Source organism: Mus musculus, chromosome 5 (genome assembly GCF_000001635.26).
Source record: "Mus musculus strain C57BL/6J chromosome 5, GRCm38.p6 C57BL/6J".
Taxonomy (NCBI): Eukaryota; Metazoa; Chordata; class Mammalia; order Rodentia; family Muridae; genus Mus; species Mus musculus.
The window spans coordinates 122,191,829-122,415,864 of record NC_000071.6 but is presented as its reverse complement, the minus strand read 5'-3'; the positions used below and the strand labels follow the sequence as shown (position 1 = coordinate 122,415,864).

Below are 224,036 nucleotides of genomic sequence, written 5' to 3'. Positions count from 1 at the left end.
TACATACATATACATACATACATACATACACACATAAATAAAGGGGCCGGGCAATGGTGGCCCACGTCTTTAATCCCAGCACTTGGGTGTGGGAACTAAAGGGGGTGTAGGGGAAGGAGTGGGAGGGAGGATAGCCCACGTCCGGCCAGAGTTCCTCCTATGCTCTGGGCAGGAGATGCCGGAGGGCTTTCCACTCAGCCCCGTGTGGGCATCTAAGCCACTGACCCCACTCGGCGGGGGAGGGGGGAGTGGACAAGGGGCAGTCCCTGACCGGGGACCCCAGGGCGACACCCTGTAGTCCCGGGGTTATGGGAGAGAGGGCTGAGGGAGAGAGTTTCCCACTCAGGCAAGAATAAGCACAGCGGGTCTTGATGAGCAGAGACAGTCTATGGTTTTAGAGCTTTATTGTAGAAAGGCAGGGGGAAAGAGAAAAGGTAAAAGAGAGAGAGAGACTGGCCATGACCAAGAGGAGAGAAAGAGGAAAGAGAAAGAGAGAAGAAAGGCTAGAGAGTAAGAAAGAGAGAGTAAGAGAGAGTAAGAGAAGGAGAAGAGAGGAGAGGAGAGGAGAGGAGAGAGGAGAGTTAGGGGAGTAAGAAAGGGAGGTGGGGCCAAACAGCCCCTCTTATGGTAGGCTGTTATCTTTACTGTTGCTAGGTAAATGAGAGGAGTTTAGCCTGAAGGTCAGAAGCTTGGGACATTGCCTACATGACTACTAACTATACTTCTCCTGTGGGGGCTTTGGGGGGGGGCAGTAACTTTGACAGGAGCCAGAGTCCAGGAGACATGAGAGAACTGCTTCTGTTCCATGTAGGTAAATGATCACCACCGGGTCCCAGGGTTCAGACTTCAGCTCGATGGGAAACCAGACTGTCTTTGCATAGCCCAATGCCCCACACTTGGGAGGCAGAGGCAGGCAGATTTCTGAGTTCAAGACCAGCCTGGTCTACAAAGTGAGTTCCAGGACAAACAGGGCTATACAGAGAAACCCTGTCTCGAACCCCCCCACCCCCCAAAAAAAATGGGGCTGGTGAGATGGCTTAGCAGTTAAGAGCACTGACTGCTCTTCCGAAGGTCTTGAGTTCAAATCCCAGCAACTACATGGTGGTTCACAACCATCCTTAATGAGATCTAATACCCTCTTCTGGTGCATCTGAGAACAGCTACAGTGTACTTCCATATAATAAATAAACAAAATTTTTTTCAAAAATTGCTGCTTGGCAATATAGTAAGTAGGTCTGTAGTCTGTAACCCAGGTTCCTGCCTCCGCCTCCCGCACTCCCTCTGGATTCGGTCCCAACCCTCTGCCCCCTTCCCCAGAGAGTTTCTCTGTGTAGCCACAGCTGTCCTGGATCTCACTCTGTAGACCAGGCTGGCCTCCAACTCAGAGATCCATCTGTCTCTGCCTTCCGAGTGCTGAGATTGAAGCTATGTACCACCACGCCAGACTACCTTAAAGGGTTAAGCACCTTGCTGCACAGTGCTGGTCCTGCACTCCAGATGGTTTGGAACTCTGGGTAGTAACGGGTAAGGTTTTGTTTATAAAGTTGCAACAAACTTGAAGATCTAATTGGTGCAGGGCAAGGTGGTGTAGGCTGTGAGCCCAGCTCCAGGGCTTGGAAAAATGGGAAATCCAAAACTGGCCTGTGCTACAGAGTAAGATTAACATCAGTCTGGATATTTAAGTGAAATTCTGTATTTTTTTTTTTTAACAGTGACCAAAGTGCTGGTGGCCAGGAGCCATTGTTGCTCTTCCTATGATTTTATTTTGGAGACAAGGTCACATTTTGAAGGTGTAGCTGAGCTGAAACTCAGAGATCTTCTTGGCCTCTCAAGTGCTGGGACTACAGGTGTCTCACCATCCCTAGCAAAAAATAAATAAAAATTTAAAACATAAGTAAATAAATAAAAGTCTGTCTATATAGTGAGAGCCTGTCTCAAACACAATCACCAAAGTCTAAAAGGTGTGAACCAAAATTCTCAGTAAAAAGCCACATGCTGGAGAGATGGCTCAGCAGTTAAGAGCACTGACTGCTCTTCCGAAGGTCCTGAGTTCAAATCCCAGCAACCACATGGTGGCTCACAACCATCCGTAATGAGATCTGACGCCCTCTTCTGGTGTGTCTGAAGACAGTTACAGTGTACTTACATATAATAATTATAAATAAAATCTTTTTTAAAAAAACCCACATGCACATTGAATCCCCACATGCACATTGAATGAAGATTCTGCAGGGCTGGCCGGCTGATTGGTTAGGTTTCCATGATTGTGGAGAGCTAAAATATTGAAGATCCAGAGCCAAAATTATCTTGGGATATATAGATATATAGATGTGCATGTATGTATACACACACACACACAAGTACACACCCATACCTGGTTAGCTTGTAACTCACTATACAGACGAAGTTAGTATCAAATTCAGACATCCACCTGCCTCTCTCTCCCATGTACTGGGATTAAAGGTGTGTGCCAACACACCAGCTTGTTTTGTTTTAATGTGTAGTGGCCCCTGCATGCTTGTCTGTGTACCATGGGTCTGCCTGGTGTCCCAGAATTCCAGAAAAGGGCGTCAGGACCCCTAGAACTGCAATTATAGCCAGTTGTGCACCATTATATGAGTGCTGAGAACTGAACTTGGGTCCTCTGCAAAAGCAAGCAGTTGCTCAACTGTTACACTGTTTCTCTTGCCCCTCATTCTTCTTAGGCAAGGAAAGGGGCTCCCTGCACTTTAAGTAGGCGGCGTGGCAGCCAGCACACAGTGACGTGGAGGAGCTACAACAGAGGCAACCCGCCACACTCTGGGCCATTTCCACATGCCTAGCTGCCCCACATGAGGGAAGATCTCTCCCAGATGTTGTTTCTTGGCCGTCCTTCCCACAAGAGGAAGGACACAACACTGTAAACTGTCCCAAAGGAAACACAGCTTGACTCTTTTAAGTGTCCTCTGGACACTTCCACATGGGGAAGAAACTTCAGGAGAAAGAATTTGTCTGAACAAACGGCAGGGGGATGAATAAATCACTAGCTTTCCAGCCAGCTGTCTCTCTTCTCAAGGAAGGAACCGAACAGGCAGTGCTTAGGGCTTCTCAGATGCCCCAGTGACACCTGTGCAAGGGACAGACAGTGACTTGAGGCGACTTTGAGACAGGCACAAAATGGGATAGCTTGGACCAGCCAGAATCCAGTTACCAAAGCCCACAGCCCTCTGCAAGAGACCCTCCCTGTCTTGGGCTGGAGAGATGGCTCAGTGGGTTAAGAGCCTCTGGAAGAGCAGTCACTGGGGCCTCTCCTGGGCCACACCCATCAATCCTCACTTCTCAGATGTGGGCTACTTCCTATTTCCTAAACCTATTTGCCTATTTGTCTCTGGCCCATTGGACTTCCAATCTGTCAAGTCTATTTCCATGGAATAAACCCCAATCGGATTATAAGAGAAAGTGACTCTAGCTGAAATAGAATACTAAGATGCAAACTCCAAACTTAACAATACAATGAAACATTTCTATCTTTTTTTTTTTTTTTTTTGAGACAGAGTTTCTTTGTGTAGCCCTGGCTGTCCTGGAATTCACTCTGTAAACCAAACTGCAACTCAGAGATTCACCTGCCTCTGCCTCCTGAGTGCTGGCATTAAAGGCGTGCACACAGCCAAGCACACAGCCAAGCCAGACTAGGCTTAAACTAGACGTTAAAGGCTCAGCACACTGCGGGTCACCTGTGAACTGGAGCTGTGGAGCCAAAGCAAAGTGGAAGGCCACAGATGATTCACCTCAGCACTGACACAGAACAGATGTGGCCTGGAAATTACGCCCTCCTAATGGAGTGGTCACCCTAACATCTGTAAACACAAAGGAACTCATTGCTTTCAGCGTGAGTTTTTCTGGACTGAAAGCCAACTTTTTTTATTTTTTAATTATTAAGACTTCCAGTACTAATAGTTCTTAAAAGAAGGAAAAAAAGTCAGAGTAAAAGAATTCAAATCAATCTTGTCTGAGTATTTCGATGCACTGTGATCTTGCTTTACCCGATGCCAAGGGGCAGCAATTAGTACCCGCTAAAGTGACGAATATAAACAGGATACTTATGTGAAAAGGATAAGGTGACCAAATGGCCCTTTAAAAACATATTGTTATTATTATTATTATTATTATTATTATTATTAGAGAGCTGGGAATTCAACCTAGGACCTTGTGCATACTAGTCAGGTAGTCAGGTTTTCTAACACTGGGCTATAACCCCAGTTTCTTTTCTTCCTTCCTTCCTTCCTTCCTTCCTTCCTTCCTTCCTTCCTTTCTCTCTCTCTCTCTCTCTCTCTCTCTCTCTCTCTTTGAAACAGGATCTCAAGCTGTAACCCCAGTTTCCTTCCTTCCTTCCTTTTTTCTTTTTTCTTTTTTTTTGGGGGGGGGTTTCAAGACAGGGTTTCTCTGTGTAGCCTTGGCTGTCCTGGAACTCACTCTGTAGACCAGGCTGGCCTCGAACTCAGAAATCCACCTGCCTCTGCCTCCCAAGTGCTGGGATTAAAGGTGTGTGCCACCACTGCCCGGCCCAATTGGGGGGATACTCCAGCCTTACATCCTTCCTCTGTCAGCTTGTGAGGAAAAGATTCCCAGAAGACCATGGGGCAGGAAGAAAAAAAAAACGTACATACAGGTTTATGTGCTTCTGTGTCTGTGTGTGCGAGTGAAAGCCGGAGGTCAGCCATGGCTGTGTGAACGCTGGAGGTCAGCCATGGCTGTGATTGGGAATATGCTCGTAGTGACAAAGAAAGGAGCAGCACTCTACTCAAGTGTCAGGACAAGACAAAGTTTATTGTTGATCAGAAAAGCAAGCACACAAGACAAAGTGCACTTGGCTTTTATTCTAACTGATGTGAAAATCGTGCCTCTTCTTCATTCTCTGGGCTCCACCTCACAGTGTTATTCAGTTGGCTAGTCTTAGAAGAATTAGCTCGCTGGAATTAAGAAATAAGGAAGGGAAAGACATCATTGCTCCAGGACATCAAATCCCTGGACAGGAGCAGTGACCTCTGAGAAAACAAGGGTTTTAATGGTGGTGGCAGGCATGCGTGTGCATGTGTGTGTGCGCGCGCGTGTGTTATGGCATTTACATAAAAGGTAGGGGAGACAAAGGATTCTTTTTTAATTTACTTTATTTCATGGTGTTTTGTCTGCATGTATGTCTTCTCTTCCCCCAATAAACTTTCTTTATACTAGACTTATCTATGGTGTGATTGTTCAAGGGATGCCTCAGCGTGGGCCCGCTGAGGTACTCCACCCCAACCTCCCACCCCCACCCCGCCAAAATTATACTGCGTTATAAAGGGTAACCGAGGACACAGGTTCAGTTTCCAGCACCCTCACAGTGGCTCAGGAGTGTCTGGAACTCCAATTCCAGGGAATCTGATGCCCTCTTCTGGTCTCTTTGGGCACTGCAATGGCATGGTGTATAGACGTTCATGCAGGCAAAACGTTCACACAACAACCAATAAATAAATAAATAAATAAATATTTACAAATAAAACCAACCTGGAAACAGTCAGCTGCCAACTGTTTTGAATCAAACTTAAATAAATAAACCCAGTTTTGCACAGTCTTGCCTTTGTCCTCAACAGCACAACACAAAAGATAGGTGTAGAACCACGGCTCTTTCTGAGCTCCCTTCTGGCCAGTCCCAAGGGCAAGCCACCTATGGGATGGCCTGGGAGGGCAGAAGTGTTCTCTGCTGGGCAGCATCTCTCGAGCCACTTCCCACTTCCGGCCAAGAGCAGAGACACAGGCCACACCCTTGGGGCGGAGCCTGTGCGGCACCCAATGTGGAATGGGGCAGACAGCACAGGTCCAAGGAGGTCTTCACGTGGCCACACCTTGGCCAATTTCCAGACTCAAAGGACAAAACTAGGGGCACAGAAGCCTGGGGTTTCTGTAGCTGTGGCCAAATACAATCCCAACATAGACACTGTAACAACTGCCAAAAAAGCCAGCGTGGCAGAGGGGCCACAAAGAGGGCAGCGAAGGCACTTTCCGGAATGTCTGCCGACCCATGGAGTACTGGGAAATACAGACCACACAGCGTTTTGCAGCCACTCACCTGCTTCTGTCAGCCGCATAAGGGGTCTTTCCTTAAAGTTGGGTCATGCTGGGTGGGGTGCACATCTGCCACCTGTGAGACATCTTGTGGGCCGGGCAGTGGTGGCACACACCTTTAAAACCAGCACTTGGGAAGCAGAGGCAGGTGGATTTCTGAGTTCGAGGCCAGCCTGGTCTACAGAGTGAGTTCCAAGGATAGTCAGGTAGTCAGGGCTACACAGAGAAACCCTGTCTCGAAAACAAAAAACAAAAAAACAAACAAACAAAAAAAGACATCTTGTGGGACCCAATTCTCTCTTGCCAAATTCAGGTTGCCAGGGTCATTTAGGTGGCTGAAGAATGGCAGACATGAGTTTGAGGTCAGCCTGGCCTACACAGTTAACTGCAGGACAGCCAGGGGTACCTAGCAAGATCCTGTACACACACATAAAAAGAAAGCAATTCTGGTTTTTTTTTTTTTCAATTTTATTTTTAGTGTATTGGTGCTTTGCCTGCATATATTTCTGTGTACTACATGCACGCCTGTTAACAACAGAGGACCAGAAAAGGGCATCAAATCTGAAACTGGAGTTACAGATGGTTGTGAGCCACCACGTGGTTGCTGGGAATTGAACTCAGGTCCTCTGGAAGAGCAGCCAGTGCTCTTAACTGATAAGCAATCTCTCCAGTCTCTTTTATTTTCTTAAGATTATCTGGGGATCTCTGAGTTTCAGGACAACCAGGGGTATGTTTGTGTGTGTGTGTGTGTGTGTATGTGTGTGTGTGTGTGTGTGTGTGTGTGTGTGTGTGTGTGTGTGTGTAGTATCTATTACTGTGGAAGATGGGGATGTGACATATGACAGCAGTCAGGGGACAACATTGGGGGTTGGGTCTCCTTCTGGCAATGGTTCTGAAGACTAAATTTAGGCTTTTGTGTAGCAGATCTATTCCCCATCAAGTTGTCTCACCAACCCAAGAAAACCTTCCAAATGATAAAACTGATCAAACTTCTCTTTTTCTTGAGACAGGGTCTTGTTATGTGCCTAAGAGGGCCTGGAACCCACTCTATAAGTCTAGATTGGCTTCAAATTTATAATCCTCCTGCCTTACACTCCTGGGTGCTGGGATTACAGGTGTGTACCACTCTGCTGGCTTAAATTGGCCAAATACAGAACTGATTTCAATGTTACATGAGTCAGCGATCTAGACTCTTGAAATAAAGCTATACATTTTGAGACAGGGTCTCTCTATGTAGCCCTGGCTGGCCTGGAGCTTACTATGTAGACCAGGCTAACCTGTAATTCAAAAATCCACTCTGCCTCTGGATACTGAGATAAAAGGTCATTGGACCATCATACCAGGCTTTGGTCAACTGATTTTTGATAAGGAAGCCAAGATCATTTAATAAAGTCATTTTGATGAATGCTGCTGAGATAATTAGTCATACACAGAGAACAAAGTATCTAACCTCTCTTCACATACAAAAACTAACACAATGTGGGGATAGAGGGATGGCTCAACCCAAGAGAGCTCGTTGCTCTTGCAGAGAACCCAAGTTCAGTTCCCATTGATGCCATCTTCTGGTCTCCCCAGGCAACTGTATCCACATGCACTTCATATATATAATAATTTAATAAGCTGGGTTAAAGAACTATATGTAAGAGCTAGTGGCTGGAGAGATGGCTCAGTATTTAAGAGCACCAACTGCTCTTCCAGAGGTCCTGAGTTCAATTCTCAGCAACCACATGGTGGCTCATAACCATCTGTAATGGGATCCTTCTGGCATGTATGAAGAGAGCAATAGTGTATTCATATACATAAAATAAATAAATCTTTAAAAACTCAGCACAAGTAACTAGAGAAACAAGACAAATGGAACTTGAACCAAAGTTCAAAACTACTGAGCGCAACAGGACTCTACGTGCAAAATCCACAAAATGTGAGAAAGGCTTTGCAAATGACGTGAGAGAGTCTAGCAGCCAGAATATATAAAGAGCCCTTATAATTCAACAACAAATGTAGCAGTAGTACAACTTGGTCTTCATGCGGGTCTCCCAACAACTGGAGTGGGAGCTGTCCCTGACACTGTTGCCTGCCTATGGATCTTGTTCCCCTAACTGGGCTGCCTCAGTGGGAGATGATGTGCCTAGTTCTACAGAGACTTGATGTCCCAAGGTGGGTTGGTACCTAGCAGGTCCTCTTCCTTCTCAGAGAAGGGGACTGTTTGTATGGGGAACTGGGAGGTGAGGGGGTCTGCAATCAGGATGTAAAACGAATAAACAAATAAATTAATGGGAAAAAAATTCAACAACAAAAAGGAAAATGGCTTAAGCCACTTGAAAAATGGTTGAATCACTAGGCATAGTGGCACACACCTCTAATCCCAACACTTGGGAGGCAGAGGCAGGCAGATCTCTGCGAGTTCAAGGCCAGCCTGGTCTATAGAGTGAGTTCCAGGACAGCCAGGGCTGGCTGCACAGAGCGACCCTGTCTTGAAACTTCCTCACCCTTCCCCAGAAAAGAAAGAAAAATGGACAAAGTCTAAACAGTTGTGTGGAGAAGGTGTGTAAGTGGCCACATCAAAGCAGCTCACCATCTTCAAGAGAAATACAGACCAAGGCACAATGAGATTCCACGTCACAGCCCCTGGGAGAGCAATGGAATGTGTTGGTGAAACATGGAAGAAAACAGAGCAGTCACATGTCACTGTGGGAATATGGAACAGCACAAGTGTGGGGGGAAAAAACCACGCAGGCCTTCTCCAGTTCCCGTGTGACTCAAGAGGTCCTACCCTGAGGGCTATGATAAGCAAGAAAAATGAAAACTTGTGTCCACATTAGAAATGTGTACATGGCTGTTCTTGACAACAGTGTTTAGTCAGAGCTCCAAGACAGAAACAACACAAATATCCATTGGATGATGATGAACAGACACGTGATCTGTGTCCAAATGGAATATTACTCAGCCATAAAAAAGGAACGGACAGAGCATGGATGCACCACCATGGGTGGGTGTTGATGATGTTGTGCCACGTGAAAAGCCAGGTATGAACGGATAATTATTGTTTGATTCCACTTACATGAGCGATGGGGAGCTGGGGGGATGGGCTTAGCAACACGCTAATTAAACAAAGCCAGACTGGAAGGCTGACTTATCCACTATAGAACTCATATGATCACATGAAGTATCTAGAATAAACAAGTCTATGAAGATAGAGCATAGACTAGTCCAGAAGTTGGGGGTGGGGGTAGGAGGCTTATCAGCAAAGGAGGGAAATCACTGCTAAAGGCACATCTTTTGGGGGTAATAAAAGCGTTGTAGAATTAGATGTACGTCATGGTTATGAAACTGTACATACATACTCACAACCACCAAACTGTTCATTATTTGAAAGGATTTGATGGAGCCCAGCGTAGTGGAGAACTCCTGCAATCCCAGGACAGGGAGTCAAGGTGGGAGGACTTAGGTTTAAGACCCACTTGGGAGACAAAACGAGCTACAGGCCAGTCTGGGCTACACAGTGAGGCTGGCTCAAAAACGACAAACCAAACCAAACCATAAATAGAAAACCAAGCCCTATCCCTCAATATACCACCCTTTCCCATACACGGTACAGTGTGTGTAAGCTTTTTCTCAAAAATGTTTTAATTCAATGTCTAACATAAGCAGTGACATTTATTATATATTAAGTACCAGCTTAAAACTGCCAAAAATCGAAATCACCCGACACCCACCCTCCCAATTCTTGACCAAGAGCTTTTCCAGCAAAGACAGGCTCTCTTCTCTCCTTGATACGGTAGGTATGAACAGACACATCGGCCTGTGTGTCCTATGATGTGTCTCCACGTGATGGTGCTGCCCAGGCTCCTCTCACTGCCCAGGCCCCGAAAGACTCTTGTTCATGAACTGTCTCTTCACAAAGCAAGTCCACCACTGTCAAAGGCACAAGACAGAGCATATGCTCAGGGTCAGGGCACAGTGCAAGTGTGGGCGCGGGCCAGCATTCCAGCCTCTCTCTATGACAAACAACAGTGTAAACAGCAGACACCTCCCACTGAACTCAAAGGTGACCCCACAGAGCAGGGAGACGCGTCCACCTGGCCCTCCCCAGGCGTGAGGCTCGTATCACATCCACCCACGGGCAGGAAGGCATGTGAGGCAGACGCGGTAGCATGCCTGTGTACTGCAGAACTAGAGGCAGAGGCAGAAGGAGCTAAGGTCACCTGTGGCCACACAGTTAGCTCAAGTCCAGCCTGGGCCATTGTTCACCCCCCCCCCCACCCCAACCAAGGGGCCCTGACACGCACTGTATACACGCATGCATGCACATACACGCACACACACACAGATTGCTCCCTGTGACTGTTCTGTACCTGATGCAACAGAGCCACCATTTCCATTTTACATGGCATTTACATCACATACAGATGCCATGCCATTTCACAGCAGGGACCAACAGCCACAGACTGTGGACATATGGCTACACAGCCCATACATAAACGATAGCCGTGGTCTTCCAGAGCAGGCAGAAATGATCGCTCTCGACAGCAGACTTCAGCGGTTTAGAAGGCCACGGGCCAGAGGCTCCAGCTCCAATTAAACAGGCAGAAGGGGACATCTCACCTTGCTGGGTTTATCACTCTGAGGGTCAAAAACCTTCTCACACAGCCTCAGTCCGGTCTCTTGCCTCAGCTGCTGGAGGTACGCCCGCATCATCTCTGCAATACAGGAAATCTGTGTGTGAGGAGGCCCTAACCATGGCCTGTCTGACACTGACCTTGGTGAAGTATTTGCACACATTCAGACAGCTTAGGACAAGAAAGAATGGCCTAGATGGTCTTGGTCCTCTTGGTCGTCTTGGTCTCTCTCTTTCTCTCTCTCTCTCTTCCTCTGTGTGCGCGCACGCATACGCGCACTTACAGGAGTGTGGTTTTCTCCTTCCACTGTGTGTGTGGGTCCCAGGAATCAAGCCCAGACCGTCAGGCTTGTCAGCGGCTGCCTTTACCAGCTGAGCCACCTTGCTGACACAGAATGGTTTCATAACTACGTTCATTTTGGTAGTAGTTCAACAATCTCTGCATGTTCGTTACACTTGTTCCCAAGCTCTCTTGTGACAGTTAAGGCAACACGCGTGTGCTGAGCACCCCGCTGTCAATCTGAGCACCAGCCAGTGGGCCGGGGAGATGGTTCAGAGGAGAAAGAGCCTGCCGTGCACGAGAACCAGAGAAACAATCCTCAGCATCCACATACAAGTACAGTGGGCACGGTGGCTGGCCTGCCTGCAGCGCCAGCCCTTAGGAGGGGCAGGGCCGGGGGATCCCGGGAGCAAGCTGGCCAGTTACACGAGCTCAGTCAGTGAGTTCCATGTGCAGTGAAAGAGCTTGCCTCGATATTGCCTAGATATGCAACGTGGACAGTGACCAAAGACCCAAAACCAACCTCTGGCCTCGGAGCACACAAGCACACAAGTACATTCACACCCACTTGACTTGCCCACACACACACACACACACACACACACACACACACACACTTCCAGTCTTGTTCTTACCGTCCTCCTGTTTGCTCGCAGGCTTGGCATAAATGGCGTTGAGAGGAAAGCCAGGCTCTCCGGGGATAGGGAAGTTGGTGATTCCTAGCGTGTACATTTCCTTCTCGCCTTGGCTCTTGGAGTTGCACTAAAATCAAAGGACACCGTTGGTACGTGAGAGTAAGTCTCCAAATACAACCCTTCACTGCACGCAGCTGCCAGGGGTGTACGCGTGGGTGGGTGTTCTGTGAGTGCCCGTCTGCAGTGCCTGAACCTGCAGCCCTCTCAACACTGCTCCCAAGGAATAAGCCCAGAGAAACTACTGCAGTGGAAAGCAGGAGTTCAAATACTAAAAACCAAACTTGCCACATAGGCACACATTTCTCTTCATAAATGCACACAGTAATTTCTTTTATTTTTATTTTTTTGAGACAGAACCTTAGTATGTAGCTTTTGCTGTCCTTGAACTCATGACACAAACTAGGCTGGCCTCGAACTCAGAGATCCACCTGCTCCTGCCTCCTGAGCGCTGGGATTAAAGGTGTGCGCCTCTACCCTACAGTAGGGTCTTACTAGTTAAAGTCTGAAGCAGAGATACATATGGACATCAGAGTCAGCTTTTTGAAACAGCTGAGGCCTTTACACGGGGGAGACTCTAACACGGCTGTCTGCTGCTGTCCACTCTACACCTCCCAGCCCTCTGCCTCCGTGTCAGTCACCTAGGGGTCACATCAGAAGAGATCAGACGTTAGCCTGTCCTCGGGTCTTGGCAGACCCGGGTGGCTGCGAGGGCTAGCCTATCTCTCGCTGTTGTCCTCGTGTGTGAAAAGCCAAGTCTCATTACCTTTTGGAGTTTCTTTAGACACTCAGAAATGTAGAGTGTGATGTAGATCAATGTCCTGTCCGCTTCATTCTACAAGGGGGAAGAAACAACACAATGACCTCATGAGGCGGACCGTTCAGGGCATCTCTGCCTCCATTACGCACTGGCATCCACAGGGTGCCCAGTTTCCCCAAACCCAGCTGTGCAGTTGCCCTGGCCAACAGCCCCTTCCTCATGCTGTGTAGGGTGGAGAATGGAGAGCTGGGCGCTCACTTTAAAAAAAAACTTTTCCCCATGAGTGTCTCTGAGAACAGATACATCCCTTCCTTGGCAGTGGAAGGAGCCACTGCACGTGACAAGTTCTGGGAGAGTTCCACAGGCCCAACATCTCCACTGACTGGAAGAATTGAAGACAGCTGGTGACTACTGATCACATGTCAGTCGCCTGTGCCCAGTTTTACAGTTATAGTCAGATAAAGATTACACGTGTCTCTGCTCTCTGCTTTGTTCTGAGACAGGGTCTCTGCTCCACAGTCCTGGCTGGCCTCTCATTCTTGGACAACCTTCAAGCCTCTGGCTCCTGACAGGCGAACCCTGCATCTAGCCTGTCCCTGTCACAGCTCTCACTGGCACAGCACAGGCTAGCTGTTGGTTACAGACACGGTGCTCAGCACTGGATAGAGTCCACACCTGATGGACTCTGCTATCCCTGAGGGGAGCAGAAGGTGAAGCCACACAGTTTACAGCACAGTCAAGAACATCCTTTGCCCTTCTTTGTGCCTGGCTCACCACAGTAGCTCAGGAAATGTGTGTCTCGTACCATCCATCCCCTTTATAGCCAGGCCCCTGGCCACCCTCCTCACCCTCCTCAGGGAGGGGAAGGAGGGCGAGGTCCCAGGAAGGACCAGGGCACATGGGTCTGGTATGTCATGGGTGCTTAATCAATACTGAATACACACAGATGCGTCTAGACCGGAGCTTGGCAAACCCTGACAAGGCCGGATAATGAGCTGTTTAGGTTTTGTGGCTAATGACCAGTTGTGACTGGTCAGTCACGGTTCAGTGCGAAAACAGACACAGCGAATGCATAAACAAACAGGCACGGCTGTGCTCCAGTGAGGTTTATTTGCAAAAACAGGCAGTGGGTCGTCTGGCATGCACAGCGGTAACAAGTGTAGAACGGAAAGAATCAAAATGCACGAAGGGGTGAGGTGAGGGCTCAGCAGCTCAGAGCGATTGCTTTTTGCAGTGGACCTGGGTTTGTCCCACAACACACGTGGTAGTTTGTAGTCATTTCTAACTTGAGTCATGAGATTTAACTCCTTCTTCTACGCAGACACACACACACACACACACACATTAAATTTTTCTTGTTTGACTTTTTGGTTTTTCAAGACAAGGTTTCTTTGTGTAGCCCTGGCTATCCTGAAACTAACTCTGTAGACCAGGCTGGTCCTGTACTCACATAGATCCACCTGTGTGGATGCCTCCTGAGTGTTGGGATTAAATGTGTGTGCCACCACACCCAGCCTACAATAAATAATCTGAAATAAAGAAAGCAAGATAGCAAGAAAGCAAGAAAGGAAGAGAAACTATAACACAGCACCCTCCTCAGGGTCTCGTCTCAAATCCTACAGTCACCCTCACCATTTAGCCCTCACAGCAACCTGACTTCCAGGTAGAATTTTATCCCCTTCTGAAAACTAAGCATTCCTTGGAAGTTACCTTAATTTCATAGTTCTTGAAGAAGACATTGGCCTTGAAGTAGTAGATGGCTTCATCCACAATGTCCGTGTCTTTGGCTAAGCGGGAGACAAGAGAAGGCAGAGACCATTACCAAAGGCAAACCTCACACCCAGAGGCGGCGAGCACAGGCAACCAAGCCTACCGCACAAGATTGAGACCTGGATAAAGGAAACCAAGGAAGGCGCTGCAGGTGCTCTGCTGGGCTCAGTTCCTGGGGATCTAGCGCCCTCTGCTGGGCTCCCAGGGAACCGTGCAGCACACATTCCGGCAGTGGTGGTACCCACTTTTGTTCCCAGCACTCTGGAGGAAGAGGCAGGTAGATCCATTGGTTGGAGACCACCCTGGTCTACAAGGCGAGTTCCAAGAGTTCAAAGAAAGCCAGAGCTTCACAAAGAAACCCTGTCTTCAAAACCAAAACCAAACCAACTCAAAAAACCCAAGGAAACAAAACCCTTACATGTGTGTCTGTACGTATGCCACATGTGCACAGATACCCACAGAGGTCAGAGGGCACCAGGTCCCTTGGAGCCGGAGTTACAGGTGCTTGTGAGGCCAATGTAGGTCCTCTGGAGGAGCAGGAAGTGCTCTTAACCTCTGAGCCTTCCCTTTAGCCCGAGCACAGTGTAACCAAGTGTTGATATAATTTTATTCGAGCCCACGCACTGTCATCTCAGGAGAAATGCTCAAATTATTTAGGGACATCGGGGACATTTCCTTCTTTTTATGAAAACCATGGCTTAAATCCAGCAGGTTCTAAGTTGCCACTAACTGAGGGAAGCCAGAGCACTCTGTGACAGACGCACATCTCGTTACACAATCTCTTTGGCAGTCTGTCCTCTCTTTTTCATTTTGAAAGGTCAGACTTCCCGGGTTTGACGTGCAGCAGCTGGCTGCATCAGCACCACATGACAGCCTTGGCCTGGGCTACCACTCCCTCACAGCCTCGCTGGTGCTTCTCTGAGGGCCGCGTCAGCGTCAGAACTTTAACTCTACCTTCCTGTCCTTAGCGTCCCGCCCCTAAGGAAAGGAAACTTCTCCAGAGCACCTAAGGGAGACGGCGGAGGAGACCTACACAGAGCTTGGCACACAGAGGCACGCAAAGATACATGCACAGCAGGAAAGGATTTTTCTAGAGCCGAGGCTCGAACCCAGGGCCTCCCACATGCTACAGACAAACCCTATCTCAGACATCTGCTCCAACAGTTCCAGCCCCTCTGGGACGAGGGACAGTCACCCTCACGTGTTCTGTTTCTCCCTGGAGGACTCAGCTTGAAGGTGGCTAGGATGTTCTCCATTCTGAGTTGGCTGTATCTTCTAGAGCAATGTGTTATCTGTAACCGTGTGACAGGGCTCACTGGCCAGCAACTTTTAAGTACTGCAGGTCTCCTCAAGGCTGTCTTTCCCCACCTGCTCCTTCTTCTCAGAAGCAGTGAATGGCCAGATCTACTCAATTTACTTACATTTCAACCAGTGTTGCAAACAAATTCATTTAAGAGGAAGTCAAGTCAAATAACCTGGCAGAAAAAGGAAGGGGAAGGGGAAGGGGACACAGGTGGGAATTGTAACTGTGTGCTTGGAGACCAGGCATGGAACTCGGGCCAGACATTTGCAGGGTCTGGGCTCTGTGTCTGCAACAACAGAAAGGATGACGCCGTTGGCGGAACATCTCAAGACTTGTCAGTGTTAGAAAAAAATCTTCGGGAACAGTGAAAAATTGCCTCAGAAATGGAATGGGGGATCCGGAGTGCGGCTGAGGGTAGAGTGGACACTTCGTCTTGATGGCTACAAACAATAATTAGTAAGGGTGTATAATCCCAAACTTCTCAGACTAGACTGGGAAACCAAGCTGTGAGCACATATCAAAGAAATCACAATTCAGCTTTAATCCCGGCACTCGGGAGGCAGAGGCAGGCAGCTCTGGTGTGGGGCCAGCCTGGTCTACAGTGCGAGTTCCAGGACAGCGAGGACTACACAGAGAAACCCTGTCTAAAACACAAACACCCCCCAACAAAAACTAAAACAAAACAAAAACCCCCCACAAACAAGACCACCAGCTACCAATCAATAAATGGGTGAATGAGCAGACTCTTTTCAAAATAAGAGATACAAATGGCCAGGAACTATTTTTAAAAGTGTTCAACATTCCTGATCTTAGGGATACACAAGTTTATACTGCTCGGAGACACTACCTTACCCGAGTCACAAGGCCAATCAATTATCAGGAGGTGTACCGGTCAGCCAAGGCTAGACAGCAAGACCCTAACTTTAGTCACAGGCTGTAGAGAAGGCTCAGTGGTTAAGGGCACTGACTGCTTTTCAGAGGGCCCGGTTTCAGTTTCCAGCACCTACATTGTGGCTCACAACCATCTGAAACACCAGCTTTAGGAATTCCAATGCCCTCTTTGGCTTCTGTGGACACCAAGCACAAATATGGTACATATACATCCTGACGGGCAAACATTCACACACACAAAATAAAATAAATTCTCTTGTATTTTTGATTTTTTGAAATAGGTTTTCTCTGTGTAGCCCTGGCTTTCCTGGAACTGACTTTGTAAACCAGGAGCCTCAAACTCACAGAGATTCATCAGCCCCTGCCTCTGCCTCTTGAGTGCTGGGATGAAAGGTGTGCCCTACAACTGTCCAACTTAAGATATATACATACATACATACATACATACATATATATATTAAAATCAAAAAACTAAGCATGCTTTTTAAAAACCTGACAACAAATGTTAGAGAGGATGTGGGGGAAAGGGAAGCCTGACCGGCTGGTAGTCAAAGTGCAAATTAACATGGCCATTGTGGAGATCAGTTTGAAGGGTTCTCAGATGATTAAAAATAGACTTCCCATATGATCCAGCTATTTTACTCCTGGGCACATACCCAAGGCCTCCTGTCCTGCCACAGTCTTATCTACACATCTGCATTTATCGCTACTTTATTTCGGTAGCAAAGACAAGGAACCCAGCTAGTTGTCCACCAACAGAAGAACAGACAATGAAAATGTAGTTCCATACAAAACGGAGCATCACTAGGCTGTGAAGGTAAGTGAAATCAGGAGGGTTTTTATCTTTTTTAGAGATTTATTTATTTTATGTGCATTGGTGTATTGCTGCATGTGTGTCTGCGTGAGGGCGTCAGATTCCCGGGAACTGGAGTTACAGACAGCTGTAAGCTGCCATGTGGGTGCTGGGACTTGAACCCTGGCCCCCTGGGAGAGCAGCCAGTGTGCTAAACCACTGAGCCATCTCTCCAGCCCCCTGATAACAAAATCATGAGATGAGCAGGAAAGAGGATGAACATGCAACCATCAAGGTGATCCAAACCCCAAACAGAAAAGAACGCACGATCTCCCCCGTGCGAGGATCCCAGCCTGTAACGCCCTCATGCAAGCAGGTGGAAGGGTGTGCACAGGATAACATCTATAAAGAAGACCAAGAACCAGGGGCGTCAGAGAGAGGAAGGACAGACAACGGGCTCGAGGACTCCAGGACATAAAGCTACTTTTTCCATTTTCAACTCTGCCCTTTGTAAAAGTGTGAAACACCAGGCGAAGCCCCATGGCCTCAGAATGGCCGCTCTAACCACACAGAAGCTGACAGAGCTCGGGTGGCTTCCTTAAACCATCTGGTTTTTTGTTCTTGTTTTAAAAGCAAAATTTAAAAAAAAAAAAAAGAAAGAAAGAAAGCAAAACAAGCCACCACCAAAACCAAACAAGTTAAATACGGAACAAACAACAAAAACCACTAAGAAAGCAAAGAAATAAAATTCAGAAAAACAAAAGCAAGCACAGACATAAACTGTTTCAAAGCACTCAGGAGTCTCACTGGGGAAGCAGGCAGGAGGAGCACCACGAATTGAGGCTAGAGTGGTTTGACCTCCAGGCCCACCAGGGTTTTAGAGAGAGATTCCCTTCTCACACATCCGAGAAAGGTCTAACACTGGGGTATGGTGAGAATCTGACAGAGGGCTGTGGAGATGGCTCAGCGGGTAAGCGCGCTTGCAGAGAGAGCTCCGTCACCGGAGTTAGGACCCTTGGGACTCATGTAAGAACCAGGTGTCACCTCTAACTGTGTGCTGTGGCTCCCGTGGGCCCTCACACACAAGTCAGAATCAAAAGCAAGTGACTTTTTTTTTTAAAGGTGACCAAAGAAGTCATAGCTTTGGTGGGGGAAAGGTTCATTTTCCTTGTTTTTGGAGACAGGTTTCACCCTTGCTTAGGTAGGTCTTGAACTACCAGACTCCAGCCACCTCCTTATCTCAGCCTCCGAGGTACTGCCTATGCCCACACAATGCTGTCAGAAGAAGGCTGGGGACCTGCCATTCAGTTAGTCTGAAATAACTGACAGTGCCTGTGGGGACTGTGGCCAGAATTCAACACAATTCCTTTTTTTTTTTTTTTTTTGAGACAGAGTTTCAGTAGCCCAGGTTGGCCTGGAGCTAGCTGAGAACGACTTTGAACTCCAGATCTTCCGGCCGCCTCCTCCTAAGTGCTAGGATTTCAGGTGTGTACCACATCCCCTGGCTCTCAATGGAACTTGGGGGTCTCATGCAGGCCAAGCCATGTCTCTACCAACGGGGCCACGCCCCACAGCCCACATTTCCTTTCAGCTCACGTAAACATCCTGGAGGAGTTTGAACCAGTTTCCTGTGGAGCGCAACAGGCTGCTCCTGGTCAAGTGTGACAGGAAGCCAAGGAAGAGTGACTCAAGCTAAGCTCTTCCCTGCTCTCAAGTCAGCAGGTCTGCTTGGAACCCAACAAAAGAACCCAGAGACTTACTCTCGCGAGGGGCGGGTCCTTTGAACTGGCTTCGGAGGGGCAACAGGGCCATGTTACCGATGAGCTTGGTGTCCGGGTCCATGAGAGAAGAGTGGTATGCCTGCAGGGGCCAGCCCAGGGAAGAGAGAAAACAAGTGTCACCAGGAGACAAGGCGAGGACCAACTGTGGGAGAAAAGGGCTGGCGTCGGCTTACGGGGAGCCAGCGCCTGACTCAAGAGAACCAACTGGTGGATTCTGAGACGTTCTGTCAGCTGGTGGATAAGCGTAGCCCTCCGCTCACACTAAACTAGACACGGAAAACAGAGGTAGGCAGTACCTCAAACCCCATCATAAAAAAAAAATATATATATATATCAGAGCCGGGCATGGTGGTACACGCCTTTAATCCCAGCACTTGGGAGGCAGAGGCAGGTGGATTTCTGAGTTCGAGGCCAACCTGGTCTACAGAGTGCGTTCCAGGACAGCCAGTGCTACACAGAGGAACCCTGTCTCGAAAAACCAAAAAATAAAAAAATTACACTTTACCACTGTCTTCTACTAATTTTACTTCATTTTATTAATGTTCTCCTTCTTGTTTTGTTTTGTCAAGACAGGGTCTCACTATTCAGTACCACTATGCCTGTCTTTATTATTTATATTCTTTTCTAAAAAATAATTTATTTGTATTTTGTGTAATTGGTGTTTTGCCTGCATGCATGTTTGTGTGAGGGTGTGGGATCCCTTGGAACAGGGTGCTGGGAGTTGAACCTGGACTTCCTGAAAGAGCAGTGTACTGGCTAGTTTTGTGTCAACTTGACACAACTGGTGTTATCACAGAGAAAGGAGCTTCAGTTGGGGAAATGCCTCCATGAGATCCAGCTGTGGGGCATTTTCTCAATTAGTGATCAAGGGGGAAAGGCCCCTTGTGGATGGGACCATCTCTGGGCTGGTAGTCTTGGTTTTATAAGAGAGCAGGCTGAGTAAGCCAGGGGAAGCAAGCCTGTAAAGAACATCTCTCCATGGCTTCTGCATCAGCTCCTGCTTCCTGACCTGTTTGAATTCCAGTCCTGACTTTCTTTGGTGATGAACAGCAATGTGGAAGAGTAAGCTGAATAAACCTTTTCCTCCCCAACTGTTTCTTGGTCATGATGTTTGTGCAGGAATAGAAACCCTGACTAAGACAGAGCAGCTAGCGCTCTTAACTGCTGAGCCATCTCTCCTGTCCCGTCAGGCCCTGCCCATGTTCTTTAGATCTTCATATTCTCATTCTCTCTCTCTCTCTCTCTCTCTCTCTCTCTCTCTCTCTCTCTCTCACTCACACACACACACACACACACACAGAGCTTTTTTTTGAGACCAGGTTCTTTTTTTTTCCTATTAGTATCGTGTGTGAGAGTGTGTGTGAGTGTGTGTTCATGAATCTGGGTGCTCATGTGTGCACATGTCAGAGGTCATCATCAGGTGACCTCCTCAGTTGCTTCTCCACCTTTATATTCAGGACAGGGGCTGTCATTGAACCTGAAGCTCACCACCTGGACAGACAGGCCGCCAGCAAGCCCCACAGATCCTCCTGTCTTTGCCTCTCCAGCACTAGGCTTATAGACAGATGCCACCACATCTGGCCACTTTCGTGAAGTCTGGGACAGAACTCAAGTGCTCGTGCTTGAGTGGCAAGTGTTTCACTGACTGAATGCCCCCAACGTCAGCTTTTTGAGACAGGCTCTCACTACTCCAAGCAGCCCTGGCTGACCTGGGACTCCCTAGGTAGACCAAGCTGACCTCAAGCTTACAAAGATCCGCCTGCCTGTGCCTCCTGGGATTGCATCCTTAGGCTAGACGTGCATTATGGAAGGATGCGCTTCCTCCAGTTCTGCACTCCGTGACATGATGCAAGCTGAAACACTCTACTACAGAGACCACACAAAACAGGTTTCCCACCCTCCAGCAAACCAGGACCCAAGGCCTGGCTTTGAAATCTGCCACTTCCTGTCCTTATGACCACAGGTCGATTCTTCCTGGAACCTGTTTCCCCACCCCCACCCCCTTCAACCACAACAGGTAGCCCAGGCTGGCCTCTCACTTACTATGCAGGTAGCCCAGGCTGGCCTCTCACTTACTATGCAGGTAGCCCAGGCTGGCCTCTCACTTACTATGCAGGTTAGCCCAGGCTGGCCTCTCACTTACTATGCAGGTTAGCCCAGGCTGGCCTCTCACTTACTTCACAGGGGACGATGACTTTGAACTTCTTACGCTCCTGCCTCTGTCTCCCATTGCTGGGATGATGGATCTAGATAACCACAGTACTGGCGAGTAAACCTAGTGCTTCAGACATGACAGGCGAATGCTCTACCAACTCAACTCTACTCCAGTTCCCACCAGTCTGCTTCTAAACTTATAAATGAGCAAGATACACCACACCTTTGGTGAGTGCGTATGAGCTAAAGGAGAGGGAACTGTGTGGATGAACAATCTCAAATGCTGGTCCTATGATTTCGAACTCAGAAATCTGCCTGCCTCTGCCTCCCAAGTGCTGAGATTAAATGTGCATGCTACCAACTGCTCAGCGTGATTTTTTTTTTAAAGATTAAAAAATATCTTATAGCCGGGCGTGGTGGCGCATGCCTTTAATCCCAGCACTCGGAGGCAGAGGCAGGTGGATTTCTGAGTTCGAGGCCAGCCTGGTCTACAGAGTGAGTTCCTGGACAGCCAGGGCTACACAGAGAAACCCTGTCTCAAAAAAACAAAAACAAAACAAAACAAAAAATATATTATGTGTGTGCACTATATCTGTGGACGGGTATTTCTGTGTGTATGCAGTACCCACAGAGTCCAGCAGATGGTGCTGGGGTCCCTGGAGCTGGACTTATAGGCAGCTGGCACCTGCTGGATGTGGATGCTGGGGACAAAACTCCAGTGCTCTTAAAGGGTAGTTTGAGAATGCTGGGAATTTCCCTCCATTAATGGTAAACAACCCTTCAAAAGCCAATATTCTATAAATCTGCCCCACCTACTAAAAACTTTCATGCCACATCATTTTTAGAAAACTGTATGCCTACATACTAGAAGAGGGCATCAGATCCGATTATAGGTAGTAAATTGCCCTGTGGGTGCTAGTAACTGAACTCAAGACCTCTGGAAGACAGTGTCATCCGGAGATGCGGGGGCTCATTTGGACAGTAACTCTGGGTCTTCACATATACTAACTATAGGAATCATGAATCTTCCAAAGCCAAACACGGTGATGCCGGACGGGCTTGTCATCCTGGCTACCTAGGAGGCTGAGGCAGGAGGATCACAACTACAAGGCCAGTCTGGGCAATTTTATAAGACCCCTTTTCAAAAGTAAAAAAGATGGGGGAATACTGCTCAGTGGTAGAGCATCTATGTAGCATGCCATGAGGCCCTGGGGTCAATTCCCCACTGCTACTCAAACACATGCACACTGTTCAAAGTTAGGCTTGCTCTCCTACTCATTATAAATAAGCCTTATTTATGCCAGCCTCTTGCCCACATCCCCGGGTCCCCTGTTCTCCCAATCCCTGTCACCAGGTACTGGTTTTTGTTTTTAGTTTTATTTTGCACATGACCATGCATGTGTACATGTGTGTGTGTGTGTGTGTGTGTGTGTGTGTAGTGTTCATGTTCACGTGTGTGCATATGTGTGCATGTAGGTATGTATGCTCATATCCACAGGTGGAGGCCATAGGTCTGTTTCTTAACTGCTTTCCACTTTATTTTTGAGACAAGGAGCCTCAGGGAACTCTACACATCCCCAGCTCCGAAACTGCAGACACGCTTTGCATGCCCTCCCCCCGCCCCTTCTGTTTTACTTGGGTGCTAAGCATCCAGACTCAGGTCCTCTCATTTGTACCACTGAGACACCTCCTCAGCCCCTACTATCTCTCTCTATATATATATTTATTTCCTGTGACATCGTCTTTCATTGAACCCAGAACTTGCTTATTTTTGGCTGGGCTGGCTGGCCAATAAGCCAGAAGATCTGCCTGTCCTTTGCCTCCCCAGAGCTGGGGTCACAGGCATGAGCTGCTGTACCTTGTGACCCCACCTCCTGCATGCAAGCCTCTTTTTTTTTTTTTTTCTTCCCCCATTTCTTGGGAGACAGGCTTTGCAGTTCTGTAGCCCAGGATGGCCTAGAACTCACTACATAGTCCACATTGGCCTGAACTTTGCCATCCTCCTGCCTCGGTATTGGGATGAGCGATAACTGAGCGATAGGGGTAGGCTAACTGCCATCTATCTGTTTTCGTCACAGCAGTTGTTAAGATAGGAAACTACTTCCTATGTGCATTTGCATGGTTACTGTCTACCCGTTAAACTGTGAGCTCCTTGAGTGGCCCTTAGTCGCTGCTGTCAACAATGCTGGCTTCACAGCGAGAGGTCAGTAACACTGGTTCAGTGTGGGTGCACGCTATTCAAGCGTCCCTTCGCTAAGCTGCAATCGGCATCAATTTCCTCCCACTCGGATGCACACGAAAAAGGAAACCAGCGCTGGCTCGGTGGTGGTCAGGGAGTCGGGTGGGAGTCAGAGCAGGGAGACGGAGGAAGGGGTCCATCAGGGAAGTGAGGTCTGACAGGTGACTAGGTAGCAGGCCGATCCCACTCCCTGGGGTGGAGGAGGAAGTGGAAATGACAAGGGGGAAATTTAAAAAAAAAAAAAAAAAAAAGGAGAAGCTGGACCTTAGACTTAAAAATAAATTAAAAGCCAGCCATCGTTCTTAGGTTCGAGGCTCTAGGGTGGGATCTGGGAACACGGCAGGGTTAGGGGGGAAGCGGCGGGGCAGGCGAGCCGGTGTTGGAGGCAAAGGCTGGAGATCAGGGCGGACGCTTCCTCTCTCCCCGGCCTTATGACACAGATCTCCTGCCACCCCTCGGACCCTCGCCCCGCTCGGCTCCCCGCCCCTGGGGCTCGAATGCTTACCGGCATCTTGACGGTGTCCGGATTCGATCCAGAGAAGCCGAACTCAGAAAGCGTTTCCGACGACCGAGCCTGGGTGGAGTGGGCGGAAGTAAGCCGGAAGAGGCGGGCGGAAGGAATAAACGCACTTCCGGTGACTTGCTCCGGCTGCGCTGACCGCAAGTGACGCCAGGGGGCGCGTCAGCGTGAGGCGATGACCGTGGCGCATGCATAAAGCACGTTCAGAATAAAAGGCTGGATTTTGAAATTGAAGACTCCCTCGCAAGTGGTTAATAATCAGCTCCCGGTTTTGTTTTTTGGGTTTTTTTTCTCATTTCCCGGCTTCAGCTTCAAATCCAGTACCACTCAGTCGCCTGATTTACCCTTCTGCTATGTCTAGTTTTTTACTTTTTTTTTTTTTTTTTTGGTTTTTCGAGACAGGGTTTCTCTGTGTAGCCCTGGCTGTCCTGGAACTCACTCTGTAGACCAGGCTGGCCTCTAACTCAGAAATCCGCCTGCCTCTGCCTCCCGAGTGCCGGGATTAAAGGCGTGCGCCACCACACCTGGCTTAGTTTTGTACTTTTACCACAATGCAAGGTGGGGGACATCAGTTCTCACTTTCCACCGTGATACTCTCGGAACCAACACAGTCTTCAGAAACACCTACACCCTGAGCCGTCTTGGCGGCCAATATTTTTTATTTTTCAATTTTTTCTTTGCTAAGAGTCGCATGAAGTCCAGGCTGGCATATACATATAAATGAATATGAACTGATCTGCACCCACTTGTGTTCAGGAATTACAGATATGTGCCCATCACTCCTGTTATTTTTATTTATTTTTCTTGCTTAGTTTTATGATGCCGACGGTGGTGTCTATCTTCCTTGTCATGTTAAGACAGTCAGGGACCACCACAGGGGTAAAGGAAAGAAAAGTCCTGAGCCTACCCCTTTGACCTGTCTGTCACCCACTAAATGTGTATATCATTTCTACTCTTTCAACAAGGTATGGTGTATGTCTTCCCAGATCATGGCAAGGACTAAGTGGTCATGAAAACCAAGCATATTATAAGGGCCTGAGTGATGCCACATGTCTGAGGGGATGACTACAAACCCACCACTGACACCCATCATATATGTATGTAAGTATGTATTTTGCCTCTCTGGGTAGCCCTGGCTAGTCTGAAACTTGCTTTGTAGACCAGGCTGGCCTTGAACTCTTGAGATCCACCTGCCTTGCCTCCCAAGTACTGAGACTGAGGGGATATGTAACCACCATACCCAGCCAACCACTTTTTGTTTTTGGACAAGGTATTAACTATGTAGCCCAGGCTGGTCTCTACAATGTCTGGCTTATACTCCCTGTTCTTTGTATGACTGCTGAGGAGCCAGGTCCTGGGGTTGAATCCTAGTTCCAACATGACTAGCTGTGTTATTCTGAGCAACTTAATGTACCTCTCTGTGCCTCTGTTCCTCACCTAAATATAGAGGCCTCAGTATTTACCTCATTGCTTAGGGAGGCTGAAATGAGCTACAAGAAAAGTATTTAGAACTAACATTAGACATGTTCTCTTTCTTGGGTTTTGGAGACAGGGTTTCTCTGTGTAGCCCTGGCTGTCCTGGAACTCACTCTGTAGACCAGGCTGGCCTCGAACTCAATAAATTTGCCTGCCTCTGCCTCCTGAATGCTGGGATTAAAGGTGTGCGCCACCATGCCTGGGAACCTGTTAATGGGAGTCCAGAGACCAGAGACCAGGATATTTTCAGCCATCCCGTACTCCTAGGCCACAGGCAGCTCAGCCCATTCCCACACCAGGCCTGGTGCACAGCCCAGCCACACTTGGCTCTTGCCCTCAGCCTTGGCCTCCAGATGCCAACGACTATGGATTCAGAGAGCCTCACTTGGCTTTATTGAAAATGGACCAAACTCAGCCCTATAGGCCAACATGACAACTTCTGACCTGAGGGCTATGAGGGCTGAATTAGCGTTACCAGGTAGACTGGTCACCAAATATCCAGGGAGCCTTGGGCCCTGTTGCAAGGATTCAAGGAAAGAAGTTATGGAAAATACTCTGTAATGTCACGTCTAGCTGGGCTTACTAAGATCCAGCCTCACTCTGCCAGAGCCTGGCCTTTGAGGGATGCTGGAGAAAGACCTTCTGGCTGGCTGTTCCCATGACCTGCACCACACCAGCTGCCAATGGACTCTCAAAAGCTCAATGTAATTCAATGTAAGTTAAAAAGAAAAACTATTTCTTCTGCTTTAGGGTATTGTAGTGGCTATTCCTGGTTGTCAACTTGACAATATTTGGAATGAACTACAATCCGGAATTGGAAGGCTCACCAGTGACCCTTATCTGGAGGCTTGGAGATCCTTATCTGGATCTTGGTTTGAAGATCTTGAGCCACAGTGGCTATGGATTCCAGAAGATTGAATCTCCGAGTTTAAGGAATACACCTTTAATCTGGGCTACACCTTTCATCTGGGATTAAAGGTGTGGCGGAACACACCTTTAATCTGGGCTACACCTTCTGCTGGAGACAATATAAGGACATTGGAAGAAGGGAGTTTAGCTCGAGCTCTTGCTCTTGCTCTTGCTCCTGCTCCTTCGCCTGCTTGCTGCGTGAGACTGAGTAACTGCTAGATCCTTGGACTTCCATTCACAGCTGCGACTGAACAATTGTTGGGAATTGGGCTGCCGACTGTAAGTCATCAATAAATTCCTTTACTATTTAGAGACTATTCATAAGTTCTGTGACTCTAGAGAACCCTGACTAATACAGAAGTTGGTACCAGGAGTGGTTCTAGAGTAACAGAAGTACAAGGATGAATCTTTTAAAATACTGGAATTGGCTTGTTGATCCACCAGCACTTTCAAATATTGAAACCTCTCCAGATTCTCTCCCTCCTGGGAGCTCAGAGAATTTTGAAGACCCATGGTTGAAACTATATTCCGAACTTAAAGAAGCTAATGACCTTGATTTTCTTAATGAATTAGGTGATTCAGTGCACAAAGCTTTCTACAAGATGGGGAAAAAATCGGAAAATGATTTTACTGGCTGGCTGCTCTTAGTATCTGTGGAAAGAATGATGAATGAAAGGAAGGAGTTGTGTGATAAAATCGAAAGTCTCCAGACACAAGTAAACGATCTAAAAGTTGCTAAGTGTGTCCTTGAGGAGAATCTTCTCTCTTGTAGCAATAGAGCTCAAGTTGCAGAAAATCAAACAGAAACTCTCATTGTAAGGTTGGCTGAACTACAGCGAAAATTCAAGTCTCAGCCTCAGAGTGTGTCGACAGTTAAAGTAAGGGCTCTAATTGGCAAAGAATGGGATCCTACAACATGGGATGGGGATGTGTGGGAAGACCATGTTGAAGCTGAGAATTTTGAATCCTCAGATTCTCAAGGGTTTGCCCCACCTGAGGAAGTAGTACCCTCAGCCCCACCTCTTGAAATAATGCCTTCCCCACATGAGGAAATTAATTTTGCAGAGTTTGCTCACGGCCCACCAATAGTTTCTTCTAGACCTGTAACCAGACTCAAAGCAAAACAGGCTCCTAGAGGGGAGGTAGAAAGTGTAGTCCATGAGGAAATTCGCTACACTACTAAGGAGCTTAATGAGTTTGCTAATTCATTCAAGCAGAAACCTGGTGAATATGTGTGGGAATGGATTTTAAGGGTGTGGGATAAGGGTGGAAGGAACATAAAACTAGAGCAGGCTGAGTTTATTGACATGGGTCCTCTGAGTAGAGATTCTAGGTTTAATACGGAAGCTCGCATAGTTAAAAAAGGTGTCAAAAGTTTGTTTGAATGGTTGGCTGAGGTGTTTATCAAAAGATGGCCTACTGGAAATGACTTGGAGATGCCTGATATTCCGTGGCTTAGTGTTGATGAAGGGATTTTAAGACTTAGGGAAATTGCAATGCTAGAGTGGATATATTGTGTAAAGCATAATTGTCCACAATGGGAAGGTCCAGAAGATATGCCTTTCACTAGCTCTATAAGACGCAAATTGGTGAGAGGGGCACCAGCACATTTGAAGGGTTTTGTTCTTTCCCTTTTCCTTGTGCCAGATCTTAGCATTGGAGATGCTTCTGCTCAATTAGATGAATTAAATTCACTGGGTTTAGTTGGATTCCGAGGTAACAAGGGCCAGGTGGCAGCATTGAATCGCCAGAGACAAGGTGATTCTAGTTATTATAATGGACAGCGTAGACAAAAGAATGTTTATAATAACATACCCAGTAATGGTCAGCACAGGAGAGGTGAAATTTATAATGGCATGACTCGGTTGGACCTTTGGTACTGGCTAACCAATCATGGTGTTTCCAGGAATGAAATACATAGGAAGCCTACTGCATATTTGTTTGATCTGTATAAGCAGAAGAATTCTCAAACAAATGAAAGAAAGGCTACATTAGATCGTGGTAAACAGCCAAATGAAAGAAAGGCTACATTAGATCGTGGTAAACAGCAATCTCGGCCAGTGAATCAATTTCCAGACTTGAGACAGTTTGCAGATCCAGAACCCCTTGAATGAAGGGGTGGCCAGGTTCCACTGAGGAAGGATCTTGATAAGACACCCAAAGGTTTTGCTGTTACCCTTTCTCCAGTTCTTCCCCAGAGGGACCTACGGCCTTTTACAAGGGTAACTGTACACTGGGGAAAAGGAAATAATCAGACTTTTCGGGGTCTGCTGGATACTGGTTCTGAGTTGACACTGATCCCAGGGGATCCCAAGAAACATTGTGGCCCTCCAGTTAAAGTAGGGGCTTATGGAGGGCAGGTGATTAATGGAGTTTTGACTGATGTCCGACTCACAGTAGGTCCAGTAGGTCCCCGGACACATCCTGTGGTGATTTCCCCAGTTCCAGAATGTATAATTGGGATAGATATACTCAGAAATTGGCAGAATTCTCATATTGGTTCCCTGAACTGTAAAGTGAGGGCTATTATGGTTGGAAAGGCCAAATGGAAGCCTTTAGAGTTGCCTCTGCCAAAGAAAATAGTGAATCAAAAACAGTATCGTATTCCCGGAGGAATTGCAGAAATTACTGCCACTATCAAGGACTTGAAAGATGCAGGGGTGGTGGTTCCCACCACATCTCCGTTTAACTCTCCTATCTGGCCAGTGCAGAAAACAGATGGATCATGGAGAATGACAGTTGATTATCGAAAACTAAATCAGGTGGTAACTCCAATTGCAGCTGCTGTACCAGATGTAGTTTCGTTACTTGAGCAAATTAACACATCTCCTGGCACCTGGTATGCGGCTATTGATCTGGCAAACGCCTTCTTCTCAGTACCTGTCCATAAGGACCACCAGAAGCAATTTGCTTTCAGTTGGCAAGGCCAACAGTATACCTTCACAGTTTTGCCTCAAGGATATATTAACTCTCCTGCCCTGTGTCATAATTTAGTTAGAAGGGATCTTGATCGTTTGGATCTTCCACAAAATATCACATTGGTGCACTATATTGATGACATTATGCTGATTGGACCAAGTGAGCAGGAAGTAGCAACCACTTTGGACTCATTGGTAACACATATGCGTATCAGAGGATGGGAAATAAATCCAACCAAAATTCAAGGACCATCTACCTCAGTGAAATTCTTAGGAGTCCAGTGGTGTGGGGCATGCAGAGATATTCCTTCTAAGGTGAAAGATAAGTTATTGCACCTGGCCCCTCCTACAACCAAGAAAGAAGCACAACGTTTAGTGGGTCTATTTGGATTCTGGAGACAACACATCCCTCACTTGGGTGTGTTACTTAGGCCTATTTACCAAGTGACTCGGAAAGCTGCTAGCTTTGTGTGGGGCCTGGAACAGGAGAAGGCCCTTCAACAGGTCCAGGCTGCTGTGCAGGCTGCTCTACCACTTGGACCATATGACCCAGCAGACCCGATGGTACTTGAGGTGTCTGTGGCTGATAGAGATGCTGTTTGGAGCCTCTGGCAGGCCCCTGTAGGTGAATCACAGAAAAGACCTTTGGGATTTTGGAGCAAAGCTCTACCATCATCTGCAGACAACTATTCTCCCTTTGAAAAACAGCTCTTGGCCTGCTATTGGGCCTTAGTGGAAACTGAACGTCTGACAATAGGACACCAAGTCACTATGCGACCTGAACTACCCATCATGAGCTGGGTACTATCAGACCCTGCAAGTCATAAAGTGGGACGTGCACAGCAGCAGTCTATTATCAAATGGAAGTGGTATATACGTGATCGGGCCAGAGCAGGTCCTGAAGGCACAAGCAAGTTACATGAAGAAGTTGCTCAAATGCCTATGGTTTCTACTCCTGTTACAATGCCATCTGCTGCCAAACATGCGCCTATAGCCTCATGGGGTGTTCCCTATGATCGACTGACCGAAGAGGAGAAGACTAGAGCCTGGTTTACTGATGGCTCTGCACGTTATGCAGGCACCACCCAGAAGTGGACAGCTGCAGCATTACAACCCCTTTCTGGGACAACCCTGAAAGACACAGGTGAAGGGAAATCTTCACAGTGGGCAGAACTTCGGGCAGTACACATGGTATTACAGTTTGTTTGTAAGAAGAAATGGCCAGATGTACGATTATTCACTGACTCATGGGCTGTAGCCAATGGATTGGCTGGATGGTCAGGGACTTGGAAAGATCACAATTGGAAAATTGGTGAGAAAGATATCTGGGGAAGAAGTATGTGGATAGATCTCTCCAAATGGGCAAAGGATGTGAAGATATTTGTGTCCCATGTAAATGCTCACCAAAAGGTGACTTCAGCCGAGGAGGAGTTCAATAATCAAGTGGATAAGATGACCCGTTCTGTGGACAGTCAGCCTCTCTCCCCAGCCATCCCTGTCATTGCTCAATGGGCACATGAACAAAGTGGCCATGGTGGTCGAGATGGAGGTTATGCTTGGGCTCAGCAACACGGGCTTCCACTCACCAAAGCTGACCTGGCTACAGCTGCTGCTGATTGCCAGATCTGCCAACAGCAGAAACCGACACTGAGCCCCAGATATGGCACCATTCCTCGAGGTGACCAGCCAGCAACCTGGTGGCAGGTTGACTACATTGGACCACTTCCTTCATGGAAAGGACAGCGTTTTGTTCTTACTGGAGTAGATACTTATTCTGGTTATGGATTTGCCTTTCCTGCACGTAATGCCTCTGCTAAAACCACCATTCACGGATTGACAGAATGCCTTATCTATCGTCATGGTATTCCACACAGTATTGCTTCTGACCAAGGAACTCATTTCACAGCCAGAGAAGTACGACAGTGGGCCCACGATCATGGAATTCACTGGTCTTACCACATTCCCCATCATCCTGAAGCAGCTGGTCTGATAGAAAGATGGAATGGCCTTTTGAAGACGCAGTTACAGCGCCAATTAGGTGGTAACAGCTTGGAAGGCTGGGGCAGAGTTCTTCAGAAGGCAGTATATGCTTTGAATCAGCGCTCGATATATGGTACAGTTTCACCCATAGCCAGGATTCATGGGTCCAGGAATCAAGGGGTGGAAAAAGGAATAGTTCCACTTACTATCACTCCTAGTGACCCTCTAGGAAAATTTTTGCTTCCTGTCCCCATAACTCTAGGTTCTGCTGGCTTAGAAGTTTTGGCTCCAGAGAGGGGAGTGCTCCTACCAGGAGCTACAACAAACATTTCATTGAACTGGAAGCTCAGACTTCCCCCTGGTCATTTTGGGCTTCTAATGCCCTTAAACCAACAGGCTAAAAAAGGAATAACAGTGTTAGGAGGGGTGATAGATCCAGATTACCATGGAGAAATTGGATTACCTCTTCACAATGGTGGTAAGCAAGATTATGTCTGGAGTGTAGGAGATCCCTTAGGGCGTCTCTTAGTACTACCATGTCCTGTGATTAAAGTCAATGGGAAACTACAACAGCCTAATCCAAGCAGGATGACAAAGGATGCAGACCCATCAGGAATGAAGGTATGGGTCAATCCTCCAGGAAAAGAGCCAAGACCTGCTGAGGTGCTGGCTGAAGGTGAAGAAAATACAGAATGGGTAGTAGAGGAAGGTAGTTATAAATACCAATTAAGGCCATGTAACCAGTTGCAGAAACGAGGATTATAAAGTAATATGAATGCCCCCTTGTAAATTGACAAATGCGTTTGCGATTGTACGAGGGATAGTTATATCATGTCAGGCGTATTTACAACCTTGTTATTGTTTCATGTGAACATGAGATATTATTTGTGTCAAGTTGACAAGGGGTGGATTGTAGTGGCTATTCCTGGTTGTCAACTTGACAATATTTGGAATGAACTACAATCCGGAATTGGAAGGCTCACCAGTGACCCTTATCTGGAGGCTTGGAGATCCTTATCTGGATCTTGGTTTGAAGATCTTGAGCCACAGTGGCTATGGATTCCAGAAGATTGAATCTCCGAGTTTAAGGAATACACCTTTAATCTGGGCTACACCTTTCATCTGGGATTAAAGGTGTGGCGGAACACACCTTTAATCTGGGCTACACCTTCTGCTGGAGACAATATAAGGACATTGGAAGAAGGGAGTTTAGCTCGAGCTCTTGCTCTTGCTCTTGCTCCTGCTCCTTCGCCTGCTTGCTGCGTGAGACTGAGTAACTGCTAGATCCTTGGACTTCCATTCACAGCTGCGACTGAACAATTGTTGGGAATTGGGCTGCCGACTGTAAGTCATCAATAAATTCCTTTACTATTTAGAGACTATTCATAAGTTCTGTGACTCTAGAGAACCCTGACTAATACAGGTATGCAGCATTCCAGGCAAAATCTAAGCTTTTAAATTCTCAGAGACTACAAACAAAGCAATAAATTTGGGTTGTTTGTTTTTCTCATTTTTGAAACACAGCCTCACTCCGTAGTCCAGACTGGCTGGTCTCATGACAATCCTACCTCAACCTCCTGAATGCTGGGACTACAGTCACAAACCACCATGCTCACACGGACACACACTGGATTCTAAACAGTCGCTGCCGTCGCTCTGACCCTTGGAGAAATTAGTTTAATTAATTAATTAATTAGTTTAAGAGTTTTTTCTGGGATGTGTACGTCACAGTCTGCCTGGAAAAGAAGAGTGTGAAGAGGGCCTGTGTGCATTCACATTTACAAACCTCAAACACAGTTTTCTTCTTAATATATATATACTTTTTATTAGATATTTTCTTTATTTACATTTCAGTTTTCAGCTTTAATTGTATAAATAATACATGTTGATTTGTGAAAATAACATGTATATCCTTCCAATTTTTTTTATTTTGATATAGATCTATGTTTTTTGTTACAATAATTTGTACCTCTCCAAAAACAAACAAGTAAATCAAAAGAAGACCCCTCAAAAAACAAAATATTCAATTGTAAAAATGAGGTTACATTGGCTCCAATTGTGCGCGCATGCACACATACACACTGGTGATGTACGTGTGTGGCTAGGTTGGTTTATATTATACACAAGTCTTTGTGCATTAATTTCTACTTTGATTTTCTTTAAATATCCAAACAATAGTGTCAGGATAAAGTCTCCTGAAAGAGCGGCAGTTTCAGAGCTCAGAGCACAAGCCAGGCTCGCTCACTCACTTGCTCACGCAGCGGCTCAGCCTAGAGCCCAGCACGCTTCCCAGACGCAGCGGCGGCTTCCCGCGGTTACATCCTCCAGGAGAGCACTTGGCCACAAGCGGGATGGTGGCTTCCTACGTAGTCAACCTCACTCATTCTGCCGTTCTTGGAAATACTCATCAAACATGGAGGAAGACTCTTCTTCATGCTCCTGTCACAAAGGCAGCACAGAGCAGACCATGCATCCCCTCCTCTGGGGACCCCTCTTGAGCTGACACAGGGAAGCCCAGCTTACCCTCGGCTCCTTGAACTCCAAGTCCTCCCCGTACTGAATGGCGAAGTCGATGTGCTGGAGCACGATGTTCATGCTCTCCTCGTCTGACTGGTCGTATGGCAGGAAGCGGACCATGCTGTAGTCATCCACCTGCAAACACGGGTTAGAGAAGCGGCCCTGACAGTGCTTCAGACCATGCCCACCGCGGGCTTGTTTATAGCATAATCATTTATACCTCCTGAAAAGGACAAGCGCTCGGCTGGCAGGAAGGCTCAGGAGTGAGGTGCCTGCTGCCAAGCTTGCTAAACTTAATAACCTGGCCTCGATCCTCAAAATCCACATGACGGGAGGAGAAGAAATCAACTCCTACAGAGTGTCTTCCTGGCACACACGCACACTTGCAAGCATGCACACAAATAAAGGTAAAAAACAAGGACGCAAGCAGTCACCTGCACTAGGCTGGAAAAAGGAGCCCTGGGGAGAGACAGCACCCCCTTTGGCTGACCTTTCTGACCTCGAACCCACTGGAACTGAGCGGCCCCAACCACCTGACTGCCCAAACTAACCATCACACCCCTCCCCACCCCCAACCGCCAGCTTTTTATAGGGGATGGCACTGGACAGTGCTGCACACAGGTGAACACGGGCTGGACACGGGCAGACACCCGAGGAATCACTGGAGGGGGCTTTAAAGGGCGCTTACCAGGCCACACACGGCCTTCGTCAACTTCTTAAACTTTTGGCTTCTTAAGTCACCGGTTGAATCGTCTATCAGAGAGTACATGTCTGGATCTAGAAACCTTTAAAGGAGAGGGAGACAGGAGGAGAACAGGAGCCTGTCTCAGGGGGCACAAGGATCGGCCCACAGAGCCCTGCTGGGGTCAGCACTCACTTCTCAATCTCCTTCTTGGCTTTCTTACTCAGCAGGTCCATCTTCGTCATGATGTTAACCTGTGGGATCTCTAGAGAAACCATGGCACTCAAGGCTGCCAGGATGCCGGAGATAAACTGGAGAAGCAAAGAACACAAACGACCAGTTATCGCCACAGGGCCTCCTGGACTCACAGGAGGGATACTGGTACCCAACCCAAGAGACTAATCTTACAGGGAAAGACACTTGCTAGAAAGGTGGTGAGGCCCTCCTAGCCTTGAAGGAGAGAAGGGAAGATGTGATCTCATCTACTGACCGTAGGGGAGTGGCTGGCCTTTAATCCCAGCTGCGCAGATGAAGATCCAGTTCTAGGCCAGTCTTTGTTACACATACTCTGTACCAAACCCATCAATGAATCCCTTGCTCTGCCTTGACCACATCTCTGGATTTTGACCATGAACTGGCCTTCTTTTCCACTAACAGCCCTCATGACTACTGACGAGAAAATGGAGTCTGTAATTTCTAAACAGGAATACAGGTCCTCAGAAAATTAAAAGTAGTTTTTTTTCTGCTAATTTTTAATCTTTATATTTGAGATACTTTACTCTGTAGCCCAGGCTAGCCTTGAACTTGCAGCAACCCTCTTGCCTCAGGCTCCGGAGTGCTGCGATTGCAGGCACAAACCACTCACCCAGCTCAGTATTTTTTTTTTTTTTTGAGACAGGGTTTCTCTGTGTAGCCCTGGTTATCCTGGAACTCACTCTGTAGACCAGGCTGGCCTCGAACTCAGAAATCCACCTGCCTCTGCCTCCCGAGTGCTGGGATTTAAGGCGTGCGCCACCACACCCGGCCAGCTCAGTATTTTTAAATACACTATGTAATACAATGCCCATTTGCCTCAATTTTTATTTCATAAGTAGGTCCCCCAATCTATTTTTCTCCTTATTTTTTTGAGCCAGGGAACTTGATTTGTAGTCCAGGCTGGCCTTGAACTCAAAAGAGATCCTTCTGACTCTTTCGCTTGAGTGCTAGGATTAAAGTCACCACACCCAGCTAAATCTATCTCTTAGGTAAGCAGACATTCACATAGTCATTTGATCATTGGAGATGCTAAATAAATGTTACAGCCTATGAAATGTGGAGGCTCACCCAGACCGAGCAGAGAATGTCACTTGCTTTCTACCCAGGACTGAAAAATCTACAAGAGATTCATCCGCAGACCTTGAATGACTCCACCATGAACTGAGAATCAACAAGGAACACTCCGCACACTCGGAACTCCCACTGCTCAAGCTGCTGGACCAGCTGCTTCATGACAGGCAGGTGGGTGTAGAGCTCAATCTGACCTGCAGGGGGAGCACACGACAGCAGTCACACAAGCCAGGAGGCTGCAAAGATGAGTAAGAGCAGGAAGGGCACCCACCCCGTGGACACATGTCTGTCCAGGCCCCGGGACTAAAAGGGGAGGACATCAGACCCTGCTACACATCCAGCTGTTTTGCTCTGTGTCATCTGTGGTGCAGGACTGAACTGCAGCCTGTCCATCCCCTCAGACTATGCCCTTTTCCCTTGGATTTCTGTGGGGGTTTTGCATTTTATTCCTGAGCTTCATTGTTTTGATTTATGTCTGTGTGTCTGTATGTCATGTGTTTGCAGTTGCCTGTGGAGACCAGAACAGGGTGTCAGAGTTGAAGTTCCGGAAGTTTCTGGGAACTGAACTTGAACCCTCTGGAGGAGCAAGTGCTCTTAACCTCTGAGGCACCGCCCACTCCCTGCTCTCAGCTGTCACGGGGACATCACAGCCTCCCAGGACAATCACAGAACCTGAGGTATGGCCACCACAGGGATATCGAGCGGACTATACATACACACACACACACACACACACACACACACACACACATACACACATACATATATACATATACATATATACATACATACATACATATGTGTGTGTGTGGCCCTGGCTTCCTGGAACTCAACTTTGTAGACCAGGCTGGCCTCGAACTCAGAAATCCGCCTGCAAATCCGCCTGCCTCTGCCTCCCAAGTGCTGGGATTACAGGCATGCGCCACGGCGCCCAGCAAGCAGACTATATTTCTACATTTCTTTTTGCCAGTGCTGGGCTGGGGAGGTGACCCTGTGGTAGATTGTCTCGCTGGCATGAAGTAGCCCAGCACTCACCCCTCAGCATGGAAAACCAGTGATACGAGCATAAAGGGGTGGCTTGGGAATCCACACTCGTGACACACACATGAACAAGGCTGGCTCCGGTCCACAGCTCACACGTCACCTGTCCCTTCCCAATTTCACCTCACAGCACCTCTGGTCAAATAGCCACCCCTGCCTCAGTCTGCTCATAGCTTCTTGTCTGAGGCCCTTTGCCTGCACAACTGACTCCATGTTGTCCCATAGCCTATTTTAACGGACAACTGACCAGTTGCCTCCTGTTCCCTCTGTGGGTCACCTGCCAAAAATACAAATCATGGGGCAACTGCTGATCGCACTTGCTTCCCACTGAGCCACAAGCTATGGCCCCTTACTCTTAAGGTTGATCTCAGTAAGCACTTGATCAACCCAAGGGATAAACCGGATCCAACTGGGTTCTGCAGGTACTTGTTCACTACGTCCCCACGAGGACACAGTGTCACAGCTCCAGGCAGATTGTACACTCAAGTTGTTGCTGTACCTGGACAGTCAAAAAGGATGTAATCGTCCTCGACGTGGCCCAGGCAGTTCTCCAGCCAGTCAAAGTTATTGGCAAAGTACTCCATGCAGAAGACCAGGCCTCCGTTGGGGCCGAACCGCAGAGACTCGTCCTCCATCACATCGTCCACCTCGATCAGCTCCCGGATGTCTGCAGAGCCAGGCAGGGACCAGAGTGAGTATCCACTTGGAAAACTAATCAACAGGTATATATAGATACACCCCTCACACATGGGGCTGGGACAACGACTCAGTGACTCAGCGTGCTTGACGCACCATCCTAAGGACCAGAGTGTGAGCCTCTGGCATCCATGGAAAAGCTGGGCCTGGCCGCACCTCTGCAACTGCAGTGCTGTGGGCAGAGACAGGAGGGCTGCTGGGGGCGGGGGGGAATTATGTCCAGGGTTCACAGAGAAAGGAGCTTTAGTTGAGGAAATGCCTCCATGAGATCCAACTGGAAGGCATTTTCTCAATTAGTGATCAAGGGGGAAAGGCCCCTTGTGGATGGGACCGTCTCTGGGCTGGTAGTCTTGGGTTCTATAAGAGAGCAGGCTGAGCAAGCCAGAGGAAGCAAGCCAGTAAAGAACATCCCTCCATGGCTTCTGCATCAGCTCCTGCTTCCTGACCTGCTTGAGTTCCAGTCCCGACTTCCTTGGTGATAAACATCAGTATGGAAGTGTAAGCTGAATAAACCCTTTCCTCCCTAACTTGCTTCTTGGTCATGATGTTTGTGCAGGAATAGAAACCCTGACTAGACAGAGACCCTGCCTCAAAGGTGGAGAGTGAGAGACCCAGACAGCTGACTGAGCATTACTGCAGAGATATCACACAGTAGAACACTTCAGACACAAGAGGGAGGGGAGCTCTTTTTTTTGTATTTTTTTGTTTTTTTTTTTCCAGACAGGGTTTCTCTGTGTAGCCTGGCCATCCTGGAACTCACTCTGTAGACCAGGCTGACCTCGAACTCAGAAATCCGGGGTTTTTGTTTTTTCATCTTTTTTTTTTTTTTTTTTTTTTTTTTTTTTTGAGGCAAGGTCTTAGACCAGGCTGTCTTAGAGCACAGAGATCTGCCTGCCACTGCCTCGTGAGTGTTGGAATTAAAGGCATTCGGTGCCACACCCAGCTTGGAGGGAATGCTCTTTATAGCATTAAGTGAAAAACTTAGTGCATAGAACTTCCTGTAAGAATCAGGTGTGCTTGCCAGGCAGCTCTTGGGAGAGTGGGGAAAGAGGGCTATACAGCTACAGAAGTCCACTGCACAGACTTTATGTGTACACTCAGTTGCTTATGGAGGAACACATCAGAAACCAGGGACATTGGCTACTGAAGGAAGCAGGCTTGACTGCTGGGCCACAATTCTGGACACTTCCTGCTCTGAGCTGGTCACAGTGTGAACCACTTGGCTATGTAGTGCCTATATCAAGAAGTCAGCTGAAATGAAGCCAACTGCTATCTCTTCACTTGATGACCAAGAAGCCAGTTAACTCCCAAGCCTGATTACAAGTTGGAGATGGGGAGGGGAGCACTCCGACTGGGGTGGGAGGATGGGAACTCTGTGACTGACTTCCTAAAAGGTATTCAATCTAAACAAGTCACCTTCTGTGAGGCCCCCGGGGGTCTCTCAAACATCTTTCTGCTTAAGGAAACCGAGTGCTTCCGCCACATGATCCCAAAGCAACAGCCTGCCTCCTCCTTTCCCTTTCCCCCTTTTCCCCTTTCCTTTTCTTTTCTTTTCGTTAAGAAGTATTTATTTATTATCCATAAGTACACTACTTGTCTTTAGACATCCCAGAAGAGGGCATCAGATCTCATTATGAATGGTTATGAGACACCATGTGGTTGCTGGGAATTGAACTCAGGACCTTGGGAAGAGCAGTCAGCACTCTTAACCTCTGAGCCATCTCTCCAGCCCCAGCCTACCTTTCTCTCTCTCTCTTTTTTTTTTAGAATTAATTTTTTTATTAGGTATTTTCCTCATTTACATTTCCAATGCTATCCAAAAAGTCCACATTACACTCCCCCCCAACTCCCCTACCCACCCACTCCCACTTTTTGGCCCTGGTGTTCCCCTGTACTGGGGCATATAAAGTTTGCAAGTCCAATGGGCCTCTCTTTCCAGTGATGGCCGACTAGGCCATCTTTTGATACATATGCAGCTAGAGTCAAGAGCTCAGGGGTACTGGGTAGTTCATAATGTTGTTCTACCTATAGGGTTGCAGATCCCTTTAGCTCCTTGGGTACTTTCTCTAGCTCCTCCATTGGGGGTCCTGTGATCCATCCAATAGCTGACTGTGAGCATCCACTTCTGTGTTTCTAGGCCCCTACCTTTCTCTTAAGAGAAGATGATTTCCACTTCCTCCCCAGCTTGCTCCCCAGCTCCACCTACTAGAGGGCCTTACTCCTCAAGAATGCACATCTGTGATCCCAGCAATCAAAGGCAAAGGCAGGAAGGTTAGAAGTATAAGACCCCATAGGAGGAACATCAATATGAACTAACCAGTACCCCCAGAGCTCCCTGGGACTAAACCACCAACCAAAGAAAACACATGGTGGGACTCATGGCTCCAGCTGCATATGTAGCAGAAGATGGCCTAGTTGGTCATCAATGGGAGGAGAGGCCCTTGGTCCTGTGAAGGCTCGATGCCACAGTGTGAGGGAATGCCAGGGCCAGGAAGCAGGAGTGGGTGGATTGGGGATCAGGGGGAGTGGGGAGGGAATAGGGGGTTTTCAGAGGGGAAACCAGGAAAGGGGATAACATTTTAAATGTAAATAAAGAAAATATCTAGCCAGGCAGTGGTGGCACACACCTTTAGTCCCAGCACTTGGGAGGCAGAGGCAGGCAGGTTTCTGAGTTCGAGGCTAGCCTGGTCTACAAAAGTGACTTCCAGGACAGCCAGGGCTATACAGAGAAACCCTGTCTCAAAAAAATAAAAAAAAAAAACGTTTTTGGATATGCCAACACCTGACTATGCTACTGAACTTCACTATGGAGTATATTACCATTGCAGAAAATTTGGTGAAGGTACACAGGAATCCTTTGTATTATTTCCCACCACTGTACTTGACATTGACTCAAAATCAAGCTTAGAATAATGACTTTGGAGAGACTTTTCAAAAAATTCTCCATTGCCTTTTACCAAGGTTCCACTAAAATACAAAAGTACCAGTGTCTCACGTAATGAAAACTGTAAGTAGTGAAGAATTATTTTGTGAATAATTAAGGAAGAAATAAATACTATTTAATGATTCAAAAAAGTATAAGGCCATCCTTGGCTACATAAAGAATTTGAGGGCAGCTCTGGTTCCATGAGGCTCTACTCCAAAACTCAGGGTAAAATAAAAACCTTCCATGGCAGTCAGTGCCCACACTGCACAGCCCCCACCCCTCCAGCTCTCCATCCCCTCCCACCAGCTGTTGGTCCACTGCTCCACTAATTCTGGTCAAAGCTGCCAATGTCACTATGGTCCCACATCTGTCACCGTCTTACACAAATGTTCGGTTGCATCTATGTAACAACACCTCTTTCTTGAAACACTCCCTCCTGGCCTTTCTGAAGCTTGCTGCTTCGTCTCCTCTAACAGCCTCCAGAGAACGCACAGCTTCAGGGCTCTGCCTCTGTCCCCCTTCTCTAACCAAACTCCTTCCCCATGTGAGGTCATCCATCCCGGAACTTAATGTACCGAGATGTATGTATGTATGTACATATATATGTATGTGTGTGTATGCATGCATGTACGTATGTCTGTCTGTCTGTCTGTCTGTATGTGTGTATGTATGTACGTATGTGTGTGTCTGTATGTATGTACGTATGTATGTGTGTCTGTATGTATGTACGTATGTATGTGTGTCTGTATGTATGTACGTATGTATGTGTGTATGTATATAGCTGATGGCTCAAACATTTGCACCGTCATCTCAGTGAGCAGCTTCTGTTTGAGGATTACTATTTTTAATTAAAAAACAAAAAAAGCTTTGTTTTGTTTCACTGAGCAGAGGTGACAAATGTGTACTACCTCACTTGGTTTTATGTGGTGCTGAGGGTAAAACCCAGGGCTTCACATACCCTAGGCAAGCACTCCACCACCAAGCCCCAGCCCAGCCCTGAGCCTCACCTTTTTAAATTTTTTTTATTTTCTGGTTTTTCGAGACAGGGTTTCTCTGTGTAGCTCTGGCTTTCCTGGAACTCACTTTGTAGACCAGGCTGGCCTTGAACTCAGAAATCCACCTGCCTCTGCCTCCCAAGTGCTGGGATTAAAGGCGTGTGCCACCATGCCCGGCTGAGCCTCACCTTTTTTAAGCCAGCACAGGTGCTATTTACTGTGGACAAACCATCTTACCCCCAACTCACCAGAGTAAGCAACAAGGGGACCAGAGGGAAAGGCAGGGAGGCAGGAGCCCGCTCACCTTAGAGTCTCCCAGCAAAGACCAGAAAAGGAGGCCATGGCATCCACACCCACAAACACCACCATGAAATGGCCCGTGGCCTCATCTTGCTCCTCCTCACCCCGGGGCTGAGCACGTGAATAACTGAGCAGCCGGCTTCCAGTGCCTTCTGAGCTTTACGGTGCCTGAAGAAGGTGGCCCTGCCGGGACTTACCGGCCATGACAGGGTAGTTGAAGTGTTCTGCCGCCGGGTCCAGGTTGACCACCTGGACAGATCGGTTGAGGGCTTCACAGTGCTGAACCATGGTGGAACAGTAGGTGCTCTGTAACGTGACAAGGTGGGGGGTTAGCACCCAAGGCAGTAGCGTACCGCCCTCCACATGCCCAGACAATTCTCCCCTCTCTGAGCCAGTGTCCACCCAAGCCAAACTGCACCTCCAGGGAAACCCTGGGAAGGCGATGAGACCAGAGCTGCAGATCTAGATGCAGGGCGTGGGCTCAGGATGTTTCTTTAACACAGTCTACAAATTAACGTAGGTTACAGAAATGACCTCCTCCACGCTCCACGCTTCCTTTTGACAGCCTGTTCTCTCTACCTAGGACAGCCCCACCATACAGATGCACTGTAACTGACAGGTGAGCTGTGTACCTTCCAGATCAGATGACAGGCCCTGTGGAGTCACACAGCCATCTCTAGTACTCTGAATATTGTATTTATTAAATATTAAAATGATACAAACACCTCTATAGACTCTAGGCATCCCTCAAATGTCACCATTGCCGTTTCTACTGTGCTTAAGTGTCCTTAGCATCATTCTCTTAATATGTACACAAAGAAACACTGTATCACACAAAAAAAATAAATATAAAAACTAGAGCCAGGCAGTGGTGGCAGACGCCTTTAATCCCAGCACGTGGGAGGCTGAGGCAGGCGGATTTCTGAGTTCAAGGCCAGCCTGGTCTACAGAGTGAGTTCCAGGACAGCCAGGGCTACACAGAAAAACCCTGTCTCAAAGGAAAAAGAAAAAAATGCCCACAAACAGTGCATATCTACAAACTTATCTGAAACCCATACTCCAAACTTCTGAGAAAAAGGGAAGAAAAGACCCCATACTGGGTGCGTGGCAGGGGGCCTTGTCTGGAATTAGACAGGGGAAAAAAAACCAAAAAAACAAAAAGACCAACAACCCAGACTCAGATTCCGGGGCGGACCTAAGTAAGCGTATGATTTTGAACAAAATAAACCTTTCTGTGTTTGTAATCTGTAGAATGGGTATAGGATCAAGCACACAGAATGGATATGAAGACACCTGGAACGACCAGGGCAGTTCCTGGAGCAAAGGTGTCCTGCAGCTCTGTCTGGGTGCTGGACAGAACTGAAGTCTTTTGGGAGGACAGAACAAGCTCTTGAGCGCTCAGCCCTCTCTCAAGCCGCTCAAGAGCTATTAAAGCTGCTATCACTCCCAGACAAACAAAAAAAAAAAAAAAAGCAAGGTACAAGCAGAGAGCAGGAAGCCGTATACCCAGGGTTTCCCCGGAGCCCAGCCACCCACGCACCGCAGCTCCTCCAGGCTCACCTTCCCGCTGCCCGCGGGGCCCATGACGAGCTGCGCATATCGAGGCATGCCGCCTCTCCGGGGGTTTCACACACAGCCGACGGCCACACTCCCTTCAGCCTTCGCGCGACAGCCACGGCGTTCCGGGGAATGTGCGTAGGAGCCAATCGCAACCACAGATCGCTCGTTCAGCACGGGTATTTACTACACCATAGACTACGGAGCGTCCCCAGGGCCAAAATGCCTTCCGAAACGCGTGCCGTGCTCAGAGAGGAGGCGGGGACACGAGTTCGTTCACGCGTGCGCAGAGAGAGAAAGAGAAAGAGCCGAGAGCCGTTATCGGTTGGGCCTCCGGCGAAGGCGGTTGCCTAGGTGATAGCGGATCGCGAATTACGCTCCGCGCCCCCGGGCCGCAGCACCGGTGCTTGGGTTTGACACATAGGGTGACAACCGAAGGTCTGCAGGTCCTCTGAGGGTCTAGAATACTGAGGTGGATAAGGAATACTTGCTTTAGGGTGCGTGTGGATGGATTTGCCCTGACGCGTCCTTGTCAGCGAGAGATGCCCAGGCGCAGGAGCCTGGTTACCTGAGGTTCCTCCGCCCTCGGGTCTACAGCTCCAGGAACTCGGGTCTTCCTCCGCACCATCCGGCGGCCACTTGAGCAGGGTCGGAGTGGGGAGAGCCGGAGGCCGCCGACTCAGAGCCGGTGTGGTGCACGCGTGTGGACGGGATGCCGAGCCGTTGGCCCGGGGTCGCGGGGCCGCCCGCCTTGGCCCGGACGGAAGGCGGTGAAGGGTGAGGCGGCCTTGGGAACCCCTGCCGAGGAGGCGCGAGACGGGGGGGGGGGGGGGGGGGGGGGGAGCGGGCTCTAGCGGGGCTCGGCTGCCGAGGCGGCCTCGGAGCAGGACAGAGACTGAGCTTTCGGGCTCCTAACCTGGCGGGGAGCCGAGGGTCCAGCCGCCTCGGGCCTGGGAAGGTTTTAACTGTCCCCTAGATGGCTGAGGACAGTTGACTTCTGATATCACAGCTGGATGCCATGCTTCCCTGTCCCCCTCCTGGCCTCCTTCCTTAAAAAAATCAAGAGGCGGGATGACTGGGATCCAACTAGGCCCACAATCATGGCTCTTGTAGAATCTGAATCCGTGGCCATGAAATAAAAATATATTTATGTTTATTAAGTACATTATTATTAAATGTACATTTTATTGTAAATATATATTTGGTGCTAAGACTTTTTTTTTTTTTTCCCCGAGACAGGGTTTCTCTGTGTAGCCCTGGCTGTCCTGGAACTCACTGTAGACCAGGCTGGCCTGAACTCAGAAATCCACCTGCCTCTGCCTCCCGAGTGCTGGGATTAAAGGCGTGTGCCACCACTACCCGGCTACAGGAATCAATTTCATTTTTTGAAAAAAGTAAAAAGACCAGATCCATGATTGGAAACAATTAACAAACCAGCGTACTAGTTCCAGCACAACGTAATTGTTCTTTCCAGGACAGAAATTACTTCTATTAAAGAACAAGAAAGATATCATGTGGCTAAGTACAGGAACCAAGCAAACTACAGGCTTGATCTCACTGTAGAATTAGACTAGGACGCTATGAGACCAGATTTACCTAAGTCCTTTCTGGTAAAGTAAATATTAGACTAGGGATCCAGCTTGGTGGTAGTAGAGCACTTGTATAGTGTTGGTTAGCCCTGAGTTCTATCTCCCAGTAACATACACACACTCACACGTTCATCCTAGTATGCTAAAAATCTGACCACTCACTTAGAAAAAGCTGTATTCTTTTTTGTAGCCAATCTAGAGGAGAAACTTGGTAAGACATTGATGGAAACAGGAAAAAGTCAAGAGCGTGTGCAGCTGTCTCTGTTTTCAGACATCCAGTCCAGCTGGGAGTGGTGCCGCACGTCTTTAATCCCAGCACTCTGGAGGCAGAGGCAGGCGTATTTCTGAGTTCGAGGCCAGCCTGGTCTACAGAGTGAGTTCCAGGACAGCCAGGGCTACACAGGGAAACCCTGTCTTGAAAAAAAAAAACCCAAAACATTCAGTCCTCAGTGGCTATGAGGCTGCCAGATTACATTATGCGTGTTCTTTGCTAACAGATCAGCTGGACATTCTTATCCCCAGAATTCCAAGGGCACTGGCGAGCAGCATAAAGCAGGTAATGCATGTGGATTACAGATTTGAGAGAACCCAGGTTCCCTGTAACTAAGTACACAGTGCAGTGTTACCAATCGGCAAAATGGCACAGCAGCTAAGGACACTTGTGGTCAAGCTGGACGACCTGAGTTCAGTTCCCCCAGAACCCACCGGGTAGGCGAGGACTCTCCTTTTGAGTTGTACTCTTTTAAGAGTTTCAAAGATGAGCTCTTTACCTTTTGTTAATATATAATGATTTTTTTTAAAGTACCAGTGAATTGTAAAAGAAATATGTTTAGAATTAGCAACGGTTGGAAAGTGCAGGGCTTTACACCTGTTGTTTACACATGCACTATTGGGGAGAATCCTGCATGAACAGCTTCGGAAACCATAAGCTATTTCACAGGAAGCACTTTCAAAATACCACTTTGCTGATCAAGTTAAGAGAGAGAGGAAAAGAAAGCCTCTAAGGGCCTCTTAGTAACTTTGCAGGCTAAGGGTTAAGGGGAGGTCGGGTGTGCTGGCCTTGGTGACATGGGTGTTTGTGCAGGGGATGCCAGAGGACAATTCTGTGGGTCACTTCTCTCATTCCGTTTGACAGTCCAGGGACTGAGGTCAGATTGCCAGACATGCTGGGCACATCCTTTCCCATCTTGTCAGGCCTGCAGCTCATCTTTATTGCACTGAACTGCTGATGAGGGATCCCGAGTATCATTTGGTGTTGATTCCAGATGTTTGTGCTGCACTTTAAAATAAAGGGCATACTCTATATTCTCTCAAAATGTAACTCTGACTTAAAATACTATAGCTGCTTCAGGATAATCACTGGTAGTCATAAATATGTATTACTAATAATCTTTGTCTCAGAAAGTCATATAATTAATGTCTTTGCCTACAGACAGAATCAAGGAGGGACACAGAGTGTACGCACACATTGCCAAACTGCAGGAGTTATGGAAAACTACTCAAATCCAAACAATTCATATCCCTAAATCAATGACAGATGCATCTTTTCTAAAGGTAAGGCAGAATTTTAAATTTTGACTATGGTGTGTGTGGAGGTCAGCGGGAAGCTTGTGAGAACCAGTTCTCTCCTTCTACCCTGTGTATCCTAGAGGTCAAACTCAGGCTGTCAGTCTTGGCAGCAAGTGCTTTGCTTGCTGAGCCATGTTGCCAGCCCCTGAAATGTTTCTGAAGGATGCCTGATATCAGGTCCAGGGTCTCAGCATCCGAAGCAAGCTCAGCGACCAAGCTCTGGGTCCAGAACTTGTGTCTGAAGATAAACTATGTAGATAGAATTAAGGCTCTGTAGTCTTCATGGCATACGTGACATTCTGTCAGTGAGTCCATGAAGGGAGCCCCTTGCAGAGCTGTGGTGGTGTAACACTGTGGAGCCTGTCCACTTCTTTTTCTTCTAGCTTTGGACACCCTTTTCTTGACTCTGGGCATCTGTACTTGTGCACATCCCCACATGCAGACATACAATTTTAAAAAATTTAGGTTGGAAACTAACTCACAGTATGTTCCACAGACATAGTAGATATTTTTCTGCTTCTGGAAAAGATGTCTCTTTAGTGAAACAGAGTAAACTAAGGTGCTTTCAGGTACCACCATCTTACACATCAAAAATCATAGTAAGAAGGCAAGGGCAGGGGAGATGGCTCAGCCGGTGAAGGTGCTGGAGACCAAGCCTGAACCTGCACGGAATTCCACACAGAGGAAGAAGACAACTAAAAGCTGCAAGCTATAGCCCCACCTTACACACACACACACACACCTTACACACATCTTACACACACACACATGCACACGACACAAAATCAAGCAAGCAAGCAAGCTGTCCAACTTGAGAAGATAGATAGGGGCAAAAGCTTATGGACAGAGAGCAGAACCCCCTTTTTTAGTTCTAGGTTTCTTTGGTTCTCAAAACTCAAAAGATATATGAATTATTGTCGGTGGCAGCTATAGCCATTTGCATGGTTTTTTGTTTTGTTTTGTTTTTTTGCTTTTTGTTTTTTCGAGACAGGGTTTCTCTGTGTAGTTTTGGCTGCCCTGGAACTCACTCTGTAGACCAGGCTGGCCTCAAACTCAGAAATCCGCCTGCCTCTGCCTCCTGAGTGCTGGGATTAAAGGCATGTGCCACCACACCCGGCTCATTTGCATGTTTTAATAAACTGTCATTTCCTTCTCTAGGCAAGTTGAGATAACTGAATTTGCCTGTAAGAATCATAAAGATGAGGTGGAACAGCATCCATCCTTTGAGAAAGAAGACCACTGAGCTGTTTTCTATAGTCTCAGGGGTCTCTGCAACCACCAAGGCCAGCTTTATGCCAGTCTGTGCAAGATAAAGCAGTTCAGTTCAACACAGCACAACTCAGGACATGGTGTTGGTTCACACTCCAGAGTCTTACCTTGAGTCGTTTATTTCAGGCATATGTAAGCACAGCACCATTTGGGAAAATGTTTCCTGGTGATAAATAACTCAGCCCCATGTACACAGCAAAGCTTAAGATGTGACTACATCAACACTCTGCAAAGTAGAAGATAGTATAGGTACTATAGGTTAACTGAGGAAAAAAGGCTCGAGGGTCGTTCCTTGACAAGGGTCTGGAGGAGCATTTGGTGTTGCCTGGCAGCACAGATGATGCAGTGGCACTAGACTTAATCAGAGGTTAAATATATACATCTCTCCTTAGAAGAGACGAGCCCATGTATCTGACATTCCTGGCTTTCCCAGTGTTTGTCTGTGAACACAGGTCTGCATGCCTCCTACGCTAGACAGTCAATAGCCCCCATTCTGTCTTTCAGCATCCAGAGCTCACCTTGGGCCAGAAGCGTTACCTGTGCAGCGTTGCTAAGATCTGTAACTCCAGCTACCTGAGGACCTTGATGAAGAGGCAGTACATGCACATATTTCATCACGGGTCACAGAAGACAGGCAGGTGTACCTCCATCTGGTTTCTTGTCAGGTCTTAGGAGAAGTGAGAGCATCTTCTAAGAGGTGATTTGTGTTCCAGGTGTGCTCACTCACCACAGAGGCCATATGAGCTCTCGCTACTCACAGAAACAGCATTCCCCCTGTACTGCATGGAGACACCATCTGGAGAGAGAGGACTCTCTGAGCATTGCAGCTGGAGCACCTGAAATGATCATACATTCCCTTTGGCGACCCCTGAGACACAAAGAAGGGTCTGTCTGGTTGTTGAGTTTAAGAAGGAAAAAAAAAAAATGTACCCAGTTCTGTGTGAAAGGATCCTCTTGAGAGTAAAATTCCATTTCCTAGTACATCCACGCCACTGAACTCAGATGAGGGAGGCTACTTCCTCTTCACTGCAGTGAGTGGGATATGACACTCAAGGGTGCTTGAGTTTCCGTGACAGGGTATATATAGCCCAGGTATTTCTCAAACGCAGGGTAGTCTCTTGCCACATGCTAGCAGTACAGGGATGCCACCACACCAAGTATTCCACTTTTTTCCCACAGTATAACTGTGGATTTATAAATATTTCTTGATCAGGGTTGGCAGGTTCAGCAAGTAAAACTATTTGGTATGCACGCCCAACAACCTGTGTTTGAGCCCCAGAACCCAGGGTAGAATAGATTCCCCAAAGCTATTCTCTAACCTCCATACACGAACCACCACGTGAACCATAGCACACACACCTATATTCAAACAGACAGTAAACAAATCCTGGATCAGCTAGAGATAGACTGCACTTCCCATTCAAATTCCAAATAATGCAAATGCCTCCAAAAATGTGCAGAACCCCTGCATTGGGGAGTACTATACAGCCCGGAGGAAGGAGAAGAAAAGCAGCTATCAGCAGGGTAATGGCATATGCCTGATCTCAGTATGTGGGAGGATCAGGAGGTTAAGGACATCTTGGTCTACTTGATGATTAAGGCATGCTTGGACTGCATGAGATTGTGTTTCAGAAAATAACCCACAGCCAACAACACAAAATGTCAGTATTCAAACTATGATAACTGTGCTATACTTCAGGGTTAATAGATCACAGGAGAATCTGGGGAATGAGGGTCTTTGCTAAACCCAGCAGCTAGTAAAAAGAATGTTATGTTAAAAACTGACAGCATTGTTCATGTTACTGTCTCCAATTAAAATATTTCCCTTTATCACAGGTTAAAAATTGGGTATGCATCTAAAACAAGATGCAAGTCCCTGAAGATTTTTAGAAGACCAGGCAGACTGTTCTTGTTACCAGGTAAATGTGGAATTACACACACATACACACACACACACACACACACACACACACACACACACGAGTTATGGATTTTTGTTTTTGAAACAAGGTCTCATAGACCCAGCCCTTTTGTCTGTCTGTAAGCACTAAGATTATAGGGGGGCAGGGTTACCATGCCGGGCTTGCACTTAGCTTAAAAAATGTTAAGCCAAATATAGTCATTTTAATTGTCTTGATTAGACATTTTAAGTGTGATGAGCTCTAACCATGGCGGTTTGACATAGGTCCCAAGGCAGAAGCAGTGGACCTGAGTTCCAAGGCAGCCTGATCTACATAGCAAATTCAAGACTACTCAGAGCTGCTCAATGATACCCTATCTCAAAAATCAGAACAACTAAACATGAAGTAGCTTAGGCTTCCATTCAAAAGAATTCTCAAGAGTGAGATTCAAGTGTGTCTCTGTTTCCTGTGCTAGGCATGTGCTCTTCACACAGACCTCTGCTCACATAGGCCTGCACTCCTAGTCCTCCGGGGTTTGTTGTTACTGGTGGTTTTGTTTTAGGCAGGGTCTGACTCTGTCTAGCACAGACTAACTGATAACCAAGTGCTGGGACTTAGACTTGTGCCAGCGTACCCAGCCTCACATGTGTTTTGTAGATGCCTGCCAAGCATATGCAAGGTCCTATTCTAAAACATCAGGGAAAGGGCAGGGAGGTTGTTAAAGTCTGGTTTAAAAAGGCCAGGGAGACCTTGGCAGAGGAAACATCGATAAGGTCCTTAAACCATGAGGGAAAAACCCCCCGATGGATATGGAGACATTGAAGACATAACTGACAGGTTACCTTAGCTCCTAATTCCCTCAACCAAAAAACTCTGAAAATCAGAGGGAACAGTGTTTACTAAGTGTGCTACCCACACTTACAGTGTTGTGACTCTACGGTAAAAGAGACTGGGAAGTGGAGGGTAACTAAGTTGAAAACAGTAGGGGATTTTGCCTGCTAAAAGCTTTCTAAGCTGGGCTATTCTGAAGTAGTGTTGAGCATTTTATTCCCAAGCATGTGTGGTGGTGCACACCTTTCATCCCCACACTCACGGTGCACAGGCAGGTGGAGCTCTGGGAGTTGAGGCCAGACTGGTATGACATATCAACACCGTCTCAAAAAATATGTGAATGAGGCTGAAGAGATGGCTCAGCAGTTAAGAGCACTGGCTGCTCTGTATTCAATTCCCAGCATCTACCACTCTAGTTCCAAGAGATCTGATGCCCTCTTCTGCCATCTGTGGGCACCAGGCACACCAACACAGTACATAGTCATACATGCAGGCAAAACACCCATACACATAAAATAATAGTAATAAAATTAAAGAATTTTATTTCCAGAATGCATTATAAACACTTATCTTCCCTGTAGTTCCTTCTAATGATTCTCAGTCATGCCCGAGTGAAGAAACACAGGAGGAGGATCTGCTGAATAAGTGCATGCAGTCCATGTCCATCCAAGAACAAGGCCCAGCTCACGCCAGCCTGACGGTCTAGTCCTCCACACCAAGCTCAGCCATCAGCTAACATCCACATGCTGAGTGCACAGGGAAGAGTGGACCATGTATGGGATAGTACTAGTAGTAACGGTATGTTATTTTGGTTGTTGAGAAATTTATAATAGCCGCCTTCGTCTGATATATTTCTGTGTTAATGTGTAATGTATGCTTGTTTCTAGCTAGAACAATTAAAATTTTACTTGCAACATAAAACTGAATTTTAAATTATCTTTATTTTATGTGCATTGGTGCTTTGCCTGCATGTCTGTCTGTGTAAAGGTCCTGGAACTTATGGGGCTGGAGTTATAGACAGTATAGCTGCCATGTGGATGCTGGGAATTGAACCCCATCCTGGGAAAGCAGGCAGTGCTCTTAAACTGCCACTGAGGCATCTCTCCAGCCCCGAGTCTGGCAAATATATTATTTCTCCTTTTAGTTTATAAATTTATAGTTTATAACTTTGTAAATGTGTGCGTGTACATGTAATTGTTGGTTATTCCAGAAAGTTTTTCTTGATTAAACCAGGAAACTGGAAAATATTTACACAGAATAGTATTTGCAGATCTCACCTTCAAAAGCAGATTGGTCAATATTTGCTAGTAAATATAAATTAAAAACCTGTGGCTAAGATAGGCATAGTGATATACACCTTTAATCCTAGTGCTTGGGAGGCAAAGACAGACACAGATTTCTGTGAGTTCCAGGCCAGCCTGAGCTACACTGTGAATTCAGGTATATAGTAAGATACTGTCTGAAAAAATTGTTAAATCCAAACAAACACTCGTGCAACAAGGCTTAAGAATCATTGCTGAGGGCTGGAGAGATGACTCAGCCGTTAAGAGCACTGGCTGCTCTTCCAGAGGCCCTGAGTTCAATCCCCAGCAACCACATGGTGGCTCACAACCATCCGTAATGAGATCTGATGCCCTCTTCTGGTGTGTCTGAAGACAGCTACAGTGCACTCACATACATGAAATAAATGAATCTTTAAAAAAAAAAAATGAATCGCTGTTGAGTTGGACAGTGGTAGCCACACCTTTAATCCCAACACTCAAGAGGCAGAAGTTTGTCTGTGTAGCCCTGTGTGTCCAGGAACTTATTCGGTAGACCAGGCTGGCTTTGAACTCAATAGATCCACCTGCCACTGCCTCCCGACAGGGATTAAAGGCGTGCACCACAACCCATCTAATATCTATTTTCTAACAGTCTCAGGTGACCCCTGTAAAAGGGTTGTTACACCCCAAAGGAGTCTCAGACACAGGATCATAACTGCTCTAACACATCTGCAGTTGTGTGCCCTTCACTCTAGCACATCGGCAGTTGCATTTGGCTTCTCATTTTTATGTTCTTGTGTTTGTTTTGTTTTTGAGCCAGGGTCTCCTGTGTAGCTTTGGCTGGCCTAGCATTGGCAAAAAATGCTTAAGAGATCCACCTGCCTCTGCCTCTTGAGTGCTGAGATTTCAAGTCTATGGTTTTTAAATTAAACACAGGTTTTCAAGAAAGTCTAAATGGAAGGTACACATTTATTACCAGAGAAGAGAAAACATACACACAAAGTCTGGATTCTTTCTCTTCATGCGCTAGTTTTGTAATGAAGTCCAAATACCAACTAGGAGGCTATTTACAAGGACAACTTCCTAACGTGGCCCTGCACTGTTGGGTGGGCTGCTTCTTATAGAAACCATACACTGCAAACTAAATATATTCTTAACAGTTTACAAGAAGCTTTAGAGCAACTATGGATTAACAGAGAAGACTTTTTAGTGCAAAGTATTATAAAAGTGATACAACTGTGTGCCTCTTAAGTGTTTAATTATTTGATTTAAACAATGAAATGAGGACAAAATAAGTGGTGGAGACCAGCCTGGCTTTACGACTTTTTATACTCAATTCGTTCTACTTTGACGTCATCTCCAATTAGTTGATAGACGTAAGTGACCACAGTAGAAGCCTGGATGTCCATCAGCACAAACGATGGAATAATGTTTCTGGAAGAAAAAGAAACAATGTCAGTGTTTTATACTAAAGTGATAGCTCTGTAAATTTCAACTCAGGGTACTGAACACAGGAGAAATCTGATTGTTACCTGCACACTACAAAGACTAGTAGCTGGGCAGTGCTAGTGCACTTTAATCCCAGCACTCGGCAAGCAGAGGCAGGTGGATCTCTGAGTTCAAGGCCAGCCTGGTCTACAGAGTGAGTTCCAGGACAGCCAGGGCTACACAGAGAATCCCAGTCTTCAAAATAAATAAAATAAAAAAGGAAAGGAAAGAAAAAAGATTGTTGATAAGGACTTATTTACCTTTATCTATTTAGTGTGTTATTTGAGACAGGATCTCACTATGTAGCACTGCTGGCATTGAACACAAAGAGATCTGCCTGCCTCTACCTCTGGAACACTGGGGTTGAATCTGTGCACCACCACACCAGCTCTTATTTAAACGTATTTCTCTTTATGAAACATCACTCACATAATTACCACCTTTTCTAGAGCTCTAAATGCCTACGCTGTGGTACTTACGTTTCCAAGGCATTATAGGCCCCAGTGGCAGAACCTGGGTTAATGTAGAATTTATTTTCATGCTCAAATGCTTCAAATTTGTGTGTGTGTCCTGAGATAAGAATGTCCACATCAAACTGCCTCTGCAGCAGGGCTAAGCTAGCCATGTCTCCCCACGGAATAACTTGGTGTCCGTGGATCAGACCGATCTTGAACTGGCCCACAGTCACAACCTTTTGTTCTGGGTAATTCAGATTCTAATAGAGAAAAGAGATAAAGAAAGCACACATTTCAGACAGAATGAAATGTACTCAGTTTGTTTAAATATTCAACCTCATAGGTATCTTCAGGCAGCACCCTACAACAAATACACTTTAAGAAGTTTCTCATCAACCTGTGACACTGCAATGGTGCTTAAAACATAATCCAGTTGATGTAACCTGGAAGCTGTCAAACTGCTTTACTGACTTAATTTCTATAAGGGATCTTTAGGGCATGGTTTAAGCAATAATTAATCCTCGGCTGGTGAGATGGCTCCGCAGGTAAAGGTCCTTGCCAACAAGTCTGGAATCTATCACTGGATCCCACATCATGGAAAGAGGGAACTCCTGTCCACAAGCTGTTCTCTTTTGACCTTCACACAAGCACTGTACAGACAAAAATGCACAAATGCTACAATAATCCCTTAAACCTGTGATTTTCACAACTTAAGGTATATAACTTATAAGCTGGGATTTATTCAAATTATATTCCAGACTTTAATAATCATGATACCCGTTTTATGGATGCAGAAACTAAGGCACAAAGAAGCTGAAACAGCTTGCCCAAGGTTATATGCCAGTAAGTGGTTGAGGTGAGATCCAAACCCTGGTTACATGGCTCTAGAGTTTATGCATTTAGCAAACAAGAAATGAAATTTAGCCTTGTTAATTAAACTGGTTTTTAACACAAATACAGGAGCCTTAATTTTTTTTTAAAATAAACTAGACCTACATTCTAATGAACAAGTAGGCTGTCAACGGGCAGTGGTGGCACATACCTTTAATCCCAGCACTTGGGAGGCAGAGGCAGGTAGATCTGTGCTCTAAGCCAGCCTGGTCTACAGAGTCCAGTTCCAGGACAGCCAAGAGTAGACAAACTCTCAAAAAACCCAAAGAATAAAACCAAGTAGACTGTCCTTTCTTGTCTCCTTAGTCTTTCATCACCGTATTTTACCCCAAATCTTTTTATATCTGCTAAATAAGAACACTATGTTCATTTTGTATGATATAAAGAAACTCTTTGCTTTTTTTTTTCTTTTTAGTTTTAAATGTTTATTTTCTGTGTGTCAGTTTATGTGCCATTATATATATGTGGCGGTCATAGGACAACCTAGTGTCAATTCTCTCCTTCTGCCATGTGGGTCCTGTGGATCACACCAGGTCATCAGGCCTTTTCCCACTGAGACGCCTCAATGGCCCTTTGAAAGCATCAACCAAATTGAATAATTTTTGAAAAGCTTAAGATTCCTAGAAGCACAAAGTAATTTCTTCATATTGGAATCAGGTTTATTCTTGTGAATTATGCAATTCCAATTATATTTACTGAGGGTCAGAAGAAAAGTAACTTGTCAAGAATCACATTATTTAGTGACTAATGGGCAAAGCTTAAATTTAAGAGCTACTTCTTTTCCCATATCTTATTTCATAAACTCAGCTAGACTGAAATCCATGTTGTACCTTCAGGCTTGCAGATAAGGTATATAGGAATGAAACAACAATGAATTACTGTTTAGACCTGGCTCTCATCCCCAATAACTCATTATATATGTGCCCAAACCTGAGAACGCCTGAGTCCAGAACACTTCTCACTGCAAGCTAATGGACTCTTCACCTGGAAGTTTATACTTGGGGGACACAATTGTGATGCTGAGGACTGAGCCCAGGCACTGTGTATGCTCAGACGAGTGTTCTACCACTGCATGGCTAGTACCTAGGGTACGTTTTCAATGGGGCAGGGGAGGACGAATGGAAAAACTTGAGTCTAAAGGGTAAGTCTACACAAAGAAGTGAGGAAGGAGCACAGATGGGAGGGACGGGATGGCGGCACCTCATCGAAGTCTCCTCTCACGATGTGGACGTCGCCAGCCAGAGTCTTGAGATAGTCGTAGCTCTCCTTGGTGCAGAGGTTGCCGGTGCAGAGGATGTGCTGGATTTTTCCTGGCACCAGGAGTTTTTTAAACTTGGCCGGCAGGCTGTTGCACCGGTGCGGAATGTGCAGATCTCCTAGTACCAACACCAACTTTCAGGGGTCAGAGTGGCAAAACACAGCGTTAGACATGACGTCACACGATCCTCCCACACCACCCCTTTAAAAGGAGATCCAGAACAGAGCAGAAGTCACTCAGACAGTTCCTATCATGGGCCAACAAACACTTGGTACCATATCTAGTCTAAGCTAATATCATCTTGGATGTCAAATTTATATTATTTACCAATAAATAATAGGATAAAATCAAGTATTCTAAAATGATTCGCTAGCCAGGTGTGAGAGCATGCATCTATAATCCCAGCAGAGAGAGAGAGGCAAGAGGACCACCGCAAGTTCAAGGCCTACCTAGCTCTATAGGAAGTTTTAGGTCAGCCACCACTATATACAGGTCCTTTCTCAGAAAAAGTAAAAAATAATTTAAAAAATTGATTTAGAAACCTATAAATTATATTGAATAAAATGAAACCGCAAAATGAATAACATACTACTGGAATCTATAGCATGTGGTAGTTTTGATGAATGACAGTAATTCTTATTTCTGCTATAATATAAAACATGTATTATAGAAACAATATAAAACCGATTTAACTGAAAAAAAGCATTGTTAAAGGAAATTATTGGAAATGAAAATGGGCCTAGTGAGATGGTTCAGATGTTAAAAGCCTTGGCTGCTCTTCCTGAGGTCCCAGGTTCAGTTCCCAACACCCACATGGCAGTTCAGAACCATATGGCTGAGTATGGCGGGTCACGCCTTTAGTCCCAGCACTCAGGAAGCAGAGGCAGGTCGATCTCATGAGATTGATGACAACTTAGTCTACAAAGAGAGCGCCAGGCCAGCCTAAGAAAACAGTGAGACCCTGTCTCAAAAAGGAGAAAGAGGGAGAGAGAGGAAGAGAGAAGACAGGAGGAAAGGGAAGGGAGAGGAGGGGGAGGAGAGATTGATTGATTGATTATATGGGGTATGGTGATTCATGGCTGTAAATGCAGCACTCAGGAAGCTGAGACAGGAAGGTTATTACTTCAAGGCCAACCTGGGCTACATGGCAAGCAAGTTCCAGTTCTAGGCCAGCCAATGCTGCCAAGTGAAAACTATCACACACACTAAATACATATATCAATATATATGTGTATGTATATAAACATACAAATGAAATAATAGAAAAAAATGAAATAGTAGGGAAAAGGTTAATTTTATAGTTCATGCTAAGAACTCTTTGGAGAACATTAGCCAAAAATAACTGAACTCTTAGCAGTGTGTTTGTTACAGGGCACCAACACCTGTGCTTAGAGACTCAGTAGATTCATATTTACATCTGATTTTTAAGTTTTATGATCTTTGCTTTCTTTCACTAAGAACCACCACTGTCATATCTGTATAACCTGGATTAACAGCCCCTTCTGTCCCCTCAGTATAGTCTGTTAACGTCAAACAACACTTTCACAATCGTTTATGTTCATCAGAGAAGTAAAACAAACGGAGTGGTGAGTTTGGCAGTAGGTAGTTTGGCAGTAGACCTGCCACAGTCTCAGATGACAAAAGTATTATCTGCTCTGAAATATCAAAGAACTAAAAATCAAATCCTAAGACAAGCATGGTGGTGTACACCTTTGATCCCAGCCCTAAGGAGGAAAAGCCAGGCAGATCTCTGTGAGTTCAGGACCAGCCCAGGCTACAAAGCAAGTACACAGTGAAATCCTGCCCAATGTGTGTATGTGGGGGTGTGGGGGGAGTCCTATGAAACTTTAACTTTAAATTAAAAAATTTCAAGATTGAACAAAGTAGACAGAGAATAGTTTAAAAGTTCCTTTAAGGAGAACACACATCCCCTGAGAGCGACAGATGACTGCCCTGCTGAGGAGGACGAGCACCTTCCAGGAGCTCCTCACAGCCTTGCCATGCATCAGTACACATATTCTTTACTGCTGGTCAAAGCATGGCTACCCCTGAACCATATCAAAGGAAGCGCTACATGTTTAATATGATAAAGCAAACAGTTTTGCCACTATAATGTTAAAATTAATTTAAAACGTTAATTTTAGTGGCAGTGGTTACAAGAGCTGATTGTTCTTCCAGAGGATCCAGATTCCCGCACGTGGTGGCTCACAACTGTCTGTAACTCTAGTTCCAGAGGATCTGACACCTTCTCAGCTGGCCTTGGAGGGTACCAGGCACACATGTAGTACAGACAGGCACAAAAGCAAACACATCCAACATAAAATAACTAAGTAAAAATTTTCATTAATTAAAATTTAGACTGGATTGAAAACTAAAATGTGGCTGGGCAGTAGTGCTGTAAGTACACTTTTAATCTCAGCACTCAAGTGGCAGAGGCAGGCAGATTTCTGAGTTCAAGGCCAGCCTGGTCTACAGAGTGAGTTCCAGGACAGCCAGGGCTACACAGAGTAACCCTGTCTTGAAAATCCAAAAACCAAAACAAACAAAACAAAAATGTGTGAAATGAGATGATTACAAAAACAAACTTGATTCATCTCACAACAAAACCAAAAGCAACAGTTATCAGGACACAGAGTAGCTGAATTAATAGGTGTGTGGGTGGTCACAAAATGAGCACACCTTTGACAGCTAAAACCACTACAGAGTATCCACCCTCAATAGACATGTCTTGACACACCATCTTCATTTTAGGGGGGGGGATCCCTTCAGATTTGGACTGTGGGATGCTGACATTTGAGGAAAAGTGAAAGAAAGAAAATCTATATTAAAAGAACTCTGAACTCCTAAGAGGGGTATGTCTAAAATAGATTCAAATCTGAGACTAAAAATGAATTGTTCACTGAGAATGTACCAGAAAGAACAGAGGTGAGAGACAACACTGTTATCCTTATTGAAGATGTCAACTCTGTAAGGTGCCACAGCACCCCTGACAATTAGTGTGTCAAAACTGTGACTGGATGAATGGCCCTGCAGGCAGCATCATGGCTCCACAGTGAGATGGAGTCCTCTGCTTTGCTGCTGGTGACAAAGTTATGGGAAAGAAATAACATGTCAAGAGTGTCCTTGCCTAAATTCCACAATGACAAATCAGGTTAGACAGACAGTAGAGGCAGCAAAGGATCTGGAAGCCAAAGTCTTGTCAAAAATCATGTAAAAGCAAAAACCCAAACAAGCATGGGGATTTGATTACTCCCTATTTGACAGAGCTGGAAAGAGTAAGAAATCCAGTCAGTTATCAGCCACCCAACCACCATTGTTAGTAGGAGCGGAGAAAAACTTACTCTGTGCCCAGCCTTAGTGGAATGAAGAAGTTGATTGCAGACAGGGGAATGGAAAAAAAAAGGGGGTGAAACATGACCAATGTTAAAAGAAAGCAACAAAAGTTAAAAGAAAAGAAACAAATAAACCAAAAACCCATACCAAATATGCAAAAATTGTTAATGATTTCTGAATGTTATGAAAGGAAATGTTAAAAATCAGCTGTGCCGAAAATAATTCCAAAAGAACTACTGATTCTCTTTTTAAACACAGGACAAACACCCACACACAGCAAACTGTCAATGTCGTTCTACATTTTCTTGCTTTGTACACCAACTCCTGTTTCTTTACTTCTCAATCTGTCTACTCTTTATAATTTGAGTAGATTATAAAGATTTGATATTTATAATTTGAAGAATTCATCAGGAAAAGGTTAAAGTTAGTATTTTCTCATTACTGGGGTCTTGTTATCTCTAGATATACTGGAGGTATATGTGTATATGTGTATGTATATATATGTGTGTGTATATAGATATGTATATATGTGTGTGTGTATGTATATATATACACATACATACACACATATATATATTTATTTATTTTATGTTTGAGGTTCTAGTATTGAAAAATCACACTCCAGGGTAAGTTATGTGCTATAGAGGATATTACTAGCTGGAGTACTTTATCATGTGACAAAAATGTCAAGATCAAGCTCTGTGTGGTGGCACACTCCTTTAGTGCCCACTCTCAGGAGACAGAGGCAGGCAGATCTCTGATTTCCAGGCCAGTAGGGCTACATCGTTATAACCTGACTTAGGATGGAAGAGATGGCTCAGCAATTAAAAAGCACTTGCTGATCTTTGAAGGACCCGGATTTGGTTCCCAGTACCCGCGTGGCACCTCACAACTCCCTGTAACTCCAGTTCCGGGGGATCCGAAGCCCTCTGGTCTCCAGTAGCTCCTGAACTTGTTTGGTGCACATAAACTCATGTAGAGACACATACACAAAAATTCAAAATAAAAATTTAAAAGAAACGTGATGCCCAGCATAGCAACTGCCCTTAAACATAAGCGTTCACCCCTCAAAACGACTTCAGAGACATGAATATGCAATCATTCCAGCAAATTCTTCTTCCTTGCAAGTGTCTCCAAATTGCCATCAAAGAACTAGTCTACTTTAAACTGGAGTCTAAAGCAAAATAATTCTCTTTTAGATGCCAAAATCCAGTGAATTTAAGCATATACCTTTGGAACGGCTTATAAAGCCACCTTTTTTTTTTTCTTTTCCATTTTTTATTAGGTATTTATCTCATTTACATTTCCAATGCTATACCAAAAGGCCCCCGTAGCCACCCACCCCCACTCCCATACCCACCCACTCCCCCTTTTTGGCCCTAGCGTTCCCCTGTACTGGGGCATATAAAGTTTGCATGTCCAATGGGCCTCTCTTTCCAGTGATGGCCGACTAGGCCATCTTTTGATACATATGCAGCTAGAGTCAAGAGCTCCGGGGTACTGGTTAGTTCATAATGTTGTTCCACCTATAGGGTTGCAGATCCCTTTAGCTCCTTGGATACTTTCTCTAGCTCCTCCATTGGGAGCCCTGTGATCCATCCATTAGCTGACTGTGAGCATCCACTTCTGTGTTTGCTAGGCCACCTTTTTAAAAGGTTGTCTGCACAAGGATAATCTGTGAAAAACGCAACGCGTGCCCAGCAGCCAGTGAGGTGCCTTCACTTTAACCTTCATCAGGACAAACAGCAGTCCCCCCCCCCAACTTTAGAGAGCAAAGAGTGCCTTCGAAAATCGGATTACAAGGACGTGTCTGCACAGAAAAGTCGTAGGGACAGCAATCTATTGGGGGGGACGGGCCTAAAGGTCTGATGCAGACTGGGTAAGCTAAGGCTCTCCGAACAACCCCGCGCATCTCCGCAGGCTCCAAACGATCCCCACGACATCGCTCAATGGGGCCGCAGCGGCCACAGGAGACGAGCAGTCCCCTTTCCGGGTCCCCGTCCGGAGTGGCGGCCAGTGCGACGGCTACTTCGCGCTCTGCCCCGAGGCCGGCTACCCCCAGCAAGCCGGGAAGGACCAGGAGGGAAGAGACGTGCGGTCACACCGACTGCCGGAGCCGATCTCGTGACCGGGTCCGGCCGCCGGGTCCGCCTCGCACGCCCTCTGGCCGCTGGGGCGAGGGGGCGACATCAGGCCGAGCCGCACCCTCAACCAGCCGCGGTCCTCCCGTTCCAACTCCGCGGCCACCCGGATCCTCCTCGCGCCCCCACCCCACTCCCTCAACCGGACGCCGCAGCATCCCGGCCCCACCCGGGTAGCAGCCGCCGTGGGGCTCACCATCCTGTCACCAGGGCTCCGTTCAATCACCACGAACGCCGCCGCCCTCTTCCTCAGGCTCCTCGGTCGACCCGCCCACTTCTTCCGCCACCAATGAGACGCGAAGTTGGCAAGAGCCTGTCTTACGGGGGCCCGTAAGGGTCATTTCCCGTCAAGGGAAAAAAAAAAAAAACCCGGCGCTGCAAGAAATCGCTCGTGGGCGGGGCAAAGGAAAGGCTGAGCTCGCGGAAAGTGCGGGGGCAACATCCGGGCACCCGCGGCTGGCGCGCTTGCGCCCTCCATGCCTGCTCTGCCCGTAGCCATGCTGAAGTGCGGGATGACGGGCGGCCAGGTGAAAGGTGGAGCGGCCATTCTTGCTTTGCTACTTAGAAGAGGGAAAAGTCTAACGCCTCGTGCAGGGTTTATCCATCGTCTTCTTCGGCCTCCTCCGCCATTCTTCGCCACGACTGAAGCTGCCATAGCGCGCCTCGCGAGGGCCATGCTGGGCTTCGAAGAGCATGCCAGCCCCGTTCCATTTGATTTATGTCCAGGGTTTAATTCGGTGACCGAGAAAAGAATTGTGCCATTGGGCCTTAAACTCGGATTGAGGAGGGCTGATGTGGAGAGAATTCAAGGGGGGAAATAATACTTGACCAGCAAAAGTATTTTTGAGCTGTGGGAAAACCAACCTGCTGCTTTATTCGACATTCTGCCGGAGACATTTTTTTTATTGTTGTTGGGTTTTGTTTTTGTTTTAATATATAATCTCGAACAATCCTCTCTGTCCCTCAGTCGAAAAATGAGACTAATATTAGCCCCTTCGTTGATAGAGGTTGTTAGAAGCATGGGCTAAATAAAAAGTCCATGTAGTGAGATCAGAAATTAGAAAGACTGTGTGGAGAACTGTATAATACATAGCCTTATAAGGGGGGTGGGATGCTTGGGCTGGGGACCGGGTTTGTGTGTAGACAGACCAAAGAAGGGCCAGTGTACCATCCCCCTTCAGAGGTTGGGAGAACTCAAAATGAATGAGAGCATTAGCACGGAAATTGGCTTGCAGGAGAAATAATGTTGAATTTTATGTCGATGCATATTTATTGAAGTCTTACTGTGTATGTAGGTAAGGGTATACGGCATTTCCTAATGTAAATTAGTCTATAAAACGCTGTGTGGATCGGCTGAGTAGTTTAACTCCCAGGTGTATCTTGACCAAAAAGTTCAGTGTAATCACTTAACGGGAAATTGTTCGGACATATTCAGGAAAAAAGGATTTCAAACCACTGTTTCCAGCTCTGTGGCATCACATACAATTAGGACACCGTGTGGTGAATTCCTGTCATGGTGCCTCCTCTCATAGTGATGCACTTTGCTAAGGCTTGACACAGCATCAAAGTTGAGATCGTTATAGTCTAACAACATGTTAACCTAGCCTAGCATGTTGGAAGCCAAGATGCTCAATGCTGTTGTCGTATGGATAGCCCATGAATGGATGCAAGTGCTAACCACTTAGTTTCCAGCCTTTAGCCCAAGATCAAGCGTAGAGCAATTAGTAGAGCCAGGATGAAATGGGTTAGTCGGAAAAGGCCTTGAAGTTTCGGAAGGATGAAGTTTGCCAACAATTTTGGATAACTAGTGTTTTGATTGAGGAGTAGTCTTGTCTCTGTAAAACTAAAATCCCCTATTTCCATCTCAGGCAGTCTGACCCACAGGGCGCTAACACGCAACAGAAGAATCACTTGCATTTGACAGGCATGACTAAGTTGTTCAGTGGATCCCACCGTCCTTTCTGGTTTTCACTTGAGTCCTGTGCATACAAGAGTAGTCTTGTGGTTTGTCTTCACTGCTTGGGAAGAATGTGAACGCACCTTTCTTTTCCTCCATAGTATTTGGGAAAGCAGTACAAACGCTATCACGAGTGAGCGATGAGCTGTGGCTAGACCCATCCGAGAAAGGTGTAAGTTAAAAGGCCTGCTGTGTCGAAAACCAAACCAAAAAAAAAAAAAGCCAGGTGTGCCTCAAATCCCAGCACTTGGGAGGAAGAGGCAGTGGGGTTTCTTTGAGTTTAAGGCCAACCTGGTCCACAGAGTAAGTTCCAGGACGCCAAAGCCACACAGAGAAACTCTGTCTCAAACCCTCCCCTACGGGTCAAGAAACACAAACAGACAAACGAAAAACAACGACAACAACACAAAACAAACCAGGTGTGATGGCACAGGCCTATATTCCCAGTGCCAGGGAGGCAGAGCTCAGCCAGCTATATATCAAGTGTGAGACCAGTTTGAACTACGGGAAACCTATTTTACATGCCAAGATAAATTAAATTTAAAAGAATGTTAAGTGACTGGTTCATATATTAAAGCAAGAGAAGATGTTTTAAAAGTGCTAAGTCCAAGTGAAGTGTGGTGGGTAAAATCGAGAGCACATAAAAATTCCAAAACCTGACAGTTTATAAGCATGCATTCCCAGAATGGCTGCTGCGTTAAGTTATAGCTTCTCCCCCCAGGCAAGGTATGAGGTCAGTCACTTAGGGCTTTTCTGTCACTTCCCACACTTCATGCATTAACGTTGTGGTCACTGTGGACACTGACAGTTTTACGGTATCAGAGCTTGAGAGTATAGATTTTGTATGTGTATGTTCAATATAGATATATACACATCTGTAGGTACCATGTGCAAGTTCAGTGCGCACGGTTTTATTTGAATGTATTTGTGGCATTATGGTCACAGCAGGATTGACTCAGGATAGAAGTCGGTCTTCTCTGAAATAGCTCACTTATTCCTTTCCAGCTTGCTCTGAGATCTGTGAATTCTTGTCATTCCACGTATGGCTACGTCCTGTTTTCATCTATGTTTTTTCAACATTATCAGTGGTCACCCTTTGCCACGATGAGTGATACTGACTTACCACTGAATTTAAATTGCAAATTGGCAATAAAGGTAAAAACAGTTGATTTTCTCTTATATGGGAGGAATACTCCTTTTGTAGGGCTTAACAGCTGTACTATACTTAATCATTTCTATGCCATTTATGAATATACAGACGTTCATCTGTTGGGCTTTTTAAAGTTAATGGGGTAGCCATAGTAAGTATGTGTTTAATGTTTACGATGTGTTTGTATTGCAGTCAGTTCTGCCAATCTTTAGATGTCTGAATTACCTTGAAAGAAGTGTGGAGAAGTGCACAGTAGTCGCCAGAGCGGATAAATGCAGAGTCGTCATTCAGTTCTTCGGCAAGCATGGTAGGTGCAGCAGAAAGTGGTGTGTTTCTTAGTGTCTTTGTGCGTACAGTCTGCAGACGACTTCGGAGTGGGTTCTGTGCAGGAATGCAGTGTGGCAGGTGTGACACCTGTCTTTGCAGGTGTAGTGTAAGCAAAGTGGCCGAGGTTATCTCCTCAGGACTAAAAGGCACAAGCTCGTCTGCATGCAAAACAAAACAGCTTTTTAAAACGTCCAACCAGGGAGGTGGATCAGTCAGCCTTGCAAGCAAATGATCTGACATCATGATCAGGACCATGTTTTTAAAAGAAATGTAGGTATGGTGACAAATGCTGGTAGATCCAGTGCTGCAGAGGCAGAGAAGAAGGCAGGTCCCTGGGACTCACTGTCCCCATAGCCTAGACTACCTGATGAGCTTCAGAGCAGTGAGAGGTGCCTCTTAATGAAGAAGGGGGTCCAGATGGAAGACAGACTCGGAAATGACATCTGAGGTTGACCTCTGGCCTTATGTCTCTCACACACACACACACAGGACACATGCTCCCTACATATATGTTCAGTTGAACATGAATTTGTTTTTCTAGCTGGACACAAGGCCACACATCTCTGAACCTAGCACTCAAAAGTGGCTGAGACAATCAGGTCATGAGTTCCAGGCCAGTGTAGCAATATAGCTAGTTTGTTTTTGTTTTTGTTTTTCTCTAGACAGGGATTCTCTGTGTAGCCTTGGCTGTCCTAGAACTCGCTCTATAGACCAGGCTGGCCTCAAACTCAGAAATCTGCCTGCCAAGTGCTGGGATTAAAGGCATGTGCCACTACTGCCCGGCAATATAGCTAGTTTTAGGCTCTCACCTATGGAGTGGAATCCTGGCTCAGAGAAATCAATTCATACTTGTATCATTGGTCCAACTCTTCCGTGTTCAGGAATGCTCTTCTGGAAGGCGGTAGCCTTCCATTCACTTCCATACAACTGTTAGAATCATATTTCTTCATTTTGACTTACGCTTATCTTAATAATATATTTTTACTTCAGTGAAATTTTACTCTATAAATACAAATGGTGTAGCATTATTTCTCCCTTCTTTGAATCTAAATCTATGTAATAGGAAACCATGTGAGGAGCATACTTAAAAAGACAGCAAGGCTGACTGTCACAAAATGTAACTGTGAGTTCTATTCCATGGCCTGTTAGCTTTGTGGAAGAACATAAGCTCTGGGAGCCTTCCCTTTCGCTGTGTACACTGGGAGTGGCTTTGCCCTCATGCCACAGGCCACCGTGGGGAGAAAGTGAGGTCATACAGGGGACAGGCCTGGGTCCGGAGCCTGTTGCAGAGGGAGTGCTCATCAGCCAGGACCTCAGGTGGATTTCTGAGAGCCAACTCTTCAGTATCCGCATCATCTCCAACATGGCTCTGTTATCACTATTCGCAGGAAATATTTCTGTACTGGGCTCAATGGGGTGTGTCTGTGACCCCAGCCCTTGAGCAGGTTAGAGGCAGGGGGATCAGCAGTCCAAGGTTATTCTCAAACTACTACGGGCCAACCTGAAATACATGAGTTTGTCTTGAAGCAAAAGCAAAAACTGAAACAAAAATATTGGTGATGAATCCATTTAAGATAGTTTTTGAAGAGTGCTTTTATTATGCAGAGTGCTTTAAGAACGCCTTTACAGAGAACAGAAGGGGCAATCAGACAGTTCAGCCCAATACCACTGGCTCAGGTCAGGGTGAAAGTTCCAAGTTCCACTACAGGCACGGTTCAGTCCAGCCTGCCCCAGCTGCTGCTGCTGCTTCTGTTTCTCATGCCTTCTCTCCCCTCTTCTTTTTCTCCTTCCTCCTCCTTCCTTCTTCTTTTCTTCCTTTTCTCCATCCCTCCTCCTCTCCTTGCTCCTCCTCTCATCCCTCCTTTTCTTCTCCTTTCTCTTCTTCCTTCTTGTCCTTCCCTCCCTCCCTCCCTCCCTCCCTCCCTCCCTCCCTCCCTCCCTCCCTCTCTCCCTTTCTTCTCCCTCCCTTCTTTCCTCCATTCCGTCCTTCTTCTCTCATTGTCTTTTTCTTTCTTTTCACTCACCGGGTTTGGTTCACAGCACACAGTGTCAGTACTACCAAGAGCTTCCTAAAATGTACCTTGTACATCCCTTGACAATGCTTGGCTCTGCTGTGACTAGACCAACCTGGACCAACCTGGACTCTACCTGGTCGCCTAGGGGCAGTGTTGTCATCCGTTTGGCTAATTGCCATATCTGGACTACTTTCTACTGTAAGGTTTATGCCATGGAGTCCTGGAGTGGATGGGAGGGAGGACCAAAGGCAGGACTGTGGGAGATGCTCAACTCAGTTGACTGCTGGAAGTACAGATTGGAACTTTGGGGGGAAATTAAGAGTTAGTGACGTCAGTTTAGTTCTTCTGCTAGTAGAAAATAATTGCCCAGACCTGAGCTGCCACAATAAACTAGTCACCTTGACTCAAACCATAGACAGTGTGCAGAAGGGCAATTGGCAGACATCTGAAAGGAATAAAGATTCTGTCCACCTGTTGATGCTCTGCCCAACGCTTTGTTTTCCTTCTGCACTGCCCACAGAGTTGCTCAGCACAAATTCTGCAGAGTCCCTGAGAACTATGCTCTTCACATAAGTTCTGTGCTAGCTCGAGAGACAGGCCTGCACAGAGAGGGGCTTCTGGAAGGGTTCTGTGGGTCTGGAGAGAGTGAAGCTCTGATTCATGCACGTGCATTCAGGAAAGTGGAGGCTGGAGTTGCTGAGGTTTTTGTTGCAAGGTAACTTATAGGTGTGCTAATGATTTCAAATTGGTTAAAACAACAACAAACACTGAATAACCACTACTTTTGACGGTGTCCCTGCCTTTGAAAGCACAGCTCCACAGATATAGTAACTGTGTAATAATGGCAAATCCTAAGTTTAACTGTTTCGACTGTTTCGGGTCTCAAGAGTTCTCTGAAGCCACTGAGAGATGTTCTGAACTTTGTGTGGCTGAACCTAAAGCACATCTCCCAACAACTATAACTAACTGCAGCTGCTTCCCCATGTGTACCATGACTCAGCCCACACAAGTGACACGGATATATACATATATTTTTTTAAAGATGTATTTATTTATTATATCTGAGTACACTGTAACTGTGTCTTCAGACACTCGAGAAGACGGAGTCAGTCAGATCTCATTACGGATGGTTGTGAGCCACCATGTGGTTGCTGGGATTTGAACTCAGGACCTTGGGAAGAGCAGTTAGTGCTCTTACTCACTGAGCCATCTCTCCAACCCCCAAGATTTATTTTTATAACAGACATTTGACAACTTTTGAGCTTACTGTTTTCCCAAAACGGCCGCCCCAGTGATTCCTTTAAAATAGGTCAGATGAGGCGTGGTGTCTTTAATGCCAGCTCTCAGGAGGCAGAGGCAGGTGGTACTCTGTGAGATGGAGGTTAGCCTGATCTACATAATGAGTTCCAGTTACAGGATAGTCAGGGCTACATAATGAGGCCTTGTCTCAAAAAAAAAAAAAAAAAAAAAAGTCATACTGTTGAGTGTAGTGGTGGAACACACACCTAGCCCGCAAAAGGCTGAAGCACAGGATTTAAGTTTGAGGCTAGCCTGGCCTACATAGTACTAGCGAAGCCAAGGCTAAATATCAAAAGCCTGTCACACACAGAGAAAAAGCCAAGTGACTGATTAGATCACCCCAGAGTTCAAAACTCTGAAATACCTTCTCATTTACCCAGAGACAGGCCAGTGACCTCCAAATGCCCTATATCCTTGTCCAGGGACCAAGAGCTATATATAGCATGCTCCCTAGTATGTATGTTCAGCTCCACAGCCTATTGTTTTACAGGGAAAACAAAACATCAGCAGAAAATCCTGTCTGTTTCATAAGGTATGAAGGGCCAGTAAGATGGCTTAGAATTAAAGTTCTTGCTGCCAAGTGTGATGACCTGAGTTCAATCCCTGGAACTACATGGGGGAAGGAGTGAAGCGACTCCAAAAGTTATCATTCGACCTCCATACACATGCCATAGCATATGGATCCCCCCATACAAAACAAAAACAAATACTGAAGAAAATTTTGTGGCTGGAGAGATGAACATTGGCTGTGTTTTTAGTGGACCAGAGTTCATATTCCTGCACCTACACTGGGCAGCACAAGCGCCTGTTAGAGCAGCTCTGGGGCATCTAACACCCTCTTCTAACCTCCTTGGGCATGCACTTACATACATAAATATATACATACATACATACATGCACATACATACATACATACAAATAAGGTTTAAGTAACAAAGGTCTAAGAACACAGATTTTGTCTGATTTGCTCTCTCCTAGTGTCACAGGTTTAACTTACCTCCCCAGTGAGAAATCAGGTCAGTGCTCAATCCGCAGGCAACCGGTTCTGGCTGATCTACAAAAGGGAGCGTGCCCTGAACAAAATCCCATCAGCTTAGGTAGTTTCATGGTCCCAAGTTACACTTTGTACAATAAACATGTCTCCCGTAGCTATTTGAACAAATGGAGAGACTTAGATTTACAATGTAAAATATTGTCATAGTTTTCCTGGAGCAAACCAGGGCTGCCCTTCCAGAGCCGTAGTTAACCAAGGCCATCCTGCCTGACTGGGAAGAATTGTGCTATTTCTGCTAAGAGAACATGGATTTAATGAAGGGTCAGGACTTAATGGCAGCCCTGGTCTGCTGCTGCCCACTTTGAACTGCACTAGAGAAGCATGCTCTTCTATGGGAACGAGTCTAATGGCCAGCTGTGTACTAGGAATGTCTTCTTTTGTTATGGGCATAGGGTCTAATTGGAGGCAATCTTAATGAATACATCTTAACAGAAACAAATACTCATCAAAACCTACACTTCAGTTATGTTCCAGGACAACTATTTCTTCCCTGCAGTTTCTACAGAGCATGATCATCCTTGAGCACTGCTTTAACTAAATTCTACATTGTGTAACTTAGTATTTCCTAAACAAGCTTCCTAATCCTTTATGACCTCAGTTTACCATGCCAGTTTCTCCTGTATCGCTAGTTCAAGACCTTAAAACTGTCCCTCTGTGGTCGCCATCAAAAGTTGCCATATATATATATATATATATATATATATATATATATATATATATATATAGCCCCTGACTTCAAAAGTTGGAATCTGCCCCTCCACTTTGAATCTCAGTGTGGTTTTCTGTTGTTCTTGATTTGTTTTAATGTATATGGGTGTGTTGCTTACGTATCTGTGTACCATATATTTTTGCAATGCTTGAGGAGACCAGAAGAGGGCATCGGGCCATCTGGAACTAGAATTACCAGTGATTATTGTTGGCATCATGTGGATTCAACCCAGGTCGTCTGGGAGACCAGCCACTGCTTTTAATGATGGAGCTGCCTCTCCAGCTCCAGCTTACCATGGTCTGATTTTGATACCAGCAGTGATTTGCCTAGGTTCCTCGCCTGGGCCTCCCAAGTGTCATTGTCAACACTGCCTCAGAACTTCTCTACCAGTCAGAGAAGAAGCCAGGGATAGACTTCTGGGTGCAGACTCTATGGCCTCAGCCACCCTTCTTGCTCCCACTGAGGTCCCAGACAGACAATGAACTCACCTCAGATGATCCCCCACAGCTAAGCCTACGTTAGACTTCAAGAACCACTCAGTAAAATAATGAGAAATGACAGGTGTTTGCTGTTCCAAGGAACTCAATTTCAGAGTGGTTTGCTATACAGCCAAATGAACAAAATTTGATGATACATAAATGTGCATATTTATTAAGTTAATAATTATTGGGTTTGGTAGTTCACACTCAGCACTCATAAGCAAACGCAGATTTACTAATGCTTGAGACCAGCCTGGTCTACATAATAAGTTTCTAGCCACATCTGGCAGTCAGCCAGTCCTTGTTGTTCAGTAAAACAAAACAGCAAACAATCTCACCAAACATATAACCTGAGAAATGTGTCAAGTTTTATTTAAGACCAGGTCTGATTAACTCTGGCTGGCACTAGACCTCACTCTGTAGACCAGGCTGACCTTGAACTCACAGAGATCTGCTTGCCTCTGCTTCCTGAGTGCTGGGGTTAAAGGTGTGTGTGCCACCATGTCTGGCAGTTTTTAAAGAATTTTTAAACTAAAAAAAAAAATGTGTGTGTGTGCATGCCTGTGCGGGTGTGTGGTGTGGTTCAAACTAAAGTCATCAGTCTTGGTGGCAAGATGGTCTGAGCCATCTCTTTTGTCCTCACAGAGCTTACAACTGATGGGAACACCAGTTCCCGGGATCTAGAACCCTCTTCTGGCCTCTGAGAGCACCAAGCACACATATAGTGCACAGATAGACATGCAGTGCACATACATAAATAAAGGCAATAGTCATATTGACCCAGTTCTCCAGCCCCCGAAATGCCAAGCATTTAGGACAGGAACTCTTGACCCATATTGCTATTTCTCCTACAGTAAAAAGAAATCACTGACCAGATTTAGAGGCCTAACTGCTAGAAGTCCTATAAAGAAAGACTAGTCCAGAATCAAATATTCAAAAAGAGCCTTGTAGATTGATGACCTGTCGTACCAGTTACAGTTTCACATGCGTTTCTTTTCAGGGGCTAGACCTAAGTTTTCAGAGTGCTTGCTTATCATGGGAGAAGTCCTGGGCTTGACCTCTAGTACTTGAGCATGATGGTGCATGCCTGTAATAGAGGCCGGAGCTTCAGGAGTTCAAAGTTATTCTAAGCTATCAAGTTTGAGACCACTGGGCTGGGTGAGACCGGTCTAATTTGCTGAGATGTGATATGTTGCTCCTTGTCCACCAGGGGGCGACAACGCGTTTCATGATTAGGGCCACATTCCACTGCAGGTTGTATGCACCTGCCACACAGGAAACATTACTTTAATTTTATTGCTTTAAATTAGCTGTGAAAGGCAGGCTTTTAAAGCCTGCTCATTTTGCACTTATAGTTATTAAGAGCTTGCTTTGTTCTCTTTAAGGTATTAAAAGAACTCACAATGTGTATTTCCAAGACAGCCAGCCCTTGAAAATTATCTTCGAAAAGAGTCTGTGTGCGAATATCCTGATGATTAAACCAAGGTAAAGGGTCTCCTGATGCCTCTTTCTCTTCGGAACACAACGTGCTTGTGCACCGAACAATTTACCCCAGAGCTTGTCTTTCCTTTTTAAGATTATTTTTAAGGCGGCACACAAAATGCTGGGGTTCTGTGTGACATTTCACACTGAGTACATTGCACTTTGGCCACACTCACCACCCTGTCTTACTCCCACTTCCTCCTAGAGCTTCCTAGCCAGTTATGCTTTTTAAAAAGGCTAACACGTGATTTAGAACAATCACTGACATTGTCAGGAGGAAACTCTAGAAAGACAGGTGACAAGCTGCTTAAAGGCAGCAAATTATTAGCCAAGAGCTCTGAAATACACCACCCAAGGCTTCACACTTCAATCCAGCCAAAGAGGAAACTCGGTTGTGAGACTTCACGTCTAGACAACTTCACACAGGCCCTAGGACTCGCAGCCTGAGGACATTGGAACATTTTTATGCAAATTGATTGTCTTATTCTATTGTTTTCTAGGAAATGGACTGAGCAATATTGTCCTAGAAAGGAGCTCTTTCAGTTCAGTTGCAGCATTGGCTGTTAATTAGCATGACTCTGGAGCAAAGCCTATTCTATCTTACTGCTCTTTTAAATTACAAAAGGAATCCCTTTTCCCTGAAGCACGTCCACTCATCCACTCGCACTTGAACCTGGCTCCTCTGCCATGTCTGTAGCTCACGTGGCAGGGTAGCTCTGTTAACAATCTGGTGCCTCTCCTTACAGCACACTTCTCCCCAGCACCCCCAAGTTGTGTGTGAATGCATGTGCCACTGCGCATGCATGGAGATCAGAGGATGACAAGCAGGAGTCAGGTCTTTCCTTCTACCTCAGGGGTTCTGGGGATGGATGGATGGATGGCACTCAGGCCAGCGGGTTTGGCAAGCAAATGCCTTGACCTGCTGAGCCATCTCTCTGACCCTAGCCTTGCCTATGAAACTTAAGCTATTGTGAGGAACTCTATATCAGTTCACTTAAATCAGTCTTATTTTGAGTAGTTGCTGTTTTCTTTACATTGTGTGTCTGAGCTACAGTTTCCTACTGATGCCCTTACAAGGGAAATTTAGATAGCTTCCTCTTTTTTGGATGTCAGAAACAATACTGTATGGTACACAGATTAGTATCTGTTATCTATTCCCGTGGAACAAAGTTTCCCCAAATGTAGAGCCTTCACAAGTCAAGCATTTATTAATCTGTTGAAATAGCTGGGTCTCATGTGGATGGATGTTCCTGGATCAGGGTCTCTCCTGAGTTTGAGTAGTGCCACTAGGACTACAGTGTCACCATGGGGAGGCACCTCTGCTCACAGGTATGGCTGCTGGAAGCTCAGGAAAACCCATTCCAATTGTGCAGATTGCTACTGAAAGTCCTCACAAATGCTAGATAATGATGGGAGAGGGCTCCCAAGACAGAGGCCTCAGGCCTTCTACACTCTCCTGTCAGAACTGCTACCCCACAGCTCCTGCAATTTTTTGTCTGAAAGACTTTAACTCCAACTCACACTCCGGAGAAGGGATTAGGGACCAAGGACAGGGAGGAGAGGGTCGTTAGGGCTCTGGTACAGGGTGCCCAACAGAGTCATAAAATGGAGTTAGTGGGTCACAGGCTGATAAACTTTAAACTCCCGAGTGTTCTGATAGCTGTCACCAATCTGTCTTAGTCAAGGTTTCTATTCCTGCACAAACATGACCAAGAAGCTTACACTTCCACACTGCTGTTCATCACCAAAGGAAGTCAGGACTGGAACTCAAGCAGGTCAGGAAGCAGAAGCTGATGCAGAGGCCATGGAGGGATGTCTCTTACTGGCTTGCTTTCCTGGCTTGCTCAGCCTGCTCTCTTATAGAACCCAAGAACTACCAGCCCAAGGATGGCCCCACCCACAAGAGGCCCTCCCCCCTTGATCTCTAATTGAGAAAATGCCCCACAGCTGGATCTCATGGAGGCATTTCCCCAACTGAAGCTCCTTTCTCTGTGATAACCCAGCTGTGTCAAGTTGACACAAAACTAGCCAGTACACTATCTGAACAGTTTGTCACTTCACACTCTGCCCAGTGCAGAGTCTTTCCAAATAGAGGACATTATAAATCTTTACAAATGCTGACAACCTCACAGGTAAAATGGTGGCTTTTTCATTCTTCCTAGCCTGGAGATTATATATCTACTCACAGCGCGTGCTCACACCTGAAGTGAGCCTTGAACCTAAATGGCCTCCTGCTTCTGCACCCAGTGTTAGGACTATAGGTGTGTACATCATGACTGGCAATTTTCTTCTCCTTTGACTTGCACATTCATGTTGCTTTTTAAAATCAAGTTCATTTGGTATCATGCTGTCTGGGGTGTAACAAAGTGATAGAGAAAAGCTTGACGTGTGCAAGTCTCTCTAGGTTGTATTTCTATAAACACAAAAGAAGAAGGTGCTTAGAGCCCCAGTACAGGGCAGGCTGAGGCAAAAGGAGCATGAGCTCAGGTCCAGCCTGGCTACAGAGCGAGGCTCCGGCTCAGAACAGGCATATCACACCTCCACTTGGAACAAGGGAGAGCCCCCGGCTGAACTGATAGTTGCTCCTGGCATTCTGGCATAAAGATACCCTGTTAACTAATGTCTAGCATCAGGCTGACAACTGAGACTGCATAAATTCTAAGAACATCATTTTTATCCCACAACACCTCAAGTTCGAGAGGACAACAGAACTTTGCAGTTTCTATTTGTTTTGTTATAAAGCAATTTATTTTATTTTAATTTAAAACATTGTATTTTTATATAAAGAGATGTTTTGCCCATGTGTATGTCTATACACCATGTGCATGCCTGCCCTCAGAGGGCAGAAGAGGGTATTGATCTCCTGGAACTGGAGTTACAGAGGGCTGTGAGCAGGGATGTGGATGTTAGGACTGGGACTTGGGGCCTCTACAAGGTCAGGCAGTGCTCTTAAGTGCTGAGCTGTCTCTCCAGCAATCCAACTAGAAATGGGCAGAGAAGACCTGAGCGTGCACAGAGTGCACAGGAAGGTGCTCAATAGCGTGGTCACTAGGAGAGCAAAAGGCCATCCTCAAGCCTGTGGGTCTCACCTTGCGTTCTCCATAAATGCATTTGTTATTCCACAGGGAGCAGGGATAAACCAGGCACGGTCGCTCTCCCCTGCAATCCTCTCTGGAGGCTGAGGCAAGAGGATTACCTTGAGTTCCAGACCACTCTAGGCTACAGAATGAGGAGGCCTTGTCTCAGAGAAAAGAAAAGAAAACATCCCAAGGGGATCTATAATAATAGGGTATTTGGACGTCAGGAGAACCTTGAAGTGAGAGGTATTAATTAGATAGTCTAGCCATAGGTGGTGTGAGAACATCTACCTGTTAGGCAGATTCGTTACTTTGCAGTTGTTGGGACAAAACACAATGACGAGCAGTTTATCAAAGAAAGCTGTGCTGGGCATAGTGGCTCACAGCTTGAATCCCAGCACTCAGGAGGCAGAAACAGATCTCTGTGAGTTCCAAGCTAGGGTTGTCAACACAATGAGCCAAGTTCCAGGACAGCCAGGAGGTAGAAGTGACAAACTGTTCAGATAGTGTACCAGGCTCTGGTACAGTGTGCCCAACAGAGTCATAAAACGGAGTTAGTGGGTCACAGGCTGATAAACTTTAAGCTCCTGAGTGCTCTGATAGCTGTCACCAATCTGTCTTAGTCAAGGTTTCTATTCCTGCACAAACATAGGTAGAAGTTTAATTGGGCTCTCAATTTCAGAGGGTTAGAGTCCTCTGTGGCCTCAGGAACAGCTGAGATCTCATATATCAGAACTTCACGTAGGAGGCAGAGAGAACTAAGTGCCTATAGCACCTGTCTTTTGAAACCTCATAGCCCATACCCAGTGTCACACCTCCTCCTCCAAGACCACACCTTCTAATCCTTCCCAAACAGTTCCTTCAACTGGGGACCAAGTAGTCAGACACCCAAGACTTAGAGAAACCGTGTCAGTTCAAACCACCACATGGGTGACTGGCTTAGTTCATCTCAGCTGTATTTGAGCAGCTCCATCTTCTACTGTCTCCCTAATGGCATGAAGCCAGTGGAAGGGGCCATCTTTTTCCTCTGCTCATACTGCAGCCGCTGCGTTCTTTCCCAAGGTAGTACTGACATATCACATGCCCTGGATTTTTAAGCTCTCTCAGCTGGCCTACAAAGGAAGGTACAATTTAAAAATACTCACAATAAGAAGGAAGGTAGACCTTTGAAGGAAGTCTCCTAAATAATAAACAGGCCTGTTTATTTCCAGATTCAAGACTTGACTACCAGTAAGGTCTTAGCTGTGTTTCAAATAATAGTAATACTTTTGTCACCGTTTTACAGACTGCTGACTGAGGCCATTGCTCTTCTGACATCAAATCAAGAGGAAGTCACCTTCTCTGTTACTCCAGGGAACTTTTGCCTCAAGAGTTTGAGTGGGGAATTGCTGGGTAAGGATGATGCCTGCCTTGGGATGGGATGGGATGGGATGGGCTTCCTGCTTCTTCCTGGCTCCACACAGGTACTGTCACTGGTGTAATGGCAGCTGCCGTCTGAGCAGCAGCTAGATGTAGAAAAGAAGTGAAATGGATGGACAGGTCTGGGAGATTCAGACAATTCACAGTTAAAGTGTATGGCTTTGAGTCTCAGGTTACTTTAAAATGAAGAGTGGTTATTGAAAAAAAAATTTTTTTTTCATGTCAGGACTGACTTCCCGTTGCTCTTCCTCCTAACTAGCTCAGATTGGCTTAGAACTCAAACTTCTGCCTCAGCCTCCCAAGTAGCAGGGATTGCAGGCTCTCTCTAATATGTCCAGCTTGGGTTAAGGTTTCAAGGTCTGTGTCTCACCATTTACTGCTCTAAGAGGCCAGCAATCTAACTGAGACTACATGTGAACAGGAAAGTGCCTTGGAGCTAGAACTTTACAGTATCCCAAACGGTAAGCACACGGGGCAACATGTGGATGGATACTCCCGAAGTCTACATCAGCCCCCCCCCCACCCCTCCCCTCGCCCAAGATTGTTTGGAAGAGAATTTTGGTGACAAGACCTGGAAAGAGGACCCCTATGGGCCCACCTTGCTCAGTGCAGTGCCTGCACCAGGGATCTTCCATTCCTCGTGACTTTGGGAAACGTAGTGGAAGGAAAGGAGCCGTGTGCTCCTTTATCTTGCTGTACTGCAGAACTGTTAATGGGCTTCTCGCCTGGCCATGCCTCTGCGCATGCACACTAGCTGGGCGTTCTGCTGCTGAGCCATGTGCTAAGTCAGGAGCTGTGGCATTGAAGGTGAAAAGCCAGTGGATGAAGAGCTTACTGTGAAGTCGTCACTGTTGTATTTACCTCAGGGATCACATGTCTTCTAAACCAGACTGTGAGGTAGGTGTAGTTACCGACATGAGTAATGGAAGCAGTGAGAAGCCATGTGGCCTCCCTGGGTCACACTTCATTTGTTACTGAGTTTCTCTGCTACCACACTAGCTGTGGAATGAGCCTTTTGTTGAGGTAGTCCTAAAGCACCTTCCACATGAGACTGCACGCCCCAGGAGCCTGGGTGAAGCATCACAGCACTAAGTCATGTTAAAAGGAGTCTTCTTGAGACAGAGGCAGGCGGATTTCTGAGTTTGAGGCCAGCCTGGTCTACAAAGTGAGTTCCAGGACAGCCAGGGCTACACAGAGAAACCCTGTCTGAAAAACCCAAAAAAAAAAAAAAAAAAAAAAAAAAAAAAAAAAAAGAAAGGAGTCCTCTCTGTATGAATAGGCTTCTCACCCGCCCCAGACCCCCTATCCCCCTATATTACGGACATTTACCAAACAGTCTTTGTGTTTCTTTGTTTTGAGACAGGTCTCAATATATAGGCCTGGCTTGCCTAGAACTTTCTGAGTAGACCAGGCTATCCTTGAACTCACAGAGATCTACCAGCTCTGCCTCCCAAGGGCTGGGGATCAAAGGTTGGGCCACCACATCCAGCCAACCAAAGTAGCTTTGTAATGAAAAGCTCAAAACACCAACATCTATACAAATTATTATTTTTAAAAATGTATTGTTACAGGCAATATCATCAGGAACTGACAACAAATGTTAGAGAAGATGTGGAAAAAGAGAAACCTTATTCACTGCTGGTGGGAGTGCACACCAGTATGGCCATCTAGAGACCAGTGGAAGTTCCCCCAAAAAATTAAAGATAAGCCAGACAGTGATGGTGCACACCTTTAATCCCAGCACTTGGGAGGCAGAGGCAGGCAAATCTCCAAGTTTGAGGCCAGCCTGGTCTACAGAGCAATTTCTAGGACAGTCAGGGCTACACAAAGAAACCCTGTCTCAAAAAACCAGCCAACCAACCAAACAAACAAACTAGAATTACCATGACCCAGCTACTTCACTCCTGGCCATATGCCTAAAGGACTCTGCGACCCCACTATAGAGATTCTTGCACCAAGTGTTTATTCACTAAAGCAAGAACTGAACAGACTTAGTCATTCATCAGGACATGGAGGATACATGTATAAAATGGAAAGTTATGTAGCTCTAGAGAAAAATCAACATTTGAAGGGAAATGGATGGACTTGCACTGTATAATATTGAGAGGTCAGCCAATCCCAAGGAAACAGACACACGCTCTCCCTCATGTGTAGATTCTACAGTACACACACACACACACACACACACACATGTATGTATGGGTACAATATAACATGTAGACAGGGAGCAGGAAAGGCTGGTGTTAGGTGACGAGGAAAGGTGGGATGTGGGAAGGACATACGTCACGAAAGGACGGGTGCCAAGTGCGTTCCTAATTTATCCTGTGTGCAGTTGTTGTTTTGTGTGTTTGTTTGTTTTTGTTTTTTTGTGGTGGGTGAAGTGTGGTGCATAGAGTGTGAGTGATAGTGAAAGCATAAAGTCAGGTGGAGCCTCAGAAAGGCTATTCTCACTGTATAGGAGCCCACTGCAACGGGTGGACCTCACAGCAGGGCCAGAGCCTTCGGATTCTCTTGAATATGTTATCATATAACTCACATATACAACAGATCACTTCATGTAGTCATTCAAGTACACTTGTGGGTGTACAAGCACCATTATAACTAGACTATTCCGGTTTGCCTGGCCCAAGCCCCAGGTGACCACTTAGCCACTTTCTGTCTCTGTGAGTTTCCCAGACTGGACACTTTGTAGATACAAACTTGGAACCTTGTCCTTTTGTGCCTGCACTCTTGCATGCAGCAGGTTTTCTATGTTGTCTTTACCTGTATTTCATTTTTCTTCATGATTTATTCCTTCTCATAGATGGCTACATTTTCTATATCCATTTACCACTGATGAATCTTTTGATTGTCTCGCTTTATGACTCTTATGAATCACACTGCTATGAGCGGCTGTACATAACCTTTTGTGTAGATGTTTCATTTGGACATAGGTTTGGGAGGGAAAGTGCTGAGTCATATTGTAGCTTTCTATTTAGCCTTATGAAAATGGCCAGATGTTTCCCACCATTTTTTTCCTCCAAGCAGTGATGAAGGTCCGGGTTTCTCTATTCCATTGACAGTCCTTGCTCTTGTCTATTTTTGGAACCTAATGGCTATGACTTAGCTTCTAGTCTCGGTTTGATTTGCTTCCTAAATGTAATGATGTCCAGCTTCATAGACAGCTGTTGTTATCATGTAGCATGGATGCATGTCTGTTAAGACTCTCTCTTCCCAAGCCGGGCGTGGTGGCGAACGCCTTTAATCCCAGCACTCCAGAGGCAGAGGCAGGCGGATTTCTGAGTTCGAGGCCAGCTAAAGTGAGTTCCAGGACAGCCAGGGCTGTCTCCAAAAACCAAAAACCAAACAAACAAAACAACAACAACAAAAAAACCGACTCTCTCTTCCCTGCAATGATGTCATCCTCTTCCCCGGGATAATGTCATCTGACTACTCTGCCAGCCCTTGTCACACCTGTGAATTTCAAACACTCCCTTGGCACTGTCAGTAGGCATTTTCTTCTCTCCTCTTACTTATTCTGAGGAATCTGTCTATGTAACCTGGCTCGTCTTGAACAACTGACCGTCCCAAGCGCTAGGATAATGTGGCTTGTCACCAATGCCTCACTTCTGTGGTTTTCCTCCTCCTTCACCTTTTTCCTGTGCTGGGTTTTGAACCCAGGCCTCACACAAGGTAGGCAAGCACTCTGCTGCTGGGTCTCCAGGTCCCCCAACCCCTCTCTTTTTTAGGATTGGCTCAGCCTAGTTTAGAACTCACTGAGTGGCGTAGCTCACTGGCCTTGAACTGACGGCAGTCCTCTTGCCTCAGCTTCTCAGTGCTGGGTTGTAAGTGTGACTCACCAACCATGCCTAGCTTCTAGACATCTTTTTAGCTTTTACTTTGAGACAGAGGCTGAGATGCCCAAGCTGGTCTTGAGCCCTAAGTTATCTTTTAAGTCACACTTTTATAATTTAGTCTATCTCTTTTATGCTTTTTAATTAATTGATTAATTAATTAATCAGTTATTGATTTTCCAAAACAGGGTTTCTCTTTGTAACAGTCCTGGGTATCCTGGAACTCACTCTGTAGACCAGGCTGGGCTTGAATCCACAGAGATCTACCTGCCTCTGCCTCCTGAGTGCTGGGATTAAAGTCATGTATGCCACCATGCCCAGCTTAATTTATTAATTTTTTATTTAAATTTGGAGAGGATTTAAATTTTTAATATTTTAAAACAGCATAGGATATATAGTTCACTCAAAAAGTATAACTTAATTTTATATGTAAACTATATAGTACTCTCTTTTAGAATTAGTCAGCTTTGGCTATATGTGATGACCCAGACCTGTAATTTCAGTAATTGGGAGGCTGAGACAGGAGGATTAGGAATTCAAGGCCACCTTTGGCCACATAGCATTTTGAGGCTAATCTGGGCTACATGAGACCCTGTCTCACTAAGTACTTTAGATAAATAGATAGAGATAGATAGATAGAACTTTAGATAGATAGATAGATAGATAGATAGATAGATAGATAGGATAGAGACAGACAGACAGACAGACAAAAATAGATGAAGTAAAAAGACACATGGTATTCTGGTTGTTGTTTATTGCTGACAGCAAGCCATTCCAAAACATCGTAGCTGGGACAGTCCTTTCTACCTCTCAGGACTCTGCAGGCTGATGGGACTCAGAGGTATAGTTGCCACTTGGGGCCTCACCTGCTGTGGTTAGGCAGTGATGAGCTAGAAGCACCCAAAGATCTGGAGGCAGTATCTGGGGCGTGCCAGCTGGCTGCTGAGACTAGTTTGGCACAGGTGGTGGCCTTGCTTTGCCTTTTCCTGCTGATTAGCGCAGTCACAGAGCTACCCAGCTTCAAGAGTGGAGTGTCCTTTAAACTCCACCTTCAGGGCAGGACAAAGACTCCCCTCTATGATTCACTCTTGGTTAGCACATGCCTCGGTTTTTTTTTTTTTTTTTTTTTTTTTTTTTAAAGATTTATTTATTTATTATATGTAAGTACACTGTAGCTGTCTTCAGACACTCCAGAAGAGGGCATCAGATCTCATTACGGGTGGTTGTGAGCCACCATGTGGTTGCTGGGATTTGAACTTTGGACCTTTGGAAGAGCAGTCGGGTGCTCTTACCCACTGAGCCATCTCACCAGCCCCATGCCTCGGTTTTAATCTTTATTTTCCTACATCAACCAGATTTGACCAGCTCTGTGTACAGTGAGATGTCTTTTGGCCCGGAAGAGTTTGACTTCTTTCAGGTTGGACTTGATACCGAGATAACATTTTGCTTTAAAGAACTGAAGGTAAGCAAACACCAGTGTGAGAGTGGAATTTTCATTAGTACCTTTAAAGGGACGATTGCCACCTTCTGCTCCTCTCCCTGCAGGGGATCCTCACCTTCTCAGAAGTGATGCACGCACCTCTAGCCATCTACTTTGACTTTCCTGGAAAGTAGGTCCTGAGAACTCTGGGTTTGTTTCTTCCCTTTTGTTAGCATAACAAAGTCTTTGGAGCATGGTGATGGTGATGTTACATACATACACCCCAGGACTTTTTCAACTTTATTAGCAACATTTTTCAACCTGAAAGTCTGAAAGATGTCATAGCATTGTGCTTTAGAATTGGTCATTTGGCCAAATGTGGTAGCACATGTCTGCAGTCCTGGCACGTGTGAGGTTGAGGTGGCAGGATCAGGAGTTCAAGGCTAGCTTTGGCCACACAGTGCGTTTGAGGTGAGCAAGTACTACTAGACCTTGCCTCAAAAAAGCAAAAATAAGTAATTTGGCCCTGTCAGTGTTGTTGCACACTTTTAATCCCAGCACTTGGGAGGCAGAGGCAGGCAGATTTCTGAGTTCTAGGCCAGCCTGGTCTATAGGGTGAGTTCCAGGACTGCCAGAATTGCACAGAGAAAACTTGTTTTGAAAAGAAAAAGAAAAAAAAATAGAGTACTAATGATAAATAATTTGGTACTTTGACTAAGAGAGATAATTCTTCTGCAGTGTGAAACATTTGACAGGCTCCTGACAAAATTGTCTAATTAGGAATTGTCTAATTATGCGTGGTTTAAGCATAGAAACTCTCTGCGTGTGTAAACCTCTAATGTAGTTTAGAACTAAAACGGAGTCAGATCGGCTTCCTGTGGTTGTTAAGGGCTTCCCAGCTCTTAGGACTGTCAGCCTGTAAAATACTGAAGGAGCCCTGCTTATGCTGTTTCTTTGTTGCTAAGTTGGTGGTACTTGCTGAAGTGTTCCTACCACCTGACAGAAATGAGCCTGGTTTGTGCTGATTGTCTTCTAGACCGGTTGTTTTGAGTGTTGAAGACATGCTCTTGGAAGCAAACTTTATCTTGGCCACGTTAGTGGATTATCCGAGTAGAACATCTTCACCACAGTTACTGCCCCTTTCCCAGGCACGAAGGTAATGCTGGGGGCTTTTTATTCTTCTTCCTTAATATTGGGGGATGGCACACACTGTCTGTGAGGGCAAAGGACAGTACCAGGTGTTAGTTTTCTGCCTTGCTTGGCAGAAGGTATCTTGCCCTTCGCAGTTGCACAAGGCAAGCTGGCTAGTCTGTGAACTGGGAATTCTCCTGTCTCTGGCATAAGAACACTGAGATCAGGGCTGCACATTACTGAATCCAGATTTAACTAGAGGCAGACTCAGGTCCTCACAAGTGTATAGTGAGTGCTTTCCCTTTTGTGTTGACACCACAACTGCCTCACGGTTATCTTCTTAAAGAACAGGGTCATGTTGTATCCCGTTCTCTCCATGACACCCATAGTGCAGGAATGTCCCAGAGTGTCGGGATGTATGATTTGAAAGCATGCATTCTCATGACCTCATAAAGCTTTCCCCATAGGCCAGCACCTGGCTCAGTGGGTAAAGACACCGGCCACCAAGCCTGAGGACCTGCGTTTGATCCCTGGGCCTCACGTGATGGAAGGAAAAAAAAACAACTCTTGAAAGCTGTCCTGTGATGTCTGAGCATGCATGTGTGTGTGCATGCCTGCCATGGCACACATGCAGTCAGGATCGCAGGAATCAAACTCAGGTCAGGGTTGGCAGCAGGTGCCTTCTCTGGCTGAGCCATCTTGCAGGCCCACAGCTGAACTTGTTTCATGGGATGCTATCTTAGTTGCTTTTGTTTCTCTGTGTAGCCCTGGCTGTCCTGGAACTCACTCTGTAGACCAGGCTGGCCTTGAACTCAGAAATCTGCCTGCCTCTGCCTCCCGAGTGCTGGGATTAAAGGCGTGCGCCACCACCACCAGGCCTTAGTTGCTTTTCTATTGCTATGTTAAAACAACAGGACTAAGGCAACTTATAAAAGAGAGTGTTTAATTGGGCTTATGGTTCCTGAGAGTTAGAGGCTGTGATGGGGGAGCAAAGGCAGGCAGGGCAGCAGGCGCAGCTGAGAGAGCACATGTGGATCCTCAGACAGGGAGTAGAGCTCACTGGGGATGTGGGGAAGCTTTTGAAGCCTCCAAGCCCATCGCTCTGACACCTCCCCCACAGGGCCACACCTTCTACCAACTGAGGACCAACACTCAAACAGACGAGCCTATGGGGATGGTTGTCATTCAAACTACCACAGATCCCATGAGCATAATCCATGCTGATGAGTGCTGGGTTGCTGAACTCAAGTCTGTTCTGGGCATTTCTTTTTGTTTGTTTTTGTTTTTCTTTTTTTCTTTTTTTTTTTTTTTTTTTTTTTGAGACAGGGTTTTTCTGTGTAGCCCTGGCTGTCCTGGAACTCACTCTATAGACCAGGCTGGCCTTGAACTCAGAAATCCGCCTGCTTCTGCCTCCCGAGTGCTGGGATCAAAGGTGTGCGCCACCACGCCTGGCCTGTTCTGGGCATTTCTAATGACTGTGTGTATTAATCTTCACTCTCAACAAGTGCTTCTGTTCATAGACTTCTTAATTCACAGCTCCCATCGCCATCTCACACTCGTCTCTTAGTTACAGGAAATTTATTTCCCAGTAAACAACTCCATCCCATCCCTTTAAATGCCCAGGTCACACCCCATACAGTCCAGTGCCCCGGAGGATAAAAGCAGAGTCAGTCAGACCCCAGAGAGCATCTCTCGAGCAGCGCCCAAAAGACTATTTCCCAAGGATTCTCCTGACAGCAGCTCTGCAGCTGAAACCAAGAGAGCCAGCGCCGGCCAGGATGACATCTTCGAAGTGCCTGAAAGTGTTGTTAGTGACATGGAGGAAGAGCGGAGCCCTTCACACCTCAGGAAGGTAGGATTGCTGTGCTGAGGTGGGCCAGGGCAGCCCAGTGCTCCAGCATCCACCTTGCTAGAGGCCTGGCCTGGCCACCCTGTTTCATGATGGCTTTCTTTCAAGTATATTTACATTCTTTGAGCAAATTCATCTCCTCTCCCCCTTTCTTCCTCCACCCTCCTCTCTGCTCCCTCCTGCTAGTCTTCTTTCTTCCACCCTCTGCTTTCTCGCTTGTATATATATGTCATATGTATTGTGTTATGTGTCTATGTGTGTATGATCCACAAGTGAAACACGCCATGCTTATTTTACTATGATGATGTCCATTTACATTCATTATCTAGCAGATAACATCATTTCATTTCCTTTATGACAAAACAGAATTCCTTTTTTAAAAATAAGTTGTACTTATTTCGTAAGCACTGGTGTTTTGCCTCATGTATGTCTGTGTGAGAGTGTCAGATCTTGGAGTTACAGAGGATCGTGAGCATGTGCTTGCTGGGAATTGTCCTCTGGAAGGACATTCGGTGCTCTTAATCACTAAGCCATCGCTCCAGCCCCCCAAATAAAATCCCATTGCATAGATATCCCAGTTTCTTTATCCACTTACCCGTTGATGGACAGATAATGTAGCTACTGTAAAATACTGCAATAAGAATGGATGTGCAGGTATCTCTTGGGTCTGTTAAAAGTCCTATAGTTGCACAGTCACAAATAGCCAGAAGTGATACAGCTAGGGCATTTAGATGGTGATAGATATTTCTAGGGCTTTTGTTTGTTTTAGAGAGAGTTTTATGTAGCCCAGGTTACAGGCATATGCCACTACATCGGGCTCTTTTTTGGTGTTCAGACAGCATCTCTAGTAGTCCACAGTGCCTTTGAACTATGCAGTCAAGGACAGCCTTAAAGTCCTGATCCTTCTGACTTGTCTCCCTAGTGTAAATTACAAGTGTGCCGCCATGCTCAGCAGATATTCCTAGGCTGAGGGATCTCTGTGCTGATTCATGCCATGGGGCCCGGGTCAATTTACATTCCTACCAGCAGTGTAAAGTTCTTCCTATCTCACCACAATCATCCTTGCTGGCATTTGTGGTGTTTCTTTTTGTTTTAGGTGTGTGTGTGTGTGTGTGTGTGTGTGTGTGTGTGTGTAGTGTGCCTGAGTATATGTATGTGTGTACACCAAACTCATCGTATGCCCCCTTGAGTTCATACATTATAGATACTGGTCCTGTCTGCTACAGACCTGTAGGCTACCCCAATCTGTAGGTTGTCTGTTCATTGAGTCTTGCTCACTTTGCTGTGCAGAGGGTTTTTATTCACACAATACCAGCAGTCAGGTCTTACCTAAACTGCTGGAGTCCCTTCTACAAAACCCTTGGCTGTTCCTATAATTCATGTGTTTATCTGTATTCTCTTCTAATTTCAGTTTCTGTTTATATTAAAGACTTAGAATTTGTGTGTGTGTACACGTGCCACAGCTCACAGTGCAGTGGTCTGGGAAGAAGGCGGAAATCAATTCTCTCCGCCCACTCTGTGAGTCCCTGGGATTGAATCTGGGGCATCCGCTTGACAGCAAGTGGCCTTATCAGTTATAAAAAATGGTATTGTGTATGTATGGCATTGTATGTGTTGTGTGATATGCACACCTGTGCTTGTACCTACACATGCGGGCACATGAAGCTCAGGGCCAATTCTGGGTGCCTTTTTGCTTTAATTAAAAATGTTTGTGAGCCGGGCGGTGGTGGCACACGCCTTTAATCCCAGCACTCGGGAGGCAGAGGCAGGTGGATTTTTGAGTTCGAGGCTAGCCTGATCTACAAAGTGAGTTCCAGGACAGCCAGGGCTATACAGAGAAACCCTGTCTCGAAAAACCAAAAAAAAAAAAAAAAAAAAGTTTGTGGGGTCTGGAGAGATGGCTAAGGGGTTAAATATGCTTAATCTTGCAAGGCACTAGAGCTTTGCTTCCAGGCACTCACAACTGCCTACAACTCCAACTCCGGAGGATGCTGCACTGTCTTCTAGCCCCTTCAGGCAACTGCAGGACTGAGCACATATATTTGCACATGCACACACGGACACACACACATACACATCTTTAGAAAAAAGAATCAGCAACTTACAGCACTAGATTTGTGTGTGCCCATGCCTGCGCTGGGCCTGTGATCCAGGCATTGCCTACTGAGCAACTTCACCAGCCCTCCCGCCATCTTTACTTTTTTTTTTTTTTTAAGATTTTTATTATTATTATATCTAAGTACACTGTAGCTGTCTTCTGACACACCAGAAGAGGGAGTCAGATCTCACTATGGATGGTTGTGAGTCACCATGTGGTTGCTGGGATTTGAACTCAGGATCTCTGGAAGAGCAGTCAGTGCTCTTAACCGCTGAGCCAGCCCCAATCTTTACTTTTTGAGACAAGGTCTTATTGAACCTGAAGTTCATTCCTTCAGTTAAATTGACTGACCAATGAGCTCCAGGGATTGGCCTGTCTCCACCCCCAGCCCTGGGGTAACAGACACTGCCCATATTTTTATCCCAGTGCTGGGATCCAAACTCAGGTTCTTGTGTTTGCACACCAAGCACTTCCTCCATTTATTATTTTTTTCTTTAGCAAATGAGCAGCTGCAAGTTTCCTTACACAAACCCTGCTTCCCTGCTGCTCTCTGCACTCACCACAGGCTGGAAAGCATGCTTTCCACACAACAGCTGTACTGTCTTTCCTGAGTTAACCACCCTAAGTGACTATCTGTATTCCTGCAGTTCTGCAATTTCAAAAGTGTCACAAGCACTCGGGAGGCAGAGGCGGGAGGATCTCAAGAGTTCAAGGCCAGTCTAGACTATATATCAAGTTGCAGGCCTACAGAAGTATTTTGTCAAACCTTGTCTTAAAACTGTTAAAAGCTCCAAGTACAAACTGGGTCACACATGCATCTCCTATAATTAGAATTGTACCCTTAAGGTAAATTCCTCCTAAAAGTTCGATAACTGAACCAAGTGTGCAGGTATTCTTTGAGGTCCTGCCAGTGTGTGCCTGCTGCAGCAGTGAGAGGGACTGACAACTTCCCAAGTCTGCAGACAGCTCGTAGTGCCAAACCTGGAAAAAAAAAAAACAGTGCCAAGTTTATAGTTCAGAAATTTTGTTTACCTTTAAAATATTTTTATTTTCTGTGTGTTTGCCTGCATATACGTATGTGTGTCACGTGTGCACCTGGTGCACACAAAGGTCAAGGGTTAGATCTTGAACTGGAGTTACTAATGGATGTAAGCCCCTATGTGGCTGCTGGGTGCCACACCTGGATCCCCTGCAAGAGCAGCCCTTGCTCTTAACTGCAGAGTCATCTCTCCAGTTCCAGTTGTTTGCTTTTGAGGCAGGGTCTTTCTACATAGCCCTGGCTCTCCTAGAACTCACTATGTAGTCCAGGCTGGCCTCGAACTCACAGATGCACCTGCTCCTTAGTTTTGGGATTAAAAATATTTTGTGTTTATGTGTGTCTGCCACATGTGTGTAGTACCTAGAAATCAGGAGTCAGATCCCCTGGAGCTGGAGTTAAGAGGCAGTTGTGAGCCATCCATCTTGGGTGATGGCAACTGAACTCAGGTGGTAAGAGCTTGTAACTGCTGCAGCATGTCTTCAGTCTTCCTCATCGTGGCTTTAATCTGCATTTCTGATTGCGAGTGCAGTGGCATAGCTCCTGGGAAGCAAACCTGGGTCTTATGGGAGAACAAGCAGCACCCCACCAGCTGCGGCCTCAGCCCTGGCCCTCCTCGTGCGCTCACTGGATACAAAGATGTGCACAACTACACCTTACATTGGATTTCTTTTGTTGGTGGTGGTGGCTTTTTGGCCATGCAAAGCCTTTTTCCTTTACATAGTAAATTTTTTTAATTTTCAAATGATTTTTGAGCTAATTAGAAAGCTCTTCCTACACTAGTTAAGAAATCCACCCTTTCCCTCCTATGTTTACTCGCTGTGCCATCTGGAGTCTCTCTTCATGCACGCTGTAAATTATGGTCTAACTTTATTTTTGCAGCTACCCCAGAAGCCTTTACAATTATAGTCTGCCTTTGCCAGGGCTCTGGTGTCTCCCGTGCCATGTTATAACATGATATACTTGTGTCAGTCTCTGGACCTGCTCTGCTTGACTCTTCAGTGGCTTCTTTGTTCTCTGCCACTTTATCAATGGCTTTCTACAGACTTATCTTTTTCTACTGTGAACATTTACTTGTAACTAAACTTTAGTAACTTGCTGTTAGCCAGCCTCAGATGTTAAGCCCAGGTAGACATCAGGAACAAGGCAGGTGGCAAATAACACTCACCCCAAAGCAAAGTCAGCCAATACCAAAATACTTTAGCCTGAATTCTGCAGCGTCAGAAGATGCCATGAAAATTACTGAGAGCTACTACTCAGGGCCAGACACCTGGATGAGAGGCTGCACTGTCACCTCTAGTCTCAGGACCTTAACCTTGCTCAAGGCCAGACTCCTAAAGCAGCAAGAGACTGCTTGCAGGTGAGCTCAAGGCAGCTGCTGCCCTTTAACAGGTGACTGCAGATTTCACTGCAAGAACAGCACACATGTGCTCTCCAGCTGCAGAGGGCAGTGTGTGCAACGGCTCTCTCAGGGCTAGATAGCAGAGTGCCACTTTGCTTGCTTCTTTCAGGTTACTGCCATGGCCATAGTCTGGCACCTTCCTGCATTCTTAGGCTCATAAATTGCCTTCTTCTATCTCCCAAGTCGGGTAGTCAAGTTTGTATCCTCCCTGACTGGCAACATCAGCTTTGCAACCTGATCCCATCTCTACCTACCTATGTGATGGGTGTTCTAGGGTTCGGTCCATGGTGATGGCTACTGTCCTGCTCACTGCAGCTAATCTGGGGTTAACTGCAGTGAGGGATCAGAAGCTGCAGAAGACATCTCTCCAACCTAGTGCATGTCTTCTGCTACAGGAGACTGCTTCAGGCACAGGACTCATTCTTGGGAAGGGCTGAGGTCAAAAGCTTAAGGTAGGTAAGGAGGAGGATGAGAAGAGTCTATAAGTACAGACAGTTACTTCCCTGTGTCAGAGCAGAGGCAGCAGCTGCAGAGGGCAGAGGACGAGACATCTGAGCATCAGCAACACTAAGGCTCCCCTTTAACAAGGCAGCGGGTTGGGTTAGGGGGTCGTCAGCTTCAGCCTCTGAGGGCAGATATGGGATTGGGACAGGGGAGCCAGCTATTGATCCCCTTTGATTAAAGAGACCCACCGCCTTTCCCAGTCCTGGTGGACATTTTTGTAGCTCCAGGAGAGGTCACAGTAGACTACCATTTATAAAGGTCCTGTCTTGGGCTGGTGATGGCAGAAGAGCTTTGGCCCTAGATGTGTTCAGCAGGTAATGGTGTCCAGGATTCATCACCATCAAAGACAGTGGCAACACATGGCCACATTCTTAAAAGCACCACCAGCTGGAACCTTCAGTGTGCAGGCTTTGTCTTGAGAATAAGCGACACTCTTTTGTTTTCCTTTCTAGTTTTCCTGCATGTTCTTTGGAGCTGTATCTTGTGAACAGCAAGAGTATGCCGGCCACCCCTTGGACAGCCTGGCAGTAGCAAGCGACAGTGAGGAGGACGTGAGTGGCTGAGCACCCATGCTAACGCTCAGTGATAGCCGCGCTGGGCACTTGGCTGCCTGAAGGCCAAGTGGAAATGGAGCAGACTGTCCCAGGATGCCCCAGACTATCAGTGTCACTAAAATCCGTGTGCTACTCGGGGGACAGAGCTGGCAGCATAGGAATGAGCCATCAGGGCTTAGATGCCACTGTTTACTCTGCTGCAGCCTTGACACGTCCTGTGCTGGTCCCTAAAGCAGACTTTCCTCAGCATGGGGCGAGGTGGGGCTTCTGTGCCCGACTGCAGACAGCAGGCATTCCAGTGTATGTGATGGCCTGACAGGTTTTGTTCAGAGTAGAGAAAAGGTTGTGAATAAAGAAACAGTTAACTTTTCATTTTGTGGTCATTTTATATATGATACAATTTTATTTCCCAGCCCTCAGCTGCTCTGGTTCCTGTGCGCTCTGCAGTGGGAGGCAGAAAGCATGCAGTGAAGTCGGTGTGAGTCATCTGCACACAGCAGCCAGAGCTCAGCCTGGAGAGGAACAAGGTAAGGTGGCGGGGGACAAATGCCTGCCCACTGCTCCTCTCAGGTCTAGCTGCTTACGTGTAGATTACGTGCAAACCTGGCACCAAATGCACTTACGTAACAGCTCACGGTGTAGGACGCTCTCACCAAACCTGTGTACAGTCGGTTACAGGCAACAAAAGGAGCCGCTCAGGAACGTGTGCTTGCTGAGTCCTTGGAAAAGCACCAACCTGGAAGGAAGCATCAACCCGGCAGGACTCAGTGCTGCCCACGTGCGTCAGCGGCTTCAGAAGTGAGAGCAGCGTTCTAGCTGAAACCAGAGGGACTGGGTTCTGTAGCTGCTAAGTGAGTCACAGCTACCCACGGGAATCTAATAAAAACCCAACTCCATCCGAAAATGTTCCTCTGTGAATGAAAATGGGCTTTCAAGAAGCTTTTAGTGGAAGCTGGCAATGCCCACCTATCTCAGCCTTGTCCTCTGTCGTAGGCTGAAGATTTAGGAGTCTCATGTTTACACTGATAACTGGATTTCAGACAGTCTTACCGGGCACAGATGGCTGCAGAGCTACTCTGTAGGTCTCCCTGCCGAGGACAAGGCCTGGGCTCACACACTGATGCAGCTCCCAAGCACCTAGATCAGCAGCAGCCTGGCTGCAGCACCAGTCTGCCCAAGACAGTGACACTACGACACTAGCTGCACCCAGAGCTTTGCACTTCCAGTGGAGCACAAGGTGTGCGTGTGTGGTGCTGGGATGGAATCCGGGGCCTTGCACATCCTAGCATAGTGCTCTGCTACCGACCTCCTCCCCCCCAGCAGTGTTTTTGGTAGCTTCTTCACTCAGTACTGTCTGGAAGGCACAACACCCCAGCTACAAAACCCTCTATTTTACACTCAATTGTCAGTCGGTTTTGGTGAATTTCTGAGGAAGGTAAGTAGCTGTTGATAACTAGCCATTCCGGTCCATGCTCAGACAGTAAAGCACCACAGACACAGCTCCGAGGTGCTGGCTCACTGTCAGGCAGACCAAGAATCTGGGAGCTGAGGGTGGGTGTCTCAGTTCCTGTCCATTCAAACCAAAGGAGTGGCAAATAGTATAAATACTATATTTATTAAATATCTTTACAGTTTATTTAAATGTATTTACAGAACTATTCCTGCATAAGTTATATTTCCAACATCGATTCGGGTCATTGCCTCTGGTAGGACGCACGATGATAGTCTCAACAGAAAAGGCAGCGCATCAGTACACACAGACTCAGACTTGCTTCGTCATTTACTCATCGTTGCCACAGACTACCTACTAACAGTTATGTTTTGACATGGACACTGCTTTATTGAGAAGTTCAATTTTGTGATAAATTTACTTTTTTGAAAGAAATAGAATCCAAATGTCTTCTGTTTCATATTATGTTGTTTTATGTTTTTCTTTTCTTTTTTTTTTTTTTTTTTTTTTTGCTATTGCAAATTTTTTTAAATGTAAAACTGTGACAATTTCCAAGAAAGTGAGTGTTACAACTTTGCCAAAGAGAGCTGCTGTACAGTGACACAGAGCCATGAACCTACTCAGACACGCACAGCTTCAGCCAATCTCGCCAATCCCGCCAGCCGCCTCCAAACCACTCCTGCCCTGTTTCCATCTGCTGGCTACTCTATCCAGAACAAAGGCAGCGGCAGCGGCAGCGGTGGAGGGCACTCTCCTGCCTTGGAGCTTATACCCAGTCTCTCCAGACCCAGCCCAACCCAGACACATACCTGGAATGAATTCTCTGTGAGTGAGTAGCCAAGCACACAGATAACTCGGGATACATGACTTGTTCCCCTCACTTCTCTCTGTTTGTAAGACTCTAGCTACTTCATCTCCACTTGATAATTTTATACTTTTTGTGCGCAGGCAGCTTAAGTTCATAGGAAGAAATAAGGTTCTGATATGTTTAGAGTGCACATTTTTAAAACAGAACAAAATAAAAATTTCAAGCATGTGATAAAAATAGTGATTTTTTTATAATACAGTATTGCTTTATAAATATAGATGGAAAAGCTATAAACTTTACTGGTCTTTGGTGCATCCAGAGGGATAAATAATTTGCCATTTGTAAATTAAAACCCAAATTTTCTCTTTTGTTATAAAAGTTCACTCTGTGAGACAAATATGAGTGCTTACATTGCTTGATTTAAAATACAACTCACGCGCACACCAGGTTCCAGATCAGACCTGGCGAGGGGTGTGTGATGGAGCCCCTGGCCTCAGTGAGTGTGAGCAGCGTTTGCTCTGCCTGACCTCTCGACAGTTATAAAATTAAGTGTGTAACAAAAAGGACAGGGAGAAGCAAATGGAATATACGATGTCACCAGTCCACACGCCAGGCCTGAGGAACTGTCACTGAATCCTGACGTCTGCCTCGTGGTTTTCAGTTTACTAGAACAGCCATACTGCCTGTCTGTTTCTTACAATCACTGCTCAGAAAAGTGAGTTGACTAAAAGTAAGTTGTATAAAACACACCAATCTACTTTTACAAACATTGGTTGATGGGCTAAATGAGAGCAGAAAAAAGCCAGTGACTTGACCAGCTCTGCTCTTAGCAGGAATTAAATGTCGGCATTGGAAAATTAATGCAAAATATATCCAGATTGTAAGGCTACAACACCTCTGACCAAGAACTAATTACAAACCACACAGAAGAGCTGAAGTCCTCAGTCCTAGAGTCACACACCCCATCTGGATGCAACCTTACTGTTTTAAACACAGACACTGCAAAGAGTTTGTGCAAAATAAATACCCACCACGTGCCCCTCACGCCCCAGGATCAACAGAGTGCGACATCTCCTTATCCAGTCTCCCTCCATACCAGAGAACTAACTCAGTGTTGTCAGGTTAGGGGAGTTAAGGCATTCTGACATGTAATTAAAGGTGATTCAAAATAGGAATCTAACATTATGCCAATTTAGGAATAGTAGATAAATTACTGAAGAGCTTACAAATGAGTAACTCATTCTCATGAATGAATGCCTGTTACAAGCATGATGCACTGAGAGCACTGACATGTACATGGTACATGGTAAACAGTTTAAATAAAACAGAGACAGCTACTCAAATATACAAACGCACAGACAGACAAAACCTTTTAAAAACAAGTTGAGGTAACCTCAAACACAAGTTCAATGCAGTAACCAGGGAGCCAGTGTCTCCTGCAGAGGAAGGGCTGCACGGCTGCTCACACCATCTTCACACCAGCGTCATCTGACTTGCACAGAAACACGGCTTTAACTTAAGGGTTTCTAAGTATATACGGCTTTTCTACCACCAAGTTAATGAAGGAAAAGAACGGACCCAAAAATATATATATATCTTTACAGCAGTCAATTGTACATAAACCTTAAAAATAAGTTTGCGCTCGCAGGTAATGGGGAAATCTGAGAAGGAACGTTACCTACTGCAAATGGCTATTGGAACTGTAAACATTAAGCTGGACTCAGGGCCCCACACTCAGCTGCGGTCACTGTGAATGTCAGGTCACCACTAGCTTTCCTGTGGGCTCTGGGAGCTGCAGCCACCACACCATCACCTTGAGGACACAGCGCAGGTGGGGCATGCTCTAAGGGTGGGAGGCTCCTGAGGGAAGGAGCAGGCTGTCCACAGCCAACCCCATCCCAAGCTGCAGCTGCACACTCTAGCCCTGGAAGGCCCGTGGCATCTTACAGGCAGCACGGACGACTTCAGCTACAGCATTTGATTCCCAGGCTTTGAGGAGTTCTGAAATTTTGCGTGGTATTTCCATTACTAGATTTTGGTAAGGAGTCTCCTTCCCCTGTCCCTCTCCTGTGGGCCAGGCCTCTAGCCTGTGACCTGGACAAATCAACAGACTGCCACAGCTGCAGTCACAGGGGCACAATTAAGCATCTTTTAAAAAGCACAAAATATCTGCATCCATAGAACAAAAATTTTCTTCCAATTTGTGACCAAAACCGTCCGCTGCTGGGGTTGGGATGTCATGACCCAGCACAGGATAGAGCAGGACTGTGGGCTCCTGGCAAACAGAAAACACAAAGCCCCAGCAGTCCTCGCAGAGCCTGCGCCTGGGGGACACAGGGCTTCTCCTGGGATGATCCGCGTGTTTTTTGGCCGAGGTGCCGCTATTTACTACTTGTTGAATGTTAACATCCCTTTAACACACTGACATTTTGAGTTCACTTTACCAACATTACTTCTTTTCAAAACTTCAACTGCTTTTGAAAAGTAAAAGACTTTGAAAACCTCCAGGAGAAGGGAGAGGTCACCTCGCTTTTTCTCTCAGTGGGTCACCAGTGGGTACGGGCTAGCGGGTGACAGCAGTGGTTCTCAACAAGGATCTTGATGGGTCTCAAACATGGGCCAGAGCATCCATCATTGGCCACTGAGATCAGTGGCAAAGAAATGTGGTCCTGCCAGCAGGATCAGCACATGTGGCAGGGAGAAGTCGGGAGACAGGGGAAAGGCAGGAGTCACCAGTGTGGCCCATCAGTCCGTGTACTCAGCCACTATTGAGAGGAGGACGGTGATGTCATCTGGCTTTCCACCTAAAACACAGATGACACTTATCAGTGTGCTTGAAGGAAAAGTCAATCAGAGATGTGGCTCACGTAAGCACTGAAGACAAGAGCTCTGTGGGTTTGCTCTGCTGATGCTCCAGACTGGAGAGTCAAAGCTGCAAGCTCCAGTGTGGGGAGGATCAGGAATTCAACGTCACGCTCAGCTACAGAGAGTTTAAACTGAGCCAGTGTTACCCGATGCCATCTCCCAAAGCTAAAGTAAACAAGGCCCAGTTATACAGCACCAAGGCCAGGCCACGGCGGTGCAACCTACAAGCTCTGTACTTGATGGGCCGAGGCAGGAGGGTCAGCACATACTTGAGTTGTCTACAACCTTGTGATTTAACTGAAGCTTAAACCCACCCTGCCGCTTTCCTACTCGGTGGCTGTGGTCGGCCCACAGCATCACATGAGTAAGTGCAGGACGGCTACAGCCCAGCACTCACATACCGCACTGGCCTAATTTGGACAAACATGTCCAGTGTTTGGAAACTCAGAATAGCCTGTATTCTAATCTGCCAAGAAGCTATGGCATGTGCTTTCCTCTGTTTTAACATTTCCTCAGCCCAGATGTGCTCAGCATGTCATAATATTACCCTAGCAAACGCTGGGCAGCCCTAGACAGTTCTGATGCCAATGTCATCCAGCCAGGACGGGCCTGATCCCCCAGTCACACCAGGAAGTAGACCAATGGCAGGGTCGTACAACTTCCCTCTGCAGACTGCTGCAGCAGTTTGGACTCAGCCACTCAGGAGGCAGAACTTAGCTGCTGGGGATGTGGCCCTGGGTAAGCAGGGCACTGTGGAGTAAAGGGCTTCAGGTTCCATGCTCTCTCAGGCAGTCAAGGTCGGTTCTGAAGGGCGGCTCAGGAAAAATGAGCCGCCACCCTCCGACCTTGCTAAGAGGACACACACCTACACATTTTCACCCAGAACTCAGAACCTTCCAGAGAATGCTTACCTCTCACATTTAATCCATTGTCACATGCAAACTGTGCAAAAGGTGACATATAATTTGGGTCATAGGCCAGCTCATGCGCTTGCTCAGCAATGCTTCTTGCAGTCCGCTGTATACTCTCATAATTTGAATTCTAAAATGAAGGATGGAGTTATTTTTACCACGGTGCCTCATGTGAGCTCTGCATAAGAACACTTGATGCAGGCAGCACTGTAGGCAGCTGCCACGCACACTCCAGTAAAAGTCTGCTTGACAGGCTGAGAAGCCTGGAAGCACTTGAGGAAAAGAGTTTCACGGAAACTCACCTCCTGGAGCTTTGGCGTTCTCATTAACCCATATACATACCCTATTCCCACGTTAGTCTGGTGTATGGATCCCTGCGCTCTCTTTTAGCATTATATTATTTTAAGTGCCTTTTAAGATTGAATTCTGACGTAACCAGAGCCTTCGCCAGTGTTCCAAGGTCCCAGAAGCAACTGAGCTTGGAATCCGGCAGGAATGCAGTAAGGAAGTTACCTATTCAGTAACTAAGCATTACAAAAAACGGAGCCAGCAGCTCAGAGCTGGTCTGCAAAGTATTTACTAAGGACAATAACAAATCTCACCCAAACAAGGGAATACCATAATAGAGCTAGGGAATCCCACTGAGACTTAGATCTTCCCTACAGCCAGGTATAGCAAGCTTCATATTAGAAGCAAGTTGGTAAATTCTTCTAAAGACCCAGGAAATAGGGGGATTGTGGTATTGCAGTATTCATGAGAAGGCCTGCTAGTGCAGAACCCCTGGTGGTGGGCTTAACAATAGACTAGCTTTACACCTGGCTCCCTTCATAGTGGCAGCAGCCTGGTCCCCGCCTTCTTTTGATGTATACATTCCTTTTGTATTTCATCACTGTAACTTGGTGGATCGTATTTTGCCTGGTTTCTTGTTATTCTTCGGTATAAAAAGTTTGATGCTCAACATGACAAAATACATTCAGATTCTACACAATCTCACGTGTTGGTCTGTCTGTCACCCGCCAACTCCTTGCCCATCTGCACCCAGAGACCCGCTCCACGCAGACAAAGGGACCCAGATGGTCTGCGGCAGGCAGCACACTCACCTGAACACTCCCCCAGCACTTAGGTTTATCCAGTGAGAAAAGACATGGAGACAGCACTACGGGGACCAAGCCCGTCAGATCAAGGCCCTGCCTGAACCTTTGGTTGAAATGGCTCCACATTTTTAATTAAGATTTTCATTTTTGGTCTTCCATTTGAAATTTTTGAGGTATTCTTGCTAAAATGGGATGGTCTGAAAAGGTGGGTTTGGGCCACATTTTCATGGTGCCTCAGAAGTCCCCATGTTTGGGAAAACACCTAGCTAGCCATATTAGCTTTTTTCAAGTAAGAGGTGCTCTGGTGCTGGCTATGCTGAGACTGGCCTGCAGGCTTTGTATGCCATAGCAGACTCTTGCTTTGCTGTGCGTTCTCTGACCATGCCCTGTCCTAGCTACTTCCACTTCCTCATCTATAAAATGGGCGCTGGAGGACAAGCCTCTGCTCAGCCCTGCCATCAAAGGTTCTACATCTTTCAACCAGCAGAGGGCTAGGACAGCTGGAGGCATGGCTCCAGAGATCAACAGTACTGGTGTCCTTGCAGAGGACCCAGGTTTGGTTCCTAGCATCCACAAGACTGTTCACGTCAGTTCCAGGGGATCCAACACTCTCTTCTTGCCTCCATAGGCAACACTCATACACATAATATTTTTAAAAAGCAAAGTTCATAAAGAAAATGAAAAGCCAACAGGTCTGTGCGTCTAGGCCGCCTCCTCACAGGGGCCTTCCCTAGCCAATCTAAGATAGGAGTCCCCTTTATTTCTAACCCTGCTCACTTGCCAGCAGCCTATATTGTGTATCTATCTCCTCCCCAGCCGTTCTCCTCTGCACTGGAAGCCCCGGAGGGTGGGCCGAGTGCTTCCTGCTGACGGCTGTCAGCACACAGTGCCCCAGTACAAGCGACCACCACAGGGCAGGCACGGTGCTAGGACTTCCTCCCCATGGTGTTGGTTACTCTTCCCTGCCACCCTGAAGGGGAAGACTTTTTCTTCTTCCCAGTTCACAGGCAAGGAGGCACTGCTTGGACAGTAGAAGAAACACCCCAAGCCAGAATGGCAAGGTGCCAGAGAAGAAGGCCAGGTCTGCCAGCCAGAACTTTCTCTGGGCTAAGAGAATCTGGAAAGCCCAGCTTCTGGTCCTGCCACCTTTTGTGGTAGAGGCCAAACTCTCCCTCAGTGATAGCTCTAGTCAACACCCACACTCCTTGCTGCCTGGTCTCACTTCTGACCTCCCAGCCTCAGCAACCGCAGGGTGTGTGGTGACAGGAAAAGGAGAGAGGCATAAGCAGGTGCATAAGATACGAGGAAACAAAGCAACTTCCGACTCCCCTGGACCACCCTATGAGGAAGGCTGAGCCAAGGGCTCCCCCAGTTCTCCTCTAATGTTCCCAATTGTAATCGCCTGGGATAGTATACCCATCATTTTGTGAAGTTCAAAAAACAGTCTTTTCCAAACCAACATAGGGACAGGGCACTGGGCAGAGCGGCAGCTCCCAGGGCCTCCAGGCTCCTTACCTTCAGTTTTTTCAGCTCCTGGAGGATCATGTAATCAGGCATGTTGTCAAAGAGCCCATCTGTTGCTGTCAGGATGATATCTCCTAACTGGACATCGAAAGATGTGCTATCAGCAGCGTCTGGGCTGTGGCAAGGACAGAGGAGGAACAGCAAGGTGAAGGAAGCCCTGCAGGTATGTGCCAAAGGCCCTGCTACCTGCATTTTACAATGTCAGGAGGCTTTAAATATGGCCTCAACTAAGGAAGCTGGGCTAGCGAGCGAGTCAGCAGACAAGGGGAAGACCAGCAAGCCTGCTCACTTGAGTTCTCCCATCCTAAGCACCCACAAGTGAGAGAACTGACTGCCACCAGTGTCCTGTGACCTCCATGCTCCAGCTGGGGCATTAACCCCGCCTCACAACATGAAGTCATACCAAAATGTCAATCCTGAGAAAACTAGCTGACAGCATCATCTGTATGTTTCAAAGGCTCAACAAAAGCCATTGAGTAAAGCTGAGTCCAGGCCAAGAGACCAGTCACGCATGGCACATGGATCAAGAGGAAGGCTCTCTCCTGAGGCAGGTCTAACCTCCACTATGTGCAAGGGAGTGTTCCTGTCCAGTCTGCAGTCTCTGATCCCAGCCTCTCCCACCCACACCACTACGCCCCTTCTGGCTCTCAGGAGGCTAGCCGCCCGCAGAGAACATGAGCGCCCAGAGAGGCTCTAGCACAGTTAAGGGCTGTGTATCTCCCACCCTGACATGGAACGCTTCAAGAAACTAGCTAATTGGCATACTGCAAACAGAATAACCCTCTGAATTGAGAGAAAATCTGTAATATGTTAAATAGAAAAGGCAGGAATATGTGGTGGATACAACTACTTCTGTAAAGAGGGGCAGACACACTTGAAGATTTCTAAGCTCAGAGCATCCATCAATCTGGAGAGAAGCTAGCCCAAGAGCCTCCTGGAGAACATGGGGTTACACCAGCGGCAGGAGGACGGTTGCTTGCCTTTTTTTTTTTTTAATTTATTTATTATTAAATGTAAGTACACTGTTCCTGTCTTCAGCCATACCAGAAGAGGGCATCGGATCCCATTACAGATGGTTGTGAGCCACCATGTGGTTGCTGGGAATTGAACTCAGAACCTTCGGAAGAGCAGTCAGTGCTCTTACCCTCTGAGCCATCTCGCCAGCCCCTGCCTTTTGTTTTTTTGGTATAGCTTTTCTGTTTTAGAGAGAAGGTCTCAACTTGTAGCTCAGGCTGAACTTGAACTCATAATTCTCCTGCCTCGGCCTCCTAGATGCTGGGATGACAGGTGTGTGCCACTATGCCCAAGCTGGGTTCAACTTTTAAAGGATGAGATGGCAGGTATTTTTTTCTTACAAAGCCTAAAGGAAACAGATCTAACTTGGGGGACACAAAGGCAGGAGTTCACAGCCCTGTGAGGCTGGCTCTCCTGAAGGCCACCTTCACTGTTTCCCAGCCTGAAAAGGCAGACAGAGGAGAGACCTAATCGTCCACCTGGCCCTGTGGTTAGGAATAACAGAAGCAAGACCTTAGACACCGACCAAGAGGCCAGAGCCAAAGCACCCCAGGCTTACCAGAAACCCCACACTTGTATACTAAGTGCTGAGACAGAAAACACATGGAAGAAAACACAAAGTAAGCCTGGTACACGCCTGAGGATCTACAGTGCCCCGAGCAAACGCCTGGCTCAGCTTTGCATGGCCATCGAGGGAAGGAGGCAGCTCACATCTAAAGATAAGAGTGACAACTAAGAACACGAAGCAGGAAGAGAAAACCACCATCGTACTGGTGGGCACTGGGCTAGTTCCTTCTGCAAAACTCCAGTCGGTATGCAAGGCTCTGGCTGTGTCCTTACAAGTGCACCGGGTTTTGGAAGTACAGAGTAAAGGCCAGGCTGGCACAGGGCTCTGTTTTATGCTGAGGTTTTCCTTTCCACGAGTGGCCTTTGCCATTCTGCCTGTGAGAGCCTCCCTCCCATTGGACAGCCCGTGCTCTGCTAACACTCCCGCCCATGAGCTTGGTGTCCCGCCAGCTGCAGCTCTGCCCATTCTGACTGAACACACTGTGCCGCTGGAAACTCTCGACCACACTGAAACACGAGCCGGAGTCACATGCTGGTGAGCTGGGCTCCACGGGCTGCTACCTCCACCTCACGGCAGGGCAGCAGACTGTGCCACTAGCCTGCCTGTCCCAAATCTTGCCTGCGGATCTGGTACTCAGAGGCCAAAACCGGCAGCAGCCAGTGTGGAAAAGGAAGCACCTTGACCCAGAGGCTGTCAGCTGAGGCTGTCATTCCAAATGGCTAGGGCTACTGTGTATGTATTACCGCACACTCAACAACACAAGAGTGGGTTCAGTGAGATGGCTCAGGGATGGCACCTGCTGCCAAACCTGACACTGGGAACCCACATGATAGACGAGAACTAACCTGCACACCTGTGCCAGGACACACACACACTACCTCCACCTCATACACAAGATAAATAAATATTTTAGTCACACAGTCCATGTCTAATCAGAGGTTCTTCCACCTAAGGCACTCAGCAGACCCCAAAGCTCAAAGCACTTCCCTCTCTCAGCAGCAGGGTTCTAAGTTTTTTAAGACTGGGTCTTTCTATATATAGCCCAGGCTGGCCTCAAACTGGTAATCCTCCTGCCTTAGCCTCCTGAATACAGGGATTACAGGTACAAGCCCCATGCCTACCTAGCAAGCAGATTATTTAAATGGACAACACCAAATACCTAATTATATAATATCCTTGTTCCAGAATCAAAGGTGGCAGAAATACCTGTTTTATGTTAGTTTGGCCTTGAGATCTGGGTCACTAGGAGGTAATAGGTAGAAAGAAAGATATAAGCAAGAAGAACATTTACTGTGGGCCTCTTCACTGAAGAACCCCAACTCAGGGGTCGCCAGTAAGCAGGTGCCACCCCTGGAAGGCAGCTGAACTAAGTGTGGTCCGAGCCTAACCTCACGAGAGTCTAAGAAAAGAACACACTGAAAATTAATTATAGAGTGTTCCAGTTGTTTTGAAAGGTTCCTGGAAGTTTAAAATTAAACTAAGACATTAGCAATCATCAAGAAAAAGAGACCACCCTAGTGACCCCATTAAGGACGGAGGCAGGTCTGGCCACTTCTCTTCTGTTGGGCGCATGTGTGAGAAGGACCTCTGAGTGGGAAGTTATTCTGACAAGTAAGACGGCCGTCAGCCAGTGTGCGGCTGCCCGAGGACTGGACTGACAGAAGGCGGACTGGCCTGTGCACAACACTTCCAGCTGACTCTGTAAGAGCACCTTGGCTTGGCTGGGATACCCACTTATTCCAAGTCCCTTGCAAAGGCCCCACTAACTGGTCCTGAGGACGTCAGTGTCTCAGGAAAGAGGACAGGAGGGAGGAAGGGAGGGATGGGTGAGGCACCTCCTGCTTGCTTACCTGTCGCTCAGGACAACCCCCTCGGCCTCAGGAGGGGCGATGGAGAGCTGGAATGGAGTGTTGAAGTAGTGCTGCTGCTCGTCAGACCGGTGCACAACCTCGCCGCCCCGGACCACCAGGAAGCCCGAGTCACCCAGGTTCGCTGTGTGCAAGCGGTGGCTACTTCTGTCCAGCACCACGATGCAGGCTGTGCTGCTACCTACAAACAACATGGGCATCCGCTCACTGTCTCCCCCGGGCTGCTGCCCGTCAGCACTCAGCTCCATCCAGGTTTGCCCCACACCCGAGAACCCCGAGGTGCTGAGGACAAGGGGTGTGGGAGCACGGTAAGCAAGGTGCACCATGTTCCTCCTCCTGTAGACACGAGTGCCAGGCCCCACAGCAGGTTACTGGGTCTTACTACTTAGTCGTTGGAACAAGGTTCCTGCAGCTGACACTTCACTAAATTTACTGATGTTTCAGACAGGGACATACCCAGCCTCCAAAACCAGGCTGCCCTCTGCTGTAGCCATGAAGCACTTTCTGGAGACTGATGACAATGAGGCCATAGGACCAATTTTTGCAAGTGGCTCAAAGATCAACCTGTTCACTTTCCAGAGACTGGTGCACAGGAGGACAAGCCCCACCTTGCCAGCAGCCAGCAAGCACCGCGTGCAACCACTGCTGTACAAGGCCCACAGTCTCCGGCCTGGCTGACTACAGCAAAAATTGCACCTGCCTCCACCAGAAGAACACACAGCTCACCGAGAAACAAATGGAGCATGCCCAAGTATGGCCTGCCAGCAGCCAGTCCTCTGAGATTGTTAACAAGAACCGTAAGAAGATGACACAGGCAACCTGCTCACTCTTACTCTGGGGAGGCACTGGGTAAATTAATCTTTCTGAGAGTCATACAGCCCTGAAAACATACATATTGTCATCTAGCAGGTCTCCCTGAAGGAAGCCAGGTGAGAAGACCGTAAGAGATGCAAGTCAGACTGAAAGATAAAACCCCTGGTTAGGAGCCAGAGACCCGGAGTGAGCTACATGGCTCTGCCTGTGCCACTGGGACAGGGACTTTGCTGGCATGAGCACAGTCCTGCACCCAATCCCGAAACAGCTTAGCAGTGTCACACACTCAGCAGCATGATCTGAACCCCAGGGGCTCGGCCACTTTGATGCTCTACGGTCCAGCTCTGTGCTTAGCTTCCTTGTTCACAGCAATAGGACAATAGCCTCACAGAGAGAGTCATGAGGAAAAAGCCAGTTAAGTCATGGCAAACACTCAAAGTGGGCTCTCCAGTCAAGCCACTTGGCAAGCGTGTTAGAGAACACACTTGGGAAGGGAAGATGAGTGAAATAAGGAGATTAAAGCTAGTCTTGGGGGACTGTAAAGATGGCTCAGTGCTTAAGAGGTCTTCTAGATTGCTCTTCCAGAGGTCCTGAGCTCAGTTCCCAGGACCTCATGGTGGCTCACAACCATCTCTAACTCCAGTTCTAGGGGACCTATCCACCACCCTATTCTGGCCTTTGTGGACATGCATACACTCAGGCACACGCATATATGCATACGGTAGATAAATAAATTTATTGTTAAGAAAGTATTGGCTTGAGCTGTCATCCAGCTGCCTGAGTGCTCCCTGAGCATGGCCCGCATCCTGAGCTCACTCCTCAGCATCACGCAAAGCACATGGAGTGCTTGGAGCCCAGTACTCAGGACAGGAAGGCAGGAAGGAGGCTGAGAAACTCAAGGTCATCCCCAGCCACGCTGAGTCTGAGGCCAGCTGAGGCCTCTGAGACGCTGTCTCTTTAAAAAAGAAAAGAAAAAAGCTAAGCAAGCTGACTGTGGAAACACTCAGTTAATCCCAGGGCACTGCTCTCCAGCTGCGCATCAGGAGCAGGCCTCTCAGCCTCTCAGCATCTCTAGGCCCGAGCTGCCTCCAGCCAGCTGTGGAGAGAGTTTCTATGCACCTGCTTTACCCGGGGTGGAGGCAGAGCACACTCAAAACCACAAGCTCTCCCCTGTGCAGACACAGGAGGGACACAGAGGTGCAGCGACTACAGTCACCAGTTTCTCAGTGGGATTCCAGTATTTCTTATCTCGTCCCAGTGAAAAGACATAATTTGGGCTGGAGAGATGGCTCAGCGGTTAAGAGAACTGACTGCTCTTCCAGAGGTCCTGAGTTCAATTCCCAGCAGCCACACGGTGGCTCACAACCATCTGTAATGGGAGCCAATGCCCTCTTCTGGTGTGTCTGAAAACGGACTCAATGTACTCATATAAATAAAATAAATAAATCTTTGAAAGAAAGAGAGAGGGGGGGGGAGAAAGAAAGAGCAAACGAAAGAAAGAACCCACTTTAATGTAAAGAATCAGTACTGTCCAGCAGTATACTTCCTTATACTCTGAGGCGGACTGATGCCTACGACAGGGAAAATGTGGGTGCTGTGCCTGCCAGGGGCGCTGTCAGAACCTGCTCTATGGCTTGCTGTGCAGTCAGCTCTCCTTCCTAAAAGCCTCCAGCTACTCAACGTTACAAAACGGCCACACAAAAGATCTTCTGGGAGCTGATGAAATTAAATCCTGAGCCTGAGAAAGGCCAGAGCCTTGGAGCTCCTCCTCAGGAAACACCCGATGACTCGGGGTGAAAACCTCAAGCCACCATTTCATGCCCCCTCGGAATCAAATGGTCCTTGTGAAAGCCCCCAGTGGGGCGTTCAATAGCCAGAGCAGGAACAATGAAGGGAGGCATACACAGCCTGGCGGCTTCCACTTCCACTTCACCTGTGTGAAGACGAGGAGGGTCGGATGCTCAGATGACTGATCCATGTCCGCAGGTGGCTGAGAACTCTCTCAGGTTTGAGTGTAATTATTTTTAGCACTCAGCCAAACAACCTTATTAGGTCTGACACCTCAGCTTCCTTTCTCCTCTGGGGCTGCCACTGAAGGCACCGTGCATGCTCGAGCCCTGCTCTACTACCAAGCTGCAGCCCCAGCTGCAAGACCCATTTTTTTTTTTCTTTTGCCTTTTCGAGACAAGGTTTCTCTGTGTAGCCCTGGCTGTCTGATGTCCTTGAACTCAGAAATTCACCTGCCTCTGCCTCTGCCTCCCGAGTGCTAGAGTTAAAGGTGTGCACCACCACGCCCGGCTCATTTTTTTTATTTTTTTATTTTTATTTTTTTAAGGCAAGGACTCATTGTGTAGCCCTGGCTGGCCTGAAACTTTCTCTGTAGGCCAGGCTGGTCTCCGACTCAGAGATCCACCTGCTTCTACTGCCCAAATGCTGGAATTAAAAGGTACCATGACAGCAACCCTTTGGATTCTTAAGAACTTACTAATGTATTTAAGGGTTTCTGAGGACACTTATGTCAACAATAAAGGCTTGCCCTCTAGAGTATTTTTTGCTTTGTAAACTTTTTTTTTTAATTGGGTATTTATTTCTTTTTTTTCCCCAAAGATTTATTTATTTTATGTTATGTTTATGAGTACTCTATAGCTGTACAGATGGTTGTGAGCCATCATGTGGTTGCTGGGATTTGAACTCAGGACCTTCGGAAGAACAGTCAGTGCTCTTAACTGCTGAGCCATCTCACCAGCCCGGGTATTTATTTCATTTACATTTCCAATGCTATTCCAAAAGTCCCCCACATGCTCCCCCACCCACTCTCCTACCCACCCACTCCCACTTCTTGGCCCTGGCGTTCCCCTGTACTGAGTCATATAAAGTTTGCACGACCAATGGGCCTCTCTTTCCACTGATGGCCGACTAGGCCATCTTCTGATTCATATGCAGCTAGAGACACGAGCTCCGGGGGTGGGGGTGGGGAGGTATACTGGTTAGTTCAGATCCCTTCAGCTCCTTGGGTACTTTCTCTAGCTCCTCCATTGGGGGCCCTGTGATCCACTTTGTAAACTTTTTAACAATTGCTGAATTAGAAAGCAAAGACAAGCTAGGGAGATGTCTCAGTGGTTAAGAGCACCTTAGCTCTTCCAGGGGGATGGCGTTTCATCCCCAGCACCCACATGGAGTGGCTGCCAACATCTGTGTCCCTCCAGCTCCAAGGGATTCAGCATCTTCCCCTGGACACCACAAGCATGCATGTACATGACATTCACTAAAAGTAAAAGCACATTCTAACCACTGTGTTTACTGTTATACCCAACCAGGGTTCTGTAGATCAGTCTGCTAGATCTGCTCCAATTTAGTTGCAAACGCTGTGGAGGGGTGTGGGTTAGGTCAGGGCGGTCTGTGTGCACCAAATATGGTGACAAAGGATCGTTTCAGTGGGCTTTAGAAGCGACAATAATCCCAGCATTATAAGTAAACCTCAATTATGTCCTTAAATTTACTATCGCTGTTACCTTGGGTAAATGGGAAGGAAAGAAATGCCCCCCCCAATCTTTTAGGCAGCAAAAGAGAGAGAGAGAGAGAGAGAGAGAGAGAGAGAGAGAGAGAGAGAGAAAAGAAAGAAGGAAAGAAAAGAAAAGAAGAGAAGAGAAGAGAAGAGAAGAGAAGAGAAGAGAAGAGAAGAGAAAAAAGAAAAGAAAAGAAAAGAAAAGAAAAGAAAAGAAAAGAAAAGAAAAGAAAAGAAAAGAAAACAAGAAGAAAAAGCAGGACATCTGCGCTGTAACTGGCTGCTCTAGGCCCAAGTAAATGCCCAGGTCGGGGAAACGATGCCCACAGAAAGTGCTGGACACTGTCTAGGAAATGCTTTCCACTCACAGGCTATGTGATTTGCCCACAGTCATACAGCTCTGACAGAGGTACTAGGACAGGACCTAGAATGTCCCACTGACCCATGACAATCTCTGACTGCAACAAGAGAAGCAGGGAGCTGGCCCAGCAAAGGCCCTACCAGCCTGCACCCCAGCTCTAGGACCCAAGTGCTGCAGAGACAATCTACTCCAGGAGGCTGTGCTCTAACCTCCACACTGTGCCGTGGCATCCGTGACCCCACACACAAAATAAGATAAATAATTGAAATGCAATAATAAGAAGCGATCTGGGGACTGCGAGCTAGCTTAGCAGGTAAAGTGTTTGATGCCAAGGCTTGACCACCTGAATCTGATGCACATGGAAAGGAAAAGATGGACCCCTCCCGAATTGTCCTCTGACCTCCATATCCACACGTGCACGCACATACACTACTACTACTAAAATAGTTACTTTAAAAGGAAGAAAGGCCGTACCAAGCTGAACCCCAGGAGAGCTCTCAGTGGGAGGAAGACAGAGGTGGGCAGTGAGAAAAGAGTCTCTGTGGAGAAGGGGAAGGAGACGCTCACTTTAAACATAGGTGTGGGCGAGGGAGGCCCTCTAGTAACCAGAAAGGATCTGGCAATGACAACCCCGGGCATGATGGCGCACAGCACACCTTTAATCCTAGCACTCAGGAGGCAGGGGCAGCAGCTCTCTGAGTTCAAGGCCAGCCTGAACTACAGGTAAGATCTGGTTTGGTTGGCTATCAGTGGATGCTGTAAGGAGAGGCTCAGATGTCTACTCACCCAGCAAAGGAACTTTGTTTTGCAGCAACTCACAGTAGCTCGTGGTGAGAATCCCAACAGGATTGCTGGGGACAAAGCGTCCTTCTTTCACTAACCGCTCGCATGTTCGCATTAAAGTCCCTGAGAACTGAGATGGGTCCACTCCATAGTCTCTCCACCCTCCGACGCCATCCGCAACTCCTGAAAGAGAAGAAGTGCTCTTCAGACCATGATCATTGGCTGAGAACTTAGCTCAGTGGCAGAGCTCCTCCCTCCCATGCACAAGAAACCACGGTCAGCAACCTCGCTGCACCCCTTCCTCCCTCCGCCTCTCCCTAGCAGCTCCCCGGAGCACACTGGTGCTGGGACTCATGAAGGCTCATTTAGGAGCACCACCGCACAAGCTAACATCTCTGTCCACACTGCCAAATCATCTGCTTACTATCTGGTCTTTCCAATATTCACGAATAACTGATAGTATACACCTTTAACCCCAGCACTTGGGAGGCAGAGTCAGGTGCATCTCTGTGGGTCTGAGGCCAGCCTGGTCTACAGAGTGAGTTCCTGGACAGCAAGAACTACATAATAACGAGACCCTGCGATAGGAAGTACTGGATTTATTCATGTGAGGGTTTTTTCTGGCATCATTGTGCCTGCTGCCTGCAGAGAGCAGAAGATGACGGACATTGGCTCCTCTGTGAGCCACCATGTGGATACTGGGAACTGAATTCAGGCCCTCTGCAAGAGCAGCCAGTGTTCTTAACTGCTGAGCCACCTCTCTAGGCCCTGGCTTTTTTTCTTTAAGTCCAAGGTTAGTGCTGATAACTTTTGGGCCAGAGCTGGGAATGAGTACATGAAAGGAAAGCAGAGCCAGAACAAGCACTTGTGCACACGGAACTAGATCCCAGAAGCAAGACAGGCTCGTGCACACGCAGCACACAGAAATAACGAAATATCAAGAAATGAAGAACAGAACAGAAAACGCCATCCCTTTGCTCTTCCTGCCCTGTGCAGCTGGCCAGTCCATGTGTGCTGAGGGGCTCTGAGGAAGGATGCTCCATACCAAGCTTTTCTGAGTGCACTGTGAGAACTTAGAAGAGACAAGGGACAGTGCTCTGGCTGTTTTATACTGACTCGGGATTCCTAATACTCTGGGAGCTAGGCCTGGTAGTGCAGGGCTGTAAACCAAGCTACTCAGGAAGACTCGAAGTACAGGCCAGGCCAGACAGGTTCTTGATTCTGTCTCAGTAAGTCAGAAATGCGCTGGGCCATAGCTCAGGTGTAGGCGCCTGGCTAACACTCACAAGACCTAGTGCCTCAAACAAAGAACATTTTGGTAGAAATTATAGCCCTGGCCGTCCTGGAGCTCACTCTGTAGACCAGGCGGGCCTTGAACTCAGAGATCTGCCTGCCTTTGCCTCCTGAGTACTGGGACTAAAGGTGTCTGCTACCACTATCTGGTATCACTTTTTCTTAAGATATTTAAAGTCATTCTATTCTACTGGATGATACTAATGTGAACTTTCCTAGGTCCATGGGGCTGCTGGTGAGTGCAGAGTCTGCTGGATGCTCCCTTTAGCAACAGGGAACAAGTGTTCAGTCAACAGAACCTGGACGTCACTCTTGTACCATCTCCCATCGCACCCTTTGCAAAACAACATGCTTCTTAACTCTTTCCAAAGTTAAAATCAATTCCTGCCTACAGGCATTAAAGAAACAGAAAAGTGTCAGACATATACACGTTTTTAAGGTTTTCTATGGTTTTTCTGGAAGGAGCTGTAAGAAATATGAACAATGGTTGTTTTAGAAGCCAGGCAGTGGTGGCGCACGTCTTTAATCCCAGCACTTGGGAGGCAGAAAAAGGGGCACTTCTGAGTTTAAGGCCAGTCTGGTCTACAAGTGAGTTCCAGGACAGCCAGGGCTACACAGAGAAACCCTATCTCGGGAAACAAACAAACAAAAAAAAGAACAATAATTGTTTTAGAAATAAGGGACTGATTTCTAAATGTCTAGGGTAGTGGTTCTCAACCTATGGGGTTGTGATCCCTTTTGGGATCAAACACCTTTCACAGGGGTCACCTGAGACCACCAGAAAAGATATTTACATTATGACTCATGATAGTTGCAAAATTGTAGTTATGAAGTAGCAATAGAATAATGTTATGGTTGGGGGTCACCATAACATGAGGAACTGTATTAAAAGGACACAACATTAGAAAGGTTGAAAACCACCGCACTACGAGTATCTGGAGATGCAGCGCAGTGGTTACAACACCTGCCTGGGATGTGTGAACATTGTAACATACCATTTCGTACTATTTTTATCTTTACCAAAAGCATGTGCCACAGCTTGATCTTACTGTGTGTGTGTTATATGTATGTGCGCATGTGTGTGAAGACAACAACTGTCCACCTTCCCATCATCATTTCCGTGTGCGTGTGCGTGTGTAGGTCAAGGAAGTCGTCCATCAGGGTGCTTTTCTCCATCCACCTCATGTGGCTCCTGGGGTTCCAGGTCACCAGGCTTGCAGAGAAAGCCGCTCTGCTGACCACTGAGCCGCCTTGCTGGCCCGCCACCTTCTCTTGTGAGACCGTGTCTCCCTGAACCTTGAGCTTGCTGACTCAGCCGGGCAGTCCCTCCCCCCAGCTCTGTGCTTACGGTGCACACTGCTTGCTACCCTAGCCTTTTATGTGGGTGCTGGAACCAAACTCAGGCCATCATGCTTACACAGTGGGCACTTTACCAACAAATGCTGTCATCTCCCTAACTCCAAAAATTTTATTTTTAAATTTGGGGGGAGGGGCAGACAAGATGGCTAAATTGATAATAGCCAAGCAGAATTTGATTTTTAATTAAGTAAATGGAGGGGGGCAAGCATGGTGGCTAATACCGGTAATTCCAACACTTGGGAGGTGGGAAGCCAAGAGCTCAAAGCCAACCATGTGGAGATAGCCTTTCTCTCTCTCTCTCTCTCTCACACACACACAAACACTCGTGCTCGAGGACACACGGGGACATATATACAGGCACAGCACATGGACACACACATCAAAAAAGAAAAAAGACCCAGGCAGTGGTGGCACATGCCTAATTATGCCGCTTGGGAGGCAGAGGCAGGCAGATCTCTCAGTTCGAGGCCAGCCTGGTCTACAGAGTGAGTTCCAGGACAGCCAGGGCTACACAGAGAAACCCTGTCTCAGAAAAAAAGAAAGGAAGAAAGAAAGAGAGAAAGAAAGAAAGAGAGAAAGAAAGAGAAAAAGCAGGTTTGCTTATTTATTTTTTAATTGTTTGTATTATAAGGCTCAAGAACTCTACTACCTAGCTACATCCCTAGACCAAATCTAGGGCCTTCTGAGTCCGAAACGCCCCCTCCCACACAACATTTACATTTGTGTACATTCATCTGTCACAGGCATCTTCAAGGAATGTAGGTGGACAACACTGACAACACTGGCTCACGGTGATGAACACAGGAAACTCCCTGGTGCAACTTATAGGAAACAGAAGGAAGCCAACGGAGGAGGGGACAATAGCAGCAGCTTCCTCAGTTATGTGGCCACCAGCAAGCCAAGCCTCCCTTTGGAGTAATTCCAAACCAACTGATGGGATGGGATGAAGCCTGGCATGTCTCCGAAGAACTGGGGGTGGATAAGGGGGCGACAGAGCAGAGGCAAGTCAGGCCTGGTCATGAATGGAGTGCTGTTGAAACTGAATGAGAGCTGCACTCGCCTCTACCTTGAGAGCCTGGAAAATTCCCACATCACCAAGTTTAAGTAAAATGACGGCAGCACTAACAAAGTCAAAGGAAAGCCACCCTCGGGCCTGCTTTGTGGAGGAGTCTACTTCAGTGGGAGCTGCCAGGTGAGGGTTACAGTCATGGGAACCTATGAACTTAGCAGGCTGGGGTGCAGGCAAGAGCCACAGGAGACCTCCCTCACCTCCCAGGAGCAGGTGTAGACAAGGAAGAACAAACATGGGGAGGATGCTTACTGCCCTGCTTCTGAGGAACTCTTCCCTCGCAGGGCTTTCACAGGGCTTAGCTGCAACAATTTATGTTAAAACACAGAATGGGAGATTCCAGCCCTGGGCACACCATCTGATGATGAATCACGCATGCATTCTCTACTGCGTGCAGGGAAAAATTTGCTCTTAACCAGGCCCTGATCCAACAACCACAACGAACTTAAATTACAAATCAGCGGGCTGAGTGGCTGGACTGTCCTTCTGCGCCAGCCATCTTCTCCTGGAGTAGCCCGACCTTTTAGGTACCTGTTGCCTTTAGCAGACAGATCCCAGGCAAAATGCCATGGGCTCAATCTCCTGAGAGGAAAAAGAAACTCAACATTACTTCAGCTTTCCAATTAAGCCAAAGAGGGAAGGTTACATCTGGAAATCACTCACTAATGTACCAGGAGAAGAGGTGATGTGGAGTAACTGCACCGCATGTATTTCTAGCACTCGGACCACAAAGAGAAGGCGAGCCAAGCCTGAATAAAGCTGTTATCCAAAATGCCTCTGTATGTAAAAGATAAAACCCCTATCCAAACTGCTAAGACTGTGACCTGGAAGATTCCTAAAGACCCCTCACCCCCAAGAAGCCAACACAGTATTAGCCAGCAGCAGCAGCAGCAGCCGTGGTTACAGCGTGTGGCAACAGCATCTGGGGTCACAGTGTGTGGCAGCCCCGCATGCCTGCATTACTAGAGTCCTAGCATGAAGGGGAAGTGTTTACAGGCTACTGAGGGAAGAAAGCAGGCCTTCTTTGCAGTGGCACTTGACTGTCCCTAGAGGGTCCTCTAATTTCACAGACAGGGAAGGGCATGGGAAGGAACTTGCCTCACAGGGCGCTGACCCTCCCTCCATGACTCCCGAGTGTGCAGAGATCTGCTTGCTATCTCTGGATTACAAAACACTCAGTGCCAGCAACAAGAACACTGCACGGCAGCCTTCGGAGTTTGCTACTGAACACACAGAAAAGGTGTGTTCAGTAAGGTCTTTGGGTCTAGTGTATTAATTAAATGTATTAAATAAAATTAACTGCATTGCGTTAATCTAAGTTTTATTACATTTTTAATTAGGGGTGGGGAGAGACCTAGGCATGCCAAAGTCCACGTGTGTCAGTCAAAGGATGATATGTGAGAGTCCAGAGTTCTCCTTCTCCGTGTGCCGCACAGATCGGGCTCAGGGCGTCATCAGACTTAGCAGGAAAGCTAAGCCTTCTGAGCCATCTTTCTGGCTCTCTGTCTCCACTGTTTTCCCCCAAGGTCTGATCATTTATTTGTGACTCTTACTTATTTTGGACTGGACTCAGAAGTAGAAGCACTCAGCAAGCACAGCCTACATCTCCTGGTAATCTGTTCCTGGCAGTTTTCTTTGGCTACCTTCATTCTCTTGGCTAAACATTTATTCTGCAGCCTCTCATTTTCCTTGGTGCGTTGTTTCTTCAGAGCAATAGGTCTATGTGACAGGACCTGTGTATTAAGACGTTCAATCTTGGGTGCGTTAGTCCTGGCCTCTCGTTTTCTTTGTTTAAAGGCTTCTGATGACATTTGGTGAGAATTATCTCCTTTAGAGAGATTAAAAAGCTTTTGGATTCTGCTGGCTCTTTTAAGCCCCAACTGCTAGGGCAGAGTAGTATCTGTCAGTCCAGGAATATCCTCTCTGTCTTTGGTTTTACAGTAGCCAAGTTGAGAACACTAAGATTGGCACCCACAATGCATCTGCAAACAGACTTGTACTTCCTCTCTCCAGTTCTCCTCGGTCCATAACAAAAAACTCTCCTCATCACCAGCAGGAGCACTCTCCCCGGGTCAAGACTATTTGTTTCATGGGAAAACTGTCACCCCCTCCATTGCCTTGGGCCATATGGCCTTCCACTCTTCCCCCAGAGTATCGGTGGCTGCGTCCACGGCTCAGGGAAGAGTAAGGAATTGCAGGGGTATGTGCTCAAAGTGATTTTATTTTAGGAATGTGAATCCTGGCCAAATGGCTCACCCATTTGACATCCTGTGTACTGTTTTACATCAGACAACAAGCGATTGAGATCAAGGAATTACCACGTGCCTAGCCTGTGATCTATTCTCCGAGCAGAGGAGGAGGCTGAGTTATAGCGAGTGGCCCTTCATGTCACCTGAAGCCAGCGTGCAGAAGCTGCCTTTAACTCACTGTCACTATCTTATGTTCCCAGTAGTAATGCCACATGAACATACCATAGCTCCAGTGGCTCCTTTGACCCCAAATTCAATTACAACTATTATTGGATTAAGGTAACGGTTACACATCAGAAGAGCTGAGCAAAAGCCTGAGAAGGGACTAGAGAGCACGGAAGTCCTCTAGTCCTGTCACTATTTCCTGAGTTGGAAGTGATCAACTACACACAACTTATGCCATTACACTTGGGGTTTGTTTTTTGAGACAGGGTCTCTCTGTCACCTGAGGCTGTTCTTGAACATGCAGAAGTCTCCTTTCTGGCCTGACCTCCTGAATGCCAGGGATTACAGGTAGGAGCCACTTATAGGATGCAGACCTTAGCAATTGTGTTAAGTTTTCCGTGCACTGATTTCCTAATAGAAGAAATGGAAATGAAGCAAAAGCAACCCTGCCCTGCCTCCCATCATTTGATGGCAGCTGCCAAGAGCACTCCTTTCTTGGAGCCCCTCCCACCCTCAAGGCTTTCTTTCTCACCTTTCCTTTACAAATTATTTTTTTGTTCTCTTCTAATTACTTAAGATTTATTTACTTATCTTATGTATATGAGTACACTGTAGCTGTCTTCAGACACACCAGCAGAGGGCATCAGCTCCCATTACAGATGGTTGTGAGCCACCATGTGGTTGCTGGGAATTGAACTCAGGACCTCTGGAAGAGCAGTCAGTGCTCTTAACCTCTGAGCCATCTCTCCAGCCCCTCTAATTACTTTTATGAATGGAATTCTAAGTAACAATTTTTCATTTTTTAAATTAGAATACTTTTCCTTCATCAGTTACCACCATACAAAAATGGCGCTGAAGGGCCTGGCTGAAGCTCACCTGCACAGGGCAGTTCATCAAGCCCACGCCCTGAGCTCAATCCTCACTATGGCAACTTTAAAACTGCATCTCCCAGCCGGGCGTGGTGGCGTACGCCTTTAATCCAAGCACTCGGGAGGCAGAGGCAGGCGGATTTCTGAGCTCGAGGCCAGCCTGGTCTACAAAGTGAGTTCCAGGACAGCCAGGGCTATACAGAGAAACCCCGTCTCGAAACCCCCCCCCCAAAAACAAACAAACAAAAAAAAAAAAACCCTGAATCTCCCCAGCTGCTCACTGGGGCTGCAGAAGGCAGACAGACCTAGGAAGGCCTCTAAACTAAGCTGCCATTAGCATGAATGTCTCATGGCACACACACACACACACACACACACACACACACACACACACACACACACACAGGCATGTGACAATGCCACATGTGTCCAGAAGAGGTTGTCAGGTTTCCTTGGAGCTAGAGTTATAGGTGGTGGTGAGAAACTCAACTTGGGTGCTGGGAACCAAACATGGACCCTCTTGCAAGAGTGATACTCGATCTTAACAGCAGAGCTGTCTCTCCAGCCTCTTCTATACACACACCTTCCAGACTGACCTTCAATTATTTTTAAGATCATTCTGGACAATGACAACTAGAGAACACTGCATTCCAGTTCTAATATAATATATAATATAAAAATCAATGAAGGACACATGGCAATTTGCCTTTATCACAACATATTTAACACAGGCGATGGCAACACTGCAATGGTTCATAGCCTCTCCCAAGGGAGCATGCTTCATTGACACGGGAGCCTTACACTCCAGCAAAGCAAGCTGCTGCTCAGGGGTTGGTTTTCTGCCAGTAAAACACATCTCATGTGGCTTGGATGGGAGTACCTGCTATGAAGGGAAACTGCAGGACAAAAACCTATGACTCAAGCTGGAGCAAGAGCCGAGAAGCAGACGGCAGGAGCCGCTCACAGGCAGGGCGGATCTCCTGAGACAGTGCTTAGCAGTGTTTCTCCAGCTCTGTAGAGATGGAGACTCATCCAACTCAGGGTTCCCCTGCAACCCTGGCAAGGCACCACAACACAAAGACTAGGATCCGATGAAAATGAGATCCAAGCACACAGTTGACTCTGTATCAATAGGAACAGGTCATATTTACACCAACATTTCTGAAGCTTCAACTCCTGGGGCACTGGGGAATACTGCCCTGTGACTCAGGACGGAGAAATGTATCTGCAAATGATTATCCCAAAGGGAATGAAAAAAGCAAGATTACTGAAAAACTCTGTTCCCCATCAAGCTGCTGCCCAGTCCGATGGACTCTCAATAGTCCTCAGTCCTCGAGGGGAGAGGTCCCAGGGATTACAAGGCTCTGCCTGCCATAACAGGCCAGGAATTCCCTCTGCACAAAGCTTCCTCAAAGCAACCACTGTGCGTCAACCACAAAGAAACCTGTGCCTGTCGGCTCCAGAGGCTCAGTCTCCACCAAGCTCTCTAAGGAGAACAGCGAAGATCAGGCTCAAGGACAGAGAGGAAGAAAGGGTCCAGCCTGTAAGAAACCCAGACTCCACCAAAGAAATGGACTGCCCAGGGCAACAGTCAAGAGACCCAAGCAGGAGCAGACGGCCTGTTTTAGAGGTTTCAGAATCTGAGGAAGACAAAAACAGCCACTTATTCCTAAGCAAGAAGACTACTCAGTAATCAAGCTAAAAGAGTGTGCACACAACACACACACACACACACACACACACACACACCTCTATCTATCTTCCTTGTTTTGATCAGTCGCCTGGTCTTTAAAAGCAGTAAGAAGCCCTGGAAGGAGGGTAAGGAAACAAGAGTGTGAAGAGGGGCTGGTGAGATGGCTCAGTGGGTAAGAGCACCCGACTGCTCTTCCGAAGGTCCAGAGTTCAAATCCCAGCAACCACATGGTGGCTCACAACCATCCGTAACGAGATCCGACTCCCTCTTCTGGAGTGTCTGAAGACAGCTACAGTGTACTTACATATAATAAACAAATAAATCTTTAAAAAAAAAAAAAAAAAAGAGTGTGAAGAGAAACTGAAATAATGTGTGTGTGTGTGTGTGTGTGTATGAGAGAGAGAGAGAGAGAGAGAGAGAGAGAGAGAGAGAGAGAGAGTGTGTGTGTGTAAGGGCATGAGATTGATGGGGCGTGCCTTCCTTGGAACTCTCCACCTTAGTTCTTGACCCAGGGCATCATGCTTGCTCTCTAACTTTAGCTCCCCATAACCAATAATAACTCAAGCTGCAGCAGATCTGACTTCTCTGGCCTCTGAGAGCACCTGTACTCACTCTCTCATGCATTCTCTCCCTGACCTCCTCTGCTATACAACACACACACACACACACACACACACAGTATTAAAAAACAAACAAACAAGTAACTAGGTGTGGTGGTACATACCCTTAATCTCAGTACCTGGGAGGCAGAAATAGGTAGATCTCTGTGAGGCCAGACCTGAATGGAGGCCTGGTCTACATAGTAAGTTCCAGGATAGCCAGAGTTACATAATAAAGCCCCCTCTCTTTGAAGAAAAAAAAAAAGGCAGGTACTTACTGTTACTGTGGGATTATCTATTCTAGCCCAACTGCCAATTGCAGCTTGGGGACCTGGCTGGTAACTTACAGATTTAATATGAATCGCTGGCCAGCCAGACTCCCTCCAGACACTACAGAACTGATGGCTGTCTCTCTGAAGCCACTTCAATCCTTTCTGGCTTCCAACACAATCTCCCCAAATGTTGAGTGTTGTTAGCTATGCTCTCTGGTCTGGAGGAAGCAGCCAATAGATCATCACCAGGGAGGAGAGGGATCCTGCCTGGGTCCTGCCTGCAGTCAGTGTTGGGACTAAGTGGACAGAGCTGAGGGTCTGGAAGAGCTGTCTACTGGGTACTTTTCTGAGCCCTCAGGACAAGAGAAGGGCTTTCCTTCTCTTTTCCTTCCACACCACTGCCCCTAAGGGTTGACCTACTATTTCTAACAACTGAGAGTGCCCTTTCCCCCTCTCTGCACCTCTACGCCAAAGCCTGACTGTCTGGCCCTAAGTTCCTAAGCCCATTAAGTCCTTCTGCCTCACCTCTCCAGTAGGTGGGAAACAGGATACCTCAAAAAAACATGTATGTTTAACCTGATCCCAGCATTGCCTGTTTTCTTCACCCCTCTGTAAAATAAAGAGCTGGGCCTGACCAGAACAGCAATCCCTGAGAGAGGCTGAGTGCCCCAGGCAGGTTTTGTAGTCAAAGCCCCATACTTTGGGCTGGAGAGATGGATCAGCAGTAAAGACCATTGGCTGCTCTCACAGAGGACCCGGGTTCAACTCCCAGCACCCACATAGAAGCTGTGTCACGGCTCTATGTGAGTGCTGTTCCTGTTCCAGGAGATTTGACACCCTTACACAGGGAGACAGACAGACAGGCAGGCAGGCAAAGTATTAATAAGCATAAAATAAAAATAATTTTTAAAAACACACTATCCACCAACAGTTGACCATGTACAGAGAGGCCTCAACACCAACACTGCCTGTATCCAACTCTGTTGTTGCATTAAGTGGGCAACTCAAGGTGGCCAGGAAATGAGTAATTTCTTCTTTTTCAAAAACATTTTTATGTTGTTTTTTAAGATCTTCATTTTATTTATCGCTATGTGTCTGTGTATTCTATACGTAAGCAGGTGCTTTCAGAGGCCAAAACAAGGGGTTAGGATCCCCTAGAGATGGAGTTACAGGCATCTGTGAGCCCGATGTGGGTCTGGGAACAGAACTCAGATCCACTGCCAAAGCGGTTAAGTGCTCTTACCAGTGAGCCATCTGGGCTGGATAGTTTGATGTCAACTTGAGGAGGGGACATCAATTAACAAAATGACTCTAGGGGCTAGAAAGATGGCTCAAAGGTTATGAGCACTGGTTGTTCTTCCAGAGGTCCTGAGTTCAATTCCCAGCAACCATATGGTGGCTCACAACCATCTATAATCAGATCTGGTGCCCTCTTCTGCTCTGTGGGGATACATGCAGACAGAATACTGTATACATAACAAATAAATAAATCTTTACCAAGGAAAAAAAAGAAAATGCCTCCACAGAAGCCAAACATGGGCCAGGCAGTGGTGTTCAGGAGGCAAAAGCAGGTCAGTCTCTGAGTTCGAGGCCAGCCTGGTCTACAGAGTGAGTTCCAGGACAGCCAGGGCTACACAGAAAAACCCTGTCTTGGAAAAACAAAAACAAAACAATGGGGAAAAAAAGAAAACAGAAGTCCCCACAAGATCTAGTCAGAGGGCATTTTTTTAAAAATTAAGTGATTGATGCGGGGAGGGGTGCAGACCACCAACCATTGTGGGTGGGACCATCCCTGGGCTGGTGGTCTTGGGTGGTATAGGAAAGCAGGCTGAGCAAGCATGGGGAGCAAGGCAGAAAGCAGCACCCCTCCACGGCCTCTTCAGCAACCCCTGCCTCCAGGTTCCTGCCCTGCTTGAGTTCCTATCCTGTGAGCTCCTGTCCCGACTCCCCTCAGAGATGAAGGGTGAGGACGTGTGAGCTGAATACCCCTTTCCTCCCCAAGCGGTTTTGGCCATGGTGTTTCTCACAGCAATAGTAACCTAAGTAAGACACCATCTCTGCAGATCCAGGTCAGTTCTCTAAGGCACTGTGTGTGCTGTGTGCATGTGTGTGCTGTGTGCATGTGTGTGGGAGAATGCCACAGCTCCCATTGAGGTCAGAGGACATCGTGTGGGACTCAGGTCTCTCCTCACCACTATGTGACGTCAGAGAATAGAACTCAGCAACCAAACTTAGCAGCAAAGCTCCCTCACCTGCTGAGCCATCTCTCCAGCCCTGACTCATTTATTTTTATCCTTCTATGTCCTATGCTTTCAAGATTTTTAGTAATATTATCAATACATTTTTATAACAAAAACTATGTAAGTCTAGTTAAAACTATATCCTACACTTGCATTCTACACTGAAGTTACTCAGCACATTTATCAGCATCTACTACATGCAAGGCACTGAGGCAGCTTCAGGGATTTAGATTTCTAAGAGTTCCTGCCCATAGGAGGTACAGTGAAGCCCTTACTGTGCTTGGGTGGAGGGTTAAGAGATTTAGGACAAGTTACTAAAATACAACAAAATAGACATAAACCAGTGTGGTATAATATAAACAGTTAAAACGCAAGCACTAGAGGCACACTGGTGTAGCTCTAGCCCTGAGTAGTGGAAACAGGAGGAGCTCAAGGCTAACCTGGGCTATATGAGACCCTAGCTGTTCCTTTTTAAAGGAAACTCAAAAAGCAAAAACTAAAACAAAGCCCTAAGCAGACTGTGTACGTAAAGGAAGGCATGGGTAAGTGTCAGAAGGATGCTGAGTCGGCCCTGCCATCCTCACCAAGGATAAAGGGCAAGTCAGGAAGCTCAGGGAGAAAGAGACCCACGTGGAGAAGCCTGGCCAAGAAGCTCTCACCGTCAGTCAGTCCCAACAGTGTGGCACAGGAGCCAGGGCGCTCTGGAGATCCCTGGAGGGAAAAGCAGGCCTGCTGCCACCTAAGTCAACACTAGGCTCTTATTTGCCTCAATCAAGGGCTTTGTCCTACGATTAGCTTAGGTATAGCTGACACCTGCACAGTATTCTGACTCAGCAAAAACCACCTCCAGGAAAGAAGCTGCCATCAGTCTCCTTAAGCGTCAGTACACTGGGCCAGGGTAGGCTCTGGGGCAGACATGGGCAACTCCAGCTAAGTCTTAGACTAAGACGCAGGAGCAGCCTCAGCACCTTCATTTACATGTGAGAGGCTCGTGCCAGGGTCCTCTGAGGACAGTAGTGCACTCACCTGTCAGAGTGCAGGTGCACGGAAGCCTGTGTGGTCACAGTGTGCTGCTCACAGCTGGCTGGGAGAAAAGCCAGCCGCTGTGTATCATGGTGCACACCAGTGATCCCAGCACTTGGGGATGAAGAGGCAGAAGGATCATGCATTCAAGGCCATTCTTGGCTTCATAGAGAGGTCAAGGTCAGCATGGGATGTGTCAGATCTCGTCTCAAGCAAGCACATGGGGGGCTGCACGCGCACGCACACCATCAACGGGGTGGAGATGGATGAAGCAGCACTGTGAAGCATGCCAAGGCTTGGGGCCCACAGCACAGACAAAATGAAAGATTTTTTAAAAGGAACAGGCAGGGCTGGAAGAGATGGCTAAGTGGCTAAGAGCACTGGTCTATTCCTCCAGAAGACCAGATCTGATCCACAGAATTCACATGGTGGCTCACAACTGTAAATCCAGCCCCAGAAGGTCCAATACTTTCTTCTGGCCTACATGGGCACCAGATACAGGCATACACACAGGAAATAGCCATGCACATAAAGTAATAATAAAGGTTGTTTGTTTGTTTGTTTTTTAAAGCAATACAGAGGCTGGTGCAGTCTCCAGCGGGCAGGAGCGCGATTGGAGCTTTTCCGACTCCCGTTCATAAGCCGCCAGCTCTCCAGACACTGGTCTGTGGTCACAACCAAAAGACAATGTCCACTTACAGATAATGTATAAAAGATGAGTGAGAGGATCATTTCGGTTCTCCAGTCAACTCTCCAAGCCTGTCATTCAATAGCTCATTAAATATTCAACAGTGACATTTGCAAGTACTAAGGAAGAACCATTTATTTGTCTGCAAAAAAAAATACAAAGGAGAGAAGGATGCACCTGCACTCTGAGGCCCTGAACCGCCTTCTCCCCAGAAGCAACTTCATTTAACAATCATCTCTCGGGCACATGATGCCTGCTGTGTAGGGCTTGCTTTAAATGAGAATGCTAGACAATGGGCAATATACAAAGGGCTAGCCATTTTCTCCAGTCATTGTGATAACCTCAATGGCTAACATCTTCTCTCAGTTGATGGCCAACACCTGGCCCAGCAGTTCCCAAGCCCTTAGTGCAGGCTGAGATGTTCCTCTGAGCCCTGGCCCTCAATGTCTGCACAGCACAGGTGATTCTCATAGGTGTTGCTGTCCCAGCACTCGGCACTCCACAAGCCTAGAGACTCTACCTCCAAAGGCCACTAAGCAACCCTACCTTTCATTCCCAAACCTGGTCATTCCTCTTGCCGGTCCCAGCCCATCACAAGCAGTTCTTCAGCTTGCACTTCCAGTATAGAACTCCTGAGAATCTGCTGGGTAAAAATCCAGCTCCCAACCCTTCCTCCCTCCGTATGCTGTGTCACAGTTCTAGTGATTCTGTCTGCCCTGCCTGCCAGCTCCTTCCAGCTGCCCTGGATCCAGCCCTGTGGGGCTCTGCTCTTTCAGCAGCTCCTGTTTTATCCAAAGCATCCACCTGCTGCTACCTCACCACCATGTCCGCATACCCCTTCCATTGTATAGGCCACCCTTACTTGCTTGTATATATACAGTATGCTTTAGGACACAAGGCACTAACAATGCTGCTTGCCTCTGAAGAGGGGCTTCAAAGAGAATGCAGGGAGGGGGTTGACTCTGGGCTGCAAATCACACCGCCAGGATAAGAGGCTCAGTTTGGAAACTCCTGAGAGGTGAGAGGTGAAAGCCCGGCCACCTGTTTCTCACTCGACTTTATATTTACCACACGAAATAGTCCTGAGGCCAAGGCTCAGTCTTCACTCCCCCCCCCCCCATTCCCTTGGCTTTGTCACAGGGCCATGTGGATATTTTCAGAGAAGTTGTTAACAGAAACTCAAGAGAGTAAAAACTTTTTGGTGACTTAGCTGAAATGTTGAAAAGCTTTTTCTACACTAATCAGTTTTGAATTTGAAGTCACACAGTACCCTGTGAAGAAGAAGAAAGACAGGACCCTGTGAGGACACCCCCAATGAGATCTCGTTTCACAGGAAAACTCGGACATCTATTACCCACTAGTGGCCAAAGCTCAGGTCCAGCTCTCAGGGAACAACTCAAGCCTGACCTGACCTGGAGCTGCTGTCCAACACTGAAGTGAAAATACAAGCGCTTTTCTGTCTGCCTCACTCTGTGCAGCCAACCTTCAGCAGCTCCGATTCTGAGAAGCCAGAAAACAAAAATGTGCTAGGTGATGGTAGCCTTGAAAGGTCAAAACAAGTGATCAATAAAAACAGTCTGTACCAAACAAACAAACAAAACCCAAACCAACAGTCCGTTCATTCCTGGACCCACCATTACGCATTTGTAGGAAGTACACTTTTGTAGACCCTGGCGGAGCTGCAATCTCTTAACAGTCTTTGTGATTCACACCAAGAACAGATATACATTGTGGACAGCCTGGTAAGTATATGCATGTTAAATGTGACACCACCAGGCTGACATGAGCTTACTGGAGAATCTGACCCACAGCGCCTGGACGAGCATCAAGCACTCGACCTTTCTGCAGAGTTTTTGGGTGCTATGTGCAACAGGGCCTTGTGCACTCCTGGCCTGCTGCAGAGCTCCTCAATCCACCCTAAGGAGCTATTCCCAATAAAGAGAGGTCACCTCACTGTTACTTTATAGCGGGAAACTAAGTACAACCTAAATAATAAAAGCAGAGGGCCAATTCAGTAAGTTCTAATGTATAATGCAGGAGATGTGATGAACTCTGCTTGTCAGTATAGACACATCCACACCAAGCCATGCAGTGTGGAATATAAACTAGCACACTGCTCAACAGTGTGGCAAGGCCAGGGGGAGCAGTGCTGACTGCAGCCAAGGTATGTGCTACCGGTGCTTTACACACTACTCTTTATGAGCAGGCGTTATTTTCTAAGCTCAAAGCGGAAGCACTAGACGTTTAAAAGCACTAGACAACGCAACTGAGTCGTAGGTTTGAGTCTAACTTCAACACCAGCTGCACCAAACCTAACGACTAGTTAACTTTACAGACGACTAAACGCAGCAGGTGACAGGTCAGATGAGTCTGCAGCAACACAACTGCTCTGCTCTGCCATCTCCAGTGCGGCCTTCAGGGGCAGCGGCTGACTCCTGGAGTCAGGTAAGCAAGCTGCGTGGCGTAGGAGAAAGAAAGGGAGGCCTTTCCTCCTTACACAAAGGACCTGTTTGCTCCTCCAATCCACCCCCAAGTCCCCACTTGGCATCTTACGGAAGCACTCAGCCCCTCTTCCACTGTAATGATCGAAAAGTAAACTGGCAGGGCTGAGCCAAAAGCCAGCTCAAGCCCAGAGGAGGTGAAGTACCTGCTATCAGCTATGCCCTCTGGCCTTAGGATTGATTTCTATGAACTTTTTAGCAACAGAAAGAACAAGAAGCTCACGTTCATAAGTGTTCCTAACAGCAGCAGCGCACTAGGCGCCCTTCACCACTTCTCTCTCAAAGGGACAGGAAGTTAGCACGTATTCTGAAAGATAAAAGCTCGCCGGGCATATTATTTTCAAGGACTAAAGTCCAATTTCTGTAGAAATAAGATTCAAAAAATACAAACTGTTTTTCTGAGAAGTCTGAATCCCAAGGCCTAGGCATAGCCGTAGGAAAGACACGGGAACTACATAAGGGAACTTGGCATTTAGCCTCACATTGACGAGTATTTGATCTGCCAGAGGACGTGCTTGTAGGTCACATTCTGACCTGGTGTGGTGTTCCTGCAGCCGCACACCAGCACCAAGTCCACCTGGACATTGCTACAGCCTTTCAGATCACATGCTGCCCGGGTTGGTGATTCCTTAGCACCCCAAATCCCTCCCCAACGGGAGCCCATCTGCACCCTACCTTCCCCAGGGATTCAACAAGTCTTTGCAACTATCTATCTAAAAAGTACAAGCACTGTGCTTCTATAAAATCCAATGGCTTACTGACAGCAAGATCCATCCAGAGCCCTCTAGAGATTATTATCGCCTTGAGGGAAAAGCTGAAAGTCAGGACAATGTCAAGCTGAACCCAAAGTCTCCAAATTACAACTGGTGGCCAGGAAAAGTAGCTGAAGGCAATGGGTGAAAGTGAAGGTGTCTGCTAAGCACCTTACAAAGTCTAACTCGCCCACACAGCAGGGTGGGGTGGGGTGGAGCTCAGAAAACAGCAGGCGTCCTCTCCATCCACCCTGTCATCTGTCATCGGCCCCCAGGATCTGAACGCCACACAGCAGCTAGTCAGCACTCAACAGCCCTGTCCGGACTTTCCCCTCTTTCTCAACAGTTCACTCTTTCTTTTTTCCTTCTTTCTTTTGTTGAGGTAGGGGCTCACTATGTAGCCCTGGCTATCCTAAAACTAGCTATGTAGCCCATGCTGGCCTCAGACTAAGAGAAATCTGCCTGCCTCTACCTCTCAAGTGCTGAAATTAGAGGCCTGTATCACACTAAGCCTAGTGATGTTTTCTCTCAAAAACACAGACTATGTGACAGCAGGCATATTTAAAGAACTTATTAATCTTAGAACTTTACATATTTAATTACTGCAATTTAAAAGTTAATTTTCTTTTTTTTTCTTTCTTTCTTCTCTCTCTTTTTTTTTTTTCCTTTGAGACAGGGTTTCTCTGTGTAGCCCTGACTGTCCTGGAACTCACTTTGTAGATCAGGCTGGCCTGGAACTCAGAAATCTGCCTGTCTCTGCCTCCCAAGTGCTGGATCAAAGGCATGTGCCACCACTGCCCAGCTAATTCTCTTTATATAAAATAATTATATATTCAAACTATACCAACTTATCATATGTCCAAGTAATTCCACTCCCAGTTTTACACCTGAAAAGATTAAAGTTACATGTCATCGCCAAGTGTGGTGGCATGCACCTGCAATCCCAGCACTTAAAGGCCAAGGAGGAAAACTGCTCAGAGTTCAAAGCCAACAGCCTATGTAGTGAATGCCCATATGCACACCAAAATAATATGTAACACCTGCTCACACAAAAGCTTATATACAAATATGCCAAACGTTATTCACAGTATGAAATATGTGAAAATACATAGTGATACGAGCAGATGAGCAGATCAACAGAATGTAGCATACTCCTGAAATGGAATATTATGCAGCCATAAAAAGGATGAAGCATTGACACTGTCTGACCTCAACTTTGAAAACAGGTAAAACAAAAGAAAGGAGCATGACGAGCAGATGAGCAGATCAACAGAATGTAGTATACTCCTGAAATGGAATATTATGCAGCCATAAAAAGGATGAAGCATTGACACTGTCTGACCTCAACTTTGAAAACAGGTAAAACAAAAGAAAGGAGCATGGAAGACTACATATTCTAGGCTTCCACTTACACACAATGCCCAGAACAGGCAAACTCAGAGAACTGGCAAGCTGCTACCAAGGTTGAGAAACACCCACAAGTGGGGAGCAACTGCAAGTGGACAGACAGGCTTGGGGTTTGAGGGAAAGGGGCAGCAGATTCTGGGCTCGGGAAGGCTGTACAACCTGGTAACTACTAAGTATACATTTTTAAAAGGTGACATGTCATGTCATTTGACTTTGCAACTCAGCTTTGGTATGTATGTATGTATGTATGTATGTATATATGAATGTATTATTTTTGACATGTATTGTGGAGCTAGAGGTCAGAGGTCAGAGGACAGCTTGGTGGGGTCAGCTTTCTCCTTTTGCTACACAGGTCCTGGGGCTCAAACTCAGGTCATTAGGCTTGGTGACAAGCACCTTTACCAGGTGAGCCATGTTCCAAGCACTGCAGCTCAGCTTAAAACAACAAAAGACTCAAGGTCATTAACAGATAGATTTGACTTTAAAAAAAATCCTGACTGCAAGATGAGACCAATCAATGTCTGGACAGGACCTGAGATTCCAGAGAGGACTTCTTGAAACTTGGGTGTCAGTGAACTCTCCAGTGATGACTTGTGTAAAAGTGCAGTGTTTATCAAGACTGGAAATATCAAACTAGACCTAACCTATGACCTGAACTTCATTAACGTTAAGGTTCAAAAGCCAGGCATGGTGGCTCACAACTTTAATCCAACCACTCAGGAGGCAGAGGCAGGCAGATCTCTTGTGAATTTGAGACCAGTCTGGCCTACACAATGAGTTCTAGGTCAGCTGTAGCTGCATATAGTGAGACTCTATCTCAAAAACAAAACCAGGGCTAGAAAGATAATGATTCAGCAGCCAAGAGGACCAGCTGCCCTTACAGAAGACCTGGGTTTGACTCGCAGCATCCCCATAGCAGCTCACAACCATTCAGAATTACAGTTCCAGGGAACCCAATGTCCACCCACATCCACCAAGGGCATCAGCCATGCATGTGGTACGTGCAAGCAGGCAAAACACCCCCACACACAAAACACTACCACCACCACCACCACCACCACCACCACCACCACCACCACCACCACCACCGCCACCGCCACCCCACCAAAGAATATTTTTTAAGATTGGCAAGACTCACAAAAACACTTCAGAATCCTGGCCCAGTAAAAACTCAAAACCAAAGGCTGGCGTAGAAAACTGTTTTATTTTCATGTTTAGGTTCCAAGTTAAGCCAAGCTTAAACAAACAACCCTTGGCTTTTTAAGAGCAGCTTCACTGCTCAGTCTTTAGAGGCCAGAATTTATACTGCACAAACCATGCCTTCCATTTTCAAATAAATGGTTTTCTGTAAGCTGTGTTTAGCATGCAGGGGAGTTTTTGTTGCTTTCCAGTTATGAGTCAGAGAGAATAAAGCGATTATAAACACATTCATATGCTCTCTCACTCTCACTCTGACTCTTTCCCTCCCTTCATCCCTTCAAGTATGACAGAGAAAGCCCTGTCTGCCAATAACTAGCAGTGCTTTGAAGTTACCCAAGCATCTGAAGGTCTCTCTACTCATCACCAAAACATGGAGGAAATGGGCCTCAAGGTTGTGAAGTCTGCAGTTCTCAGCAACCTTTTGATGCTGCTGTTGTGATGGGGACATCAGGTGGCTCTCATGGCTCTGTGTACCTAGGAAGGCACAGCATGCAAAGTGACAAAGCTCAGGGCTAAGTAAAGGGAAGGAAAACAGCTCGTGCCGCATGGGCTTACTCCTGCTGGCCCAATGGAGAGAAGGAGCCCCTGCCAATTTTCCACACGGGATGGGAGTGGTGCTGGGACTCACCACACCCTCCACAGCCAATTTTTCCTAAAAGAAATCCAGTGGGGACAATAACAGTGTGAGTCATCAAGTGTTCTTTATCATGACTAACAGGACAATTCAGTCCCAATGTTATCATACATACACACATACATACATACATCTATGGACAGTTTCTCTGTGTAGCTCTGGCTGTCCTGGTAGACCAGGCTGGCCTTCAACTCAGAGATCTGCCTGCCTCTGCCTCCCAAGTGATGGAATTAAAGACATGTGCCACTATGACCTGTCAATTTCAATTTTTAAAAAAATTAAAATAATAATTTATTTCTCCTACTCTAGCTTTCATTCCTAACAGCTGAGGAGAAGCCCACAGTGAGTGACCAAACTGCAGAGATACTTAGCAAGAGAGAGTCTCAACTCAGAGACAAGACAAGGCCTCTTTATGTAGACCAAGCTAGCCTTGAACTCACACAGCTTTACCGTAATGTGATTCAGCTTACAACTCGTATCAGTTCAGCCTGTGATAGGATGGTGTCAATAGAGTCAGAGGCACCACCTGGTGAACTGCCTCATGGCTGCCAAAGACCAAATGAGGCCAACTTAGAAAGTTGTTTCAGGTGACTCCCAGGATGGCTTTCCAGAAGGGCACCTCCACAACAGGACAGTCCTGGAGAACCTGTTCCTCACTGTTCTCATGCCCACTCCCCCATTTGCAGGTGTGTGTCTGCAAGATCTTTGTCAAATCTGACTAGCTTCTTCTTGGACACATAAGCAGCAGTGTGTGTGTGTGTGTGTGTGTGTGTGTGTGTATCTCCATCAGACACTCAAGCACCTGCCTTCAGTGGCACATGGTGGACTGTCTCCAGCCTGCCTCTGTGCTCTCTTCTCCAAAGAGGTCCCTTGCACAGCCAAGGATCCTTCAGCCAGTGAGCCAAGGTAACTTAACAACTGAGTGCCCAATGCTAGATACAAAAACGAAGAGCTCTACCAAGGTGCCTGTGGCAGGCGATTCATAGCCATGCTGTTTGAGGGACTACAGGAAAACCTGAACCTGACTGTCTAGCCAGAGCCTCCACATTAAGTCTGACAGCCTACTCCTTTCATCTTTTCCAGATAAGGACCGCAGACTCAGAAAGTCCACCCAAGACCACAAATTACAGAGCTACTTAGTTGCAAAGCTTAACCTCAAAGTAGGCATGGTTTCTGCCAGAATGCCAGAGCAGGAGATGAAATCTGTGCTTTTTTAGAAAGGGTCTGACCAGTATCTCCCGTACCCTTGTAAATATGCCACAATGCCAAGATAGCAGCGTGTTCAAATTCAGCAGAGACTTAATACATTCAGATACAGTAGTCCCCTTTCTTCTTGAGGGATACATTCAAGGCCCCTAGTGGATGCCTGAGCCTCAGAGAGTACTGAACCCTCTAAGTACTTTTTCAAATACATATATAGCTATGATAAAGAATAATTTGTAAGCTGGGCAGTGGTGGCACATGCCTTTAATCCCAGCACTTGGGAGGCAGAGGCAGGTGAATTTCTGAGTTCGAGGCCAGCCTGATCTACAAAGTGAGTTCCAGGACAGCCAGGGCTACACAGAGAAACCCTGTCTCGAAAAACAAACAAACAAACCCTAAGAGTGGTTCACTCCAGGTATTTGTCAATGTGATATGCTCAGACCCAGGTCTAGAAAGTACTATTACTGCCAATCAATCAAACCACAGATTTCTCACAAAAATAAAATCAAGCCCAAAAAACTAGCTTGTAGTCAGCTTTATAAAACGACCTTTCCTGGCTCATCATCGCTTAACCTGTCCGTATGACTGCAGCTCCTGACATCTTTTTGGTGGTGTTGGGTCTTGAACAAGGGCCTCATGCATGGGTGGCAAGTTAGCAGCCTATACTACCCACGGCTCACTGTGACTTCAAAGGCAGCACAGACCCTAAGTTCCCCAAGCGAAGGGCTGCTGGCTGCCTAGGTGACTTGCAGAAGCCGCAAACGGCAGCCTCTCAATAGACTTCACGGCGAATCTGTATACTTCCAAACCTAGGGAGGCTCTCTGAAAGGTTGGTACCAATAGTGCGGTCTAAATACTACAAGATTTTTCTCAACACAGATGAAGAGGTTATTCATCAATTAAAATGAGAACCAACCCCGGTATCATGCTTACAAACACTCCATGTGACAAAACCAAAACTCACAAGGTTATCTGATTTGAAAATGTCAAGAGCTGGGAGCTGGGCACACACCTGTATCTTCAGCAAGAGCTGAAGGTCAGCCTGCACTAAACAGCAAACGAGCTACAAAGACACTGTTCACACGAAAAAGAAAGAAGGAGAAAAAAAAAACGGCAAACAATTACTGTCACAAAAACTATTATTTGCTCCGATGCCATATTTTGTCTAAGCCTATGAAGCTTTTAAGTAACCATAAACTCAATGTCACTGGAGAAGTGAAACCAACGTGACATTTGAACCTAGGCGCCAATGACAGTCTGTCCTTCAATATCAAAAGAAGAGCTTCCCGAACTGAAAGACCTTTAGTGGCATACAGGGAACTCTCCAAGGGCATACCCTAGGTAAAGTTTCTGACAGCTTGTGCATTTGTTTAGGCCTTTGGACAGCTCTCTCTCTCTCTCTCTCTCTCTCTCTCTCTTTCTCTCTCTCTCCTCTCTCTCTCTCTCTCTCCTCTAGTAACTGGGATAGATCTTAGGAAGCACCTGTGGCCTAAAAAGCTGTGACCGAGTCTCACAGCCTTTTTGGCTGCAGCCTACAAGCAGGTCCAGCCATTCTATTTTGGGTCAAGGAGACCTTTCTGCCACCCCCAAGTGACCTCAAGTAGACAAGCTGGGTTAGGGAGAAAGCACTGCTAGAATTTCTAACCAGGCCAGCAGTCCACCCACAACCCCACGGCCCTTCCCGAAAAGGATGGCAATCCGAGGACGGTCCAGGCAGCGGGAAGAACCCACGACGGGGGGCTGTGGGCTCCCCGCCGTCTGTCTTCGGGTCTGCTCCCGGATCCCGCAGCTGGGACCGGGCCGTGGCGTCAGGAGCTCGCCAAGAAGCAGGGATTCCCGGGGCGCCAAGAGGGAGGAGGGAGTGAGGCAAAGCGAGGTTAGCAGCCTGCAGGTGTCGCCGAACGAGGAGGACGAGGTCGCGTGGGGGCTGTGACTAAGAAGAGTGCGCGGTTCTGCACCGGGACGGACTGGACACATTCCCAAGGCGGTGACCTTGGGCACGTGGCTCCACCGCTCTGTCCCTCAGTTTCCCCATTTCTAAAGTGTGGGGATGGGGAGGGAGGGATCGTGAGGCAGAAAACGCATCTCGGGGCGCTCGGCAAGGCGCTGCGCTGCGCTCAGCGGAGGAAGCAGGGAAGACTCGCACTCCGGAGTCCCCAGGAGGCCGACTTGGGGCCGGGGGACTCACCCAGGACGTCGGCCGAGCGGTGGCGGGCCACGAAACACGCGTCGTCCCCGTAGCACGCGCCCTTCTTGAGCAGGCCCTTACGGAAGTCCTTGCCGAAGCCGCAGCCCGCCGTCACCAACCCGTAGTCGCCGCTGCTGCCACCACCGCCGCCGCCGCCGCCGCCCGCCCTGGGGTCGGTCTGCGACAGGCCGCCGAGCACGGCACGGGCCACCAGGCGTCCATACGACAAGACCGAGAACATCGCCGCCGCCGCCCCCCCGAGGAGGCGCGGGGCCCGGGGCGCCGGAGGACGCCGAGGCCCGGAGCCGGCTCTCTCCTCCGCCGCAGCCGCGCCGCCGGGGCGTTCCTCAGGGCGGCGCGCACTGGCCACTGCCGCCCCTGCCCGCCGCACGGGGCCTCGCACACGCTCTACCGCACGCACTGGAGCCAGAGCGAGGTCAGAGCCGGCGGCTCCTCCGCCTCAACCACACTGGGGTCCCGGCTGCAGCCGCCGCCGCCGCCGCCATCTTCCGCTCCACTAGCGTGTTCCGGGCCGCGCCGGCAGCGCCGCCCCCTCTCCGACCCCGCCCCGGCCCCGCCCCCTCTCCGCGGCTCAGGTCCAAGCCCCGCCCCCTCGGACTCGCAGCCCTATGTAGTCACCGGAATCGAGCGTGCGCAAAGGGTGTGGGCGCAGTGTCTCCTGGAAGTCGTAGTTAAGAGTTATAGTCGCTTTGGTCTTGGCTACCTGTGATCCAGGAGTTAGATTTACCAGAGGACTGTAAATTATTGAGAATGACCGGTAGACTGGGTTGTTGGGGGTTTTTTTTGGGGGGGAATTAGAATGGGTGTCCTGTTTTGATTTTTTTTCTCTCTCACCACCTTTTTTTTTCCCTCTTCTGATTTTTTTGAGATAGAGTTTCATCAAGCACAGGCTGACCTCAGACTCGCTCTGTCACCAAGGTTGGCCTTGGATTCCTTCTGATCTTGCCTACAGCTTCTCAAGTTCAAGGATTACAAATTATGTGCCACTATATCTTGTTTAACAGTTTCTTCCATACACACCACATACACACACCCTCTCTCTATATATATTCCTTTACATAACTGTAAGAAACCAAGATTGGGATTCTACACCATCTAGTATACTGGGTGAGAAACGGCAATCCTAACATTTCCATTATTCCTGTGTCTTGAAAGCCCCAGATCTAGTACCCTAGATCCTAAGTTTGACAGTCAACCTGGCCAAGCAGGTCTTTTTCCTGCCTCTGATTTGGAGGCCTTCAGAAACTGTGGAGGGCTGAGAGAACTGCCAAGATGAGGCCTCTTTCTCCAGCCACAGCTGCCTTCTCTTTTCAAGAGGGTCATCCCTTGGCAGAAAGAAGGGGTCAGGCATGATGGCCTATAGCTCTAATCCCTGGCAGTTAGGAGGCAGAGGTAGGCAGATCTGTGAACATGAGGCCAGCCTGATCTACATAGTGAGTTACAGGTCAGTTAAGGTTACATAGACACCCTGTCTCAAAAAAGAAAGAAAGAAAGAAAGAAAGAAAGAAAGAAAGAAAGAAAGAAAGAAAGAAAGAAAGAAAGAGAGAGAGAAAGAGAGAGAAAGAAAGAAAGAAGAGAGAGGGAGATAAAGAAGAGAGGGGGCACTTTCTATTTTATTTTTTCTAAAACTCTTGGCCTATTTGAACAAAGATCAAACAGCCTTCCCCAAATATTAACAATTGTAAGTTATTTCCCTAAGAAATTATTTCAGTTGAGTAACAGCAAAGACTCTTTATCATCATCATCGTCATTACTGTTCTTTTTTTTTTTTTTTAAGATTTATTTATTATTATATCTAAGTACACTGTAACTGTCTTCAGACACACCAGAAGAGGGCGTCAGATCTCATTATGGATGGTTGTGAGCTACCATGTGGTTGCTGGGATTTGAACTCAGGATCTTCGGAAGAGCAGTCGGTGCTCTTAACCACTGAGCCATCTCTCCAGCCCGTCATTACTGTTCTTAAGAGAACTTTTTAAGCTGAGCAGTGGTGGCGCACGCCTTTAATCCCAGCACTTGGGAAGCAGAGGCAGGTGGATTTCTGAGTTCGAGGCCAGTCTGGTCTACAGAGTGAGTTATTCTTATTTTATGTGTTTTTTCTACATGTGTGTCCTATGTCATGTGTGTGCAGTGCCCCTGGGGCCTCAGAAGAGAGCATTCGATCTCTTAAAACTGGAGTTACAGACAGTTGTGAGCAGCCATATAGGTGATGGGAATCCAACCCAGGTCCTCTAGAAGAGCAGTCAGTGCTCTTGACTGCTGAGCTATCCCTCCAGTCTCTAGTATTTTGTTGTAAAGACAGGATCTCCTATAACTTAGGCTGACCTTGAACTTTCTGTTTGCCTAAGGCTGACTTGAACTCAGTCCTGTTTCTCCTTCCTCTACAGGTCAATTGCCCAGCCTTATAAGCACACACTAGCATGCCCAGTTTATCTCATTTACAGTGTTGGTATGTGTCATAAACATATACACATTGAGGTTTCATTCCTAGCCAGTGTGGGTGGTGTATAAATGATCTAGGTCCAAAATACCTTTTCTAGCTATTTGGTGTTTCCTTGCTGACTGGCCTCCTGCCAAGCACACAGCTGCCCCAAAACCTTTCCTTTATTCTTTCTTCTACCAGTGAGGATGTAATTCCATATCTAAGGGGATCTTAGATATCTGTGTTCTCTGTTGTGCTCCCAGACCATGGGATTTCACTACAGACCGGGTTACTCAGGGGTGGAGGCAAATAGGCATCATATCATCAGGGTTTAATCTAATATCTGGCACATGGGAGAGAAGTTTGTAAATGTCTGATCTGTTTGGTAAAAGAAAGAACAGTGGGCTAGACCATACATACTATCAGAATGGAAGGAAATGTTTGGAAAGGTGGAATTCACAAACAATAGAATTGGCCTTTAGTAATCCAATGTGAAATAATTTGTAGTTTAACTTAATATTGTGTATAAGTGTATGTGTGTGCCTGTGTGTGTGTGTGTGTGTGTGTGTGTGTGTGTGTGTGTGTGTGTACATAGGCACTTGCATATCCAGGGTGTGGAGGTTGGGGGACACATACCATATGTATGCAAGACTGAGGTCAAAGGACAGCGATCAGGAGACCAGCTCTTCCCTTCCACCTTCCACGGGTTCTAGGAATCAAACTCGTGTTTCCAGGGCTGCACAGTAAATGCCTGAACCTATGGAGTTCTCTCTCACGCCATAATTTAAAATTGTAACATAAAAAAAAAAACTCATCCAGGAATGTTTGCCTTTTTCTAGATCCACTCTGAACAGCATTCCAGTCACTGCAGTCATTTAATGGTCCTTTTTTAAGATGCAGTGTTGTTGGTTTTTTTTTTTAATATACCTAAAGTCCTGCCAACTAAACACCCATTACTATGTCGCCTAATTACTCTTGTTCTTAAACACTTCTGCAGTTCACTTCTGCATGCCAAGCCCAAGCTCTTCTGTAACTCAAAGGTTCGCATCAGAACTAAGCCTGATAAATCACTTCCTATGATGAGTGGCTGGATATACAAAACAGAAGTTCACTTTGGAGATAAAAAGGGAAGCATTCACATCTTGCTTTGTGTGTGTGTGTGTGTGTGTGTGTGTGTGTGTGTGTGTGTTACAATACAATAACTGGCACATGTCCAAAAGAGGGGGCAGTGTCTCTCTGGAATCCTCTATCCTCTGTTGCTTGGCATTTCCGTCTCTGCCAACTGCGCTAAAGGTTGCTCTTTAAACCACACACACGCCACTAGCCAGTCCCAGCCAGCCTGTCAGGTAATCCTACCCCAAGGACAAGTTTTTTTTCTTTAAGACGGTATGCCAACCCGTTCCTTGCCTTGTCCGGCTCCCGCAGACCAATCAAACTTATTTTTCAAGGCAGGTATAATTACCCAATTTCCATGTCGGTCATGAAAACCGGTTGGATTGGGCCAGCGGGAAGACAGGTGGCTCGCTTGCCTGGCCTTTGCCATAACCTGTGTCCCCAGTTAAGTCTGCGGTGGCGACTTTGGGTGTCACGTGCCTTGAGTTTCCAGCCGCCGAGATTTCTGCCGACGGGTTGCTTTCTGAGGCATGTGGCAAACCGTCCTTTCTCAAAGTTCCTGTGTTCTTTTCTTGCATGTGCAGGGGAGGCGGGGGTAGGTTCCCTGGAATTATTGGTTCTAACGCCAGCTCTGAAGTTTCATCAGAAAAGCCAGGGGAAAGGACTTTGCAAAACACCTCGCGCTGCTCTCCCCTAGGGGGACAATTCATATCTGACATTTCACTGGACTTGAGAAACCCTGAGTTTTCCTCCTTAGTGGAGTTACATTCCTAGCACTTCAAGGATTCCTGGGAGGTCAGTTGCTGCTCTCAGAGGCCAAGAAGTGGTGAAAATACCATCCAGGCTCTTGGAGCACCTCTGTGGCATCAGGAAAGAGCTTTGCCCAGAGATTGCCAAGCCTCCGTTACTAATAGAAGAGAAAGAAAAGACACATATTTTCTAAAGGGAACTTCCTGCCAGGCCAGGCCAAAGATCTCCTCTGATTTCTATTTTGCTAGCCTAAGGAAAAGGAGCACTAGTTGTTAATTCGTGGTAGGATTTCCCAACACTGATACTATTGACATTTGGACAGGGTGTGTCTTTGACAGCCTGTTCTCAGCACCATAGGTGACTTGGCAACATCCCTGGCCTCTACCCGATAGATGCTGGTAGCACCCTGCCACTCCCAGAGGGATAAATGGAAATGTCTGAGCTGTTTCCAGATACCCTCGGGAGGGTACAATCGCTCTTGGATTAGAACTAGCAAGTTATGGCAACACCAGGCAAGCGAACAAGTAATTGTCAAGCATTCATTAGATTAAAAAAAAAAAAAAAAAAGGTCTAGAATGGAATGGGAAGAGGTTAACACCAAGGAGTGGAGAAAAAACAACTGCTGTTCAGTCAAGTAAAGGAAGTGATAGTGCGCCCAAAGGGCGGGGAACGCCAGGTCCCGTGAAGAGGTGAAGAGGTGGCACTCTAGGGGCTAGGGCTGGGGCTCAGCAGATAAGGCGCTTACCTACTGCACACAAAGCCCCGGGTTCGATTCTGAGCACCACATAAATCAAGTAGGATTGATTATACTCTCCACACTCAAGAGGTAGAACCCAGAGCATCAGGAGTTTAAGGCCATCCTCTGCGACGTAATGAGTTCCAGGCCAGCATGGGCTGCTTACGACCCTTCTGAAAGAAGAAGAAATCAAGAGGAGGGGGAATTGTTATCCTCAAAGGAAGGCAGAGTACCTGAGAAGATAGTCTAGTGTGGCTTAAAATTAAGCACAGGATTTAAAAGGGGGAGGAGTGACAGAGACAAGATGTATCCCATGGTCATGAAAAGGAATTCATACATACATACACACACACACACACATACATACACACATATATATATACATACATGTATACATACATACACACACATACATACGCGCATATATACATACACACATACATATATACATACATATACACACATATATACATACACATATATACATACATACATACACAATATACATACACACATTTATACACACACACATATACATATATATATAAATACATTTATACATACACATATACATACATACACACGTATATACGTACATACGACAGTGAGGATGAGCTTCAGAAACCCTTGTAGAGAAAGAAGCCAGGGCTCTCAGGATGGCTCAGTGGGCAAAGGTTCTTACAGCTAGGCCAGACCATCTGTCTCAATCCCCTGGAACCAAATGGTGGAGGGAGGGAATCCGTTCCTGAAGGCAGTCTTCCAACTTTACACGTGCTCCAGGGCACACACTCCCATTCAAGCATACGATAGATAAGTAATAAACAATAAATCTTTTTTTTTTTTTGGTTTTTCGAGACAGAGTTTCTCTGTGTAGTCCTGGCTGTCCTGGAACTCACTCTGTAGACCAGGCTGGCCTGGAACTCAAATACCCACCTGCCTCTGCCTCCCAAGTGCTGGGATTAAAGGCGTGCGCCACCACGCCCGACTTAGAATAAATCTTAAAAAAAAAAAAAGACCCAAGACTCCTGTAGGCCGGTGCCTGCCTTCAATCATAGCACTCAGAGGCAGAGACGGATTTGAGTTCCAGGACAGCCAAGGCTACCTAGAAAAACCCTGTTTCTCACAGACAGACAGACAGACAGACAGAAGCCAGCCACCAAAGGGCAGCATGTCCCACGCCATGTTCAGAACAGGCCAATTCATCTGGTGAGGGAGCATATTACTTACAGTTGAAAGTCCTGAGGGAGAGGAAGACAGAGAGGGAGTAATGGTATGAGGTTGCTCTGGGGGACTTCAGAGTCTGGAATCACACAGGGACAATGTGGCACAGCCTTATAAAGTCTGTAATAGCCATTGACTACCAGACTGTAAAGAGGAGAATTTCATAGGGTGTCAATCAGATCTCAATTTAAAAGGCCCTACAGAGGGTGGGTGACCCATGCCAGTCTGAGGGGCGGGGGGGGGTACATAATGCCAACTCAGGTGCTACCCCATGCTTCCTTCATCTACTTGGTATTCAGAAGCTCTTGGGATAGAGAGCCTCACGCAGGCAGGATGTGGGAAGCTCCACCCTAAAGGAGCGTGGTAAACCTGGTTCCATTGGGCTGAGCTCTCACACTGAACAGAAAGAAGGCAGCCAGCTGAGCGCTGTGTTCATCGCGCTGTGTTCATCGCTCTCTGCTTCCTGAGTGCAGATGTCAGGATTCTCAGCTCCTACCAGGTGAGCTCCCGGGATGGAACCAATGCAGACCCTAAGGTTTTACCTGCTGAGTCATCGCTCTCTGGGTCCCCCCCCCCCCCCCCCCGTCCCCCATGGATACAAAGTGACCACACCCACCTCCAGCTTCTCCTGCACTCAAGCTCCTCCCACCAGGATTTCCTAGCAATGATGGACTGTACCCTCAAACTGTGAACCCAAACAAACCCTTCCTCCCTTAAGTTGATTGTGTCTGGTATATTGGTAACTAATTTACTAAACAAGTCTTGTCCCCTGGGCTACATCTCAAGCCCCTCCCCTTTTTAACTATTTGGAAACAGGTTTGCTGCCTTTCCCAGGCTGGCCTTGAACCCACAGTCCTCCTCCCTCAGCCTCCCGAGTAACTGGGATTGTATGCCTTCATCGCTAGACCTCGCTACCAAATGCTTTTACTAACCCAGTTAACAGTAGTGGTAATGGACAATTTTGGAGTTTCAGCTTCTTTTTAAAAAAAAAAATCAGAAATATTATGGGAATATGTTTTCATTTTAGTCCCAGGGGTGGGAAATGGGGCTGCTTCGGATTGTCCACCCCATGACGATGATTTGCCTCGTGCTCTATCGGAGGTGTGATTTTTGACAGCTGCAGATAGTTTCTGCGACTGGGTGACATTTGGACTTCCGGGAACTTTTCAGAGAGTATAAACATGCTAGGGCCCCCAAACTGGTGGTGGATTGTTTTGTGTGTCGGTTGGTTGCTGTAGGTCATGGTTAAGTAGTCATGTGCAAAGGAGAAAAAATAAATAAATCAGATATCTTGACTTCCAAGATAAAACTTGTCCCAAGGATCTTGAATGCTCTAATTAGCAGGAAGTAGTCTGAAGATAGCATCTATCACTTCCCCCTCGATCCTTTTTCCTCTGCTACCTAGAGTTAGGGGGTTGAAAGGGTAGAAGTAAGAAGAACCCACAAAGTAACCAAAGGTAGCTACAAGTGCCCACTATCACTCTTGAAAATGTGTTACTTCACTCTGTAACCAACTCTGTACTCTGTGCCAAATGAAGTAAAAAAGATAAACCAATCAACAGAACTGTCTGGTCCCAGCTGCCCTTATTATTCTCTTTAATGTTTGGGCAAAATGGAAGTTCCACCAAAGCAGGGAATTATAGCCATTGCCTCCCTTCCCTGTGGCGCTTCCTCCCAAGGGTCCAGTGGAATGCCTGCTATTTAACAGACACTAAGTGTAGCAGTGAGTCCCCCTCCCCCCCCTTGCCCTCATCCCCCCCCTTCCCCCTCCCCACCCACTCCCCAGCTACAAGGCTTTGTGCTCCAGGCCTGTGGAGCTTCCACCTGCCCAGGGAATCTTTGGATCTGCTAATGAAAGACACACACACACACACACACACACACACACACAAACACACACACACACACACACACACATTAGCTTACTGTTGAAATGCCTTGGTTACCTCAAAGGCTTGGCACTCCTACACCTTCCCCTGCTACCCCAGGCCCAATCAGGGAAGTGGCCACCAGTCACCCACCTGAATTCTCACGTGGCTGGTTGGCTTCCTCACCTGCAGCCCCTGGGCCCCATCATTCTTCTCCAGTCGGGGAAATCCTCCTTTCTCCCCTCTGCGTCCACGCCCTCCAAACAAGGACCTTTAGCTTTTGGAAACAGAGATTCCTGGTTGAATCAGAGCATTAGAACCAATCTCCAACAACCAAGCAAGCATCTGGGGACAAACCTAACTTGGTAAAAGAACCTTGGCGGTCACACAGAACAAGCAACCTGTTTTCCACCTGAGGAAAGTGGGTGAATAGAAAGTCTATGCCACCACACTGTGGAGGTACATGCTTGTAATCCCAAGATTCGAAAGTCAGAGGCAGGTAGATATCTGTGAATCTGAGGCCAGCCTGGTCCACACAGCTCCAGGACAGCCAGGGTTACATAGTGAGACATTGCTTTTTTTGTTTTATGATTTTTTTAAAAATTGAGTGTAGTGGCACACAACTTCAATCTAAGCACTTGGCAGGTAGATCTCATTAGTTCAAGGCCAGCCTAGTCTACAGAGCAAGTTCCAGGATGGTCAAGGCTAGAGAAAACCTAGTCTTGAAAAGAAAAGAATTTTTTTTAATTTAAATTTAAAAAGGGAACAAAATCCGAAAAACTTCTCATAAGAAGCCAATGGGTAGTTGGGTGTTGCTGGTCTGAACTGGAGACCTGGAGAGGGGTCTCCAGGAAGTTAATGACTAGGAAGGAACTAGGTGCCATCCATTCTTGGTAGTTGGTTCACATTGCTTTGCTGGGATGTGGGTGGAAGGTGGGGAGGTCATGTTTTCCCCTCCTGAAACCCATCGCCTCCTCTCAGCTCTCTGAGAATAGAATTTGATTCTCTTGGAGAAAAAGTAATCCACTATGTCTGAGATTTGTGTACTTGGACCAATGTTCCAAGAAGCGACACACTGGAGCTGGAGAGACACCTTATTTGGCAAGCATGAAGACCTTAGTTCGGAGATCCGAACTAAGCACTGACAAGAAAGTTGAGCCCAGTGGTTTGTGCACCTGCAATCCCCCAGCGCAGGGGAGGTAGAAGCAAGAGGACCCCCTGGTGCTTACTTGTGAGCTCCGGGTTCGGTGTGAGATACCATCGGAAAATTAAGGTAGGGATCAATCGAGGAAGATACCTGATGTTAACGTCTGGCTTCTGTACACATACCTATGTATGTGCACGTGCACTAGAACCCGTGCGCGCACACACACACTCAGAAATAAGTCAACTCACGCGCAAAGTGGAGACATGACCCATCTGTGGCCAATCAGCATCCTAGTCTCTTGGTCACAGTCATTGGCTTAAAGAGGAAGGACCTAACTAGTGTCAAACCGATGAAAGCGATTTTGAGATCGTGTAGAGAGTTAAGAAGAGTCAATGCCCAACCAGCGCCCTAGAGCAGGTGGGATGCAGGCTTGGGTCTCCGAGGGCTGCCATCTTGGCTACTTGATTAGAACCAACTGTGACATTCATTGAAGCCCCTTCTAAAATCCTGCGGGCCTCAAGAGAGGATCAATCACATTTTGCTGAGTTCCCCCTTGGACTTAAGCCTCAGGCTTTGACTTGCAAAACAAAGCGGCCCGACAGACACAACACGTGACCAGCTTCCATGGCTACCCTAACAGTGTCAAGAACAAAGTTCCTACCACAAAGGCGGCTGTGTGGGAGGAGCTTCTCTGCTCATTTGCATAGAGAAGTGGGAACAGGTGCCTCTCAGGGCCCCACTGAAGGAAATTTCTGACTTCCTGCTTCAGTCTCTGCTCCAGATACAGCAAGCTCCTGATTGGAGGGCTTGGAAAAGATGCTGGGTGTGTAGCCTGTCTCTTCCACCTTTTTGACCTCGATCTGTCCTGACCTTCAGACACGTGCGTTACGTGGACACCTGTGGATTCCTGGTCCCTGTAGTAACCCAGCCCAGGTCTGGCAAAATCAGTTTGATCCCGAGAGGTTGTTTCTGACCAAGCTGGGTCTCCTTTGAAATTTGAACATCAATGTTAGTGCTTAGATTTCTAGTGTCCTGATTTGGACGTCAATGTTAGCAGTACTGCCACTCCACAAAACCCCTCGTGTTCACTGATGTTTCTCTTTTTGGAGAGCTTCCAGAGGCCGACTTTGGGAGCCTAAAATAACACGTAAAGGTCAGTTGTTGTTTTTTTGTTTTTTTAAAAATACAATCCAGGGGGGTTGGTGGGATGGCTCAGTGGGTAAGAGCGCCCGACTGCTCTTCCGAAGGTCCAGAGTTCAAATCCCAGCAACCACATGGTGGCTCACAACCATCCACAACAAGATCTGACTCCCTCTTCTGGAGTGTCTGAAGACAGCTACAGTGTACTTACATATATTAATAAAATAAATCTTTAAAAAAAAATACAATCCAGGTCTGGGGTTTAAAGGTAATTTAACTGTGAGTTAGGATTCTGGGACTGGGTGGTTTGAGATAGCTAAAATTGTTCTGCTAGGTTTTAACTGGTAACTACCTAAGGACCTAAATTTTTGGATTGAAGAAACCATTCATTCCCACCTCCTCTTCCTACTCTAAACTATGAAAACTGTCCTCAGGTTGTACAGTGGGTCTCCTGGGTGGGTCTAGGTGCTCCCTTCTCTGACCAATAAAAGGTCTGCTCTTGCTATTAAGGCAGATCTGCATTTATTTACCTCTGCCAGTTTAATTCTTACTTTGCGGATCCCAGGGGTCAAACTCAGGTTATCAGGCTTGGCCCCAGTCTTATTTACTGAGCTATCTCACCCGCCCTACCCGTCTCCGCAGCCCCCACCCCCCATCCTTTTTGGATGATGCTGGGGATTGAACTCATGGCCTCCTGAAAGCTATGCAAATGCTATCCGTGTACTACTCCAGCCCTTTCTGCCTAAACATAAACGAATTAATTAAAAACTTGAGATTTAAGAAATGAAAAGGGTCAGATGAGCAGCTGGTATCGAAAGTCTTTAATCTCGGCACTCTGGAGGCAGAGGCGGGCAGATTTCTGAGTTCAAGACCAGCCTGGACTACGGAGCAAGTTCCAAGACAGTTAAAGCTACACAGAAAAAATCCTGTCTGAAACCCCTGCTCCCAAAATAGACTAGTGAAAGTAGTGAGTGTTTCCTTGACTTTTGCCATGAAGCAGAAGATGAAATCCCAAAGGTGAGCTGAGAGAGAAGTGGGAGAGGCTGAGCACTAGAGCCTCAGGCTGGTGGAGACAGGTTTGCTCCAGATGTCTGGGAGGACATGATATGCTCTGGGGACAGACAAAATAAATAAATAAATAAATAAAACTGTCCCTGTCACCTGCCAGAAAGAAGCCAGAAGCTGAGAGAGCAGCCACCCAGGCTGGAGAAGCAGATGTTCAGGCTTGAACTGAAATCTTGGGAGACAGCCTCGGCAGGTGTGAGAGGGAGGGGGGAAGCTTTGCAAGGTGCTCCGAGAGGTTTTAAGAGAAAAGAACAACCCACAAGTTTAAGGAACCCAAGAAAAGCTGAGGTAACCATTTAATTAAGTCAGTGGGAAGAAAATATTATTACTCTTTTTTTTTTCCAGTGATTCAGGGAGGTTAGTCATCTCTTTGGGAAGATCTAAACTGGAAGCTGGGTTTGTGTGGCTCATGCCTGTAATTCTACTCTCTGGAGGCTGAAGTAATGAAGATCAAAAGTTCAAGACCAGAGCTAAGAAACGGCTCAGCATCCAAATGCACTTCCTGATAAACCTGATGACCTGGGTTTAATCCTGGGACCTGCAAGTTGTCCTCTGGTCTCCGTATCTGCACTATGGCACATGCGTGCGAACACACACCCACACACACATGCACGTACGAGGCCAGCCTGGTCTACAGAGTGAGTTCCAGGACAGCCAAGGCTACACAGAGAAACCCTGTCTCGAAAAAAAAAAACACAATAAAAATAATAATAATAATTCAAGGTAGTCTAAGCTACAGTAGAGAGACTTTACATCAAAACAAAATCAAGTTAGTTTGCTCCTTGACTTCTTATACACATTTCACAAAATGAAGAGACAAAGGAAAAAGAGAATACATTCCAGGCAGGAAATTTTTAATCCTTTAAAATTTGTATCTATGATTGTGAGTGTGTATAATGCATGTGTGGGGGTGCATTGTGGGGTGCATGTGTGTGAGTGCCCATGTGGAGGTGCACTGTGGGGGTACACTGTGAGGTGCAAGTGTGGGGACACATGTGGGGTTGGTTCTTTCCACCTCTATGAGGATCCCAGGGATCTAATTCCCATTGTGGAGCTTGTCCACCAAGCTCTTCCCAGTCAGCCATCTCAAATGCTCTTTTATTAAAAACATTATTTAGCCAGGAGTGGTGGCGCACACCATTAATCCCAGCACTCAGGAGGCAGAGGCAGGTGGATTTCTGAGTTTGAGGCCAGCCTGGTCTACAAAGTGAGTTCCAGGACAGCCAGGGCTACACAGAGAAACCCTGTCTTCAAAAACAAACAAACAAACAAACAAACAAAAACCCCATTATTTATTGTTTAGCACATTCACACACCCAGAGGGTGTGCACATATGCATTCACATGGGAGTTTGTGTGTGTGTTCATTTTCTCCATCCTCCATGTGGGTTTTAGGAATTGGATTCAGGCCATCAGTCAAGTGTCACCCTACTGAGCAATCTTGCTGGCCCACAATTGGTTTTTTGTGTCCAGGTTTCATTATATAGTGCTGGCTGGCATTGAATTCTCCATACAGACTGCCCTTGCCTCAGGCTTACAGAGATCTGCCTGCCTCTGCCTCTGCCTCTCTAGTAAAAGGTCTGTGCTACTACATCCAGCATAAACCTTTTCTTAAAATTACATTTGTTTGTTTGTTTGTTTAGCACATGCGTATGTGATGTCATGCTTATGATGTCAGAGGAGAACTTGGAGTGTTTATTTAGCACATGCGTCTGTGATGTCATGCTTATGATGTCAGAGGAGAACTTGGAGTGGATTCTCTCGTTCCATCTTTGGTTGGTTGGTTTGCTTTGTTTTTGGAAACGGTTTCTTTGTGTCCTGGAGCTCACTCTGTAGACCAGGCTGGCCTTGAACTCATAGATCCGCCTGCCTCTGCCTCCCGAGTGCTGGGATTAAAGGCGTGCGCCACCACTGTGTGGCTCATTCTATATATGGGTCCCAGGGATTGCCATCAAGTCAGCAATCTTGAAAGCAAGCACCTTTCTTTACCCATGGAGCCATCCCACCAGCCCTAATTGTTTGTTTTAAAGATCAAACCTCAGAGCTGGGAATGTGGCTCAGTGGTAGCACACACTTATCTAACATATATAAGGCCCTTGTTTCAACCCCTGTTACCTACCTTGCCCCCACTCCACTGTAAAAGAGAAAAGGAGAAAGAAAGGGTAGAAGGAAGGAAGAAAAGCCATGGTTTGAGAGACATTTCTTGTTTCTCTTTTGTTGGGCCTTTAAAAACAGCTGTTTTAGGGGTTGTAGAGATAGCTCAGTGATTAAGAGCACTGACTGCTCTTCCACAGATCTGGAGTTCAACTCCCAGCAACCACATGGTGGCTCACAACCAGTAATGGGATCTCATGCCCCCTACTGGTGTGTCTGACATCAATGACAACGAACTCTCATATATAAAATGTGTAAATCTTAAGAACAAAAACCCAAATATTTTGGATTTATTTTATTTCTACAAATACAAGAGTTTGCCTGCGTGCATGTGTGCCAAGTGTGGGCCCGGTACCCAAATAGATCAGAAGGCATAAGATCTACATGATCCCCAGGAACTGGAGTCACAGATGGTTATGAACAGCCACGTGGGTGCTGAGAACTGAACCTGGGTCCTCTCTGTGATGAACAAAATGCTCTTAACCACTGAGTCATCTCTCTGGTCCCTTTGGGTTTTTTTGCTTTGTGGTTTGGTTGGTTTTGGAGACAGGATCTCACTCTGTATCTCAAACTGGCCTGGACCTCACTATGTAGCCCTGGCTAGCCTCAAACTCACAGCAATCCTCATCTCAGCCTTCTGAATGCTGGAAGAGAAAAATGTTCATAAAGCAGGAAGTCAAGAAAGAGTTCCTATCTAGGGACTAAGGGAAGAGATGGGTCCGGGGCTAAGGGATCTCGCTGGCTTTTTCAGAAGACCCCAGCTCAGTTCCCAGCACTTATATTAATAACTCCAACTCCAGGGATCAGGCACATGTGCACAAAGAAGGAACTCACATCTAGAATACACAACTAACTACACATTAATAAAAACCACCAACAACAAAAATCTAAATACCCACAAGACAACTTGGAAAAGAAAATCCTTGTATCCAATAACTAGGAAGAGACATTCACTCCCGGGGTGTCCACAGAGAGACGCCCACAGTATAGAGGCTAGCTCCAGCGGCACGGGGGAGAACCAAGACTTCTGTGTCACATGGAGAATGGGAACTGAGGAGAAGGCTATATAGCATAAGGACCAGAGTTCGAGTCTCAGAACCTACATAATCAAAGCTAGATACCCAGATGTGGTGGCACGTTGTGTTGTAATTCCTGAGATAGGCAGACTCCTGGGCCTCACTAACCTGCCAGCCTCGCCTGCTCTGCAAGCACTAGGTCAGTGAGAGACCCAACCCTGTCTCAAATAACAAGATGGAACCCATGCACATGAACATGCACATGTGTACACATGCACTCTCAAGCGCGCACACACACAGAAATTGAGAACTTTTCAATGTCCTGGAGGAAACTGGGCGTGTTGGCTCATACCTCAAACCACAACACTGAGGAGACTGAGGCAGGAGGATTGCTGTGAGTTTGAGGCTGGCCTGGACTATCTAGTGTCCTGTCGCAGTTTTTTTTTGGAGATTAAAACCTTCTATTTTGGAGGGAAATGCCTTAAAACACAGGATGTTAAGTAGAAGGTATAACAGTAGGATATTTAAAAATGGTGTGTGTGTATATATGTGTGTGTGCTGTCTTTGAGTCATTTCTGCTTCTGTACGTAATCCCTCATCCATATTCCTATAATTAACTGCAATAAAACTCATTGGTTCACCAAGTTGGACTTCTGTCTGTCACTTGTGGCCTTCCAACCTAGGGTGATGGGAAGTTCAGTCTGTCACTGGTTCCTTCCCTGCGTAGGGTGAGTGCATGTTTATTCATGAATCCCTGCTTACAGTCTCAGAGGACACACAGGGAAAAGCCTGTCTCCAAGTAGGGTGTGGGTGTGGGTGTGGGTGGGTGTGAGGGGGCCAAAAGTTCAGTGCAAAAACGAGGAAGCAAACCTTGTTGAGGTTGGGCAAGATGAGGAAACTTCTTCTATAGGTCATCTGGGGGTCACAGAAAGAATTTGGCCTATTTGAGGTGTGGAGTGATGGACGTCGGGGAGATGTCACGTGGTTTTCTTTTTGGTCCTTGCCTCTGTTTGCACGACCCAGAGATTGTCCTTCACATCTAAGTCAATGGCACTGGAAAGCAATTCTCAAATCCTGCCCTTTCCTTCACCTCCCCAGTCCCGTTCTTTGTCAGTTAATTACCAGGGACAACAGGAGAGTGAGAAGCCAGAATGTCATACATGACTCACACAAACGCACCTCAGAAAGGGATTCAACTTGCCAAAGCCCAAACAGCTAATGTGGTGAAGCCTGCCAGGTGTGGTGGCGAAGACCTTCGATCCCAGTTCTCCAGAGGCAGAGGCAGACGAAGCTCTGGGAGTCTGAGGCCAGCCTAGTCTACATAGTAAGTTCCCAGACATCTAATCCAGGGCTATGGCAAGAGACCGTGTCTCCTAAAAACAAAACAAAACCCCAAAAACCCGGCAAAAGTCATAGTAAATAATGTCCTTTGCAGATAATGTTTATTGTATGCGGGAGGGGGGGAGCATTTTAGTTTTGAGGAAGAACACCAGTTAAGGCTCTGACTTGAACTAACATTGCTCAACTGAATAATTTTCTGGGTGACCCTTCATCTTCCCTGAAAGAAGACTCTAGAGCCCTTGTCCATGGTAAGTTTCTTGTTTGTTTGTTTGTTTGTTTGTTTTTTGAGGCAGGGTCTCTCTGTATAGCCCTGGCTGTCCTGGAACTCACTCTGTAGACCAGGCTGGTCTCGAACTTAGAAACCTGCCTGCCTCTGCCTTCCAAGTGCTGAGATTAAAGGCATGTGCCACCATGCCTGGCTCCATGGTAAGTTCTAAGTGTCTTTAAAACTCTTTATTTCTTCTATACTGGGGGCAGGGGGAGGCAAGTATGTGGCGGTCAGAGAACAACTTGTGGGATTCCATTCTTGATTTCCAACTTGTGGGTCCTAGGGCCAGAACTCTCTGGTTGTCAGGCCTGGCGAGAAGCACTTTGACCCACTGGGTCATTTCCCTGACCATTAAGTGTTTTGTTTTGTTTTGTTTTGTTTTTGCTTTGATTCGATCTCACTGGTTCTCCTATTAGGTGCTCAGTTAACATTTGCTAAATAAACAGGAGCTAATGAAAAAAAAAATGTTTCTCTTCCCCTTGGAGGTGACTAATTTTAATGACAAACGCTGCCACCTTCAGGTCGAAGGTGGAAGTGTAAGGTTCAGAACAGCAAACTGTGGTAACCTGTCAACTACATTCAAAGGCAATATTACATTTTTCTCTAGTTTTACACAGACTCTAATCAGCCGGCACCTGTCCTTTCCATCAACAACAAGGCCACACTTCCTCAAAAAAAGACCACACCCCCTAAGAGTGTCACTCCCTGTGGGCTCCCAAGCGCTTGGATTAAAGGCATGTGCCACCACTGCCTGGCTTAGTAATGCATTTTATGATTTATTTTAAGGATTGATTATGTATACGTGTGTGTATGTGTGTGTGCATATGCACATGTGAATGCAGGTACCAAAAGAGGAAGTCCAGTTACCCAGATCTAGACTTACAGACAGTTGTGAGTCACCTGGAGTAGGTTATAGGAAACAAATTCAGGTCTTCTACAAGGGCAGTAAGCCTTCTTAACCTCTGAGTCATCTCTCCAGCCTCTATTTTACATTTAATTCTATCTATTCTTTTGTTTTTATTTTGTTTTTGTTTTTCTGAGACAGGGTTTCTCTGTGTAGCCCTGGCTGTCCTGGAACTCACTTTGTAGACCAGGCTGACCTGGAACTCAGAAATCCACCTGCCTCTGCCTCCCAAGTGCTGGGCTTAAAGGCGTGCGCCACCACTTCCCAGCTCTGTTTATTCTTTCCAGTAAACTTGGGGTTATAGGTAATGTGCATGTGTTGTAACACGGGCTGCAGCAGCAGTGCCGACTGAAGAGGCCCCATGGAGCTTCAAGAAGAGGTGACCGAAAGAGGAACTTCCTGCAGGTCCCCCAAACAACAGTGAAAACATGTTTACATCACAGAACTCCAAACAGATGTCGGGAAGGCAAGAGCAACAGATCTCAAAGGGGTGTGTGTGGGGGGGTAAGGGTAGCTTAATTCCATTTTGAAGCCCGATTTCCATCCCATGTAGACCTTTAACCTTGCTAGGCAGCTGAAGCTGACTTTGAACCCCTGATCTTCCTGCCCGCCATCATCTCCGGAGTACTAGAATCACATTCCCTTCCTTCCTGCTGTTTTTCTCTCAGACAAGATCTTTCTATGTAGCTCAGGGTGGCCTTGAACTTGGGGCTGTTTCCCTGCTGAGTGTTTCAAGTATCTACTACACCTGGCCTCAGACTGTGTGCTTTGGTAACTGCAAAGTCAGTGGGTCAGCGCACGTCAGTTGATGGGATATTAAGAGCCAATTTAGGTTGAAGGTGCACACACCTGCAGTTCTGACACTAGGGGAGGCTGGCCAGGAAGGGGCAGAGGATACACAGTAAGACTTTGTCTAAAAAAAACCAACAACAACAACAAAAAACCAAGGCTGGAACCTGCCTTGGTATGGTGCCTTGGTATGGTGCCGTTGGTATGGTGCTTGTCTCGGATGCATGAGGCGCTAGGTTGGATCTCCAGGGTCATCTGTACTGGGTACAGCGATAGGCACCCTGCATCCCACCCACTTGGGAGGAAGGAGAGGGAAGACCGGAAGTTCAAAGTCATTCTTATTTACATAGTGAGTTTGAAGCCAGCTTGGGCTACAGGAGACACCCTGACTTGAAACAAACAAACAAACAAACAAACAAACAAATTTACCTGACAAGGAGACACCACCGCAAGCCTGTCAAGTTAGCCACAAACAAAAATGGAAGTGGAGTTGATCATGCCTAACCTCCCAGTGTTTCAAGAGCATCCAAAACTGGAGTTGTCAGACTCTATTGGTGGGGAAAGAACACTGGGGAGTGGCTCTGGAGAAAGGTTGGGCGGTTTCTTATAAACTTACACACAAGACCATAGAATGTACTTCTAGGAAGGGTATCCAAGAGAAATGCAAATACAGGTCTACTTAAAGTCTAGTATACCTGTTAGAACGGCTTTCATTAAAAACCACTGAGGGGCTGGCGAGATGGCTCAGCCAGTAGGAGCACTGACTGCTCTTCCAAAAGTCCTGTGTTCAAATCCCACCAACCACATGGTGGCTCACAACCACCCATAATGAGATCTGATGCCCTCTACTGGAGCATCTGAAGACAGCTACAGTGTACTTACATATAATAATAAATCAATCTTTAAAAACCACTGAAAACTAAAACCAAACCAAATTCTACACCCAGTAAACTTGTTACTTGTTGCCAACAAAAATGTTGACTGGGAAGAAACTCCAGCATAGGTGACTACTATATTGCTTATATTCATATATTCAGTTTTGAATAATGGAAGCGTCACATTTAGATGTGTGCTTTTATTTGGGTGCACACACTCATGCAGGTGCCCCCAGGGACCAGAGGACCGGTTTATATCCTTTAGAGCTGGAGTAACACAGGTGAGAAGCCACCATGCTGGTGCTGAGAACTAAACCCTGGTCTTCTCCAAGCAGCAAGGGCTCCTAATGGCTGAGTCATCTCTCTAGCCCCTAGATGGACTCAGTGAATTATGATGGAAAGAAAGAAAGAAAGAAACTAACAAATGAGTCCCCACTGTCCCCTAAGGCTTTCGAAATGTATGAGCAGATAACAGTCTACACCTTGAAGTCAAATGTCAGAAAATTACATTGAGGCTTGAGACTGGATAAAAGGATTTTGAGAACTTTTCACAGAATGATTTGAAGCACAGGGCTGTAAGACTTAAGGAAGGGCTGGAGAGATGGCTCAGCGGTTAAGAGCTTGGGCTGCTCTTCCAGAGGTCCTGAGTTCAATTCCCAGCAACCACTTGGTGGCTCATGTCATGTCTATGACTGTCTCATGGGATCTGATGCCCTCTGCTGGTGTACATACATACAGACACAACACCATATACAAAAAACAAAACAAAACAAAACATAACTAACCCTTAAAAAATACCTGAGAGACAGAGGCAGGTGGTTCTCCGAGTTCGAGGCCAGACTGGTCCACAGAGTGCATTCTGGGACAGTCAGGTCTACAGAGAGAAACCCTGTCTCAAATTCCTCCCCCATCCTCCCCCTACCAGTAAACACACACACACACACACACACACACACACACACACACACACACACACGATGAGAAGAACATTCCAAATGATATAATCATAAAGGCAGATATGGAGGTTGGATGCGGTGGTGCATGCCTGGCATGAGGCACTGACATAGGGCTGCCTTGGGTTCGAGATTAGTCAGGCACAGAGAGATCCCGTCTAAAAGAACCAAAAAGTTAAGAATTCTTTTGTTTCTCTTATCATAAATAAATCCGTGGACAGAAGTGCTCTGGCGACCTCCTGCGATGTATCCAAAGGCAAAGAAAGTAAAGAAAGTGTTACATGGGGTAAGAAATTCAATGTAACTTAAAGGAACCAAGTCACTTCTAAACATGCGCTGCGGGTCTTTTATTAGAAATACTCTCTTCTAGGCTCTGCCCTAGTCTTGACTGACTCCGAATTCTGTGAGGCTATAGCTGGGAATCTACATTTTTAAAAAAAAAAAAAAAAACAACCACGCAGCACCCAAAGTGTCACAACAGAAGTTTACATCTTCCGATTTTCTGAGGGCTCCTTAGAAAGAGCTGTCTCATACCCCGCCCCCACCGGCCCCGCCCCTCCTCTCCGATTCCGCCCAGGCCCCGCCTATAGCCTCGCCCAGCTCCCGCCCCATTCGCGGGTCTGACTTCAGGCCCCACCTTCTTCCGCAGACCAGTTTGGCCTCGCGAGCCCTTTCCCGTGATACCTAGCGCTAGGCTGTGACTGTTGCCCGGGCAACAGACGGGCCTAGCTCCCCGGCGCGGGCTACTCTGCTAGGCCATGGGGTCGCGGGGTCTCCCGCCGCTCCTGCTGGTGCTCCTAAACTGCTACACCTCTTCGAGCACCCAGGTCATTGCCATCCCGGCTGCGGCCACCCCAGCAGTGACGAAGGAGGATCTCAATTCCACCAAGGCCACCCCCACCACTCTGCAGCCCTCCCTGTCGCCTAGGACCCCGGGAACTCCCAGGGCACCGGAGCGCTCTGGCCCCAGGCCTACCCCGGTCACGGACGGTGGGTACAAAGGGGTGACCCCCCTGGAGCGGGTACACCAGCTCAAAGTTACCCCCTTCTCAGCCTCCCTGTCGTTACCCTCAGGGGGAGATCGGATCTCTGGCACACAAATGCGGAGGGCGGGGCTCAGTTACTCCCTTTTCCGCATCATTGCAGACGGCTGCAGTGGGGTACTAGATAGAAACCTACAGAATGAGTTGAAGGCAGTACTGGTAGAAGAAAGAGTGCTAAGTGGATCTTCGTCCTCTCCACGCAGACACACGGACATGGGCATCCCAGTTGTGTCTAGATTACTGAGAGCCCAGCAGATATTTTCAGGGTGATTAAGTGCGTTTTAGACATTTTTTACCAGCTAAATGGAGTTATTAAACACACCTGTTTCATCCGTATCTACTTACCGCTCGGAATTTGAAGCTTTGGCAACAATTCGTGGTTGTAAATTTAAACACATGAGGTAGTGGACTTAATTGCTCTCTCCCTTTTACCCATCCCAGTGAAGGGAGTATGGCGTTCTTTTAGTGAGTACGCGCAGTTGTCCATGGCTAGAGAGGACCTAGTCAAGGAGGAGCTAATTTGTCTTTCGGACTAAGAAAGCATTTTTCATTTATCAATAAAACTCCCCTTTCCCTTCGTGCCTTTCCAGAGCGTTATACCACTTTCGGGGGGAATTTTTTCTAAATCTTAAAAAAGTATTTTAAATTGTGTGTGCATATTTGTATATGTTTGTGAGGATGGGGTGGATATATATTGGCGCCCTTGGAGAACCGAAGTGGGGAGCTGGAGTTTGTTTGAGAGCTGGCTGACTTGGGTCCTGGGAACAGAAGTTAGGTCCTGTATACAAGCAGTATGTGCTTTTAACTCCTGAGCCATCTCCCCAGCCTGTTCTAGAACCATTCCAGTCTCCTGCCTTCGCCTTCTTTCCTAACTTTGTTCCTGACAGGTTTGCTAAGTGACCCAGACTGGCCTGTAACCTGACATCTTCCTGACTCTGCCTCCCAGTTGCTGAGATTCCCAGGTGTGGGCCTCCCAGCCTGCCTCCCATCTCTAGAGCTTGTTTTTTTGTTTTGGTTTTTTTTTTTTTGTAAATTTTGAAACCATTCATTCATACAAATAAGAATGCTATGACATCCCGTCAGCATTTGGCTAAAATTCTTTGTTTGAAGCCTGAGATTATTGCCCCTCTTCCCCAAAAGGAAACCAAACATTACAGTTAAGATGCAGCCCAGGGGGCTGGAGAGATGGCTCAGTGGTTAAGAACACTGACTGCGCTTCCAGAGGTCCTGAGTTCAAATCCCAGCATCTACATGGGTGGCTCATAGCCATCTGTAATGAGATCTGGTGCCCTCTTCTGGTGTGTCTGAAGACAGCTACAGTGTAACTCATATAAATAAATAAATTAAAAAAAAATCAAGCCAGGTTGTGCAGGTGGTACACTCTTTAATCCTGGGGAGGGGTGGGGGAATCTCTGAGTGTGAGGCCAGCCTGATCTACAAAGTGAGTTCCAGTCAGGGCTACACAGAGAATTCCTGTCTCAAAGAAAAACAACAAGAAACAAACAAACAAACAGATTCAGTGACACCTTAGCTGGGGAAAGGCAGGAACCATGGTGGAAGGCACCTGTGACCCAAAGTAGCCTCTGCTTCAGGAAGCAAAGAGCAAACAACCAAAATTGCCAAAGCCCTGGATGCATTATTTCCTCTCTCCTCACAGTAGTCTGTGCCATGAATTCAGTTTGTTATCTTTGTGCTATATATTGTTTCTTGTTGTTGTATGTTGTGGTTTTTTTTGAGATTATCTTATCTATCTGTATGCCATATACGTGCCCCGTACCTTCAGAGGCCAGAAGAGGGCATGAGATCCCCTGGAGCCAGAGTTAGAGATGGTTGTGAGCGGTCCTGTGGGTTGTGGACACCGAAGTTAGATCCTCTGCAGGAGCAGCCAGTGCTCTATCGCGATCACCCCGCCTCTTTAGCCCTCTGTTGTTTCTTTGAGAGGGTTTTCTCCATTGACAGAGATAGAATGAGCAGGGTAGTAAAGACAGTAGTAAACTGAGCCAGTCTATCGCGTGCTCAGTACTCTGCGAGGAAGCTCTCCCTTCTGCTCTCGTGGAGGTTCTCTGCCTGATCGATGCGAGTCCTGAAGACTCAGTCACAGTGGCTGTCAGGGTGGCTGAGGTCTGAGTTGCTGTCTGGGTGGGGGTGGGGGGATGTCCCTGCCTTTCCTCCATGTTGTTGTTGTATCCTGTCATAAATGCATTACCTTATATTGTAAAATTTTAAATTACAAAAGGACATCATAAGCCAAATTAGGAACATTTGATTATTGGTCAGGATCTTACGACTTTGAGTTCAGCAACCGGCTGCATGTGAGGAAAGGGACAAGGCTGCCAACAGTCCTTCCTTGGAATCTGCTCTGAAGGAGACGTGTAGACCCCTGCAGCCACCTTAGGGAGACACTGGGGTGGGGTACTCAAAGTGACTTGTGTCCATGAGCGACTTTTCCCCCAGTAGGAACCAGACACCGTTGTGACATTGATTTCTGGCATCCCTTGGTGGCAGGGAGCAGTAACATCTCACTCACCCTCTGAACCCTCACTGACCTGTCTCGTAGTTGCTGCTCTGTGTGTCTGCGACCTGCTTCCGGCACAGTGTGATGTCAACTGCTGTTGCGACCCTGACTGCAGCCCTGCAGATTTCAGCATCTTCTCTGCCTGCTCAGTCCCAGTTGTCACGTAAGCATACGACATTGTCACGTAAGCATACGACAGGGAGGTTTGATGGCCGTTTGGCCAGGATGATAAAATGTGGGGACAGGAATCATGTTCCACACTCCTCAGAAGCCCTGTGGGCAAAACCCTGTGTTGTCAGAAGCAGTCACTTGTCCCGTGCAGCTGCTCAACAGTGTGGGTGATGGAGGGACACGTGTGTGTTGCCTCTAGAGTGTTATGAAGTTTGGAAATTAATATTTGAGCTGTGCACAGATAATGTGTCACCTCTTTGTACCTGTGAAATAGTCTCATGGCAGTGTGTGTGTGTGTATGTATGTATATATATAGATAGATAGATAGTGTATGTGTGCATGTATGCATGGGTGTGCTTGTCTTTGCATGCATGCATGTTGGCCTGTGGAAAGCATGGGTCTGTTCATTTATTGCTTTCCACCTTCATTTTTGAGATGGGGTCTCTCACTGAATGTAGAAATCATCCCCCTAGCCTACCCCCGATCCCCGGTTGACAGATGGCTAGCATCCTCTTGTCTCCTCCCCTGCCCGGTGCCCTGTTGCAGATACACATCAGAGCCTGGGCTTGGTTTGCTTTTGAAATCCATGCTGGATATCATGCTTCTTTAAAATCACCCTTCAGAAGCAAGTACGTTCCCCACTAGGCTGCGTCCCCAGCCCCTGTTCCTGCTAGGCCGCCTCCCCTGCCCCTGTCCCCACTAGGCTGCCTCCCCAGCCCCCGAATCAGCTCTCTCTGGGGACTTGAATTAGTCAGGGTGCTTTGTGTGCGTCTCTTTGGATGTAAGCGAAGCAAGGCTTCTCAGTTCCCAGTGCATGGGAAATGGCAGAGGTGGAATTCTCACGCAAGTACAAGTCGAAGATGTGATCAGCTCTGAGTGATCTCGGCTTGTTTGTCAGAGGTTTTTGTAACACAAAACAAAACAGCCCTTTAAGAAAGGTTTAAGCTCTCAGGATGGGACCAGCAGATGGAGCTGACTGAAATGCAGGACAGCCACCTAGCATGCTTAGTCCTTTTGGAAACACAATGGACTCTTCCCAGGAGAAACCATTTTATCAGCCTAATGGGGCAACTGAATTTCCTCCAGCATTGTGAAATAGCCTGGAGAGCAGGTGCTAGCGGGGTCCCTTCCTGGCCTCCAAGACCAGAGCGTGTTTAGCCTTCCCTGAAAATCAGTCCGCTTGTCTTGAAACTGCAAGCGAGCCCTGACAGCCCTGAGAGAATGGCGGCTTTTGAATTGAGTGCCATTTATTAAATTGAATATTTTTTTAAGACAGGGTTTCACTGTATAGCCCTGGTTGTCCTAGAACTTATATATAGACCAGGTTGGCCTCAAACTCAGAGATCCACTTAGCTCTGCCTCCCAAGTGCTGGGATTAAAGGTGTGCACCATTGCACCACCACGGCCTGGACACCCATACAACTTTTAAGAGCTTCCTGTTGGCTGAGGGAGATGAGTGAGTGAGCCAGGGCCTGAGGAACACCAGGGAATGAGGTCGCCTCAGCTAGGCCAGGGAAGGCCTTCCTGAAAAGATGGTCTGAGCTGTCCTGTATGAAGGTTACCCACAAGTTATGCAGCAGAAGAGAGGAGGGCAAGGTGGCTCAGTGGGTAAAGGCGCTTCTTGCTAGCCTGAGTTTAATCTTGAGGGCCTACATAAGAGGAGAACTGACCCTTGTAAATTGTCCTCTGACTTCCACACGTGTGGGATGGAAAAAAGTCACACACACACACACACACACACACACACACACACAATAAAAATACTCAAAGCAAACTTCCTAGTATGTTTTTATATTTATTTTTTTATGTGTATTTGTATGTGTGTGTGTGTGTGTGTGTGTGCACTCATGCACATCTGTGTGTATCTGTGTGTGTCATGGGCAGCACCATACATGCAGTGCCTACAGAAGAGAGCATCAAAGCCCCTGGGACTGGAGTTACAGGTATGAGCTGCTTGCTGTGTGTTCTGGGAACCGAGCCTAGGTTCTCTGTGACAGCAGTAAATGCTTAGCCACCGAGCCGTCTTTCCAGCTCCCAGAATGTCATGATCTCAATGGAAAGTGTTCTGCACTTTACTCCACACCCAGCAGGCTTCCCTTAAACAGTGTTGTTGTTGTTGTATTTTCCGAGTTAGGGTCTCACTGTATGGCACTGACTAATGTGGAACTTGCTGTATAGATCTGAACTCCTAGACTCACTTGTCCGGACCACCCTGGTGCTGGGATTAAAGCCGTGCACTGCCACAGCAGACAGAATCAAAGCCTCAGGACCACCCTCGTACCCGCAAGTAAAGCCACATGGAGTCTCTGCTGACCTGACACCTTCATCAGTGTCCCTTAGTCGTATTTCTGTAGTGAAGGCATCTGAGAAATGTAGGGTGATCTGGCTTAGATTGTGGACTGAAAACTTGCTGTTGCTTTCTTTGACTTTCAGGGGTGACAGGCAGTTTTGTAGTCAGAAGGCAGCCTTCTACTCAATGAATTTGACAGCAGACCCACCTCACCGTGACTTTAAACTCATTGATCAGATCAATCCTTCCGTCTTCTGCATCCATATTTCAAACTGTAAGTATTTGGATTAGATTTTAAAAGTTACTGTGTGGAAGAGCACCTCCTCACTCAGCTCCATTTAAAGCACCCAGCTTCTGTGTTGACTGTGTGAATAATTCAAACCCCAGGGCTGATTTACAGGCAACTTTATAGATCCTGGGCACACACACTGTCTTCAAGAATTTGCTCTGTAGCTGCCTTTATCTTACACTTCAAAGATGCCTTGTAGTCAGAGAGATCCAAGTTGTGTGTGTGTTTTGTGTGCATGTTTGTGCATGCACGTTTATTTCCTAGTAGAGTAATGGCTAAAAATGAGTCTCATTTTTAAATGTTACCTGTGGTTTTCCATTTCCTTTTTCTTTTTTATTTTTACTTAGAAGATTTGCATGAATACAGGATCTTTATTTTTAACCCGAGCAGTCAGCTCAGGCGAGTGTGTTGGTCCCCCATGCTCCTGAGTGCATGCTGTTCTCGGGATAACAAGCCCACTCATAGCTCTGTCAGCTAAACCTCATCATCTCATTCCCATGTCTTTCCATGTTTGGCATTTGTCCCCTCATGACTGAAGACCTGGGGGGAATGTGCTTATCCAAAGTGACAAGTGACAGTGACTGTCTAGCCATAACTGCAGCCAAGTGGACATGGAGCCTGCCTCCTCTTCTTCCTGTCACTCACAGCACAGGAAGTGGGTGCCAAGAGATGAGTGGTATTTTCTGACAGCCACCCACGGAGAGTGTCCCCTAGAAGGAGAAGAAGCAGACTTCCATCCATGTGCTAGACAGACAGAGCAGCCTGACCCTTGGCTTCTGCTGTGTCGTCTCCCTGTAGGCCTTCAGAGCAAGTACTGCCACACAGTTAGATGCAGCCCAGTCGAATGATCCTGCTCCTCTGTTGACCACACAGACCAGGGTGGTCTCAAACTCATGATGATTAGGGATCCTGTTCATTTAACAAGCCTCGAGAAATCCTGGGAGAGGCAAATGTACAAGAAAACATTTTAAAATTAAATGTGTGTGCATGTGTGTTTGTGTAGACTAGAGGGTGACTGTTTTAGAGGCTCTTTCTTCTGTGTAAGTCCTAGGGATCAAACTGAAGTGAGGCCTGCCGTCTAGACAGCCCGGAAAGACTGTTTTCTTCTAGGGGTTTTATTGCTATTAACAGTGGTTTCCAAAGGTGTGATGTCACATACTCTATACATTCCTGCTGATTTCCAATGCTTTGTCTACAGACAAGCCTGCACTGTCTTTTGCTAATCCAGAAGTGCCTGATGAAAACAATTTTGACAGACTGATGCAGACATCAGGTGGCTTTACACTGAGTGCCGAATCCGCTGTTCCTTCCACAGCCGCATCAGATGGCCCACAGCCCACTAAATACGAGGTGAGCCAACAACCCGATGGCAGCTGTTCATACATCCTGAAATACTCTATCCTTAGAAGCGAATTTCAGTATCAACATATAAAGGCAAACTGCCTGCCCTTGGGACATCCACGAGAGCACGGAGAGTGGATGCTACTCTCTGTCAAAGATCATGAGAATGCAGGCGAGCGCTCAGATTCTGCACTCAGGATGTGAAGTCACTTCTGTACTGAATTTTGTCTCTGTGGAATTTTCTGTTCTTTTGAACCCTAGTGCATGTGTGTAGCGGACTGACTGCAGCCGCCTCTGGCACAGGGACTGGGCTCTCTGGACGCCAGGTACTCATCTCGGTCATATTTAGTTTTACAGACATTAGGAACCTACAGGCTATTTTATATCCTTTCGTTAGCAAGCCCGTAAAGAATGACTCGTTAATGTTGAATGTGGTCAGCTTTAGAAGCTGGGCTTGCTGGCGCCCACCGGTCATCTCAGCCTTGGGAGCTGGAGAGGTGGGAGCTCACACATAAAGTAGCGTGACCTCCATGAGACCCTGCCTCAGAACAGAGCAGACGGACGTCGGGATAACTGAGTGCTTAAGCCCTTAGCCACAGGCACCAAGACAGGAGTTCAAATCTCCACTGTCCATGTAAATGCTGATGGGGTTGTGCTGGCCTGCCTGTCATTTCAGCATTGAAGGGTGGACATGGGATTCTCAGGAGCAGGCTAGCTACAGACTCGCTTCACCTGCAAGCTCAGGGCTTGATTGAGAGACCCTGTTTCACTGAATATGGTGGGTGAGAGATTGAAGATGATGTCTGACATCAACCTCAAGCCCGCGTTTGCACATGCATCCATGTGTCTGTGCAATCACACACAGGTGTGTCCGTGTGCCTAGACAGGTACATCACACACACACACACACACACACACGCACACACACACAGAATAGAGAAAGAACACCTTTTCAGCAGCGTCCTCTGATGAGGAAAGCACCGTGCGCACTAGTCGTCAGAGTTGGACGTCACAAAGGAGCCTCAGGAAAATGCAGAGGCCCCTGGTGGAGCTCATGCTTGGTGTGCCCCAGGGTGTGGCTGGCATCAGTCCCACCGGCTCACTGGGCCCAGAGGATCCACATTGCACATGGCCAGGAAGAGCTCGGCCCTGCTCATCCTGGTTTGTAAGTTCATCTACAAGCTGTGGAGAGAACTGTGGTGCTGGGGGTCACAGTTAGAAACATCATCCTAGGACACTTTTTTTCTGTGACAGACTCTGTGTCTTCCCGTGTCAATATGAAGATTGGTTGCTGCTCCTGGAGCATTCGCTGCCTGCCAGGCATCATGTCAGGCTTTCCAGCATTCCTGCCTACTGCCTGGGCAGGACGCCCTGCTGCAAGAGCAGTCCGTGCTCTTAACTATCAAAACACCTGCCCCTCCTGTGCCACCATCCTGTCTTTGCAGACATAAGCTTCCAGCTTCTGTTGTTGTGAATAGAGAGACCTTGTCTCAAAAACTAAGATGAAGACAACTAGATGACCTCTGACCTCTGTGGGCCCTTCCCCATTCACAAACACATACAATCTTATAAGATTTTAATGAGTATCACAACTACCATGAAAATGAACAGTGATTTGTTCATGTCTGTGCTCAGCCATCTGATTCCTGTCCACAGACACACACACACACACGTGTACACACACATTCTTCTGAGCCTCTATTAATTTATCTGAGATAGGATCTCACTGTGTAACCCTTTTTCACCTAGAACTAACTCCCTGTGTGGACCTAGCTGACCTCATCTGCCTGCCTCTGCCTCCCAAGTAGAGGACACAGTTAAACCTGGGTAAAGGCTTGAACCACCACACCTATCCCAAGCAACTTTAATCCCAGTATTGGGAGGTTGAGGCAAGAGGACCACTTAAGCCCTGGAGGAGTTCAAGACTAGCTTGGGCAACAAATTAAGTCATCTCAATAAATACATAAATTTTAAGGGGCTAGAGCAGTGGTTCTCAACCTTTCGAATGCTGTGATCCTCTAATATAGTTAGTTCCTCATGTTGTTGTGACCCTTAGCCATAAAATTATTTTCGTTGCTACATCATAACTGTCATTTTGCTACTGTTATGAATTGTAAAGCGAATATCATATATTCAGGACGGTCTTAGATGAGCCCTGTGAAAGATTGAGAACTACTTACTGGCTTAAGCCTCTTGCAGACGCTCACTGAGAGTCTCTCTGCATCTCAGTTCTGCTAGACTCAGAGAAACTCTGCTTTTATTGCTTACTCTTGGCAGGGAGGGGCCTAGTGAAGCTAGCCAGCTTCAGGGACTTCCTGAGGCTCTTGTGAGTTGTTTACCTTCCTGCTTAAGGATTGTTCCTTCAGGGTGGAATGTTTTAGTCTTGGAGGAAACTGTTATGTAACAGTTTTGGCTGTGTAGACCTGGCTAGCCCAGGACTATATAGATAAGGCTGACCTCAAACTCACAGAGGTCCATCTGCCTCTGCCTCCTGAGTGCTGGGATTAAAGGTGTATAATACACAAAATTTATTTTAAAAAGGTGTGTGTGGATGTGATTGACAGCCGAGAATGAGCGCTTGCATGCACTCTTGCACGTGCGCGCACACACACACACAAACACACACTCGTGCTCATCACTGTATTCCCAAACCCTCTGTGTCAGTAGGAACTATGTTCAGCACTGAGTCCCCAAACCCACAACTATATATGAGCCCTGCATGGCAGGGACTGTACCCAGTACTGTGTCTCCAAACCCATAGCTATATATGGGCACTGTGTGGCAGGGACTGTGCTTAGTACTGTGTCCCCAATTCCCCCGCTCTGTGAGCATTGCCATGTGTCTCGCCCATGCTGAAGGAGCACCTTATCTAACCTGTGGGTGCTTTGTTTGCAGTATGGAGCCCCTCTGCAGACTGCAGGAGCATCTTCAGGGTCATTTCTGAAACTGCCCTCGCCTCTCACGTCATCTCTGTGTGCAGATCAGAACCCCGCAGGTAAGAGGGAGCTGCTGCTCTTCCTGTTGGCCACTTAAGCTTGCCAGTTAGGCAGGCTCATACCCTAAACACTCTCCAGGTAGAACGCCTCAAAGGTCGCCACCTGAGGAGGTCCTTTCTCCCCAGGTCGGCGACTGCCTGCACACTGTAGTGAGCACACTGGCTACCCATTTCAGGGACTACAAGTCTCCACAGCATTTGATTCAGCACTCACTTGCATGTGCTGGTTGACTTCTGCATGAGGCTGGTTCCTGGAGTTAACTCACCCAGGGGCCAGTGACAGGGCTCAGCAGGTAAAGGTGCTTGCCACCAAGCCTGGCAACTGAGTTTATCTCTGAGACTCACGTCATGGAGGGAGAGAATTAATGACCTCAGGTTATCCTCTGCCTTCCACATCTACCCACAAGTCAAATGTCATTTTAAAAAAAAGTAGAATTCTTTGACACAGTCCCTTGAGGTCATGCTAACATCCCTGCTTCACTTGAGCCGTGGAAATGGTGAGGCTTTTAATTTCTTCTTGACTGTTGTTTTTTAGGTTTTGTTTTTGTTTTGAATGTTTTGGTTGTGAGTCTGGCCTTCAAGGACTGAGCCATCATCTGTCAAGCCACCCCCCCCCTTTTTAAGTTTTTTTGAGACATTGTCTCACTATATAGGCTTAGCTAGCCCAGAACTCAATACATAGACCAGGCTGGCTTAAAAAGATTCACCTGCGCCTCCCTCAGCCATCCCCATGTTAGAATTAAAGTCATGTGCCATCATGCCTGGCTCTTGTTTGGTTTCTGAGTCAGGGTCTCTCCATGTATATCTATCTGCCTTCTAACTCAGCCTCCCCAGTTTTGGGATACCAGGCCTCATGCCTGCTTGCATAGGACTTCTTTTTTTTTTTTTTTTTTTTTTTTTACAAGAGCACAAATTTACTTTTACTTATTTACTCTCCATTAGTTTAAATCTGGGATGGGTACGGCATCACACGGATTCTGTGTCCAAGGGCCTTCGCAGGAAGTTGCTTCGGAATTTGGCGTGAATCATACCACCGTTTCCGTGGGCCCGAGTTACTTTTCCCCAGATCACTCTGGGTTTGTTTGGTTTGCCTCCAGGAGCCACTATATTTTTTTGTTTGTTTGTTTGTTTGGTTGGTTTTTTGGTTTTTGGTTTTTTTTTTTGTTTTGTTTTTTCGAGACAGGGTTTCTCTGTATAGCCCTGGCTGTCCTGGAACTCACTTTGTAGACCAGGCTGGCCTCGAACTCAGAAATCTGCCTCCCGCGTGCTGGGATTACAGGCATGCACCACCACTGCCCGGCCACTGTATTGTTTTTGCTTTATATGCATGAAAGCATCTCTTGCCTAAGTAGATAAGTAGAATCCCATTTCATCTCGGGCATCAACGCCTTCAATTTTAAGAAGAGCTGCGTGCTCTCTTTGGTTCCAGAGACCTCGCTTGTAGCCAGCAAAAATGGCCTTGCACCACAGCCTTCCAGACATACTTGCTTCTAGAAGTACTGTTCCCAGCAGGCCTCCACAGATGCCAAGATGGCAGAGAAGTGTACGGGATGTCTTGGGCTGACTCCCACAGTGAGAACACTGAGAGCATGGTGCTCAAGTGCCTGGGTCAAACCCACTTCTTCCAGGATAGCAGAGAAGCCAACCAAGGGCTCGGGTGGGCCTGGGCTACAGAAGGCCAAAGCCGTGGCTCTCTAACCCTCGGCCACCTGGAAGCCACTGTAACGAGCAACTGGGTGACAAGTTCTTCCTGACCTAGGAGGTCAATGTCAGTTAAAAGCACTGAAGTCTGGTGGGTGGGATGCCACAAACCCTAGCTCTTGGGAGATGGAGGAAGGAGGACTGCCAATTTGAGGCCAGCCTAGGCTACATGGAGAGACCTTGTCTCAAAAAGCAAACAAGCCAAGCTCAGAAGCCATTTTTCCTTTTCAAATTGACAAAACTCAAAAAGTTGGAAGCTGTGGAGAGACATACTCTCCTGCAGTAGTTGGTGGAACAGTTGGTCACACCCTGCCAAAGGCAGTGTAACATATGGATCGAAATTACCAGAGCTCCTGAAGGAAGGCTTGGCCCACATGCAGGAGCCCCATGCAGACTGTGACAGCAGCAGCCAAGGCTGAGACAAAACTGCTGTGGCCATTAGCCGGGAACTGGGGAGTAATTATGCTGCATCCGGGAGAGAACGCTAATTATCCCTTCAGGATTGCTGGAAGGGCTTCAGGATGCTGCAGTGCTCACGGGGAAACGTGCACAACAGGGTAGTGGGTGCGCACCGCATCCTCGTCCACGGGTGAAAATGTCTCAAAAAACCAAAAAAAAACCTTTTCCGCATGTGTTTTTTTTATTTGCATAGCATTTCTCAAGGCTTCGGCAGGTGGTCACGCTTCGCCCCCTGAGGCAGCGCTCTGGGCGGGGTGCGGAGCTGGAAGGAGACACTTGCTGCTTTTGTGTTGGAGCTTATTTTGCTTTTTCTTTTTTAAAAAGAATTATTTATTTATTATATGTAAGTATACTGTAACTGTCTTCAGACCCACCAGAAGAGGGCATTGGATCCTATTACAGATGATTGAGAGCTTCCATGTGGTTGCTGGGATTTGAACTCAGGACCTCTGGAAGAGCAGTCAGTGCTCTTAACCGCTGAGCCATCTCTCCAGCCCTTACTTTGACTTTTCTGCATGACTGTTTTCAGTTCCCATTCTTGAGCTGAACATGTTCTATATATTCCTCCCCCACCCCCACCCCCTGGATGTTACCATTTCCAGCGTTCCTGGTGAGCCAGGCCTTCGAATGCAGCCGAAGGGTGGACATAGAACAGTGTGAAGGAATGGAAGCCCTCAGCATGGCTCATTACAGCAGCCCTGCCATTCTGAGGGTAAGACTCATCTGGATGCAGAACTGACTGTCCCTTTAAGATGTAGAGTGATCTCCACTTGGCCTGGCCTGTTGTGTTCTCTGGCCCTGTGGTATCGGTGGCTGCTCAGTGATCTTTAGGAAGTTTGTGTGGAGCTCGGCTGTGTCTCGTTTCCATTCAGTTTTAAAATTTCCTTCATTTGTCTTGAGAGCGGCTGAGCAAGGCCAGGTCTTCAGTGACTGCTCACGTTGGAGATCGTCCAGCGCCACGTTAACAGTCCAGTCCTACCAACACCATAAAAAGTGGGCTTCCCCGTCTACCTAAAGACAGAGGCTATCAGGAATGGTCTAACAGCAAGCTGGGTGGGGTACCCAAGTCCCAAGGAAAGGGCCATGTTCCTTAGAGATGGTGATGGAGCTGGAACAGAGTGAGCGAGGCTCTGTCCTACATGACAGGGAGGGAGGGCTGAAGAGAGGAAGAGGTGACTCAACCATGGGATAATGTCCAAGGCCCCTCCTGGTTTCTAAGTTCTTATTAGTGTTGTGGGAGGGTGAGGCACCTGGGCTGCCATATTCAGAGTCCTTTACCCTCCTTAGTCCCTCCTGTTTTCTAAGTTGGTCCTCCAGGCCTGAGTTCTAGTAAGTTTGAATTCTCAAATTGTCCTCAAATGTGACAAGGTGTAGCTCTCTCTTAGTACAGACTTCCCCAAGCGTGCCTTTTCTGTCAGGACCCCTGGCCTGAGAGGGTATGGAGCCATGAGATGGGAAGGACAGCCATGTGATGTTAGCATCAGGCTGAGGCTCGGCCTGGGAGACCAGAGTCAGGCCCTGGATACCTTCTGTGCCAGGGATGTGACCCTGCCGTGAAGACAGGTGCAGCAAGGGACCAAGCAGTGACTCTCTCCCCAGTGTTAGGGCTGAGAGGCAGTGTGGGATAGTGACAGCAGAGCAGGCAAGCCTCGGGAGTGCTGCTGCTGAGGGAGGATGAGACAACAGAGGGAAGTGTGGTGGTTACCACAGAGATGCAAGAGTGGTCCTGAGTGCAGAATCTGCTGTCATGGTGGTGGTGTCTCGATGGTGAGCGTGGCCTTCGCTGAAGTCTGGGAAGGCTGTAGAGACTCATCTGCTTGTTGTGCCTAACTTAGCTGTGCTTTCTTTCTGTCTAGGTACCTAATTCAATGACACAGGTAAAAGCATAAAGCCTGCCTGCCTGTCTGTCTGTCTGTCTGTCTCTCTCCGTGGTGAGTGTGTGTGGGTGTGTGGTTTGTTGGGGATGGGCTAGGAAGGATGTGTACACGAGTGTACATAAGTCATTGGCCAGAGGTCAAACACAGGTATCACATTCTTCGAGTTATCTGATTGTTTTAAGGATAATTTTTACCCTGGCATAGAAGCACATGGCTTTACTCCCATCAATTGGAAGTCAGAGGCAGGCAGATCTCTGTGAGCTCAAGGCCAGGGTGGTCTACATAGAGAGTCCCAGGCCAGCCAGGGTAACACAGTGAGATTCTGTTCTCAAAATAAAATGGAAGACGTGTCAGGCCTTTCTGTGACACAGCCTCTAGAAAGTGCCTTGTTTCTACTGTTTCAGACTGGCCCTGTCCTCGTGCTGTTTAGATCCAGTGGCTTTTTTTTTTTTTTTTTTTTTTTTTTTTTTTTTGGTTTTTCGAGACAGGGTTTCTCTGTATAGCCCTGGCTGTCCTGGAACTCACTTTGTAGACCAGGCTAGCCTCGAACTCAGAAATCTGCCTGCCTCTGCCTCCCGGGTGCTGGGATTAAAGGCATGCGCCACCACGCCCAGCTTTCCAGTGGCCTTTTGATGTTAACAAGAGCTAGTTAAGTCACAGGGTTCCCCACTTGGCTCAAGCTGTTGAGGTTCCTTGGTGGCATAGAGAGTTGTGCAGACTAGATTGCCTTTTCCTGTCACCCATGTCCCCATGCTGTCTCCCTGAGAGAGTGACTGTGACCTGGGAGGGCAGTTGCAGGTTTGCCTTGGTCATAGGAGCAGCGTGGAAAGGCTGCATGTTTATTTCTAAGGTGATGGCTTCCACACTTGCCAGCTTAAATTATAAACAGTTCAGCATAAGTTGAAGACAGCTTGGTGAGCAGGTGCTTTGGGCGTCTTCCCAAATGTCACCTGGAGAGTCCTCGTCAGAAGCATCCTGGCATCCTCAGGGGTCCTTGTTGCTTAGTCACTCTTCTGGAGCTGGTCCCCATCCAGGCTCCCTGATATCATTTAGAAAGTTTGTCTGACTTTGTCCTTCCTGGACCCTGCTGCCTCGCCAGCCACTGTGTGTGTGCTGCCTGGAAGGCAGGCTGCATCTCCTGAGGCAGTGGTTTGCTCTGGGAAGCTGGGCTTCTGGCTGTGAACCTAGGACTGAGTGTGTAGGAGCATGGACTCTGTCTTTTGGTGTTAAGCATAGTGTGTGTGTGTGTGTGTGTGTGTGTGTGTGTGTGTGTGTGTGTGTGTGTGTGTAAATACCTGTCCTCTTGCAAGAGTGAGTTTACAGCATGCACAGCGTGTGGCAGTGTGTGTGTCCCCTGCTTTGCATTTGCTGTCACTAAGTATTCATTTTAGGCTCTGGGTACTGTCACCCGTGCTTTATGTCACATGCGGTAGCCTCATACCCAAGGATACTCTCCCTCTCAGGTCTCCATCAAGATCCAGTCTGTAATGTATCGGTCTCTGAATCACACACTGACGCAGTTAGAAGGCCATGGTGTCCTGCGGCCATCTCTGGTCAGCACTGGGCAAGACAGACTCTGCAGCAACGTTGTTCTCCAGGTAGGCATCCAGTGTGCCTCTGCAGTCCTGTCCGACTGCCTGACTCCAGCCTGTGGGGCACAGGGAACGGCACACCGTCCAGAGGGCACTGTGCTCCATACCATGCTGATACCCTTCTTGGTCTGACCTCCAGTTGCTTCTGCTGCTCTGCCCTGTCGTCAGAGGACATGTCTTTACAGGTCTCCATAAACCTGACACGTTGTAAGAATACATCAAAATGTTTTCGTCAGTGGCTAGAAAGATGGTTCAGTAGAGTAAGAATGTTTGTTCCACAAGCATGAGGACCTGAGTTCAAACCCCCAGCACCCACGTAAAAGCCAAGCATGGCTACTACCCCTGGCTATAACCCCAGCATTGGGGAACAGAGATCGGCAGATCCCAGGAGTGCACTGGTCAGCCAGCCTCACTGAAATAGAGAGCTTGTGGTTCAGTGTGAGACTGCGTCTCAAGGCAACAAGGCAGAGAGTTACAGAAGAAGACACCCAGTGTCATTCTCTGACCTCTGTATGTGCACGCATGGACACGCATACACACTCACGTATATGTAGCACACATAACAATTTATTGTCACCACTGTTTACTTGATTGGACTCATTTCTTCTGCAGAAATAGACTGTTCCTATTGTGTTTGAGCCAGCTGAATCTAAAATGTCAAAAACCTGAGTACACAGAGGCCAAGGTGACCACTGGGATGTTAAGGGGACATGAGTAATGTGATTAGACAGCAGGCTTGGGGGCGTGACTTTTCTGTGGCTGCCTCTTTAGAGTTGGTAACATGGCTGCTGAGCCCCATTCCATCTCAGGTGAAGTACAGTCTGCTGTACACAGCCACAGGCCAGATCCACGAAGCCGGCCTCTCCCTCGTTCTGGGGACACTGAGCAGCGCTGTGAGTCTCCTGCAGCAGAAGTTTGAGATTCACTTTATTCAGGTGAGTCTGAGAGATCTGCGTGGATGGCAGATGGAGAAAAGCCTGGCTTTTGGGGGCAGCACCGTCAGTCTAGAAGCATGACCCAGCTCCCAGGCTGCGCTGCAGGAGCTGTGGGGTTTGCCTGGAAGCCGGGTGCTGTCCCGTGCCTGGCAGGCTCACCGAGTGCTGTCCTCCCACTCTCCGGGATCTATTTATACTTGAGAACAGAGGGAGCTGTTCTTCCAGATGTTACAGTGAGAAGCACTGGGTTGCCCCCGCTTGTACCTAAATACTGTAGCCCGGGGCATCACCTTGTCTTTCAGCATGGCACCAAGCCTGTTCCTCTCAGCGGCAACCCTGGTTACAGGGTGGGACTCCCGCTGGCTGCTGGCTTTCAGCCTCAGAAGGGGTATCCTTTTGGAGGTCCGCAGAGAAAGTCACCTTCCTGTCTGCATGGGTGGGCTGTGGTAGCCTATGGGAAAGAGATACCTGACTGGCCACTCCAGGCCACTGGAATGTTTAAGGAGAGCCTGGTGCTTGGGGGGAAGGTGGCAGTGCATTTAAAAGGACAGCTAGATGTAGAAGGGTTTGACTCTTTGATTCATTTGTTCACTTTTGGTTTTGTGTTTTTGAGAAAGTCTCTCTTGCTATGTACTGAGCTCACAATATAGACCAGCCTGGCCTCAAACTGACACAGATCCTTTTGCCTTGCCTCCTGAGTCAAGTAACCAAAGGTCACACTTTGACGTTGCTTCAGATCTCAGGCTGGCTGTGGCCTGGCCTTGATTTCAGGATCCTCCTGTCTCAGCCTCTTGACCACAGGCATGTGCTGTCATACCTGGCCAGCTCACATTTAAACAGAGACTCTTAAGCAAACAGAGTGGCTTTGCAGATAAATTGTCTGTTTTCTGCATTGGTGAGGATTGAAATCAGGTCTTGAGATACTAGGAGAGTGCTCTGCCACCGGGCTGAGCCTTGGCCCACTCCTTACACGTCATTTTGAAACAAGGTTCCTTCCGGCAAGTTGCCTTGACTGGTCTCAAACTCACTTGTAGTTCAGGCGGTCAGTCCTCAAATGTGCAACCCTCCTTAGCCTTTGGAGGAGCTTGATTATGGGCCTGGCCACTGCAGCCGGCTGGAACTAGTTTCGAAGATGGGCCAATCAAGGAAGAGATTTACTGGCATGTTTGCCCCTTCCTGGTAACAGGCCAGGGGCTGGGAAGAGCTTGGTCTCACTGAGTACGCATGATGCCATTTTCTTCCTAGACAGTCTGTCTGCTCTGAACTGTTGACTGTCCCTTAACAGCCTGTGAATATCTGGGATTATTCAGACAACGAACAGACAAGGCCAATTTACTATTCTTCGTAGCACGAGCCAGCAGGATTGCCTTGCCAGCGAGGGGCTTCGCACCCCTGTGCTATTTGGCTACAATGTGCAGTCTGGCTGTCAGCTCAGGTGAGTGACTGTGGCAGAGAGCACACACCCTTCCATTTTAACCACGTCACTAGCACAAGTGCCGCAGCCTTCCCTCTTTCCTCACCTTGGGGCTTGACACATCGTGCTTAAGGTCAAATAGCAACTAGCATTTAAGTTCTGAGCAAAAGTGTTTCCTCTGAAAATCCTTCTATTTCTGAATTTTTAATTTTTACCCACACAGCACAACAGAACAACTGAGAGAAAGCTGTGCTGTGGGAGGCAAGGTCTCCCTATGTAGCTCAGGGCAGACTCAAACTCCTGGCCCTCCTGCCTCAGCCCCCTGAGTTCTATAATAGCATCTTTGGAGCTTTGGTTCTCCATATTTGTTGCTGAATTCCTACTCTGTACAAATCCTTCTCTTTTTCCCTTCCGTTCTCACCCCCATGCCCTTCCCACCTCTTTGGAGTGACTCTGTTACTAGTTTGATTGCTAGCTCTGATCTCAGATCAGTGTTGCTTCCTAAGAGTTCCACCAAACACTGCCACAGGATGCCAGGATGCAGGAGCCCAGGATAATCCCTGGTTCCCTCCTGTGGAACTTGGTGTTCCAGCACCCTTTAGGAGGACAGGATGTGGGAAAAGCACTGTGTTGCCTGGCTTCTGCCCATGCCACAATGTTCATAGAGGGAGAAATGGTGGATCACTGGTTGGGAAACTGCTTTGGACCATCTCCATGACCAGGATGCCCCAAAGTCAGGGCCACATCAGCACTTGGAGGAAAGAAGGATAGAAGTATAGAGGCTGGCGAGTCTTGGAGGTTGTCAGCACCTCCCTCCTTCGGCCTCTCTTTCCTTCCCAAAGGTTGACAGGCACCATCCCTTGTGGGCTTCTGGCACAGAAGGTGCAGGACCTGCTGAGAGGCCAGGCCTTCCCTGACTATGTGGCTGCCTTTGGGAACTCCCGGGCCCAGGATGTGCAGGACTGGGTGCCTGTGCACTTTGTCACCTACTCCTCCAACATGAAGGTAAAGAGTGTGAGGGGCTGCTGGCCACCTGCTCATGGGCCAGGTGGGCCACAGGTGGCTGGGGAGGCACGAGGGAGGGAGGGACCAGAGGGAGGGAGAGAGGGAGGGAGAGAAGGAGGGAAGTGGCTGCAACCAAACTGGGCAGTTTGCCCAGCTCCGCTTTTCCTCACAGTGCCTTTGACTAGTAGTTTTCAAACTTCTGCAGTCCCTGTGCAATGGAAACTGAAAGGACCAGAATCAGCCTAGGACCCCAAGAGCAAGTTCCCAGGACAAAGGAGAGCAGGGAATAAAAGACAAAGACAGGAGATAGAGGGTGAGGGAGAAGGGAAGGGGAACAAGGGAGAGGGGGCTGGGGGCGTGATATTTGCCCTGCAGGGACAAAGAAGTGCCTCTGGATAGAGAGGAGACAGACAAGGCCCATAGGCAAATAGAAATTTCTAAGGGATGAAGTGTTTCATTTTAATTAGGCATGTTAATTAGGGCAGCTGGAGGGTGCTTTTGATTGCTGGACTTCAATACCTTGATAGCTGGACCTTGGTGGTCAGCCCCAGGAGGAGGAGGTGGCTAAATGAGGGAGCAGACCTCCACGGCTGGCTTTAAGGATGTCATCTAATGATCTAACAAGGTGGAGGGAATGGGGAGAGGAGTCAGGCCTGCCAGAGTCATGGTTGCCGTGCTCGGCCTGCTAGAGCCCTCCAGAAACTATCACTGGCCACTCAGGGTTATCCAGAGGGTCACTTGTTTGGCTGTTGGCTGGACACAGTGGTCACTCCGTAAAATGGAACCATAGTTGAACATGGTTGAGAAATCCCCTAACCCAAAAGAGTGACATCCAAATCTGAACCATGTTTAATGCCAACCAATGGCCTCATGTTACTACCAATGGCCTCGTGTGGTGGCCACTGTCAAAACTGTCTGTGAGAGGTGGACATGAACAGCGGATTCCCCGGCCAGCATATATTTCTCAGTCATCATGGTTGTGCAAATATTCCAAAAACCCAGGACATCAGGCCCTCCAGACCTTCCTGCAGTCCTCCAGTCCAGGACGGTCAGCTTTGATGGCAGTGATGCAGCAAGCCTTCCTCGAGCATTGGGTGACAAGAGGGACATAGGTGTGGCCTCCTGTCTCCACTCCTTCCATTTCATGCCCTCTGGGCTGTAATGGCAGTCCACCCCCACATGAGCTCTTTCAATTCCAAAGTTCCCCAAAGAGTTTCATGGACGCTGGCATCCTACAAATAGCTTCCTGGTCACACGTGACTCCTCTGCCCACCTCCTCCTTTTGTCTTAGCAGCAACGCGTGGGCCGTCCTCAGCGGAGGTGTGCGCTCCATTCTCCCCTAATTGCCCAGCTATTTCTTGTCACAGCTGCTTCAGGCCTCTCATTATCTGCTTTGTATATTTATAAGGAGTGGCTCAGTGGGGAGAGGAGCCTCACTAGATCCCCATTCCAAGGGGTGCTTAACCCCTGTACTCAGCCTCCAGTGAACCTGGGGTATGGCTCTTAGCTTCGCGGCACTGGGTAAAGACACCCGTTATTAGTGCCAAGGGAAGCCGGCCCAGGGCATCTGCTGTTCACACCCACTGCACCTGCAGCAGCTCCTAGCAACGGGATATTGGCACGCCAGTTGAGGAACAAGGTTTCTAAATGGCACTTGTGAGCTAAGGAGTCCCGCGACTGCTTTGGGCAGGCTCCAGTTTAGCAAGTCTGCTAGCTTTTTAAGCCAGGACATAATTTAGAAAAATACATGTGGAAATTAAAACACCCAGGCAAGTACTGTAGCTTAGCAGGCCCCTCATCTGCCCTCTGTAGCTTCTGCAGTTCCAGTTATCAGCAAGAGGAAGGTCCGGGGGCCCAAAGTCTATTCACCTCAGTGAAGATGATGCACTCTTACTGTTGTTTAATTGTTTGAGACAGGGTCTCTGTGTTGTCCTGGAACTCACTGTGTAGACCAGGCTAGCCTTGAACTCAAGTATCTGACTGCCTCTGCCTCCTGAGTGCTAGGAATAAAGGTGTGCACCACCACTGCCCTGTACTGTTACCTTAGGTAACATACAGACACTGACTGTACCTCTAGCTGTAGACCAGCCTGGCTTCAAACCCCTAGTGCTGGAAGGAAAGGCATGTGCAACACAGCTATCTTTAGATAAAAATAAAATGTGTATGAGTGCATGTATGTATGTGCGCTTTGTGGTGCCTGGTTCCTACAGAGGCTAGAAGAGGGTGTGGTGTCTCCTAGAACTGCAGTTACGGGTGGTTGGTTATAGGGACTGAACCCAGGTGGTCCTGTAAGAGTAGCCAGTGCTCTTAACTGCAGAGCCATCTCTCCACCCCAAGCCGTATCTTCACTGCTAGATGGCGAAATTCGATGAAAGAATGCCTGTATTTCCTGTTTGCATTTTAACATGAGACACAGTCCAGTTCATCTTTTCACTGTTAAGCTCTTGTCTTCCCTGCTGACCCCCAGCCAGTGGCCAGAAACATCTCTGAGGTGGATAAGGACTGGTTGAGGCCCTGAGGGTCCCACCACTAGATAGTGGGACTTCACAGCTCCACAGTGACTCTGACTTTGGGAATAGGAGGGGCTGGTAGCACAGGATGCTGTAGTAAGTCAGGCTCTGTGAAGTTGCCTGTACCTGAACTTGTATGGCGTGTTCACCCTAGTGCTCCGAACACTCTGTAATTGGGAAACATGTTATGATTAAAATGCTCAACAGCAGATAGTCTGACTTGTGGTTGTGTAATATTCTGGTTTAATCTGGTTTCCTCTTGCAGGGCTCTTGCCAGCTTCCGGTGGCTTTGGCTATAGAAGTGAAATGGACTAAGTATGGGTCCCTGCTGAACCCCCAGGCCAGGATAGTAAATGTCACTGCCCAGCTCGTCTCAGTTCCAGAGGTAGGCCTGCTGGCGACAGTCTCCACGGGGTGGAATGTGGCTCACATGTAGGCCAATTCTTTTTTTTCCCCAAGACAGGGTTTCTCTGTGTAGCCAGGGTTTCTCTGTGTAGCTCTGGATGTCCTGAAACTCTTCGTAGACCAGGCTGGCCTCAAACTCAGGGATCCACCAGCCTCTGCTTTGTGAGTGCTGGGATTAAAAGTATGTAGCACCACCACACAGCTATAGGCCTGTTCTTCACCTGGGACAGCCTCCAGCCTCACACTAAGAAAAATAAGCCACAACAACAACAAAAAGGAGCCGATGAATACAGAAAGCCCCATGACAGCAAGGGTGGTGGGAAAGGTTTATTACTTGGAATGAAAGGTTATTTCTCTCTAGATTTCAGTTCCTTTACAAGGGGGTATTGGGGCTGGGGTCGTCCTCACAGCTCCCACGTGCTGCTTTGCCTGCTGGGTCTTCTCATGGAGCCCAGGCTGGTCTCAAACTGACCCTCGGCCTCAGGCCCCTGAGCATTAACAGGCATGTGCCATCAATCATGCCTAACTTAATTTTGAGTCTTAAAAAAGTTCATGATAATTCTTTAACTTGTACTTAGAGGAAAAGCCTGACAGGTTTTATTTGTGAGCACTGAACTGTGGTTGGACCAGCTCTGCTGTACCAGCGTGGTCTGCGGCAGAGCGCTCCTCAGCCGCCTTAGTGCCTGCCTTAGGGCAGCTGGCTGTGAGCGAGGAGATGGTGAGGGTGTCCACTCTGTCTTTTCCTTGCAGCCCCTCCCAGGGCCTGAGAGGACCGTGGTCATTTCCACTGCAGTGACATTTGTGGATGTGTCAGCCCCTGCAGAGGCAGGCTTCCGAGCCCCACCCACCATCAACGCCAGGCTACCCTTCAGCTTCTTCTTCCCGTTTGTGTGATGAGCTGACCCCGCAGGAGTACCCATCCTGAAGATCTTCCCTTCCGCGGCAGTGCGCACCTGGGCCCTAGGCGCAAGAGGACATGAACCTAGCTGCCGCCTCCCCTTGCTGTTACCCTTCAAGCAGCCCTCTGCTCTACTCCACTGCCTTTTAAAACTCTCAGAAACTTTACTCTGCTGGGCTGTGGTGTTGGGTCAGATGGGTCCAGCACCCTGCACATACAGGTCAAAGGGCACGGCCCTCTGGGAGATGAGCGGGAACAGAGTGTGACGTGGCAGTGCATGGAGAGCCTCCTCGTCAGTGCATCATCCCTGGTCTAGTGGGAGTTGTTTTCAGAATGCCTGTTGGCATTTGAGAGGTACAAACCAGCAAGGAGCTATGTAAAACTGTGTGCCCACAAGGGGGTTGTATCCCAAGATTGTGCTAATTACAGGGCCCTCAGGGCAGCCTTGGGACCCTGCCATGTGCTGGCTGTATAACTGGTGGGCTGGTGTGGGCTGCCACCGAGGAGAGAATGTGGTGGGTGAGCCCTGGGAAGGAGAGGGCTTATTTTACACATTAATTGTACAGTAACTGAAAGAGCTGCTAGTGGGTACAGAGCCAGTTTGAAGCTGATGGTACAGCTGGATGCTGCAGAGGAGGGACTGGGTACCATGATGGCTCCCCTAGGGAGGCAGCAGGAGAAGCTGGGGACATTCTAGTAGAGAAAGGTTTTCCAGAGTGAGCTGGTTCGGGGTGCGGGCTCCAGCTCCTTTCAGGATGTGCATTAAGTTGGCTTTACAAGCCCAGCCTCCTTGATCATTTTTGAGCGACAGTGGAGTCCAGCTTGAGAAAAGGTTGGTGCGATGATCCCTTTGCTGCAAGCGTAGGGCGTGGACGCCAAGGAGACAGCAGTACCAGTGAAGATGTGTCCCCAGCATCCCGGGGTGCAAGCCAAGGCAGAGATGGAGACTGGACTTTGCACCACAGGCTGGCTCTCTGGCCACAGCCCAGCTACTCCAGGCGGAGTGTCTGGAAGGCTAGTTCACGTCCCCGAGAAGTCCATTCTGTTTCAACAGCTTGTTGAGCCGCTCAATTTCTTGTTCCTATTGTAAAAGCAGACAAACACTGGGTGGTGACCTTCTGAGCTACATTCCCCCAGGCCCGGGGCTGCAGACAGCTAAGTGGCATTCTGGCTGCTGATGGGAGCGAGTGGCTTTCAAAAGGGCCCTGGGCAGCAATAGCAGGCACAAGATGCCCAGAGGAGGGACTGGACCTGGCTCTTGGAGGAGCCCAAGTTAAGCTGAAAGGACCAAGAAGAGGGAACTATAGGCGTGGGGTCAACATGGACTGGAGGGGACAGCAGTGAAACCACTCGAGTCTCACCTTCTCGGAGCAGCTGAATTCCAGATGCTGGATCTTGGTGGCCAGTTGGATATTTATCTGCTTTAGCCTTAAGATCTGCCGTTCTGAGCGTGTCTTCACGGAGATGATGATGCCTGGGTGGGAGGGAGGGGTTAGGGTTCATAAAGCTCAACTTTTAAACATGTGTGAGACAGGGGTGGGGAGTGGATGCGTGTGCACCACAGAGTGCCTGAGGATGACACAGTACAGCATGCAGGAAGTCCATCTCCTTCCACCAGGCGTGTCCTACGGCTTAATCTCAGGTCATCAAGCCTAGCAGCAAGTGTCAGCCCTGAGACTTGTGTTCTGATTCACACATATACTTGGAGCATGCAGAGAGAACTGTCACTGGGCAGACTCAACAAGGCAGGCAAGATCGATACTTCTGAGCTCAAGAGTAGGCCGCTAGGCAGTATCTCCCTGTGGCCCGCAAGGGTGCCAACTCTAGAGGCTAGCTGTGTTCCTGTCCCTCAAGGACACGTGTCCCTAGCAGTAACTGAAAGTTGCTTGTCTTCCCTGGTCAGCGTCCAGAGTGTGAAGATAAAACAGCCAGAAGTTAAAGCAGGGACCCACCCTGTAGCACAGCCTTGACCTGCTGACTTGGGATATCCTGCACAACCCCAGTGACCCACAGCTCCTGACCCGATGGCAGTGCTGGCCCTCAGATGCAGACCCAGAGAGGCCCAGGCGTGCAACAGTTACCTGCCCCAGCTGCAGGGGGGGTTTCTAGCCCCTCTCAGCCAAGGCACACCCTCAGGGAGCCCACTCACTGTGGCTGCACTATGTTATGTTTAATAAATCTTTTACATCTGTCTTTTTGGTAAGTTCATTTGAACCATATGTGTCACTAGCCTGTCACCTTTGGCTCCACCGGACACAGGAATGTTCCTTGTTTGCTTCGCTCTTCTCCCCAGAGCTAAACTGGCTTAGTGGTGGCCCCCTGCCATCCACAGCCCCAGCGGGCTCTGACAAACTGAGTGGGCTGTGGCGCACGAGGCACCAGCCCCCTCAGGGGACACACCCACCCCAAACAAAGGCCCCACTGCCACCCTCTCATCCCAGGCTCCCTAAGCCTGTCTCAGCATCTAGGCCCCCTGAGCCCTCTGCAGCAGAACGGAGGGGACAGCTCTAGGTGACTGCTGTGGTCCCTGCACAAGACTGAACAGCTCCAACTGCCAGCCGCCGCAGACCCAGGCACGGGGGGCAGTGCTCGTGCCTAGACTCAGGCAGTGCAGGACTTCCTGGGTGTCCACTCTAGAGATGGAAGCCAAGAGATGTTGATGCTTGTCTGCAGCAGGAGATCCGGGGGGGGGGGGGGGCTGTGCTGTGCTGCCTGGTGTGCTCCATGTGGGAACCCTGGGGTAGGGTAGTCAGCCCAGAGTGCTACTCAGCCGCCTGTGTCCCTCCTGGAGGATGGCCTCCAGTGCTGCTCTGGGCGCAAGTCCCCTGGGCAGAGTGTGAAATGGCTTTCGAGCAACCACAGTCAGCAGCTAGAGGTAACACTCGTCACCAGATACTACCATCCTACGTTTCTCCCGATACCCAAGAGGCAGCAGCCACGACACAGCCCAGGGATGAGAGCCCAGGTATCTGGTGACCATTCTGCCACCTCAGTACCCACCATGGCGCACACCCCCCCACGCAGCCTGGGAGCGCAGGAGACGGACGTACCATTGATGATCCGGGCCACCCTCCAGAGCCGAAGCAAGATCAGCAGCCCTAGAGCTTCGAAGTGGTGGCTTTTAAACAAGAGGACAAGGTCAAGGACGAAAGACACCACCACCACGAAGGCATCCAGGATCTCAAACTTGTGGTGGAAGAACTCTAAGCGGAAGACGAAGATCTTGAAAAAAATCTCCAACATGAAGAAGACCAGGATGGCAAAGCTCATGTAGTGGAACGCCTGTGGGGACAGCAAGCAAGGAGCAGTGTCACAGGGTAGTCTCTGGTTACCAATGAGGACTCCAGGCTGAGGCCATGTGTCCCCATCACAGACCACATTTCCCCCTTTAGAGAGAATCAGGCCGTGCCACACCTAAACATCTCTGGCCAGGCCTGGCTATCATCCCAGCACTTCGGAAGCTGAGGCAGGAGGATCAAATTCCAGACTTCCCTGGGCTACAGGTGGCGCACGCCTTTAATCCCAACACTCGGGAGGCAGAGGCAGGTGGATTTCTGAGTTTGAGGCCAGCCTGGTCTACAAAGTGAGTTCCAGAACAGCCAGGGCTACACAGAGAAACCCTGTCTCAAAAAACAAAACAAAACAAAAAAAGATGGCCTGGGGGGCTGGAGTAATGGCTCAGTGGTTAAGAGCACCGACTGCTCTTCCAAAGGTCCTGAGTTCAATTCCCAGCAACCACATGGTGGCTCACAACCATCTGTAACAATATCTGACTCCATCTCCTGGAGTGTCTGAAGACAGCTACAGTGTAACTGATATATAATAAATAAATAAATCTTTAAAAAAAAAAAAGATGGCCTGGAGCTGCAGCTCAATCACGTGTGTGCGTGCCCTGTTCGTACCGTGACCGCATAGTCTTGCTCGTCCGGCTCGATGATCTTCAAATCCAGGAGGAGTTCAGCAAGCACGAGGAGGGCGTCCAGGACCACCAGGCAGATGATGATGACCTGGAGGGAGGAGCAAGAGGCTCTGAGTGCACGGCAGGGCCTCCTCCATTCTCTGGAACCCCTCAGTGCCCTGTGGGGAGCTCGGGGAGTCTCTCTCACTCCCTGTCCCCTAGCCACCCAGTCTGTTTCTCTTATTACCAGCTCTCAAAGCAAATGCCACTCTCAAAAGGCATATAGAGTTTTAAGTCTCCTTTTCTCTCTCTGTGGTTCATCTGCAGAACAGATGCTCAATAAGATATTCAACACACCCCAGCCTTGGGACTCTGAGTACAAGACGACACACATACCCCTCCCTGCAAAGGCTGCCTGTCCTCAGGGAGTGAGGTGGCGGTGTTCTCGCCCAGTGGGCTAAGCTCGTCCTAGGGTGTGACACATCCACCCTGCATAGTCAGGGGAAAGGGGGAGAAGGCAGGGTTCTCCTGGAGAGTGGGAGGAATTGGGGGGGGGAGGTTGGGGGGAGTGACCTGCTGGAATGGGGGAAGGGCAGGTGACAGACTGGAGTAGAGGCCTGTGCACTAATGGTGGCTGCGGGTGGAGGGGGGTTTAGTTTTTTTTGTGTGTGTTCCTGTGTCGGGTGTGGAGACAAAAGGGCATCCTCAGATGCACTGCCCTAGGAGCCCCCACCTTGCCTTTTTTTATTTTTTTCTTGTTGAGACAGGATCTCACTATTTAGCCCTGGCTGGCCTGGAGCTTCCTACATAGACCAGGCTGGCCTTGAACTCGCAAAGATCTGACTGACCACCTCTGCCTCCCAATGGCTAGGATTCAAAGTCTGCACCACACATGGCCCGTTTTGAGTCTCTCACGGGCATGGGGCTCACCAGACTGGCCAGCCAGGGAGCCCTGGGAGTCCTTCTGTCTTCCCTCAAGGCTACCACAGCGGGTTCTTCTGTTTTTTTGGTTTTTTGTTTTTTTTTTTAAAAAAGCCTGGGTTTCTGGCCCAGAACTTGGGGGTCCTCTTCCTTGTAGAGTAAGCACTTTCTGACAACCATTTTCCCAGCCTGGATTTTGTTTTTGTTTTTACTTCTTGGTTCTTTTAGAGCCAGAAGAAATCAGCAAATTCATATGATAAGCGAAAGCCAAAGCATAGCCATATTGTGAGCAGGCTCACAGCACAGTCACCAAGCAGCATGAAGCATGGATCTGTGCACCGTGTGGATGAGCTGTGAGTGTTAACACTGAGTGCCCATGTGAGCCCCAGGTACAGCGCAGCCTGGGGTCCCGGTGGGGCAGGCTGGACAGGGACAAGAAGACTCGGAACTGGCTAGTGGGGGCCAGACAGTATCCCAGGTACTGTACGCCACAGAAATAGTTACTTTCCAATGATTAATTTTATATCACATGTCTGTCACCTGAAGTTAAAAGTGAGAAAGAGCAAGAAAAGACACTTGGCCTCTATGAACTGAACGCCCCTCCACCTGGCTGCTTTGTGTGGCAGGGAAGGTCACATCCCATCCTGTGGGGTGCCAACTGCAGGGTTCCATCAGCCTGCACTGGGACCGGAGCCTCAGCGGGCCACACGCTGGACTCTGAAGCAGCAATGGGCAAGTGAGCAGAGGGCTCAAGCTCTGGCGGCCCCTTGATCTAGATGAAAGCGCCAGACCCATCTCAAGCCTGCTGTCCCTAGAGCCTGGCTCACCCACATCTTCTCTTGCTTATGCCATCTCCTGTGACAAGTGACAGCACACACCATCACTAGGTCCTGCAGATCCTACCAGCAGACAGCAAGGATCCTGAACCCCCGCTCCTTCCTCCCATCCCATCCGGGGCTTCCATCCAAGATCTTCAACCAACCTGACCATGGCGGCCCCCACACAGCCCGTCCATGGCAGCCCCTGCCTTGGTGAGCAACCTTGCTGCTTTCTCCACAGGACCCTGGTACCCCTTCTCCACCCCCTACCCAGGCCACAGTCTCTTTCCATACCAGGCCCTTGACCAACTCAGGCCCCTGCCTGAAACATGCCTTTCTGCCCATAGGACCTATTATGCTCAGCTTTGAGCGTCACATGACAGTCACCACGACTACCTCCACCTCCAATTTCTGCCTGCAGGGGACATCTAGCAGGCTAAGCGGCATTTGTCTGTCATCCACAGTAGGTGGAAGACTGTCCCCTCAAACAATAAATACCTTTATGAGAGTCAGACCTAAGCCTGGCAGGCAGAGTGGTGGGGATGAGTCCCTTCAGAGGCAGGGACATGCAGGGGGCGGGGGGCGCTGGGGCTCCCTTTACAGCTGGAAGGAAGCAGGCTCTCTCCCTCTGCTCTGAAATTGCAGGTTTGGGATTTCAACCCCAACAACATAATACCACGTTTCCTGCCATAGCCGCAGAGGGGCCGGCAAGATGCAAGGGATGCTGGGTTGTTGGCTCACTTTAAGTGAGAGAAAAGACAAACATTTTTTTTTCTCTCCCTGAGAACAGTGTTCTTGGTGAGACCGAGGCTGCCTCTTCCTGCTTCCAGAAGGGACTTGGACTATGATACCCTGAGTGGCACCCCCAAAGTGCCTCCCTGAGCTACTGGACTCACCAGGAACTGACTGCCCCTATTTATTCTTTGGTCTCTTGCATTCTCCTGGAGGCATCCCTGCTTCTAGACAGCTGCTCGCCACCTCAGAGCAGAGACAGAAGCTTGCCCTTGTTCGTGGGGCCGGAGAGCTGGCTCCGTGGTTAAGAATGTTCACCGCAGAGGACCTAGGCTCAGTTCCTCAAACCCCCATCTGGTGACTTACAACCACCTAGATCTCTAGCTCCTGGAGATCAGACACCCCTGACCTCCGAGGGCTCCAGCATACAAATGATGCATGTATACACATATAAAAATCTTTTTGAAAAAAATTGCCCTTCACAATGGTAGAACAGATGGCTTGCAGAGTTCAGCTCAGCTTGTTTCTCTCTGCAGCCAGGAAGTTCCCCTCTCTCTCCCCCTGTGGTAGCATCTGCAGAGAGGTGGTGACAGTGAGAGTCAGGTGTGTGTGTGTGTGTGTGTGTGTGTGTATTTACATACATGTAAAAATCAGAGATCCACATTCGTGTCTACAGTTCCCCTATCCATTTCACTCTTTGAGACTGGGTAGCATTGTGTTAGACTCTCTCATGGAACCTGGGTCTCCCCCACTGGCCAGTGAGTCCCAAGGAACCTCTTGTCTACCTCCCAATGCTGTGATTGCTGGCACGTACTGCCACATCTGACATTTTCCCTGGGCACTGGGGACTCGAATTCAGGCCCTCATGCTTGTACAACAAGTGCTCCCCTCTCCCACCACCCCCCCATCCCTGTAACCACCTCCCAAGCCTCCCCAGCCTCCCTAGCCTCCCCAGCCTCCCCAGCCTCCCCAGCCCCACAGCCCCACATGCTCTCTGCTCTGAGGGCCAAGCATGGTGATGAGGTTGCAAAGCAGGGACCCTCATGCTTGTCCAGGAGTAGGCACTCTGGAATGAATGCTTCTCTCGTAGTACTCTGAGCATACACACTGGCCACAATGAAAGTAACTAGCATAAAATAACCGTTCATAGGTTGCCATAAAGATCCTCAGCAGTGGGTCCAGTCATGAGGCTGTGGAGCCACCATTCTCTAGCTCTAGAGTATTTCCACCACCCCAAAGGAAGTCCCATCTTTCTCAAGCGGCCACACCCTCTCTCTCCTTTCCTCCCTCCCACAGCCTCCCATCTGGCTCCCCGGCTGCTGGCTCTGCTGGACCGTTCCGCTATCCAGCATCATACACAACTGAGACCTTCCCTGTCTGGCCGGTCCCTCGGGTCATGTGTTCAAAGTTGCAGCATGTATCTGCATATCCTTCACTGTCATGCCCAAGTCATATCCTCTGGAGGGACAGGCCCCAGAACGGCCCCTCCCCCACTGTTAATACAGGGTCAGAACATGCGGAGCAATGGCACGTGCAAGGTTCTCAGAAAGCGCCTGCGGGGTACAGGGGTGGCAGTGGCATAGGGGGCTCCCACCTTAGAGACCTGGCGACCTCTCACTCTCTTACCTGAAACCTGTGGGAACTGAAGAGTTTCCTCAGTCGGCTCCTGAAGTCCAGGGACTGCCTGGGCGTGGAGGCAGAGCCAGCCTCGGCATCTGGGCCCTCAGCATTGCCCTCACCCTCTGCTGATGTGGGCGCTGGCTCCTCCTCCTCCTCCTCATTCTCCCACTTCTTGTAGTTGACATTCCACGTGTGGTAGTCGTCCCCAACCACCGTAAAGTGTTTCAAGAACCTGCTCATCCTCTTGGTGGGAGCCACCTTGGTTCTGCGAGTGACGGCCTGGAGGGGCGGGACAGAGCGAGCACTTGAGGTCCCTGGCACCTGTGATGGGGAGTAGGACCCAAACCAGGCCCCAGGGTGCTCAGAGAGCAGCCTAGCCCAGGTCAAAAAGGTGGGGGTTTTAGGGAGACTTATTTTTGGAATGTAGTATCTCGGTGTACAAGAGGCCACAGGAAACCCCAATCCCACCAGACATGTCCCTGCGGTCTGGCTGGCCGTCACCAACGGTACTACAGCCCAGTCTCAGCATAAGGCCCACGTGTAAATACCAGAAGAGCTGTGCACTCTCAGAGAAATAAAAGAGCTGGCGAGAGCAGAGGAGGAAGTGTCCAAAAGTAAAAGTAAATACAGTTTCATAGAGAACTCAGAGAAGTCGACCCTGCTCTCCCCAGACTGTGCCTGGTCGCACAAGCAGCAAAAGGCAAGTTTATCCAGCATGGTGCCACACACCCGCCATTCCAGCAACCAGCATTTAAGGGGCTGAAGAGTTCCAGGCCAGCCTTGGCTACACAGTTAGACCCTACTCACCCCGCCCCCCCAAAGAACAATGTAGCCGGGGCAGTGGTGGCACGCGTGTCTTTAATCCCAGCACTTGGGAGGCAGAGGCAGGAGGATTTCTGAGTTCGAGGTCAGCCTGGTCTACAGAGTGAGTTCCAGGACAGCCAGGGCTACACAGAGAAACCCTGTCTCCAAAAACCAAAACAAGCAAGCAAGCAAACAATGAAGTAACTAACCTTATGTGCTTTGGATTTCCCGTGCAAACAGCTTTTACAACCTAAGCCAACACACAGCTGTAATCTTAAGGACTCATCCATGCCCCTGACCCGCAACAACGCATGTGTGTCCTTTGCTGAAAGCAACCTTCGAAAATGAATGTCCATTCATGGATACGGGTTGATAAACAGTGTCGTCTGTGTTACTGCTGCTGTCTGGGCCAGTTGGAGCCAGTAACTTAATCGTTATAAACTCCTGGATAAGCTGTTAAAGTGTCACATCTCTTCCCTGTATGGTGCTTCCTGTTGCTGTTCGATGAAAGACAGAAGTCCTTTGTGGGGGACAAGACACAGTCACCCAGTAGATACACATGGTCACACAACAGACAGAATACACAAAAGTCACACACGGTCACACTCAGGGACAGACAAATTCACAAGACAGCCTCCTTCAGACAGAATAGAAGATGCAGGAAGTGTGTAGTGGAAAATTCAAATCTGGACTCCAAGGTTAAGTGTTTTTATTATGTCTTCCCCCCCGGGTGCTTTTATTCCTTTCCTTGATGCAACACAGATGTTATCTTGGTGACTTAGAGTTCATCACTAAAGTGCATAATGCATAATCCACGCAGGAGGTTCTAAATGTTCTGCCTTTAAAACCCCTTCCTATCAGGCCCGGCTCCCACATCTCCAGACCCAACATGGCTCCAGCTGTCTCCACCTGCAATACTGCAAGTGCCTCCACCCCCCCCCCCCTTTTTTTTTGTTTTCGAGACAGGGTTTCTCTGTGTAGCCCTGGCTGTCCCGGAACTCACTCTGTAGACCAGGCTGGCCTCCAACTCAGAAATCTGCCTGCCTCTGCCTCCCAAGTGCTGGGATTAAAGGCTTGCGCCACCACTGCCCAGCTCCACCCCCTTTCTACAAGGAACCATAAAGGACGTCCTAACATCACTGAGACCATGGCAGGCCTCTGCCTGAAGCTTCTGCCACACTCAGTCCCTCTTGATAGGGTACTTCCTGTTATTCACGCCACACCAGCTGGGAGGCTTCCCCAAGCTCAACTCTTCTAGGAGGCTCGGCCTCATCCCCTAATCCCACCCCTGCTTCTATGTCTTTAGTCCATCGTGGAACCAGGAGAGGAAGAGAAGCCCCTCCCCCTAGAATCCAGGATGCCACTTGCACTGACAGAATCTTGAGACATTTCAATGCAGCCGACAAAGAAATCACCTGCAGAAAAGCTTTCCTGAAGACACCCTAATGATGTCTAAGAATGGAAAACTGTGTTTGAGTTTCAGCATATTAATACTCCTTGCTCACCCTAAAATCTGTACTGAACCTCAAAATCGCCTTGTGATTTCTTTCCTCTCTCTTCTTCTTCTTCTTTTTTTTTTAATGTTGATTTATTGTCCTGGCTTTTTCTTATGACTTCAAGGGCCCAGAAGACACCCAGCAGGTACAGCAACTTGCACCACAAGGCTGATGATCTGAGGTTGGAACCTCAGAGCTCAAATGTAAAAAGCCAAACACTGCAGCACACATCTGCAGAGCAAGGGGAGAGGAGAGAGGCAGAACTGCCAAGAAGGGCTGCAGCCTGCAATCCTGGAGTATGCAGCCCAGGAAGAAACAAGGGAGAGAGACCTTACCTCAAACAAGGCGGAAGGCAAGATGATGTCTCTGTGACCTCTGCATATACATGCTGACACCCACACACCCACACACACACACACACACACACACACACACACACCATCTTACAGTTCCGTTCACAAAAGGGTTCTTTAAGGAAATAAATAAACCAGAACCTATTTTAACTTAACTTACAGATCAGCCTAGGCCATGATGGCGCACGCCTTTAGCTCCAGCATTCTGGAGCCAGAGGCAGGCAGATCTCTGTGAGTGTGAGGCCAGCCTGGCCTGTATTGTGAGTTCCAGGACAGCCAAGATAGAGAGACTTTGTCTCAAAAACCAACCGACCAACCAACCGAAAAAAACCAAAAACCTTGTAAGTGACATCCTTTTAGGACTGTCACTTAGAAAGCTGGAAAATCTTACAGATAGCCACTGTAGACACCTGTGGGTGACTTATTCTCTTGCGAAGCAAGTATTCATTTCTTGAGATTGTCTTTCTCCTGTCTGTCTAAATACTTAATAAACTCACTCTCTTTACTTTGCTCTGGTTCATTCTGGAAAGTCTCCTACCACCTGAGGGGAGGTGGCTAGGTAGGGTCGGGCAGACTCTCTGGCTGCTGGGGACAGTGTCAGGCTGTGTCTCCCTGTGGCTGAGGACATGGGGAAAGACACAGCACTTACTTGCCTGCTGATTGGCTGCCTGTCCCAATGGGGCTCTCAGGCCTGTGAGTAGTAAGACTTGTCATCCTGTGCAGCTGATGCAAGGTCAGGACACTGAACAGTGCCCTGCACAGGGGACACTCTGCAATGCTCCCATGCATTTGTTAAGTGACTAAGTGAACAAAGAAATGTGGCCAGAGAACTCATGTGAGAGAAGGCTCAGCAATCAAGAGCACTTCCTGTCCTTCCAGAGGCCCTGAGCTTAGTCCTCAGCACCTACATCAGGTGGTTTACAACGGTCTATTAACTCCAGCTCCTGACAGATCTGATGCATCTTCTGGCCTCTCCTTGTAAATTCACATGCATGCACATACGCAAATCTGCAATCAGATCTTTAGACATCTTTTCAGTGTGGCTTGCTGGGACGGCATTTACCCAGTAAACCTAAGGGCCTAGATTTGATGCCCAGCATGCAAGGGAAGGTAAAAGCAGAAGTGGCCAGGTATCATGATGTACACCTTCAGTCCCAGCACTCATAACGGAGGCAGATGGATCTCAGGGAGTTCCAGCCAGGGCTATAGAGTGAGACCCTGTCTCAAAGGCAAACAAATGAAGCTAGAGAAATGACTTTGTGGTCAAGAGCACAGGCTGCTCTTCAAAAGGACCCAAGTCCAGTTCCCAGCACCCACATGGCAACACAACCACCTATAACTCCAGCTCCAGGGGATCTGATACCCTCCTCTGGCCACCACAGGCCCTCCCCGCACTCAAAAACATGGACCCACACACAGACCCACATGTATAGGCATGTAATTAAAGTCACCCACCGATGTGTGCAAATGCATATAATTGAAAATAAATTCTTTGGGGCTGGAGAGATGACTCAAGTATTCCAGACACTCATTGCTCTTCCAGAAGACCTGGGTTTAATTCTCAATACTCACATAATGCCTTACAACTACTTATAACTCCAGTTATGGGGGTCTGAGGGCCCCTGCAGTCTCAGTGTGCACAGGCAAAACACCCAAACACATAAAGTAAATAAAAATTTCAAAAGATTTTTAAATAAAATAAATAAATACCTCAAAAGCTCTCTGTCTGGCCAGCACAATGGCTCAGCAGGTAAAGATACGAGCCACCAAGCCTGAACTCAACTCCTAGAACCCACATGATGGAGAGAGCTCACTCTTGTCTTTGATCACCATAGGAACAGTGCCACACACACATACACACACACACACACACACACACACACACAGAGAGAGAGAGAGAGAAGTTAATACATGCAATTCAAATGTATTTTAAAGCTCAGTGGGAAAGAATCGGCAGAAGCACAGGGACTGTGCTTAGGAACTTAATGTGGAAAATGTGTTAGGAACACATAGAGGCCGGAGCATGCCACAGGAAGGACAGGATTCTGACTCCTGGCCAGTAACTGCGGCTGCCTCTCCCTCCTCCAAGGTCAGGAAACTAATAGAACACACACTGTGTTCCTGATAAAGGAATGGACCCCACAGTCCTCCTGACTTCATGCCTGGAAGACTTTCTAGATGAGGAGCAGCCCTCCCCCCCTTCCCCCCCAGCCCCCCACCCCCCCCACCCCCCCACCCCCCCCTCCCCCGGGCTCAGGGAGTCAGCAGCTCCCTCCCTTCCTCACGAATCTCAGGGCAGGGAAAGTGAGACACAAAAAAAATGCACTTTCACTGGCCCCTAAAAGTCACAGACAGGGGCAGATGATACAATGTAACTCAGGAAACAAAGCAAAGCAAAACAAACACCTGTTAGGGTCAGGTGAGGTGTGGCAGGATATTTGATCATACTGTGAACCCTGAGACTGTTTACTGAAACAAACAAACAAACAAACAAACCTGTTTCTAGTTGTGCTGTGGCTCAGACCAAGAGCTTTCTGTAAGCAGAATTGAATAAAGTCACCCATGGGCCAAGAGGCGGAGCTAACAACCAGTTGACAGGAAGTAAACAGAAGGAAGAGAAGAGGGGGCAGTTTTAGCAGGACAGGCAGTCTATTCAGGGACTGGTTACAGAGAAAACAAGCCAGATAGAAATGAAGGCAGAAGGAAACAGAGAATGGGAATGAGTCAGAAAATTAGAACAGATCGTTAAGAGTTAGTTTGAGACCAAGCAGAGCAATTCAGTGAGAAGCTGAGAGAAGCCAGACTGATCCAGTCAGCTTGGAGAGGAGTTTGAGCCTGAATGGCTGAGTTGAACCAGCCAGCCAGAGCTCAGAAAGTGCGAGGAACGGTGAGCTTATTCAGAAGTCAGCCTCGGAAACTGAAAACATTCTAGGCCTAGATAAGATTGCACAGAGGCTTGAAGCTTCCAGGACTAGGGCTCAGCCAGCAGACAGAGGCAGTGAATAAAAACTACTTTTACAGCAAGAGGCTGAGAAGCGTCAGAGACAACTCGAGGTTGTTTGAGTCTATTCCCAGCAGCCAAAGAAATCTTCATAACCTCCAGGCTTCAGAAGGAACTCCGGAAAACAAACACACAAACCCACATGTGCTGTGGTGTGTGTTCCTTCATATACGAGTAAGTAAATGTGAAAAGGAAGACACACGTGGCTCCATTAGACAAAGAAATCTGTTGATCCCTAACTAAACAGATGACCCCTATTGAACGAAAGTCAGTGCCCTGTCAGGAAAGACAACAGCGTGTCCTGAGCAGCATAGGCACCAGACTGTCCAGCATATGACAGAAAGATGCAGGAAAACGTGGCCCATACCTACTCTGGACTCAAAGTGGACATTCATAATAGAACTGGCCACCAGATCTGCTGGGAGGCTGAGGCAGAAAGATGGAAAAATTAAGCCAGAAAGAGTGGCGCACACCTTTAATCCCAGCACTCGGGAGGCAGAGGCAGGCGGATCTCTGAATTTGAGAACAGCCTGGTCTACAGAGTGAGTTCCAGGACAGCCAGGGCGCCACAGAGAAACTCTGTCTCTTGGAAACAAACAAACAAACAAAAGAAAGAAAAAGGAGCTGGAAGGAGAAGGGGGAGTAAAAGGAGATGGAGGAGGAGGGAAGAAAGGGAGAAGAAAGAAAGAAAGAAAGAAAGAAAGAAAGAAAGAAAGAAAGAAAGAAAGAAAGAAAGAGAAAGAGAGAGAGAGAAAGGAAGGAAGGAAGGAAGGAAGGAAGGAAGGAAGGAAGAAAGGAAGAAAGGAAGAAAGGAAGAAAGGAAGAAAGGAAGAAAGGAAGAAAGGAAGAGAGAAAAAGAAAATGTGAGACCAGCCTGGGCTACATAGTGAGACACTGTCTCAAAAGAGTTTAAAAAAAAAAAAGTAGGGGGGGGGCTGGTGAGATGGCTCAGTGGGTAAGAGCACCTGACTGCTCTTCTGAAGGTCCAGAGTTCAAATCCTAGCAACCACATGGTGGCTCACAACCATCTGTAATGAGATCTGACTCCATCTTCTGGAATGTCTGAAGACAGCTGTGTGAAGACAGTGTACTTACATATAATAAATAAATAAATCTTAAAAAAAAAAGTAGGAAGAAAAGAAGAAGGCAGAGTGTTACAGGTCAAAGGTCAGTGGAGGGCATTTGCTCAGCACAAGTGAGGCCTGCCCTTTAGTCTCCAGTACTAGAAAAATATAGTTCATAGATGTGTGTGTGTGTGTGTGTGTGTGTGTGTGTGTGTGTGTGTGTAGGAAAAAAATCAGTGTGCAGGCTTAAGAGCCAGTATGGTTATGATTGCTTATAATATAGCATGTGGGAGCTAGAAGCATGAAGATCAGGAGTTCAAGGCCAGCCTTGACTACATAGCAAGTTCTAAGCCAGCTTGAGCTATATACAAGACCCTGTCAAAAACCAAACAAAGACAGAAACAATAAGATACACGGATACACAGACCTTAGAGACAGAGCAACTGAAAACACCAGCAGGAGAGCTGGGGAGATGGCTGGCCACACAAGCATGACACCTGCGTGTAGATGTGCAGAAGGGTCGCAAAGCACATCTCAGTATCACATGCATCATCCCAGCATCCCTGCAGCCAGGGGAGAGGGGACAACCCCTTAAGCTCGTGAGCCAGCTAGCCTTGTGCGCACCTGCTCAGGAGCAACAAGAGTCCCTGTATGGAGGAAGGAGAAAGAAAGGGTGTGTCTGATCTCCACAAGCCCCTGGAATACACTTGATCTTAGCCAAAAGGCCGAGAAGCAATTGTGCCTGGAATACAATACACCTTCATTCAAATAGACGCAGGCGCGCACGCCCCCCTCCCCCCCACATACAAAGATTTAGATACAAAATTACCAGTTGGCTGGAAGTAAACAGAACAAACCCGAGTCTCACTAACAAAGGGGCGGCTATAGCACCAAGAGATGACAGGGAAATAGCGGCTGAGGTTGGCAAGATGGCTTGGTGATCTGAGAGATGACAGGGAGATAGCGGCTGAGGTTGGCAAGACGGCTTGGTGATCTGATGATCCGAATATGACCTCTGGCATCCATATGGCAGGAGGGAAGTGACTCTTGTAAGTCCTCCACATGCATGCTGTGGCATACGCACACCCAGACACATACACAGACATAAATAAATAAATAAATAAATAAATAAGGTATGTTTTAAAGTGGCTGGAAAAAAATAGTCACATTTGATAGACTAGACAGGTAGACAGAAGAGATGAACTCCAAGCAGGAGGACCACGTGAGAGAACGCTTGAAGCCCTATAGCACAGTGGTTAGGGCGCTTGCCGAGCACCGGCTAGGCCCTGGGTTCCCTGCTCAGCAGCACAAGGAATAAATAACCTGAGCACTTGGGAGCAGCCTGGGGGAGGGGTGTGCTTTGCCTGCTGTCCACTGCCCTGCCCTGGGTGGCCTTGTCTCCGTGTTCCAAATTGGGTCAAGAAACGCCTCTCCAGAAGACCCGACATTTTTTATGTAAGTGCCAAGGGGGAGCCCTGTTGTCACAGCTGAGGTGGGGCTGGCTGACTTGGAGGATGGGGGCTGGGGCTGTGCAGGCATCCAAAGCCCTGGGCTGCCCAAGTGGCCCCACCACCCATAGTATCTGGATACCTCAAGGGCTGAAGGTTTCAGATTTCTTCAAAGGCTGGAAGACCCAAAGAAAGCGTAAAACTGTGTAGCCTCCTGATAGCAGCTCCATCGAGAGCCCCAGCCGCAGAGGCCAGCCATCCCTCTCTCCCTCACCTTCCAGTTCCTCTCAGGTAATGTTCTAGACTCAACTCTTGTCCTCCGTGGCCCAGGAAGGCTCCTACTGAGGCCCAACTTTTTCCATTCTCAACCCAGGCCTAACGAGGTCTCACCTCGACCCTGTCACCGCACTCCTCAGTCCCGCAATGGCTCCTTTGAGATCTACACCAAGTCCAAGGGAAGCATCCGAGGGTGGGCAGGGGAAGCACACGGTGGGCAGGGCCCTGGGAGGCTCAGCCCCTCCTCTTCCGGCAGCCCACCCCCTCATCTCTGCCCCCTCACCTCTACCCCTGGAGCCTTCCACTCAAAGCCCTTCAGCCTGGCAGCCCCTAGCCTCTCTCAGACTCGGGTTCTTTCTTCCCCACGCGTGAAGACTCAGATGCCAGTCACTTCCTCAGAGGGCTCCTTCCTGGGACCCCGAACCAAAGCCAGATTCCTCTCTCAGTTCCACATCCTCGCCTTTCTTCCTTTCCTCTTCCTCAGAGCCCTCCTCACGTTACCTAACTCTTACTCCTCAGTATGTACGCACCCCAAGAAACGAGCTGTGTGCCCTGAATTCCCCATGCTCCCAGGCCAACCAGGAATTTCCCCCAGGAAATACCTCACCCTGCAGACAGAAGCCACTGAGGCTGGGGGTGGGGTGGGGGCTCACTACCAAAACCACATATTAATGCGGGAGAGGCAAGTTTTCTCTCTGAAACTCTCTGACCAGTCAAGAAGTGACTCAAGTAACTGGGATGGAAAGACTTGTGGGTACCTGGCAGAGCAGAAAAAGGATTCTGGTTTTAAGTCAAGACTGTCATGCCGGAAGCAGGAAAGTTCCAGAAAAGGGTTGATCACAAGAAAAAAAAAAAAAAAAAAAAGCCATGTGTCTCAATTGCTCCATCATTGCAGCCTCTCACTGACCCAGAAAGATGGGTTCTGAGGAACCTGCTAAGCACCTGACCCAGCCCCAGCCAGGATCCTGTGGACTTTAGTGGCAACTCTGTGTCAACCAATGTGGAAAGTCATTTTCCCCCTCCTCCTCCTGGTCACCTGCAGTTGCAGATTCTGTCACTTGGGCCTATGGCTGTGCTACTGTCACCTCCAGACTTTACAGTGGAGGGACCGGCACAGGCACCCTGGGTAAAGTGCTTGCTATGCAAGTGTAGGGACATGAGTTCGAGACCCAGCAACACCCACATAAAAGCTGGCATGGTGGCTAGAGAGACCGTTCAGTGGTTAAGTGCAAGGCTTGCTTCTTGCAGAGGACCCAGGTTCAATTCCCAACCCCTGGACCAGGCAACTCATAATTGCTGGGAGCTCTAGCTCAGGGATCCAACATTCTCGTCAACACCTGCACTCATGTGCATGCACCCTCATACATAGACAGAATTGTAAAAATAAAGATAAGCTGGGCGTGGTGGCGCACGCCTTTAATCCCAGCACTTGGGAGGCAGAGGCAGGCAGATTTCTGAGTTGGAGGCCAGCCTGGTCTACAGAGTGATTTCCAGGACAGCCAGGGCTACACAGAGAAACCCTGTCTCGAAAAACCAAAACAAAACAAAAAAATAAATAAATAAATAAATAAAGATAAAACATTAAAAACAAAAAAACCCAAAACCAGGTAAACATGGTGTCATGAGTTTATAATCTTAAAGGATGAGTTCTGGGCCAGTGAGAGGGTCTTTTTCAAGAAATAAATAAGTAAAGCCGGGCGTGGTGGCACACTCCTTTAATCCTAGCACTAGAGAAGCAGAGGCAGGTGGATTTCTGAGTTCAAGGCCAGCCTGGTCTACAAAGTGAGTTCCAGGACAGCCAGGGCTATAAAGAGAAACCCTGTCTCAAAAAATCGAAAAAAAAAAAAAAAGAAAAAGAAAGAAAAGAAAAGAAAAGAAAAGAAGTAGGAGCTAGAGAGTTGGCTCAGAGAGTTGGCTCAGTAGTTGAGAGACCTGTTGTTCTTACAAAGGACCTGGGTTCATTCCCCAGCACCCACAAGGAGTCTCATCACATCCTTAGGTACCAGGCATGCATGTGGTGCACAGATATCCACGCAGGCAGGCCAGGCTCTCATACACACAAAACAAACAAAAAATGGTAGATGGCTCCGGAGAAACAGCACAACATCCAAGGCTAACCTGTGGCCTCTCCCTGTACCTGTGCAAGAGCGCATGCATGCAAACACACACACACACACACACACACACACACACACACGCACGCACAAAAGCTCAGACCACCAAATTCTGATCTATCAATCATTCTGATGACTATTGACCCTCTATTGTATGACAGGCGCCCACCTCTCTCCTCCCCTGCTCAGTTTCCCACAGTTGGCTTTCTTAGCTGCCCAATCATAGCTTGGCAGACTGGAGCCTCCCCACTTCCGGTGGTCCCCACTTCTGGTGGTCTCAGCAGCCTGCTGTGTTCAAAGTACACAACCCTGGCTGAACTGCCTCCATCTCAGTAGTAGGCTGTGACCCAAACTCAGCTCACTTTACCACCAAATCTGCCCCTCCTGGGGCTCGGGGGCTCAGCATCACTGCCACCGCAACCTGAGAACTGATCATCTGGCTGGATCCCCTCCCTCCCTTCCTCCCTGCTCTGTACATCACCTAACAACTACCTGCTCACATGCCCCTTCTCTGGCCGTTGCCTCTGGCCTGGACCTATTCCACCCCTTTGTCGTTGCCAGCCAGGCTGAGTCCTGACTTTCCCACTGCCCCATCCATACTCTCAGAGAATAATTGTGGCCTGGCTCTCTGGGTCTCCTCTTTGTCCCGCCTGTCTTTGCCCCCCTCCTAGGTCTCTGGTGTTACAAAAGCACACCTCACTGGCTCAGGTCTGGGGCCAATTGTACCTATCTATCATCCAGGTCTTGGACCGAGATTTCCCTTCCCCAGCTGTCCCTGCCATCATTAGCTCCCATCACACAGTGTCAATTCACTGTACCCCTGTACTGCCGGAGAGGTAAATTAACCGCATAATTGAATCAGTGAGCTGCCCCTCCGAGAAAAAGGCACGACATGTGGCAGGTGTGTCACATCAGACAAATGACTAATCTACATATGCCTCCTGAGGCTGCCAGTATCCACAGGGACCAAACTGCCACCTGTAGGAGGGGAAAGTCTGTACCCTGCAGAGCAGCATCCAACTCTACAGCAAAGAGTATGCTGTAAGAAAGGCAGCCAACTTCCAAGACCTAGAGCCTGCCCCAAGTCCCTTTTCTTTCTCAGAGCTACTCCCAGTTCCTTGATCTGCTTGTTATTCTCTATCCATGACCTGTAACTCCAACAAGACCCTTCAGCAGCATCAGCTACCATCATGCCTGGTTCATCTATTGTGTTATAGTACATGCTACCTTCCCTTCCATGGCAAGCCAGCCCAGCATTGAGGGCCTCAGTGCAGGGGGAAGATAGCAGAGTCAGGCTCAGCCCCAGGGCTGTGTGACTCAGTGCACACACTGGCAGGTAAGCTGCCCTCGGGCACGGTCTTTACCCCAATTCTGTGCCCCAGAGCCAATGCACTTCAGCAACTAAGGACACTTGGCCTTTGACCTGCCACCTGTATCTTCCAACATCTGCTGTCCTGGCCCAGCTATGACCTCTCTCCCTTGGAGGGTGACCCTGTTCACAGCTCCCCGCTGCCACTCTGCATCCATGTGTAGGGGTGTGTGTGCACACATGTGTGCATGAGAAGGCCAGAGTGCCATTCCTCAGGAGCTGTCCACACCCTCCCCAAAGTGGCTTTCTCAGTGAACTAGGGAGTGCACAGGTTAGGCTGCCTGGATGTGACTCCCAGTGATCTGCTGTCTCCTGCTTCCTCTGAGCCCTGAGATTACGGCATGCAGGAACATGCCCACCTTTCTGTGAGGGTTCTGGGATGGACCGCAGGTCCTCATGCATACACTTTACCAACAGAGCCATCCTCCAGACCCATACCTATCATGCATTCATTCTTGCATTCACATGCACGTGTGTATGTGGAGGCCCAACTATGATGTCATAGGATGTGGAGGTTCACATGACATCAGGACTCATCCCTCATAGCTTGCCCATCTTATTCACTGAGGCAGGCTCTCTCAGTCAATCCCCGAGCTCCCAATTAACTAGTCCCACTCATGAGCCAGCTTGCTCTGGGGAATCCCTGGCTCTGCCTGCTGATACTGGAATTCCACCAACATGCCCAGCCCTGCACTTGTGTTGCTTTCTGGGGATTCAAACTCAGGTCTTCTCATTTACATGGCAGGAGTTTCACTGCTAAGACATCTCCTCAGCCCCAGCCCCAGCCCCATCTGCAGCCAGAGGGCTTTACTGGAAACAGAGCCCATCTCAACCTGTCCAGAATAAAAAGAGATTAGAGGGCTAGTGGCTGCTCTCCTCAGCCTGCCTGGCCTCCATTTCTCAGCATCTCAGAACTTGGGGTCCCTAAGAGATGTAGTGTGCGGCGCCACCCTCCTGCTATCCCTTAGGCTGGTGGTGGGGGTGGGGAGATTGGGTTGTAAGTGTTCCAGGGGGGGTCCCCAAGGGACCACCCTCCTCATAAGATCTCTGGGTAGAACCCTGCTGCTGGTGCATAGCTGGAATTTCAGCACTCAGGAGGCTGAAGCAGGGGGATTGAAAAAGACAAGAGTCAGTCTCATAATAGTAAAACCCTTCTGGGTGTGGCCTGGGGTCTAACTGGCTTCTCTAGTCCTGAACACCTCGTGTCCTGTCACGGATCACTGCTGGAGGAAACAGTGTGTCCCGTGTGACCCCTGGGAGGGGAGTCTTGCGTGCGGCCAGCTTCCTGTGGTCTCGGCCCAGTGCCTCCCCCTTGGCTGGCTTAACCTGAGCTACAAGTCTTCTTGTTTGCAGCCTTGCCAACAAAGTGCTGAACACAGGATGCTGTGAGGGGGCCCTTGCTTAAAGTCTTTGGTTTCCCACTGCTCTAAGTAGTAAAGAACTAGCCCCGCCCTCTCCCCCCGAGGCTCACCCCTCTTCTTCCTGCTGCAGCCGTGACTACATGTCTGGTCTCACCTGACTCTCCCTGCGTGGCCATTCTGTTTCCATTCAGCCTGTGTTCCAGGCCTCAAGACCTTTGCCCCAGGAGCTTGCTCTGGCCTGGAATGTGTAAGCAAGCTCCTTTCGAACGCTGTCATATACCTTTTCTGTCCTCTTTTAGGTTCCCCCTACATGTCTCAGATCAGGGGTGCTGGCTACCCTGATCCCACTATACACTCATACACCTCTCCAGTTGCCCACATCCCTGACTGAACACCCCAGGGTGCAGGCTCCACAGGCTCCTGCCTACACTGTACCTTCCACACCTGGCCAGGACCACGGGCTCCACACTCAGAGACAATGCCAGCAGACACAGGGACACCATTGCCTGCCCAGTGAGAGGCAGGGCTCAGTGCGCCCACCACCCCCGCCCCAGCACTGGCTCGGGGTTTCTGAGGAATGCCTATTTATAAAATCAGGGAAGTCTGTAAATAGGCGTTGAAGTCTTTCCTTCACTAGGGTGGGGAGGAAGTTTGAGGTTTGCAAAAACCACCTCTGTGCCAGCTGACTGGCTCAGGTGTGTGTGTGTGGGGGGGGGGAATGGGTGACCAGGTCTACCCAGAGCAATGATCCTCGGTGCTCCTCGGTCACTTCTCCTGGAGGGTCAGGAGTCCGATGCTAGGAGGCTGCATGGGTAATGACTTTCACAGGAATGGGATAGTGGCATATCCTCCGAAATCCTAGACTATCACTCCCTCGGGAGCTCTCCCAAAACCACGCCAACATCCCTGCTACCGGGGTCCAAACTGGCCTCACTGATGATCAAAACCCAAGACCAGAGAGGTCAAGAGGCTTGCCAGAAGTCATACAGCTACAGAGAAACGGAGCCCGACTGCAATCCAGGTGACCCAGTGGTATGTCCCTTTCTCCCTGCATGACCTGCTGAGAATGTGGCCCAGGGCTCCTGAACCCCGTGCTGGTGCAGGCCTGTGACAGAGGGGCTCCAGACAGAGGAATTGTCATGCCTCACCCCTAGCACACTCTGACACATTAACCGAGACAGGATCCTTCCTCCTGTCTACTTCTCTGTTCCTTTTCTAAAGGACCAATGGAGGCCTTGTCTAAACAGGCATGGGAAAGCACCCTGCCCCTTTCCCAACAGGACAGAATTGCTGACGTTCAGGGACAGGGAGTTAGATGCAAAGCCTGTGACACCAGCCACACCGCCTGGTACCACAAATTGGGCTGCTTCACAAAGCCAGAGAAACAGTGAGCTACCCTTCCAGGAAGCTGTCACCCAGAGACCAACGCGGGGGTGATGCTTCAACCACAGAGTCCTCTGAGGAAAGACTTCGGGCCTCTCTGTTCCCTTCTAGAAAGCTCCAAGGAGTATTAACAGGATACGTGAAGAGAAAGAAGCCACTCTCTCTGGCATCTACTCTGCCTCCAACAACCTGAGAGAAACACACCAGACATAGCACACTGGACATAGCAAAGGTGACCCACAGCAACAACGTATGTTGCCCTGAAGACACCCTTGACCATGAATGTCAAGGACAAGGGAGCTTCTCCCCGAGGGCTGGCATATGTGTGACCTTGAGTCTCCCTGTATTAGCATCTGCTCACATCCCTCAGCCTAAAAAGAGCACTTCCATTTTTTCAATATGCAAGGCATCCTATGCAGGCGTCGTAGATAGCTAAGCACATCTCCCTCAAGCTGAAACCTATGCCTTGGGGCTGTCTGTCCTTCTCCCATCCATTTGTCTGTCTAAATAATAAATTAACTACTTTGGTTTCAGTTTGGCTCATCCTGAAACTCTTCTCTATGGAACAGTCAAGGCTCTGGCTTGCCCTGAGTGGAGCGTCCCAACAGGGGAAAGAAAGGAACTCTCGGGCTGTGTCCCCACCCCACCCCCGCCCCCAACAGCACCGACAGTTTCACCAGAGAGGCCAGCTGTATATTGGAAAGACTGAACTCAGGGCCTAATGCACACCAGACAAACCTCCACAGATGAGCCACACCCCATTATCACCAGACACACCACAGTCCCAAACTCAAGAGCTTCGGAATTCACCAGAAGTGTGTCGAGCCTGAGAACCTCCACCAAGTTCAAGGCCTCCAGAGGAATTCTGTGAGCCGATGGGGTGCCCCACCCCCTCCTCTACACACCTGGCTTCCAAGCCCCGCAGATGGGCCAGGAGTGTGTGTCCATCTGTGGAATGAGGCTAGCAGGTGGGCCACACCTCTTGCTTGTCCTATCATGGTGTTACCAGCCTTTGAGAAATGGTAGCTATCCCCAGGTGCCCTGCTAATGCCACTACCAGGCATAATCCTCACTGCACCTCTGTAGGCTGCCATTTCCCAGAATGGAAAACTGAGGGACAGGGAAAGGAAGAAGGAGAAAGGGACTCTAAGGAAGTCAATGTCCAGGCAGGTGGCCAAGGCCGTCTCTGCAGAATTAGTAACTGCCAATCAGTTCTGTGCAGTGATGCGCGCTCACCCCCGCCCTGAATATGCTTGTGTTTTTAAAACCAAGGAGGGCTGGGCGGTGGTGGCACACGCCTTTAATCCCAGCACTTGGGAGGCAGAGGCAGGTGGATTTCTGAGTTAGAGGCCAGCCTGGTTTACAAAGTGAGCTCCAGGACAGCCAGGGCTATACAGAGAAACCCTGTCTCGAAAAAACAAAAAAACAAAAACAAAAACAAAAACACCAGGAGGACATGGCTCAGCAGGTAAAGGTGATTGCCACCAAGGCCAATGACCTGAGTTCAATTCCTGGCACCTGCCTGGTGGAAGGAGAAAAAGATTTCCCACAAGTTGTCCTCTGACCTCCAGAAATGCACCGTGGTACAATATACATGAGTGTGTGCGTGCACACATGCACACATGCACACACACACATATGTATATATAATTAAAGAAAAATCTACGAGTGCTGGACAAGTTCAAAGCCATAAAAGCAAACTATTTAAGCAAGCATTTCAAAGCATGGTGCACCAGGCTAGGCTCAGCCATTATAGGCACATGCTGTCTCTGACCAAAAAAGGGCCAGTCTGCCACAAGGGGCCCCTGTCAACCATGGAGACAGCTCCTGGTGGTGGCCTCATACCCGAGTTGGCTCCAGTTCCCCAAGGGGTTTGTCCTTGCTGGGTTCTCCATTCCAACGTCCACTTCCCCTGCTGGTCCCACACCCTAACACAGGCTGGGGAGAATCCTTCAGCACCTTATAATGCATCCCTGCAACCAGCTGACTTCATTCCAATCCCCAGAGCCACCTGGACTCTACCTCAGCTGTGACTGCTTCCTCTGGGACACACCTCTGCCTACCTTGGCATTCATGGTCACTAGTACAAAAAAAAACAAAAAAACAAAAAACGGAAGCCAACCAAAACACCATACTGGGCCAGAGTTCCCAGAACCCCACTATGTCACTGGCCTCTCAGCTCATGTCCCCCATCTCCCTGTAACCAAAGGCTGCAGACAATTCTATGGCCAACTTCATCCCGCTAGTTGTGGGTAGCAGACCCCTGCCTTGCTGGAGGCCAAGAACCTTTCTGGAGAACCCAGCAATCTTCCCTTGCCCACCCAGTCTGTAAGTACCCACAGGAGCAAGTCTGAGATCACACCTTTGCACAGGTGGATATCCAGAAATCTTTGCTTGGCTTGGCTTGGCTTGGCTTCACTGAGCCAGAACGATGATCTCAAACTCAATGGGTAGCCGAGGACGATCTTGAATCTCTTAATCCTGACCCCCTGCTTTACCTCCCAAGTGTTTGGGATTACCGATGACCCCCACCACACCCAGGTAGGCTCTGACCACGTGGTTCTTAAACTAGATGTGTCAGGGTTTGTCTAGCAAACCCTGGCTCTCCTGAAAGAAACACCCACAAGATCCTCCTCTCTCGGTGGGAACCCCCAGTCACTATATACCTTTGGGTCATGGGAAGTCATTTTCCTGTTGTCTCAAGATCCAACAGTGAGAGAACTGGAGGCAGACTTGTCACCCTGCTGTCTCGAGTAGACGCTCCGCAATCTGTCCTCGAAGGTCCGTTTGAGCAGTACCTGAAAATAAGGCCACAAAATGAGTTAGAAGGGATGGTCTGGGAAGAGAGCCGAGAGATTGGCAATACTCAGGAATGCCTGCTTGAGTGCTGGATTCACTTGCGAGCATTTGTGAGAAGCATACAGTAGTCACCGTGGCCAGTGAGTGGAAACAACCAACATCCACAGAGAAACGGATAGAGTCACACTGCAGAATACCATACAGCCTTTAAACACTAGCAGCTGCTACAGAGTGGAGACGCCCTGAGAACGCTCTACAACGGGAAGACAGCTAGATTCAGCACCTTGCATGTTGCATGCTGAGCTTGGCATGTGGTGCTGCTGTAACCCAGCACTCAGGAGGCTGAGGCAGGAGGCTGGTGAGTTCAAAGCTAGCATCGGCTGCAGAGTGAGGCCCTGTCTCAAAATTAAACATGAAATTTGGAGACGGCAAGATGGCTTAGCAGGTAAAAGGGCTGACTGAGTTCAATCCCTGGGACCACATGGTGGAAGGAGAGAGCTGACGCCCACAGATTGCCCTCTGGTCTCCACACATGCGCCACAGTGCACAGACAGATGGACAGACAGACATACAAATAAAAATCTTGAAAATAAATTCTAAGACAAGCTATAACATGTAGCTCTAGCTGGCGTCAAGCTTGCTGTGTAGACCTGACTGGTCTTGAACTCACAGAGATCCATCTGCCTCTGCCTCGCTAGTATAGAATTAGAGATGTACACAACCCCCTCCCCAAATTTCTAAAGTGTGTGTGTGCATGTGTATCCACACATGTATAATATATATGATTATATATATATATATATATATGGTTACATATATATTTTAGAATGTGTGTGTGTGTATAGGATTGTGTAAGTGTTCTCACAGGCCTGACGGAGGATCCCCTGCTCTGGAGTCCATGTGGCTGTGAGCTGATCAGTGTGGGTGTTAGGAATCAAACTCAGGTCTTCTGCAATCATACTATGGACTCTACCACTAAGCCATCTTTCCAGGCCCCTGGCCCTCTTTTTTTTTTTTTAAAGATTTATTTTATTTTTTTTTAATTTTTTATTAGGTATTTAGCTCATTTACATTTCCAATGCTATACCAAAAGTCCCCCCTACCCACCCACCCCCACTCCCCTACCCACCCACTCCCCCTTTTTGGCCCTGGCGTTCCCCTGTACTGGGGCATATAAAGTTTGCGTGTCCAATGGGCCTCTCTTTCCAGTGATGGCCGACTAGGCCATCTTTTGATATTATTTATTATATGTAAGTACACTGTAGCTGTCTTCAGACACTCCAGAAGAGGGAGTCAGATCTCGTTACGGATGGTTGTGAGCCACCATGTGCTTGCTGGGATTTGAACTCCTGACCTTCGGAAGAGCAGTCGGGTGCTCTTACCCACTGAGCCATCTCTCCAGCCCCCCTGGCCCTCTTTTAAAGGATAACTTTGGTGGGTCTCTTCTTTCTCTTTGGTTCTGGAATGACTATGTGTGATTTTTCAAAATTATTTTTAACATAGCTGTCAGAGGCACAGAGTAAAACTTTAAGCAGAAAGATGTCTGCTGGGAAGTCTCCATCTTCCTTACGCTCCCTTCCCAGAAGTGTCTCCTCCACACAGCCTTCTGTGGTTTTCCCTCTTCACAGGACAGGCCTGCACACACACACACACACACACACACACACACACACACACACAGAAGGCCTCCGTGCACATGGAAAGCCTGCATGTACTTTTTCACTTTTTCTCCTATACAAATGGGAGTGACACACCATCTCTCAGAACCAGCCTGATTTCCTCTTGGGGTGGCACAGTCACCTAGACCACCCAGGCCCTTTCCCCTTGAACCCAGGAGTTTGTCACATTATGTGTGCACAGTGACTAAATTCAAGATTGTGTGACAGGAGGCGGCCCAGGTAGACACACTGGAACCCGGAGGGTCTGTCCGAGGAGCGGAGGGGCGAGAGTGAAGGGGCTGCAGCAAAGAGAAGCAGGCATGAAGATGCTGGGAGGCTAGCTCATGCTATGTGCACCCCTAAGAACTGGTAAGGGTCCGCAGACCCCACCCAGAGCCTCTGGAGGAAAGGCAGCTTTGAGGGCCTCTCCATTTGCACCATTGGAAGACGCTTTTAGGCATCTGTGAGATCACAGTTGGGACTTTTTTAAAACCACCAAATGTCCCTGCTATAAACCGGGGACACTCGCCATCCCCAAGGGACCACACTGTGGCAGTGAGCTCTAGGTGGAGGTCCTTGCTGTGATGCCCAGTACTCTCCCTGTGGGGATGTAGTGAGGCTACTGGTGAGCACAATGGGGTTCCCCACCCCTTCCAACCCCAAACCCCACTGTGCATGCACCTTGAATCCGGTGCGTTTGTACCTATTCCCTTATGTGAGCCAGACCAACATTGGACATCTTTCTCCATCTCTCTCCGTGTGATTTGAGGGGCGGGGGTGAGACACACATTCTCTGAACCTGGACCTCAGCAATTCTGTGAGATTGGCTGTGAGAAGCCTAGAGGTCCTCTTCTCTCTGCCTCACAGAACTGGGATGCCAGCCGTGGGGTAGCACCAACAGTTTTTTATGTGTGTAGCCTCTAGCACAGACGACTGTCAAGAGTGTCAGCAACTTTGGTGACAGCTTCTATACAAACAGGAGATGGGCTCAGATGCAACCCTTCACAACTGCAGGCAAAGGGCCGGCAAGATGGTTTAGCTGGTAGTGGGGCTTGCTGCCAAGCCTGACATCCTGAGTCTGACCCCAGGACCCACATTGTGGAAGGAGGAAAATCAACCCTGGCAAGTTGTCGTCTGATCTCCATAAGCACACTGTGACACGTACACACACACACACACACACACACACTGCAGTTGAATAAACAATCTACCAACCTACATTCAGGTAAAAGAGCCTTGTGTTGGGGCTGGAGAGATGGTTAAGAGCACTGACTGCTCTTCCATAGGTCCTGAGTTCAAATCCCAGCAACCCACATGGTAGCTCACAACCATCCGTAACGAAATCTGCTGCCCTCTTCTGGAGTGTCTGAAGACAGCTACAGTGTACTTATATATAGTAAAAAATATATATATTAAAAAAAAAAAGAGCCTTGTGTCATCAAAGCAGAAACTAACTCCTGCACAGAAAAACATTGGAGGGGCTGGAGAGATGGCTCAGTGGTTAAGAGCACTGACTGCTCTTCCAGAGGTCCTGAGTTCAATTCCCAGCACAACCACATGGTGGCTCACAACCACCTGTAAGGGGATCTGATGCCCTCTTCTGGTGTGTCTAAAGACAACTACAGTGTACTCACATATATAAAATAAATAAATAAAATTTAAAAAAAATCCAGAACTTGGAAGGCAGAGGCAGGTGGATTTCTGAGTTCGAGGCCAGCCTGGTCTACAAAGTGAGTTCCAGGACAGCCTGGACAATACAGAGAAACCCTGTCTCAGAAAAACAAAAACAAAATAAAAAACCAACCAACCAAACAAACAAACAAAATCCATTGACTTCACCAACTGAAGACAGAGGGTTTCAACTCTCAAGTCCTCCCTAATAAACTAGCCCAAACAAATAAAAGTGGTGAAGCCCACTGCCTGGGTGGCCATGGAGAAGCCTCACATTGGCTAGAGAGATGCAACCTAGTCAGACATCTAGTGATAGGGGCTTCCAAACGGCTACATCCTAGACCTGACCACTTCATTCCAGAAACCTTTCCAGAGCTCCCTAGCAACTGCGTGGGCAGCAGTGTGTGTAGTACAGTGGATGCTGTTGCCAACCCTCTCCCCCCTCCCAATACCTGAACGGGAGAAGCTGAAGGCCACGAAAGCAGGGAGGAAGGACATGCTAGGGTCTGCGCAGTGGTGGAGAAAGCAGACTGTTGAGCAAGCAGAACTGATAAGTCTGACCCAAGCCTGCGCTCATTTGCAAGCAGCAGAGCTAGAGCCTCCTGTGCCTTTCATCCGTGCTAGACCCTGCGCTGGCTGGGTTCAGGGAGAATAAAAGGGAAGGGGACAGGAGATGACAAACACCTCAAGGACAGGGCTGAGGCCACACTCAGAACAGAGCAAGATGGGAAGCCAGGCTCTTGCAGGTTGAGTGGCCAGGCTCTCGTGGGGACAAGTGTCCCAGGAAGAGGAAGGTTCTTTAACAGCAAGAACTTAAGAGGACAGAGTGGCCGGGCGTGGTGGCGCACGCCTTTAATCCCAGCACTCAGGAGGCAGAGGCAGGTGGATTTCTGAGTTCGAGGCCAGCCTGGTCTACAGAGTGAGTTCCAGGACAGCCAGGGCTACACAGAGAAATCCTGTCTCGAAAAACCAAAAAAAAAAAAAAAAAAAAGAAGAAGAAGAAGAATTCTCACGCTGGGCGTGGTGGTGCACACCTTTGATCTCAGTACTTGGGAGGCACAGGGAGGCAATCTCTGTGAGTTTGAGACCAGCCTGGTTTACAGAGTGAGTTCCAGGACAGCCAAGACTACAGAGATAAAACCTATCTCCAAAAACAGAAAGAGAAGGACGAGGAGGAAAGAGGAGGAAGAAGGAGAGAAGGAAGAGGAAGAAGAGAAGAAGAAGGAGGAGGAGGAGAAGAAATAATAATAATAGTTTGGGGAGGTCTAGCAGGGCTCTCAGCTTGTGTGAAATGCTGTAGTGCTCAGGGTCAAGTCATAGCAGGGGGGCTGGAGAGATGGCTCAGAGGTCTAAGAGCACTGACTGCTCTTCCAGAGGTCCTGAGTTCAATTCCCAGCAACCCTACGGTGGCTCACAACCATCTGTAATGGGATCTGATGCCCTGTTCTGCCATGCAGGTATACACAGAGCACTCATATACATAAAATAAATACATCTTTAAAAAATGAAAAGTTATAGCAGGGACATGATGGGGAGGGCCAAAGAGGATGGAGGTCTGGACTTGGGTGTAGTCATGGTGACACAGCATCCAGACTGGAGATCTGTGTAGGCCAGAACTTGTGACTGGCCTAGATGGAGTGGGAGTTGGGAAAGAAGGATGGAGGCATGCGCTACAGGCGGGAAAGCCTGGACAAGAAGTCCGGGCTTCTTCCTTCTTGCAAAACATGGCCACGGGAAGGTTGTGGGCTGCCCAGCAGCTCTGGAATTGGGTAAGACCTAGCCTAGAGATTTTCAAAACCCTGCCTTGACCAGCCTTGCTGCCAGGGGAGTCTTGGAGGCAGAAGTTGCCATCCTCAACCACGGCCTTTCTCAAGAAACCTCAAGCTGCTGGTGGGCAGTCAGGAAACACTGCAAAGCTCAGAGCGTCCCCGCCAACCTGAGATGAAATGCCCAGTAGGCAGAAATGCCTTCAGAGGGGCAAGGTTGAGCAGAGAGGAACGCAGCTCCCAAGGATCCCGTGCTAGGTTTGGGGGTGGGAGTGGGGATTGCTAGGCTTCTCCCCATCACCTCAGCATTCCTGGGAGGTAGGTGCCATTCTGAATGCCATAGGGCAGAGAAGGATACAGAGACACAGAGGCAGTGTCCCACCTCTAAGGCATGTAGAATCAGGTACTCGCAGGCAGTAGGTGCTGGGTAAGTGGTGGGGGCTTCAGAAGAGCAGAAATGCACGCTGTTGCTGTTGCTTCTCGGTCTTACAGTATAACCAGGCCCCAACCCACCCACCCACCATTCTTGTTCCTTGGCACTCCTGAACCCAACAGATAGGGCTTCGAATCATTTCAAGAAGGCTCCACTAAATTGGGTTTCTTCTTGCTAGGGTGCACCAGTGTGCTGACTCCTTGGGGGTCTGCTCTTGTGGTGCTAGCTGTATCTCCTTCCCTCCTGCTGTCTCCCTGGGGTGGCTGTAGGGCTCTGGGATGGAAAACAGGGCTTAGGGCTTCACACTCACCTGCTGGTAGTTTGCAGCACTCCTTTGCAGTGGCTGGCTGGCTCTCTCCACCTGTGTGAGGGGGACAGGGTTACTTCTCCACAAGTCACAAGATGCTGGGTGTGGCAGAGTCATGGCTGTGGATCCAGGTTAACACCCACCAGGAGAGGATGCGCCTGTCAATGCTCAATTCCCCGGGGAGGAGAGCGGGGTGGGCAGTCACAGTTCAAGAAGCAGCCAGGGCCTTGGTCACCCCACGGTGCCCCCTGGCCTAGTCCTCCACTCCCCGCCAGCCAAAATGGACAAAAGAGCAGCAGGGAATCACGAGGATGGAGGGTGGCCAGGGCTTCCTTCCTCCCTCCCGGGCCCCGCGGCTGGCGGGTGTGCAGAGCAGGGAGAAGATCGCAGCTGCCCTCAGCTCGAGATACAACTAAGGTTGGAAGGAAGAGGGGGGCGCCCTGACCTCCCCACCCCAAGCCTCATCCTCGTTACCTGGCAGCAGTCTGCTTAGCTCTGTTCTCATCCCAGGGTAGAGACTCAGGCACACCCCAGCTCTGAAGAGCCCAGGGGGAGGGCCCTTGCCTTTGGGGGTGTGGTGTGGCGGGAGTTTCCAGAGCTGCTCGAACTTATTGCTGCTGCAAACTCAAAGGCCTACGGAGGCACTAGTGTGCTGAGAGGCACTAACTTGAAGCGGCTATCAAATGACAAAGACCCCGGGAGTATGCACAGGGCTGGAACTCTCTTCCGGCTAATCCCACCCCACCCCCACTCAAACGCCTCATCCAAGGACCTCCTCCTCCCTCTCTCTTCCAAAGCTCCTGTGTTTACTGGAGGAGATGAACTCCCTAGCTGAATTCAGGGGGCCAACTGATGCAAGAGCAGGTTAAAGAGAAACTTTTTACCTGCTAATGGAGACAGTCCCAAGAAAGTAAGGGCAAAAGAAATGTATCATAAGCTGGTGGGGGAATGACTGAACCCACTCTCTCTGGGCTGGGAAGGAAAATTCAGGAGAGTCACTAAGAGACAGTGTGTGTGTGTGTGTGTGTGTGTGTGTGTGTGTGTGTGTGGAGGGGAAGGAGTGGGCTTCCTAGCACACCTATTCAGACCCACTGCAGCCCAAAAGCCCCGGGTCCGTGTAATGGAACCCAAACTTTAGCTTCTTCAGAACCCCAGCCCTTCATGGCTGCTGTGTGTGAAACTCTAAAAGCCAGTTTCCTTAGAGTTCAGTGACTTCAGCTTCAATTCTGGCCTAATTCAGCCGGTTATCCGCAACACTTGTTTCCTTGTAACCACCTGCAGGTGTGGGCTAGCCTCCCTTCCAGATGCTTAGTGCACAGCCCCCTTCGAGCTTAAGGCTGCATCTCCACGGGTGCTGCAATACTGTGTGGCACTGCACAGGAACATTATCTGCCTCCCATTGGTCTCTGATCCACTGGCTTCTACCAGCTCCCCTGTCCTCCATGCTGGTGGCAAGCTAGGTTGGATGGTGGCAGGACTCCTCAGAAATGTTGTGATATAACAGCCTCCTGAAAGTTCCTAAGGTATGGCCTGCTCCATCCTGAACTTCAGCCTTCTTGTGTTTCATCCAAAACTTATCTCTCAGGGCTGGAGAGATGCCTCAACGATTTGAGCACTTGTTGCTCTGCCCGAAGAGCCAAGTTTGGTTCCCAGCACCCACATGGTGGCTGACAACCAGGCATCTGATGGCCTCTTCTGGCCTCCACAGACAGTTGCATGCATGCAGTGCACAGGCACACGGAAAAAAATCAAAACTCTCCTACTTCGGGGTCAGCTAGACAGGGTGAGACAGTTCCTCCTCATGTCTGTAGGGTGAGGAAGGCCAGGGAGAAGGAACAGGAGTCCCTCCATCTAATGAACCACCTCAAAGCTGTGGGCTGACATCAGCAATACATCCTGCCATGAGTTACAAACAGTATAAGACAAGATATGGCTTCAGCTACCAAGACCCAAGCTCTGGACTCTCTGGCTGACTCCCTGTTGTGTGTACCTGTCCCTTTTAGCTTTCAACTTGACACAGCCTAGAATCACTTGGGAAGAGGGTCTCAATGAAGGACCGGCTACATTGGGTTGACCTGTGGGGATTGTCTTAAGACCCAGCTCACTGTGGGCGGCATCATTCCCTAGGCAGGCCTCCTGCAGCTATGTGAGAGAGGAAAAAGTTAGCTAAGCGATGAAACAAACAGGACTCATGAGTTATTCTCTCTCTGCTCCTGACTGTGGACATGAGGCTGCCTTGGTGTCCTCATTATAACAATGGACTGTGACTAGAACTGTGAGCTTTTTGTCAGGGTATTTGTGACTGAAACAAAGATGAACCTAGGACACCATATAAATTAGTGACTGAGTGTTGAAAGCCTGTGACCACTGCTGCTTTAAACACTGTATAAGATCCTGGCTGAATCAGTAAGGCGAGAAACAAGGAAGTTTGAAGATTGCAAAGCTATCGTCTGAAGTCATTGTGAATCCAGACCTGGGGAATCCCACAGAGACAGCGGACAGAGCGACTTCTGTCCCCATAGAACTCCCACTCTGGTTGGGTGGAGGGGTGAGGCCACTGATTGGTAAGACAGAACAGCCCAAAGAACAAATAATTTCAGGACCGCATTTCAAGGTAACCTTGTATACACTGAGAGAAAAACATTGCTCTGAAAAGAAGCCCCAGTTTGCAGAGACGCTTCAGAGTTGTGTGGTTGGATATTTGCTGGTTTGTTCTCAAGCATGAGGAAGTCCCTTTCCCCCCTCAACCCACCCCCACCACGTCCTTCACATTTCTGTTGTGTGAGGATCCATCACTGTCCAGGTATGGTGGTCCTGCCCTCCTGATGCTCACAGAACAGATCAAGTAAGATCTAAGCCCAGGGCCTGGAGGCTATTTCTGCTTGAGCTTTCTTCCCTCCTCCACCAGCAGGGAGAGAAGGCCACCTTCAAAGGCTCTGGTGTCTCCAGTATCTCGTGGTTGCAGCCGACCACTTCCCTTCCCAGAGCACCCAGGAGTGCGTGAGAAGAGGGAAAGGAAGCAAGAAGGGGGTGAGGTTTCAGCCAGGGATGGGTTTGGAGTTCCCAGAGTCACATCAGTTACCTGGACCTACCTCCATGTGATTCACTACCATCTGTGACAGCCCCTGAGTGTATGTATGTAGGTAGGTAGTTGACCATGTCTGAATGAGGCTTGGGGACCTGTGTGATGCTGCAGTGTGGCTAGGACTTGGAATGGAACTCAGAGGTAGAGCACTTACCTAGCATGTGAGGACCTGGGTTCGATTCCTGGCATCGGCGACACTTGGGCTGATGACGTCCAACCCCGTGCCCTGAGGCTGACTTCTGCTTGGTTGCTCAGAATGATCTGGAAAGATGGAAAGACAGCAGTTGCCATCAAAGAGGCCTGGAGTTCAATCCTTCCTCCATCCTGCCCGTGCCAGCTGGGTGATCTTATATTCATTCAACAAATTATCTCTGAGTGTTGTCTAAGTGCGGGCACTAAACCAGCAGAGGCTGGTGGGTACCACGGACCCGCATCAAGACTGCTCTGTGAAAGGACATAAAAGGACCAAATGACAGAGCAAATGCATTATACAAGGTAGGACAAGGGGAGGTCGTGGCTGAGCCTAACAGGTGGGGATGGAGGAAGTACAGACTGTGTTGTATGGCTGTGTTACCTGTCAATCAAAAAGCCTATGGCCCATGGCTTAGGCAGGAAATAGAAGGTGGGACATCCGGGAGGAGGAAGAATTCTGGGAGAGAGCCAGGCAAGGAAGCCACCTGGGAAGACGTGACAAGGCAGATGCATAGAACCTGAACACAGGCAACCAGCCACAAGGAAGAATGCAAGTTTAAATAAACGGGATATCTTTTTTTTTTTTTTTTTTTTTTTTTTTTTTTTGGTTTTTTGAGACAGGGTTTTTCTGTATAGCCCTGGCTGTCCTGGCTGTCCTGGAACTCACTTTGTAGACCAGGCTGGCCTTGAACTCAGAAATCCGCCTGCCTCTGCCTCCCGAATGCTGGGATTAAAGGCATGCGCCACTACGCCCGGCTTAAATGGGATATCTTAAGTTATGATTTCAGTCAGAGAAGAGCCTAGCTGTATGGCCAAGGTATTTATTTATAAGTATATTTTGAGTCAGAGCCTTATTTCTGGGAATATGGAGCTAGGAGGAAGAACCGGCCACCATGTCACAGGAGGTGAGGACCATTGAGAAGAGATCAGGGGAGGGTTCTCAGGGAGGTGACATTTAAAGGCTACCAGAACATGGGGTGGAGCCCATTTTGAGATGAGGGATAACTTTTGCAGCAGAGGGAACCAACCGCATCTGCAGGGTCTGAGGTGGGTAAAGGCAATGCTAAGGCCAATGGAGACTGAGGGTTGCCAATGCACCAAGAAGCCATGGGCCTCTGAGGTAGGGAGGGGCATAGGTTGACTGTGATGTGTGTGTTAAAACATACAGACCGTTGTCCAGGTATGGTGGGGCGTGCTTGTGATCTGAGGAGTAAAGACACTTGTGTAGGGGCATACTAAGTTCATGGCTGCCGTAGTGAGTTCTGGGCGAGCAAGAATTCAAGCTGAGACCCTGAAGAAAGAAAGAAAGAAAGAAAGAAAGAAAGAAAGAAAGAAAGAAAGAAAGAAAGAAAGAAAGAAAGAAAGAAAGAAAAGAAAAGAAAGCGAACTGCTTGACCTTTCATATCCAGCACTCGCTCGCTCGCTCTCACTCTCTCTCTCTCTTTTTCTCTCTTTCTTTCTCTCAGTTTCAGGCCAGCCCAGTGTACCTAGTGAGATCATTTCTCAAATACAAAAATCTATAGTTAGAGCGGGGAGGCATGAATGTTAACATTCAAACCACAATAAAATGTATAGTTGGGGTGGCAGGTGAGAGGGCTCAGTGGGTAAAGGGGCTTGCTCTGCCAAGCCTGACAACCTGAGTTCAAACCCCAGAATGCACAGGGTGGACAGACACATCCAACTCCTACAAGTTACCCTCTAACTTCCACACACATGCTAAGGCACATACACACCTACCACACATGTACACAAATAATTACATATGCAAATTTTAAATGATATGTTTTGGTTTGGTTTGGTTTGGTTTGGTTTGGTTTAGTTTGGTTTTTCGAGACAGGGTTTCTCTGTGTAGCCCTGGCTGTCTTAGAACTCACTCTGTAGACCAGGCTGGCCTCAAACTCAGAAATCCACTGCCTCTGCCTCCCAAGTGCTGGGATTAAAGGTGTGCACCACCACTGCCCCGCCAAATTTTAAATTATAAACAAAACAACGAATCCTGGATCTGCTTGCTGGGTTGGGGGTGGGGTAGGTGGTTAACTGGGAGGGGGAATCCCAAGCGCAGGTCAGTTGGTGATGAGCTATGGGGAGACAGGAAGGAACAGGGGTGTGGAGAGAGCAGCTGGGTGACAACTGGGGGCTGGGTATGGAGGGTACTGCGCAGCAATGTTACCCCGACCATGGGGAGTCAGGAGGGTCGGTGTGCAGTCATGTGACCTAAACACTCAATGGCAGGTGTCAAACAGGTAGTGTGTGCCTGTGTGTGTGTGTGTGTGTGTGTGTGTGTGTGTGTGTGTGTGTGAAGTGGAGCCCAGAGGTCCACCTTGGGTGTTCCTCAGGAGTCGTCCACATTGTCTTTTACCAAAGGGTCTTTCACGGGCCTGGAGCCCCCCAATGAGGCAAGGCAGGCTGGCTAATGAGGCCCCCGGGATCTGCCTGTCTCTGCTTCCCCAGCGCAGAGATCACAAACATGTACTACCATGCCTGGATTCTTTTATATCTGCTGGGGATTGAACTCAGGTCCTCATGTCTTCCTGGCAGGGCTGGGCCAAGGGCCCATGCAGAGGCAGAGACCCAAGGTTCACTGGGGCATGCCACCATGTCCCTCCCTGGTCACTCTGTTTCAGGCCAAAGTGGGCTACCCTTGCTCTATGGCAGGCTATCCTTCTGCCTCTGTGAGTGACCTGTTCCTGTTTCCAGGACCTGGGGGCTGAGAGTGGCTCATTCACTCCTCTGCAAGGCCTGGCAGTTGCCTCCCTGTGGCCAGCTGAGGCTTGCCCAATCCAGTCACACTTTGAGGCCTGTGTGGGCTGTGGCTCTGCTCAGTCCCCCTTTCCTGTCTCTTTGGTGAAACATTCACATCCATGCTGAGTCTCGTTTAGTGAAACTGCTCGAGATATAGAGTAAGCTTGGGGCCAGCCTGGGCTACAACAACAACAACAAAATGGTCTGGCTGTCCTCCCTTCCAGCTAAGATAGAACAGGACTGGTGACACTGCTGGGCGGTTGAGAGCTCTGCAGTTAGTTGCCTGAGGAGGCACCTCCAGGTCTGGGCTAGCCTCCAGCCCTTCTCCTCCCTCAGGACCCTTAATGTCTTCTATAATCCTGTCTCCCCACTTGCCTGCCGAGTTGGCCTGAGTGGCCCAGAGTGGCGTGAGGGTCCAGTGGTGGTAGCATGTAGGAAGCAGAACCCACTCTAAAACTTGGGAATCTTGTCCCCGCAGGTCCCCTCTGCTTCTGTGCCTCCCTTCCTCGGGCCTCAACACAGTGCCAAGGTGCACTGGTTAAATAAATCTCAGTGTTCCACAGTGACGAGTTCACACTAGGGCCAGGTGTGGTGGCGCACGACTTTAATCCCAGCACTTGGGAGGCAGAGGCAGGTGGATTTCTGAGTTCGAGGTCAGCCTGGTCTACAGAGTGAGTTCCAGGACAGCCAGGGCTATACAGAGAAATCCTGTCCCGAAAAACAAACAAACAAACAAAAAAACTAGTTCACACTAGAGACACGGGTGTCCTGACCAGCAAGAGATGGGCGAAGCATTTTTTTCCCCAGAGTTAACACTGCTTAAGACCCCTCACGGACCCACCTTGAGTCCTCTCTTTGCTGAGCCAGCAGCTCTGAGGCATCTCTCCCTGTGGAGCTGGCCCCTCTCAAGAAGAAACACCCCTACCTCTTCCATAGTTCAAGGTCTTACCCACCCACTCACCTTCCTCTGCCTGGCCCAGAGCTGCAGTGTCAACCGTCCAGAGGGAGGCAATGCTCCAACGTTGAGTGCCTACTGTGTGCTAGGCAAAGCAGATCTTCTTTTATTTTTTATTTCCAAGTCCAGACTCTGCTTTCCTACTCCAGTAAAGAGACCAAAGTGTCTCTTGAGCCTAGGGACATGACATACATACACTGGGACGGGTTTAAGGTACCAGTCCGGTGGTGAGGGGAGCCTCAGAAGCCAGCTAAAAGCCCTAGGGCTTGTCCCTCAAAGGACATAACCCTGGCTGTCCCTCACTTGTCTCTTGGGCTCCGGCCAATGATGTCATTTCTGAACTACACAGTGCAAGCTGTATGGCCCATGTATGCCTGCTGTAGGTTGCCATTACCCTGAAGATGCCCAAGGTGGGGTAGGGGAGGGCATGTGATAACCTCCTCTCAGGACCTGTTCTGCCTACTGAGGGCTGGGTGTCTGGGGCAGCTCTCCTGGAGGACAGCTGCCTGAGGAGGGGTGCCCAAAGGACAAACACTTCACCTTTGACAGCAGTTCTTAACCATTCTGTGAGAGGCTATATGTAGAATACAAAGAAATTGGGTTGTGTTGTAAACTCAAAAACAAAACTTGAGGGGGCTGGCAAGATGGCTCAGCAGGTAAGAGCACTGACTGCTCTTCCAAAGGTCCTGAGTTCAAATTCCAGCAACCATATGGTGGTCCACAACCACCCGTAATGAGATCTGACATCCTCAGATGTCATATACAGTATACTTATGTATAATAATAAAGCTTTGGGTCTGAGTGAGCAGGGTTGACTGGAGTGAGCAGAGGTCCTAAAAATTCAATTCCCAACAACCACATGAAGGTTCACAACCATCTGTACTACAGTACTCATATACATAAATAAAATAAATAAATCTTTAAAAAAAAAAAAAAAAGCTTGATTTCAGCTGACCTGTGTACCAAGGGAATGTGGTGTTTACTACGGCCCTGGACAGGACTCAGATGTAGTGTGATCAGAGTCCCACCATTTCTGTTCTGTGTTCTGTAATTTTCCTTAGGTTGAGATTGTCTCTGTCAATCACTACGATGTCAGACTTGACACGCTTATACAAACCACACCTAGAAAGAGGCCTATGTTTCCACTCCTCGCCTATCTCAGGATGATCCAGACACCCTCTGGGTTGCCTTTCCACCCTGTGGCAGGGCAGTAACACTGGCCATGTGACTTGGGCTCACTTGTAAGCGAGTCTGTGCCAACAAGTCTCGGGACTGATCCTAGTCTCTGGTTGTGTACACAGGGAGACCACCAGGTACAAGCCAGGAGGCCAGCGTCTCGACCTCCAGCCTGGGCATCTTTGTGAGAACACAGACTACCTCAGCAGCCCAGGGGAAATGGGGACGTGGCCTGACTGACCTTGGGGGACAATTCTCATGTTACATGGGCCAAGTCTGCAAGAAGATCCTACCCAGCTCACCTCTTGGGAGGTTGGTGGTTTTCCAAAGAAAATCTCTGGTTTCAATCAAAGTGAAAAGCCAGGTGTGGTGGTGAACACCTTTAATCCCTGCACTTGGGAGGCAGAGGCAGGCAGATCTCTTGTGAGTTTGAGGCCAGCCTGGTCTACATGGTGATTTCCAGAACAGCCAGAGCTACATACTGAGACCCAGTCTTAGAAACAAACAAGAAAGAACCTCCAAGCTCATGAGTGTAGAAGACTGTGGGCACTAAGGGGGGGGGGTGTGGGAAGGAGGGGGAGGGAAAGAGCCCTTGTCCAGCCAGAGTTACTTCTGTGCTCTGGGCAAGCAGATTCGGGAGGGCTGCCAGACGCTTTCCACTTGGCCCCAGGTGGGCATCTAAGCCACTGACCCCAGTTGGCAGTGGGGGGGGGTGGACAAGGGACAGCCCCAACTGGGGGCCCCAGGGTGACACCCTTGGCCTCCGGGGTTATAGGAGAGAGGTTCCTACACAGGCGAGAGTTCTGAGTCTGGGCCTTGACTGGAGCACAGGAAGGCCTTCCGAAGGGAGATTAGAAAGGGCTCATTAGAGGAAAGCCTATCCCATCGTCCAAGCGCAGCAGGCCTTGATGAACAGAGACAGTCTATGATTTTAGCGCTTTATTATAGAAAGGCAGGGGGTAAGAGAGAAAGTGAAGAGAAAGAGAGAGAGAGAGAGATCGGCCATGGCCAAGAGGAGGGAAGGGGGAGAGAGAGAGAAAGAGGAAAGGCTAGAAAGTAAGAAGTTAGAGAGAGAGGGAGGAGAGAGAGTAAGAGTGAGAGGAGAGGATGAGGAGAGGAGAGAGTGAGGTGGGGCCAAGCAGCCCTTTTTATGGTGGCCTGTTATCTTTACTGTTGCTAGGTAACTGGGAGGAGTCTAGCCTGAAGGTCAAAAGCTTGGGACTTTGTCTATGTGACTACTAGCCATGCTTCTCCTGTAGGGGCTGTGGGGGCAGTAACTTCGACAGGAGCCAGAGTTCCAAGAGACATGAGGGAACGCCTACTGTCCCATGTAGGTGAATTATCACCACCAGGTCCCGGGGTTCAACATCCTGCCTCAACTGGAAACCAGGCTGTGTATAGCCCAATGCCTCACAGCAGACTCTGCTTTGCAACTTGAGTGGCCACAGAGGCCACAGAAGGACCTCAGAATAAGCCCTGTGTTCAGACCTTGCTCACACATCTGGACACATCTGCATCAGCACACACAGAAGCAATCCTGAAGCCTTGGCCTGAAGGCGGTCCTCTCTTCAAGCTATAAGGCAGTCTCCTCAGTCTACCTTTGCTTCAGTGACCAGGGAGACCAGGAGTGCTCAAGATGGAGTAGGGTAGGTTACTCCATCAGACTAACACAAACACATACGTGTCCCCTTCTGACCAGCAGGGTCTCCTCCATGAGCTCAGAAATCACAGGGCCCTGGCAAGCCCCATGCAATGCTCACTTTTGGTACCCACACGGGAGCAGACAGGAAGCTGCCCCGTGCCCACCAGGGGAAACTGGCTGACTAGAATGCCACATTATTGCCTGAGTGACCACTGGGTTGGACAAGGCACAGGGAGGACCAAGCCTGCTGTGAAGTGGCCTCCCCTGACACTAAGGTGTGACTCCATGGAACCTGTGTGTTTGTTTAGCATGCCCAAGGTTCTATTCTGTCCTGAGCACTGTCCCCCTATAAACATGCCAATGAAGGGAGTAAAGAGTGCATTGGTGACTTCATCTGAAAGACCCCCGACGTGGGTAGTCAATCAATCTGAGGAGACCCTCTCAAGGACCAGCGAGACCACGATTCGGATGCAAACAGCAAGAGGCTTTATTGGGAACACGGGTACCCGGGCGACGCAGTCTATCGGAGGACTGGCGCGCCGAGTGTGGAGTTTTTACCCTTTTTATAGGGCTAGGGCTGGGGAGCAAAAAGCGCGGTTACAGAAGCGAGAAGCGAGCTGGTTGGTTAGTTCGAATAAGGCTTGGGGTATTTCTCGGTCATTTGGGGAAACTGAGGTGGGACTTTTTAGATCTAAACAATGTCTTTTTTCAAGAAATGGGTAGGGGAGGGGTACAAGGAAAGAGTCTAATGAAGGTTCAGCAATGGGCACATATCTGGTCAGAACATTGGCAGACACACAGGTTCAAGGAGTGACCAGAGCACTGTGCACCTCTATTTTTCTAAATCAGTGAAGCTAGTTCTGCTAACACTGACGTCTATCGGGGCTTCTGTGTCTGTTGCTGGTTCCGCTTTATCTGAGAACCATCTGTTCTTGGCCCTGAGCCGGGGCCCAGGTGCTTGACCACCGATATCCTGTTCGGCCCCTGTCCCAGTGCTATTCAGCCTTGATCTTTAACTGTTAATCTTTAACTGAACTTTCTTGTAACTTTTGAGAACTCAGCTCTGGTACTTTTTCATGCCTTGCAAAATGGCGTTACTGCAGCTAGCTTGCTAAGCCTGATGGTGGGGTCTTTCATTCCCCCCTCTTTCTGGAAACTGAATAAAATCTTTTATTCACGTGATTCCACTTCTTCTGGACCTATTGATTTGAGTTGGTGATACTGTTGGGTCAGAACCAGGGCCTGCACCACCGAAATTCTGTCTTTTACAAACTGGACCAAGCGGTTGAGAATACAGGGTCCGAAGAGTAGGATTAATAAGAGTATTATCAAGGGGCCCACGGGTTATTCTTATCTTTAAGGGGTTTTGAGAACGCTGGACCTTTCATGTCGGTCCTGATGCTGTTCCGGCCGGAGGGGTTGTCGCCGCTTTTACGTGAGCGGCGTGGATCCACGCAGCGATGCCGTCTACTTTGAGAGCGGTGGGGGTGGTCAGCAGGACGGTGTAGGGTCCTTTTTAGCGAGGTTCCAAGTTCTTAGTCTGGTGCCGTCGTACCCACACGGTGTCGCCGACACGGAAGGGGTGTGGTATCACAGGCTGGTCTTGTTGGTCCTGATAGGCAGCGGCCAGAGGCTTCCAGACCTCTCGTTGTACTGCTTGGAGGGCCTGTAAGTGAGCTTGGAGAGAGGGGCTATTAGTAAACTTTGACATTTCAGGATCATGGAAATTAACAAGGGGCGGGGGCGCCCCATACAGGATTTCATACGGAGTGAGTCCATGGGGGCCCGGAGTGTTGCGGGCTCGGTAGAGGGCCAAGGGAAGTAGGAGTACCCAGTCTCTAGTGCCAGTTGCAAGCGTTAATTTGGTCAAAGTCTCCTTGATTGTCCTATTCATTCTTTCTACCTGACCTGAACTCTGGGGTCTGTAAGCACAATGTAGTTTCCAATCAATCCCCAGTAGCTTGGCCACCGACTGACTTACCTGGGAGACGAAGGCAGGCCCATTATCAGTCCCCAACACTTGGGGCATTCCAAACCTTGGAAATATTTTTTCTAGAAGCTTTTTGGTCACAACTTTGGCAGTCTCATGCTTGGTTGGGAAGGCTTCCACCCAGCCAGAGAACGTGTCCACAAACACCAGAAGATACTTATGCCCATACAGTCCGGGCCTTACTTCAGTAAAGTCAATTTCCCAATGGGTGCCTGGTCGATGTCCTCTTACTCGCACCCCGGGACCGACCTTAGCTTTACTGGCATTTACTTGGACACAGGCTTGGCATGATTCCGCCACCTCGTGGAGGATCTTATCTTTATTTAGCATGTAATAGGGGCTTTCTTTTCTGTCTAGAAGTGCCCTCATCTTCTGATAGCTAAGGTGGGTGAGCTGGTGAAGGAAGTCTAATAATTCAAAGGTGAACTGGTCAGGCATCACAGGTTTACCTTGCAGGACCCAATATTTTTTTCTCTCTATCATATGTGGCTCCCAACTCTCGTAGGTTCTTTATATCTGTTTCAGTATAATGGAAGAAGTCTGGAGTGTACGGGGTTGAGGTCTCTATGAGAAGTGAGGAGGCCTTTGTGTCAGTCCCCATGGCTGCTTCCCGGGCTGCCTGGTCCGCCATTCGGTTGCCTTTAGCTTCAGCACTATTGCCTTTCTGATGTCCTGGGCAGTGAATTATACTGAGTCTTTTGGGCAGAAAGAGAGCTTTCAGTAAGGCCAAGATTTCGCCCTTGTTCTTGATCTCCTTGCCTTCTGAGGTGAGCAACCCACGTCTCCTATATATTTTTTCATGGACATGGGCGGTAGCAAAGGCATAGCGGCTATCAGTATAAACATTTAGCTTCTTACCTTCTGCCATCTTTAGGGCCTGGGTGAGTGCTATTAGTTCAGCTCGCTGGGCGGATGTCCCGGCTGGCAACGCCTTGGCCCAGATTACCTCGGTCTCGGTGGTCACCGCTGCTCCAGCCTTACGTTGCCCCTCCTGCAGGAAGCTGCTTCCATCTGTATACCAGGTGTGGTCGGCATTTGGGAGGGGCTGGTCCGTGAGGTCCGGTCTGGTGCCGTGTGTCTCAGCCAAGATCTCGAGGCAGTCGTGGGGGGTCTCTTTTCCCGGCAAGGGGAGCAACGTGGCCGGGTTTAAGGCTACCACCGGTCCGAACTGAACTCGGTCCGTATCTAGGAGCATTGCCTGATAGTGGGTCATGCGAGCATTGGATAGCCAGCGGTCAGGGGGATGTTTGACCAGTGCTTCTACCGCATGGGGGGCCAGAATGACTAGCGGCTGTCCCATAGTTAGCTTGCCTGCATCCTTTGTCAGAACGGCAATGGCTGCTACCATCCGTAGGCAAGGGGGCCACCCAGCTGCCACTGGGTCTAGCTTTTTGGACAGGTAGGCCACCGGCCGACGCCAAGGTCCCAGTTTTTGCGTTAGGACGCCTTTGGCGTAGCCCTGCTTCTCGTCGACAAAGAGTTCAAAGGGCTTAGTCAAATCTGGCAACCCCAGGGCTGGGGCAGTTAGAAGAGCCTGTTTGATTTTTTGATAGGCCTTTTGCTGGTCTGGGCCCCAATTAAACAGGGTCCCCGTTTTGGTGAGAGGGTACAAGGGGGCTGCCATTTCTGCAAACCCAGGGATCCAGAGGCGACAGAAGCCTGCCGTCCCTAGGAACTCCCTTAGTTGTCGAGGGGTCTTCGGAATAGGCTGCCCCATCACAGTCTCTTTTCTGGCCTCAGTCAGCCATCTCTGACCCTCTTTTAGAAGATACCCCAGATACTTGACCTGTTTCTGGCAAATTTGGGCTTTCTTGGCCGAGGCCCGATACCCGAGGTTCCCTAGGGTTTGTAACAGGGCCCGAGTACCTTGTTGGCAGTCGAGCTCAGAAGTGGCGGCCAGCAGTAAGTCATCCACGTACTGTAGCAGGATCAAGTCTGGGTGCTGGATCCGGAAGTCTGCTAGGTCTCTGTGCAGTGCCTCATCAAACAGGGTGGGACTGTTTTTGAAACCCTGTGGGAGTCTGGTCCAGGTTAATTGTCCTGAGATTCCCATCTCTGGGTCTCTCCACTCAAAGGCGAAGAGAGGCTGACTGGTGGGGTGGAGTCTCAGGCAGAAAAAGGCATCCTTTAAGTCAAGCACAGTGTACCACTGGTGGGACGGTGGGAGCCCGCTCAAGAGGTTGTAAGGGTTGGGCACGGTGGGGTGGATGTCTTCCACCCGCTTGTTGACTTCTCTCAGATCTTGGACAGGCCTGTAATCATTAGTCCCTGGTTTCTTAACGGGTAGCAGGGGCGTGTTCCAGGGGGACTGGCAGGGTACCAGTATTTCCTGGTCCAACAGTCTCTGTATGTGGGGCTTGATCCCCAGTCTGGCTTCTTGTGACATGGGGTATTGTTTTATGGACACGGGGGTAGAGGTTGCCTTCAGAGGTATGATCAGAGGAGCTTGGCGAACTGCCAGTCCCATGCCCCCGGTTTCCGCCCAGACCTGGGGAAAATCAGAAAGCCAGGTGGACCCTAGAGAAACATCCGGCTCTTTTGAGGTCTCATGTAGCCGATACTCATCTTCTATGTTTAGGGTCAGCACTTGCAGGGGCAGTCCCATTGGTCCCATAACCTGAGCTCCTGATCCCTCGAAGTGGATTTGGGCTTTTAGTTTAGTCAGCAAGTCTCTTCCTAGCAGAGGATAGGGGCAGTCTGGTACATGGAGGAAAGAGTGGGTGACCTTACCGGTAGCTAGATGTACTTTGCGATCCGTGGTCCAGCGATACCGCTTTCCTCCAGTAGCCCCTTGGACCCAGGCAGCCTTGTCACTTAGGGGTCCAGGATTTTGGGTCAGCACGGAGTGTTGGGCCCCAGTATCTACCAGGAAGGTGACGGGTTGCCCCCCGACTTTGAGGGTTATCCTGGGTTCAGGGGGGGGCTCCTGACCCTGACCTCCCTAGTCACCTAAGGTTAGGAGGGAGGTCTGGGGCCTCAGTCCTCGGGGCCCTCGTGGCTTCTTTGGGCAGTCCTTAGCCCAGTGTCCCTTTTCTTTGCAGTAGGCGCATTGGTCCTTATCAAGTTGGGGCCTCCTCCGCTCTCCCCCCTGTCTATCCTGTCTCTGACCAATAACTACAGTGGCCAAGAGCTTGCTCATCTCTCTATGTCTTCTGCGGTCCCTTTCTTTCTCTCTCTGCTCATCCTCTGCCCTACGGCGTTCTTCTTTTTCCTCTGTTTCTCTCTTGATACGTTCCTCTCTTTCTTCCGGGGTTTCTCGCTTATTAAAGATCTTTTCAGCTTCCCTCACTAAGTCTCCTAAGGTCTTGCTCTTTAAATCTTCTAACCGCTCTAACTTTCGCCCGATATCCGGGGCAGACTGCCAGATGAATGACATAGACACATTGGTTTCTTGCCCTGGGTCCTCAGGGTCATAAGGAGTGTACCTGCGATAGGCCTCCTTGAGTCTCTCTAAAAAGGCTGAGGGAGACTCATTAGGTCCCTGGGTTATCCCTTTTACCTTGGCCAAATTGGTGGGGCTTCTGCCCGCGTTTTGGAGACCCGCTAAGAGCAACTGGCGATAGAGGACTAGGTGGTTCCTACCTTCTGTAGTGGTGTAATCCCAACCGGGGCGTTCAAGGGGAAAAGCAGCATTGACTTCATTAGGCAACTGAGTGGGGCGTCCATCATTGCCCCGGACTGCCTTTCTAGCCTCTAGGAGCACCCGCTGCTTTTCTTCTCCGGTCAGCAGGGTCCCCAACAACTGCTGACAGTCGTCCCAGGTGGGCTGGTGGGTGATGAGGACGGACTCAATCAAGGCCGTCAATTTACCTGGATCTTCAGAAAAGGAAGGGTTATTATTTTTCTAATTATATAAGTCAGAGGAGGAAAACGGCCAGTACTGAAGCTGGCCATCTCCCCCCATACGGAGTGGGAATGCCTGGGAGGAGGTGGAGTCCGCTGCGGGAGGGTCTCTCCTTCCCCGCAGTCGAGACGCCATGGGAGAAGGGGGGGAAACCTCGGAGGTGGTGGCCGCCTCTTCTTCATCGTTCTCTCTGGCAGAGGAGGAAGGTTGTGCTCCGTACGGCGGGGGGTCCTCTGTGAGAAGGTCAATGAGAGGTCCGCCGCTATCAGGGAGAACCTGGGGCTTAGGAGGTTTGGACTTTATAGAGGGGGTAAGGGCAGGGTAAAGGGCAGATCGGGACGGAGGTTGCGCAGAAGGACCGGGCGGGAGGACGGGAGCTGTCGGCAAGGGAGGAGGTTTAGGAGAAACAAACGGTTTGACCCACGGAGGGGGGTCATAGGCAAGTGCCTCCCAGGTAACGATATATGGGACCTGATCCGGGTGTCCGTGGGGACCAGGACAAAACACTCTAGACTTAACCTGAGAGATAATACTTAAATTGAAAGTACCATCCTGAGGCCATCCTACATTGAAAGTTGGCCATTCGGCGGAACAGAAGGTAATCTAGCGCCTCTTCCTGACATCCACAGACTGGTTGGATGCAATGCGCTGGACATCTCCCCAGTGCTGCAAGGTTAGACTCAGAGGGGTAGTTACGGTCTGTCCCATGATCTTGAAAACACTTAAAGACAGAAGAAAACTAACGAAGAACAAAAGAACAACAAACAAATCAGACGCGCGGCGCGGCTTCGGCGTAAAACCGAAAGCAAAAATTCAGACGGGGGCGGGAAGTGTCTCTGTCTCTCGTCCCCCAACAAAGCCACGTACAGTGGCGGAGCTCCAAAAAGTCCGACTCGGGTAGGTTAACTGATACAGAATGGGCCACAAAACGGGCCCCCGAGGCCGCTGGGACGTCTCCCAGGGGCTGCGGCCGGGAATACGAACTCGTCAGTTCTTCCGCGGAACCGCCAGATACAGATCTAGTTAGCCAACTAGTACAGACGCAGGCGCAAACATTAGATGCCGGCACAAACACGCACGGAGACAGAGACAGACACGAAACGACCGCTGGCCAGCTTACCTCCCGGCGGGGGGTCGGTGGTCCCTGGGCAGGGGTCTCCAAATCTCGGTGGAACCTCCAAATGAAAGACCCCCGACGTGGGTAGTCAATCAATCTGAGGAGACCCTCTCAAGGACCAGCGAGACCACGATTCGGATGCAAACAGCAAGAGGCTTTATTGGGAACACGGGTACCCGGGCGACGCAGTCTATCGGAGGACTGGCGCGCCGAGTGTGGAGTTTTTACCCTTTTTATAGGGCTAGGGCTGGGGAGCAAAAAGCGCGGTTACAGAAGCGAGAAGCGAGCTGGTTGGTTAGTTCGAATAAGGCTTGGGGTATTTCTCGGTCATTTGGGGAAACTGAGGTGGGACTTTTTAGATCTAAACAATGTCTTTTTTCAAGAAATGGGTAGGGGAGGGGTACAAGGAAAGAGTCTAATGAAGGTTCAGCAATGGGCACATATCTGGTCAGAACATTGGCAGACACACAGGTTCAAGGAGTGACCAGAGCACTGTGCACCTCTATTTTTCTAAATCAGTGAAGCTAGTTCTGCTAACACTGACGTCTATCGGGGCTTCTGTGTCTGTTGCTGGTTCCGCTTTATCTGAGAACCATCTGTTCTTGGCCCTGAGCCGGGGCCCAGGTGCTTGACCACCGATATCCTGTTCGGCCCCTGTCCCAGTGCTATTCAGCCTTGATCTTTAACTGTTAATCTTTAACTGAACTTTCTTGTAACTTTTGAGAACTCAGCTCTGGTACTTTTTCATGCCTTGCAAAATGGCGTTACTGCAGCTAGCTTGCTAAGCCTGATGGTGGGGTCTTTCACATCTCCAGGGTGGACTGGGGACCTTAGGGAAGCTTGGCTCTAAATTCCTGTTTCCGGGAACTGGAGAGATGGCTCAGTCCCTGGAATCCGTGGAAAGTGGGAAAAGGATTGACCTCCTGTGTGTGTCTGTAGTTCTTTCTAAGGAGGGGCTGAAGAGATGGCTCAGTAGTTAGAGCCCTGCCAGAGGGCATAGCTAAAGTTCCCAGCATACATTGGGAGGCTTACACCCCACTTCCAGGTGTTCTGACGCCCTCTTCTGGTATCTGTGTGCACTCATAAGTTTAAAAAGTCACTTTGGTAGTCAAACAGCTGAGCCACAGGTGGCCTCTGACCTCTGGTCCCGAGGTACAGATGCCTAGGCTACTTTTCAGGGACTTGAAGCTGCTTTCCGTCAGAATGTCTTTTTTTTTTTTTTTTTTTTTTTTTTTTTTTTTTTTCTCGAGACAGGGTTTCTCTGTATAGCCCTGGCTGTCCTGGAACTCACTCTGTAGACCAGGCTGGCCTCGAACTCAGAAATCTGCCTGCCTCTGCCTCCCAAGTGCTGGGATTAAAGGTGTGTGTCACCACTGCCCCGCTTCCGTCAGAATATGTCTTAGATGGGGTTACTATTGCTGGGATAAAATACTGTGATCAGAGCAACTCCAGGAAGAAAGGATCTACTTGACTTACACTTCCACGGCACTGTTCATCGTCAAGGAACTCAAGCCGGTGAGGAACCTGGAGACAGGAGCTGATGCAAGGCTGTGGAGGGATGCTACTTACTGGCTTCCTTCCCTTGGCTAGCTCAGCCTGCTCTCTTATAGTAGCGAGGACCACCAGTGCACCGGTGCCCATCAATCATTAGTTAATAAAATGCCCTACGGGCTTGCCTACTGCTTGATCTCTCTTTGCCAGTGACTCTAGCTTGTGTCAAGTAAACATATACTAGCCAGCACAGACCTGTGGACGCTTGGGCTGAGCAGGTTTCTGATGTGAACTTTTGCCCTCGGGAACCAAATAAGGTTCCAAGTTCTGAGC

The 224,036-nt window shown here is 48.2% G+C and overlaps 9 protein-coding genes and 2 long non-coding RNA genes across 35 annotated transcripts; 4 read left to right on the top strand and 7 right to left on the bottom strand.

Moving 5' to 3' along the window:
* Nucleotides 1–9,683: 9,683 nt before the first annotated feature.
* On the bottom strand, nucleotides 9,684–23,987 carry Arpc3 (actin related protein 2/3 complex, subunit 3). Its single transcript, NM_019824.4, has 7 exons — nucleotides 23,868–23,987; nucleotides 18,949–19,048; nucleotides 14,142–14,218; nucleotides 12,438–12,506; nucleotides 11,615–11,741; nucleotides 10,687–10,781; nucleotides 9,684–9,996 (listed from the first exon to the last, which is right to left on the bottom strand). Exons 1-7 carry the CDS (start codon nucleotides 23,871–23,873, stop codon nucleotides 9,934–9,936), a joined length of 537 nt encoding a protein of 178 aa, NP_062798.1. The 5' UTR covers nucleotides 23,874–23,987; the 3' UTR covers nucleotides 9,684–9,933.
* Nucleotides 22,554–37,241, top strand: Gm32853. 2 transcript variants are annotated; one of them, XR_387695.4, is made up of 4 exons: nucleotides 22,554–23,326; nucleotides 24,869–24,983; nucleotides 35,726–36,367; nucleotides 37,154–37,241. It is a non-coding gene; the product is annotated as a predicted gene, 32853 (long non-coding RNA). The 2 variants fall into 2 exon arrangements; XR_387694.4 differs by having other exon boundaries at nucleotides 24,848–24,983.
* On the bottom strand, nucleotides 33,094–43,357 carry Gpn3 (GPN-loop GTPase 3). The gene is made up of 8 exons (NM_024216.2): nucleotides 43,209–43,357; nucleotides 41,846–41,954; nucleotides 37,231–37,398; nucleotides 35,760–35,884; nucleotides 34,560–34,675; nucleotides 34,371–34,467; nucleotides 33,689–33,817; nucleotides 33,094–33,604 (listed from the first exon to the last, which is right to left on the bottom strand). Exons 1-8 carry the CDS (start codon nucleotides 43,254–43,256, stop codon nucleotides 33,542–33,544), a joined length of 855 nt encoding a protein of 284 aa, NP_077178.1. The 5' UTR covers nucleotides 43,257–43,357; the 3' UTR covers nucleotides 33,094–33,541.
* Nucleotides 43,358–43,522: 165 nt separating this feature from the next.
* Nucleotides 43,523–51,281, top strand: Fam216a (family with sequence similarity 216, member A). The gene is made up of 7 exons (NM_026883.4): nucleotides 43,523–43,982; nucleotides 45,292–45,350; nucleotides 46,227–46,348; nucleotides 48,137–48,266; nucleotides 48,346–48,517; nucleotides 49,469–49,551; nucleotides 50,946–51,281. The coding sequence occupies exons 1-7, from the start codon at nucleotides 43,918–43,920 to the stop codon at nucleotides 51,068–51,070; spliced, it is 756 nt and encodes a 251-aa protein (NP_081159.1). The 5' UTR covers nucleotides 43,523–43,917; the 3' UTR covers nucleotides 51,071–51,281.
* On the bottom strand, nucleotides 50,881–61,537 carry Vps29 (VPS29 retromer complex component). 5 transcript variants are annotated; one of them, NR_152873.1, is made up of 5 exons: nucleotides 61,389–61,537; nucleotides 56,168–56,213; nucleotides 55,661–55,852; nucleotides 53,594–53,829; nucleotides 50,881–53,060 (listed from the first exon to the last, which is right to left on the bottom strand). NR_152873.1 is itself a non-coding variant. In NM_001347453.2 (5 exons), exons 1-5 carry the CDS (start codon nucleotides 61,389–61,391, stop codon nucleotides 52,943–52,945), a joined length of 561 nt encoding a protein of 186 aa, NP_001334382.1. In that variant the 5' UTR covers nucleotides 61,392–61,537; the 3' UTR covers nucleotides 50,881–52,942. The 5 variants fall into 5 exon arrangements, 3 of the variants coding, with proteins under 3 accessions (NP_001334382.1, NP_001346155.1, NP_062754.1); NM_001347453.2 differs by lacking the exon at nucleotides 56,168–56,213 and adding an exon at nucleotides 59,060–59,071; NR_152872.1 differs by lacking the exon at nucleotides 56,168–56,213 and having other exon boundaries at nucleotides 55,661–55,836.
* A 57-nt stretch (nucleotides 61,538–61,594) lies between these two features.
* Rad9b (RAD9 checkpoint clamp component B) lies at nucleotides 61,595–92,642 on the top strand. 11 transcript variants are annotated; one of them, XR_001784684.2, is made up of 14 exons: nucleotides 61,597–61,726; nucleotides 63,251–63,321; nucleotides 64,155–64,304; nucleotides 64,492–64,606; nucleotides 71,568–71,667; nucleotides 76,027–76,133; nucleotides 81,349–81,455; nucleotides 81,539–81,603; nucleotides 82,450–82,569; nucleotides 84,168–84,396; nucleotides 89,886–89,984; nucleotides 90,401–90,514; nucleotides 90,656–91,422; nucleotides 91,641–92,476. XR_001784684.2 is itself a non-coding variant. In XM_006530306.4 (13 exons), the coding sequence occupies exons 1-12, from the start codon at nucleotides 61,669–61,671 to the stop codon at nucleotides 90,467–90,469; spliced, it is 1,290 nt and encodes a 429-aa protein (XP_006530369.1). In that variant the 5' UTR covers nucleotides 61,597–61,668; the 3' UTR covers nucleotides 90,470–90,514; nucleotides 90,656–92,642. The 11 variants fall into 11 exon arrangements, 7 of the variants coding, with proteins under 7 accessions (XP_017176358.1, XP_006530369.1, XP_006530368.1 ...); XR_387562.4 differs by having other exon boundaries at nucleotides 90,401–91,422; nucleotides 91,641–92,642; XM_006530306.4 differs by having other exon boundaries at nucleotides 90,656–92,642.
* Pptc7 (PTC7 protein phosphatase homolog) lies at nucleotides 91,584–131,467 on the bottom strand. The gene is made up of 6 exons (NM_177242.4): nucleotides 130,956–131,467; nucleotides 107,555–107,734; nucleotides 102,072–102,270; nucleotides 98,631–98,754; nucleotides 96,022–96,151; nucleotides 91,584–95,049 (listed from the first exon to the last, which is right to left on the bottom strand). Exons 1-6 carry the CDS (start codon nucleotides 131,194–131,196, stop codon nucleotides 94,991–94,993), a joined length of 933 nt encoding a protein of 310 aa, NP_796216.2. The 5' UTR covers nucleotides 131,197–131,467; the 3' UTR covers nucleotides 91,584–94,990.
* A 4,678-nt stretch (nucleotides 131,468–136,145) lies between these two features.
* 1700112N08Rik lies at nucleotides 136,146–140,542 on the bottom strand. 3 transcript variants are annotated; one of them, XR_878753.1, is made up of 4 exons: nucleotides 140,316–140,542; nucleotides 139,240–139,363; nucleotides 136,594–136,708; nucleotides 136,146–136,170 (listed from the first exon to the last, which is right to left on the bottom strand). It is a non-coding gene; the product is annotated as an RIKEN cDNA 1700112N08 gene (long non-coding RNA). The 3 variants fall into 3 exon arrangements; XR_387693.3 differs by lacking the exon at nucleotides 136,594–136,708 and having other exon boundaries at nucleotides 136,147–136,170; nucleotides 140,316–140,533; XR_878754.1 differs by lacking the exons at nucleotides 136,146–136,170; nucleotides 136,594–136,708 and adding an exon at nucleotides 138,221–138,619 and having other exon boundaries at nucleotides 140,316–140,532.
* Nucleotides 140,543–151,375: 10,833 nt separating this feature from the next.
* Tctn1 (tectonic family member 1) lies at nucleotides 151,376–176,370 on the top strand. 3 transcript variants are annotated; one of them, NM_001039153.3, is made up of 14 exons: nucleotides 151,405–151,727; nucleotides 154,338–154,458; nucleotides 156,900–157,030; nucleotides 158,244–158,395; nucleotides 161,282–161,381; nucleotides 164,144–164,253; nucleotides 165,398–165,418; nucleotides 166,882–167,016; nucleotides 167,820–167,945; nucleotides 168,248–168,333; nucleotides 169,240–169,380; nucleotides 170,202–170,364; nucleotides 173,140–173,259; nucleotides 174,030–176,370. In NM_001039153.3, the coding sequence occupies exons 1-14, from the start codon at nucleotides 151,496–151,498 to the stop codon at nucleotides 174,171–174,173; spliced, it is 1,782 nt and encodes a 593-aa protein (NP_001034242.2). In that variant the 5' UTR covers nucleotides 151,405–151,495; the 3' UTR covers nucleotides 174,174–176,370. The 3 variants fall into 3 exon arrangements, 1 of the variants encoding a protein (NP_001034242.2); XR_001784734.2 differs by lacking the exon at nucleotides 168,248–168,333 and having other exon boundaries at nucleotides 151,376–151,727; nucleotides 169,191–169,380; NR_104441.1 differs by lacking the exon at nucleotides 168,248–168,333 and having other exon boundaries at nucleotides 169,231–169,380.
* On the bottom strand, nucleotides 173,568–209,060 carry Hvcn1 (hydrogen voltage-gated channel 1). Of its 6 annotated transcripts, none has more exons than XM_006530472.3 (8): nucleotides 208,709–209,060; nucleotides 205,473–205,523; nucleotides 199,502–199,633; nucleotides 182,173–182,445; nucleotides 178,080–178,184; nucleotides 177,228–177,459; nucleotides 175,539–175,651; nucleotides 173,568–175,258 (listed from the first exon to the last, which is right to left on the bottom strand). In XM_006530472.3, exons 3-8 carry the CDS (start codon nucleotides 199,520–199,522, stop codon nucleotides 175,193–175,195), a joined length of 810 nt encoding a protein of 269 aa, XP_006530535.1. In that variant the 5' UTR covers nucleotides 199,523–199,633; nucleotides 205,473–205,523; nucleotides 208,709–209,060; the 3' UTR covers nucleotides 173,568–175,192. The 6 variants fall into 6 exon arrangements, with proteins under 6 accessions (XP_006530535.1, NP_001035954.1, NP_001346383.1 ...); NM_001042489.2 differs by lacking the exon at nucleotides 208,709–209,060 and adding an exon at nucleotides 205,944–206,136; NM_001359454.1 differs by lacking the exon at nucleotides 208,709–209,060 and adding an exon at nucleotides 205,613–205,726.
* Nucleotides 209,061–215,656: 6,596 nt separating this feature from the next.
* Nucleotides 215,657–220,096, bottom strand: Gm52787 (predicted gene, 52787; the record flags this gene model as incomplete). The annotated part of the gene is made up of 2 exons (XM_030254965.1): nucleotides 215,657–216,938; nucleotides 219,118–220,096. Coding segments are annotated over 2 exons (1,140 nt in total), but the record flags the coding sequence as incomplete, so codon positions are not given.
* Between the last annotated feature and the right edge of the window lie 3,940 nt (nucleotides 220,097–224,036).

What these genes read in the sequence shown, in the direction of transcription:
- Arpc3 (NM_019824.4), bottom strand. An exon ending in AGGACCCGCCCCTCGCGAGA is followed by an intron (nt 14,219 to 18,948) that starts GTAAGTCTCTGG and finishes TCTCCCGCTTAG; the next exon opens with CCAAAGACACGGACATTGTG. An exon ending in TGCGAGCAAACAGGAGGACG is followed by an intron (nt 10,782 to 11,614) that starts GTAAGAACAAGA and finishes CCTGTATTGCAG; the next exon opens with AGATGATGCGGGCGTACCTC.
- Gpn3 (NM_024216.2), bottom strand. Translation starts at nt 43,256, where the DNA reads ATGCCTCGATATGCGCAGCTCGTCATGGGCCCCGCGGGCAGCGGGAAG. An exon ending in CAACTACCCTGTCATGGCCG is followed by an intron (nt 37,399 to 41,845) that starts GTAAGTCCCGGC and finishes CTGGCTCTGCAG; the next exon opens with ACATCCGGGAGCTGATCGAG. An exon ending in TCATGGTGGAGTCATTCAAG is followed by an intron (nt 34,676 to 35,759) that starts GTCTGCGGATGA and finishes TTGCTTCTCCAG; the next exon opens with TTTATCTCCGGCATCCTGGC.
- Fam216a (NM_026883.4), top strand. Translation starts at nt 43,918, where the DNA reads ATGCCGAGCCGTTGGCCCGGGGTCGCGGGGCCGCCCGCCTTGGCCCGG. An exon ending in TCACGGGTCACAGAAGACAG is followed by an intron (nt 48,267 to 48,345) that starts GCAGGTGTACCT and finishes TTTGTGTTCCAG; the next exon opens with GTGTGCTCACTCACCACAGA. An exon ending in CCCCTGAGACACAAAGAAGG is followed by an intron (nt 48,518 to 49,468) that starts GTCTGTCTGGTT and finishes CCTTTATCACAG; the next exon opens with GTTAAAAATTGGGTATGCAT.
- Vps29 (NM_001359226.1), bottom strand. Translation starts at nt 61,391, where the DNA reads ATGGTGAGCCCCACGGCGGCTGCTACCCGG. An exon ending in CCACGGCGGCTGCTACCCGG is followed by an intron (nt 55,853 to 61,361) that starts GTGGGGCCGGGA and finishes GACCCCTGAAAG; the next exon opens with TTGGTGTTGGTACTAGGAGA. An exon ending in GCCTATAATGCCTTGGAAAC is followed by an intron (nt 53,061 to 53,593) that starts GTAAGTACCACA and finishes TTTTTCTTCCAG; the next exon opens with AAACATTATTCCATCGTTTG.
- Rad9b (XM_006530306.4), top strand. Translation starts at nt 61,669, where the DNA reads ATGCCTGCTCTGCCCGTAGCCATGCTGAAGTGCGGGATGACGGGCGGC. An exon ending in TAGACCCATCCGAGAAAGGT is followed by an intron (nt 63,322 to 64,154) that starts GTAAGTTAAAAG and finishes ATTCCTTTCCAG; the next exon opens with CTTGCTCTGAGATCTGTGAA. An exon ending in TCAGTTCTTCGGCAAGCATG is followed by an intron (nt 64,607 to 71,567) that starts GTAGGTGCAGCA and finishes GTTCTCTTTAAG; the next exon opens with GTATTAAAAGAACTCACAAT.
- Pptc7 (NM_177242.4), bottom strand. Translation starts at nt 131,196, where the DNA reads ATGTTCTCGGTCTTGTCGTATGGACGCCTGGTGGCCCGTGCCGTGCTC. An exon ending in CCGCTCGGCCGACGTCCTGG is followed by an intron (nt 107,735 to 130,955) that starts GTGAGTCCCCCG and finishes CTTCTCTTTCAG; the next exon opens with GAGTTGCGGATGGCGTCGGA. An exon ending in CAATGGATTAAATGTGAGAG is followed by an intron (nt 95,050 to 96,021) that starts GTAAGCATTCTC and finishes TCTGTGTTTTAG; the next exon opens with GTGGAAAGCCAGATGACATC.
- Tctn1 (NM_001039153.3), top strand. Translation starts at nt 151,496, where the DNA reads ATGGGGTCGCGGGGTCTCCCGCCGCTCCTGCTGGTGCTCCTAAACTGC. An exon ending in CTGCATCCATATTTCAAACT is followed by an intron (nt 157,031 to 158,243) that starts GTAAGTATTTGG and finishes CTTTGTCTACAG; the next exon opens with ACAAGCCTGCACTGTCTTTT. An exon ending in TACCTAATTCAATGACACAG is followed by an intron (nt 165,419 to 166,881) that starts GTAAAAGCATAA and finishes TCTCCCTCTCAG; the next exon opens with GTCTCCATCAAGATCCAGTC.
- Hvcn1 (XM_011248243.2), bottom strand. Translation starts at nt 183,326, where the DNA reads ATGGACATTCATTTTCGAAGGTTGCTTTCAGCAAAGGACACACATGCG. An exon ending in TCAGTTCCCACAGGTTTCAG is followed by an intron (nt 178,185 to 182,172) that starts GTAAGAGAGTGA and finishes TCCTCCCTCCAG; the next exon opens with GTCATCATCATCTGCCTGGT. An exon ending in AATTCAGCTGCTCCGAGAAG is followed by an intron (nt 175,259 to 175,538) that starts GTGAGACTCGAG and finishes CTTTTACAATAG; the next exon opens with GAACAAGAAATTGAGCGGCT.